Consider the following 279,315-nt stretch of genomic DNA (forward strand, 5'->3'; position numbering starts at 1 on the left):
CCTCTAGAAAGCAAATTCAAGTGTCCCCTCCCCCCTTCCCCAACTGGTTTGGGAGACATAAATCTCCTTCAAGAAAAGTGGAAAAAAAGTTTATTTAACAACCAAAGTATGGAAATGTGAAATTAATATTAAACAATCGAACCTCTAGTTGTTCTGAAAAGATGCAGATTCAGAGAGAGAGTCCTTGTTGTGGGGTGTAGTTCAGCTCACTCCGTCTCTTATCAGTCCCTCCGGTGCTGGAAAATGCTGCATCCCGGCCCTGGTGGGACATAGGTGTGAGCTCCTGATGTTTTTCTGGGTTTTCAGTCCAGAGGAGGGCTGACTGGTTCCAAGAAGAAAAAAAAGTCACAGTATGGGGAGCTTCTCTGCCTCAGCTAGCTAAAAAAACAACTAAACACAAAAGAGAGTTCTCTCCCTCTCCCTGTCCGTGCTGCAAAAAACATGCACCGAGAGAAAAGGAATTCCAGGGGAGTGAAAATGAAGCTTCTGCACACACAAATTGCATGCCACCCTTTCCCCCTCTCTTCACTCTCAGATCTAGTTTTAAAGGTGCAGAACTTATTTCTGGGCTAAACAGAACAGACAACTAGGGATACAAGCATCATAAAGTCACACATGGTCACCTGAGGCATGGAAAGATACGTGGGACTGGGCTGAAGGCATCTTCATTAACAATGAAGCCAACATTCTCCATCATAAAAGAGAAATAATACCATTCTGCTTGTGGAGTACCAAGGCTTTCAGCACACATCAGATATGGGTATATGTAAATTTGGAGAAGTTGCAGAAGGAGAGCTGGACTATTTATCTTAAGAAACACTAGTGGGTCATTAGTATTTGTGCATAAAGCTAAAAGAATGAAAAGACTAACAAGGCTGAGATTTTTAAAAGTCCATGACTACATGAGTCTCTCAAAGTTGCCATTTCTGGTGGAATTGTAGGGCACTAACACTAAGATTTGATTCTCCTTCAGCAGTACTACTGAAAATCTCTCCCATTATAGATTAGCAATGGGTAGTAAATACAATGGTGAAAGCTAGAGGCATGCATGGAGGACAAAAGCAGGTATTTAGAAAACTATGCATAAAAATAAAATATAGATTGGCTCACTAAATTGAAGCAAAGCTTCAGAAATTAAGGCTCTTGTAAAAATCTAAAGCACAGCCCCAACCACATATCAGTTTATCACAAGAGAGGTCTTGTTCAGCCTTTGATATCAAAGTAAATTCATTACTTCCATCAGGACCATAGCAAACCCTGAGGACTTGGTGACTATTTTTCAACTGAAATCATTACTTTTTAAAAGTGATCCATGTCCCATACTTGTGCATGACACATACAGAATCAGCAGAAGAACCTGTAAGAGACCAATGTTATTTGGGTTCTGGTATCTTGACTGATTTTCAGGTCAACTCTCCATGAGTGACTTCACCTCCTTCTTGATATTTGCTGTGCAGTTGGAACACAGGTTTCAGAAAGTTTTTGACTTTATTGTCTTGCTTTAATATATATCTCTAAAACTGACATTCAAACCAGCCCTGCCAAAACCAAATATTTTTCAACATACAGCTAAGAATAAATTTTATCTTTCCCAGGCCATTGAAGAAGAAACAATGAAAGTGACATTTTTCCTCTAGCAATCCTAATTAATTTATTACAATGACAATGCACATTTTTCTTTAATTAGAACATGCCATCTTTGTGCTGATGTATACTGTCCAATTCTTTCTTTTTGCAAATAAGAAGATGGATAAAGAATTAATCACGGCAACAAATTCTGAGAATAGTACTTTCAAAAGGATGAAGTGGTTACCTTGCAAACAGGAAAAGAAAGGTGGTGGTGGTGTGCAATACATTTTAAAAGCTTGACAGATAAGGGCAAAGTTGAGCAGCTTTAATTAAAATACTTTTTATTGATTTCCTTGTGGTAAGACAAGCAGTCTTGGGCTGGGCTCCACCTTACCTGACCTGCATTTTTTTCTAATGAGGTACTTACATATTAGAGTCCATGTTCTCACAATTACTTTCAAGTGAACTTGGAAGGAGGTGGAGAGTCCTATTGTCACTATACATACAGAATCTGGGGCACAGTATTCTTGCAAAAACAACATTCATTTTTTAAAAAGTTATTGTAACAAAATTTTACTATTATGGCCTACTTAACCAGCTGCAAGGGTAGTAGAGCACTGGAGAAGATTGGCATTGAAAAGGAATATAACAGGGAAAACATGTGATTTGATTTGGGGGCATTGTTTGTTTTCTTGTTTGCACTTTGCTATTATGGTACTCAGTTAATTTGCTCTAATCCACCGAATATGCAATCCTGGGGAAGGGAACCCTTTGAAGAACACATTTGGCATTCCTTTAGCTTCATCAAATGCTCTGGGGCAAATCTGCATGCTGGCAGATCTTCAGTGGACCTCAGCCAGTTTATATTCAGCTGACTATTTGACCCAGTTAAAAGTTTGATTAATACCATATTCAGTGTTCTTATCCCAATGCAAAGCACATTTGCACAGAACTATCACTTGTAGTAAAACAGTTATTCTGAGGAAAGAAAGGATGTGAGTGAATTAATTTTAAGAAGTCAGTAGGCACAATATCTTCCATTTACAAGTAAACAGCAAGACCAACTGCTACTTACAATAAAGAAGTATTTTGCAATAAAAATAATTGCCATAGACAACCCTGACCCAGTTCATACAAAAGGATTAATGCTGCTGTCCCCCACAACTGCATTCTACTCACCATTGTATCTTTTAATGGTAAATTTTTTTGTGACTCCTATAGATGCTGCACTTTATGACAGAGTTCTTTCCTTTGTTTAAAAGGGGATATTCAAGCATAAAACAAAAAAAAAATAAAAAATAAGGTATCACTTGTGCAATATTTTATAATATAAACCCACTTATTATCAAAGTATAATTTTGAATGACAACAATTGTCTTATTGTTTAGATCTTCTCTCACGCCTCAGTCATCTCTTTGGAAAAAAAAAAGCAAGGGTAAGATTTTAATGTCTTGTCTGTTGTCATCTCGCTGCCTTTTTATTGAAATTCCTTAGTTTCTGCTATATCCCTTTGAAAATGGAATGTCCAGTTCTGCATTTGGGACAGAATAGCCAACTCTCTAATTCCATAAGGGGCCTACAATTCCTTCATTGCACTACTTAGCAAACTGTCATTTCTATTGCTGTTGCACATTGCCCAGCCCCTTCCACCAACCCACCTGCAGTATGCCACAGCTGTGAGCAGCCAGACAACATTTACAGCTATCCAAAACTGGAGAGCTGACACCTTCCTCTGGAGGTTGTGAGAACGTCACTGAATTTGAAGTACCAGTGGACAAAATACTGTGGTTTAATGGCTATAACACCATTCTTCCATTAGGCACATATGAAAAGTAAATATGAAAATTTTCTGTGATTTTCTTTGCTGGTGGATTTTAGGTAATTTTACCAAATGAAGACTATTTACATAAGCCCTTAAAGCTTTCCAAAATTTTTTTACAAATAAAGTAATTAATTTTCATGTGACTTAGACTCCCAATATGTTTTCCTTCCCTTTTAAAATAAAGATTTTAATAAAATTATACTCACAAGTTGATCTCTCTTATAAGCTGAAATAAACAGCTTGTTTTGAGATTATTAAATTTTAAATTTTAGGCAGAATAGGAAGAAAATAATTCTATTTTACCTACAAGGACCAGTTCTCTCTTATAAGCTGAAATAAACAGCTTGTTTTGAGATTATTAAATTTTAAATTTTAGGCAGAATAGGAAGAAAATAATTCTATTTTACCTACAAGGACCAGTTCAGGCTGCTTGATGCAGCTTGTAATTCAACCTCAATGTTAAGTCTTCACAAAGAAATGCCCATATTTCTGGAAAAACAATTGTTTAATAACTTTGAAGACATATTTTTGGAAAACTTATTTCCTTAGCTCTCAGGAAAAACAGCTATTAAGTCTAACTCAATCCAAATAGTTTTCTTCATCTTCAAAATAAACTGTAAACATACACCTCCTAAAAAGTGGCACATCAGATAGACAGGGATTATAGAGATTATATACTAGAGATTCTTTATTTTATAGAGAAGCAAGCCACATAAAATAATTTGCTTAATACACCTGAGAGAAGAGTGAATCTCAGTAACAATGTTAGAAACCTTTTATATTGAAACTTTCATGCGAATTCAAATGAAAAATAGATCTGTTGCTGTAGCCTTTTCATTATTCATTAAGACCTGATCCATTGTTTCATGTAATGAGTGGAAATACTTCCACTACAGTTATAACTGGGAAGCAGATTGGGAAAGGCACCTGCACTCAATGGGAAAAGCTGCAGCAGTCCCAGGAGCAGCAGCTGTGCAGCCTGGTTGCCAAAGAAACATCCACTAATTTTACCACTACCAGGCAAGTTTACAGGGGTAGAAACAAGAGTGCTATTCAATTAAAAGTACTTCTGCAGACATAGCTAGATGAGAAGGGATAAAAATCTCTAAATTGGCAGTTTGCCAAATTACCTTTTTAATCCTAACAATTGTTCCTGTGTTTCCTCTGGAAGAAAAAGAAAGGCATTTAGAGGTGGGCCTATGTGAAATACAAAGACCTTTCATTTCACTATCTAGGGCAAACATTAGAATTGTGCATTGATCCTCAAAAGTATAAACATTAGCAAAGTTGTCCATTGGTAGGCAAATGTCCTTTCCTGGCCTGTAAGGCTGAACTGCAGGGGAAAAACTATTTCAAGCAAGAAGTTGCATCTATCATCAGCAGACTTGCACCAATCAGTAGAGCAGCTGCAGACCAGAGGACTACACTTACTGGGGTTTAAGCTCTACTGATCTCCATTCTAGAACAATTTCAAGTAAGCCAAAATTTCCTTGTAGGATCACCAGCTATAAGATCTCATCTAAACAAATGGATGATCATCTATGGCTCTATGTGGTTTTAAAAAAAAGTTTTCTTGGCATAAAAACTTCTAGTAATGTTGATCAGGCCTGTCCAGTTTTGAAAATTATTTATTAAACTATTTTAAAAGCTGTACAAAATACTATTCTAGCTCCTTGTAGCTAATGATGTCATGACTCAGCTTCTGTGCATGGCTGAATGAGCAACTATAGGAGAAAGTGATCTGACTTATGGAGCTTCCTGGCAGATGAGCAACTCACCAAGCAAACAACAGTAATTCTCCTCCAGCTGGGAGTCAATATAGTACAAAGAAAACAAACTTAAAATCCAGGAGAGGATTAGGAAAACATCTTCTAAAGACATTGCCATGGATTTAACAGAAAAGGAGAACAAGATGAGGCAGCCTTGAATGGATCTCTAAGGGGCCATTACAAAGATTAATAGATGCTGAGTTATTTTAACCTAAAACATGTGTATGGCAATGTAGATGTATAAAAATGAAGCCAGCTCATGAGGCACTGTTGGACAGCTATAACCAAGGGTAGTTTTTTGATGTGCTCAGTGCAGCTATATTTTCACTAAGCAGAGCTAATTCTGCCCTGGTGCAACTCCTCTAGTGCTGCTGTTTGGGTGAAGTGGAATAATGACTATACATCTAACACACACTGGTCTGCAGCACATGAGTACAGCCAAAATTAAAGACTTGCCTGTAACCAAGATATTTGATAGTTTTTTTCAGCGTTACTGATCATTCTGACTATCAAATCTGATTATTTTCTGGGCTTGAGCATAGACTTGCAGTGTCAGCACAAGCTCTCTCTGAAAAACTCAGTAAGAAATATTATGGAGTAGCAGCACCCTTTTTCTCCTTAATTTAACCACAGATTGTGCAGACATTTTCCATGAGAGATCCACAGAAATTGTAGGGATATAGCTCGGACTACAGTGCTCCACTACAGTTTTTTAGATGTGACAAAGCTGGAGAAGTTCCACTCATGCATCTGCATTTGCACCCAGGATCTGTCTTCACAGATGAGAGGAGTGAATGAACAGTAATTTCAATGTTGTGAGCTCACTGTTGAGAAAGCTCACTATTTCCCTATTTCTTTCAAGAAAAGCAACAAAAAAAAGAAGTTGGATTCTTCACAGAGCATTTCTCTACTTTCCACACGTTTGCTACAGGACACAGGTGAGGAAGAAAAATGTCTGTGCTAGCCTTGAGCAAGTTTTTATATTTGCAATTCCATACTTAATATAAAGCACCTCAAAATATTTGCAAAATCAAGTGACAATATTTACTCTGATCAATGTAGATGGCAAATTCTAGTAAGGAGAAATCCAACCTTAAAAGCCTTGGACTAAACATCAGCTTTTCAAGTTTCTCACAGGTTTATATAATTGTCATTTTTAGATACCATTGCTGTAAAGTCATTAGAAATAGTAACTGACAAAAGAAACAAGCCTTATGCAAGGATATTCAGACTTTCCAATTTCAAGTGTAAGAAGAGACAGTTCTTAATACTGAGAGTTCATAGACGTGGTTGTAAAGGCCTGCTTGTACAACTTGGGAACTGGTGTTGCAGTTTCTTCATTTCAGCATCAATGTACTAAGAAGATATGTATGAAGATTTCTATTCATAATCCAAATCAAATAATTTCCAATATTCTCATGGGAAAAAAAACCCCAAACAAACAAAAAACCAAACAAACAGAAGAAAAACCTTAAAACCACCCAAACCCACCAATCCAGAAGACCTACAAAAGAACCCTAACAAACTATGCCACAAAATCATTACCAGACAAAGCAAAAAACCTTGTCTAGGGAACACCTATTAGCAGCAGGTTTGAGTTGATTTCATCTAAGCCTTAGGACACTAGAACCACATCATTCTTTTTCAATGCCAACTACACATGAAATATGTAACTCCATAATTGGTTTCTGATTGCACAATAGAATACAAGCATTTTAGAATGACATTATGCACAAATTTTGCTAGAAATCCACTTACAATGTGTTATTTTTAGATAACTGTAAAATTCATTCAGAAATGTGCTATACTAATGTCTTAAAGGAAAGCAATGTCTGTGTCAGGGTGGAGGTTAGTGACACAGCAGATAAGGGTGATATGCTGTCTCACTCACAGTTCCTCATATTTCCCCCTGGAAACTTCTCATTTTAATGCTGAGCAGCAGGAAGGAGGTACAGTGAGCTCTCAGAGGGGCCATGGTGGGGATGTGGAGGTGCAGCTCCCAGGAGAGGGGCACCAGGAGGTCAGCATTCTCCCTGGTAGGTTTCTACACCTCATCCAGGTACTCTTGATTGCCCACATTCACCAAAATCACCCCTATTGTTTCCTGCATTTTAGACACAAAGTTCAGTTTAAACAGGACGGCCTCAACTTTAGCAGAAAACAAAGATGAACAACTTCCATTGCTCAAAAGAATCATCTCCCCCAAGGATATGATGGACACAATATGCCCCTTCTTTTCTCTGGAGCAAAAACTGTACATACCACTGTGCAATCGCTCTGTGTAATTTAAACAGCACTGAGGAAAGTTCAATATCAGAGATCTCGTCTTTAGAGGCTCCAGCAGGTCTCGGGCCCTGTACAAATGCGCCATCTCCTGGGCAGAAATTTTCAGCTAAAACACCGGAGGAATCTCGGCATTTTGGGGAACATTCCAACTATCACCGCCTAAAAAAAAGATATGAAAGGGTTGACAGTGCTGGGAGGTAACCAGCCTGACTCCACCATGGAGAATTTCTTCATGGCTGCTTAATTCCAAAGGCCTTTAAGCAAGAATCAGTGTCTTTAAAACTCCTAAGCACAATTCCAAGTATAGTAAATTAAATGGAAACAAAAAAAAAATTCAGGTGTTCATTTCCCTCCATTTCAGCACATACAAAAACATAATAGAGTGCATATATATGAGTATATAAACATATAATAAACTCATTCATGATAGCTTTGATTCTGGAAATCTTTGGTTAGTATTTTGATTGCATGAGGGAAATCTAATTCTGTATAAAATTTAGGCAAAATTACTTCCACTCTCCTCACAGACCTAATTAAATGCTGCCAAGACTTTTGCCCCATATTTAGAACTCACCATGTGAATCACTAAGAAACCAGTGGGAGGTAAGAGCACCCATTGTCTTTCCATTCTCCTGAACCACTTGGCCATTCCACATTTTACCCAGACTCTTTACAGAACAGACCAGCATCCAGCACTTAAATCTTAAATCCACATTCTGCTTGCTTTAAAACACACTACTTCTGAAACTCAGAGTTCCTGTGAGTTAGTATCATTTCTGCAAGAGCAGATATCCTTCTCAGATATTCCCCTTATGATAAATTCTAAGAAAAGGAAGAAGAAAGCAAAACTTCACAAACTGAGCTGGACTATCAGATACAGACGTGTTCTTCTTGTCTGTGAAAATACAGAACAAGTTAATCATGCTGTCTAAGATCTCTTCTTTACAAAAAAAGTTTTCTCTCTGCATCACATGTCCCTGAAAGAGTAGCCCCTCACTGTTCCCACCTTTTTTCTACCACCAAGCTGTCCAAGCTGGAATGAAAAATTCTCCGTTCCTCCTGGCAACTTACAGCTGTCACAGACCCACTGAAGTATTTAAGCTCACACCTTTGCTTAGGCCAATTTGACCCTGCAAGTAAGATGGAAGTGGGCTTTAGAGTTTTAAAACATGGAATCTTAGAACAGACTAGGCTAGAAGTCATCTGGCCCAACTTTTTCATGGGAAAGAGCCATGATGAGATTATCCAGAACCCTGTCCAATTCATCTTAAAACTGTCTACCATATCCCTGGGAAGGTAATTCTGGTTTACTCCCTTCTTAGATATGAATAAGAAAAAAAAATAGAAAAAAAATATTAGCCATGTGTCTATGCCAGCCTAGTGATGCCTAAAGCACAGGCATCTTATCCACTACCACAGCAATCCTACAGGCTCTAGCTGCAGGATCAGGGATCACATAATCCCACAAGCAATCTCCAGACACAAACAGAAACCATACAGTTTTGCGAACCACTTCTTAATTTTTCTGTTTTTCTAAACTGCATATCATTCAAAAGTAATCTTTTCCCCAGTTCACACAGCCTCCTGAGTGCCTTAACAAGCTAATGCAAGCTTCTTGTGACAGGGAGAAAAAAAAGCATTAAAACCATACATTAATTCCTTCATGTGCTCCTTTCCCTTTTTATGCAGGGGATTTGGATAAGTTAAGGAAACATTCATGTCTGACCATTGTGATGTCACTCCAGCAGTCACACTTGCACCACCCCAGGCTTCACCTACTGGGACCAAAGCCCCTTGGCAGCAGGTGGCTTCAGCAAGCCAAAAGGTGTCCCAGCTGTCTCCCTACACACACCTCTCTCACAGTCAGACAGGTTTCCAGGAGCACAGTCCCAGAAGTCTTGTTCCTTTAAGTCATTTAATCGTGGTGCAGCAGCACCACAACAGCTCAGGCTGATGGCTCTGGGGAGGGACCCCAAACAAAGGGACCTCTGGGCTTTTGTATCCCTGTGGTCTGTGGACTGTCCTTCACACACACTTCATGCCCCTTACATGTGCCTCTTGGCCACGATAGTTGGTCTGGAGTCTCCTTTTTGTTTATTTGGGTTTAGAGTCCCTTAGTGACTGCCAAAGACACCACACACCCCTCTCTGTCTGGTGCCTCAGGTCTGCATGCCCTTTGTTAGGTCAGGGACCATTCTCCACCCAGGGTACAACCCACAGCCTGCACTGCAGCTGCTCACTGAGCTGCCTGCACTGGGAGTATTCCTCAACTCTGCAGCTGCCACGTATTTTGTTTTACTCTCCTGTCTTCCTGGATAACCTTTGCCCACCAACAAGCACTGAAGTGCTTGTGAGGCAAGGTGATGCTCTGGGGACTGCTCCCCACTCAGCAGTTGCCCAGCATGCAGCATGCCTCACCATTTGGTCAAGTGTTTGCTTGATTCCTGCTGCTGAGGGACACTTGTCTGGCTCTCACTCACCTTTGGTGCCTGCCCTAGTCCTTGTGGGGTTCTTGCCTAAATGGCAAGCAGGACTGCTAGGATGCAAAAGCAAATGCAAACCTCCAGGGCCAGAGACAACAACCCCCAGCTGATCTCAGAAACACACATTGTCACACAGATCCCAGAGTGACTCAGATATTGTATTCATCCAAACTACCCAAAACTGCACTGCAAAAGACCACGTGGACAGCCCACAAATATATTTGCCTACAGTCAGACAAGAATGTCACATTGTGGTACATTATCAGAGCACATTTATCTATCTGGCATAATTAGTTCTCTTCATACTTCTAAATATGTTCCATGAGATGTGCATTTGCCACTGGCAATTCTTACTGACTGTAAAATTCAGATGATTCTTTCAATCATTTCTAATACAGATACAGAAACTAATTCAGCAAAGCAATTAAGTTTGCTTATCATCTATCATTCTCTCTCCATATTACAAAGCACTGAATCAGAAGCTTCACCAATCCATATATGTATTTTAACATGAAATTGGTGGTAGAATGGTTGCTATTTTAATTGAACAACCAGCTGCTGAAATCATGTACCTATGAACAATTTCACTGGTTTAATTTTTACCCACATAAGTGTATTTTCAGATTTCATTATGCTAACATTCAGAAAGCAATTGCATTTTTTTCAAAAATATTTTTCAAAAGCATTATTGTAATCTTTTCTAAAATCTCACAATAACTATTCCAAGATTTTTTCTGTTTTTAAACATTAAGCTACACAGCTATGACACATTTCATCATACTTATCCAGACTTTGATATAATCTCTTATCTTAATAAAGATCTCACTTTTCAGTGTCTATAACATTTAGATTTGGAAAGAATATGTATCAGCAGATATTGTTTTTCCTAAATAGTTTTTTGACATACACAATTTCATGTCGAGTCCAGCATTTATAAATTATTATCAAGACTCAGATACTGAGGCTTTTTACTGAAAGTTGGAAAACTATAACCTTTCCTTTGAACAAGAAACAAAAGTAAGCCACTAACTTGATTCCAGGTCTTGAAGACTTAAAAACCACAACCAACAAATGATGGCCAGCTCTTCAGAGAAGTCTGAGAGGCTCAGCAGCACTGATGGCTTTACTGTGAAGAAATTCAAGTTCTTAGTGGTGAAACAGCAGCTGTGTAACTTACCTGTGGCAAACAGGGCCCATTTGAACACTACACAGGTGGCAAAGTACTTTACTAGATAGACTGGATGTTTCTCTAGCACTCAGGAGGATAGGCATGGGGGGAAGGGTTGCGTCTTCTTTGTTGGTGAGTTAGGCTATGAAAAATATAACAACTTACTGGATAGGGAGCACAATAGCTGTTGTATGCAAACAACACTAACTCCTGAAGTACACTACAGCTCAGTAACCAGCTACATGCCATACCACAGGCTCATCAACAGGTGGAAGTGAAGTTCATCTTGGATCATTGCTTGTAGTGAAACTCAAATGAGAATTGAAAGATCTTTTATACTGTTCTAGTAACGTGAAGGAGGAAAGAGTCTTCACATCACGATGGGAAATTCTCTGAATGGGAAAATTTTACTTCAACAAAAATGTGTACAAAAGCAGACTGAGGTCATCAAACACTTCAACTCCTAGTCACAATTGTTATGAGGAACAATAAGACAATATTTAATCCTGCTAAGGTGAAATATGATCATCTTGCAGTTTCTTATTTGCCTATTTCATGCACATTTCATGAACAGACTGTCTCAGTTGGAAGGGACCCACACTGATCATTCAGTCCAACTGCCTGACCACTCCAGGGCTGACCAAAGGCTTAAGCACATTATCAAGGGCAGTGTCCAAATGACTCTTAAATGCTGAAAGGCAAGGCCAGGCATGACCAGCTCTCGAGGAGGACTGCTCCACAAGGTTTAGTCTTGGAGAAGAAATGTTTCCTTATGTCAAGTCCGAACCGTACTGACTGAGACAGCTTTCAGCCATTCCCAGTCTTGGCACTGTGTACCAGGGAGAAGAGATCAGCACCTGTGTCTCCACTGCCCCTCCTCAGGAAGCTACAGAGAGCAGTGTAGTCACCCCTGAGCTTCCTTCTCTCTGAACTGTATAAGCCCAGTGTCCTTAGCTGCTCCTCAGAGAATATACCTGCTAGCTTTGCTGCCCTCCTCAGATTAATTTAGAACCATCACATCCTCTTTACATGGTGGATCTCACATGATACCCAATTGTAAGGCTGTGCCAACAGTGAATACAGCAGGATAATTGTCACAGCTTTGGAGACAGGCACACGACTGAACACACCATGTTCATGTGACACAGCCCGGACTTATTGATGCACGTCCCCTTTTACAGGGGGTTCAAAATTCCCACACTTGAACACCTGACTGATCAAGGTCTCAACACCACCCAGCTCACTGGCCAATGATATGTCTGCATTCAGGACTGCATGGAATTGGCTGGGGTCCCTGCTTGGAACTCAAATCTAGCCTATCACTGTTTTACCCAGGGACTTGTTCACTTCTAATCTCTTACGAACCAGGCTGGGGCCGTTATGGCCCATTTTATCTGTGCAGCTTACAGACCAGCTGTAGCTGTCACAGATAGTCACCTCTTTGGACTGACTGTGTTTGATGCATGCCAGGACAGTTTGCCCTCTGGGCTGCCCATGCTCACACTGCTGCCTGATAATGAGCCTGCTGCTGATCAGCAATCCTAGCCTCCTTCCTGCAAGGCAGCTCCCTAGCTTCTCCTCACTCACAATTTGGACTTGTGTCAAGTGCTACTCCATCCTAGGTGCATTTGGAACTTCTTAAATTTATTCCCTTTAATCACTGTCCAATGCTCCAATCCCTCTGCAAGCCATCTTGTCCCTCGGGAGTGCCAACAGCACTTCCAAGTTTGGAATCATCAGCAAACTTGCTCATGGTGCATTCAACTCCTGCATCCAGATCACCAAGAAATATATTGAACAGAACTGGCCGTAGGATTGATCCCAGGGGAACACCACTGGTGACCAGTCACCAGCCAGATGTGTCCCTGTTCTCTGCAACCCTTGAGCTCTGCCCTTCAGCCAGATCTTCACCCAGCACACCATGAACCCACTCATCCCACAGCTGCACAACTTGTCCAAAGAACAGCCTTACCATGTGAAATACCTGAATGTTTATCTTTGCTTGTTCATGCAGCTATGCTTTACCTACTAACCTGTCTTTATCAACTCAACCCATGAGTTTTCCCACTCCCACTCTTCCAGATCTCTCACTGCAGGAGGGTGAGAGAGTGGCTGAGTGGGGTTGTCACTGCTTGCATTGCCAATGCCAGTCAGCAGGTCCAGGGTCAGCTGGGGGGGAACAACCTCCACTCAGACAAGCTCTGCCTTCTGCCTGTTGTGCTCTGGTGTCCATCACAAACAGGTACAAACCAAGAAGTAGAAAAACAGAGTAACAGCTCCCAGACAGCTGCTCAGGAAACCTCCATAGGGCTGTGCTATTGTCAGCTGCATCACTACAGCTTTGTGTCTACATCATTTCATCAGCTGGCAAGAGGTCAGATCAGGAGTAGACAAAAAGGAAAAAAACCCCCAGTATTTCTATTTAGTTTTTTTCACTGCACTTAGCCTTTTATTCTCAAAAAGTTCTCAGAAATGGCTGATTACATGAGAAGTTGAGCTGTAAGTTTTAAAAATAAGCATGTTTCTAACCCCGAAGAATTTCTGGAGGTCTAGCCCCCCAGGAACCCTCAAAACCACAAAGCAACCTTTGATTTCTAGAGTTTCTTTGCAATTTTTCATTTCTCAAGGTCAGCATTTTTTTGTCAACAGGAAAAGGATTTTACAGTTTCCTTAATGACCTCTTTTTGTCTAGATCTTCCACTTATCAATTTTTTCCTATATTACTGCCCTTATGCAAACCTAAATGTAAGGCAAATGAAAATCTGAATCACCTATACTTTAACTAGAGTAGAAATATATATTTTAAAAAGAAACCAAATTAAATTCCCATTTATTCCCCCTCTTCACAATATCCCACTTTTCAAAAACCCTAGATCTAGTTCTGCAGCCTCCTTTTTTTCCAAGGCTCAAGTTTATGTGTTTTTTTCATAGAATACCTTCCTCTCTAGGCATGTTACTCTTCCTTTCTCAGTACAGCCAAAAGAACCTTGTGGACAGTGGGCAAGATTCTTTTAAGAGCACAGAAGTTTAAGGACAAAATTGAAAAAAAAAAAAACCCAACAAAACAAAACAGGTCTGGAATGTCCCAAACAAACAAAATTAGAGATACAGACAGGTTCAGAGATACTAAGTCAACCTCAGCTACTGCAATTAAATATAGGAGGAATAGGTCAAAGTCATTATTTTTTTGACACACACCTCTACAACTTTACCCACATCAGAAATCACAATTCACAAATTTACCACAGTATTAATGTTCACAGGCATTTGCCAACAACCACTTGTCTAGTTTAAAGACAAAGACTTGAGACTGGATTTTTACATGCAAGCATCTACCATTTTATAAATTATTAATCACCCTCCCCTAAACAAAAATAAAAATAATCAAATCAGGTCTTGTGAGACATTTTAGTGATTACTTCTCTTTTACAGTGATTCTATGCTTTCAAACTCATGAGAGATTTAATCTTCCCAATATTTTCTAAAAATTTTATTGATTAGATATTAGCAACATCTTGCCTGAGTCTGAAAATAAATACACACTTAGATAGCCTTCCTGTGAACACAGTACTTTAAAAAGCCTTTGTGTGTTGTGGTTTGACATTGGCCCAACACCAAGCACCAACAAAAGCCACTTGCTCACCCTCCCCTGCCACAGCTGGGCAGAGGAGAGGAAAAAAAATTAATGAAGGCTTAATGAGTTAAGGACCAGGAGAAAACACTTCAAGGGCAAAACAGGCTCAACTTAAAGATGTAAAGTGAATTTATCACTAACCGAATCAGAAGAGGATAATGAGAAGTAAAATAAGCCCTTAAAAACACCTTTTCCCCCCAGCCCCTCCCTCCTTCCTACTGACAGTGCAGGAAGAAAGGCATGGAGGTTTTGATCAGGAGTCCTTCCCTGTGAGACTGGAGAGACAGTTTTCCATGAACTTCTCTGGTGTGGTTCCACTCTCATGAGCAGCAGTTCTCCCAATACTGTTGTGGCATAGGTCACTCTTCCAGGGGTGCAGTCCTCCAAGGACAGGCTGCTCCAGCCTGGAAGCAGGGACCCCTCTCTCCATCGGGTCTCCCACTGGATCACAGCCTCCTCCAGGCATCCACCTGCTCCAGTGTGGGCACCTCCCCATGGGCTGTGGGTGGATCTCTGCATCCCCCATGGATCCCATGGGCTGTGGGTGGATCTCTGCATCCCCCATGGATCCCCATGGGCTGTGGGTGGATCTCTGCATTCCCCGTGGATCCCATGGGCTGTGGGTGGATCTCTGCATCCCCCATGGATCCCCATGGGCTGTGGGTGGATCTCTGCATCCCCCATGGATCCCCATGGGCTGTGGGTGGATCTCTGCATCCCCCATGGATCCCATGGGCTGTGGGTGGATCTCTGCATCCCCCATGGATCCCATGGGCTGTGGATGGATCTCTGCATCCCCCATGGATCCCATGGGCTGTGGGTGGATCTCTGCATCCCCCATGGATCCCCATGGGCTGTGGGTGGATCTCTGCACCCCCATGGATCCCATGGGCTGTGGGTGGATCTCTGCATCCCCCATGGATCCCATGGGCTGCAGGGGCACAGCTGCTTCACCATGGTCTCACCACAGCCTGCAGAGGAATCTCAGCTCTGGCACCTGGAGCACCTCCTGCCCCTCCTTCTGCACTGACTTTGGTGTCTCCAGGTTGTTTCTCTCACACGTTCTCACCTCCTCCTCTTCTCCACGAAGCCTGAGAGATAGGCTGGAAATAAATCCCCACAGACTGATGTCTATAGAGGAGGTGTTTATTGCAGCACTGGACATGATGGGATATCTCTGCCTAACTCACCCACCTTTGTCAAGTGCTGTGGTGTATTTATAAAATAAGTATTGCTTAGTGTTACTGTGTCACTACAACATCAACATATACATGCCAGAACTAATTTACATAGCATGGTTGTAAATAGTTATTTTGCACTGTGTTTGCATCTCCCCATCTTGGGGCTCATCAGGGCTCTTTGATGAAAGCTTCCAAGGTCTTCTGAACTTTTCAACTTTGTCTTTGGAGCATGCACAGTTACAGTGTTCCTTGGTCTGTCTGGTCTTAACTGGCCTAAATTCTTTGTTTTGTGGCTAATTGGCTTTGCACTTGCCAATTTTTCATTAGCACTATACTTATCTATCTCTAAAGCTATCACCCCAGTGAGTTTTTTCTTCTTTTCTGTCTATTCAGCATTAACCATATACTAGCCATTACATTGTATGAAAAGTTATTTATATCAGGTTCTATAGGTATAAAAGTTATGATTGAGGTTATACAGATATAAAAAACTATGATTCAGGTTATATAGATATCAGGTTATAGAGATATATAAAAAGTCATTATTTAGGTTATATTGATATGAGATTATATTGGTATCTTATAACTCAAGCTATATAAGCACTTTGTAACTTTGATCTAAGTTATATAGGCATCATCTGGCTAGAAAGAACTGTGCCCCTACTTTTTTATTTTTCTTCCTAATTATGTTATCACGGAAGTGTTACCATCATCTCTCATTGGCCCAGCTTTGGCCAGCAGCATGTCCACCTTCAGAGCCACTATGGATTGGCTCTGCCAAACATGGTGGAAGCTTCCAGCAGCTTCCCACAGGAGCCTCTGTGCCCCCCCGACTGCTACCAAAAAACAGACCATGCAAAGCCAGTACATTTTCCTGTGTGACAGTGCACACAGGAAAATTTATTCTCAGACTGCATGTCACTCAATGAACTGGACTAAGGTTCAGGCATGAAAGTATTCCACACCTAACAAATCTATCAGAGGTAGGAGCAAGCAAAATTCTGAAAATATTCAACATGGTATTCTACCAAAATGAGGCACAGAAGTCGTAAGTTATAGTGAAAGGTGACTAAATATTACCACTGAAGAAACTCAAATCATGTTTATTCCATTTTTGCTGAGAAACAGGTATGACTGTAAGAAGTAATACAGAAAAAATATCAAATATGGATGTTCTACAATTGGTGTGAGATCGAATATGTATTTGTCAGAAACAATTCACATACAGGTTTCAGTGCATGTATGTATCATATACTGTAGTTATGCCACTACATGATCAATACCATCTTTAGGGATTTTCTTCCTAACTGCCTTGTAACAAAACATGTTAAGTCACATTTCCTCATAAAAATCCTTAACAGACTTCTAAGTGCTATTTCAAATACCTGGTACCTGGTACTTATTATGGAAAATTGTTTGAGTGCTCCAACAAGGAAAATTACTTCATCTAGCAGTTACTTTCAGGAGTTGTTGTCTTTTTGTCAGTTGGAGCAAAACATGCTTACACATGAGAATATGACTCCAAGTTGGCTGTAGAACTAAGTTATATTACCATGTGCTTCGGTAGGAGTTTCACATTAGCTTGCAAACAGAAGAGCAGTAAACATAAACAGGCAGGTCTCCTGGGCCAATTCCATCCCACATTTTGATTCCCCATCCATAAAAACATTTTAGCCAAGTTCCTTTTCCTGTATTGTCTTTCACACCTGCCATCTGCTTTACAAAGAAAGCACAACTTGCATATAATACAGGTGGCAACAGAAACAAATCCAAAAGTCAGATTTCATTAGACTGGATATGAATAGCTGTAGATATTTAAAACAAAATTTGACAGTATGCAACAGAAAATAAGTCATTGTTACATAAAAAGCTAGTTCTGCCTTTTTAAAAACTCTTCAAATAATTCTACCAAAGACATTATAAGATTTTTACAATTATGAAAATGTATTTTAGTAATTTTATAGACTTAGTTTTTTTAAAGGTCACGCAGAAATTTGAGGTGCATCCATTTGTAAACACTGCTTATCTTACTGTAAAGGCACCAATGGTTAGTTGCAACCCTTCCACAATGCACTGCCAAAATTGTGTTCCTAAAGAATAAATCTTCACAATGCAAAGCACCACCTGTTTGTGGGTCACAGAATCATAGATCATAGAACGGTTTTGAGTTGGAAAGGATCTTAAAGATCTTTACAAGGGCAGGAAGACCTTCCACTAGATCAGGCTGCTTAAAGCCAAATCCAACCTGGCCTTGAACACTTTCAGGGATGATGGGGCATCCACAGCTCCCCTGGACAACCTGTTCAAGTGCCTCACGACCCTTTGACTCAAAGAACTTCCTCTTGTAAACTTACCTTCTTTGTTTAAAACCATTACTCTGCTACCCATCATCCAATCACTACACTGCCTGATGAAGAGTCCCTCCTCATCTTTGCTTTAGGCCTTCTTTAAGTACTGGAAGGCTGTGGTCTCCCTGGAGCCTTCACTTTATTAGGCTAAACAATCCAAACTCACTCAGCCTGTCTTCATAGAGGAGGTGCTCCAGCCCTCTGACCATCTCCATGGAGACAGCATTGTTTCATTAAGAGGAAGTCATGGCTGGTGATGAAATGACTGGCTTTGCTCGAGGGAAACCAGCAGATACTGTCTTCCTGGACCTCAGTATGGCCTTTGACACTGTACTGGCTAACACCCTCATAGACAAGCTGTTGATGTAGCTAGACGGGCAGACAGTAAAATGGAATGAAAACTGTCTGCATAGCTGGGCACTGACAGTGCTGATGAGCAGTGCAAGGTCTAGTTGGAGGCCAGTAACTAGTAACTAGTGGTCTACCCCACACTGAGTCTGGCCCTTTATAACATGTTAATCATGACCTGGACGGATGATCAGGCAGAGTGTATACTCAGAGTTTGTCAATGACAAAACCTGAGGCTGTGGAAGCTGTGCAGCCTGGCAAAGGCTCAAGAGAGCTCATCAATGTGTGTAGATATAGGGAGGGTGCCAGGCTCTTTCCACTGGTGCCCCATAACAGGACTAGAGGTGATTTGCATAAACTGAAACTTGGCAGGTCACCTCTGAATATCAAAGAACACTGTGAGGGTGACTAAGAACTACCACCAATTGACCAGGGAGACTGTGGAGATTCTACCCCTGGTGAATTACAGCTGTTTGGACAAATGGCTCTTGATGTCCCTCTTAAAACAAGAGAGGTGGACTAGATGGTCTCCTTAGGCCCCTTCCACCCTCAACCACCCTGTGACTCTGCAAATAACGAAACATTAAAACTGGTCCAAACATTTGTACAGAGTGAGACACTGAATGACTTCAAAGGAAGGGAATAGTTCCAGTCTGATATCCCTTGTAATGACATATAATGCAAATCCCTCCTCAGTTTTTTCAGCAAGATCCTTTAATTCTCTAAAAAACTCCCCTTTGCCCTCTTGGTACTTTGCCAGATGTGCTAAGCCTCCAGCAAGCTTCCTGTTTCTGACTTTGGCTTTTAAAAAATTCTTCAGCTATTTGCCCTTTTCATTTCCTTTGTCCACATCGCCTGGACATAGTTTACACTACTGTAACCTTTATTCTAGGTATCACCAGCAGAAGCAGATGAGGGATTTACTCTGCCTGCTGGGCCAAGATTTTTGTTCCAAGAGTTTTCTAACACAAACATTTAAAAAATTACAAGGCAGCAGCTCCTGCCCCTTTTATGAAGAGTCTGGCTGTATATTTAAAGATCTCTCCAAAGAAATTACATAACTGACAAAAAACAGCCTTTCAAACACAAAAACACATTAAGGCCAAGAGCTGACTTGTTTAGTCTTGCCAAAAGAAGACTGAGGGACACAAGGGGGAGCAGATCTCCTGCTATAAATATCTCAAGGAGAGAACATTTATTCATACTAAGGGAACACTGGCAGAAGAACAACTGCATATAAACTAGTTGTGAATATATCTAGGGTGAATCCTGAAAGCAGATTTTCTTCCACTGGAGCAAAGAGACTCCAGAGCAGCCTTAAAATGCACCCCACAGCAGCACACATACACAATGGCATCCAGGTTTAAGGAAAAGAGTTTAACAGGAGAGACTGGACTCTTGACACAGAAGATCCATTTTACTATTGCATCCTTGTAATCTGCTCCACATTATAATTCGTTCTAATAAAAAAAACACTTTTAATGAATAACTGTCACTTTACAACCATGCATAAACCTCATAAGCATAAACCTCATAAGCCTGCTGTGATGAATGATAGTCAAGCCCACCGAATGAAAAATTCCTGCCAGTGTATGCCTCACAGAAAAGGCATAAGCATGACACAGCAGCGTTTATCAGGCTCAGAAATAATCCTAATAAAGCATGTATATAACTCAACCTTCACTGTGCGTCTGATGCACTGACTTTGTACCTGTTTCAGCCAGGGGTTAAATTTCTCACCCACCTCTGGAAGGTTTTCCAGTGTAAGCACTGTGGAGACACAGTTAAATGGTTACAACACCTCATAGGAAATCATATTCTTCCTTCTTACACTGAAATATGCAATGCAGGCAATAGATACTTTTATACCATTATAGCCACAAATTAACTAGGAAAATCATATGCTTTAACTGACTTGAACCACTAACACAGGCCCATGTGAAGTCCTTGAAAGAAACTTCAAACATTTCTTACAACTAAACCCCAGCACTCAAATTATTCTTAATTCATGAAGAAGGTTTTGTTATTACCTGATTTCAAATGCCAGAAGGTAACTTTCACTCAGAACAGACTGCTCTGTGACATCATGTGGTGAAATTTCACATTTGTAATTTTATTATAATCTGAAAGAGGCAGTATCTGAAGGGCAGAGAAAATGACTATACAAAGAATTTATAGAAAATTCATTTATATATTGAAGACCTTTAGATGCTTCTTTACAATTTCAAGAAAAAAGTGAAAATTTTCACTAGTAGAAAAAAACCAAGAAACATTAAATATTTAATGATATTGTTGGATACAGTGAAACTGTTTAATTAAAAATGTGGCTTTTAGCATTTTTGTAGTTTAACACTGTATGATTATAATAGTATTTTTACTAACCACATTAACAGGAGTCTGGCTAAATCTATGTGTCAATTTGCTGCCATTAGTTATGAAATTGCATATACACATCTACAAAAATCTTGAAAGAAAGTGCTATATAAAAATTAGTCTTGTATTTTTCATGAACATATAAGTTCCATGAATATTTTTCTACACAGACTACATAATAGTACATACTGAATTATCTTGCTTTGTGCATTTTTAATTCATTAAAAAGCAAATGCACATGCCAACATACCATCCAAAGGAATGCAAAATAGAAAAATCTCCCTTAGAAACAGGGTAACTTCTTTTTTCCCATTTAGTAAGTAGAGCTAAACTCCCAGAAAATACCACCAGGAGTATCAGCACACAATCCCTCATGCTTTTAAATTCAGCAGACCTTGAGAAAGTACAAGGAATAAAAAATAAGGTCCTGAATGGAAATGACAATACACGGGAAAAAAAAGACATTTTATTTTCAGCCCAAAGGCCAACACTTAGTGTCTAAGAAGACACACTAAAATTTATTATCTACAGAAGTGAAAAAATATAGTAAAAAAAAAAATCCTCCTCATTTCAATTCTTATAACGCATCAGATTAAAATCTAATTGAGACTTAAATCTGTTTGAGATGTCAGTTGAAGAAATTCTCTGAGCTCCAACAGGGTGATGAGATTAGGCAATTGGAATCTTTGTACATCAAAATAATCTTAAAAGAAAACTTGCTGTCACATTTTATAAAAGGAGCAAGATTCCTAAAAGTAAGAACTGCATTCTTTTTTTTTGGATGGTACATAAACACTGTTTAAATAGTATACCTCTGTGCCAAAAGAACAGAATTATATGTTACTAATCAGAGGAACTTGCCTTTGTTGCTTCAATGGTAGCTATTGAATTCCACACTTTGGCTTGCTTCACCCTTCTACAGATATCCAATGCCCACTTACTCCCAATAAACCACTTTCTGGTCCAAAGATATTAAACGTCAAATATTTCTTCTCTCTCTCCCTTCCTCACCACCTTCCTTTTAAAAAGCATAAAGTTATTTACACAAAATTGGTAGTTGCACAAATAATTTTGTACCTATGGTCACTGAATAAGGTTTAACATGGTCCTAATACTTCAGAAAATTACAAAACCCCCCCTATTTTATACTGGACAAATGTAGTTCAAATTGGTGGATAAAAGGACTAAAATCTACGAGTGGATAAAGTGGCTCATGTATCAACATGCAAAATACAGAATGTTATTTTATTCCACAGGTTATTAATATAATGTTGACAGCCACACATGAAAGAAATAGAAGCAATTAAATTTTTCAGCACTTGCCACACTAAAGTTCAATTATAACCATCAGTTCTCATACAGGGCTCTAGTATTTCTGGTTTTGAATGAATGGGAACTACACAGGAGATCTCAGTGACTTACTCTCCTTGTGCAGACTTCCACTGTAACCTACTGCATCAATTTTCTGTAAAGCAAAATAGCATTTTCTTACGCATTTCAAATATCAATTTGTAAAGAAAGATGAAGAGATGTGTACAAGTGTACATATGAATGTAGAAGTCATGACATAATTGCTCTCAAGAAATGAAGCAAAGTACCAAAATAAATTCCATTCTCTTTCAGATTCCCTAACTCAAGAAATAAAAAATCCAATTGAGTTCCTACAGATAAAAAGGTAAAAAAATCTTAAAAACTGCAGCAAAATAATGGGGTAAAATACTCCATAAATATAATTACATATTATGTAGGGGATTGAAACAGTGTTGCAGAGACAGAAAATGGGAATTGTCTTGTCACTGTAAGACAAAATACCAGCCTATTGTCTCTAGAATGGCACAGGCTACACACACATTTACTTACACAAGATAGTGCTGGAGTTCACTGGTCTACATTAAGAATTATGTCTGACATACCAAGATCTGAGATCCACTATAAATGATCTGCCACAGGTAAAAATGCATAAATTATACAATCTTCCTCTTTGCTTTTCCCTCATTTTATCCTGTACTTACTAAAATGCTTCATCTTCCCAGCCTGGTTTTCTGTATTAAAAAAATTACAAAACCCCCCCTAATTATAGCAGATTTTCACACTTTTTTTTTTATTCTGCCACTTCTGCTCCATTGAAAAATTTTCAAACTAAAATATCTCAGCCTTCTTAACACTAACTACAGCTACTCCATTCTCATCAGAAAACAACTTGCACAAACCTTCTCTTCACATACATCTTCCCTTTTCTCCATTCAGTTCCCATCACTGATCACAAAGACACAGGGAAGAGCAAATAGTTTTCCTCAGATGATCATTCTCCTAAAAGCATGTTTGCAAGGTCTGTAAGTACCATTGATGCAACCATGGCAAGTGCCTTTGTGGAGGTTTTACAAAACACTTCCTGAACATAAAAATAGCGTAATTTAGTAAGTATTTCTACTCCAATAAATTGCAAGAAACAGCATATGAAGATATATTAGAAACCCATCAGGAGAAAAGTTCTTCATTTATGCTTCATTCAGGTAAAGGCTACGTGGTTTTGGGTGGCCCCCAGCTTCTTTTGTTTTGTCCTCTGATATAAAAATGAAGAAATAATGCTTTGTGAGGCACCTTGAAACAAAAGCCTGAGCTCTCACAAACACAATACACAGATCACCCTTGGCTTTCCTTATTGGGAATGACAGTATTCAGACATTGTTGCTGAACAGCATTTCTCCTTCTCATAGTGATTTCCTTTGGTGAAGTCAGCGAAGAGCTCTGATTCAAGGATGGAAATGCATCAGATCTTCTTCTGGGATCCAATCATGACCTTTGATACAAAGTTCACAATGGCACTGGCAGGTTGTTCTGGATCATGCTCTGCAAAGAGGTGGCATACGTTGTCTGTGGCACTGCCTTGCTTCCTGGCAATGAACCCAAACACTCTGCAAGGGCAGCAATCACAGTATGTCAGAGAACTGACAGGCAGGCATTGCCTCACTTCATAAAACAGAAAAGATACTTCAGAAACCAAGCACACATAGCAGACTTCTCTCTTCTGATGGACAAGGCTCCACACGACTGTTAAACACAGCAGTCCAGATGGACCAGCCACTCAGAAGAGAACCAGGGAAGGAGGCTGTCCCCTTCCTTCTACTCTGTCCATACGGCATCCTGTACTGCTTGCTGTCAGGGACAGGCTGCTGACCCTAGAGATATATTTAATCTGATTCAGTACTGCTGTTCTCTTACCTAGTTTGGGGGGCAGGTGGTGTGGTGTATCAGGGATTGCCCAAAGAGAAGATTCTGAGGACCACACACCTTGATGGACAGAGTACTGGAAAAAGGATTTAAACCATCTATTTCTGTTCCTTTCCAGAAACAAGTGCTGAGCCTCTCCATTTAAGTTATTTATTTTGATTGAAGGGTGACAACAACGTTCGCCTTCAACAGAAGACACTTTGCAACCCACAAGTAATCATGTATTTATGCCACACATTAATACTACTAGGAGTGTTTTCATCTATGTACCAGGAGAGGGATTTTTTCTAAAGCTATCAGTCTAAGTGAGAAAAGCTTGTGTTAAGTCTTGCTGGGCAGGTGGAACACAAAACTGAGAGGCAAATATCTCTAATGTGTGAAACCACAGTAAAATCACAAACCTGCAATCTAAATAAACCACACTAGCTCTGGCTGGAGACTTCCCACCATCACCCATCACATAATTGCATTAGTGTAGATGAAGTAAGCAATGTCTAATTACAAAAGGCTAAGAGACTTTTACCTCTGAACAGCTGCCTTCCCTTCAGCATCTCAGACAAAAGTAATTTAGAACACCAAGAAACTGATCACTTTCATGATATTCTTAAAACATTCAGTTAAAAGAGACTCCACTTACTTTGCAGAAAGGCCATCTTTCATCCACCTTGTCCATTGAGAAAGCAGTAAAAAACACAGAATGGAGAAATAAAAATGAAATGTGTTAGTTTTGGCTTGTTTGTTGGGGTTTTTTGGTAGAACAATACAAATTATGTATTAAGAACTGCTTGTCATACTTACTTTCTATCCTGTGGATCCAAAGCACAGAAAAGAACAGTGTTGACTGAATAATGTCTCCGAAAAAAGAGTCTGGATAGGAAACAATAAAACAGATTTCAGAAACAGTAAAGATGCTTAGAATTCTAAACGATAAACCTGTCTGAAAAATAAATTATATTCAGTTTTAATTTAATACAGACAATATTTTTTGTTAGCTCTAAGTGACTTTGAAAGCCACCTGAACTGCACCAACTCAATAAACACATGTTTAAAACACCAACATCAAGTTTTTGAACTTAAGGAAAACTGATTCTCAAGCTAAGAGCTAGGAATATGAAATGTACTTTTTCTAAAAACTGGCCATTTAGATACTATTTTAGTGGGACAGATAACTCTGTGGAACTTGTGAATAATCTGATCATATTACATTTCAAAATATTCACACTCCTAGGCATTACAATTAAGGTAAAGGTTCTGTGATCTGCTACAAAAGATTGCAAACCCTACAGAATGAAGAAGTCTGGCACTTCTTTTTTTTTTAACCTGTAATGAATTGCTGCTGCCCTTCCATTGTTACTGTAATTTTTCTAATTGAAAGAGTTTGTGGCAGCCTAACTAGCACTTAGAACAAAGTAAATACAAATTAACTTTTTATCACAGTTTTTTTACAGGCTATCCAAAACTCTGTTTCAGATCCTGGAGATACATCATCTGCTTAAGTCATCTCTGTTCAGTGATACTGGCGAAGATATCATGAAGATAAATTATTTCAATGAATAGGTTCAGTATCAAATGCCAAGCCATTACTTTCCCTTTTTATGAGAAATAACAATAAAAAATATATCATATCAAAGTGACCTTCCAAAGGTAAAATACACCATGGGGAAATAAAGTCCACAGCCTAAAAAATATGTTTTCCTGTACTACAGCTATCCAGTCACCATCATACCTATAATCCTAGTATCCTGAGACAGAGATTGAAAAATGCAACTAGGAACGTTAAATCAACAGGCCAACACCTGACAGGACCAGAGCCAGATATTCTCTTCCCATCCTTCTTTTGCTTACTTTCTTTGATTATCTGTCAGTGTGATTCCCTGAGCAGACACCTTGAAATGGACAACAGTCGAGACAGGAGAAGGATCTTGCATCAGCGTCAGGCTCAAGGCTTTCTGTACTGCCTGGTAGCCTGTGAGGGACTCCATCTCCACTGAATTCAGGTACCAAACATTACAAGCTGTAATGAAAGAGGGGAAAGATCTTGAGAGGTCACAGGCCTTCTGCTCTTCCTTTAGTTTTAATACCTTTATATCAAAGACAATGACTGTATTTATCTATTAGCCACAGATATGCTGTAGAAATTTAAACAAATACAAGACAACATCAGAGAGTACACTTCTAGGTAGTACTGGAGCAAAGGCATTCCTGAAAGAATGGGGTATTTTGCTTTTAAGTTCAAATACATCAGTCAGTAAAAAAATAGACATTTGCAGCATACATTCACATGTTCTACAGTTTCAACTATTTAAACTGTATTTAAACTATATAACAAAGGAAACCATTCACTTGACTGGCAAGACAAGAATGTTTTCACACCAAGATGAACTGGGGGTTATTTCAAAGCTCACTTCTCATTAACTTCATAGTGCTCTGTATGTTTAATGATTTTAGGGAAAGTAAACCATTTTGTCACATTGATAAAAATTACTGATATATATTTTTAGGCCTTTTCTTTATTTCAGCATGCACTTACTTCTAAAAGTACTATTCCTCTTCTAGAGCACCTTCTGAAATATCTCTGTAAAATAGATGCTCACTGGTTTCTAAAGCTACCAAACAGTTTTTTTTTTTTACATGGTTTCATATCAAATCTGCAGTGAGCACTAGGAAACTATGTTTTAAAATTACGGAATTATACAGCAGTACTGTTCCACTGTGTAATACTACATAGTACACTGCCATCTGAATATGAACTACTATACAGAATGAATAGAATTATTCACATGCTTACTATGGGACTGTGGTATAAAGTCAAGTTTACAAACAAATTAAGAACAAGCAAGAATGATAATGCACATCCATAGCTTAACACTAGCAACAGGAGATTTTGTGTCTGGCAAAAACACTTGTGTAGGTATCCAGGACAAAATTTACAACTCTGTCAGTTGACACATACAAATTACCATGGTTACATTTAATTTATTCAGCAGTTTCATTTGCCTTGCCAACATTAATATGAAAGCAAAGATTAAATTAAATCTAACAGTTTCACCTTTTATTTAGCTATCCTGTAATCTGTTTTAAGATTTCTCCTATGAGTATCTACATAAAATTATAGAACTAGACACAGGCACTTTCAAAACAACTAAATAATCATACACTTAAAATATGCATAAGCCTAAGTTTGATGCCAGCATAATGATCAGCCCAATAACTTAAAGTTCTGGAGTCCATCAGTGAAAGAATGGATCCTGAAATTTCATGTATTTGATTTGCAAGTGTAGAATTTAAAAAATGTATTTGTGTATTGCTGAGAAAGTTTCAATAACTTTTGCTTGAATCAATTACAATTCGTGCACAGAGGGACTTAAGATGATGAGTACCAATCCAAAATTGTAATGAACATTCCAAAGAAGAAGCTCTCTTCTCCCCTCATTACTGTGTATGGTTGGTACAGATCTAAAGCTCTTCACTATCCTGTGGGTCTTTCCCCAGAATAGGAAGCTTCCTTTTTTCACAGCCACACACATCAGAGTCCCTTCCTCATCTGTGACACAGTGCATTGCTGTTAAAAGACTGTTTTCAGGTTTTGTTTCTAAATGATATTTCCATGCACTTTATCTAGATTGCCCCCAAAGTGATAGTTCAAACACCAGTTACCCAATACAGCAGATTCCTTTGCTTCTGCAGCACAGAAAATAATAAATAAAAACTTTTACCGAAGTGTTGCAAAGTAAAAACAGCTTAAAAAGAACAGGAAAGGTAATGAAAAACACTGAAAGATTTCTCATTTAAGATCATGCATGGTCTGACAAGGTATCAAGAACAGTAATCCTGGAGAAATCATACTCCAAACTAGAACAAAAGGAAGACCTTTTATTCAATTCAGCTGGCCTGCAATGTTGCTGCTCTTCTCTTTCACAGGAGACATTTTGGAGCACATCTGTGTCATCAGCAACAGCTTAACAATGCTGCTTCTAGACTGGGAATATCCTGTGTTCAGAATGCTTAGCTTCTTGTATCAGTGTAAAGAGAAATTAAGAACGGAAATTTATCTGGGCAGAAAATTTTGTTGCTGAGCAGGAAAATTAATAAAGCAATGTGTATTCTAGAGAAAAGCCTCTTATCTGTATGGTTTCTAGTCTTCAATTGTCAGTATCTGCTAAAAAAAGAATTTCTAGTCAGCTTCAGCACTTAGAACCTGGAAATGCTGATTAGGTTTTTCAAGTAGCTATTAAAAAAATCATTCTAGGAAAACACATCATGTTTTGCTTGTGGAGCGAGAGAAGTGTGGGTATAGAAGGGCAGGGGAGAAAGTGTGTCTGCTTTAAAGTTTCTTTGAAAGGACTCAATTTACACATTTTGAGTCTGCACTTCAGTGTTGAACTCCACAACTTGAATGCTTCTGTGACTGGAAAGGGACTCCTGATATATCAAGGCAAAAAAAACCTCTGAACACCTCTCATAGCGAATTTATCTATTTGGGTCCCAAATCCTTGTTTAGAAACAATAAAAACAACAAAACAGGTTAAAAACAAATGTACTAAGTATCCTAAATGATCCAGGATATGACAGCTCCCATAAAGACTTGTCTGACTACTGCCCCAGCTGAAAAAAGAATTATTTCTTTTTCCTTGAAAAGCATTGTCTCAGCAAGGAAAAACCAGTATTCCTTGAAAGACAATATATGCCCCCTTTTGATGGTTTTTCTAAGTAAAATACTACAAAAATTAATTCTCTGGGTTTTTTTCCCTGTTGGCCCAACAAACACAAGCAGTGAGCCAACACGTGCTTACTCACCACACAGCCTCACAAGTTTTGCCATTGCCTCAGCCATGCATGCCTGCTCAATTACAGTGAATTTTGAAGTGGTGCTTCAAATTTTCAAGTCAAAGCAGGTTGCTGCACAAGCAAGAAGCAATACTCTCTCCAGAGCTGGCCAGCTTGACAACTGCCCCTTCAGAAGTGCTCTAAAATGCATGAGGGCAATGAGCCAGTATTCTTAGAAACACATGCTTTGCCACAACACTCACTTGTGGATCCAGTGGTAGACTAACTCAAAAGATTGCAAATGTAGTGTATTTCTGTGATCTAATGGCACTAATTGGGTGGCTTCTGGGGAGAATGCATAGCAAACTGAAAACCACAGGAAGACAGGGGCAGGATCCCCTGGACACGCCCATTGTTCAGATGAATAACACAGCTGGTCACATTTCTGCTAAGGACAAGAAGATTATGCAGGAGTACTGAGAGCATTGTCCAGTGTGGTGAGTTAGGACACAACCACACTTTTCCAGACAAGCTGTTTAACTAGATCTCTGGATCAGGTGCACACTAACAAAGCAGAAAAACAGAGCACACACAGCTGTTGCAAAAACATCCCAGTTTGAGAGCCATACATATGGTAATAGTGCATAGCATCACATCATTTAGAGACACTCTGGTCATGGTCCTTCTGTCACATCTAATAAGCTTTCGGTAACACAACTCAACTTGCCAGAATGGGTGCTGCACTATGCACAAGAATCAATAAAAAGCATCCAGAGGAAAACACACATGACATTTCCTAATAGCATGCAGCACCAAGTGAAGCCAGAGAACTGTTCTTTAATCTTTTTTTTTCAGATTGATGCAACAGTAAGCATTTTGCAGTGGTATTGTTAACCGCAATGATGAGAATTTGACCCTAACCCAACACCTTCCTTAGCTGGCTTTTGTAGACCTCACACATAGCTCTTGAACCTCTGCAAACACACGTTGAAAATATCCTCTCAAAGTTTATCAGTCATGAAAGCAATGTCCTGCTTAAAAATTGCTGTGCTTGAAGTAACCTATGTATACCTCATATTCTCATGAGACACGACTGGAAACCAAACACAGGGTTATGCAATGTAGGAGCTGGCTGCAGAAAAGAGAAAAAACCTGGTACATATACTCACACTGCCCTTTACACTTCTACCCAGCACAATAAATTTATCTGCTACCTTTACACATCCTTTAATCCAGTCTAAGCTTCAGCTTCTCCCAGCCTGTAAGATACAAACTTTGGTAACAGTCAAATACAAGGATGAAAGTTCAACAGACCTGCACCCTGTTTGAGAAGCTCCGCAGCTGAGTTTGCAGCAGTTTGTGGAGAAGTTTCTGCTATCTCCTCCAAGGGATCTGTAAACAGAAAACACTGTCCACGTCATGTATGGACTTAAATCAACAAATCAAAGTCCACAGTCATGTATGACCTTAGCACTTGTAACTGTGACCTCATCTACTGGACAAGTCTTGGCCAGAAACATGAAACCACCTTTTATCTGCAATTACAATCACTTATGTAGGTTTTGTGCTGCATCAGGTTTTGTTGCCTTGAGCACTGCAAGTGGAATGCTTAACCTTTACTTCCTGACAATAAAAGACATAACACAAGCAAATGCTGGAGGGACTCATATATGACACATTAAGACAGTACTTTCAGCTATATTCCCTCATTACAGCCTGCAAATACCTTGAATAGTGTGATTTTAATGATCTCATTTGATTTCTATAATTTACACTAATGTATACAGAAAAGACTTTGTGTTGCCATGATGAAATCAATTAATTATATTTTGATTCAGAGGATGACAACACAACCTTCTTTTTAAGTTGAAAAAAACCCCATCTGAACCATTAAGACAGCAGTGGAATGTTTGCCTCCCAATTGACTGTTAAAAGTAGTAAGAAATCCGTCCACCAACATGTTATTTCAGGTATGTAAATGTTCACTTGCTGCACTTAGCACAAGGCATGCCACCTTTGAACATAAGCAACGGAGGAAGAGAGCCATAATAGTTTCTGACCCTATTCATATGGCTAGAGTTACAGTTATCCAAGCATTTTAAATACTCCAGGAACTGTATCCTGTCATTAATTACAGAAGATCATCTTAAAATCCATGATCAAATCAGATTAAAAAATAAATAAAAAATAAAATTTCACTGCGATATGTTTACTCAAGACAAGGCAAATGTTCCAGTCCTGCAACTCCAGAAGAACAGAGTAAGTTTTCCATCTTAGGTGAGGAGAATTAAGAGAACCATGGAACCTCCAAACTGTTTTGCCACATACATGCATGAGATCTCTTGTCACATCTCCCACAGCATACTTTTGTGCTAAAATGGTTTAATTGATGTATTCACATAAATCAAACGCTATTTTTGTACCTTAACATATGGTCTGTAACAAAAGTTTAAAGGGTTCAAAAGTCACAAACCACATTTAATATTTCAATAATGTGTCTGGGGTTAACTTCATGTGGGAGAATATCAGACAACTGAACTACTGGACAAGCATGAGCATTTTGTTTTTGTCTTAGAGTGGTTTATTAAATCACTATAAACAAAATTAGAATCGTAATGCCATGAAGCAACATAGGTTTTTTGATAATTTACTTGAATATTTGAACCTGTGCAAGTTGCTGCACTCTTCCTCTGCCAGTGTCACACTCAGGACACCATCTACTCTTTATCTACTTGTCCTTGTGTTGTCCAGACCTGAATGAGTGGTTAAACCTAACCATACACTGGCATAATGTCACGTCTAAGAAGTACATTTGTCTTCCCACATGATAAATTATGCATGGATTTCCATGATGAATATGTTTATGACTGGAATATCACAGTATCAGTATGCTCACAACCACACTTTGGATTAGAGTCATCACCAATACTAAAGACAACAACACAGCTTCCTCCTCGGTGCATTTTTGCTTAGATCTCAACTGGTGACACATTCACCTGCCTTCAGGCACTGACACCTTGAAGCAAAACTTGCTGGGAATATCTCTTCTGTACTTCAACAAACATACCTCTGTCTGGGATAAGGAGCTTGCAGGGCAATGCCAGTGGAGTGATGGAATGCTGATACACTAGAGCTGTCAAACTCCCTGTGGTCAGAAAAGTAACAAGACACACACAGTTAACTTCATAGACAACAAGAATTCATAAATTATGTTTGCTTTCAAGTATTTTATAAACTAAGGGCCCCCTCTGCTTCCCTTTAAAAATCTCTTGGGACCTAAGCCAAGATCTTCTTGAACTCATTAATCACAATCATGTTTCCTTTTCCCTGTTAAATACACTGCTTAGATCCTAACCTAAATGTCTGTGCTTCAAATGGAGAAACCAAAAAAATGACAAAATCAGTAACATATAGAAGTCAGTAAATTATTTCAATGCTCTTAACTTCTGCTACATTAATTGTAGTAAATTCTTACAAAGATGCTAAGAGCATAAGAGGTTGCTTGTGCTACATGATGAGGTAAAAAAAGGGCAAGTTCTACCTCTTAGCCACCTAGTCTTCGTCATCTAGTGTTGTGTCTACACACACCTCAATTTTGTACTTCTGAAAGTATAAAAGATAGTCCAGGTAAAACCTCTTCCATTCAATGTAGTGGGGATGTACGTAGTATTCTCTATTAAATCATTCTTCTTTTCTATTCAAAGTCACTCTTGCAATTTACTCTTGGCTTAACTGAAGTATTATCACTTAACTGAAGTTATCTTTGATATTAGCATGTGAGACTATAAAGAGTGAGAGGAAGGCATAGTATTCATCAATCTCTTTGTACAAAAAGCCATCCTTCAATCCCATTTACTAACAAGCAGCAAACATTATAACCATGTGCTGGAGAAAAACCCCAGTTCAACCAAAATGAGCCTCATTTTTACAGTCCTTCAAAAATTTCTTTGAAATGGAAAGATGACCCAATTCTACGAGGATCTTATCGAAATGCAAAGACTGATTGATGCTATTAGTCCTTCATATCTTACTCATAAACATGTGTAATAGTGCCTGTTCACCTACTTTGTGAAGCAGTTTTGAGGCTGTGTCCTGGGCTACAACGTGGGGCATAACCAAACAATGTATTCTACTCCCATCTACACAATTCTTGATCAAGTGTTAACCATGGTTGACTTTCAACAGCTGCCCAGTGTGCACCCAGCCCTTCATGCTGCAAGCTGGGTGTTAGATGAGGGAAAAGAGGCAAACCCTGCAAGGACACATTTCCTAGTCTTCCTAATTAACTCAGCCGTGGTAACTATACCCATCCTGAGGGGGTCATCTCTGCTCAGTGGCCACCATGGACTCAGTGGCCCTAGCAAGAATGGACTGCAGTGACTCAAGAGTACAACATCATTCCATTGTGAAACTCCCCACCCTGATGGAGGTACCACCTGAACCTGACTGTGTATCATCTGGGGTCTTGGGAACTTGGGGCACCACCACCATTGCTCAACAGACCCAGAGGAGGACCAGACCTTTCACAGGACCACCGCTTTCAGCAAGACTGCAATCATCACTTCAACAGGACTGCAACCACTGGTAATCAGACTGAGACCACCACCCCAACCAACAGAATATGAGGTTGTACTCTGTGAGTTTAAGTTGGTTTTTCTGTATCACTGCATTTACTGTAATAGTTTTTATTAAATTGTAACTCTGACCTGCTCTCAAGTTAATTGTGTGGGGTTCATCTCTCGCTGTGGTTTATTTTCAAGCCAGCACAGGCTGTACACATTGAAAGACAAGGAGTTTTCAAACTAAATGACTAGTAGGATTACATAGATGCCTAAACAGATATTTCAAGATTGAGGTAGGAATGGACCAAAAATTCTCATTTAAGGTAAGTCTCATGCCAAATACTGATAAACTTCAATCCACCTTTATTTAAATACGACTTTAATCTCACATCTGTTAATTTTATGGTAGATGACCCCTTTGACAGGTGTATTTGGTGTATGTGACAAGGCCTGTAACAGAGGGTGGGAAGGCTGCAGGATGACCTCTGGGTAGAGTTCAGGGGCTTTTCATGCCAAACACAGCCCAATCCAGCAAACCCACTACAGAGCGCCTATGGAAAAAAAGGCTGGTTGAAAGGGAATGCCATGGACGAGGAGGAAGAGGAGATACTCTGGGTATCCAAGCTGCCATTGCCCACCCTGTAGCCTCTGGAGAACCTCACATTGGAACACAGGGGACATGTTGCAGGTGGGACATTTTCTGTGGTCAATAGAGAGCACATGCTGAAACAGGTTTCTTTTCCACAGGATGGCAGCCTACGGGGAAAGCCCACATTCCAGGAAGGAAAAACTGGGAGAGGGATGAAGCAGCAGAGGAACTGTTCTGTAATGACCACATGCCCTCACACCCACTGCAGTGGGCATGCACAGTCTGGGAGGAAGCACTGAAATTGAGCTTGGAAAAGGGGAAATAAAAGTGTTACTTAACACTTGCCTTTGTTTCTCATGTTGAGGAAACTTCCCTGTCTGATTATCCAGGAGCCACTATGGCAGTCACTCTTGCACCACCTGAGCTGCCCCTTCACAGCTACAAACCTCACACTTGCAGTCAGATGTTTCCTCACAAGTTTAGCCCCAGATTTTCTTTAGCAGAGCTTCAGACTTCCAGATCCTTAAAACAATTTAATTTTGGTGCAACAACTTAATAACAAAATAACAGTTCAAAGTAGGTGCCTCCTGGGAGGAAAGTCTGGGGGGCAGGAAAATCTGGGAGTTGCCTGCTGCGTTGTCTCTTGACTGTCTTGTCACCTGGCTACACAGGTCTTTGGGTCCTTTGTTATGTAAAAGGTCAGCAGGTCATGGCCTCTTGCCTGCCCATACATTGGTCAACCTGCAGTTTGCACTTTCAGCTTGCAAACCCAGCTACATTCACTGAATATATCCCTCAATATCTGACTACCTGAATATTGATTTTAATTGGAGAAATATTAAAAATTACTTTCCCCAAGTTGAGTTTCTTTTGCCCTGGAACTGGTTAGCATCTCCCTGTTTTCATTTCAAGCCACAAGCTTTCCCATCCTATTTTCCCCTTCTACCCTAAATGAGTGGAAAGCAAATGAGTTAACAGCCAGGTAGGTCTTCAGCAGTTTGCCATTACAGGTATTGTACTTCCATCTATTACATCAGGTAGGCTAACACAGCATAATGTACTTTGTGAATATCTCACTCTGGTGTCATTTTCAGCCACCTTATATGCAGATAAATATAACACAGGACAAAAGGTCCTGAATCAATTAGGATTATTGGAGTGATTTAGCTCAGTTTTCTGCAGCAACACTGGTAGTGGTAGACAAGCTGGACTGTTTGAAGCTTGGTCATGTGCATCTGTGCTGGAGCACCCTGCACATCTGCTTATGGTAAATGTGTAAAGGGCTCCTGGAACCTTGGAATGGGTTCCTACAGAGGTCATCAGTACTCAAACAAAGCAGTCTCTCATTTGTATTCCATCCAAGTCAGCACTGGCAAATGCCAACTGTTTCCATTTTCTCTGTCCCCACTTGCACACTACTTACCAAAATATGGTTCATTTGGGCATCCTTTCAAGCGTACCCCCTTCTGAGTACATTCAATCAGAAAATGCCTCACAAGTTCATTTGACAAATCTCCAACTGCGTTGAAAAAGAAAACTCATGAAAAGAAGCAATTAACAGACAAGCCTCACAAACTAGATCTTTATGAAGCAGTTTTTCCACATTACCACCAAATGTTTTATATACAAAATGCAAAGAATACAATTAGACCAACTCTGCAAGCTACAAGATGTATTTAAAAGGCCCTTTTGCAAAAAAAACAAATAAGCAAACAGCTCACTTTAGACAGCCAGAGGAAATGGCTTTATATTCCTAAGTGACTGACATCCAAGTATACATTGGTGACCAAAAATGTCCAAATATGGTCCCAGCTACAGACAGGAACAGAATTTTGGAAAATGAACGGTTAGGAATTTTGAAGCACTTGCTCATTAAAAGAACTTGTATCCAAAGTGACAAGAACATAAAAGTATGAAAAAATATTCCAATTTCCAGTGACATTTTGTTCACGTAAATTCTCCAGATTAAAAGAGCAGATTTAGCTACACAAAGGTAATGATGGCAGTTCTCTCAGTGAATTTTTACATTTCCAAATGTCTTCAGTTTTATGATAAGTCTCTGCTCCTGAAAACAAACATTTACATGAACCACTAAGGTTTCACTAGATTTTAAGACAGTCTCAATCTCAGGAATCTAAGACAAACCAAAATTGTAGAGTTGGATGAAAAGAGGAGATTCAAAGTCCAAAAGACATGTAAAAGTTATGTTGAGATTTAGCATTCTCTTAAAGGTACACATATATATGCATACATATCATTAAGACAAATATTTCTTGAAAGATGGATTCACAGTATTTCATACCTGATTACAAAATTAATTCTTCTCCAAATAATTAAAAGGTTATTTCATATCAACAGGACAAAGCTATCAAACCATTCAAACCTTAACAAAAGAGCTACAAACACATGTGCTCCCTCTGACATATCAGGAAATACCTCAAGGGTTGACTTTCAGGCCAATACAGATGAACACATTAATATGGACAGCAGAAACTTCTACACAAGCAAATAATTGCATTGATCACTTTTTCAAACAGCTTACTGTTTGCTGTTATGCTCTCATCAAATTAAAAATAAATGACTACAAGGTACGTGGGAAATGGGAGCCTGGAACAAGAAACACTACAGGAAACTGAACCAATCTCTGCCTTCTGGGATTAAACAGTGGAAACCAAAAAAGTTAAGTATCATGAAGTGAGAAGTGGAAGAATGCTACAGTCTTACTACTATTAACACAAACTGTCTCTTAAAGACTGGCAGAGTTTGTGCTTTCATGTCTACCTGGATTTCACCAACGATTGTAAAAAAAAGACTACTAAAAACACCTAGAAAACACTTTCTATTTGTCTCCTAGTTGCTGCTATCACCACCCCAGTACACCTAGTTTGAGTTCATTAAGTTATTGGAGTGGTTTTGCCAATGCTTTTATTGGCAACAAAAAGGACTATGTGGCAAGTTGTTATTAAAAATTGTTTCAAGACAGATTCAAAGTGTTACTGTAATTGAGATGAACTGCAAATCTTGCCCCAGAGTAAGCAAATCCAAACCAACAGCCAAACAAAAAAACAAAACAGTCAAAACCATACTTCCATAAAAACAGCACTAAGAATAAAAATGTTTTCCTGTAATCTTAGTTTCTTGCCTCACCAGTCATTATGTACTAATGAAAATAATAACCTTTGTAAAAGAAAAACAGCAGCAATAAAAACCACTCCACCAACCATGCAGTAATACAAACGGAACCAAGAACACTACAGATATTGGCTGCTGAGTTTCCATATACCAATTAATGATTTCTGCATGTTCTTCTCATTTTATGTTTCACAATCATCAGGCACAAGTTATATATGGAGGCACTGGAGCTGACAGAGTAAGTATATAAATCACCACTTCTTTTAAACAATTATCCTTAGGAATCTCTTCAGATTCATATCTGAAATAGACCTGTCTCAAAATAAAATTTTGGGATCAAAAATATTCAGCCCTCTAGCCGAGTGAAAACTACATTGTAGCCTATGAATCAAATGCAGACTCCTGATTGCTAGGGAAGACCAATTGCTGAGAGGACACTGATTTTTTTATTAGATTGATGAGGTACAACAGATGCACAGCCACAACACAAGTCATGATGAAACCATATAGTACAACATGCAATCGTATCCAGTCTCATTTAGTAACACATCAAATGGAGCTGCAATTCAAATTGCACTTATTAGAAGAGGAGAAGATTCCAACAGATTGCTATGCACAAATAAGGACTACCTACTATGTAGAGCTTGTTTAATAGCATATAGAAGTACCTTTCTTCAACTGTAGCACAGAAGGAGGTGGTGTGGCAACTTTCATTGCTAGCCCATAGGCTCCCCGGAAAGAATGACTGTCTCGAACAATGAAAGACCCGGGTTCCTTTTCCTTGAGAACAGCAATGGCTGCAAAGGATTCCAGCAAAGAGAGAAAAAAGGAGTTTAAGAACAATGCACATGCTCAAAAAGTACATAAGTGTAAATGTAAAATGAATAGGACACCAGAGGAAGTAACATCTTTTTCTCTATCCTCACTGCTGCACAACAAAATACAAGCAAGCATATTTGGAGGACCTGAGTGGAAACACCTTGTCCAAATCTCACAGATACTTATTTTAAAAGAAGCCTGAAGAACAGAACCCTGATTTTTACTGATTTTGACACTGAGAAGAGTGCTCAGGTCCCACCAGAATTCCTGCAACCAGTGTAAGAGTAAGTCTACTTCTGTTTAGGTTTTGTCAATTTGTTAAAAGACTGCACAGCTCTCTGTAATTCCCACGCTGACTAGACAGCATTGCTTTGCACTTCCTATTCAGCCTCAACAGGCAGAACAGATTAATTTTCATCCACCATCAATTTTTTTGTCCTGCAAAGCCACCTTACTGCCTTAGGAGTTTTAAAGCAAATGAAGGAATGTAAGTGTACATTTTGCTCTTTCACTTTGAAATATTTTTCATCTGTATTTTGGGATCTCTTCTGAAAGTGCAATATGAAGTCCTCTCCAAGAGGAAACATTTGCAGGGAAATTGCTGCTGCTTTGCACAAGTCAGTTGCAGACTTTGAAATCTAGTAGCCCAAAATTTTAAATTTACTTTGAAAACAGAAAAAACATTAATCTAATGACTGATCTTAATAAAATATTTTTACTTTGCTTTTTTTCCTCCCCCATTAACTTTTTAGAAATATTTGTGTGTACACTTTACACTTTTTTCCTAGAATTTCCAACCATCACCACGCCTTCCGAGAAACCCTAGAAAAACCCCAGATTTGACACTGGACTCCTTAATTGACTGTTCACACAGAACATGGATATTATGCATATGGAGCACAAAGGCAGGTTCTGCAAGGTCTGTGTGATGTTTACAAAGAAAAGATTCTTTTCATGAAAAACAGGGGAAGCAAAAAAAACCATGAAGACATAATTTTCTTTTCTGTCAAAGTGAGTAAGGCAAATGTGTCTGCATTCTACTATCTGTCAGTTGGCAACGGAAAGAACCTTTTTCTCAACAGTATGTCTTGTTTTGAGAGGATAAGGATGAAGATGCAAACCCCTGCAATTAAGCAGTACATAACACTTCTAAATACAAAGGGATACAGTAATGATTTGTCAGAGGAGAAGTCTAGTAAACACAAGGAAAAAAGAATGAACTCTCCCCTTCTCAAAAGAAATTTTACTTCAAGGATAAAAAGAGGCATATTAAAAGGCTGGGAAGACTGTTGTTTTATTTGTTCAAGCAGTGAGGTTTAAAATTGCTTTATATCTACTCCCCTCTCTGGACAGACATCATGTCAGATATTTTTCTGCACATTTAAAGACTTAGCTCTCCTTATGGGTGGTGAGTAGGTAAGGCAAGGGGTCTAGAGTGAAAGGACCAGCAAGGTATAAACCAAAATGAATTTATGTTTTGTTTTCTATGATCTTAATTCCCCTGGCATCATATTTACCACTACACAAGAACATCCTCACCATCTGAGAACCCAATAACTAGACAGACAGCAATAGCTGAAGTTCAAATTTTTTTGTATGAACATCCTTCTCAATGCAGAATTAGTAATTTTTTCTTTTTGACAACCACATTTTAAAAAGCCGTTTAAAATCCTGCCTTATCTCATTAATCACAGTTCACTACAGCTGACTATTACAGTATAAACACAAACACAGTCAGACCAACTACATTTGGAAAGCACTGCCAGAGACGGAAATGTTACAGTTTCATGGCTGAAACACTGTTATAAAGGACATTTGCCCATCATGACAAAAGTGTGTAAGGGAGCTGCAGCAGCAAAGCCCACCCCACCCTGAATGGGCCTCCTGATGGAAACCCTGAACTGTGAGTTAAGCCACCTGCAAGAACTTGAGATAAAATAGAAGTGACACTGTTTTCCAATCATCTCAGATTTGAGAAAAAATGGATAAGGCTGGGGGAGAAGAATGCATTCATAGGAGGGCCAAGCTCAGCAGCTGTCCTGAAAATCAACCCCAGCTGGCTTCAGGGTGGAAGTCTGGCTTACCTGCAGCCAGGTTTGCACAGACTCCCCCCCAGCTAAGGGGGGAGGAGGAGAGTTTTGGGTATATGACATGACCTCTGGTCAGAGGCAGTGAATAACTCACCCTCCATTACACAAACTGGCTCAGCTGTAAAACCCCCATCCTGGGAAAGCCACATCCACAGGACACTCATGTGAGGGGCAGCTGAGCAAGTGTCATAATCCAAAAAGACCCCCAGATCAGTTCCCGGACTCATTCCTGACGCCTTGCACCAGACAGCACTACACATGATACAAAGCGACACAACGATTCAGTCTGGCAAGAGATAGTATCAAGCTTGTCCCACTTCAAGGGAAGTACCTGGGCATTCCCACCTGGCCCAACTTGTATTAATCCTGGGACCCACAGAGGGGTGGTATTTTTCTACATAATCTGTTCTGTCACTCTTCCTGTCCCCCGACAACCTCTTTTTCTATTTCTTTCTTTCTCTTTGTCTCATTTACTGTTAAATAAAATACACCAATTTTTTGGTATCAACATTTACTCTTGCTTGGTCTTAGTCTCATTTCACAGAATATTCAAACCCAAAGTTTCTATCCGCAATCCACAGAGAGCTCTTTGCTCCTCTATGATTAGTGATTGTAACAAGCAACCAGCAGACTTACACACATACTGTTGAAGGCACAATATTTAAGTTTACAAAATCATGGAAAAATGGCCTGGATTGGAATTCACCTTTAAGATCACCTACTTTCAATACTCCTGCCATGAACAGACAACTTTCATTAGGCCAGAGCCACATCCAACCTGGTCTTAAACATTTCCATGGTTGGAGGGCATCTTCAGCTTCTCTGGGCAGTCTGTTCCAGTGTCTCAATATCTTCACAGTAAAGAACTTTTTCTAATATTTAATCTAAACCTACTTTCAGTTTCAAACCATTTCACCTTGTCCTGTCACTATACGTTCTTCTAAAAAGCCCCTCTCCCATCTTTCTTGTAGGCACCCCTCAGGTACTGAAAGGCTGCAATTATGCCACTCCAAAGCTTTCCCTTCTCCAAACTGAACAGTCTCAATTCTCTCAGCCTTTCCTCATAGGAAAGGCGCTCCATCCCCCTGATCCACTTGGTGGCCCTCCTCTGTACTCGCTCCGACAGGTCTGTCCATGTCTTTCCTGTATGTCAGATGCAGTACTCCAGGTACTCAGAAGTATCCATTTCCACATAGGCAATAAAAGCTTTCTTCAGTTCACTGAATAATATATCTACATATAAAAGTACTGTATCTGTATCATACATCATAAAGATGTTGTTAAATGGTAGTGACCTTTAAGAAATAATGTATGTCACCTGACATTGAAATTCCTGCTACAAAACGACTGGGGGGTGAGGATGCTTTTGTGGTGACCTAGCTAATGAACTATTCTGAGATCATGTCAGAACAGCACACTTAAAAGGTTTCAGAGAGCAGATAACCATCTGGTATTGTTTCATGCATATCTGCCATTTGAAAACCTGAAGCTTCACAACAAACAGCATTTGCAGCAGCTACCACAGGTAGATCTATATTAATTCATAGTTATTTCAGTTACGCTAATAATTTGTTTGATTAACTGAGTATTTTTCAAGACTATTTGACTGCCCTCTGCACTCAAATTCAGCCTTTCAACAAAAGAAACTAAGAGGGGTTGTCTGTGGCCCTTCTACGTTTCATATTTCTTTTAGAGGTCAGGTATGAATCTAAAATCAAAACTTCACCAACTAGTTTTTTATGAATGGATAAATCAGAATATGGATCAACTGATATACCTTGTTCTCTTGAAATATCTGGCTTATACCAGAACTTGGATGTGTCCTGAACAAATTTTACGGTCACATGTTTATCAGCTGTGTTTTCTGTGAAATAAAATGGAAAAAAGTCAATAAATTTTTAAATACAAAAGTGTTTTTGCTTTTCTTTACAACTTTCAATCACCACAATTACTCAAAAAACTCATCATTAGGACAGTTTAGAGAAACTGAGCTGGTTTAGAACCAGCAAATATAAAAACATACACTAAGATTCTGAAAGCATGTTCGAAGTTTCATTTTGCAAAATCTATAAAATATTAAAAACTTTCAGTTATAAAGCTGAATTAAATACAAACTTCCCAACAGGGTCCAGCAAACACACATGTACATTTTTAACTTTTCTTGGCACACTCAAAAAGGTGCAGAGAGAAGCCAGCCCTTTTTAAAAGAAATTGGGACTCAACACTAATCCATTGTAGTCCGACAGCTGAAAAGGTAGGCTGTCCAATGGCTGACTTCTAGGAAGCACAGGAAGAAATCTGAAGCCTTGTTTTCTGAATAATGCAATGTTTTCTGAATAATGAACAATAAATGGCGAACTGGCACCATTTAGCGCAAACAATCAAGCCCTCTGTGCCATTTTCATTCCACTACTTTTTTTTCCCTCTCCATTTTTAAAACCCCCAAAGTTCTTTTTATTAACTCATATAAAATCTAATGTATTTTGCATTTCTCTGATACAGAACCTACCTGGCACTGGGGAAGGGCTTAACATTTTTGAGAAATCTGGGAGGACATTTGGGAAGGGAATGCTGATTGTGCTTCCACTGTGAGGGCTAGAGAAGCCACTTGAGGAAGGTGACACAGAGGCAAAGGAACGTTCTCCTTCAGAGGACCTCTTCTTCTCTGGAAGAGGCGGTTGAGCATGTAGGCTCCCTCCGTGGTAATGTGGAACTGCACTGTTCTGGCTGTTGTGTCCAGAGGCCACTGTAAGGAAGTTTTGTGTCAAAAAGTCATTGTCACCAGCACTTGCCACTGATGAGCTCAGGGTTTTAGATGGGCTAGCACTGGCTGTGCAAGTAGCTTGTGTCTCCTCTCGGGGGGAGCTACTGTCCCTGGTGCCCGTGCTGTAGCTCAGGTAGGCACGGCCACTGCTGCTGGTATCATGTTCTTGGTGTGGCTCTGCTGGTGAACTCTCCAGGTTGCTCATGGTGACAACTTGCAGTCCTGGAGTTTGGAAGTGAGACAGGAGAGAGACATCCTGCACAGCACTGGAAAATTCAGAGGGCACAAGGTAACCTCCTGGCTGCCTGGTGTTTCCCATTGAAAACTGGGTTGACAGGGAAGCTTTAGAGTTGCTTTCAAGCCAAGGACATTCTGCTGCAGAAGAGCTGTCAAAAAAAAAAAAAAAAGCCAAAAAATTGAACACAAAAATAAAACAAAAGCCTAAACATTCCCTTAAAATGCTACTGTACAACCCATACTTCAGTGATCACTGAAAGCAATGAAACATCACACCCAGGACAAAAATCTCAGGGTGCTCTTTGAAAACATGATGGACCAGATAATGCAGCTGGATCAAGGGATTCCAGCCTTACCCTGACCAGTAACTTCTTCACTGTAGGTCATTATGTTCTGCCTTATCTCCACCTAGCCACGTTGATGGGACAGTTTCTAAGTTTGCACTGTAAACTAGTCCATGAAATTAATGACAGCTAAAAATACTTTTCACTGTTTGCGTGGGTCAGTTTTAATATGAATCAGTTTAGTCAGGCTGTTTGCAGCATTGCTTCATAGAGTGGTCCTGATGAGCTAAAGTGCTACCTGAAAAATAGCAGTAGGAGGCAAAAATTTCTTATGCCAAAGCTGCATAGAGGTAGAGGTTTATGGAAGAAACCTCACACGGCCATACACATTCTTACACACAGAATGTCTTATGCTCACCAGAATAAAAATGAAAATAGATGGGCTGAGGAGGTGGTTATGCATCATCACACAATAAATCAGTAACTATGATAATGACAAGAACACAGTTCACAAGGAATAACTTGCAGACCAGGCCTATTTTAATACAATTTATATTTTAAAAAAAAGAAAGGAAGCAGGTCCAGTGGTTAATTTATTTGACAGTGGAAAATTTCTGATTTACAGAATTAAATATTTCAACATTCCATTTTTCTACTGGGTGGCAATTCTACCTGTTCAAGTAAAAAATAAAAAAAATGTCCTTCCAAACAAGAGAAACTAAGCTTCTGATGAAATCATCTGATAAAAGTTTAAGCTGTCTCCTTGCTTCTAAAAATGAAATGCCCTTAGGATGTAGCTGAAAAATATTACTAATATTACCAAATCCAGAGAGAACAAACTCATTGGGAAATGCAAATGGAAAAAGCTGATATAAGATATATATATCAAAAAAGAAAGGATTTCTAATTAAAAGGGAGCTGTGGAAATGAATACTGGTAGATTTAAACAGCTTAAATTAGAAAGGCCATTAAAGAAATGGAAGGTAAGAAAATTGCTGCAAGAAAAAAATCTCTAAAGCTGTAGCTATCTTCTAGGTGAGATAAAAAAATTAAGGAAAAATATTTAGAAAGAAGGGAACATTTTCTAGATAAAGTCTGAAGTAGGAATGTAAACTTGATAATGACTGAATTGCCTGATAAGCTCTAATACATATCCACTTGTAATTGTTACATTGCCTCCTCTGCAGTAAATACCAACATATTTTGCTCCGTCTTATGGTTCACATTCATAATCACAAAACCAATCAAAAAAAACTTTCTTTCACAGTCTCAGTGCTGACTGAAAATTAAACCGATTGGAAGATAAATAGGTAATAACATACTTGAAGTACATTCTGACACTTCAATCAGAAGTTCCCAAACACTTACTGTGAAAAAGGAGTCAAATAGCCAAAAATAAGAATAGGCTAATTAGCCAGAAAGGAATGTTTTTGCGGAGTGATAGAAAAGGTAACTTCTTCTGGTGTAATGTACCATCTTTTCTATTGAGTAAATATAGCACACAGCTAATGACTGATCCTGCATTGTTATGGTCTTCTGAACATTCTAACAGTAACTAGGGACTCCTCGCTTGTTTCCTGTTTCTTGCCATTTCTTAGCTTATGCTGTTAGCTCCTTTGGATAAGGACTACTTTATACCTTTATACTATTCACGTTATTGTCCAGAGCCTTACGTGTTTACCAAAATACGATTATAAATTAATAAAATTTCTAAGCCTGCTAAGTAGTTGAAAGGGAATCGGCTATACACTACCAAAGCAAATCTACTGACATTTTACTGACTAAAAACATGTCTGCAGTGAGAACAATGCTCCCTTTCTGTCATATACAGCTTATTCCAATGTGAAATTTCATGACACAGCTTTAAGTAAAACATCAGAGAAACCAGTTAAGCACACAGAAAAATACATATGAGCTTGTGTTAGCACAAATAACGTAACTGAGCTATAAAATTCTATTTATTTTCGTCTTCCCACTTATCTTCAATGCTAATTCTGTCCCTCACATAAAAGTAACAACCGTGTGTATACGTTAAAATCCAGCCGATGGATAACATCAACATTAAATGTCACAGCCCACCTCAAAGTTCCTGGAAAATCATCTGCAATGAAGATGCAAGCAGAACATTGGCTGGGAACTATCATTACGAGAACTAAACAAGAATGCAGGAAAATCTTTTCCTACCTTTCTGCCCCTGGGATAGGACTGCTACTTGCAACAGTACATGAAGATGCAAAACAGCGCTGAAAGGAGGGATCAGTCTGCATGTTGGTCCTCAGCAAAGGAGAGTTAGTGCCCACGGTGCTGTCAGACATCACCATAGAGAGGTTAATGGCTTCCGTGTAACTCTGAGATTCTGCAGCAGAGGAAACAAAGTAAAAGCAAATTTAAAAACAACATGCATTTTTTATGAACCTTGTACTGAAAAAAAGTGTTCTGTTTTTCCCTTAATAAGATTATAAGGAAGAGTTTATGTTTTAGCAGTAGATATTACTTCACAAAATTATGTTGATTGCTGAAAACATCCAGCAGGTCAAATAGCAGAGGGAATAGAGATTACAGAATTGCTACACTCAAACTGTTTGATCAGTTCTCCAGAATACATTCTCTAGCCCTAAAGATGAGAACAAACCATTTGTTCCAAGATGTTTTGCATTTCACAGTTCACGGTGTTAATCAGGTACACCTAGTCAAGTGCACCATTTGCACTTAAAATAACAGTAGAAAATTGGGTGTCCTGGTCCCATCCACAAGAGAGTCAATTTTTGCAGTATTCAGTAGGGGGCATGGAACTGGAGTTATTGTGTACTCCCTTATGACACTGCTTGGGGTGGGGGAAGGGAGTCTCTTCCAGGGAGAAAGGGTCCCTTCTGGTTCAGAAAGCATGGCAGAAGGAACAGTGAAGTGGTGGTGGTAGCAAGCTGGAGGGTCTCAGGATGGGGCCCACTTGCTGAACAGGGCAAGGGACCTGGTAGATAAGGACACAGATGACATAGAGGTACTCACAACCTTCTTCATATCAGTCTTTATCAGTAAGACAGACCTTTGGGAACCTCAAGCCCCTGAGACCACAGGAAAAATCTGGATCAAAATACACCCTCAGTGGAGGACTAAGCAAATGAGAATTAAAACAAACTAGACATACTTGAGTCCATTGGGGACTGAGAGGTTGAACATGTAAGAGCTCAGGGAGCTGGCTGATATCCTGCAAGACCACTCTCAATAATCTTTAAAAGATTTCAATGACTGGGAGAGATTCTTAAGAACAAGAAGGGAGCAAATATCACTCATTCCTCCAAGAAAGGTATGAAGGATGATCCAAGAAATTGCAGGCTTGGTTAACCTAACCTCAGTCTCTGGAAAGGTGATGGAACAACTAACCCTGGAAACCACTTCCAAACACATGGCAGAAAAAGGACTGAGTTGTCAGCATGAATTTACTGGGGAATCGTGGGAGACATTATCATGAATAAAGGGGGAATCATGAGTATCCACAGTGGTAAGTTTCTTCAGTAAATCAGCTAGCTTGGTGGCTACAGGAAGAGCAGTGGATGTTTCTTATCTTGACTTTAGCAAGGCTTTTATAGTGATCTTCCATAATATCCTCATAAACACACTGATGAAACAAGGGTTAGATAAGTGGAAGTGAAATCTAATAAAAACTGGCTGAGTGTCTGGGCCCAGAGGTGATCAGGTGCAGCAAGCCCACTAGAAGGTAAGTCATAGCATTATACCCCAGGGCTGACACTAGGACCAATAGCCTTCAACACCCTTCATCAACAATGCTGGTAACGGGATAAAGTTTCATCAGCAAGTTCTGCAGACAACAGAAAACTGTGAGGAGTCATTGACAAATCAGATAGTTGGGCTGCTATTTTTGAAGTGGGAGAAATGGGACAAAAGGAATCTTAAGTTCAACAAGCGGAAATACAAACAAAGACACCATCACTGGGACTGAAGCATCTTTTACAGGTGCAGGGGCTGTCTCCCAGACAGCTGAGACTATACAGGAGAAAAGAAAGCTCACTGTGTATATAGACCTGATGGGAAGGCATGAAGATGCCTTCTTCTCACAGGACAAGAAAAGGACACAACTAGGGTTGAAAGTTTAGCAGCACAGAGCAGCACATGGCTTACCTGTTGTGCTGGTTTTGGCCAGGGTAGAGTTAACTTTCTTCCCAGTGGCTGGTATGTGGCTGGGTTGGATTTGTGCTTAACACAGTAATGATAATGCAGAGATATTTTTGTTATTGCTGAGCAGGGCTTACACAGAGCCAAGGCCTTTTCTGCTTCTCTAATTGCCACACTGGCAAGGTAGTTGGAGATATATAGGAGGCTGGGAAGAGAGACAGCCAGGACAGGTGACTCCCAACTGACCAGAGGGATATTCCAGACCACGACATCATGGTCAGTATACAAAATGGAGAGAGGAAGGAGAGGACATTTGGAGTCATGGTGGTCTTCCTGGGGATGGCTGAACATCTGGCTGTCCACGTGAAGAAGTAAATTAATTTCTTGTTTTGTGTCACTTTTGTGGATGGGGCTCTTGCTTTCTCTTAAGCTGTCTTCATCTCAACTCATGAGTTTTCTATCCTTTACCCTTTTGATTCTCTCCCCAATCCTAGAAATAGAAGAGTGAGTGAGCAACTGCACTGTGTTTGGCTGCTGGCTGGGCCTAAACCATGAAACAAGTGCAGCTACAGCTTTCAGGCGTGACTTTGTCCCCACCACAGAGACAAGGAAGCAAAACATCTGTAACCTTTGCATTGAGATGAGGAATAATGTGGATGCTATTACTGCAGAGCTTTATACAGACCAAGATTCACCTCATTTTTTAGAGGCACACTTAAATAACCAGTTAAGCTCCAATGCAGACTACATTTAATTATTCTGTACTATTATTAAAAAGTCAACACCTATTCACATAGGTCCAGCCTCAGCCATGCTGTTTTCCATGACAGAAGACTATAATGCCCATGCACCTGAATAGCTTCATTCACCTGAACAGTCCTACTGACCTCAACACCGGCAGGACTATCTTTTCCATAAGGAAATCTTCCTAATGTAACAAGTCACTGAAAACAAGTCAATATTGGTTTGCCTTCAATTCATGTCAGAACTTGGTTCTGCTATTACTTGAATGAGAAGTGTGCAAGGTACTTAAAAGGTATGTCAGAGACCAGAAAATCTGCAAGTTAGTGCCCTTATTATAAACCACCTGAACTCATCACTTAGCACACATTGTACAGAGCAAACATTTAATTGTATGAGGGAAACAGAAAACTGCCTTTTAACAGAAACTGTCATTTAACTGCAGCATTACTTTATTCATAACAGCCATAGAAGTGAAGTTTAAGAAAATACTGCAGAAATGTTTAGTGTGGAAGAGCTACAGAAATGTGAATCTGTATTTGTCTACCAGATCAGCTACATTACAGTCATCTTCATACTGGTACAAACCGAGTCGGAAAAGCTGGCTGCACAAAACCACGTTGGTCAAATCAATGTATGTATGAGAACAACTAGAGCCTCCCCAGAAACACAACTGTGACAAATCTCCAGAGATCAGCATTTGATGAAGTATCTCAAATGCAACAGGCATCTCATGTCTGCACATGAACTTGCCCAGATACTTCCCAATTACACTGCAGGCTGAGACAATTCTCCTTCTGAATATGAGAGGTTAATGCATTCCCCATAGGAAAAGGAATTACAACCCTAAGCTTATCTCCACATACTTGTTTTCATGCCTCTGCGTCTATTCTCTTGACACCAGACAGGGGAGTTACTGGAATCCAGATACCAAGAATCTGGGGGCAAGGAATGGAGTGGCACTCCTTCTGAAATAGCTTAAAATCTCCCACTCTAGTATTATCTCAACTACGTGCATAAGAGTCAATCTAATGGATTTACACAGCAAATTCCACTCCTTCATCCACAGCACTTGCTTGAATAAAAGGACCATGGCTTGATTCCTCCCTGTTTCAGGCCTTGGGTTGCTGTTATTACTTTTAGAGCTCCATACACTGCAGGAGGGAAGAACCATTGTCATGCTCACAGATTCATTTCACACCCCATTTTCACATGTGTAAAATTCTAAACATAGAGTGAAAAGCCACTGGCAGCCAGGTATGTAAACTGCAGAAAAAAACACAAACTCGGTACAACTCTTCCCAGGGTAGAAACAAATATATCTTAATGGAACTTCCCATGAAAGTAGCCTTGTTTTTACTTCAATTAAAAACAAACCTGCTGGATATTTCAGCTATGTCCTCTCATTGTCTGATGCAGAGCCCACTCGTCAGCTGTTAACCCTTTATTTCACTGAAACAATAACTCTACAATTTCACTGCTTCTACAGAATTAAGTAGTCTGGAATATCTGACAGAAAGCAAAGCATCAGTGCTTCTTGGTTCAGGCCCCTACCATGCCATTTATAGCTGTGAAAACACTGAAAGTGTAAAAGTGCAGCTCCCTACTTAAGAACTGACATGACAATGTTTGTATTTTTGTTTGTCATGTTTGTATTTCTTCATGCATCCAGGTCAGACCTACATTTACTATCACTGACTTTAAAGGCAGGACCTTAGCAAGGAGCTGGACTCTTTGTACCATACGCTACTGAGCATATGAGAAATGGCATTAAGAAATAAAATGAATACTCATTGTGCCAACATGGAAGGCAGAAAAATATCCAGCTCATTCTTCCATGTGGCAGCAACAGGTAAAAGTTGCAGGCTTTTTTCAGCTGCAAGCAGAAACTGCTGGGTGTGCACCCAACACAGCCATATAAAGTAAGATCTTACAGATTAACCCGTATTTTAATCCACTAAATTTGTTGAAACAAAGAAGAAAAAGGAACCCACTCTCCACCCAAAAAACAACCCCAAACACACCACAAAAAGCAAAACAAAACAAAACACCAAAACAAACCTTGCATAAAAGAAAAAAATGCAGAGCAGCTTAACCCATACCATGGTCCAGATAAAAGATAGGTAACAACATTCCTTTTCTTTTCTTGCAGCAGCTGAAGGGCAAAATTACCTCAGGCCTTTAGAGACAATTGTCCAAAAATAGCAGGGAAGTAAAAGCAGCCATTTCACTACCATACCCTGTAATTTAGTAGGTTCTCATACATTTCAAACTTTGTAGTCCTTTTCATGAGAAGGTGAGAGTTCATGTGGACCGTATCAGCTTGAAAACTCAAGTGAACATCCTCAGTTACATCTTTTGGGGAAAGGGAGCTTTAAGTCAGTGTTCTGCTTCCAAAACACTGAGCTCACTACCTCACAACTATCTGAGGCTTGCATAAAAGCAATGGAATGACATTGAATGGACAGAGAAAATCATACTGCTCTGAAGTAAGCCAAAGTAATGGCCCACTTGAGGTAGCTAACAAACTAAAACTTTTCCAAGTTTATTTGAACAGTAAGATTCTTATGGGTTATCTACCTTCCCTTTCCCTCCCTTGCTTTTCCAAATACAATAGTGACAAAAACAGTAAGAGAGACCAAAAGTCTCTCTTGCTTTCAGTCAAAGTATCAACTTTACTGAAATTCTGACCTTTTAAACTTGTTACAATCTGCTTTCAATTTCACAAAAATAAGGTGAACCAAATTATTCTCTTATATGAAACCCCATCAACTTTGGTCACACTTCCTTTTCACGGGGAAAATTTTCACATGGCTATTCCATGCCAGGGAATGGAATAACTTTATTGTGTCTTTTGCACAGTACATGCATTCCTATTCAACATAAGTAGTTCCACATCTCATTTACAAGTACATGTCATGTACCAACACGGAGACACCTGTGGTTCCCACACGCCCCAAAAGCCCACCCAATAGCAAGCAGAGAAAATGTGACAGAATTTTTCATGTCTTGAAGGAAAAGACAAAATTACTGTTGCTCAGAGATTCTGCTAATGCCTGTTTTGAGTGCAACAACTCTCTTTTCAAGTAATCAGTCAGGCTGAACCTGGGGCAAGTCATTAAGACAGTGGCTCTAGCATCCAGGTATTAATCTCTCTGCACAAAAAAGGTCAGCTTCAGTTGCTTCATCTGAGAAGAATCTCAGTGGAATATGTATTACATGCTTGAATATTAGAGAAAATACAACAATGGAGTGGCTGACAACCTCGGAAATAAAACAGCACATCTGGAGAGGCAGTAAAGTATTTCTCAGAGACATTTATGTGGTGGAAGAAAAAACACATTCAACAGTTAGAATCCAAACTGCTTGTAATTAAATGTAATGTACACTACAGTATTGAAGGTTTTTAACTTCATGTAATTATATATTGTGTTCATTTAGAAAGCATTCACTGTGTTTTGGGAGCCTTTCAAACGTGTTTAAATTTTTTTAAAAATCATTCTTGTCTTATGCCCTAAAGAGAGCTGTAAATCATCCATGTAGCCCCTTGAGGAAATACCCTTGGCACAGCAGTTCTCAGGAAGCACCGGGTGAGGAAGGCTGGCACTACATCACCGTCAGGGGAGACTCTGGCCTGCCAGCAAGAAGCATGACAGAAGTGGGAGTGTATTGGTACATTCCTGTGTTCTGCAACTTGTAGCTCCCCATAACAGCCTGCCAGTAACAGCCAAATGCAGCCTCTGAAGCTATGCCAGGTGTCAGCTTATCTCCAGGCAACCACAGGCTGACACAATTAACTGCACTTACCCTCTGCCCCCTCTTCACATCGGTCAGAACCAAAAAGATGATTTATCAAACCACGCTTTACCCCACCCTAAAGCCCTAAAGCTTGTACAATGTGGCTTCTTTTCTGAAAAAACAGCTAGACTGTTTTACAGGTAACTTGGTATCATATGTTCATTCAAGTACCAAAATACAAATAACTCCTATTTGCTGAGCAGCATTAACAATGCAGCATCTTCAAAGCAGTAAAATCCTTACCATGACTTTCTGAAGGGCTTTCTTATACTAATTAATTTCATTTTATTCTCCCAAGTAGTTCCAGGGGAAAAAAAAAAAACTTCCCCAAGGACTAAAGCAATCAGTTGCACATGACTTCTCATGTATTTTAAAAGATCTTGCAGATGCTGTGCTACTGACTTCAAGTAAGCTTTGCTATCTTAGGAATGCAAATCAGCTGCAGGGGCATGTCCTCAAGACTTCCGGATCACATGTATCATAAAATGTGACATTTATTAAAACACTCTTTAGGAGAGAATCACTATCAGTACATAATACATAAACAAGAGACCCTTTATTCTGTCTCTAAGTACAGCAGGTCATGGAGTGGTGAAAAAAATCAATCCAATAAAACAATTAGAACACAATTATTATTATGTCCACACTAATTTTACACAGCAAATCAGTCAAATGGCTTTAGAGACAGGCAATTCCTTTCTTATCATGGTTTATCTCATAATGGAATTTCAGACATTCACATTGCTGAATATGACAATTTCCATCAAATTGTAACATTAAATTGCATATTTAAATAGTAATTAAATAGTAATAAATAGTTTCAGTAATAATAGTAATTAAATAGTTTTAGAGAAGAAAAAAGAACTTATGAAACATGCAAATGGTACCTTCCAGTGAACAGTAATACTTTTTTCAGGCAGAATGCACTGAAAGACCAAGCACCTTTAGAAGAAAAGAGTAAAATATGAGCTTTGTGCTCCAAAGTTCATTATCCATTAAAATTCCTTGAAATGTTGGAGATGCAAGTCTAAGACGTCTGTGCTGAATTGAAAAGTGCCACTCTGTCTACTGACAGGCACTCTGCAAAGCCAAAGGAAAGGAGGCAAAGGTGAAGGTGGAGGGGGCAAACTGAGCGAAAGAAGGGACACAGCCTGACTTTCTGACACTTCTGAGAAGCAAGCATGAAGACTCAGTGACATTTTCTATTTTGTGTTATGACCCTATATACTTTTCCTAAGGTGAAAGAGAGGGAAAGAAGGAGTTTAAATACCCCTTTTCCTGTCTCTGTTCCCTGCTGCCACAAGCAACCAGAGAGGTCCCAGTATGCAGCTTTTGATGTCTAAGACATATCTGCCACACAGAAGATATTGAAGGAATCAAACTGGTGTTTCGACCTTCTATCAAAACTCTCACTTTGGGCCTGTTCTTCTGCTGTGAGAACAATTCTGCCTAAACGTGACAATTTTCAACCTGTTCATTTTTCTAGTCACTTGCCCGCAACAACAACTGCAGCCTGAATAACAAAATTGAGGGCTGCCTTTTGATTTTCAAGCAGTATACTTAAACCATTTTATTTTAAAACCAGAAAAAAACTGACTTTTCAAAGGCTGCTTTTAATAACCTGGAATCACAACTGGTAAAAACAAACGCAGCTCAGCTTATCTTCAGCGTTGCTCAGTATCACAGAACACACGACTGAGAACAGTGAAGCTCTTGCATCTTTTTTCTTGGTTTGTCCCTCGAGAACTGTGATTCAGTAACTCTCCTTTTAGGGTTGCAGTCTTTACCCAAGCATGTGCTGCTAATGCCTGAATAGAAAAATTGTTCACACTAAGGCAATAGGAACCAGGCTCTTTATTCTGGAGCATCCTGTACACTGTACCATGTAATAGTTGGCTGCTCTAAGACTCTGTTATATTTTAATGGAAAATACAGATCTGAAGTAAGAAAGTGAGAGTGTTTTTTACATGTATTACACAAATACACTTTGTCTTGGATGCACGAATTAGACAAATTACCCTTCCAGTGCTAATGGCACAATGAAGTGTTTTTCTCATTAAGCAAGAAAGCAGAAAAACGATGCCATATTCCTCATTTAAGAAAGACTCGTGTTTACAAACTCTTACACCTTTCACGTTTTTGGAAAGAAACTCAGTGCTGCTATAACATTACTAAGAACTCCTAAGAGAAGGAAAAAGCCTCAGCCTGGACAAATTTTTTCTACGTAGACAGAAATTATGTATACTCCACGCAGCCCACATTTCTTCTACTTTGAGAAAGACCCACAAAAAACCACAAGGCTTCGTCGGCAGAAAAGCGACTGGACAAACTCTCGAGCCCTGCCTCACGCCCTCAACCATTCCCCGGAGACTGCAGGAAACTCTCACACTGACAAGAACTCCTTGTCCGCAACCCGCCTCCGTTTCTGCGTGACTCCCGGCGCTGTTCCATGCCTACAAAAGGCGCAGCTCTCCCTGCCGCTGGGTTTCCAGAGCGCCGGCAGCAGCAGCAGCAGCAGCAGCAGGCCGCGGGCTCGGAGCGGCTCCAGCCGTGCCCCGTCTGAGGCCGGCCCGCTCCAGGGAACCCCCGCTCCCTCCCCTCTCTGCCCGGGTCACGTCCCGCTGCCGCCGCACACGAGGCCGACCCACGAAACGAGTTTTCAGACTGAGGAAACAGGGAACGGGGCGCGGGGAGGCACAGAACCTACCTATGGAAGCCATCGCTGCTCTCCCACGGGGCTGTGCGAAACCGCCCTTCCCTCCTCCCTGCGGGCCGCATGCTGCCGGCGGCTCACCGAGCCCAGGCAGCCCCGCCACGCAGAGACTGGGGAAAAGCGATTCCCCGCATCCGCCAGCTCCCTCCGCTCCCCTCGCGGGTCGGAACTTCACCGCAAAGCGGGGTCCAGCGTCCGCGCCGAGAGAGGCACAGGCTCCCTTGTCTCAGCACAGCCACCCAGATGAAGAACAGCCGGAGTTCACTCCATCCAGGCAGAAAGTAATTCCCCGAGAGTTGTTAGGTTAGGCTTCCCGCTCGCTGCCCATTCAGTGTATGCCTGCTGTGCTGACTCCACCTCATTCGCGTTTCCCTTGTTCCCCCTTTCCCCGCCCGGCTCTCGCCGCCCCCCGCACGCAGCGCGGCGCTGCCCGGGGGCTGGGAGAGCGGAGAGGGTGGGTGGGATTGGGTGGAGCTGGGGAGTTTTTCAGAGTGTCGGGGGGCGGGTGGTGTTGTTCCCCCACCACTTCATTTGACCTCACTTGTTTCTTTCAGAGATACGCAAGGCACGGAATCCTTGTGCTTTTTGATGTTGATCAAAGCCTAGATACTCTATTGCACCAAACTGGCTCAACACTCTCGGATAAATTTAGCATCCAGAGCTCTGAATAAAGCTTTACTCGCTTCCCAAGATCACAAAACACGTGTAGCCTTACTGTGTTGCATTCAACATCCCCCTAGCATTGTTCTGAGCAGGTTTTATTTACAGGTCAGGAAGACGAGTGGAAACACTGCAGCTCCACAATGAGCAGCACATTTCCTTTCCAGATTGTTCAGTGCCTAGCATACTGTATTTTCTGAAAGGACGACTGCAGGAAATTACTAGATCTAGATAGAAACATATATAACCATTTAAAATTTCCCACAATGAATTATTCTATTGCTTTCAAATTTCTACTGGCACCATGTTTTGAATGCGTGTACTAAGCAGTTTTGATAATAATAAAATACACAAGCTGGCTTGCTTATGGAGATGAGTACTGGTAAACTAACATTGTGCTTTCTTCCACAGACCATAATGTAAATCAAACTATTCCTTTATAAGAATATTCATTCCTATCACTGTTTGCCTTCACAGCAGATGCTCCTATTAAACATGTTGCATAAAGACTGCACTCAGAAGAATCAAATAACCAAAGGTTAGTTATGATATACACCATATTATCAGGTAAAAAGAAGGGAAAATCCTTGCCACGGGGTCAAAAGAGGTTATTATGCAGCAGTTCAGAACTGACATCAGTTACTCTGAAAATTTTATTATACAACTACACTTTGTCTTGGATGCTTCCTGGCAGAGCCAGATGCAGTCAAACACAGTCTTCACACTCCTATAAACAACAATGATTAGAGAAAATTTCTCTCCATAGAAAGCATCCTTGTCTCTGCATAAAAAGCACTGTAATCACAGGACCTTCGGATATCTCATTTCTTTCCTGATCTTAAAATCTCAGAAGATTTGCTTGTTTGGCTATTAACACTTGCTGAATTAGAAGGAAACAAGAATAGTAACCTTTAACAAAGAAGGTAACAGTGGACTGAGATGACATATGAAGAAGGTTGGTTAAGTAAGAAACTTACTTTCCAAAGTATTGTAAGGATATACTATAAGAAGAAATCATGTAATTAAAAGTATTAATATACTTGGGTTTTGTCAGCATTTATCAAATTCACTCTTTCTTAAGATTTTTTTGCATAGATCCTTCTAACAGACTCAGTTATACTTGAGGGGCTGGCTACTCATCAAGAAAATCCCTGACATGGACAGCTAATAACAAACAAAAGGGCACATAACATAAATCACACCTTTTGCTTCTTTTTCTGTCACAAATTCAAAGTTTCAATCAGATGAGATTTTTTTCTCCACAAAAGAAAGAAGTCTGAGACTCTAAAGCCAGAAGACAGAAAGGGCAAGGCTGATTGTACACAAAATAAGAGTTAGGAAGGGAAGAAAAGGTAGTGTTGGATGTCTCAGGTGAGGAACTGATTGGATTTAGGTCAGCACAGTGTGTAAGATATTGACATCTCAAAAGGAGAAAGTCTGTCATTTGGCAAGAAGAATTGGTTTCATGGCTGTTCCAGGCACAGCACAGCAATCAGGATCAGGTTTTTCAATCTCTGCCCGGTGGTACCAGTGTACAGTTCTCCTAGATATAGTACATAAGATTCCTAGTTTGATCAGAACCATTACACTGCAAAATCTATCCAAAATAGATTAAAATGTAGGGCTTGAATTGTAACGTGGACCCTTCTCCAACCCCTGAAGCAGTGGCCATGCCATGTCCTTCATGCAAATTCAGCAAACTCCACAATTTGTGAAGGAATGTCACATATTTCCCTGCTATTCTGGCGATTGACAGAAATGTGGGAGTAAATGTCAAGTAGATTGCTCATTTCAGAATTTATCTACAAGGTGCCTGAATATAAATGACTTTGTGAAATAACATGCCAAACTCAGGCATAGAAAAACATAGATTAATTTGATTTTCTCCTCCTCTGCCAGAGGGAATAAACATGAAGAGAATTAACACAGGGGAGAACAGCATCTTGAAAAACAAAGAGCAGTATGACCTTTAGACTATAAACAATTAAGTGGAACTGAGTGTGTATTTCCTCTCTGCTCTCATTCAACACTGGAAGGTCTGTCATTCTGAAACTGTAGAATATCTTTAAATTGTAAATGCAGTAGACAGACCCTCCCAGACACTCAAATACAAGATCATTTTAAAACTGGAATTGTTTTGAAAAAGTGCGCACAGCCGTACTTCGACTTTTGGAGCTTTCTTCTTCAGCCTTCCCTCAAACTACGTGGATTACTCTGGCACATCACAGTCATGAAGTGCCAATATAGTAGTAGGCCTCACCCTGGAAAAGCTGAAAAAATTTCATAAAGTCATAGCAAGAGCAGTAGTTGTTCCATGTTGTTTTGTTAATTTAAACTTTTCCAGACAAACTGACTAGTGACATCTCAAGAATGTAAGCTATGCACATGCACTGCAAACAAGCAACCTCAGGTATGTGTAAAAACAAACACATCTGCCAGGCTGCCTGCTCATCCAATCCTGTATTTCTATTAAATTGTTTTTAAGTTTTTGTCAATGGCTTATTATTTGCATCTTCAAAAGTAGCAAATATTAGTGATGGATTTCTCAGTTTCAGATTATTTTGGTTTTTATATATGTATAAGATATTATTCATCTATATTTCAATGATTATATAAAAAGGTATTTCTCAAATGACTGAACTATTTCTCAAATGACTGAACTATGTGGGGAAATCCTTTATTTTTTCCCATGGAAAGGGAAGAAAAGAGAAACCAAACTCTCTAAACCCGAATGCTTTAAAAACTCACAAGTAATCACTTTTTCAGTGGTTCTTAGCAAGAAAAAAGAAAGGGGAAAAAACCAAAACCAAACCACCACCACCCACCAGTGTATTATCAGGGTGCATTTCAAATTTAACTGAAGAGGCACATATGCTTTGAGACCATGATCAAGTAACAACACTGAAGTATTGTATAAACACATTTTTACCATGTAATATTTGATTACATAAACAACTTTTTTTTTTTTTGGCATTTGGAACTTAAGAATTCTACAGCTTATTTTATTGTCTAAATTTTAGAATTTTTGAGCTGTCACAGTTACTACTGAACACAACAAGAAACTGTGTTCAGCACCCTTGAAAGTACCATCATCTTTTCAACTAATAAATGCATATTCCAAGTATAGTCAGTTATCTTGGATGGCAAGTATTTAAAAATAAAAACAAAACACACACACAAAAATAAATAAACACCAGATAATGCTACTGCTTTCTCTCAAGAGAAAATTCCTTTGGACTAGAGCTACAGGAAGGATGAAAACTGCAGGCCGCACAATTAAACTTTCAGATGTATCGGATCATGAATGAAACTGCAACAGGCAATAACATGTGTCTTATGCAAAACTTCAAGTTTTCTCTCAGTTACTAAATCCTTTTGAAATTAGGCAGTTGTTTCATTTTCAGTTCACACTGTATGAAAAGTTACTCAACACAGCAAGTAACAGACAGAATGGATTAAAGTGCGGTGCCCCAGTTCAGGGAAGCACTTACAGGGTGGGTGGGTTCTTGATGAAGAACCTATCAGCACTTGCTTCATTTAATGCTCCTAGTGAGGATCAAGGATCAGTCAGACTTGCTAACGTACCATTGATGAAATACATACAACATGGCAGAGACTTTATAAAGATGTGCCATGCTAGAAACCTTATTTCATATGAACTTCTGTAGGAAAACTCCTTTGATACAAGATCTGCCATTCCTTTAATGCAGCTCAACATTTAATTCAGGACAAAATGAGTAGATGAGAAAACAGAGAGCTTCTTTCTCTATTTAGGGTCTCTACCACTCGTATACTCATTTCCCTGTTAGAAAATTTAATTCACATTTGCTGTTTTAGGCAGAAGACTGCATGTAACTTTTCAGAAGTGTCTTAGTTCAAATGGATAATGCAGGCAGTGCCAAGGGACCTCTGAGAGGGCCATTTCTAGGGGAACAGTCTCAGTTCTCTGATTTACATATCTATCAGCACTTCGCCAAAAGGAATGAAAAGTCATCCATTAAAACAAACAAACAAACAAAAAAACCCAATGTAAATATTTGCACAGAAAATTAAACGCACAGTATAAAACAAAGTCTTTCCAAATCAGTATCTGATTCTTCCTCCACAGTGGCTTTAAAGAGTAGGATAAGGTTTAAGGCCCATTCTGATCTATGATCATAGTGTTTCTGTCCAGATGAAAATCCTGCTACAAAAGCAAGGGGGGTAGGAAGAAGAGACAGTGAATAGTTTCACAACATCTCTTCAATGTTTTTATTTTTCCTTCAAATTCTTCAGCATTATAGAGAAGCTGCGCATGGAATGATATACATGTGCACTACTAGACTATGCATTCTGCTAGCACAGTATTTTCCTTGACCATCTGTAGCATTTGAATTTTTCGCATGTTCAGTATGATGTTCATCATGTAGGTCACAGCAGACTGTGTCCCTTTGCAGAAGTTTAGCTCGGGGAGCTGTAACAACAATTCATCATGAAATGTATTTGTTTTGACATAAGCATCAGATTTGAAGAATTATTGAGTCTGTGATCAGATACAACACTGGCTACAAAACAGAATCTATTCATGTTCCAGAATATTTTGTCAACCTAGAGTATCCAAAACCAGTGAAAGAGAGAGCATATTTTAGAGACTTAGTTTTCTTATGAAAATCCAGTAACGAGAGTGACCTATTTTGTCAGCTTTAATGTATCAGCCAAAGAAAACACACATGTAAATTGTCCCACTGGTTTATCATCACATACTATCTGCCATGGACTTGGCATGCCCTAGCTTTTTATATTCAGCTATGCATAATTATATTCCTTTGTCCTCTGAATTAATGACATATTAGAAAGTTTACTGAGTGGCTAAAATATGTACAGGTTTTTTAAAGTTTTATGTAGAAACATGTAACATAGTTGTAAACAAAACCTGTCCATATCTAGCTAGCTAAATGGATTAAACTCTAAATAATTTCATCTCTAAAGCTTTGGGAAGTTAGGTAGTGTAGACTGGGAGAGTTCCTCCCATGAAAATCTTAGCCAAACTGAAAGGGAAAAAAAGCTCAACTGGCTGATTATCAAATAGCTCCACTGTAGACACTCATACTGTAAGGATTTTGGTTAATACCACTCAGTAAAGGCAGGCATAGACTACAAGTATTTTAATTTATTTTCCATTTCAATTTCATTCTACTGTTACAAGATATTTTCCACCATTCAGATTGATATAAACTAAATTAAATGGTTAAGCTTTTCAGCACATGAGATGGAATATTATTACTTTTGCTGTGAATTTGGACTACCAGAGTGAAATCACTGATAGTAAGTGTTGCTTATTTCTCCCCAGGCCAAATACAATATTTCCATGACTATATTTGAAAGATATGTTAAGAATAGTATTATAATTAGTGGCACAAATGAAAGGAGATTTGTGGCAATGAAGACTTGAAAACATATCGAGTCATCTCCAACCTTCTTGCAATAAAAACTTTGAATAAAGATTAATTTCACAAGTGGAATGTCTCAATGAAAGTAATCCAGAGATGCAAAAGTGTGATAGATCATAATACAACATATTGATTTCAGTGCTTACAACCACCAAGAAGTGGTCTCTGAACATTTATGATTTTGCTTTACAGCATTCCAAATGCTCTTTTTGGAAGATCATTCTCATTAAGTTCTTACTGGTGGAATCCCAACAGGAGATCCAAGTTGTTTTCTGCTTGTTCCTGAAGCCTATGGAGGCTTCTTATGCACTAGTAAATGGTGCATTTAATAATTAAGGAACATCTGGTGTTTAATTAATAAAAATACTGTGTAGATGAACACTGTATTCAGCCACGACATAAACATGTCAAGGGCAATTGTAGGACAATGGAAAACATAACAGAAATCTGGTGTATCTGCTTTGCATTAAATCATAAATTTCCTTTCTCTACTTTTATTTTTTTTACTTTTCATTGATAGTCTCAACAAACAAACAAATGAAAACCCACTGAAATAAACAAAACATCCAAAAAAACCTGGACACAAAAATTGCAATAGCAAAAATGAAAATGCACCTGTTTCCAGGAGGACAGAGCTTATGATAACCATCCACTTAAGCAGATGCACTGATGTTCAAAGTAAATGAATCCAGATGTCTGGAAAAGTTCTGAACCTATTACTTGCTTTAGACATGTATATCTTACATAAGCAGGTAAGAGGAGGAGAGAAAGATAGGTATAAATAAATATTATATGAAAGTTTTTCACATTGTGGAGAAAGATTTTGTCCATCATAAACAGGGAACTTTTTCCTTTCACAAACCAGTTTCATTTTTATTCCCAAACTGACCCTCAATTTAGGACCCTGACACTTTTTAAATTAAAAAATTAAGCAGTATGTATCATATTCCTAGCAACTCAGTGACTGGAAGAAATCACAATCCTGAAATAGCAGTATGAAACCACAACAGTATAAAATTCTAATCAGTAATACAATTATGCAATAATGAGTCTGTTAGGTTGTGGGTTTGCCTTCCAATATATTTATTAAACACTCATCACTCTGCTGCAGTGTAATAATTAGTCTGTGTTAGTCAATGAGGGGAATTTAGGGCTACAATGTCTCTGTCAGATAAAAACACAGCCTGTATGAGAAAAACATGTGGAAATATTCCAGTACGTGGTCTTAAAGAGTTTCACGATGGCATGAGGAGAAAATTTACCCTTTTAAAAATTTTTAGAATAGATGCAGCTCATACACAGCTTTGAGTATAGTACATAGGCTAAGATCCATGGAAGAGATGAAAAGGCAAGGCTTTACACATGGTTGAAGGCTCAGAGATTCCTTATACTGGCAGCAATGCTTTCATTCCATCATTTGCACTGCTTGAACTGCACAAGTCAAGTTAGGCCATTCAGAAAAGATGGAAATAAGTGACATAATGTCTTCTCTTTGTCACTACATTGATAAAGAATTATAGACAATCTTCCTTTGTTCCACAGATCCCTGCCTTCTGTTGTAAGACAGTGCCTGTTTGTGAATGCAGACCTTCTGCAAAGTTCTGTCTGCTTTGACCAGGACTGAAGAAGGGGCAGCTCTGATCCAGCCTCAGGGGTGGAGTGGCAGGGCAGCTAGCCAGCATTCAGTCCCCGGCAAAGAGCTTGCTATGCTTTTATTTGTTACTTCTATATACAAAGGGACTTGAATTAGCTGTCTGCTGTCTGAGACAAAAGAGCCTTTATAAGTTTCAAAATGGCCTACAAATAGTGCTTCAGTTCCTCCACTGATGTGTGGGACTCTCCCTCCCATGGAATATACATCAGCTATTGTGAAATTCCAGAGAGCTGTATCTGGGTCCTATCTGGAGCAGCCCTATTTTTTGAGGGGTATTTATAAAATTAGCCAATTTATAGGCCACTAGCCACTTAGGTTCATCTCAAGAAGCAAGGTGTCTTTCAAAGATAATTCAGAATTAACTCTGTGGGTGCTGTATTACTTATAAGCTATGTAAAGTGAAGAAAAGGGCCATGAAACATTAGCAGCAAGTGATCACTGGAGCAGCAGTGCTGACAAAAAATTGACTGCATGCATACAGACTGAGGGAGGTTAAATTTCCACCTGTTTGATAAAGAACAAGGCTCTGAAAATAAATCCTGCAGGCAGGACATCTCCAATTAATATACAGGGAGAATGAAGAGTTAGGGCATAGCTAATGTAAGGGAGACAGATACATAACACTACTAGACTGACTTTCCCCAGCAAAGTAGTTTTATCTGGAAAGAAAATCAGGATTTCTAGGGATAACAGAGCTCCATTCTGTAAGACTTTAATAAAGACAGTGTCCTTAGGCAAACAGGTTAAAAATCAGATGCATTCAAGATACTAAATACACCGTTCACAAGAATAACTTAAAGAGAGAATTTTATAATGTTTTATATGTAGGGACTGGATGTCATTGCAGTTCTTGACTATAACATACACAAAACTGTGTATCTTTTTCTTTTAAAATATGTATTTTGTACTTTTCTAAAAGCACAAGAGGATCCTTTGATATGGTAAGTGCTAATTACACTGAATATTATTCTCCACAAGGAAACAGGGAGGAAATAAAACAGTTAATACATCTAGATAATTAGTAACCAGGTTACAGCATCCTCACTGGAAATTTAAAAAGCAGCTACCCAACAAAGCTGAGATGCAGAAGAAAGTAATTTTGAACTCAAGGGTGATCTGAACTGAGACAAAAGTGGTAATACTTAATGGCAGAAATTAAGACTCCAGAGTCCACGATTCAAAAGGCCTCACACTGTTGGAAATTTCTGAAGAAGTCAGTATGTTTTCTGACTTTTACCAAAATAAAGACCATGTAAGCATTTAAAAGAAGAGCTAGGCTGCAGGGGAAAGTACTAAAAAGTGAGGCTGTTAAGAACTCCTGCAAAGTGCACGCTCTTAGAGCCACCTTTGTAGCATGTGCATTAAAGCAGTCTCAACCACAGGAACAGCTGCATCTGCTCCCTTCCAATTCTTGGCCTCTTCAACACACAAAACATAGCACTCTTGCTCTGGGCATGAATTAGGGGTTGGTAGCAGAAATAAGAAGCACTTCTTGCCAAAGAAATCAGAAGACACAGAAGCAAGTAGATATAGTAGATACTTACTGTAAATACAAGCAGTAACTAGAAAAATTTAAACCATTTAAAGTATGATTCTTACTTGCCTCTGGCAGTAGAAGTTTCTGTGCTCTGATGGGAAAGTCACTCAATTAACATTTCTGAGAAATGCCTGCAAACAGGTATCTTCAACTGCATGTTTTCTAGCTGACCCACCTCATACACTTTTAACCTCTAACTAACTAACAACTAACCTTTAATGTCAGAGTACATTATGTTTACAGCTAGAAACAAAGTTGCATGGAGATGAGAACTGAACCTGCAGCATTCAATATGCCTTGAGCTTCATTTTGAAACAGGCACTCAAAGGAAGAATTGTTTCTTTTTCTAATAATTAGAATAATTACTTTCAGTGTTCCATTAACTGAGTATCTAAAATCAGCATTTGAGAGATGACAGCATTTAGAATTAAACAGGAGAATCAAAATTGAGAAATACGTTGAAAGCCAAGTATTTCTCCAGGGCAAGTCTTAGCTCTTTCCAACATAAACAGAAACCATTTAACAACGAAGCGTTCAGTAGATCAACCTGTAATTGATCTGATGAAGTTGTCCCCAGGAGAATATCTGCCACTAATTACTTAGAAGTAGGGAGAACCATACAGAGATGCCTTGAACTGGGTAGAAGATTTTTCTATAGCTAAAGATAATTTTATTCTGTGCTGATGTTATTTGCTTTTGACAGCTATTAAGTGAGGCAAATTAAACATAAAGGAATTTTTTTTAAGTTAAAAATGTTAAAACTGTCCTCCCCGCTCCCAACTAACCATCAAAACCCATCCTCAAATTTATTGAAAAGTCTACTATCAAGATCCTCCTGGAGAAGACAGTCAATAGCATAAGCAGTAAAACTATATTAGTATACATGAATTTTCATTTCAACGTCATGTAATGCATAAAATCAATGCCTGTGATTTTTATTCAGGTTTTAAATACCTTAGCTGGCTTCCTGCTATGTACAGCACTTCCTGATGCAGTCCAGAAATAGTTTTTCTTTAAAATAATTTAATTCATAAATTTTCAAATAATTTTGCACAAAAATGTTGACAGGTAACAGCAGCTTAGGTGCTATTTTTAGTAGCAAAGAGTTAAGGCCTTGAAAATCATCCTTTATTATAAAAAATCATAGCTAGATCATATTAAATCTTTAAATATGGAATCATCTACTACCAACTACTTTCCCATGGTTGCACATTTACAAACTGTGTAATGACAGAAAAACTCTCCAGAGCATCCATTCCTCTGGTTAAGGATCTCCTTGACATGAGCATAGCTACTGTAAAGCTCTATTGTCATCTTCACTTGCCTGGAAAGATGGCAACATGGAGCAACATGGACATCACCCATCTTTCCTCAGATGGAGATAAAACCAGCTTAAAATCACAAAGAACTCAAGTCTCCTGATAGTAGTATTTTGACGTCATCACATATCAGCAGAAAGACTGAGGAACATTGAAACCATGTAAACAGATAAAGAGAACAAGAGCAGGATAGCCTTAAACACTGAACTGCATCGCTTCTTATTTCTGTGACACAGCTGCCTAATTGCTCCTACACTGAATTTTCACAATGAATGTGAACATGGGACTCCCTATTGGCAGTTAAAATCTGGAAGGCATTAATTATTTCTTGGATAATTCTTCATTACTCACTTGTTTTTGCTAAAATACATTTCTCTGACTTGCACATCTAAATTCACCATTTATATATCCTACTTATAAACCACTGTTGTGTTAGTTACCTTCATACACAGCTCATTTTCACATTATTTAGGAAAGAGGGGTACCTTACCAGAAGTGGTTCTGTACAACTCAGATGGGCTGCTGACCTTTTGGGTGGAGGGAATCTGCTGACGGCATAATGGAGATGTTGTCACTACAAGAGAGGGAAAAGGGCAGTTCCTCTTCAGTAACAGGTAAAGTGTCAACAGTGCTATTAAAATAAATAAATAGAGACAGACATTTTCTTACCATATGTCTTCTCTGGTGACAGGGGAAAAGCTGATGTGAACGTGACAGCTTCGTTTCCATTTTTTACTGTGGAGAAGATTCTCCCATCTATTTCATCTTGGTAATGTACAGCGGTCATCTAAGACACAAAAAAGCAAAATTACAGTGTGATAATTCTCACTTAACCCCATGACACAGTGGAGCATTTTTCATCAAATGACTGAAGATTTCTGTAATCAGATATAGTGTGATCTACTGTTCCAGCAGAGAGACCTTGGAACACTGAAAACATGCAAACACAGAACAGACAAGAGCATCCTTAAACACTGAATTGCACTTCTGAGGTAAATCCAATTATTTGTTCCTATTGCCATGATGCAACTGCCCAATTGCTTTGTATTAATTTTGGACACAAAACATAAGACTTCCTACTGGCTGCTCACTTCAGTATTTAGCAAAAAATTCTTGCTTGTTTACCTCCTTGGTTTTCCCTCCAGCAACTGGTGATCCTGGAATTACAGCCTGGTGAGTAGCAGGAGACTTCATCCATGCACACCTGTTATACGATGGCTCCCCAGGAACATCATTGTCATACTGCCCAACACTTAACTTCCTGAGCCTTTTCCCTGTTGCATCATCATCCTGCATACCTGTTGCTGAAAACAGGCAAGCTGATTAGGAAACTTTTTTTTTTTTTCAGTTGGAATGTTAAAACAAACTTCACCGTTGTGTCTGTAATGATTATAATCAAGAATGTTCAAACTGTTTTACAAAACCACATGGATGGGGAAAAGAAACCAGTTGTAGCTTCTTTGCTGACATGAGCTGGATAATATTCACAGTCCCCTTTGTTCTAGAGGAGTAAGTTTCTCCTGATGCTTATTTTTTAAGCGATCACCCCCAGTGCAATCAGAAGAGCAAGCCAGAAGGGGCCGCTATGGGCACTCCATTGAGAAGCCTCTCTTCCCATTTCTGACACACAGTGGCTCTTGGCAGAAAAACCACTGCTGCTGTCCAGGGCTGCCTTTCCCTCCTTCCCCCTTTTCCCTCCCAAAAGCATATTATATTTAGTTAAAACAGACCCTGGCCCTTGTAAACTCAGTTCACAGTACACATTTTGTGACACACATAGCAATGACTTACTCAAAAAAATTAGGTATTGGCTATGCACAGAAGCTGTAGCCCTTTTGAGGAACAGCACAGAAGAGTAGGTAAACCAGCAGAACAATCCAGGATATTCAAGGATATAAAGCAGTATTTGTTTCCAAAGACATTATTAAGAGCACGTCACTAGATGCAGAGCTATGATTAGCAGGATTTTATACATGGTCATCAACTCCCAACAGCAGGCACTTCCAGGTTACCCCTGCAACAATTGCTTTTTCTACCCTTAAGTCAACAATAAGGATCCATAGAACTTACTGAGTAGCCACAAAAACAACAACATGCTTAGCAACTTTACAAATACTCCTCTGAGAGCTTCAATGGTCTATATATATATATGCAAAAAGATCTTTGAGGATTAGCTATTTTTCTTAGAAGAGCTGAGTATTTCCACAAGAAGTTACTTTAATTGCTTGGTGTCATTTAAACCTTTAGAGTAATTTCCAACTGTAACTATGTGTTGTTGAAGCACATCTCTTGCACACCCTGATCATGGAACCATAACACTAGGAGTCCAAAGTGTGTCTTTCATCTAAACCAGCAGGAGGGCTGAATCAGCAACTTGTGTAGAGAAAAATGATAGCATACACCTTACACACACATCGATTTCCTGATCTGAAGTAGGTGATAGAAGCTAAGGTAAAATCTCACATGTGACATAAGAGTCTGTGTTACAGACATTTCACCGTGATTACACCATACAATTATAGAGCATCAATACACAAATGCAGTTCTGTATAGTGGAACAGTTTTTATTCAAGCTTGAAACAGAGACAGGGATTTTAGACTAAAATCTATGGTACTTAAGTGATTCTGCATTGACATATGTATGTATCAATCTGAGTACCTTGCAGACAAGTAGTGGCTTATCCTAAAAATATTAATAAATCTCTTTTTAAACTACAGAATTAGACACTTCCAAAAAATCCACCTCTGTTAGCATCAAAGCCAGTGTGACAATAATTCCTGTTGAAGCAAATAAATAAATAAATAAAACCACATTAGTAATTTTTGAAAATTCTACAAATTTCAGGGTCCAAATACAGCCAGTTATTGATTTCATCAAGTCAATATTTATAAACCTAGCATATTTTGAAAAAGGCAAAACTGAAATTATGTTTTTATGGTTGCTGCAATTTTGAAAACCCAAAAACTTCTTAAGCATCCATATTTTACTCTTTTTCCTTTGACTTGAATCTTTATGTATGGTCTCTCATTTATGGAAAGAGTATCTTCTGAAGACACTGGAAGCAAACCAGACTCAAGACTTTCAAAGCCAGAAAAGGACATGAAATCACAAGTATCTTCTAAACCTCCTATATGAGACTAAAAAGTCACAGTGAATTCTAATGAAATTGGAAATATTTAAGAATGTAGACTGAGTTCACACTATTCCAGCATTTACCAACTTTTTGCATTTGATTTCTTTTTTTATTTGTCATTTTTGTAAAGAAAAATGAGTGGGAATTATTGCAGAATCTCAGACCATCGGAGACCAGACACTCCCAGTCCCACCACTTCTCCACAGGAGGCAGTAGGAGCCAAGAACAGCACATGAGAGTTTCATTCCATCTGTAACCACGTTGTCCTGGTTTAGGGCAAATTTGGGAGGAAACTTCCAAAGGGGTCTCTCTAGAAAACAGCTTCAAGTATCCCCTCCTGCAACTGGTTTGGGAAAAGATTTCCTTGGAGAAAAGTGGAAAATACCTGTTTATTTAATGAGCAAAGTATTCACAAGCATAAAAAATGAATAATATTAAACAATAAACCCTCTTGCTGTTCTGAAGAGATGGCAAACGTCCCGGCCCCGGTGGGACACAGGTGTGAGCTCCTGGTGTTCTTCTGGGTTTTCAGTCAGAGCAGGGCTGATCAGTTCCAAGAAAAAGAAAAGCCATAGTCCAGGGAACTTCTCTGCTCAGCTAGCTACAAAAACTAACTAAAAGCAAAGGAGAGCTCTCTTGCACTGTCCATGCTGCAGACAGCACAGTCCATGAGAAGGAAAGCTGAAAACTCTTATCTTTATGGTTTTGAATGCAACCACCTCAGACAATCCACCACTTCTCCTTCTCGCCCCCTTCACTCTCAGATCTAGTTTTAAAGGTGCAAAACTTATTTCTGGGCTAAACAGACAAATGGGGATACAATTCAGCATCATAAAGTCACCCCAGGACATTAGGTATAGACAATTTATTTCAGAATATCTCTTAGTTAACATGGCCTTGTAGACTACTTTATGATCAAGAATATCTATCTTTTGGATGGGTGAAAACAGACCTTTAAAATTTAATGCAAGTTTTACTTGTCACTAATGAGAGGATTTCATCATCAATAATATTGATACACTCATGAAGCTTGTAATTTGTACAAAGTTAATGTAGTCCTCACAAAGCTACAAACAGGTCTGTCTGGGAAAATGGATATTTTCCTTAAATAGACTGAATGTTCTTTACATACCAAATTACCATCAGATGCTGGACAACAGAGGGGATAAGTTGAGCTGATATATTTCAGTAAAGCTTAAAGCAAATAAATCTAAGAGATTAAAATTAAGTGAAGAAGTGAGCAAAAAATTACTTCTACTTAGTTCATCAGTTTCAAGAATGTACTTTGAAGCTGCCTCATTTAATGTAAGAGATGTTTTTAGACTTACTAATTTAAAAAGAACATTTTACAGCATAATGTGTCAGCTGCCAAGACTTCCTAGAAGTCACAAAATTCATTTTTGCTCTTATAACTTAGTTTATTTTGGCAGAGCTTCATAAATATCCCAGGAGCATATATTTATTTCTTTGAAAGCATTTTGTATACTCTCTCTTCTCTCTTTTCCCATGTGAAAAGTAATTTTTCCCTATAAAAGTAATTTTGTTTTCCCCGATGAACAAATAATAACATTCCAACAGACTGGCATCAGAGCAACATCGGGCGCTTACCTCATCAGATGGTTATCACCATGCAAAAGCTACAGCTAACAGAAGCATGGCCAGTGGTTAAAGGTTAACCATTGTTTGGTTTCTTTAACTGCTTAGCTTTCCTCAACTACTATTGAGAGGTATTTATAATATTGGAAAGAAAACAACACTAAGCTTAAAATCTTGTCTCCAGTGGCTTGTCAGTAACAGTGCTGTATCTCATTTATTAGCGAATTATCCAACTGGTTGTAAACATGATTCCTTGTTATGGCAATGAAATATAAATGTCTGAACTTGTAAAACTGATTTTAACCATTTGAATTTCAATCATCAATACCTGGGCAACAGTTAAAATCATTTTCTCTAGATATAGCTTAATCAATGTTAACTACATTATTTCACAGGCAGCTTCTCACTTACCTAACTTCATTTATTGCCTAGCAGGATTTTTGGAATCTGCAATTCATTTCAATTCTAACCCTTTCTCAAGAGGAAACAGGTAATATCTATACACTCAAGAAAATCTGACAAACTTTCAGGTGGTTTAAGAAAATATATTGTTTGAAGAAACAAAAGAAAAAACTTACTAGAATGTATGCTTAATCAACCAATCAACACAACTTAACAAACTGTGCAGATAGACAAGCTGGAATTCATCGCTGTGTAAATACATGTTACACAGAGAGAGGAAAAGACAGAGTGTTTACACTCCAAGTGAGCTTCTTGCCACAGCTCCAAGTGGTGTGGAAAGCTAGCATGACATAAGAGACTCTATCAGTTCTACCCACAGAGCAATAAAATGCAGGACTCTATTGTCAAAGGAACGGTGAAAATTTCCACAAAACTTTTTTTCAGTGCCCCTTTCACAGACCTCAGCAGAAGTCATGAAGGCTGAAATAACACTGGGGAGAACTGTGTTAGCACTGCAGAAATTCCAGATGTCAATGCCTATACAGCAGTTTAAAAAGACCTATGAATTACTGTGAAACAAGGGGATTCAATCCAACATGAGGCTTAAGAATGCAGCAAGGAAAAAGAAAGTTAACATCCAAGAGAGGAGCCTTCAGGGACTATGCCACGTACTAAAAATATTACCAACAACACTATTCAAACCAAAAGTGATCTTCTTCTCTGCCACCATTTATCTTCTACAAAGTTTAAGATTTTTAAAGAAGGCTTATGATCAATGATCAAGCTTTCAAGTAAGCTTTATGCTTAAACCATAGAAAATCTTGTTTAAGAATTTAGAGTCATCTTTACAATCACTATTGCATACTGAAAGAAAAAGTATCTTCAAAGACAGCAAGATAAAATTTGAGATGAACATTGCTATGGTGGAAAAAGGATAATCAAATATATACCCAGTTGAAAAACAAAATCACAGAATATTCTGAGTTGAAAGAGACCCAGGAGGATCACTGAGCCCAAATCTTAAGTGAAGTATGAGAACTGAGCCCATGACCTCGGTGGATTTGTGATGCAAGTACTGATCAAGGATCTTGATATGCTCCAGCTTTCAGATTCCTAGATCTATAGGAACACTGTTTCAAAGATATCAGTTAGAACAAAAGCCAACAATAATGTGCATGTAATACATTCAATGCCTTAACCTTTCTAAAATGTAACACAGTGTGGCTGAAGTCAGAAAATCCCTTTATTCTTGAAAAGATAGCAAATAATTAGCAATGGTTAACAAAAACCCCCAATTTTTACCCCAATTTTTAACAGCTACTAGACTAGAAGTGTAAACTCTTTATAACCAATTAGTCCAACAAGCAAATGAAAAGGTCTAAACCATACCCCAAATTCAAGCAGACCATCAAGCACAGGACATAGCAGCTTTGCAGGTCTGTCACTTTAGTTTCATAGCCCATTTACATTATGCTAAGAATGGGGAGCAAGCCTGGTGCAAAATCCAAACTGGTATCTCCAAACCCTTAGAAAGTTCATAATAATGGAAAACTCAGGCCCACATGTTGAAAATTAAAAGACTGATAAAAATTTGTGGAGTAAGTACATGTCATAAATTAAAAATTATTGTGCTGCTAAATACAACTAAAATTCAATTTTCAACTGTACCTCAAAGAATATTTAATACAGTTTAAAAATTGAATCTAGTTCAGTTATAATTTAAAACTTCAATTTCTACCTTTAATTTACCTAAAAATTCAAATTTACTGTTAACCACTGTAAAATTAACTTCTGAGTCGGGCACCAAAATTTTCCTGTGCAATGGAAACTACAAGTTTTGTAGTGTATTGTACATACAAATAAGGCAGGTAAGAAGTTGGACAAGCTTTGTTTCACTCTCACGTCACAATTTATTTCACAGGGATTGTGTTTATCCACAGAATAACCGAATAAATGGGAACATCTGTAACAGTTCAGTGCTTTTAAAACATATTATTTAATAACGTATGCAAAAAGAATTTCTTCCTCTCTCCTTTGTCTGCAGAGATACTGTAGCATGATTTATGATACTGTATCTTGGGCCATCTCCAAAGGTTTATTTTTGACAGAGGAAAGATCTGTGAAGGCATTCCAGACACCTAATCAGATGCTAAGCCACCTTGCTTTTATTCATTTTGCATTATTTTTTTGAGAGAGGAAGGCTTTGTTTAATGTTCAATTCTGTGTTGAGCTGATAAACTCCAAGCAAAATATAAGGCTGCATGAATTGTTTATCTGTGTTATTCATACAGTAGGTAACCTAGGGAAGTTTTGAGATGGTAATTTCAAACACCTTAACTCATGCATGAAGAATTAGAATTACCTAAGAGCAACAATTTAATTTCAGCCTTATGGAAAATAAGTCCCTCTCTTCCTCATGCTGGCAAATTTAGATAGAAATGCATCTCTTGGTCTCAGTAATTGAAACAGGCTGTCCTAAATACTGAATGCATGTGTTTCTGTGTTCTGTCTTCACTGGATCACATAATTCCTCACCTGCATCTACTATTTTTCTAAAGATGCAAAATGTAACATTTTAACAGTGAAAATGTGAGGTACACAGATGAGACATGGGTGACAATGATGCTAGGTTATAAAATGGCTAAAAATCTTTCTGTTCTCTACATTTATTAACAGATTCTTGCTTTTACAGTTTTGTAGGTTGAAGCAAAACATTGATTTAGCTTTCTTTTTCTACTGAATAAGCATAAGCTTTTAAGATGTCTGATTTGAGAAAATAAGTCTTAGAAATATCTTTAGCAGTAGACTGAGGTCATGTGTTCTTAGGCATAAAAGAATGTAGAGAGAGTAAAGTAAAGGAGGAACGTAAGGCTGAAGAAAGGCTTACATATACATCAAAATTTCTTCATGCTACAAACTTCCTGTACTTTAAAATTAAGCACTACTCCAGCACTGTGTTATTGGTAAACAGCAGCTTCATTCATTACCAGAAACTCATCTCTGCATAATTCAGCTCACATAAAAGATAAAAATTTGAAAAATCATAATAAGCACTGCACTGATTCACTTCTGACAACACTGAAGATGAGAAGAGGTCATCAACCATTGTTCTGTATGGTTCATAAAGATATGTCCTAGCAAAAAGAAATCCAATGATCCAAAAATGCTAAGCACTTAACACAAGACATCATTTCAGACAGAACCCAGAACTCTGCTGCATGGGCAGTCAGTAGTTTGTGCCATTTAGACCTATGCTAAGGATACATGTGTATAAAAACATCTAGGAAGAAGCAGCAAAGAAGAGATGGTTGCCTATCTATCAATCAGTGCAGAATCATACGAGCAAACAGAAGCAAGAACGCACCATAATGTGTATCCCAGCTAACACACACACATACACATTTCATTCTTCTGCACATTCTTCCAGCTTTGCATGGCACTGGATACATGCACACACCTTTTAGGGCATGTATTTTCTGCACACTCATGCAAGAAACCAGATAATTCCACCATCTTCCTGTAATACAGCCCTCAAGAAGTTAGATGTACACACACCATGCATCACATTGATGCCATTCACCTCCAGCACTAGTCACTCAGGATGGAGAGATTCACACAGAATGTCTCATTCGTCCCATCAACTTCACTCACACCATTCAGTCCTGATCTGCCAACTCTCTTTATCACAGGCCAATTCATTCTATTGATGAAACAGGTCAAGAACTGTTTAAGTCACAGAGTATAGAGCTCCCCCCTAAAACCTGACTCTCTAAGATCAGCCATTGTGAGAAACTGTTGTTTTCCTTACCCATTATTAATGGCTACTCCTTCATCCCCATGGCAGCCAGCATTTCTTTGTGCTATCAACTACAGCTCCTGTGCTGCACTACTTTCAACAGATAATTAAGTGCCTTGGATGTTCCCCTGCTTATCCTAATTCTGTGAAATTCTGCAAGTTTACTCCAAGGTAAGACAAACCACATTCAACACATTCTAGAGTATGGCCACTCCTCCCAGCTTTATGCATCAGCAAATTTACTGAGGAGGCACTCTACCCCTTCATTCAAGCAATTAATAAGTTAAACAAGACTGGATTTAGACCCCTGAAATACAGGCATCTGTAGACTGTGCCACTGACCACAACCCTCTGCAATTTGACATGCAGCCAGTGATTCTGAACAGTGGTGTATATAGAAAAAAAAACATTCCAGTGTTCCTCATTCTTAACATTCATTCAGGTAAATTGCTTTTTCCACATGCTGGTTTGTGCACATCATGCATGAATAAATGTATGATTCTGTATATTTCAGTGGGGCAAGTCTAGATACGTAAATAAATACAGCACTTAGAAAATCAGTGTGTGCTGGTGACAATTATTTTTATAGATCTTTATTTACCTGATGTTAAAAATGGAAGTGAAATTATAGTGACTGCTACTTCCTTTGAGATGACCAGAATCTGTAAGAAAATTTCAAGTATCTCTTTCATATGTCAAGCTTCATTATATTCAAACACAGAACTTTAAAAGGTGGCTTATTCTAAACAGTTTCTTTATCACCTTCACTAGATTTGCTGTATATAAAGAGTTCTCTCCTGCTGGAAAAATCTCGATTTGTCCATCAGCTAATAATTTGGAAAGATTCAAGAGAATTACAAACTAATGCCACAAAATACATACTGTGTATTAAAAATAAGCAGTGAGGCATCTCACATTTATTAGTCATGGATTTTTGGGCTTCTTCAGTCCTCAGTTACCCTCCTAAACACAGAATAGATGATTTCACCTTCCCTACAAGAACCACCATCCTTGATCACACAGGCCTGCCATTAGCATGTCCTACTGGGCTCAAGCTGAAGCAACTCATTTGTGTCAAGTGAGACCATGGGCTTATCTTCTGTCATGTTGGCTAATACTCAGTCAAATCCTGGGGACACAAGCAAGGCTTTCATTGCACCATGACTGGAGAAAAGAAGTGGAGGAAGAGGAAGATGGAAGGGGAGAAAGGGAGACAAGGGCATATGTTTTACCAGTGAAATTAGACCACATAAAATTTTCAAACGTGACAGTAGGACAGGCGAGAGCTTATTTGTCACAAACTTTAGGTAGACCATTAATAATAGGTTTAGTGGACTTAGCCAGAGGCAGATTACTGATCCTTTGCAAAGCTGCTAGTTCTAGTAGCATTACTTAGGCAACATAGTCAGCAAGTGTTGAGTATTTAATTCCAGCTGTAACCATTTCAGAGTCAGAGATAACAAACAAGCACTGTGACTTGCACATTTTTAAACAGAAAACTTTCCAAAAGAGCATGTCTTAAAATACTTAACTGGTAAATATTACATTATTTTTGAAAACATTGTATAGAAATTTAATGCCAGCATCATTCCGCTATATTTGAAGATAAAGCTGTTGGAACTTTTTCTCCTAATTTAAATGGAAATAATGAATAACGTACACCCATAACGTAATTATGAAAAACTTACACCACCAATGCCTTCTAAAAATATCTCAATGTACAAATTCTAGCTTAAATTCACAGCATCAAAAAAATCCCAACAGATGATACATGACAGGTAAGAACTTGCTGAACAGTACTTTTTTCAAGCAAAAAGGCAAATACCTGCAAAACTCACTTATCTTACATCAATTTGATTCCTTATCTTGGATGATTATGTAAAAACGGCATCAGAAATAATCCCTTGATAATCATCCACCAAGTTTTAAGGAATGACCTGAGGGTCCTGCTGTACCATATAATGAACACACAGGTGCTAGAAAGAGCATTATTTTCAGAAAGTATTACAGCTTACCATGCCCGGAGGGATTCCTGTTTGTGACCTCTAATTTGTCATGGAAGCCAGAACTAGTGTTAAGCTCTTCCATGTGTGCATCAAGGCTGCTGAAGCCATTTACTTGATTTCTGTCACTGGTGAGAGTGTTAATGCGGGTTGGGATAGGTTCAAATGTAGGGTCTAACTCCAAGATCAGCCTGTTCAATTGTTCAATGGACTGATCAATATCCAAAGTTGGAGAAGCTGCTAAGTCCCCAGCATTTTGTCCTAGATCCAGGCCATTTGTGTTCCTCTGAGGCATTGGCCTTGACTTAAAACTGTCAGCACTTGCAAGTTCTTCAGCTTCTGCAGCACCCTGCATGCTTCCTAGCCCTCTCTGCACAGCATCTCTGCTGCTAGAGCCACGTGTTGGAGCATCTGGGATTTGGGACTGGCTCTGGACAGTGCCCAAATTCTCCACAGTGCTATGAATGCCAACTCTAATTTCATTCTCTGGGGTAAAACCATATTGGTGAGCAGTGACCATCTGCTGCTGGCGTACCCAGGTCTGAGTAGAGTAGCTACTTGGGCCATAGGCTTGTGGATGGGGTGAGACAGAAGGATTCTGTTGCAATTGTTCAGTTGACTTAGGCTCAGTGCTTCCAAATGATCTCTCATAGAATGAATCCACACCAATTCCCAGGTCTGCAGCAAAAGCATTGTGATGCTCTTCCCCAGCATTACTTCCAAAGCCATCTGAAAGAAGAGAGTTCTGACTGCTCTTGTGGCAACTGAAATTCCCTAGGTGGGTGGAGTGTTGCCCTTCTGAGGAAGACAAAGTCCCAATGCTATCCACACTGTGAAGGTCATGATTAGGCATTTCGTCATCCAGAATATCAGTCTCCCTGTCCTTCATTTTGGTGACTTCATTCAGGTGAACTTGAGCTGGCACTATGTGGTGAGTAGCACTATACTTGCTTTGAGCATCAGTCATATTCTTGGTGGTGCTGACAGACTCCTCTAGACCAAAGCCACTAAGCAGCTGGTCCAGTTCTGCCTTCTCTTGTGGGCTCAAACCCCGTTTACCTCCTGGGACAAGGTGTTCCTCAGTCTTGTCTGTTCTGATGGAAGCTGAGGAGTGTCCTGAATCACTACTGACAGACAGGGTATGATCACTGTGATCAGGACTGCCTGTAACATGAACACCCTGACCATCACCAGGGATGTTGCTGTCTGAAGAGCTCTTCTTTCTCACTTTTGCATACAGACTGCCATCAATGGGACCTTGGGTATGCAGCACTGTGGAGATAAAAGTAAAAAGGAAAGGGAGAGATAAGGACAAAGCATCAATAAGGGCTTTGACAAGTATTGTGCCACAAGTATTAACGCTAATGATATTGTTTCTGCAAAACTAAATCAACTCTATAACTAGGGCAAATACCAATGACATTATCCTCTTTAATTTTACAACACTTTTCTTGATGGAAATATGCCTTTTTTAGCTCAAGATCAAATAAAATCCTCTCTTTTTATGCCATTTTGAGTGCATTCTTACAGCTCCACAAACTGTTCAAACTAATTTAAAGAATCCCACTATTGCAGCACTAGAAATTTGAAAGGCAGCTACTATGCATTCCATTCAGAGCAAGAATATAAATATTATAGACTATTTTTACTTGATGGTCTGACTATACTAAAAAGAACCATTTCCTCCTTTTTTTGGGGGTGCAAGGAAACAACAAACTTTTAATCAGAGCTGCAGTCCTTGGAATATACATAAAGCCTCTTCACAAAAGAAGGCATAAGTAAATGTTAAGAGTATGACATTTCTACACATATGGAGAATCTGGTATGCATATCATGTTTTTGTTTCAAAAAAGGATGAATGAACTTAAGTGGAACCCTCCACGGAAGCAGCTATATTTGTCTTACTCTCATCTAACACATCACACTTCACACATCACACAGGTTAGACCAACATGAGGTCAAAGTATGGCTACTGAATTTGTGCAAATAAGCACAATTCTATTTCTCAGGAAAAGTTTTAGGAATAAATATGTCTAGTGTCTGTAAAAAGAAAGTAAAGTAAGTAGCACCACTTTCAAAGGACTTAATGTTCATTTACCAGAATATTTACATTAAGCAGATATTTCTGAAAAGCTTTTCCTACCCATAGTCTGAGAATGGTTTGAGATTAAGAAAATTAAACCATTACAATTTAGGAACAGGCAGACTTTTCTCAGAGGTAACCATCAGCTGTTGTAGTTCCAGAATCAACTAGACAATTTGCTCTTACAGATAGTTGCCTTTTTAGGAACCAAAAAATACCCCTCTGCATTTTAAATAGATAAGAAAGAATGAAACTCAGAGCTAAACAAAAACCCATCTGTTCCAGAGGAGTCTAGATATTCAAACTTGCAGCTTCTAATCATGAAAATAAGATGCCTATTACACATAACAAAATTAGATTCTAATTCTCATGGTTGAAGGAAAGCATTCTTAGATTATTTTAGAGTTTTTAATATTAACTATCATCACAGAACGGTTTGGGTTGCAAGGGACCTTAAACACCATCTAGTTCCAACCCCCTGCCATGGGCAGGGACACCTTTCACTAGCCCAGGCTGCTCAGAGCCCCATCCAAACAGTCCTTGAGCACTTCCAGGGATGAGGCATCCACAACTTTTCTGTGCTGCCTATTCCAGTGTCTCTCCACCCTCTATTTACTCTTTATATCTTATCTAAATCTCTCTTCTTACAGTTTAAAGCCCGTCCTGTCACTACATGATCTTGTAAATAATCTCTTCATCTTTCTTGTGGGCTCCCTTCAGGTACTGGAAGGCAGCAATTAAGTCACCCCTTTTTTCCTTTCCTATTTCCAGACTAAACAAACCCAATTTTTTCAGCCTTTCCTCATAGGAGATAAGGAAAGCCATCCATCCTTCCAACCAATTTGGTGGCCTCCCCTGGGTCTTGTTTCCTGTGCTGGGGACGCCATAGTTGCACTGCAGCACTGCAGGTGGGATCTTACCAGAGTGAAGGAGGAGAATCACCTCCCTCACGCTGCTGCCCACACTGCTTTTGATACAGACCAGGACAGATGTGGCTTTCTGGGCTGCAAGAGCATGTTGCTGGGTCGTGTCCAGCCTCTCAACAACCAACACCCCCAAGTCCTTCTCAGCAGGGCTGTTCTTGATCTGTTCATCACAGGTATTGGGGGATACCTCAACCCAGGTGCAGCACCTTGCACTTGGTCTTATTAAGCTATAAACTATATATATATATACACTATAAATATATACAACCATAATATATTAAAGCTTTATACATATATGGTTTGTTTGTTCACAAAATTAGGACAAATTAACCATTCAAATACTAAAAATTTACAAAATACAAGGGTTTGCAATTGTTCTTCTATTATATAACATATTTATTTCATATTCCACCTTTTTCTTAAATATATTTTCTTAAACAATTTTAAAATACCTCTGCACTAAGACTTTTGGACTTCACTTTACCCTGATCTTTATCCATACATTTCCCAAAAAAGGTGATAAGCAACTTAATTGTAAAAGCAAAGCTATGCATACAGGCAGGGAACAGTTTTGACAAAAAAAAAAAAAAAGAGAAAATATAACAGCAGTGCAAAATTTCATTATTTATACCTTGCTAAGCAATGGTACCGCAGAGGCCTTATAAATTCAGTATCTCATCTCCATGCACAACTCAATCCCTGCTACCATTTTTTTCTAAGGAAGCAACACTTCAAAATTCAGGAGTAATACAGTTGTCAAAAACCAGGATCACAACAGAGGTGACCTAAGTAATGCTGGAATTTAATTAATTAAACCAAAGGGCACCACTTTCTTTCAACTGGACCACTCTTCCCAGGGGCTGTTCCAACTCTCTGAACTGCCCAGGCTGAAGTCCAACAACATTCCCATGTTGAGTCTGAATTACACACACACACACACCTCAGTATCAGAGACTCTCTTGTAACTGAAAATCTCAGAGTAAAGGTTGTGTATTTTCACTTCTCTACCTGATACACAAAGAGCAATTTATTTAAAAATTAGAACCTGAAATACTAACACACCCAAATTTAGTGACATACTTCCAAGCCTGTGCTTTCCTGGCACTTCTCTCCTTGAAATCCAAATGCCCAAAGGCAGGCTTGTGAGTTAGAAACATTTCAGTCTCTAAGCATTTTGACTTGTCCCAACAGCTACCTGCTGTCCATTCATCACTTGGGAAAACATACATAAATGAAAGCAAACTAGGGAAACTCATACACCACAAATTCAGCAAGAGCTGATCTGATCCAGTCCACCTGAACAGAAAGAAGATGATTGCAAATACACAAACTTTTTCAAACAGTACCATTGTTCATGTTGCAGCAAGAAACATTACAGAAGATCTAGATTATCTTTTATCAACCTCATAAATAAATATTTTTACCTTTAGGCAAACCTGGACAAGTCCTGAGCTGCATTCTTTTGAAGTTAAATCCTTTTATGTGTGCTTGTCTTTTCCTTTCTCCCTCTCTAACAAAGACAGGTCTTCATTCCTTACAAACTCTTCCTGTGTAACTCATACAAAATCCATAGAGAAATACATGTGGTTTGTATTTCCAGCTCTTGAACCACAACAAAGCTACTTACCTCTTTACTAGGGATGACCAGGAATTTTCTGCAATAGTCAATCACTGGCTTATTTACATCAACTAAAATTCTCTAAGCAAATCTCCGCATATAGGAAAACTAAAGTTAGGCCAAATCCCTGAGCTTAAGAAGGCCAGAAACGTCTCTACTCCTGCACTTTGAGCTGCAGCGACTGTTTCTGCTCCTGGAGGTAAGCAGTCTTGCTAAAGAATCATGAGACTTGTATCAGCCAGAAAAAGCAAATGAAAATGTAAACACAAGGGAGGAGCTGGAGGAGGCAATCATGTTCAATGAAATCTGAACTACTGCAGCTAAGGAGGAATGGAAACCTGTTGGCTGAAAAGGTAACTCAGTCTAAAAGCTCTTTTCTTACAATGTTTCTTTTCACATCTGTTTCAATATCCAAACAAAGTGAGTGAATTTCAGTTTCTCGATCACTGACATCATTCTTCCCAAAATAAACAGCTGCTAGAAAAAGTTGTTCTGCTGCACTGACCAATCAGGCTGGACACTTGTACACATCTTCAAGAATTTGTGTATTACCAACATTCTCAGGCAGGAAAAGCCTTCTGGAAATCCTGTAGCAGTAATGCTTTTATCTAGCAGCTGCTGCTCTCAAGCTCCAGATCCCAGAAGGCTTTACCTTCTCTGTTTCTGGAATGAATCACCTCAAACTAGGGGAAGAGAAGCTGTTAGTTCCTCCTTTAGTAACAGCTGTATCTCACCACAGGGCAGCCCACAAACTTTTGCTCTAAACATTATTCCAAATATACATCACCACCAGACAGCTGTGCCCCTGGACAATGTTCATTTTCTATTTCTATTTCAATGCTGTCAGCACCTTAATGACTTTTCAGCTTAACAAAGGATAAAAGTGGTTCTTGTATCCCCAAAACACATCTACCTATTCATTGTTTATATAGGAGTTAAAAGTTAAGTTCAAACCTAATTCAGAAAGTACACACTTTTTGGTTCAAGTGTTGCAGTTCTTGCAAATCAGTAAATGGTTGCACAAGAAACAAGTCAAGACTCTGATAAAAAACACAAAGCACATAACACAGGCTATGCTAGCAGTATTTTTCCAGAAGCAGAGAACTGGCTCTCACTCTTGGGATGATGCAGAATTGCTGTTAAATTGGAAACATCCCACATTTTCCTCAAATTCATGAAAAGAAACAAAGTGTGTTAAAAATTCCTAATGCAAACTGATAAGTCTCCCTTAAGATGCTAAATTAGTTTTAATCTCACTTCATTTTGGTTCTCTGTGAGGAAAAAAGCCCAGCTGTTTTCCTTGCCTCAATTACAGGCCCACTTTGTTCCTTCATAAGCCTGAGCTGCATGTAGATGCCAGTGATTTTGGACCAACACTGAGCATGCTTGAATACAGGCTGAGGCTCAACGCTGACACCTGCACTTAGCTAGATTACCAGAAGAAACATAGATAACATAATAGCATCACTGCATACATTAACTTATCCTATGGATAAGTTTACCTGAAACAGATTCATTCAGACAGGTCACCATGCTGCTCAAATTTTATTGTTCTAAATATAGAACAATATGGTGCTCTTGGTGGTGCTCCATCACAAGAATGCTTTGGGATAACCACTGGTTAAACCTATCCATGGATGTGTTTAGAAAGATGTTCTCTGACCATATCACCCAATCATTTTTGCTTCCTCTGTTATCAGTACCAGGCTTCCTGGGATGCATCACCTTTTGCAGTACTAAGTACATCTGTCTATGTGCACATTCTCACTTGTGAGGTCAACTGGATTATTGGGTTCACCAGTCTGATCCTCTTCAGATACAAATTCAAATTTTGCAACCAAGGCTACAATATACACTCTTCAAAGTTTTTATGCTGACTGTTGTAAGTACAAACAATAGCTGGACTGGTGCAGAGTGGCAGAGAAGAGCCATGCAAACGAATCAATTACAATGAACTGATCAAGAATTTGGGGAAAAATATATGGACTGTGAATCCATGTCATCTTAGAACCTAGCATGGCCCAGCTGTGTTGCTTCCTACAATCTGGAGACCTAGAACTGCATTTACTGCAACTTCCAAACTGTGACATAAAAAGTAGGTCCTGATTTTGCAAACTGGTGCAAGGCTGTGAGGTCAATTTCTGGTTCATAGACATTAATCTGGCAATCCTTTAATATGTTTTTAAAGAGGTTTTAGAAAATTATTATTTGAGGGTAACATAATTTAACTAGAAAGGAAGGAGAAAGGTATGAAGTCATCTATCACTTTTTTCCTTAATCTGATCCAAGCAAACCTGATATTCATATATGCATTGCATTTTAAACAAAATTATTTCCAACACGAAAGAGCAGTACCTAAGCCGTCAGGAAACTGTGTTGTTTGCTAGGTTTCTTAAGTCCCTGAATACAACAGAAAAATAAAGGAGGCTGAAGAAAACAAGGCATGTTATCACAAAATGTGAACAAACAGGAAAACAACTGATGGGATTGTTGTCAGCAAAATGCTAACAAGCAGAACATACAGGATCACATGAGGTCCTTAAACCTTGAATCTTTTGAGAAGCAGAAAAGAGGACAACCAAGACCCCACAGAACCTTTATCTGTGCAAAGGTTAAGATTAATTTCCCAGTCAGAAGGATCACATTCGTACTTTAATGTTTTTACAAGTACTAGAGCAAGAAATATATACATATATATATATACATATATATATATATATATATATATGCCAGAGGCCGGCTGCTGTTCAGCCAGTATGGAACACAGGCAGGTCAGCCAGCACAGACTCATCCTTAGAATACTACTGTAATTTATCATCATCCCACTTTTGCCTACCTAGGATCAACAGAAAATAATACTTGATCCATGATCTAAAGTGCAAAGAATAGACTGATAAATTTACAACTGTCACCCAATATACAGAAGCTATTGATGCTACTTCAGGAAAATTTTCTCAGTTATTTTAAGAAAGACTTAATTTGAAGTACCTTGTGCTTGGATAATCAGCAAAAGAAAAACATAACATCACAGTAAGAAACACTGCCACAAGTACAAAACACTAAGTAAAGTTTAAGAGTATCTGAAAGCCACTAAATTATGTGAAACTATCTCCCTTTGTTCCCATCAAAAACAAAGCCCATCTTCCAGAACACTTCATTGTAAGTGCATACCCCAAATTTTGACATTCATACCTCATGATTATTCTTTCTAACAGCTGAAACAGCACATACACCATGAGTCCGTGGCATTTCTCTTACTATACTGCTAGGTTTTCAGCAAAAAATTAGTTATGGCCATCAAATATAAAGCAGCAGAAAAACACTGATGGCTCTTCATTGTTGCTGAAAACTGTACAGAAACACACAGAAAGGCTTAAAGTGGCTGTCTAAAGGGTCAACATAACAGATCTACTCCTTTTTTTAAATACTGAACATGTAGTTCCAAAGTATTGCCGTTTGTAATAAAATTGCTCCACCACTCTACGGCACAATAAATTGATCTTCAGGTGTTTCTAAACAAGTACACATATCAAAAAAGGAAGTTCAGGCACACATATGTTTAGCAGAGCTCTTTGATTTTCTAACTCACTAATTGAACTCAAAGGATTTTGCACTGGGACTCAAAAGACTTGCAATTTATTTTCAAGTAATAGATCAATAGTAGAAGCAATATGGAGTAACCTTTCATGATAATAATTCCAGTATTTCTTTCTTGTAAAAAAAACTTTGAAGATGGTCTACACACATTAAAAATAAACATATACTAACATAACAAATTATGTATATTTGGTGGAAAACTTTTACTGTACCTAAATGACTTAAGAACTGAAGTTCTTCATACAAAGAATATTTTATGTGTATTTACTGAAAGGAGTACAGGGAATATCCCGCCACAGAAAACTTTAGAAGTTCAGAAAGTTCCTTAAATGGCTAACAGTTTAGGCAACATTCTTCAAGGTTTAAATAAGTTAGAGAAAAACAGTATCTAGCTCATATTGCTTGAGAGAGAGCTCACTGCAATGGGCCATTTCAGAAACTGTACAGATCCTTCTATCTGGGACTCCAAGAACAGAGAAAACATAAACAATAAAAATAGCTGTAGTAATGCAACTTTTACTTTCACAATTGGAAAGAGTGTGTCCACTGTAAGAAAGAGGACTGGGTTCTGACAAAAAAACTTCTCTCTGCTTACTGAAAGTTGCCTCCACCTATTCAGTCTGGAAGGAGTTTGAACTAGTGCTCTTCTTCAGCATTTGGATTCTGCCCATGTTTGAATGCAGAATCTAGAGTAGATATGATAAGTATGTAGGCGGACCTGCAGTCTACCCCATCTCTCACTTTCCTCTTACTGCTTAGCAGTCTGATCCAAAGCTTTTTGGTGTCCAGGAAAATCTTTGCAAAGAATTTAAGCCTTAAGCAAAAGGAATCACAGGTAAATATTTAACTCTTAACAAGTGAAACTGCCAGAACAGGGATAGAGGTGCCCAGGACAGCTTTCTGGGATCAATACATGGATGACAAATTGTACTATCTCTTGCAAAGCTTCCCTTACCACTAAAAAACAAGCAAAGCACTAGAGCAGGCTGTTAATGTTATTTGTACAACTAAAATTCTTCCTTCACTTAAAAAAATATAATCTCCTGATTTGGAAGAATTTTTTCAACCACAATTTACTATCAGAAATGCCTGTGGTCTATAGTGCTAAAAAACACTTAAGAGAGTATTAAGCTTCAGTCTGTACCCACAATTGAATATAACAGGCACCTCTTCAAAATTCAGACATTAAAATCTAAAGCTGTGGGACTCAGGAGGGCTAGTCTTTTATTATGCTCTTTTCCAAAGTTAAACCCACCAGCACATATATGAGGTGGTTCTTCACGTACTAACATCATGTTGGAAACACATGCAAGGAAATAAAAAACCTCTCTACATATCACTATTTGCAGAAGATGCTTCCTGCAGAAAGCTTTCCAGGAAAAGTCCTCAGTTCTTCAGTAAGTATTCAATGGCAGAAACTTAACACATAAACACATAATTAACCAGTGTCCCAGACACTGAAAAAATTGACAGTTACAGGATAGTCCAAATAAATCCCAGCATGATAAATTTGCTGAAAGAGCCTTCCTTCAAAAACCAGCACTTGTCATAGAACCAAGCCTTCCTGACCAAAGCACCCTCATAACAAAAAAACATATTTTGAACAAGCTGTAACCAGAAACTCATAAGGCCTTTATAATCAACAGAACATGCTTGCCAAAGGGCAGAAAAGTGTGAATATCACAAAATCATTATCTTATAAAAGACATGTTGCAGTGGCCAGCTGAAACCACCAAGTAGGACCAGGAGAGTCACTGGAAAGAAGGAAAGGTATGTGACATTAAAAGACCAGCGAAAGGGCAGAAATTACCCCCAACAGAACAATATGATTGCTTCAGGATTCACCAGAGAAAGGATTACTATTGCTTCATGGTGGCCTAAAAAACCTGTCTCTTGTTCTGTAGTCTTCCCAGAGATTTGTCATTTGGCAATCATAATGAATTTGGTATCTTAGCTCAAGTTCATTCATGCACATGCAATGATTCTATGACCTCTTACATCATATGCAAACAGCATCATGACTGATAATGTCCTCTATTCATATTTCCTTTGTTTACTAGAGTAAACACTCACATATGGATGATGCATAATGTACATAGCTCAGTGCATGCACGCTTTGGTGCAGACACAGAGTGGGCATTTAATTGCTTCTCCTTCTAGTCTTAGGAAAGAACCAAATCCCAATTTATACTAAGGCATTTTGGATTTTTTTTTTCCTTACACTTTTAATCTCTGATGCTGCCATGCTAATTTTACTCTCGAGCAAGCATGGTGTTAAAATATATACAGTACCTACAGCATCAAGAAAGTTATTTTTCCTTTTCTAATGAAGCTAAACAGGTGAGATGCCCTATTGCCTTCAAAAGAAGGAGGAAGAGTTGTTCAGGAAGCAGGTGCAGGGAAGGAAAACACCTGTGGCAGAGGCTTGCCTCTGATGCCTTTTTCGAGCTTACCTAGAAACAGAGGCCATACAAAGTTCAAAGAATAAAACCAGATACATTTAATGAAGGGCCTTCAGGTACCTTAAGGGCAGACAAAGCTTCCCCAAGGGGCTACACCCAAAATGGTCGACAGTCACAAGTTTTTCAGACAGATATAAGTTTGTTCTACTACATATCAGGGCTTAATCCGCTAATTATAGCTTCAGGTAATGAAGTCATATCCCCCTAGTTTGCTCCACCCCCAATTCACTTTTCTTTATATTTTTCAGGGCCTGAGGCTGTAGGGTGTCCTTGAGTTTCAGGCCTAGAAGAATTGTTTTGTCTGACCAAAAATGCACAGACAGTAGCTAATACTTAATGTAGAATTTAGAGTTATGTACTTATGCAGTACAGGTTTTGAAAAATATACAGGCCAAAATCTTAAGGCATCACCTCTTGCAACTTTTTGTTCAACCTGGTCCACTAAACAGGTCGTAAAATTGGGTGAGCAGGCTACTCCTGTCATATTTGTACATGGAAAGAGATATTGATTTGGATATTAGTGTTTAGATTAACAACATTGACAACCATAGATTGTAGCTGACATGACTAAGAAATGCACACATACTAAAAGATAAATACAAACCTGCTGAAAAAATCATATAAGGTAGGCAAAGATAGACTTGGTTGAAAAAGCAGTGTTACATGGCCCCTAAGTTAATACTAGTCACAGTCATGTGTGTTACTGCCCTCCTAGTTTTTTACTGAATCTACAGTACTGAAGAGAGAGGTTTTTACACAGCCTTACTAAAGCAGAACTGTAGAGAATATTTAAATGTCACATAAACTACATTAACATCTATTAAATCACTCAAATTTCACGCTATGGTCTTGGGGTATAGAAATGTAATGAAAGCTTTTTACAAAGGGCTAATGAATAAATCCCTGGGATAACAACACTGCCTATTACCGAGAAAGGACGGAAATAAATTGGAGGACATTAATATGCATTTTTTTCTTTTGAAAGCAAAAAATTGACTCTACAGTAGCTTGGAAGTATTTGACAAGTGCAACCTGTGCTTCAGATAAATCTGTGCACTGTTAAAAACATTGATATCAAGGAGTGTGAAGGCAAGTGTTCCCAGAAATGGAAGGACAGTTAGTGACAAGGAGGAGGGTTAACTAATTTAAATTATATCTGTTAAAGAAAAGATCATACAAAACTTCAAGAAACAGAAGAATGAAGTTTTCCCAGAGAAAAATCAATTAAAAGCAGACATCCCACAATGTTTCAGATACTGTTTCAAGCTGGCAGCATTTTATAGTGTAAATTTGTCTATCTTCTATAGGCTTCTCTATTTTTACTGTCAAATAGAGAAGAATTGTTAGAGGATACCTTTTTAACCCTACCTTCTGTCAAATTTCTCTTTGTCTCAAAGAATACTGCACCCAACTGGTGACTAAAAACCGAAATTAACATTTATTCAGCAGGAATTTGTTCTTCAGCTTCACTCACCAGAAATGGCATCAAAGCTGCCGTTTCCTTTGGTAGTCATCTGCATTCCTGTTAAGGTACCAAAACTAAGCAGTTTTGCCTCAACTTTTGGGTTTTGCAATATTGAAGGGGCCCTCTGGGCAAAACAAGTGTTTAACAACATAAGAGGGCACGTCCCTACTGAATAGCTATTTACTTTGGGTTGAAGAGGAGAAAAAAACCTCAGTAAAAGTCAAACAACCCATCTCATCACATGACACGGGTGCATACCAGAATGTTGGTTATTTATTGCCTCCATGGAAACATTTATTGCATACATGGAGACACTTCTCAGATACTTTCCTTTATAAGAAGAAAAAAAGCAGGAGCAGAACAGTTTATAAATATTTGGGAGATTTTGATTGATTATTGTTGATTACAATTACAAAGGTCTAGAAAATTTGGAAAACAACACTCTTGAGATATAGGAATTTGGATTCGCTCAGCCTTACCCTGTTTGGATTTAAAAAACCATTTTTTTTGCCAAAGCTGTTTCTGTTCTAATTCCTGAGCAAGTAAAGGTACTTTGCTAAGAAACAAACAGCAAGGCTTGGTTGCAAAAGAAACTTAAGTATCAGCTTTGCAAAGACTAAATCCAAGTCCTTCATTCATCATTTTAAGCAATTCTAACATGCACATGTGCTTCTTTTTCCACAGATTGTAGAGCTGGAAGACAAAAGAGTGCAAAGGCATTTGGCAATTGTTAAAATAAGTGAAATGTCCTAAAATGGAACATTGAAAAAGAAACATGTGCATTTCTGGTGCCAATCCACTGAATTCAAATCATTGAAGTCAAACCAAAACAAATACTATTTTGGCCAACAATGAACTTTAAGTTTACCAATCTTATTTATTAAAAAATAAAATTAAATTAAAATCCTGTATCTCAAGCAACTGAATGTTGCACACACAAATGGCATAATAATATAATAATAATTTTGGTGTGCTATCAGGATACTTAGAATGGATGTGAGATAAAGTAGTCAGACAGTGCAATAGGAAGAGTAGCAGTTATCCATTCTTCCAGTAATTCACTTTTCTATTAAAATTAGTTTATGTTCTTTAGCAGTATATATTAGTATCTTTTTATTTTAATATCTTTTAAAAATTGGATTTAATTTTCAGAGCACTTCAGAGCCCAGGCTTTTACCAGGTTCCACTGGCAGGTTTCACATAAACTGATGGTTCCTATTTAAAAAAGACTTGCATTTTCAACAGGAGGGAAATGTTTAAGAACAGTATCTCTTATGCACTATACCAAGTAATAACCCTGGAAATTATCACTGTGAACTAAAAATAAACTCCTCAACAAAAGACAAGTCAAACCTTTACCATCTACCTCAATCTCCGTGGTTTGGGGTAGGAGAAGCTGTTTTCAATACTATTTGTCATTTCATATTAGAGAGAGATTTTGGAAAATACTACACATGTGGCTACAGGTATCTTGCTATTTTACAGCAAATGAACAATGTTTTGTAAAGCCATACACATTTATTGCATGGTAAGTGATACTTTAAAGAAAATAAATGAATCCTCAGAAAGATCAAAAGTAATCCCTGCTCCTTTCTATCACAAAAGTCATTCCTGACTTCAAAACCACAGGAAAAGCAATGGCAACTATGTCAGACTTCTACATGGCAGCAGAAAGATCCGATTCTTTTGGTTCCAAATATTACACTTAATTGCATACTTTTAAATCAGTGTAGCATTAGTTTCTGTGCTAATATACTGCTTGTACTGCTCAGGGAGGAGCCAGTCTGATATAAATTGAAAATTACAAACTTAATATAATTTTTCATCTATTATACAGGACCACTTCCCAAGGGATGTGAAAAGAAACAGTATTTATAAGAAGAAATGCAAATAACTTATCACTTTCCAACTGTCAAAATTCCTTAAGAATACTAAGAATGAAGGAAAAAGAGCTAAATTCAGATCGCAAACTGTCCATGGCCTGGCTATATTCAACACCTACGCACACAGCCTTATTAATAAAAGGTTCAAGATCATTTAAAAGGCAATTGCTTATGTCTATAATACTGTAGGTATGCCAGTAAATTAAGAGCCTTTGGGTATATTTTTCTTTTATCATGTCTTCCCATCTTTTGTTCTTTTGGTAATAAAGCTAAATAGTTGTACCCTTTCAAAAGAGATACTACTCTCTTACACACTTCTAATTTCTATTTTAACACAGCACTTGGAAATACACATTTCACACATATATACCTACCAAACAACTTGTGTTCACAAGGCTCTTCCTGACCACCTTGGTAAGGAATTTCATAGGACTATATTTCTTGAAATTAAGAAAAAAGGTGTAATGTAAGACCCATCTGTCACACTAACATCTCATACTACTCCTACTGAAATTCCTATAGGGAAACAGGTACAAGTAAAACCATGAAGACCAGCTCCTACACAAGGCTAGGGGGTTTACCTTAATGTAAAGTAGAACTGAAAAAGACACTCTGTATGAGACCTCCCTGCACCTTAAACATACCACCACGGTTATGCACTTTCAAATCTACCATGTATTGCACTTTAATATTTTCTGAAGTACAGAAAAGATTCTCTCTCAGACTTCAGGATTAGAGCTAAAGGCCTGCTATTCTAAGGCTTTTGACTTTGAGCACATTCTGGATGTGAAATCAGCATCTCCTCATAGTGGTCTCTCCCCTGTAATGAAAACTAGGATGCAATACATATTTTTAATGCACAAGCATGATACTAAACATCTGCATAAACCACAAAGCAAAGCTTGTCCTGGTGTTTACAAATCTTACACAGAAGATAACCTAACTGCATTATATTTACCTTATGCAGCAGACAAGTTCAAACTTGTGTTAAGTAAAGACCCATCCTTAAGAGAAAAAAATACAGCTGTCGCCCGTGTGTGTGCTTCTCATGATCTTTCACCCAGCCTATGCAGAGACATTGCTCTGCCTGCAAGTCCCTTATTGAATATCATAAGGTAACAGCCTGTCTCATAAATATTTACTTGAGAAAAGAATAACCAGATACATCTTTTCTTATGGTGCATTTTCTAGCTTAAACTCAAGTGGGTTTTTTTGCAGATGTACAATGAAATTCTCAATATCTATGCTATCACATCATATTTCTGTTCTATTTCAGGTAATTTAAAAAGTACCCTGTACACAAATTAGATTTAAAATCTAATAAACAGCACATATGACTTCTGAGCAGCAGGCAAACAAGCTAGTTGTACCTGTAAATGGTCTTTGACCAACTCTTATCAAAGACAAGACCAGCATACAGTTCTGTATCTTCCAACAGAGTGCTGCCTGCATGCTTATCTCTGCTTTCAACTTCTTGTACTTTTGCAGTTACCTACAATGACGATGGGAAGGTCAAATCTATCTACCCAATCAATCCCAGCAACTAAAAAATATTTGACATCAATGCATTGCTTGTTGAGGGCTAGGTATATGCAGAGGAAGGGGAAAAGAATGGCAGGGGGAGGAAGGGAAGAAATCATAAATTTTATGGAAACATCATGGGTAGGAATTGACGGCACCTCTAGTCAAGATTCAGTCTCTCTGACATTACTCCTAAAATACACTGCACAGTCTCATCCAACTCTGACGACTCCCTATGGAGTGGTCTACCTGCTGCATGCAATGACTGCTCTCTCTCTACCCAGTTTTCTGCAGATTGGAGTCTGCTGTACATTAGGAAATATTCTTATTACAGGAGTGAGGCAGTGGAAAAAGGTCACGCTCCCAGTATGATGACCTCACTGATGTGGTCATTAGATGGTCAGTGCTAAACCCAGATTATAAAAATCAATTGAAACTGAACCTAGAGAGCAGCTAAGTAAGTATCCTAGCTTCATGTGTCTCTCATTTGATAACAGACGAGTTGTAAAAACAAGAACTTTGGCATATATTCAATACCTTATTTCATGTTTTTACTTGCAACAAGTCAGGCTTGCATGTGCACTGAGGTATGCAGGCACAGGTGTAATATTCTGAGTCCTTACATGAAAACTACATCCATGAAAAGCACAGCATTCACTCAATCTAAACATCAGGAGAGCATTCACACTGGAGTCAGAATCTGAATGCAGCTACTGTAGGTTTTTATCTTTCGTACACACCATCTGATTACAGAAAAAAATCTAAAAAACCTGAATAAAGGTATATTTATGAAGGAAGATATGAAAATAGGTACATTCTTTACTATTTGTTTATTAAAAGCCTAGTGCACAATCTGAAATACTCCAGATAACATAGTAACTAAAAACTACAAATTCACCATTTAATTTTGTTGCTCTTAAAACTCTATATTCAAAGTCCAATTAGAAACTTTTGAACGAAGAAAAAAAGTCTCTAGGCAAATTTACAAGTAATAAAGCAACTTGTATCAATCAGTTGTGTCTCAATTCATTCTGTGTATTGACAGAGAATTCACTTAAATACTACAGTTTTCTTTCCTAAATTGGAGCCATTAATGCTAAATAAGGAAGGGTAGACAGCTACTTCACACATCAGTAAAGTGGTATTAGCTTCAAGCAAATGAGGTCTCCTTTCTTCTTTCAAACACTCTGGAACAGCTGCAAAAGGTTTTACCCTGGTCTAATGTGACAAAATTACTCACCTTCCCCATCGGGGCTCATATTTTCATAGGAGTCCCAGCGTATTAGTGGGTCTGATGTATTGTAATCAACTATTACTCCGTGATCATTCAGAAGGTGTTCACATCCTAAAATGAAACACGTGGTTGAGACCAAAAATTATCAGTCACATATGTAATTATATACACACACAGATGTATGTATGTAGCCTTCTGACAGACTTTTGCTCCCTGAATGGCAACACCCTATTCTTAAATGTCAGAAGCAGCAAGAGGAGAAGAAAGGTTAAATAAAACAGTTTAAAAATAACAAAAAAAAAAGTTTAATTTATCATTCAGAGAATTTTATCTTGAATTTTTTGATTATGATGTAGGCTGATAACTTGGATAAGTCCCTAAACACAACTAACACAGATGATTGGCCCAGTCCTGGAGTGTCAGACATGATAAAAAGCTTTTGAGAATGAAACCATGAATATCTATAAGGAGATGGTTCTAAATGAATTATAAAATTAGACTTTGTTACAGATTTTATTCTGATTCATATAGGTTATCATTCTGACACCAGAGCAATTTATCACTAAGGATGAACAGGGAGAGCTGAAAACTGTGACTTCATGTCCCTTCCAGTTCCCCCAAGGTGGCAGCTCTGCAGAATCTGAGACTAGACAGCTGGCTTTCAATGTGTTTTGCTGCATTTAAGTATGCTCTGGACTTTTCAGCAGTAACACATTTTTGTACCCTTAACAAGGCATTAAATAACATTCAGGTTTTAAAGTTCAAGTTTTAATGTTCAGGTTTTATCACTGGATACAGTGAGGAATTTAGGCATAGTCCAGTGATACAAAAGCAAAGTACAGGCATCAAGAATTCATGACCTTGAACTTGGCTTTGATACTGATACAAATCAAAAAGACTGTCTTTTCTCCTCTGTCTAGATAAGGGAACAAAGAAATCCTCAGTTATCAAACCTTTGGCTATGTCTGCAAAGCAAGTCCTACTGTAAATTTTTCTAAAGCCACAGTATTACGCACATACTGTGACTTTCAAAACAAAAATAGTTACAATTAGGACAAGATGCTATGGTCCTATACCTTTATGTGCAGCCTGGAAAAAGCCATCTGTAGAGTGTTTCTGTGATGACATTTGTCACAAGGCAAATTTATAAACTTTATTATTAAATATTCAGGGGTCTTATATTCTTGGCAACTGCATTCTTTCTTAAAAATATCACAGTCAGTTATGTTCCAGAATACTGTGTCTAGCTACAAGCTACAGAATTATATTAATAAAGCAAACTCAGAGAAGCATGATGGGAGTGGTCAGGACTGAAAGATTTTCCCTGTAAGGAAAGGCTGAGGGGTCAGGGCTTCTTCAGTCTGGACATGAGATGGTCTTGACATGGAGCTGACAGAAGCCTCCTGAAGGCTGTAGAGGAGACAGCCATGTTGGAGTAAGGCAGAAGGAAAAGAAACAGGCAAAATTCAGAGTCAACATAAGGAAAAAATAATTCCACTATGAGGACAGTCAGACATTTAAATAGCCCAACCACTGAGGCTGTGATGTTTCTGTCCTTGAAGTTTTTCATTATTTGACTGGACAAAGCTCTAGGCAAACCAGTCCAATCTCACAAATGAGCCTGGTTTCAGCAAGAGGATGGACTAGAGATACCCTGCAGTTATTCTACAATTCTATACTATTTTCAGATGCAGAAAACTCATTTTGCAGAAACTGTACATAAGTATTTCAAGATGTCACTGAAAACCAGGAAATAAACTCTCAAACCAATTCATAGGTTAGAAAGCAAACATTACTAGCAGTGCTGGCAGCATGGGGATTTCTCCTCAAAGCATGTACCCCTAGTAACCCAACAGACCAGGTTATATTCCTGAAACAAATACATACTCATCGCATTTCCTGAATACATGCATATATGCTAATTATTTCTGTGGACTTGTCTGGATATGGTTCTAGATTTTCAGATTAACTGTGACAGCTACAGCTGCTCTGTAGCTGCACAGATAATTTGGAATAACAGACACCGACTGGACCAGCCCAGCCCATTCCATAACAGAAATAAACAACACCCCAGGTGTGAATGTGATTGGCTGAATTCAAGCTCAAATACGGGACCACAGCCAATCCCGTTGAACAACGAATGCACCCGTACCATTGGCCAGTGAGCTGGGCGGAGTTAAGACCCTTAACCAATCGTTTGTCAGCGTGGGGAATTCAAAGCCCTGTAAAAGGGAGCGCATCAATAAACCTCGGCTGGTGCTGCATGAACTTGGGGTGTCATTGTCACATTCCTGTCTCCAACATCTGCAACAATTAATCTTTTCTTTTTGAGAGTATTTCAAACATGTGGTGATATAATGTACTTCTCTTATCATTCTTTGTTCTAATAGACGATCCTTATTCTCAAAACCAAGATCTCTACTAGGACATATTAACCACCAATATAAGTAAATAAAGAAGTATTAGATGGCACAAGACTTGTTAGTCACAGATGTATAGAGAATTAAAAATTTCATATTTTTTACAAGAGAAGTGGAATAAGGAAGGAATAAAATTATTTTTTAAAAAAATGTATATTTCAATATGATTTATTTTCAAATTGAGCATATTTTTTTGTTCTCTATGCTCACCTTGAATTTTCTCTGGAGTTTCTGAAAACACTAATTCCACCTTGCTGTAATCAGGGAAACGGTCATCTGAGAACAAAGGACAGGATTTCAGCAAGATGTTTGCCAGGAGAGCAGTTTCACAGCACTCAGAAATCAGAATTCTCTATAGCTATCTATAAATGCACTCTCATCACTCTTCCCTTCCCACTTGCAACTTAGTGATCTGCTTCTAAAAGCCACATTCTTTGTGTCACACACTCTTCAGAAAAGACCACATAAATGCCAGCTGGAGTTTTGCTTGCTTTCTAGAACAGTCAAAAGCAGACGAGATGTAAAGTTCCTAACCCACTCTCTAGACAGTAGACAGACATGCCTTATAAAGAAAACACACCCAAGAAAATTAAAATTGTTCCCCTTATTGGCTAAACCACAATACTTGACCACAGAACTTTTAGTAGCCTTATGTTGTATGTTGCAGGAAAATATGCTTGATTTTAGTTTGCTGAGGATGTTCCAATCCTGCATATAAACACAATAAAACTGACAATAAGATTTGGAAAATATGAGGACTAGTCTGTCTGAAAAATCTGTGTCCATTCTTTGATATTCTGAAGCATATTAAATGACTCAAGATTATTTCACAAACACATTGTCAGACTTTATGACTGTTTTCACTAGCCAGAAAAGGGGACAATTTAGCTCATCTTATTTTCTTCAATGGTGACTAAGAAAGTCACCATTTAAATGAATGTCAGTTGTCTTTATAAATGTGAGAGAAGGTGATAAGGACTATGTAAGAGTATCTGAATTACTCTGACAAGTTAACTTGCTTGAAGAGCTTTTCCTGTCATTAGGGTTTTACTGGTGTTATACACTACAATTTATCTAACTCAAAGCAATATCCCCTTCCCCAAAAATAAAGGGGGGGGAAAAAAAGAATCCTTTTTTTGAAAACACATGCTGAAGAAGATCATCACATGCACATGCCTGCACACCCGCACACATACACATCCAACCAACCACAGAAGACAAGTACCTTTGTTGGCATTATCCAAATCTTCTTTGCCAAACACCAAGCTATACCCTTGAATAGCTCCAGTGTGAAACTGAAGGCGAAAAATCACATCACGAGTAGCTGACCTGTATTTTTTGTGATAACACTTCATCTAGAAAGACAGAGCAACACTTGATGTCAGAAAGTATTTTCTTACAATACCAAACAAATGTCTGTGTATATTAGTTGCTAACTAAAGTAGGCACAACACAATTTCTTGTAGACATTTCTGATGTTGAAACAAGCAGGATATGCATTATTAAATGCTTTAAAATTACACAGGCCCAAGGCAGGATACTTCTAGATATGTAAAAAACAATAATCACTATTTTCATCATTATCATTCACCTGTCAGTAGGTTATGAGGCAGAATTACAATATCTGGCAGTACAATATTGAAATGCTGACCGGTATACAGACTTCTTCCCTACCAAATTAATGTATTTCAGCACATCCATTTCAAAATATGAGCAAGCCTGCAAGCTGATTGTATCTATTTTAGGACTTGTAAAAAACCTGCTCTAGTGATAATAGGATCTTATTTGAAGTTATTACAGGGAGTTGAGAGTTGTTTTGACACGTTGGCTAGAACAGAGAACTCTACAAAACTATGAAAAGTCTAGTATGAATTTCAGTAGCTAAAAGTGAATACAATACCTATTCTCTAATACCAGCTTCCCTTGGTCTAAATCTATGGATATTTTACCTACTAATTCTCTAAGAGTCTACTGTAATACAAAGGCACTCGGCATTCTTATAGGTATATGTAAAAAATTCAGCAACCTTAGTCACAGGACTGAAAATTTTGTTATACTGTACTGATTATATCAGGATTTTATGAAAAAGCAGATATTACTGAAATGCATTAAAAAGAAAACAAATATCACTTTTATTAAAGCCAGAATAAGAAAAGCATCCTAGATAGAAAATGCCAAACAATTGAAGAGCATAGAGTTATTCTAATGAAATAATGCAAGAAAGATGTAGGAGCTAAGGAGGGATAGTTCCAAAAGTTGGAGTTAATAACTCATAGTTATGAAATTCTTCTCACTACAGAATCTGAAAACTCTAACGTAAGATGTTACTACCTAGCCTTCATTATAGTAACTCCATGATATCCTGAATTCCAGAAGTTAACCAGCACTGACTATATACCTGGCACACAGGACAGCTTCCAAAATATTTCAGCCCATACACCAGAAATGTTTTCTTTTCAAGTATTCTGTACGTATCACATATTCCTAGCCCATTATAAGGGCTGGGAGATTCTCTATGCATGTAATCTCTGTTTTATCTGAAAGTGAGGAGGTTGTTTGTTTGTTTGTTTGTTTGAAGAGAATCCCCTACAGTATATTGGCCAGATAAAATAGTACTTGCTTCTTTGTTTAGACAGTGCTTTACATGCACAAAAAGGAACATTTTATACACACCTCTGTCTATTAAAGGGATCTACTTCCTTTTAGTCCAACTAAAAGGAACAACTACCAGCAAGTTTGCTCAGAAGTAAAAAATGGACAGAAACAGAATTAAGAGAGCTCTGATAAGACATATTAGAACTAACCTGCTCCAAAATGTAGAATTGGCACAAAAGCAACTGTGATAATTCCATTTAATTGCATTTATGAGCAAAAATACTTGAAAAGAGCTTATTTAAATTTATATACATCCATCCACAATTTAAGTTTTGACTTTGCATATTTGTTGGATTTACTCAAAATGTATTATCTTTTACATAATCTCATTAATAAAAATGCTTAATGAGAGAAGGAGTTCCTCCTTCTTTGTACTTTGTAATTCAAAGTACCAGTCTCGGATTTAACCTAGATTAATTTAAAATTAAATAATTAAAAAATTTAATTATAATTTTAGCTCTAAATAACTTACCTACAGAGAACTGTAATTTTTAATGAAAAATCTGCCTTCTCTTACAATCAGCAATATTTTATCTCTATATCCATAGACTGACAATATCTTTTAGTACTCAGTATGCATAATAAGCTTTCAATGAAGTCTAGACATAAATTTGAATTCTGACTCCACTACCTTTCGTTGTTATAATCAAGAATTTATGCAAGCCACTGTAATGTGCTGGAAAATTCCTATATGCCTTTGTAGATGTCAGTGCAGCTTTTCAACAGCTGCATCTGATCTGTATCTCCACATGCTATTCACATGCTGTTAACAAATTCCCTAAAGCTAAGGCAAGAAAGGATATTTTATTTACCTTTTAAAAACAAACAAACATGCATTTCAAGTAGTTAAACTTTTGGAATTGGAGATGAAGCATCTTACAGATCATTATTTGTGTCTCATACCACTAAAGGTTTTGCTTAAACATAATAAAAAAATATTCAGAACTGAAGTCTTTGTTTAGGAAATACTGAAATGCTGAAAAAGACACTGGTTTGTTCAGAATTATCTCAAATAACAGCATGAGATTAAGAAAGATTATCTCTTTTAAAATAATGCATTACTGAAAAGCTACATGCTCTTTTTTCATTCTAAAATCTCATTTGAGACATACTGAGTTTATCTCAGACCAAGTTCTGTTGTGATCTATTCCATTTCCTTAGGTACCAACAGTCCTTCAAAAAGTAACAAAATGTTCTTAATTTGAAACTGTCTCAAACTTTCAGAGTATGCCAATTTATAATAGTGTATTCAAAAACTTTCTCCATTTTTCTGTAAAAGAACAAAAGAACAATATGAATAGGGAGGGAAGATAAAACAATCTGATACCAAGGACACTGCTGTGGTTTAGGAATGGTATTCCTCAATTCAATGCTCCCACTGAAACACATCAAACCACTCACCACTCGACCACACCCTCTCCCCTTCTCCCCAGGCACAAAAGGTGAAGATCAGGGACTGAGATAAAAATAATTTACTGAAAGCAGCAGTGAAATAAGACAATGAACAGTAACAGCAACAATACTAAGAACAGAGCGTACAAGAAAAAACCAACAAAAAATGAATGAGGCACATACAATTGCTCACACCTCCCCCTCATAAAATCCTCAAAACTGCCCAACTGCTCCTCCCACCACGCAATCTGAACCAGAAGGAAGCCCTTCTCCATCCCCCAAAAATGAAACAAGGTGGTATAGAATAACCGCTGTGTCCTAGCCCCTCCTGGCTACTGCAAAAATTAAACCTGTCCTGGTCAGGACCAGGACATTATCCACCCCTTATTCTATGCCATCTATTCATGCCCAAATCCCACACCTTCCAACTATACACATTTATATATATATATATATATATATATACACACACATATATACACACACACACAAGCACAGGTATCATTTCCATAGCTACTGGCCCAATCCCTCCAAGATGTTTGCTGAGTTCATTCAGTCCAATACTGTGAGTTCCATCGGTCCTAGGTGTCTTTTAGGGCAGAAGGGCTGCTGTGCACTGGGGTGGTTGCAAGCTGCACCAGGAGCTCATGACTGGTATATCTGGAGCAGTTCCATCCTCACTCTTCATGGCAGTTATTACATACAGTGGCAATGTCATTCAGCAACCAACATTATACAATTGATTATTACTGACTGTCCTCACCCAAAAATCAAATCCCCTTGAGGTACACATCGTGCTTTCCTGTCCCTCTGCATTACATACCAAGTGCACACTGGTCCTTGAGCAAAAAGAATCCCATGGATGGGATTTGCTTGAAACAGAACTAATTCAAACTGTCTTCACTAACATATTCCTCATGTGCCATAAGATCTTTACTCCCTTCTGCAGTATGTGGAAGTTTGGATTGGGCAGAGCCAGCTCAATTGGTGGAGTTCTAGTGTTAACTACCCAGTGGTGTTCACTACATCCAATGTTTGAAGATCCCACCATCCATTGTTTTCAAAATGGTTTTTAACAGTCCATGGTAACGTCCAGTTTTCCCAGAGGCTGGTGCATGATAAAGAGTCTGATACACCCACTCCATACTGTGCTGTCTGGCCCAGGTGTCCACGAGGCCATTTTTTAAATGAATCCCATTGTCCAATTCAATTCTTTCTGGGGCATCATGTCTCCACAGGACTTGCTTTTCAAAGCCCAAGATGAAGCTCCTGGCAGTGGTGTGAGGCACAGGGTACATCTCCAGCCATCCAGTGGTTGCTTCCACCACTGTAAGAAGATAGCACTTGCCTTGGTGGGTTTGCCTGAATATAATGCAATCAATCTGCCAGACCTTCCCATATTTATATTTTGACCGTTGTCCCCCATACCACAGAGGCTTTACCCACTTGTCCTGCTTGATTGCAGCACATTTCACAGTTATGGATAATCTAAGAGATAGAGCCCTATGGTTAAATCCACCCCTCGATCATAAGCCCATCTGTATGTTGCCTTTCTTCCCTCATAACTTGAGGTGTCATGGGCCCACCAAGTCAAAAAACCCTTATGTTGCCAGTCCAGGTTCACCTGAGACACTTTAATCTTGGCAGTTGATCCACCTGTTATTGCAACATTCTCCAGTAGCCTGACTCTTCGGTATGCGCACATCTACATGAGGCACTTTTGCAGCCAACTTCTGTATCCAGGTAAAAATGTCTTGCCACAATTCAACAGCCCGGATAGGTTTACCTCTGTGCTACCAATTAATCTTTTTCCACTGGTACAGACACCCCCACAGTGCACTTGCCACCATCCATGAGTGAGTGTGCAGGTAGAGTGCTGGCCATTTCTCTCATTCAGTGATACCTAAAGCCAAATGGATGCCTTTCAGCTCTGTGACCTGACTTGATCCACCTTGTCCCAACTTGTCACATAGGACTCAATACAGCAGCTTCCTGTTTTCAATGTATACCTACAATACGACAGGAACTTCAGGTGAAGACAGTATATTGCTTTCCATTTTCTGGTGCTGATTATATAGTGAAGCCTTCTCAGCACGTCACCTTCTCCTCCTGCTTCTCTGATGTTAGTACAGAATTTTTGCCTTCAGTCCAGTTTGTGTTGACTTCTAAGATCCCTGGGCAACTGGGGCTTCCTATTCAAGCTCACTGTGTGATCAGCATGACTCACTCCATGAAGTGTCAGTGACACGTATGAAACATCCTTTGAACATCCAACCCAGAATTGGCAGTTGAGCTGCCAGGAGGAGCTGTGCTTTGGTGTCAATCACTTCTGACGCAGCTCAAACCCCTTCATAAGCCGCCAGGATCTCTTTTTCAGAAGGAGTGTAGCAGATCTTAGATCCCCGAGTCCGGAACCCCAGGGCTTATCCTCAGATGAGTACCTGGGTACCTTTTGCCAGACACTCCAGGAAGGACCATTCTCTTCACCTGCAGTACAGAGCACACTTTTCACATCTTATCCTGTCCTGACTGGCCCAAATGCTACTGTATGAGCAGTCTTTTGTTTGATTGGTTCAAAAGCTTATTGTTGATCAGGACTACACCTGAAGTCATTCTTCTTCCAGGTCTCTTGGTAGAGAGGCCTTACAATCTAACTGAAATCTGAAAAATACATCCTATGAAAAACCTAGGAAAGCCTGTGTTTCCTTCTTGCTGGTTAGCAGGGATATAGCTGCTTTTTTTTTATCACATCCACTGGAATCTGAAAACACTCATCTTGACATTTTACTCCTAAAATCTGAATTTTTTGGGCAGGTCCCTTGACCTTACTCTGCTCTACGGCACAACCGGCCTTCAAGAGGACCTGGATTATCTTCTTGCCTTTCTCAAAAACATCCTCTGCTGTGTAACCCCAGAGAATGCTGTCATGGTGTTGCAAGTATTCTGGAGCATTGCCCTTTTCCAGTTCAGTCTGGATCAGTACAGGGCAAATAGTGGGGCTGTGTTTCCAGTCTCGAAGCAGTCCATTCCAGTCGTAGTGGACACTCCTCCAGGTAAATCAAACTGTCAACCTGCACTCTTCTGCTAAAGGAATCGAGAAAAATGCATTAGCAATGTGAAAAGTGACACCAGTTTGCTGCTTTGGACTCCAGTCCATAGTGAAGCTCCAGCATGTCCAGCACAGCAGCACTAGAGGTGGTGTGACTTTGTTTAGGCCACCATAGTCCAATGTCAGTTTCCAATCTCCAATGGATTTATCACTGGCCATACAGGACTATTAAAGGGTGAGTGAATCTTGCTGAGCACTCTCTGGCTTTTCAGTAGATGAACCATTTCACACATAGGGATCATGGTGTCCTGGTTTGTTGCAGTGCTGTCAACAGTACATTATTGTGGTAGCGATTGATATCTGTTGTTTCTCAACCCTCATCAGTCCCACAGCAGAAGGGTCCTTTGAGAGACCAGACAAGGTGTTAAGCTGTCCAGTTTCCTCTGTCTCCACAGCAGCTATCCCAAAAGCCCAAAGATGCCCTTTTGGCTCCTGGAAATACCCTCTCCTGAGGTAATCTATCCCAAGGATGCATGGGGTCTTTGGACCAGTCCCAGCTGGGTGTTTTTGCCATTCATTCCCAGTCAGGCTCACTACAGCTTCCAGTACAGTCAGCTGTCACCCCAGAAATAGCAAAAGATTACAACCCTACATCTCAATGTCATCAGGGCATTGTGGACTGGTGTCAACTAAAACCTTACACTCACATGGGTCTGATGTGCCAGGATGTGATGGGATCCACACAGTCCAATAAATCAGACTGTCCCTTTCTTCCACCTGGCTGAAGGTAGGGCCCCTCCTGGTAACAGTACTTGTTGCTCATTTCTTGTTAGTATGGAGGCCCCTTCAAGAACATTGAAGAAACATCAGTCCTCCTATTCTGTCTGAGGACTTACTCACTGGAAACTGGAGCAGGATTTATCCTTTAAGAATTTCCTGCACTAGTTGTGCTTCCCCTGAACTCACACACCAGTGCTGCTAGGACACCTCCATATATCCTCTCCATAGTTATGCAGGTAAAACCACACGTTACTTTGTGGTGTCTACCCTCTCTCTTGAGCAGAACAACACTTTTTGCTAATAGCAGAGACTGGTCTGTACTGGCAGGGCATGGGACACTTCTTAAAACTGCTGGTAGTCCTCTTTAAATTGCAGGAGGTCCTGGGACAGTCTTTCCACAGACAAGGTGCAGGTCCATAGGATAGCCAGAGTTTGGTAACCAAATTATCCACTCTTTGTTCACCTTCTTTCCATGACATCACTGTCAATGAGTTCGTAAACAGCGATGGTGCACTTCCTAGGAACTTCCACCACATGTGGTGTTTGTGTACACTGGACTTTATTTGGATTTATAGGGAATTGCTCATTACTTGAAGCCTTATAAAATACATCCAGCACAGCTAATTCTCTCAAGTCCTGGATACCTTTCTCCATGGTGTTCCACTTGTCTCAGTGCACTAACAGATCACCCTTGTTAGGATGCAAGACACTCCTTATACTTGACAGGAGTCACTCCAGAGGCTGAGAAACTGTCCTCTTCCCAATCCCTATGTACACATTCCAGAACAGGGATCCCAATTGCTTGGCTTTATTACCATCTGGTTTCATATGGTGGGCCACAATATCCCAGCATCGGACCAGCCACATACCAGCTACCCAGCTGGTGGCTGAAACCTTTATCCATATCTCATAGCTCACCTAGGGACAGGGAACAGGTGATTATCTCTGGCCCTGCTTCTTCCTCTTGTGGAGTGCCCTACTGCCTCTTCATTCCTCATTATGCCAACTAATTCAGTCTTGGATTTCTCCTTCTGTACAGGGGCAACTGCTACCAGCACATGATGTCCCCCTGGTCCAGCTGCCGTCTGAGTGGCCACAGTGCCTGCTGACTGCTTTCCACCCTTCCCCCTGAGGGTGCTGTCTGGTAATGTCCAATAAATAGGAGCCAGAGCCCAGCACATTACAAAACAGAGTCTTGTAGTTGTTCAAGGGTGAACTTACAAGCCACTGGAGCAGAACAGTCCTTCAGAAGCTGGCCCATTTTCTTCTACCTTCCACACCACTCATGACAAACCACCCTGGGGGCAGATCTCTGAAAGACCCTCCTAAAAATCTCCTGTAACTGTAAACATGATGTGGACCAGACTGAGGAAAGCTGGCAGACCTAGCACAAGAACATGCTTTCCTAAATATCCAAGGGGAATTCAAAATTCTCAAAAACTGTTGTAACAGGTCTGAAAGAGAAAAAGGAAGTGAAAAGCTGGGGAAAATCATTCTCTCTTGTTTCCCACACAAACTGGGTATGATTAGTAATGGACTCCCAAAGGTAGTACTGGAGAGTTAAGGGCAGGAGAGCAGCACTCAATACACATCCCAAATGAGCCTCATTGTCCTTGAGCTGGTATCACAGAGTACATCAATAAAACAATCCTGATCCCTCTCCCTGATCTGAAAAACATCATGACAGTTAGGTACCACACCACATGGACAAATCAAACAACATTGTCACCAGTGGCTCTGGACCTAATGCCTTCATGAAATTTGTTTCAAACACACTCTGGGCAGACCTGTTGCTATCCTAACTCTTCATGCCTCACATTGAGTGCCAAAGAAGACTACTGTGGTACAGGAATAGTGTTCTCCAATTTGTTATTCCCACTGAAACACTCCAAACCACACACACTGCTCAATCACTACCTTTCCCCCTCTCCCCTGCAGCAGGTTGGAGAGGAGAACTGGACACACAAACAGTAACAGCAACAATAAAAGTGACAGAAGGTACAAGTAAACAAAACCCAGGCAATTCACACATGACTGCTCACAGACCTCTCCCCTTCCTCCTCCTCCCTACCTCCCAGAAACCCCAGCAATATCCAAGCACTCCCTCCAACATGCTACCTGACAAGGAAGGAAGCCCTTCTCCAGTCCCTGAAAAATGACATGAGGTGGTACAAAACAACCTTTGGGTCCAAACCGTGCCCCATCTGGCTGCTGCAAAATTTAACTCTATGCCAGCCAGACCTCAGACATTATCTATCCCTTATTTGATATCACACTTTTTTGAGTGCCAGAAAACTTAAGAATTACTTAGGTATTTTCTTTACAGCAGGTAGTTTTACAGTTGCACACACTGCCTACCAAATTATAGGGCAAGATATTTTAATGCAAATTACAAATACTCCCCACAGTAATCTTTATAAAGAAAAGAACAATACAGACTTTATTGGATTTGGTGATGCTATGAGAATGATCAGAGTAATTGTTTTGAAATCAATTTTCTCCTAAGAACCTTTTTGTTTGAGTTTTACAAGAGTTTTTATTCCCATGAAAGCCAAAGATGGTGACTAAAGTCAGAGACTGTAAACTAAATATCATGTCAATAGATTTTCATTCCATACAATTAACTCACCATAATATCTCCCTTCAAAAGCTGGGCAGGGTCTATAGCAATGCAGATTCGACTTTGATTTTCTGACCCTATGCTACTTGACAGGAGAAAAAAGAATACATGGTTTAAATACACAAAAACACAAACAAGAAACCCACAAACAAACTACAAAAGGCCATGTAATTCTGCCATAATGAAAACTAAAACCTAAATTCAAACATAATGGAAAATGCTTACAACTTACTATATTCCAGATGTATAAACTGGTTGCATAGCCTGGTATAACTTCAAAAACGGCCGACAAGCTGAAAAGAAGACAACAAAAAAGGGTGTTTTGTAATATTCAGATACAGGAAAACAATTACAACTAGGAAGCTTCATGCATATCCAGAATGAGCAAAACAGCACACAAGTGGCAATGCTGGACCATCAAAATACCCTTCAAAGCCTAATTGGCTAAAAGGTATTTTATTGTATTGTATTGCACTGCAGACTAGTTCAGATTTCAATAGGGAGGGACTTTAAAGGATTCTAGTAAGGAAGGAAAAAATGTTCTGCAAGAAAACAAAATTATTAAAGGAAGAATGATAATGGCTAAAAGAAAACAAACACCCAACACAAAAATAAAATAATTTTCAAAATAAACGAATTATTTGATCTTCAGTTTTGTTTCAAAATTAATGAGGCCCTTGAATTTCAAACTAGAACAAACAATACCCTAACTTTACTAAAGCAGTTATTTTAGAAAAAATCAGACTAAACAACGACAATATAATCATTGCAGATCCATGCTTATTATATTACAAAGGACCAGTGCTATTTAACTTTCAGATAATAAAAATGCAGCAACACAAAACTGTTACGTAATCATAAATCATTAAGACCTCCAAGTTCATAAAGTCCAACCATATAACTTGGATTCTTTTACTGTGCTCTAGCACATCATCTCATTTTAATTTTAAAGCCACTTAGGATAGAAGCCACGTTAGTAGCACTGGTGAGGCCACACCTCAACTACTGTGTTCAGTTCTGGGCCACTCACTTCAAGAAAGACACTGAAGTGCAGCAGTGTGCCCAGAAAACGTCAAGGGAGCTGGTGAAGAGCCTCCACACATGTCCTATGAGGAGAGGCTGAAGGAGCTGGTTGTTTAACCTGGAGAAAAGGAGTCTCAGGGAGACCTTATCACTCCCTACAAGTACCTGAAAGGAGGTTGCAGCAAGGTGGGAGTCAGCCTCTTCTGCTGGGCAATGATACAATAAGAGAACATAGCCTCCCTCAAGCTGCACAGAGAAGGTTTCTTTTGGACAGCAGGAAGAATTTTTTCACTGAAAGGGTTGCTAAACTTTGGAATGGAATGCCCAAGGAGGTGGTAGATTCACCATCCCTGTAGGTGTTCAAGAAATGACTGGACATGGCACTTAGTGCCACGATCTAGTTGATAAAGTGATGATGGGTCAAAGGTTGGACTCAATGAACTTGGTCGTTTTCCAAACTGAATGATTATGTGTAATTATATAAGTACACCCTATCCAGACAGCTTTTCCACACAAAATACAATCTCAAATCAGAAAACAGATTATATTTATAATCATTTCCCAAAACAAAGAGGAAATGACTGTAAAACCTGACAAGGTTCTCAGATCCTTCGCAGTATCAGGGAGCACGACTGTTCAGAGATAGGCAGACATGAATAGCATCAACTATTCATCTAATAAAGAACAAGATATTGATTTCACCTGCTCCAATTTTTTCTCTTAGAATGCTTCTCTTCTGGTTACTTTATTGGGAATATTTGGATGGATATCAAGAAGATATTAATTCTATTTTGACATTCATGCAGGCTTTCTAGAAAGTTCCAAAATGAAACAAGACTTTGATCCTACACCTGAATAGGAAAAATTAGGTAATTTACCTCCCCCAGCATCTAAGTTTGGGATGCCATGAAGGATAACATAGTGCAGGAAAAGAGGGGTTGCATTCATTTTCACAGATCCAGATAGAAGGCCACTTAAGAACTGCACATATCTGAAAACAAAAAGTTTATCTGAATTATATAAAACCACTACTATCAGGGAAATACATTATTTACACAATGGTATTTCCAGATTATGGGTAATAAATAGCACTGTGACAATGTACACAACTTCAAAACAATAATCTTCACAAAACAGCATGAAAAGACACTTAAATTTACCACTGTATTAAATCCATGGCTGTTACATTGTTATTGTTGATATCTTTATTTTAGTCATTAACACTATTACTCTAAGTAAGAAACTAAGTAGAAGAGACAGTAAAGTCAATTGATTTGGTATACAGTCCTAGTTACAACCGTAGTCTTAAATGTCTTTCACAGCAGCAGGATATAGGTCCCATCCAATTTACAGCAAGGTTATCTTCATTAAAACAAGAGCAAGTGCCCTTGTCAGGAATCTTATCATTATGGGCAATGCAGTCAAATAATAACTTCATAATGAGAAGCGATCTCATTCAGCACAAACAAGAGGAAAACTACCCCAGCAATGTGAAAATTATTCTATTTCTGTGACTTAATAAGTGGTTTGGTCACAAGCTCATGAGCAAATACATGCAAGTAAACATTACTGCAGGGTCTTTAATTTTTCCACTGGCTTTGAGTCCCTTTTTCTTCCATGCCTATTAGAAGACCTTCATTCTTCCATGCCTATGAGAAGACCTTCATTTAACTTTATTCCCAGCAAAGTATAGAGGAAAATCACCTCTTTTTCACCTTTATGCAAAGATCTCATTAAGTCAGCTCCTGGTAACATCACAACTAAGGATATCCTGCCAAGTAACAACAGCTTTACTACTCCAGAATGAGGGTTGTGATTTAAAAAAGGTTTCGTTTTACAGAGAGGTTGCAAAGCTCAGCTTATTTTAAATGTTAAGAAAAGGCAACAATTTTTTTGTTTTCTCCTTCAATCTGAAAAGATTTGGCACATCAAAAGCATAAATTTTACAAATTGATAAAAAAATGTGTTAAAATGTTTTGTCAGCGACCTCTCATGACTTTAATAAATTAGTTTATTAATATCAGTGTGAACATTTTCTTTCTACCAGCTTTAATTATTACAAAAATTTGACAGAATTTTTGAAAACCTTTTTCAAAGCAGTGCACTTAAGGGACCTACAGACAGTTACATTATTTTTGAGAAGAGTGTTCAAAGATTTATCCTGAAGGTTTATAAAACTTTTTTTTATTCATACGGAAGGTCTCTATCTGCATTAATCACTCAGACAAATCTTCAACTGCTTACCTGAGAATGGATTCAAATTAGATCTGTTGATCTGGTGTAGATCATTGTTACAGTATCCAACTAGCAGTAGGGAAAAGCTAAGTGACTTAATGGCCACTATTTACTTTTATCTGGACAAGATTTAGTGGAGAAAAGGTTTCAAAATGTGAAAAATAGATGTATTTTCATATTTTACAATTTTGAGACCACTTAAATTACACCCATTAATATATCAACTGGGTTTTAACAAGGACATCACTAATTAATTACCCAGAAATGGTTTCAGAGAAAAAGCATATTAATAGGCCACTGACAGATCAGAATGGGAACAAAGGAGTATAAAATTATTCACAAATATTAAGAGAATTGGTTTTCCTTTCACTGCAATAAAATTAGTGGCCACTGCTAGGCTAGGCAAAGGTAGGAGAGGTGAGATTCAGGAGAACAGTTCTGACAAACAGTTTGGAAAACCACTTTTGTTCTCATGAGAAATAACATTCCGAAGTATGTGTATGTCTGGAAGATGGTAAGAGCAGCACAAGTTCAGTACTGGTGAGCAAAGATGTTAACTCCATCAGTCAGGAAGCAAACTGAGTATCTCTGAGGTCCTCTCCACGCAGTTAACCCCAGAAGAACTAAGCAAGTGTCCTTGAAAGGAGTGTAAAAAAGACAGATGCAACCATTTATGCCTATTTGATATCTAGCTTTAGGGCTTACATACAGTTCACTTAAGTTAGTAGCTACTGAACCTTCCTGTCAACATGGTTGAAAAACTGCCCTGATGCACAATTCACAGGCTGTTTTGGGGGTTCCTGGCTCTCACAGAAAAATGCCTGCTTCCTAGGGCTTCTGGATGGGAAGACTAATATATCTCTTCCTTTTTGCTGCTATGGTTCACACTTCTGTGTCTGGTAGGCAGCATTCTCAAATCCTTATTATTGAAATGCAATACACACACATGCAAGCATAAAACTGAAACAAAAAAAGGCTAGTTAACTTCTACTTATGAAAGTTTATTTCAAGTCTAAGAGAATGTTGTGTTACTATTTTTGAAGTTAAAAGGAGCTGTGCATGTCAACTATTGGGTTAAAAAAGTAACTGGTAAGTTTTTATTTAGAGATTAACAGAACGAAACACCTTACACTAGTTGCTACAACTGAGTTTTCTGTTTGAATTACTGGTAAACTCTTATATTTTAAACAATTTCTAAACAACCTACTGCATTCACATGGATTAAGACAAAAAAAATAAACAATAATTACCAAATTAAACCCAGATGATATTTTATATTTCTAAAAGAGATTCATCTATATCACAATTACTTGTCGTATGGATATCAGTCTCTTTTGGCACTGAATCCTTCATCAAAACAAGGTACTGAGTGAACCCCGAAACTATTCCCTTTCCAAAGTGTTTATTACTTTGAATCCTAACTCAACCTTTGTCACACAGGCAGACTGAAAACCTAACTCATCTAGATAAACATAATGAATATTGCATGCTTTGACAAACACTTACTAGCATGGGCATGGGGCAAGTGCATAATCTGCAGATCCTCTAAACAAGTAGTAAAAACATCTTGATTGCACACTAATCAGCATACTTTCCATTCTCATTATGTCACAGAAAAATGAGTTTATTGTTATCCTGGAACAATCAAGATTGTGATACCTCTTTGCTAACAAACAGTGCAGTAAGAACCCATTTAGACAACACATTGGTACAAAAGTCTTGTCTGTCTTGGACCACATGCAGGAACTGAAGGAGAGATCTTATTAATCAAGGAATATTAATATAAAATAAAGTGCTGAGAATTCAGGAAGCACTAGAGGATCTTCTGGAAATAGTCTTCACATGGCTGGGGAGGGAGTAAGGGATGGGAGCATAAGATAATGATGACATTTCCTACTGATATAAATTAGAAACAAATTGAATACCTTCTTTGGGACGGCTGCATTAAAGCTGAAACTTTATCATCAAAGAATTTCTTCATAGCAAATCTGTCTAGAGCCTGATCAGCACTGTCAAGAAAGAGACACACGTTATTCTGCTTCAATGTTATCTTGAAAATACAACAGGTTACTGTTAAAAATATGCAAAACTATTTGGAAGAAAAAAAGGAGGGAAGTAAAGAAAAAATAAAAAAAGAAGCCCCTAACTAGCAACTCCAGTAATTCGGAGATTGTGGACAATGATGTTTATTCCACTGGCACCTTTTCATTCAACATCTTAAGATAGTTTCCTTCCTGAGCAAAGCACCTACTTCCTTATTCAATTAACTGAAGTGCATGAATACATTGAAATCACAATGCAAAAAAACTTTGGCAAAACCAAACAGTACAGGCTCCCAAAGGAGGATACTCGCCATAACTTCTTGAATGTTGAGCCACTGGGGAGCTCTCTCTATAAAATACAAATTTATTTTCTTTTTCAGAAAGAACTGGAGTACCAGAACAGTAGTTCATTTAAGCAGGCAATAATTCATTCAGCCTTTGTTTCCTGGACCCTGAACCATCAAGGAAGAGACTGTCTTTGAAAAACAACTATTTTACATCAGACAACCACAAACTCTTCAAACACACAATCAAGGAGCAATGTATTCAAAAAAACCAAAAACATTCTCCTCTATTCTCTATCCAGAATGGCTTTTATGTGGGTCTTTTTTGGGTGAAGAAGGCAAGAGACTACAGAAGAAAAAAAAAAGTGCCAAAAATCAGTAAGAATGCTGTTAATCACATATGCCAAGTAACATGCTACGGTGATTCTTTTATATCTATTCCAGATAAAAACAATGTCTCGTAACAGATGTATTTTACAGTTTTAATTTACATCAGAACATAAAAAAATCTGGACGTTCCAAAATATAAAAACAGACCAGAATCTCAATTTTTAAATTCCACAACTAGTTCAACCTAAATAAGTTCAGAGGAAAAAAAATTGTGCAAAGTACATATATGCATATAAGGATAAAAATGAAATTTATGCCCTCTCAAAAATTAATCAGAAGATACCAATTGTCTTGACAGGGTGCTAGATCAGGCTATAAAGTCAAGTCTTTTCTTCACGGGTGTTAAAAATTACATAGTGTGTACTTCAAATATTTTTGACCCAAAACCTCTTTCTCACCCAATCCATGATATATCTTCATAAATCTTCACCCACACTGCCATCCAGAATTTAGGCAGCCCATTCCTAATTGGCCTAAAACTGCTAGCATTTTGCTTGTTAAAATGGAGTTTACCAACAATTGCAAAGAGCTGTTTGACTTCATTAAATTTGATGACACATAATTCCTTCTTAATGAGAAAATTTGATATTACAACATGTAAGCAAAGGGAGGTGGCATCAATAAGGATTTTTCATAGAATCATAGAATGGTTTATCTTGGAAACAACCTTAAAGATCATCTTGTTCCAAGTCTCCTGCCATGGGCAGGACACCTGTCACCAGACCAGGTTACTCAAGGACTCATCCACCTTGGCCTTGAGCACTTCCAGAAATGCAGCATCCACAGCTTCTCTTGGCAACCTGTTCCAGTGTCTCACCACTCTAACAGTAAAGAATTTATCCTTTATATTTAATATCTAATCTAAATCTACCCTCCTTCAGTCTATAGCCATTACCCCCTCGTCCAATCACTGCCTTACTTACTCCACCTATCTTGTAGGGCTCCTTTAGGTACTGGAGGACCACCAGAAGGTCTCCTTGGAGCCTACTCTTCTTTCAGACTGAGCAACCCCAACCCTCATCCTTAGCCTGTCTTTACAGCAGAGCTGCTAAGCCTAAATTCACAGGATTTCACTAAGCCTAGAGTTTTTTGGTGTGTTGCCATGGTTCAGGAATGGAATTCCCAAATTTAGTGCTCTTACTAATGCTCTTCAAACACACTGCTGCTTGCGCTCTCCCTCCTCTCCCCTTCCCCTGCAGTGGGATGGAGAGGAGAATTAGAGGCACAAAAGCAAAGATCACAGATTTTGATCTTTGAATGAGAAAAATTTATTGGACACAGGATTGAGATAAGAAAATGAACAGTGACAACAATACTAATGACAGAGGGTAGAAGAAAGGAAACAGTATTATTGCTCACTGTGGAAACCCCCAACAATAGACAATGCTGGATGGCTCTCTCTGCCACACTTTCTCAACCAGAAGGGACCCCTTCTCCCTTGAAGGATCTCCTTCCCCCTACCCCAGCAACTGGCCATATTCCCTCAAGCATGCTGAAAAAATTAACCCTGTCCTGGCCACAACCAGGACACCTATGCATGCTGACAATTCACAACTTCCTGTAGTGTGAACATCTTCAAGGTCTTATAAGTATCATTTCAGACACAGCAGATGGCACTCTTAATAGCTGCACCTGCAGTAATTTCTGCTTCTGCAAGGCTGCTGTGTACCAATTTCAAGAGTCTTGATAATGCTAAGCATATAGCTGGGAAACCCCCAAGCTCATCCTTACGCAGAAAAATTAAGTTTTGGATAGCACTGCCAGATATCCAGAAAGTTAAAGAGGGCTTCCAAGCTCACTCCTCTCCTGCAGCTTCACTGGAGGAATTCTGAATTTGTCTTGGATAAAAGGTGATACCTTTCATTGCTGGGCTTAACAAAACAACACCTGAATGTGACTGCAATGGTGTTATTAAAATTATTTATAGCAAAGTACCACCTTTAAGGACGACATAATACTGAAATTACACCACAACAACTGTACTACCCTCACTTGACAGTTTTTATCATTCACAATACTTCTCAACAAAACATGAAATTAGGGAAATCACTGAAGCAAGTGATGTTTTACTACACCTATTGGTGTACACAATGCACTTAGTTTCTTGGCCCATAATTACTTATAAATTTGGTTTACCCCAATGAACACAGATTATTTATAGGATTCTAGTTTGACTGACATCCATGAGTAATTTGCCATCAACCTCTAGTGATTCAAGACTACATCAAATACAGTAGTGGATCAAATCTATTACTGACAGGCTGGTGTGAATTCAGGACCAAATCTGATTTAACCATTTACAGTGTATTCTTATTTTATGACATTTATGTATGTATATGAATAAAAATCCCCAAGGGAAAACAATGTTAGTAGAAACCCTACAAAAATCTCCAAAATGCATTTCATTCTTTTTGAGACCATTTGTCAAATTGTATCTTTTTTGATATAAACTGTCAATTGTCATTTCATAATTTGAGCACTCTGAAAGAAACAATTAAAACCAAGTAATCAGACACCTACTGTTCAAACTGACTGCAAAATAAAGTCTAGATTACTTCTTACACTTCATTCTGCACTTTGATCAATGTCTAGGAATTCCCTGTTCAAACACTGTTTCCACATTCTAATAACAGTTTTGCTTAAGTACTTAAGGAATAATTTCTCACCAATTGGATGTGGCAAATAGATAGGTTTTAATAGAATAAAGATAATATCATTACATAAAAATGGCATATTCTATCATTCATCTAAAAACATCCTTTAGAAAAGTTTTCTGCAAACCAATAAAATCTCAGTTTCAAAGGGACCTTAGGCTGTCACCTAATCCAGTCTCCTGCTGGAAGAAGGATGATAAGAAAACTCATGAAAGCACACTGTTAAGAAAGATGTGCTACAAAATTCTTTGAGAAGAAAACCTGACAAACTATAAGCTGACACACAGTAATAACCTAAAAGGCATTTTTCCCAATGTTTATTGTAAAAAAAACTCACAACATGCATTATTCACACTTACCTTGCAGAAACATTGGTAAAGTGCATATACGATGATATGACTACACCTATCCTTCCTTTTCCTCCCTGTATTAGGAAAAAGGGAATGGTAACTTATATTATGTATTACATTACTGAGCATTATTTTATTTAAGACCCATACTAAATACAATTTGAAGGCAAGAGATTCAGAGTCCTTTTGCTCATGCACCCTGTGGTGATGGAAAGGTGGAAATAATGGGCAGCAGCTTATCTGCCGATGCAAGCTGGCTGACAAATGCCATAAAGAAAAAACACTAAGAAGGATTTCTATGTGAATGCCTGTCAAATCTTACCAATTAAGAGGAATTAACTGGGAAAAAAGAAAAAAAATTGTTCAAACTACTCTAATTTTGTATTATTTTTTCCAGAGATTGTTCACAACAAGTCTAGACAATATTGCAATTCCCAGGATGAAATGCTATAAAACACCTATTTTAGAAAGAACAGGCCTTTCTGGCAGGTTTTCACATTTTTATCTCCCCAACACCTGAGATTAATAGTAACTGATATTCTATGGACCATTTTTTAAATGTATTTTTAAATAATTTACATGACAAATGCAAATTTGTCAAATTTATGCTTGTTAAAACTTTAACTAGCAATTATCAACAAGTAATTCTCACAGATTTCAAAATAATATCAGCCTCTCAGCTGATAGGCTGTATCTATCTGTGGCTGAGAACCTGTATTAGGCATTAATCAAGAATATGCATTATCAATTTGTATATGATTGCATACCTAGAAATACTTTGTTCCCTTTTCTTTTGTCCCATGTATGGGCCATTCTCATAGCTGCATTACTGCAACTAGTAAGATTTCAAGTGTTTCACAGAATAATGACACTCTGCCTGGAAGAAATTTGGGACTGGAGACCATATAACCTGACTTGAAGAGAAGTTTCCATCCCATTACCACCATAATTTAGTTTAGAGTAACATCTGCCAGTGATACAGAGATAGGTTTGCCTCAAGTGTCACGAGCACAGCTACCAACCCAGCTCTGAATTAATTTTATCCAAATTTAACTAAGGTTTTTCTTTATTTCTGTTTATTGTGAGCAAGCAGGAGGAAGCAACACAGTGGACTGGTGGCCTTGCTCTAAGGCAACGCAATGATGCTGTCAATTAAAACCTTTCAAAAATATCCAGAAGGCCCTTAATGACTTCATTTCCTACAACCATACAAAATCTACAGAAATGATCTGTGATACAGTGCCCATCCTTATCCAGCAACAAAATTCATGAGTGCCACAGAACATGGAGAGTTTTCCATCAAGCTGGAAAAACCTCAAGCTTCTAAACACGTTTACAAGAGTAACAGTGACCTTTGATGAAGTAACATTGGTTTATACTGTATCTGAAACAAAAGCTAGGACTTTAGTCATAAAAAAGAAATCTTTAACAAGCATGAAAGGTCAAAGGATTTAAGCTTACTTATATCAACAGAACATCTGGCACACTGCTGCCAACATTGAAAACAGATCTAACTTTTTATTTTTTAAAATGAGAAGAGTAAAGGACAAGGTTTCTGAAAACAAACTCGTCCACTGCACTTACTCTGCAATGGATCACCACCACGTGTTGAGGATCATTGTCCAGCCAGGACTCCATAGCCTTGCAGATGGTGCACACCTTATCAAGAAGTGGAGCATGGAGATCAGGCCACCCCACATCCATAATCTGCAATTAAACAAGTAACATTTACAAGAGACACCTTGATCCTAGTATCACATACTAAAATCTGGATTCAAATAATTGCCATGGTTGAAAGTCTCCACAGCTTTTCCTATCTCAGATAGTCATGCAATTCAATTGTCATGATGCTTATAGGTCTCCTAAGTGGAAGAGGGAATTTGTTGTTTTTTAAGATACTAGGACTTTTATAAAAACAAACAAAAAACTTCCTCCTCCTCATCCCATCCCAAACTGACCAACCACTTAAAAGTGGCAACATTTCTGAAGGTCTTGATTTCTTAAAAGATTTTTCAGTTAGAAGTTCTGGTATTTTAAAACAGTAAATACAATCATAATAAGAACAAAGAATGTGTTTTTTTTTATGGCTTTCATTTTATTTTCAATTTATTTTCTTCACGTACAGTATGGTTACAGGATGTCAAAATTTTGTTCAGATTTCCTATTCACTACATAATAGTTTACTAAGCCTATTTTCATTATATGCATATTTACTTACAAAACATATGCAATACATACATATTATGCATTCAACATATGCCTAAAAAACCCATCCTTCATGATCAATAAAGCATGCAAAAAGTTAAAATTAAGACAGGTTTTAGTACTATCCTCAGGTGGCTTATCTCTGTAAATCTACTGCTGTAAATACACGTGTTACTCTGTCTGGCCCTATAACAGATGCTGAAGGGTATCTGTACACCATTTCTTACAACAAATGAACACAGTAATTGGTGTGAAGGAACAAGAGTCAGATATCAATCATTCTGACATTCCTTATGTCTCCATTGTCCAGAAAAGTAACTACTCAAAAGGAAATTCCTTATTTGAATCAAGTTCACTAGCTTCAGCTGGCTGTACATTACAGTATATAAGCCCAGTATCCTGTCACTGCACAAAAAAAAAGTATACTTGAAGTAAAATTTGTATCACCCAACAGAAGTTTTTCAGAAGTCACAAGAGGCTTCTGGTCCTGTGTGTAAAGTCTAAGAAAACAACAGGAATAGCTATGTAAAACACAGATCTAACAGACACAAAACAGAACTTGAGAAAAAAATAAAAAGGGATGCATGTGGGGTTTTTTTAGTATCTTCTAAAACTTCTTCTCTTATTCTGTATATCAACACTTTCATAGCTTCAGGCTTATCAGGCCATTTAAGTTGTATTTAACACTAGAAAGCTATGTTATAGAAGACAGTTGATACCTTTGGGTTAAGCTTGGCAAGGTCATACCTCTTTTCAGAGAGGTTTAATACCTGTTCAGAAAGAAAGAAAAAAAGCATTAACCATCAAGACTCTATAATTTATATACTAAATAGATGTATTTGAAACATAAATAGATGTATTTGAAACATAAAAATTACAAGAAACTACAATGATATGGATTCACGTTTGCCCACTGTTCTACTAAGCTAAATTAATATTTGACATCAGGTAGCACTAGTAAATGTATTTTAGGTATTCAGTTATTTTACAACAAAAATAAAGCTAAACTTAATTGCTCATTTTGAAAAAGGACAACTAAAATTCTACTACATCTTATTTATTTTGCATGGCTTTGAGTCAGAGGTAGACTGAGAGACCTGGCTACCATGCAATATAATGCAGAGCATAAGAATTAACAATGAGAAGTCTGGGAGGGTGGTACAGTGTTAAATATTTGAATTTGCGTGCCCGACAAGGAAGTATTGGTTTGTCAAAATTTGGCAGGGAAGATGACACATACCTATTTAACTATAGCTTAGCCTGAGAGATCTTCCAACTCCTCTGTTAACCCACTAAATAGCAAGTTACTCTTCACTTAGGGCTTAATAAGGAATAAATGAAGAGATGGACTGCAAAATGAACCAAAGAAAGCTGTGTATACAAGAGTAATTGACTTTTTAATTAGAAAGTGCCTTAAATGAGTATCAATCAGTAACAAAAAGCTGAAATATCATTACTCAAGAACTGAAACAATGCTAATAAGGCAGATTTCTCTTTCACTTTGTGGCTATTTTACATCTTGAGTTAGGTATAGAAGGCATAATAATTGAAAAAGTCTCATTAATTATACTGAGAGAATGGAATAAACAAGTCATAACCATGAGAAAGAGTAAACATGAGGCAAGTCCATTATACAGGTTTTTACTACCCAAGGACAATTTAAGAACCCTTTTCTAAAGTATAACACTCTTCTAAAATATTACCCTTTCATGTTAACCAGCACTCTCACCAGCTGTCTTAAGAAAAGAAGCCAAAAACTGAACAGGTTAAAGCAACTACATCACTGTACTTATCCTTCCTGAAATACCAATAGTAAAACTGGAATCAAATTAACACTGTATTCTATAATGACACTATGTTTTTGTAATTTCTATTAGCTGTCATAATTGGAAAACAAATTAACAGAGACAGCTGCAAATTAACAAATTAAGACAGAGGTGATACAGATCTCAGTACAGAATTCTTAAAATGAGTGCTAAAGTGTTAATTACCTAAAATTTTCCACAGGAAAAGAAGGCTTGTTTGACAAAAACTTTTTTATTCATATTTCTTACTGTATTTATATTTAAGGAAAATTAAAAATTCCTGTGTGTTGGGATACAGTCCTGTTCATGATGGGTATTTGTCAGTGCTGGGTCAGACACCAAACTCAAAGATGCTGTTGTATCCAAACCTCTGTCAAGCTACAGTGATCACACTGACATACTCCAGGAATCTCAACAGCACAGAACAGCAACCAGAAGATACAGGAACCAACATTTTGCATACAACAAAGCAAGATATCACAGAAGTCATTGAAGAGAAGTGTATGGTATAAATAGATGCCACTGTGTGTCATTCTTGGCTTGGCATTCTTGGTAGAGTTAATTTTCTTCACAGTAGCTTATATGGGGCTGTGTTTTGCATTTGTGTTGAAAATGGTGTTGATAAAACAGGGATGTTTTCACTATTATTGACCAATACTTACACAGTGTCAAGACATTTTCTTTTTCAAGAATTTTCTTTTTTTCTTTTCAAGAGCCATCATACTACCCCAGCAGGCTGGAATGTACCAGAAACTGGGGAAGGATATGGCCAAGACTGATGACCCCAAGAGACCAAAGGGATTTTCTATACCATATAACATGCTCAGCATATAAGCCTAAGGAAGGAGGAAGTGGTAACAATCAGAGTGGTGGTGTTTGTCTTCCCAAGTCATCATTCTGCATTATGAAGCCTGGCTGTCCTGAGGATGATTGAGCATCTGCCTGCCCGCACAAAACAATTAATAACTCTTTGCTTTGCTTGTGTGTAAAGCTTTTGCTTAATCTATTAAATTCTTACTCTCTCACTTTTACTCTTCCAATTCCCTCCCCGTTCCACTGGTGAGGAAGCAAGTAAACAGCTGTGTGGGGCCAAGTTACTGGTTGGCATTAAACCAAGACAATGGAAGATTAACTGCATCCTTTTTGGTCCATTTTTTGCATATCCTAGGCCTACTTATATTTTGGTACAAGAAAGAGGAGCATTAACCTCAGTGTCTAATTTTCATCTGTTGAAAAACTCATGTTTCTTCTGGGAGCCAAAGCCTACAGGGAATATGTTTTTTTTAGGATGTCAAATCAGAGAAAAATTTACTGTAAGCTATCTTTATTTATTTTTTTTTCATACTCTTCATAACAGACTCAAACAGGAAACAATGTGCTGCCTCCTTTCACTGTAGTGAAAGGAAAAGGATTAGATAAAAAATGACAAATTCGGATTTGTATATGTTCTGTTAGCTGAGACCCTGATCCAATACAAGAGTAGAGTTGTTCTCATCAACTTCAGCAGGACTGCTGAATTGCATACCATCTTGAGGAGATTTTGGTTGTTTTTTTTCCTTGCTGATATCCATGTGCCTTTTGAGAGACATGAACATCTCTTCAACATCTTGAAGAGATATTCAAAACATGAGAAACAAAAGGTAGTTTAAAAACAAGCTCAGGTTATCTTGCAAATTTGCAGAAACACATTTGGAGTAGATGGCATCAAGCTTTCTTTTTATCAAGACAGCTGATTTCTAAAGTACCCACTAGAAAATAAATTGATAAATAGAACAAAACTAAACAAAAAGTTTTTAAAAATATCAACTTTGCAAAAGAAACTGACTACAATCCCTCTCAGAGACAAACACTACAATCCTTTTCAGACACTAAACCAGACTTACCATATATCAGATTTTTGTAATACAAACAAGTATTAAAAGAGATTTAATTGAGAGACTACAAACTTACACTGTTATTGCATAGAAATGGCCAGAGAACAAGTGAATTTGAACCTGTAAAGTTTTACACACATGTCACCTTAAAGTATTAATATTGTGTGCCCCATGAGCTACCAGTGCCTGATGGAAGGAATGCCAAGGGCACCAAGGCAGCATGCTGAGGACATCAGATCACATTACAAGTTCAATATGGTTCATAATGCACCTATGACATCTCAGTTTGTGAGATAATGTGTTTAAATTATTAGTGGAATCTCTCCAGTAACTAATTTCTACTGTAAATAAAGTTCATGTTCCTGAAGTCATGGATTTAATTCTAACAGCTTACACACACTACCTAAAAAGACAGCACAAGAAAAAAAGTAAATAAAATATTGGCCTTATTTTAAATTCACCTTCATAGAACAAGATGAGACAATATATGCCAGGGAACTAGCCAGAAAACAGTACCAGAGATTAACAGCTTGTTGTCAACATTTAAAAATAAAAATAAATCTGCATACGGAGCTCACTACACATTTTATTGATTTCCTATAGAAAACTAAACAGCATGAAAAACGCACCTAAAACAAGTTAATGAGAAAGAGCTGGACAGAACACATCAACAGCAACCCTACTTTTACATGTTGCCTTCACAAGTGAAGACATGACAGTGAGAGACTACCAGACACCCACCCAAGAACCCAGATGTAGCTCACTGCTACAGAAGAACAACTCCACACTGCAGGATGTGTATCTTTTAAGAGCATGCTTTGTACAATGAAAATTGCCAGTGCAATTATTCTCCAGCATTTGACTATGTGTCATCACCACGGAGACTGCACTGCCCCAGCAAAAGAAAAAGTGTTTTCAATATCTGGCAGCTTAAAACACTACTGAAAATCTTGCACTTGCTTACGAGGCTGTTAAGATGGACCAAAGAGTGACTTTTAGTTTATAATGGTTTATGTGGACATGAAGCAGTCTTCCTGCAGGACAAAATAAGATGTGTCACAAATGGCTGATCTTACACTTACCAAGTAATTATCACCATGTTTGGATTTGAGCATTCGCGTTACTTCTTGTAGATTGTGGAGGTAAGTTTCCTCAGAACAGCCAGCAGGGAAGGATACAGCAATAATCCGTTCTGTGATGTAAGTGAGGTCAAGCTCATAGCCTTCCTCCATAATGTGATCAAAGTCTGCACTTCTGGGAAGAAAAAGATGTGGCAGTTTAGAGCAATGCAGCCAAGAAGAAACATGGCATATTAATGACAAGAAATTGCAACTTAGACTCCTACAGCCAAGCATCACATGTCTCCAATAATTTCATTACAATTACAACTCATTAAATGCCTACAGAGTTCAAAGTATTCAGTTCAGAACACAAATGGAGTTCTTCACCAGAATTCTTCACATCAAAACAGCGGTGAAAAAAAAACGCTTCAACCAATAATGTGGAAAGGCAGCAAAATGAATACAAGCAATTTGACAAATACTAGCACAACAAATTTGTGAGTCAAACAGAAATGTATAGGTACTTCTGTCTGTACACATCTCTCTGTAGCATTCTGCAAATGCTTTACAAATTGGAACCTTGACCAGCGATCTGTAAAACACTGCAGATCTTGAAGCAGGCTCTGAGTAAAACTGAAATGAATCTAAAACCAGTCCCCAAAGTACAACAAACATTAATGTAACTCAGTCAATTTAACTAGTTAGTCTACAAATACTTCTCTTTCTTTTCCAGGTGATGGGCACAATTTTGTCATTCTTAATAAAACATCAGAAGATCAGCTCAGTAAATATGCCTAGCTGTTTTTCTCATAAAGGCATTGCCTAGCAGGTCATATCTTGCAGGAGACTGAACTCACTGAAATCACAACCACAAAGAGCAAAGCCTAAACCCATAGCCGCACAATGTAACATACGTGTGACACTGCTAGATAAAGTATGAAATAAATACTTACCGTGATACTTTGTCACAACTGAAAGAGGAGTTCTTCAAAGCACCGGTGGAATTCTGGAACAAAGCAGAGAAATCAATCCAGAACCTTACTTGATGTCACTGATGTCAATGTTTCTACCTTTTTTCCTCATTCATGAGTTGAAAGATTATAACAAGAAGATATATTGCCCTATGATTTGAATGCAAATAATGTAGTTATACACAGGTTTTGTATAACTTTCCACCTCCTCTTCCAACTCACTACTGCCAGAAAAGTCTTTTGCAACATTTTTAATGCTCTTCTTGGTAACTGCATTAAGATTAGAGAAAACATACTGGGCTTTGAGAACATGTAACTTGAATTTTTGTATAAACCTGCAAAAGTAAGTTCCTCTCCACTGATCTTCTTTGAAATATATACTTCTGTATCAGACTCCTGAAAATTCACTCCTGAGAATGAGTTGTAGCTGATTTTTGTAGTTCCATTTGTTCAGTAATGGTAACTATGAATGAAAAAGTGAAAAACATTCTCCCTCATGAACCATAATAATAGAATTTGTCTCACCTAATTGTGGCTACCTCAGATTTAAGCTCCAGTGTGATTACCACACAAGTTCTGTATGTAACAGAGAGAAAGAGATATCCAGAGGGATATCCCACCAGGACAGGTTTAAAAAGAAAAAAACCCTAAAAAAGACAGCTATTACCATACAACATTAAATTAAAATAAACAATATTATTCAATTTACATTTAGCTGTGTCTGTATTTTTTAGCTTGTGTATACCTTATTTTATTTTTAATTCATACTTTTTTTTTTTTTTTAATTTAGCACTTAGATACGCATGTGCTTTCAGACAGAAAATCAGAAGCTCAATTTAGTATCATTCATCAGTAAATTAATAAGGGATTGATTTTTTTTTCCCTGTCCTGAATTCATACTTAATATACAGACACATGCACATAAAAGCTTGTTTATTAAGGGTTAGAGCTGGTAAACTAATAAACCATGTCTATTTTGGCTACACACAAGTATTCCGAAACCAAATAAACTGGGTTTGAATGGAAGATGTCTTAGAACTTTCCATAAAATGATGCTGTGTATCAAAATCTGGGAACAGCTAGGACATATACAAGCATGAAAGTTGCACATTTTCTTTCAAAATTCCTGAAAGTGAACTGTTCTGGCAAATTTTAAAGCACAACTGATAGTATAAGGTGCACTGTTGGGAATGATGAAATAGGAAAACCTTATAAATATGAGTGCTTAGCAAAAGATTTTGAAACCATAAGCAAAATAAAAATGATAGCAGTTTTCGACTGTGGGGCTGAGAACAACAATGTAAATGTTTGAGGCCTCCTTCCTTTGTTTAGGTAATGCCAATTGCCACAAATAACAAAGAAGCAAGCAGACACTCTCTTCCAAGTATGGCAGGAAAGGTTTAAAGATAAGGTTTAGAGATAAGAAAGCAATAAAACACGGCAATATAGCAATTCCTATAGGTTGCATGCAAATATTAGGAAATTTGTAGTAGATTGGTTAGTGGAAATTAGAATATTCAACACAGAAGAAGACTTGCGGTATTGTAAATGGGAAAATCACTCCCTTATTATTCTCTCTCTCTCTCTCTCATACCTCTCTCTCTGTCCTGCTCGGAGTTGTGGCTGGCAGCTCTTAGCAGCACCCTGTATACCCACACCCTTACAATAAACTGCAGACTTCAAGACCAAAATATAGAGAGCTCCTGAGTTTGTCCTGATGACCATCCCCACCAACAATAACGCCCACAGTGCACCTCACATAAGTGTTTGGTCCCAGTTTCACTAGTTTCTGTCTTTACTCAGACAACAGAGGTGGAAACTTCATGGTATTTTCAGCCTCTTTTTACCCAATCCCTTCTTAGAATTTTAAAGGCTTTAAATAATACACCATGGGTGCCAAAACAAGTAAATAACTATAACTGAAATTCAAGGCATAGCTTTTGGTGAATTTTGGTTTGGTTTTGTAAGTGGAAAGCAACTAGAAGCAGGACTCTCTACACTTCTTTGGTTTCTGTTGGTCATAGATGTATCCATTGCTCAAGAAACACTTCTGCCACTTACTAAAAAATTGGTAACTAAACTGCCATGTATGCTGAATAATCACACACCTAAAACACCTTACTCTGGTAAGAAAGTTAGTGATAAAATCACTCTCTATTTCACACTGTTGTGCCATATAAACTAGCAGAAATCCTAGTAGCATGCAGTGTATAAGCATATGAACAATAATATAATGCACACCACTAGCAAAAAAAAAAATAATAAAATAAAATAAAATAAAATAAAATAAAAATTATTAAGATATATATTTACTGTATGCATGCTGTGTCACCAAACCATCAGAATACAAGTTTCCTCAAATAGGATTCAGCAGCACAGGGCAGACCATCCTTGAAGGCAAATCATCTCCATGAAGTGAAGTGAAAATAAACAAACACTGTTTGTTTTCTGCTTGCTACACCCTGGAGAATAATGGCAAAAAATCTGACTAACCTTCCAAGACAGCAAATGCTATCCAGCATATCCCAGAACAGACAATTACACAGAAAATCTCAAAAAACTAGGTATGGTTTTTATTTCCTGACAACTAGCAGCAGTAGAGGAGATGCAGGGCAATAAAAAACAGTGGTTCTATATGCGGTGTTTAAACCACATTAAAAAAAATGGCTAAAAATTTAGAGTTTTAACTGCAACAGATTCAGTGAAACTAGTGGTTGATGTGTTGTGAATAGGACAGATCACCCTGAGATTATTCTTCTGTTAACTTCTCCCCATGATTCTTGTTCCCCTGCTTCCCTGGGACTGCCTGGAAATGCTATCATAACCAGTATACCTGACAGTATAACCAGTCATATAAGGGACAGTTTTCAAAAAAGTAAACACCTTCTATTCATATATTTATTCAGTTTTAAATAATTTTTCTATTCCAAACAATACCACATAGAAGTTATCTCTATGTAAGCAAGCGCAAGGAAGCCTTTGGACAAATTTATCAGCAGTTGTATGAAAGTCACCAAGTATAGGCAATAGCTTCTCAAAAAACAACCATTTTCTCTCCAGTCACAGGTTTGTATTAATAAGCAAATTCATTGCATCCAAGGCACTGTGTTATTGCCCTTTTCCAGTAAAAACTGAATCCATACAACCCTCTTCTTTGAAACACTGTATTGCTTCTTCTTATCCCCACTGACTCCTGTGCCTAGTACTGGGCTTATCACAGAGCTTGATATGCCAATTTTCTCAAAAATTAAGTCCTCAGACAAAACCATCTGTATTGGTTTTGCACAGCCTGGCTTTTGGTAGCAGGGAGGCCACAAAGATAGCTCCTGTGGGAAGCTGTTGGAAAAACCACATGTTTTGCTCTTAGCCAGAGAAGAGGAGGAGGTGAGAACATGCGAAGGAAACAAGATGGAGACACCAAGGTCAGTGCAGAAGGAGAGGCAGGAGGTGCTCCAGGTGCCAGAGCTGAGATTCCTCTGCAGGCTGTGGTGAGACCATGGTGAAGCAGCTGTGCCCCTGCAGCCCATGGGATCCATGGGGGATGCAGAGATCCACCCACAGCCCATGGGATCCATGGGGGATGCAGAGATCCACCCACAGCCCATGGGATCCACAGGGAATGCAGAGATCCACTCACAGCCCATGGGATCCATGTGGGATGCAGAGATCCACTCACAGCCCATGGGATCCATGGGGGATGCAGAGATCCACCCACAGCCCATGGGATCCACGGGGAATGCAGAGATCCACCCACAGCCCATGGGATCCATGGGGGATGCAGAGATCCACCCACAGCCCATGGGGATCCATGGGGGATGCAGAGATCCACCCACAGCCCATGGGATCCACGGGGAATGCAGAGATCCACCCACAGCCCATGGGATCCATGTGGGATGCAGAGATCCACCCACAGCCCATGGAAGAGGTGCCCACACTGGAGCAGGTGGATGCCTGGAGGAGGCTGTGATCCAGTGGGAGACCCGATGGAGAGAGGGGTCCCTGCTTCCAGGCTGGAGCAGCCTGCACTTGGAGGACTGCACCCCTGGAAGAGTGACCCACACTGCAGCAGTTTTGGGAGGACTGTCTGCCTGTGGGGGGAGTTCACGCTGCACCAGGTGTGGTTTGGCTGCTGCTCGTGAGAGTGGACCCACACCAGAATAGTTCATGGAGAACTGTCTCCCGTGGGAGGGACCCCCCCAGTCTCACAGGGGAAGGACTGCTCTCCCAGAGCAGCGGCAATAAATCTCGGTTATGAACTGACCAAAATCCCTATGCCCTGTCTCCCTGCACTGTCAGTGGGAAGGAGGTAGGGCCTGGTGGGAAATGGTGTTTTAAGGGTTTATTTTTATTTCTCATTATTCTCCTCTGATTCTGTTAGTACTTTGCAACCTAAAGTTGAGTCTGTTTAGTCACTTTCCAACCTTAAGCAGAGCCTGTTTTGCCCTTGAAGTGTTTTCTCCCAGTTCTTATCTCAACTCATGAAGCCTTCACTAACTCTTTTTTCCCTCTCCTTCTGCCCAGCTGTGGCAGGGGAGGGTGAGCAAGTGACTCTTGTGGGTGCCTGGTATTGGGCCAGTGTCAAACCATGACACCATTCCAGAATCCCCTCCTGCCGAGGCATGATATAGAACCTAAGAAACAGTTCCATATTTGATTCTGAATAATTTTCACCAGGTCACATAAGTTTCCCAGTATAGCCTGCTGCCAATGCAATTGTAGAAATTTAGCCAAGCAGTCCAAGTACACTAAAGCACAGATTGAATAAAACAGACTTTTGAGATCAGCCCTGTTTATTCACCTTCTTCTTACACCAAAAAGGGTGAATTTCTTCAGACCTGGCTTGCCTCAAATAGCAAGCTTGTGCTTGTCCCACACAGCAAACAGCATCTCATACCTTTATAATCTTACTTCGAGCCGCTTCACGGCTTCAGAGCAAAAACATGACAAAGGTCATATACAGGCCACCTCACACCATGTGGCACAGAGATGGCATTGAGACAGAAGGAATAAAAAATAAACTTTCTGCTAAATCCGTATCCCCTCTCTTATGATGAAAGGCTGTATCTCAAAGAAATTGAGAAAATCAAGTAAAAAAATAATGCCTGCAAAAAAAAAGTATCTGTAAAAAAAGTCATTATCTCACCTAGATGATCCTTCTCAACTTTTCCAATAACAGAATAAGGAAACTTGGGTTACAGCCAGTAGGTTTACATAGCTCACTAGGCTTACATACTTCATAGACTGAAGTCCTCTGTAGCAGAGCTTCAGACACCAGAAAGATTATGGAAAGGACAAAGAATGGAGTTCAGTTTTGCCCCATACAAATCATTTGCATTTTTGCATTACATTGTGTTATTATACAGCTCTGGAAAAGTAAATAAAAAACTTAATGTTCTGGAACTACTAGTTTCCAATACCAAAGCAAAACCAGACATGTGGGCCACACATGGGCTTAGAAGTACTATGTGGTATTATGACCTGCCCCTTTTGAGACTAGAATAAAAGACAGGCTAAGGAAGCCAAATGAAAAATCAAGCAGCTGCCTTTCCTAAGACCCTGTTGCTGGCACTGAACTATAATACAGTTGTATTAGTAGAATGAAAAAGTATCTGCTTAAAAGTTATCTCAGCAGAATATAAGAAAACCTGGTTTCAGGACTGGGGTTTTTCTCAACAGCTGAGTCAGCAGTACATCAACCATATATATCTTCCTTTGAAGAACTGCACTACTGAAAACTCAGACCAACAAGATCTGACATGCATTCACGTAGCTCATCTGTTTCTCTCCTGGGCTTCTTCCTGAATGAAAGCACTAACAGGCATAAGGATCAATGAGTAGAAACTACAACTATCTGACACATAAATCAATGACAAATATGTGACTTAAAGGTGTCAGGACATTTTGAAAGAATGACATGTATCTTCTTCAGATATAAGTATTTTATTTGTGCCTATCTTTAATGTTGCTATAAGTAACAGAGAATTTGATTAATCTACATAAAATTACATGGGTTTTAAACTGATTTTAATCATCTTATGAAACATTTTTTCCGTGTGATTGCTCACCATTCGAACAGCATAAATAAAAATACAAATAGAGTGACTCATCAACAGGATGCCTGAATGCATTTGAAGCAGATCTGTGATGTATTTTTATTCCTCAAGCCATGGACAGGAATCAGAAGAAATTATCCAGCCTATTCCAAGGCACAGTATAGCAGTTATATACACTCCAGCATACTGCAGAAAAAGATGGGGCAATGAACTACACTGATCACTGGACATAACAATTCCTACTGACAGAGTGAAACATGTTTGGATGTTTTGTCTGAGAACCCGAATTTGCATAATCTTTTGGCCTCTAGGTTTAGAATGATTCCAAGTGCAAAAAATATTCATGCTTTGTAAATAAAAATGTCCCTATGCTACTGTGTATCAATTCCTGCATTAAATATTAATTAAAAATATTGTTTTAGTTGACTCTACAGAAGATATTTATTTGTACTTCAAGCACTTATTTGTTTGAGAGCAAATTTAGTTTTGCTTTGTATACTGCAGTCCATAAAAATCCTGATCTGTTCCCCTGTGTAACAGCAGGACTCCAGACAGATGTGACCCTTGCAAGCAGCAGTGTCCGCAGAACTGATAAATCCCAGCTTGCTTTCTCTCTGACTCTTAGATGCTGGCAAAGCTGCTCCCATGATTTTTTCCTACAACAGTTCAGCCAAAACTGCCAGGCTCCCCAAATAAATTCACTATAGGGCTTTGTAATCCACCTCAGTGTTAACACGTTTGTTGGGCCCTTGGATATAGATCTGCAAGGGCAAGAAGGAACTAACCAGGGCAGAAAGATTATCTTCCAACTTACTTAGATTCAAGAAAACAGCCTTGCTCATGGCCTGAAAGCTCCTTGTACAGTTGGGCTATCTATTCATCATTTGGTCTCTTTTCATAACAGAGTAGGCGCATAACACATTTCTGCTACCAAGGACTCTTTAGAAAAAAATACTGAATGCACGTAAAGTCATTATTCATGTGAGAATGAGGTATAATTGTGTCTTACTTAGCGTAAAATTTCACAGGTATATATGCTCACATTTAGAAAACTGGATTTCTGATGCCTTAGTTCTACAATATCTCAAGACTAGGGGGTCACACAAAGCCTTGTGAGGTTAGCACCTAGCCCTAATCAGAACTATTGTCTTTTGCACACCTGTCTGGGTGAATCAGACTTGTGTCAACACTCAAATGACTGTGTTCCGCTACAAATCTATGGGGAAAACTAATATACCCATAGGTAAGTATTACTACTTTAATTATTTGAAAAGGAGCTTGTCTCAACTGACTAAAACAGTGTATGTGCTCCAGCTCCAGCTGTAGCATAGTTTCATTATCATGCTAGAGCTTTGAAACACCTCCTGAATGAGTACTGTTGACAGGCAATGTAATTAAACACAACAGATACAACAGAGTGTAAATGTTTTTGCATTAATTCACACCCACCACATTGTAGGGCTCTGTAGAAGTACGGTGTGGCATGACCAAGTAGCACCAGACACTAAGTTTTTGTATGTCATGTGCTCTGTTTCCTCTAAAGAGATAGTCACATGCAGAGTAGAAAGCAAAAAAAAAAGTGGTGGCAGAAGGAAAGCCTTCAGAGTGGATCTCCTGAGTTTCTCTCAGACCTAGTCAGGATGCAAGCGATCAAAACTGAAGTAAAGCTTTCACCACAAACTTAGTGCACCTGTTAACTAACAGAAGACTATGTGCATACAATTCTTGAATAGAAAGTGACAGAATCATTTCTGCTAACCTTTAGAGAAACACAAGTTCAATTTAGTTGTTTTAAATACACTAATATTAGGAATAAAATAACATTCCATGAGGAAGCCCTTTAAACATAAAAAAACACACTTCTGATTTCCCAAGTAAGAATGTGCTATCCATATCTCAAAGCTACCCTGAACACTAGAATAAAGCTAACAAAATATTGAATTCTAGGTAGTGCTACAACCAAGTCACAACTGTCTTGGCTGATGTTCACACAGCTTTCCTATAAAGCAGGAAGGGCTGATACTAGAAATATTCCATCAGACACATTGCCAGGAAAAAGCAAGAGAGCTTTTCTTTCCTGGACCAGATGCCATGAAATAATATAAAAAGGAGAGAGAGAAAGGAGAAGAAATCCCAGAGACAAAAAATGGTTAAAGCAGTTTCTTCCAATTTAATTAATTTAAAAAAAAGGAGAACAAGCATGGCATAAATTTAGGAAGAAAACAGAAAGACAAGGAATGCACCTCCCATTAGCACCACATAGACAGGATGTGTGCTGCAGTCACAGAAGACTTGCAAAAGTCTCATCCAAGCCTCGTCTCAGGGCTGCATCCAGCTCCATTGGAAACAGCATTTTATGAATTGCCCAACCTTGTAGCTTTACCCCTCCTTTCTTTTCCAAATATGAGTCTGTGTTTCAGATTAGACCTTTCTTCTGCGCGTCAATCCATGTCAACCTTTGCTCCTGGAATATACTGGTCCATTCAAAGTAACTACTGACAATTTCAGGAAGCTCTCTAATGGTCAAATAATAATCAATGCAAAATGCAATAAGACAAAAGACACAGCTGAAAAAACATTGCTTGCTATTAAAGCTGCTTTCAAAATGGCTGTGCATGAAGTATTACATGTACAAGCCAAGAAACATATGATCTTGGCTTGTGTAACAACCAGTTGAAACAGGAAACTCTCTGAAGTATTCAGATGTAATACAAAGATGCTAAAAACTTTCAACTAGCAACTAGATAAGAGGATGATCTCATTATTTTGCTTCACATTTGTTTCACTATAAGCAGCTGTCAAAACAAATTATTGACATGCAAATAACTAAGAAGTTTGCTCTTTTCTAATTTTTTAATTTTAGTCAGTTTGTCTAGTTAAGGACAAGAACAGTGAACTGAAAGGAGAAACAATCATGTCATTAGACATTTTAGCTGGTCTGTATATCAAATATATTCTAGCAATTAGAAATAATTCTAATTTTATTGAAAGAGAGTAGATAATAGAATAGATCTAATACAGAGATACCCTTGGTCGTAGAAAAGCATTTATTGTCAGGCAAAGGAAATGAAGCATACTGCTAATACAAACATAACCTCTTTGAACATCTCCTGTCTAAATAGGTAGTCAAGGATCAGAACTCCTCACACCATGCACAGAGTGGCACCAGCAGAAACCTGCAGCACTGAACCATGGAGAGCATCACAAAATAAATACCATGCACACGGACTAACACTGTGAAACAGATGCTCATTTATTGCAATAGAGAGCTGGTCTAAAACTGAACAATAAATCTGTGAAGACCAGGTGAATCTTGCAAGTCCTTTCTTCTGTCCCTTTTTAAAGTTTAGTCTCATTTTCACAATAGCAAATCAAACATCTGCATCACAGTTGCCTACTACCAAATAGTTAGCTATAGGCATCTCCCATGATTTATTTAGAAATCTAAAAGATTTGACATCTCTGTTAACTCCAAAAACTTTAAAAAGTTTGCTTTTTTGTCTTATTTATTTTACAGAAATTGTGCTAAAAGCATACTTATAAGTGCTGTGAATATTAAAATGGGCTGTACTTCCTATTTGCAGAAATTTCTACATCAATTAGACAACTGGGTTCTACTGCACTTCAATAAATGTCATTAATACTACTTTTATGAGGAGTACTACAGCCATAGTAATAAAGGGTTGGGAAGGGCACCTAATCTGTTCTTTAAATAACATGGAACAAAAATAAATATATTAAACAGCAACTGGAACAAATATAAGATAAAATATCAATTTCAGATTGAACACAATATAAGAATTAATATTATCCTTGCTGAAAAAAAATCTCCTGACTTTCTGAATGCCTCTGAATACAATTCAGCCTATGAAAATATAATATTTCCCTTTATTACTCCCCTGCTTGATTTAAAAACAAGTAATGCAGAGTTCATTTCATTGTTTCTAAAAAAACTCAGTGGAAAAAAACACTAATGGTCCTAATCAGAAGCAAATTTCACACAATACAGAAACGAAAGTACACACTTTGAAAATGGCTAGCAATGAATGCTTTATGAAGATGTGACACAAAAAAGCAGCCACAAGCAGGAAAATGAATCAGGCCAAGTAAAAGAAAAAAGAATAAAACAAATTACTTACACTTCTGGTTACATGATTTTTAACCACCTCAGAGTTATTAGCCTGCAAAAGGAGAGAAGTTAACACAAATTACTTTAACTCTTCAGATAGTTTAAGTACGTTCTATGAAATCCCCTCCTAATGGCATATACATACACAGACATGCATAAAAATAATTCAGAAGTACATATTCACTCTACAGTATTAACAAGCTACCTTTCAAACAGATATGGAAAATTAATTATTTTTGCATAATTGTCCTGCATATTCAGGTCTGTGACAGAACTCAGCTACTGAGTGTTTATTCCAAGGTACAATATCCATGGAGATGTACATTGCTAACCACTGACTTCCTTCTGCATTTTTACCCAATCTCTAATTTTATGCGTTTTCATAAAAACAGACACTTGACTGGACATTAATGAAGTGAACTGCTGAGAATTTTCTGTAAGTACTGTACAAAAAATATCTTCTCAAGGCTTTAAAACATGCTAAGTTTAGTTAACTAAGTTTAGCCAAGTTAGTGTATCAATGGAGGTTTAAAACAAACCTTTTAAAAGGAAAGAGCCAATCCATTCCTACAAAAAAATCTAATATCAGCAGTGATATAACTAAAAATTGGCCTCTAAATCCCGCTGTGGGAAAGATATTTTGAACTAGAAAGGCAGTTTCATAACTGTCAACTTTTTTGGTCACTAAAGTACAGACACACTCTAGTTACACATCTCAACTGGAAAGAGCTATAGGTTTTCAGAGTATAAACTGCAACACCTTCAAAACCTTGCTTAGTTAAATGAACCATATAATTTACCAGGGCATACATCCTATATCAACCACAATGCTTACAATGTGAGATTGGCTCACAGTTAATCCCTGAGAATAGGCTTTGAGTTTGTTCGATTTTTTTTTTTTTTTTACTTAAAAGCTTGACTAACCTTGTCAGCTATCAAAACTCCAGTATTGAAAGTACAAAGCTGTCAATCAGAAGAACTAACATACCAGTGCTATTAATCCATGAACCCTATTGTTCGAAACTTCAAGGTTCTTCGCAGCAGATTAAAGGTGATTTATATGGCAGACAACTGTACAACTATAACTTTGATTACTATTATTTCAGTCTGAGCACATCCACTGCTACTTAGCAAAAATACACAGACCCAAACAGAAAAAGGCAAAACACACAAAATACAGTTTTTGGATTCACTTGGAAATCTCCGTCCAAAGACTTCATGAGGTGCACAAGCAGAGCACTTGAGAAAACACACTGCCCACTTTGGCCCTTCACCAGAAAGTTCAAACATAAGCTGAACACAGCATCCACCCTTCCCCAACAACTAAATGGTTAATTTGTGTAATTGAATATAGAGACATAAATGAGGCTTACACCTAATGTGTGCTAGTCTAAAGGTGTTTTGTCCATGTATTTCTCAGTTTGGCATTGGATTAGTGTAGTCTGCAAGTTTTCTAGGATAGCTATAAGGTGAATATGGAATAAGAAGCAAGAAGCTCCTCTTCCTTTTTTAATGTTTTGAATTTGCTGTCAATTTGTCAAGCTGCTACTGAAATGCCTCATATTCTCTCACTCTGCTAGAAGAAATAGCTCTCTCCACTTTAGTACTAGAGAGGAAATACACAGCGCTAAAAGCACAGGGCCTGACATATCTATCTCAGCTTGCAGGATCAAACTGTTTCCTTTCACTTATGACTTAAGGAGAAGACTGCTAAAATGAGTTGTGCTCAAAGAACCATCTCAGGTAAACAGATGAATTTGTATACACACAGAATGTCTGTATGTATGAATGTAATAAGGGATTGAACTCAAGTCTTCATATGCTCCCTCCACAGCTTTAAAATGGTTGCCCCAAACCAAATACTGCTATTCCTGCTGCCTGTACATCAGCTCTATAACTACAATTACGAACAAACTCCTTCACTGGCTAACTACTGTGGTACACTTGTTTGAGATGTGGACAATCCAGCTTCCAGTCTCTGACTGGACACATATGACGAGGGGCTTTGAAAGTATATTATAACATCCAAGCTAAAAATCTTAACCAAGACTATCAGCCCAACTGAGATTGAAGACTTAAACTTCAAATTCCTAAACTTTTAGTGAAAGCTTGACATTTATTTTGGAATTTCAAAGTTGTTTACAACACTGGCATGGAGTGACTAATCACTCTAAAGGATAGCTGAGCCAATTATAAATCTTTCTGGTTTTAAGTAAAAGAAAAAAAAAAAAAAACACTTAAAAATATAAAAATTTAAAAAAGGAAGAGATCACACAAATCTATGGGGCATCCAAAAAAAAAAAAAAAAAAAAAAAAAAAAAAAAAAAAAAAACAAAAAAAAAAAAACACTAAGAAAAATCCCCAAAAAACAGAACAGCCAAACTGATTTTACAATCTCTGTAACAAAACTGTGAAAGTCCTCCCTTCCCTCTTTCCCTACTTATCTCATGGCTGCTGTTTCCAGTTTCTGAGTTCTCTTTCATTTGGAAGGCATACTATAGGCAGAAGATCTGATATCTCACATGGAAAACATCACCAAATATTAAAATACTTCACCACATCATTTTTGGGGAGGTTTTTTCTAATACTATGTGTAAACTGAGGTTTCCATGGGGAAACTGTGATGCATATTAAGAGAATTATTTTCCAGACGTAAAACTAGAAATCAGAGACAACTGGAGATTTGATGCCTATCACATTTTATTATCCTCAAGTGCAGTCATTATACTCTGACTTAATGTAAGATATTTAACACATGATAACAGAATACTCAGTATATTATGGCCAACATACAAAACATATGTGTATGCTTATGACCTTACTGACATCATGGAAATATACTGGGACAACTCCTATGACTGGAGTTTTGGAATGGGAGGGCACAGGCTCTTTAGGAAGGACAAGCAGGGATGAGAAGGAGGTGGTGAATGAGCTCACTGTGAATGGGCATGTAGCTCTGCCTCGTGATGGATGAGGAGCTGAATGGAAGTTTACAGGTCAGGATGAAAGGGAAGGAGGGCAGGAACAGATGATGTTATAGTGCAGGCCTGCTACAAGCTACTTGACCAGGAAGGTCAAGCTGATGAGGCCTTCTGCAGTAAAACAGAATGGCCTCAAGGGTCACAAGCCCTGGTCCTCATGAGGGACTTCAAACAACCCAGTATCTGTTGGAAGGATGACACAGCAGGACACAGGCAGTGCAGCAGGCTCATGGAACACACTGATTCTTTCCTTCTCCAAGTGACAGAGGAGCCAACAAGGAGAAGTGCTATGCTGGATCTTGTTCTCACCAACAGGAAGGGGGTGGTGGAGAACATGAAGCTCAAGGGAAACCTGGGCTGCAGTGACTACAAAGCAGTGAAGTTCTAGATCCTTGGCTAGTGAGGAGCATGCACATCAAGCTCATTACCAAGGAATTCAGGAGAGCAGATCCTCTTCAGGGATCTCCTGGGTAGGATGCCGTGGGCTTAAAGCCCTGGAGGGAAAAAGGGCTCAAGAAAGCTGGATGAAATTCAAGGATCGTCTCCTCCACCTAGCAAGAGGAAATTGGGCATAAATTCCAAGAGGCCTGCATGGATGAACAAGTTGCTCCTGGACAAATTCAAACACAAAAAGGTACCCTCTAAAAGGTGGAGACAGAGAGCCTAAGAAGAACAGAAAAATTGTCTGAGCAGCCAGGAAACTGACACAATTAAATCTGGCTAGGAGCATCAAGGGTAACAAAAAAGTTTCCATAGGTACCTTGGTGATGAAAGAAAGACTAGGGGAAAATGTGGGTTTTCTCAGGAATGGTATGGGAGACCAGGTTACCCAGGACATGGAAAAGGCTCAGGTACTCAATGAAAGTAAAGCAGGGATTGAAAGAAGAACTGTCTGCTGCAGGAGACCACAAGTTCCACGGTCATTTAAGAAGCCTGACGGAGCACAGGTCTATGGGACATGACAAGATACATCCATGAGTTCTGAGGGAACTGGCTAAGGAAGTGGCTAAGTTACTACTGATCACATTGGAGAAATAATAGCATTCCATTACAGAACTGGCAGATGAAGGAACAGTGACTGGCATCATCTACCTGGTCCTGTGCATTGCATTTGACATTGTCCCACACAAAACCCTTGTCTTTAAATTGGAGAGCCATGGATTTCACAGATGAACCACTTGGTGGATGAAGAATTGGCTGGACAGTCACACTGTTGCAGTCAATAGCTTAATGTGCAAGTGGAGACCAATGGCACTCCTTAGGTGGCTGTTGGAACTGGTACTGGAACATCTTTGTCAGTGACATGGAGAGTGGGATCAAATGCACCCTCAAAAAGTTTGTCAACACCAAGCTGTGTGGTGTGATGGGCATGCTGGAGGGAAAGGATGCCATGCACAGGGACCTAGACAGGCTTGAGAGATGGGCCTGTGTGAACTTCATGAAGTTCAACATGGTCAAATCCAAAGTCCTGTGCCTGGGTTGGGATAAACCCAAGCACAAATATTCTCTGGGCCAAGAGCAGACCAAAGGCAACCCTCGGAAGAAGGACTTGGGGGTGATGGTGAACAAGAAGCTTGACATGCCTCAACAACATGTGCTTCCAGTTGAGAAAGCCAAATGTATCCTGGCCTACATCAAAAGCAGCATGGCCAGCAGGAGAAGGCAGATTGCTCTTCTGAGAACCCACCTGGAGTGCTGCATCCAGCTCTGGGGCCTCAAAACAAGAAAGATGTGGACCCACTGGAGCGGGATCCAGAGGAGGGCTATGAAGATGATCACCTCTCCTATGGAAACAGGGTGAGAGAGATGGGGCTGTTCAGCCTGCAGAAGAAAAGACTCCAGAGAGACCTTAAAGCAGCCTTCCAGTACCTAAAGGGGGCCTACAAGGAGACTGGAGAGGGTCTTCTAGCAAGTGTATGCAGTGGTAGGACATGAGGGAATGGCTTTAACTGAAGGAGAGTAGTTTCAGATCAGACATTAGGAAGAAATTCTTTACTGTGAGGGTAGTGAGAAAGATGGAAGATGCTGCCCAGACACATTGTGGATATTCCATCCCTGGAAGAGTTCAATGCCAGGCTGGATGAGGCTCTGAGCAATCTGGTCCAGTGCAAGGTGTCCATGGCCATGGCAGGCGAACTGAAACTAGACAATCTTTTAAGGTCCCTTCCAACCAAACCATTGTGTGATTCTATGGTTCTACTTCTGTATCTCACCAAATACAGCATTTCAATATCAAACAACACATCCTTCTTGTCACCTCCCAATAAAGACATTTCAAAGAAAATCAAATTGACATGGTTATAAATAAAAATCACTTTTCCATAGAACAAGCTTAAATCATTCCAAAACAAATTATTCCACCTCTCTCTCCTACCATTATTTAATAAAATCATCACAGATTTCTGACAATGACTCCCTAAAAACAGACTCTCTGAAGGAAAAATCAAGTCATTATAGCAAAAGATAAAATGACACCGTTTATAGTTTCTTCACCTTTGTTAACTTTGTTTTGCTCATCAGTAGCTATCTCGCCCTGAATGCTTCCCATTTGGATTGCACTTTCAAGACATCCAAAACCCAACTAATTCCCCCTTTCCACCCTCTAAATCTACCAGGTGGTGTTGTGACATTTCTTCAAGAAACAGCCCTGAGGTTTGACTCCAGCATTTAATGACATTAAATGAGAATCAAAAGCAAGTCCACACGTAACACTTCTGCCACAACATTTTACTTATGAGCAAGTACTAAACTTTTGCATGAGTGTGAAAAACCTAAATTAAACAAACCAAGTATGATTTCTGACACGACAGAGAACTAAAATTGAATGGGATGCCAGAGACTGAAGTTCCATTAAGCAATAAACAAACAGAATCCACCATCATATAGCAGTCAGACCAAAGACCAGAATTTTACCTAAAGTATCACACTTGCTTCACAGTTCTATCTAAAGAGAAAGGTCCACATAGATACATGATTCACTGTGCTTATTACAATGAATTCTGACTACAGGAAAAACTGATTTTTAAATTAACACTAAAAGATTTGTTTTTTCCTCTTGAAAGACAAGTAGCAGTCCTCGAAAACATTGTAATAACCAATGCCACAGCCATTAATTGTTTCAATATTTGGCTAGCATTCAATTATAGTGATGGCATTACTGCTGTCCTATCCTTTTACAAATTCCTGTGTTGAGAAAACATTTTCAAAGATTAACCAGAGGCATTTTTCACAAGGGACATAAGATCTGTCACTCTCAGGTAAGCTATGAAAGAACAAAAAATTATGCAGATAAGCAGAAAAAATACACCCTGTAGTGAGTATTTCCATTTTTCAGTCTGAGCTGTCAAGCAGAACCTATGCAAGCCCATTTGCTTTTTAGTGAAGTCAAACACATGAGAAAAGTTTCTATGCCATCTTAAAAACTATCAATACTGAGGAATCTGAAACATGGATAATTATGCTTTAGGAAAAGAAAGCTGGGAAGGCAGAAAGAAGCATGCTATACCTTGGAAGAACATTATACTTCTGGATTTATTTGCTACAGTAATTAGTGTCACACTTCTGAAAAGCAGATGCTTCTGCCTTGCAAAAGTACTGTATTCAGTAGAATGGTTTGAAGTCAATTCTGAGAAAATAAGCAGGCAAACTTGGCTCTGGAAACCACCAAACCTTTCCCTCTTCTGATCCCCTGTTTCTGCAGATTGTTCAAAGAAAGCCTGCTTTTCATTTAATTTTGGATGAATGCCTGGAACTGAACATACCGTATTATAACAAAACTTCATATTCAAATTCCTATTAAATCTTGGAATTCTCTAATATTCCTAGAAACAACGTGAGCTCTCCCTCCAAGCAAATGCAATGACTAGCTTTTGAATTTAGTGTGCTCAATTCAGGATCACTGTATTTCATTAATTTAAGGGATTGGGGTAGCCAATCATGCAGTTTTATTCTCTGTGCCCTCTTATGACTAAGTTAGAGACATTTATGAACAAGGCACTGACTGCACTTAAAACAGCATTTTGGAACCTCAACTCTGCATGTCTCTGGGGTCCATGGCTTTACTCTGGTAAGCACTTGAAATCTAAAACTAAAAAACAAACCCCATAGAAATGCATTACAAAGAGGCCCACACAAGCTCCCTTCCGGAGAACAGAAATCAAAAAAAAGTTTGAAACATAACCATGTCAAGTATTTCAAATCAGGCATCAGCTCACAGGTTTTGTCAAGAAAGTGTCTCATCAGTCTGTTCTTCTGCACATCTACAACTAACAAACAAAGAAATTAATAAAAGTAGGTTTTTTTAAGAAGCTGAAAGAAAAAAAAAAAAGAAAAAAACAGAAAAGAAGAGAAAAGCACAGATCAAAATTTAATAAAGCAAAAGTGAATAGCAAGACAGAGAGCTTTAAAAAAGTTTCAAAAAGTTTCAAGGCACCTTTGCTTCTCTGTGAGTTCAGGAAAGCTGTATAAACCAGAAATGAAGAAACATCCCTCCATAAACGTTTTTCCAAAGGCCACAGTTTTCTTACAGACATGAGCACTATGGTTCTGGATGGTGACAGAGCAGGAACTGAACAGGCAAATACAAATCTCCACTGGACATTCCCACCCTTTGCAAACAAACCAGAGAACAGAACAAGGCTGTTGCATTTCCCTTCCCATGATGTGCAAGCACATGCAAGACAGGCCTGCAGCACTCCCCTAAGAACTGCTCTGGTGACAGTCTTGAAAGAAGCCAGGAAGGTCCACAGTAACAGGAAAATCTGGTAGATTTAGCATGTCCTTCACCTTCACTAAATCATGCCTGCTATGTGCATATAATGCTTGCTTTGCATGCATCTAACAGGTCCTGTGAGCTAAATTTTGAATATAGCATATAGGGAAAAAAAAGAAGTTTCCCTAAATAACAGAGCTGGGCACGTTCCTAGTTTTTCATAAGCTTTCCATGGTATTTCTTGAAAGAAGAAAGACAGGAAATCATGAGAACTAATTAGCCATTAGTCACAGACACTTATTACAAACCAAACCCACTTAATAAATTTTTCACAAAAGCTTTACTGATTTAAGCCAGAAACCAAATTCAGAGCTGGCAGAGCAAAATCATTGTATATATCAGTTTCTAGCTCAGTTTAGTTACTGTCATCATATTCCACTGTGTTTGGAGGTCATGCCTGACTAACTCAATTTAACACATTGTATCTTCTAGTAATGAGACCCCACTTAAAATGAAATTGGAGAATGCCATCCTTCATCTACATGCACAGACCTTGCCAATACCACAATTATTCAACTTCCCATTTCTCAAAAAATCTCTTGCATGTCCACATTGAAAACAGATGGACTGTGTTCCATGGGAACAGCAAATTGTCTCACATTGTTTTTCTCAAAATATGTGTTTAAAAATGAATGCAGAAGGGATAAAAATTCATTTTTTCATATTCATTGATCTTTCTCATACAAAGCTCCTGGAGAAGATTACATTCAACAGCATGAAAAAAAGGAAAGAGAGGATGTTTTTGCAACAGGGGACAAGCATTCTTTCAAATACTGTTAAGAATAATGAATTTTCTTAAAGTTTCCTGTTTTCTTCCTCACTTTACCCATACAGAGCTGGAAGTTTGGTTTTACTTTTATATATCAATATATTTTCAGTTCTTAGTTTTTAATTTTTTTGAGAAAATATTATCACTAGGTTGAATGTATGTACATGTATATATAAACTACCATGAATTTCAAGTAAAAAATTAAGACAATTAAAATGAGGCCTTTGTGACTTCACACTCACTTCTTCAGCTATTTTTTCAAGGTATACTTCTGCTCCTTTTAAAAAACCAAATGAAAAACACATAACATCCCAAAATAATCAAAACAAACCAATCTCTATTTCTCCCACAATTACTTTTATTCTCTTCTCCTATTTTGAAACAGTACAGATCACAATCTGACTCACTGTTCAAAACAAGGTTTCAGTTTGTTAGGGAGGGCCTGAATGTTCAAGTCTTTGATTTTCCTCTCTACAGGCAGAAAAGAGGCTTGAATAATTAAGGAGAAGGGGGGGGGAAATCAGAAACATTGACATCCTTCCCCAGTTTCTATCGAAATGACCCAACTTCCACCCAAGACTTAGCAAAACAGCGAAACAAACCTCAGCTTGAAGTAAAATGGTAAAATATACATTACAGGTCAGTGTCCATTTGATCTGTCTGCATTATAACAGCTAGTTATAAAAAGTGATATTTAAATGGCAGACTAGAGGTATGCAGAATTCTATGGTAAACATTAAAAAAAAAAAAAATAAGAAAGAAAAGGGGGGGTGGAAAGTCTATTAAGGTTAAATCAGAAATTCCTGTGCTGAAGATCACTATTTAAACGTGTCTTAAAACTGACAAATCATGCAGTCATAAGGACCATTCATCAATGAAGTGATTTTAAGATAAGAATTAATGAACATAAGAGGTTTGGGCCTTCACACAACATTTCATGACTGCAAGAAATTTGGCAGCATAGGTGATACTACTTTGAGGAATTAAGATTTAGTTTGTTTCATTCTTTTCAAAGATACACTATGATGAAGGATAAAAAAGAAATTCAGTGAAGAAGACTAGCTTATTGCCCTTTTGAAGCATGTTAAAACTCTCCCAGACTATTTACTGGAATCTAAAAATTATCTCTAAAATAATATCCTTCTGTTGGCTTTCCTCTAAATTTTTATCTTTTTAATGTAATAGATTAAACAAAAAGTATTCAGAGCTTTACAGTTAGGACTTAAACATTTTCTTATTTTGACAGCACTAGAGAAAAAGACTTAATTTGTCAGCATTTTTTAAAATTAAAAACATCAATTTAAGAAATACTATCAACTGAGTAACTAACAGTCTTTCAAAATAAGATCCAATAATTGCAGTAAAGGCCATTTAAGCATCTTTTATTTTTATCTAATTTAGAAGTACTACATAAGGTCACTCAGCTCTCAGGTGAAAACAAACACAGTGACCCCATGCCACTCTGCTACTTCCCCCACCCTCTCTTTTTTTTTTAAGTTTTTGGGTTAAGCTATAAATCTCAGCAATGAAAGATCATTTCCACAAATAGTCCATTGTCTCTTCATGAAACAAAATTAAGTTGCAACAGAATAAGTCATCTTTGCTGAACATTTGAGTTGAATTAACGGAGCTGGACTAACATCATCCCCTTTTCTGAGGAATGTGCATGACAACATAAAATAAGTAGTGTTAGAACACAGGAACTGCTTTATATTTTAGCACCTGAAATTCCAAACAGCTGCACTGAGTTGATATATGAAGCTCCTGACGTCATTACAAAGCTTCAAGACACGTGGCTCATGAGAAATGGCAAGGGCCCCTTTGGTAACAGTCAAAAGAAAATACTCAATAAAACACACATTTTGAAGAAAACAAACATCTGTGAATTTCATCAGGCTTCAATAATCTTCCAAGAAATATGTCACGGCGAGTTTAACTACAAATCTTGCTATAAGCCAGTTTAAGGAGCGCAATAAAGACAACCTTTACATTGACTAAATAGACTCTGATTCAAAGAAAGCAGATGTATTGTTTATTCATGTGAAAACTAAAAGGTTGGAATTCCTGGCCTGGAATGAAGGGGGATAAATCCATGGTTCAGCAGCAAATTATGATGCCACAAAGTTTTGTTTCATTTGAATAGATGTTGCCCTCCCTATTACCTAAACCTCTCAACTACTCATTCTTGATCTTGTCAAAACTTTACACTCAAAACAGCTGTAAAAGAAACTGCTACAGCTAACATCATCACAGATATTCCTCCTTCAGAACAACAGAACTCTTCACTAAACAGATAACATTTACTTGTGCTGAACAAAGACTCCTATTATAAAAATGTCACCACAATTCACACCAAAAGCAAACCACACTATTCAATCTCACTCACAGCAATAAAACATATTGTATACTGTGTAGTGAAAATATTTCACCTACAGATATCCCTGCAATAAATTTAAATAGAATTCCACTCCTTCTGCTCCAACTGGTAAATGTTTTATTTGGTGACTGAATATATCTCTGTATACATTCCTGCCAGTAAACTAAAACAGGTTAGGCCGCTTTTGCCATCTACACTCTCTACCTGCCAGCAGGTCACAGAGTCAGTAAGGACTACATTATCAGCATGTGCACATAAACATCCCACAGGCTGCTATATGTTTAAATTCTTTTCTGAACCACAATAACCAGTTTTCCATTTCAGAATCAATACTTGAGTTGTATGCACAACACAAATGAAAGCAACTGCAGTTGCCAGCATGCACCTAACATTGTGAGCTGCAAACAAGAATTTATTTTCTATTTATAATTTTAGGAGTACTGTTACACAAGATCCTCAGACTCTGACATGGGTTAATTCATAAAATTACTGGGTCAAATCTAGGAGACATCTCCCATGAGTTGATACTCACATTCATCATAAGACCAGAAATTACTGATTTAGGTTTCCAGGCTTTGCTTTACACAATAATAATTCTAAAGCACCTTTTGACCTGTGTGGTTCATGATAGGTAAATACCATTACCTCTATTTTTCCAGCATGGAAATCAAGACACAAAAATGTACAAAGTGACTTGGCCAATTGACACACCAGTGCAGAAGTGAGACGTGGGATTCCTAATTGCCAGTGGTTGTACCACTCACCTACAATACACAGAGTTCTTGGCTGACACTTGTGCATCTGCTGTTGGCTGCTTAGTCCTAGTATGACACTAACAGCTGCCAGTGCTGGTTCAATAAGTAACTGTTACAATCCATCTTCCGGGCATCACTATATTACCCTTGGAGCTAAAACAACCAAATACAGTCATGCAAGCCAGAAAAGGCTTAAGGTTTTCCTATCCTGACCAAGTATGGGTTCCACTACCAACAAAAAGTAACAGGTCCCAAACAAATCTCAGACTATTTGTACTTCCAAAGTGACATGAGACATCAGTATGTTGAAACAAATAATTGCTGAGGGTTTTTTTTATTTAAAACACACAAATAAAAGCATAAAACATGTGGATTCCTGCATGAGACAGGACACAGTAACAAGCTTCAGGAATAGATCCTTGATTTGCCAACTCTTCAGCAAGGAAAGGTGATAGCACAGTACTGAAATAATAAAAGGTTATAGGATACTACAAGAATAACAATAAACCTATAACCTAATAAAATCTAATGGATATCAGTAGTGCCAAAAGTACTTACCAGCTCATAGCTGCTTGGAAGAAAGCAGGGTGTCACCACCTGGAATAAAAAAATGATGATAAAATAAGGAAAAAGAGGTACTGCCTTTGGAGATGCTCCAGCTGCATTGTTTGAGCTCCATCTAGTCAATCAAAGAGGCACCAACCAGATCAGGTGCAGACCTGAGCATCCACAGCTGCTCTCAGCTGTACTATCTACCTTCAGCTCCTAAAAAGTTAGCACTAACTCAGTGCCCTGCTCACATCACTGAAACAGGCTGAAGAGAAATCCCTTCCCTCATGTCACATACGCAAAAAACATGAAGGGTTTTCTCCCTTCCTCTATCCTTTATAGCATTCTTTAATCATCACCTCAGTTTTAGTTAATGAGTAAGTATTCTGCTTTTCAAGAAATCTAGAACTTCAGTAATTCCCAACACCTTAGCCTTGTTCTGGAACTGATTTTGGTCATGGGTTTAGCAGAGCAAGCAGAACAGATATTCTATGGACTCGCATATCTTCAGAGATTTGTCTCCAAATTAAAAACACTTCCTATGAAGAACATAGTCTGTGTACATCACACACAAAAAAAAAAAAAAAAAAAAAAAAAAAAAAAAAAAAAAAAAAAAAAGCCCCCAAACCACCTTATTTTGATATTCAGAAACCAAAACACAAAACAAAAAGTTAGGAAAAGCATGACTTGGATTACGTGATGATCTAGGGAAAACCAAGTGTTGGATTATTTCTACAATCTCATATAGCAGGCACCCTCAAATCTCACACAGTCAAAAGACTGTAGGTTCATCCATTTACACCCCTCAGCTGAGCTTCAGCAGTAGTCACCATGCCAGCTCACTTTAACAAGTACCTTGAGGTTAACTCCAGTGAAAACTGTTTCATTTAACACCTTCGCCTTCAAAATTACGGCTCTCTGCAACATATTTGCCTCTCAGCCAGCAGAGTGGAGCCAGAAACTCTGCAGCAGCACCTGGACAGCAAGGGCGGAGTTTTCTTTTGGAACAGCTACTGAGTCCTAGGATGACTCAATTCATGGTACAGAGAGTGGGTTACTGAGCAGAGGGGGCCTCGTGCCTCATGTAACTTGTAATCCTTAGAATAATAAAAAGAATATGCAACCCATGCAACAGAGCAAGCTGCAAGAACAAAAAGAAACGTCAATTCTGTACACAGCACAGGCAAAGAGTCAGAGGGGCTACTACCCGACTACACAAGGACAACCCACTCCAGCTTAAATACTCAGGAACTAGCACGGAAGAGACAGCATTTGCCTCCGTAAGTGGATATGAAAAAGATCTATCTCCAATTCTCAATGCTTCTTAAATCATAAATTACTTATAAAAATAAGGGTGGAAAAAAAAGTAGAACATTGTTTCTTCAACTTCCAGCTCACTCATGATCTCTTGACTACCCCCAAAGAAAACAGGACTGACTGAAATCTTGCAGTTTGTCTGCTCTCCCCTCTCAGTGGGCTTGCAAGTTCAAGGTTTTAATATGCTGCATCTCTGTGGCTCATTTTGTGATTGCTACTCATGATTCACTGCTCTATCCAACCAAACACCCATACTTCCATACATGGAAGATGTTAACTAAGCTGTCAGAATAGCATGGCTTTTGCTGGAAAGCAAGGACATCATCTGCCTTGGCGACCTCTTGCCAGACATAGCATGTAAAACTTCATATGCCATCTCAAATCACAACCACCAACTCTCCTCTCTAGACAAAGTGACAAACCACCAAGCAGAGCAGTGCCCAGCTGAAAGAATCAAAGCCACATGCACTCTCACCACCACCACAAGCAGCAAACACCTGCATCTAGGGAAGAAAGACTCCTCAGCTGTCCCAACCATATGATTACCTCTTACTTATAAACTGGTTTTGCAAGTGCTCTCATTAGCAACACCTAAGGTTTAAGTAGATAACCATGAAATTTCAATTACTTTCCTCTCACTGCATATATTAGGAAGAAAGAATTAATGGAAACACCAAAGGAGTTGGCAGGCTGGGTAGCAGTGCAGGGGAAGAGATGAACTAACATTACATGCTCATGTAATTAATAATTGCAATCACTGTGGAATAAAATTGTCATCACTGACATACATAATCTCCATTCTTTCCCTTCATTCCACTGATCTAAACCCTTGAGAAATCAAGTGTATCTTTACCCCTTTGGCTAACTAAAACACAGTTCTGCTGTAATCTGCTTTCCAATTACAGCTGACTCACTGCCTAAGAAAAATCCCCTTTTTTTTCAGATACAAGAACACTGGGGACATCCGGAGGACAAACTTCGGAAAAAAACTGCAGATCTCTGCAGATTTATGGCATCTTATTCAGGCAACTCCAGACTGTGACAGGATGAGAGCTAACACTAAAAATAACACTTGATTTTTTTCTTCCCTGAGCTCTTCTATACCCGAAACATTTATATATAGCAAACTGACTTTACTAAAAAATTTCATTTTCTTCTGGTTCTATGTCTTCTGCACTTCCTTTTTACAGAAATCAAGACCTATGTCAAAGACTTTGACATTCTGCTGTTGATTTTGAGCTACAAAACTCAATGAACCAATGCACTGACTTTTTTTCTTCTAACTCCATACACACAAATATCACATTTCTTCTCAAATGAAGCAAAATAGTCTTGCTGTACCCCAGCTTCAGTTCTCATGAGCAGCTGAAGCAAATTCTTCCACTGTTAATCCAAACACAGGCTAAAAGCAAAAGAGTTTTTTAATCTGTTGACAGATAACAGAGAGTATTATTACATCCAAATAATCTAGGTTGAGAATATATGAGTACCTCCAATTCTTTTTCCTAGTTTTCAAAGGTTTGGGATATGCTAAAAATAAGCTTTAGAGAAAAAGTATAGAGCTTAAAAGCAAAACAGCAAGACTTAAATCCAGTGACAATGCAGAGATAGAAAACCAAGTATAAAGGTCTCAGTCATTGGTTTAAAAAGTTACACACTGTGTACCAACTGTAAAAAACAATAAACTTTAGAAAGAGTTTTCTGGTCCACCTACTGAAGCTACAGCTAATCTTAAAGACACCTACAATAACCTGTTTTGTCAGCTTTCAATAGTTTCTTTTTTCTTGTAAGAAATGTTCTGAATATGCATTAATGTAATATTTCATAGCTCCACACCAAGGTGGATTTAGCTTCTGTACTTCTGTACATTCACATATTAACAAGCAATATCAGAATGCAAGAATGCCTACTTTCAGAAATAGTTACCTCTTTGGTACCCAGCACACAGATGTAGAGGTACATTGTTAGTCTATTCACAAATAAGCAAGCAACTATTTCAAAGACAAATTACCTGTTCTAGCGTACACAGTTAATACGAAAACATTTTCCTGGTGTGGTATTTCCTGCATTGAGCCTTAGTTTGAAAAAGTCCCATATTGATGGAAAAAAGATTAAAAATAATTTTTTTATGAAGAATTCTGATCCCAATGAATCTGTGGGTAATTTTTCTTCATATGACTGCAACATCAGTCACATCAGTTAATAAGTAACTGACTAACATGAGATAAATGTTAAGTCAAACAAACAAAAAAAAAAGTCAACAAAAGGCAGGATATCTGGCACTAGGGAAATAAAATCTGTCCCTGCTTGCTCTTAGCAGCAACACAATAATGCCCCCCAACACACAACAGTTCATTGGCTGGGATAACCAGTAGTTATATTTCAGTTTGGTTTCTTTTTTTTTCCACTTCAACATGCATATTTCATTTTCAGCTTCCTTCTTTTTTATTCTCTTTTTGCAAGAAATATGTGATTTTTCAGGGGAAAAACCATCTTCAAAGAATGAGCTAGTTATTACTAAGGGTGCATTTCAAAGTCCAAATCTCAAACACTTTTATATTGCTTTTGCAAAAGCAATTTAACCACATAACTATAATGAATCACTTTCTTTCAAGATACAGTTTTATCGAGTAAGAAATTCTGGAATGCTTGCCACAGGTTATCTGTAACACAAAGTATGTGCAAGGGGAAGAATCTTCACCTATAAAATAACCTACTAAAAAACCTGTTCACTCCAGTTCATTACTTATAAAATTGAAGAGAAAGGTAAAAAGACCAGCAAAATGAAGTCACTGAGATCCTGCAAATAGTGTGAAGTTATAGTCATGTTAGGAGATTTTCAGAATTACATAGATGACTGTCAGAAATGTATATGGGAAGATCATGGGCACATCTAATATGATTTTTTTTTTTACTTTTTTTTTTTTTTAACAAAAACATACACATCTATTCATTCTAATCTACACCTTTGGAGTAGGTAAAAAAAAAATATTTTTCTGCCTAGTTTTCTTCTTCTGGTATCCTGTTAGTTATCACTCCCCTTTTCCAACCTACCCTCCAAAAGACTCATGACAAATGCTGACTTTCTTCCATGCTGTCGTCTTTCATTTTGCAATGTCACAGTCCAGACCTACATCATGAAAGTTCTTCAATTTTCTGAAGAATACATACAAGGCAAAGACACTTGGTACACAGGTTATTTGGGGAAAAGATTTTTAAAAATCCTCTAAGGAAACAGAAGGTACTTCAAAGCAAAAATTGCTGAGTTTCCCCTGATGACCGTAAACTAGTAAATAAAGTCTCTTCCTTCTTCAAATTAAGGGATTTGTTCCAAATTTTTCCAAATTAGTCCAAAGGAAAAGAAAGTCAGATATTGGGTGTTGCTAATAGGGGTTAAACCAGACAGCAGGAACCAAGATCTTAAAAACTAGATTTTACCGGACTTTGCACTAGCCCTCTGCACTGTGTTTTAATTTGCCAACCTGAACTGTAAATGCTAGCTAGGGCCCCTCCTGATTCAATCTGTGTTACAGATGAACGACCTTTATAAAGTAGGTTGAAATTATTTGACACAAGTAAGTGCAAAAATATAGTATATTTGCTCAATATGTCTCATTTTACTGCTTCTTCAGATTAAAAAAAAACAACAAATCAACCTAATCTTGACAATTGTACATATCTGTTTGAGACTTAACATCTGCTTTCTTTGTATCCGATCTACATCTCCAAGCTTTTACGAGGCACAGATAACTCAGGGAACTGTGCCACCCTTCAAGGATTCCATGTGTATGTATCTTGGTACAATCTCCAAGAGAAAACTTTCTTCATTTGCAACGCCAAACAAAACTTGCAACATTACCAGATGGGGAGGAGGGCCAGGAAGTAGAGGGGTCCTTTGTTCTGCCAACATTTTCCTCTCCCAAAGGAACAAACTAGCAGCATGGATTGCATTTTCGTGAATGGAAACAAACTGTGTACCAGACTGCCTGTATCTCAGAATTCTGGATCTATAACTTAAGTATCAGTCTGTTTCTTAGGGTTTCAATTTGCTTCCAACATCTGAGTAATAGTGATAAGAGCTAACAGGCATTATGGCTCCTACGGTCATAAATAGCACTTCAGTCAACAATATCAGGAGTTTTAGGGTGAGGAGACAAGAGTTTTGTCACAACAAACTGCAGACATCGCAGATTTCACTGCATCCAGTGTACGTCTAAGACCTGGGACAGATCTATACCATCAAATAAAAGGATGACATAAGATGAAAGTAATATTTAAACAACAAGGATAGGTTGAAATGGGGGAGAGGTGGGTTTTGGGGGGTTTTTTTAAATACATATTATGGGGAAGAAAGGAATGTGGTAGAGCACCAGAAGGCAGCAATGTCATTCTTTTCTACTAAACATCACTGAAAGATACGAAGGCAGAAGACACATATCAAACTTGTTGGTAAAAAAGCAAAAAGAAAAAATTAGTTTGGGGGTCATATTTCCCTACAGTTGAAAACCATCCATCTACAGGATGACTCTTTGCATCTCCCTAAGGTAAATTTAATGCTTAAATGTATTAAAGCATAAGAAGGAAAAATAGCTCTTTACATCAGGCAATACTAAGATGCATACAGCAATTTAGCACAGGCCTGATTTCAATCTATGACAGAAGGTCTGCAAGAATCATGTCAAAGAGGCAGTGACCTCTCCAGCAGGAAGTTTATAGAAAACATTTGCAAACACCTCTGGAATATGATGCTTAGCAAACCACAGGAAGCTATTAGCCCAAAGAGTTGTGAACCAAGCGGGACCCTTCCACTTTTCCACAAAAAGTGGGAAAATGCCATGTTGTAAAGACACAGTCCCCTCTGTGAGGCCCCAGTTTGCCCATTCTTGAGGTTGAGAGCATTTTATTGCAGGTTTGTGAGGTTATACTTCTGGTACTTTAAGGCATTAACTTCATTGAGTTATTTTTTTCAATGAGCAAGTAGCTAATAATTGCTATAAAGCTGTTTATTGCAAAGGCACTTTAGTCTTAAAAACAAAGTTAGAGACATTAAAGTTGACGTTAAGTTTTAGCATGGAGTTTTAAATCGTAGTAAAAGCTGCTCTTGTCAAGGCCTCAGGAAGCTGATGCTGCTGTGGCAGCTTTTTTCTTGGGTGTTGATGATAGTGGTAAGAGATCAAAGTACAGCAATAGCAAAAAGTAATGACAAAAAGTACTAGCTCTCCCCAACACATGCTCTTATATAAAATTTTCTTAACAAGCTAAAACACAAACTCAAACCACTACTCCTTAACTTATTAGAATTCTAGTTTCTTAACACACTAGGTTACATATAAACTAACCATACAGTTTATCTTGTCCTATCTGAAAAATGTAAGCAATATTCTAGAGCCTCCACTAAAAACACTAGTGTGTTTTACAACCTTCACTAAAACTCACACTTCTACTTTAGCATCTGAACCTTTTCCTTACTAAAAGCAGTAGAACTCATACTAAAACTTATTCACTGACTCATTATCCTAAAACTTAAAACTTACATCTCTACGGTATGTGTAAATAGCTTAGTATGCGTCAATCCATCCAAAGGCCTTAATTCAATCCCTGCACTCTGATTTCTCCCTAAAGAATTCACAAGGACCCCCAACTCACTGACTCCAATAGAGGTTACATGGAAACATCTTAATTTTATGGCATTATTTCTGAATTTCATATATCCCACTTTAATGGCTCTGAAGTAATTTTTAAAAACTTCCCTCCTCTCAAAACACATTAGAATGAAGTCTTAAATATTTACATTCCAAATATATCTTCAGTTTTCCAGCTATTCAGAAAAGAGATATTGCAATAAAATAGTACAGACTGACATTTAAATACATATTTTATCATCAAAACTAGCCCTCCCAGACTAAGACTGAATTTGCTTTATTATGCTTTAACTGTAGGAAGTATTTTAAATGCTTTCTTCAGCTACACAGAACAAGACAAGGGAAGCAGTCTTTTAGAAATAATTACTAGTAAAGTACTATTAAATGCTGTATTGTACACAGAAGTAGAAAAAGCAAATTCTAACATTAGACACGAGCTTGCTGATAAAAAAACCAGTCAAAACTGCTGGGATAAAGCTCAATGTTCATAATGGATAATACTGTCATTCTGTTTCCACTAAATTGTGATTACTCGTGATGTCTGTCATTCAGTTTTCAATCTTTTATCAAGCCAGTAAGACAACTTTTTGTTTCTCTCAGGGAATTTTCTCCCACGTGTTGCCTAAGAGATGGTAACTACAACACTTAAGAGACAAAAGACGTGGATGGGAGGAGGAGGAAGGGTGCAGTTTGTTACCTTCTTTTAACTGGGCAGCTACCGGGCAGCTTTCTCTTGGGAAGTGCAGAGATACTAGAGACTCTGGCTGGTGGGTGAGAGGCTGGGCTTGGCCCTGACTCGCTCTCTTGCTCTTGGGATCAGAGGGGAGCAGGTCATGGTCTTGGTGCCAGCCTGCTGCTGCTGTGCTGTTTGGTTGTCTTGTCTTTTATACACACACACACACATACACACACACACACATATATATATATATATATATATATATATATATATATATATATATATATATATATATATATATATTCTAGTAAGGAACTGCTATTTTTTTTCCCTTATCTTTTGCCTGAAAACCCCATAATTTCAAAGTTATAATGATTTGGAGGGTAGGGGGTCATATTTTCCATTCCAAGGGAGGTTACCTCATTCTTTGGCAGGCACCCGTCTTTCAAACCAAGACTGAGTAATCTGTGATCTGAATTTGCCAGGAAAAGAGAGAACACTGTAGTCAGTTCTCTGTGATAAATCATGTTTCTGCAGTCTGGGAGGTTGGGAGTAGTGAGGAATCTAGTCAAAACCTCAAACTGTAGTCATTTTGACAGTAGTCTTTTATGTTCCCTCAGCTGTCCTACACAAGAAAACACCTAGAAATGATAAAAGTATAAATGAATGTTGAAGGTTAGGATTTTTCCTGGTTTTTTTCTTTCTCTCAGGGAATTTTCTCCCATGGTATTTAAGAGACAAAAGATGTGGATGGGAGGAGAAGGAGAGGAAAGGGTGCAGTTTGCTGGTGTCTCTTAACTGGGCAGCACTCTCTTAGGAAGTGCAGAGATACCAGGAGATTTTGGCTAGGGGATGAGGGGCTGGGCTTGGCCCTGGCTCACCCTCTTGCTCTCGTGATCAGAGGGGAGCAAGTCGTGCTCTTGGTGCCAGGCTGCTGCTGCAGGGAGAATTCGCTGCCACTGTGGAGTTCAGTCCTGCACAGCTTTTCCTTACTGTGGTGAGCCTCTGCTCCTAACAGTGGTCATGGAACTGGGACCTTTCCAACAGCCAATCTCACTGGAAAGGACCCTCACCATCTGCTCCATCTGCTCCGGTGCTGCAGGGAAAAACCCGGGACCCTGACCCTCGCGTCCCTCTGGAGGGAGCATCTTCTGGGTGCTTGTGGGTGCCCAGACACCACTGCCCAGCCCCCTGTTTTCTGACACTGCTTAGGGCTTTTATGGTTTTTGCTACACTTTGACACCCTGTGTCTGCCAGGATACCCTGCAGCTCCTGCTTGCTTTGGAATTTTTGCAACACTTTGTTTTCCACCCTGGGTGTGCCTGCCTCTGCTGTACCAATGCTCCTACTACAGCCCATGTCACCATGCAAAGGGGCACCGGCACCAGCTGCCCTCCATGAGTTTGTACAGGAAAACCCATTCCATCCTGAGAGGAATGTCGGATTTGTCTTTACAAAGGAGCTGTGGACCTGATGGTAGATAAGGTTAGCACCGAGAGATAAAAGAAACAATGGGATGGATTCCACTGATTGATGAATGGAAAAAGATATTTGCCTTTACAAGCAAACTGTAGGTTCGCTGATAAATGAAACTGGATATTGGAAGATGAAAGAAGCAATTGGGAAAAACTGTGAATTCTGTAAGAATTAAAAATTAAAAGGGAGGGTTATACATTAGAGGGGAATTTCAGGTATTAGGTGTTGTGGGAAGTCTGTGCCTCTCAAGTACCTCAGCCAATGGGGAAAGAGAGAGGGAAATGCAGCCAGGAAAATAGGATAAAAAAGGAGGCTGAATCTTCCAAAAATTCAAGAGATCCCAGGGGAATGCTCCATGGCCTCCCCCTTTATTGGAATAAAGCAAAAGGGACTCCTCTGTCTCCTTTTTGGACATAAACCTCTGGTGTTAGTGGATTAATCTTCCTGACAATCCCTTCCCCCGGCTGTGCCGCCATTGCCGTGTGGAGAGAGGGGCTGGGCCCGCCCACAGCGCCCCCTGCAGGCGCGGGGGAATCATCGCACCCGCCCTGCCCGGCCGGGAGCCACCAGCGCCCCTGGCGGCTGTGACCGGAACTGCACCAGAGGGGAAAGGGCCCCACAGCCCAGAGAAGGCTGGCACTGCACCTGGGGGTTCTGTTTGTTGTGCTGCCCTTGCTGTTGTTTGCCTTGTTATACATACTAGCAAAGAATTGTTATTCCTTCTCCCATATCTTTGCATAATAATTTGGAGGGGAGAAGGTCACACTTTCCATCCCAAGGGAGGTTCCCACCTTCTTTGGCAGACACCTATCCTTTAAACCAGGGCAATGTGCCAGCTGGATTTTGTGGGAATACAACTAGAGAGAAGGACTGCGAGCACTGCTCAGCTTGTCACAACCGACATGGATGTGTTAGCCATAGTAGGCCGCAAGCCTTGGCAAGAGTAAGCAGGATTTTGAAGAAGGAAAATAAGAGATAAGAAGGTGCTTGGTACGGAGTGTTTAACCTGCAGTTTTTATGGGGATTTTTGTAATAGATACTTAGTACCTGGTTAGCTTAAACGAGGCACAGATTGAGCAATGTTATTTAGTTATATAACTTAGTAATGCTAATGTGATTGGTGCGCTATTTTTAGTAACAGGTAAAAAAGTACATAAACTTTGCTTTGTGGATCAATAAACGGCTTCATGGCATATCGTGAAGAACCCGTCTCTTCTTTACCACCGCCATTAAATGGTGCCCCGTGTGAGGACTGCAACTGACCTGACAATGGAGTCCCTGTAGGACGCGACTCCACTCGGAAGAGGAGAAGGGAGGATCTGCTCGGGAGAAGCGGGAGACACTGGCCAGCGACAAGCCTTCGACCCCTCTGCAGTGAGGTGAGACATAGGGGCTCATTCCCTTGAATTCTAATTTGCTACGGGGAAATATGGGACAGGCAATGTCCAGAGAGGAAAGAGACATTTTTGAACTTAAGCAAAAGCTGTTAAAACAGCACGGCAAAACTTTGCCTTCAAATCACTTAAAAATCTTGCTGAAATGGACATCATTTAATCTGCCGGGGGTCTCCCAGACCACAATCTTTACAACAGACTTGTGGGACGAAGTGGGAGTGAAACTTTGGAATGCTGTAACTAAGGGAGACAAAGCGGCTGCGAATATGATTCCCTCTTGGAGGGTTGTTTTTGAGACTTTAAAAGCCCAGGAAAAATTACAAGCAAAAGATAAGGGGGATGCCCCCTGCCCCCCCAGCAGAGAAGCTCTTCGCAATCTGCAGAGACAGGGGAGAATACTTCATCTCTCTCTGTGCAACCCACGGCCCCCCCTCTCGCTAACCCCCCTCCACCAAAAATAACGGTGAGAGGCTCCTCGAAATCCACAGGGGTTTTCACTGCTGGCTACTATCCAGAAAACAGCAAAGAAGAAGGAGAGCAGGATCCCTTTGATCCTGGGGTTGTTAATCCTGATGACGAACCAAATTTATTTCCTCCTGACCCTCATGACAACTGGGTCCGTTTAAAGCAATAAGCATTAATGGAGGGAGATCTGGACATTGCTGAAAATACTGTCACTCGAATCATTTATTCGGGAGCTCAAAGACGAACAGCCCAATGGGAGCCGCTCTCTTTCCAAGCAATTAAGGAGCTCCGACGGGCAATTACGGACCATGGCATTCGCTCTCCGTTCTTTACAACCATTCTGGAGTTAGTGTTTGCTGCCCACACAATGACCCCGCATGATTTAAGAATGCTTGCTCGGTTACTGCTAACACCTGCTCAACTCGCTTTGTGGGAAAAAGAATGGGAAAGAGGTGTGCAAAATTTGATGGATGCTTACGTGGGTCATGCTAATGCGGCTCTGGCAAGCCTCACAATTAGACAACTCATGGGGGCAGGACCACATACAGATCCTGCTGCCCAAGCCCAAGACTGCCCAAGAGAAGCCTTAGATGGAATCCAGGAGGCAGCTCGGCAGGCATTTCTTAAGGTCCCTGACACTCGAAAACCACAGAAAGCTTTTACATCCATCACTCAGGAGGCACAAGAGCCGTATATGCATTTTGTGGACCGCCTTACGCAAGCACTCGAACACCAAATTGATAACTCAGAGGCTCATGAAATTTTACTTTTAAAACTTGCTGTTGAAAATGCTAATGCAGACTGCAAAAAACTCCTTAAATCTTTGCCAAATCAAAACCCAACTTTAACAGAAATGATTGAAGCATGCAATCGTATTGGGACTTTAGAACATCAGTATGAAACTATGGCCAAAGCTCTTGCTGCCATAAAGAGTCCCTCTGAGTCTGCAGAAGTTTGTTATGGGTGTGGCAAACCTGGACACTTTAAAAAAGACTGCCCTGCTCTGAAAGGAAACAAGTCAAAAGCACCTACTTTGCGTCCACGATGCAAAGAGGGATGGCACTTTGCTAACAAATGTCATTCTAAGTATGATTCCGAAGGTCGCCTGATCCAGGGAAACCAGTTCCAGAGCGCAGGATTGCGGCGCCGGACTACGACACAAATGCTCCGGTCGCCACTGCAGATGCCATCGCAAGTGCCACCACCGCAGGTGTCCTACGCCACGTCTCCTCAAGTTCTCACCCAGCAATGGACTTGGCAACCTCAGTCACAGTAACGTTACTTGACTCTTCTATTCATTTACTCCCTACAGGAATCTTCGGATCACCGGGACCACGAAAAGGCGCTTTGCTAATAGGGAAATCCTCAAATAACCTTGTAGGACCCTTTGTCCTTCCTGCAGTAATAGACTCTGACTTTATTGGGGAAATAAAAATCATAGCATGGACACCCCTTCCCCCCTGTACTATCCCTGAAGGAACCCGCAATACACAGTTAATTCCTTTCCCACAAGAATCAGTGTCTCTTACAGGGGAACAACAAGAGGGGGTGGGAGAATTTGATTCTACAAAAACCCCACAAATATTATGGGTACAGACAACTTCTGATAAGCGTCCCACTTGCAAATGCACCCTGTCCCTTCCGGAATAAAAAATAACACTCACTAGTATCATAGATACCGGGGCTGATGTGACTGTCATTTCTCAAGATAAATGGCCTTCTGACTGGGCCCTCACTGAGGTACCCCAAGCTCTCACTGGAATTGGGGGGAGCAGTCAAAGCTATCAAAGCCAAAATCTCATTCAAATCAAAGCCAAAATCTCATTCAAATCACGGGACCAGAGGGCCTCATAGCATCTGTTAAGCCTTTTGTTTTGTCTGTACCTATGGTGTTATGGGGACAAGGTATACTTTCCCAATGGGGTTTCAAAATTCAGTCAGATTTTTAGTGGGGGCCATTGAGGTGCGCAACACCCTAAAACTAACCTGGAAAACCACAACACCTGTCTGGGAAGATCAATGGTCCCTGCTACTAGTTAAATTGCGCACACTCACTGATCTTGTCCAAGAACAACTTCAAAAGGGTCACACAGTCCCCTCCACCAGTCCCTGGAATTCTCCAGTGTTTGTAATTAAAAAACAATCCAGCAAGTGGCGTTTGCTCCAAGACCTCCGCAAAATTAATTCTGCAATGGAGGACATGGGGGCTTTATAGCCTGGCCTCCCATCTCCTACCATGATCCCTCGAGATTGGCATTTAACAGGAATTGATTTTAAAAACTGCTTTTTTGACATTCCTTTGCATCCTGATGATGCTTCTAAATTTGCTTTTTCTGTACCTAGTACTAACATGCAAGCTCGCTTGCAGCGATACCACTGGGTTGTGCTTCCGCAAGGAATGAAAAACAGTCCCACTATTTGTCAGTGGTTTGTTGCATAGGTCCTCAGTCCCATTTGTCAAAAAATACCTGCTGCTTTGCTGTATCATTATATGGATGGCATTCTAATTGCAGCAGAACATCAGGAGGTAATGGAGGAAACCTTAGCCCTTGTCATTGTTGCTGTAATTCAGGCGGGGACTCAGTCTTGCCTCAGAAAAAATACAACTACCTCCTTTGAAATGCCTCGGTTGGCCCATTAGGACCAGTTTATTTCCCCTCAGCCTTTGCAAATTCACACAAACATTCAAACACTGCATGATGCTCAAAAACTTTTAGGGACAATTAACTGGGTTCATTCCTTGTTAGGAATTTCAAATGCAGACATAAGCCCCTTGTTTAATCTGTTAAAAAGATATTCCAATCTCCTGTCCCCTCTTCAGCTTACACCATATTCTTGCCAAGCACTGCAAAAGGTAGCTGATGCTATATCAAACAGGCAAGCTGCCCGATGGGCCCCTGAGCTACTTTTCTCTCTAATTATCCTAAATCCAGCTAAGCAACCTCATGCTTTGATTTTTCAATGGGATCCTAAAGCGCCAGACCCATTGTTGATCACTGAGTGGATTTTTCTGTCACACCAAATGTCTAAAACTATTAGTACTCAACCCGAAATGAAGGCATTGCTTATTATCAAAGCTCGCAACAGGCTCACCACACTTGCAGGTGTGGATTTTAGTTTAATCTGTTTACCTGTTACTACTGTTTATTTGCAGTAGCTACTGCAACAGTCTGATGTGTTTCAAATGGCTCTTGCTAATTTTTCCGGACACTTTCTTCACATCCTCTGAAGCACAAGCTCATGGCAACAAGCTTTAATCTTCTACTGCAGCCCAAAAAGAGCGAAGTCCCGTTGCAAGCCTTAACTGTTTTCACAGATGGGTCGGGCCGCACCCACAAATCAGTGTTACTTTGGTGGGATGAAGATCTCAGCTGATGGAATTCAGATGTAAATACTGTTTCAGGTTCTCCCCAGATCGCTGAATTAGCAGCTGTGGTGTGGGCCTTTCAACGATTTGCTACTCCTTTTAACTTGGTGACTGACTCTGCTTATGTCACAGGAATCGTGGAGCAAGCTGAAGCTGCAGTACTCAAGGAAGTACCAAATGCAGAATTGTTTCAATGGTTACAACAGCTTGTTTTTCTTTTAGATACCAGACAGCACCCCTATTTTGTAATGCATGTTCGTTCTCATACTACGTTACCTGCTTTTATAACAGACGGGAATCATCAAGCAGATTTGCTTACTTTACCAGTTCAAACAACTCAGCCTGTGTTACCAGACCGCTTTGCTCAACCAAAACTCAGTCATTCATTTTTTCACCAAAATGCTGCTGCACTTGCACTCACTTTTGGCTTGACCACTCGCCAAGTCTCCAGTATTGTGACTGTGTGCCCAGATTGTCAAAGACACTCCTTTCCTTCTCTTGCAGGAGGTGTTAACCCTAGAGGCCTTCAAAGCCTTCAAATCTGGCAAACAGATGTTACCCATTTTCCTGAATTTGGCCAACTTAAATATATTCACTCCTCCACAGATACGTTTCCAGGTGCCTTGTTTGCATCTTGTCATACTGGAGAAACTGCAAAGGATGTATGTTGTCACTTTGCGAGTGCTTCTGCGGTCTTGGGGATTCCCTCTGAAATTAAAACTGGTAACAGTCCTGCATACATCTCTCAGAGAGTTGCAGGTTTTCTTGCTCTCTGGGGAGTGTCACACAAAACAGGGATTCCTCATTCCCCCACAGGCCAAGCTATCACCGAAAGAGCACATGCTTCACTTAAGTGTCTTTTGTTACAACAGAAAGGGGGAATGGGGAATGCCACCCCAGCTGAAAGGTTGCAGAAGGCATTGTACGTTTTTAACTTTATAAATTGTTCCCTGATGGACCCTAACCCTCTGATTGTTAGGCATTTTGGTAATAATCCTCAGTTAGAGGTCAAACAGAAAGCCCCAGTCCTTATTAAGGATCCAGAAACAGGTAAGATCATGGGACCCTACCCCCTTGTCACCTGGGGAAAAGGGTATGCTTGTGTCTCCACAGAGAACAGCCCAAGGTGGATCCTGGCCAAGAGCGTGAGACCATTCCAAGAATCCTTGGAACCTCCTCAAAAAGAGCACTGCTGTAGCCCTGGCATCTCACCGGAGATCCCAACCCAGCCATCCTCGGCTCCAGTCCCAGATCCCGCCGGACATTCGTCTCGACCAGCTTCTCGTTAATACGAGAGGACTCATTGACTTTGTACCGCTCTGAATTCCATGGTCGTCTGACCTCGGACACAGTAGAAGACATCCGTGAATGGCAACTGGGACAATTGAAGCAGTAACTTGGACTTGAATGTAACCCTATACCTTGTTTTAGTTGCAAGGAACATTGGCATCAAGTGTGGGCTTTGTGCCAGTGTCAGAAGTGTCAGAAAAGGTGGTATTGTGTTGCAAGCCGCTGCCATCACCATTGTCCAACGTGTGATCCTTTACGATACTCTTTTGATAATTGTGCTATTTTGAAATTTGTGTGTGGACATAACCATGGCTGGCTTCCACATCAGTATTTCTGGGAGCCGTATCCGACTCCTCAGGCTAGTCCTTATACTAGGACTCGGCCTTCACGAAGGGCAAGTAGCAAAACTGCCATCATTGTCCCTTCCAGAACGTAATGTTTGGCTTGTGCTTGCTGATGCTTTAAATGAATCTACGCTCTGCCTATTCGTTTAAGGCATCAGCAAGCCTAAGCCATTCTATGACTTCTCCAGGTAATCCTTTTCAAACTTCCCTGATAGCTGTGCCTTTAGAAAAAACTGAATGGGATGCTTTGTATAATATGACTATGCATAAGAATTGTGATGCTCCAGGCCCAATGGAACCCATATGGTGGTGTGAGGACAAATACCGTAAGAGAAAAGGTGAACCAGCGGGATGGTATATGGTAAGCAAAAGTTATTTAGGAGTAAACAAAATTGGAGACTTTTATCCTATACCCCTACAGCCCCAAGAAGTAGACATTTTTGGATCTATGCAATCTTTTGCATGTTTCTTTTTAAATTTTCCTGGTAAGCGTTCTGCCCAACAAGGATTTGGCCTTGATGTCACAGGTACAGGAATGCTTCTACCTGGTGTAATCACATTTTACCCCAGCATGTTCTACCTGGAAATGCTGTGCTTGGATTAATCAATAACATCTTTTTAATATGTGGAAATGGAGCCTGGAAAGGAATAACAGGGAAGGCTATAGGAGGGCCTTGTACATTTGGCTGATTAACCATGTTTCACACTTTACATCATAATCTAACAGCCCTGAACAACTTAGTGCGAGCAAAGCGCAGCACCCACACCTATAGCCCAGATTGTGATGACAGCGTGGAAGCTTGGAATCTTGGAGCTCGAATTTTTGCCTCAATTATCCCATCTATTGGAACAGCACATGCTTTAAAAACTTTAAATAATCTTGGCTGCTGGCTTGCAAAACAAACTAATGCTAGTAGCTCTGCTTTAACAGGCTTACCAACAGACAGATAGTGTAAGGCATGCTACACTACAGAATAGAGCTGCAATTGATTTTTTACTTTTAGTGCATGGGCATGGCTATGAAGATTTTGAAGGTATGTGCTGCATGAATCTTTCTGACAACTCTCAATCCATTCATGCAAACATACAGGCCCTCCAAGACAGTGTTAGCAAACTAAGAGTCATGGATGATAAGGACTGGCTTGGAAACATACTCTGAGGATGGGGACTTACTGGCTGGCTTAAGCATTTAGTTAAAACTGGATTTTATGTATTAGCTATGCTTTTGCCTTTAATAATATGTTTGCTGTATCTTGCAATGTGTTCAGAAGTTAATTGACAAGTCAACAAAATTATTGGTGAAAGGGGGAGATGTGGGAATACAACTAAAGAAAAGGACTGCAAGCACTGCTCAGCTTGTCACAACCGACATGGATGTGTTAGCCATAGTAGGCCACAAGCCTTGGCAAGAGTAAGCAGGATTTTGAAGAAGGAATGTAAGAGATAAGAAGGTGCTTGGTACGGAGTGCTTAACCTGCAGTTTTTATGGGGATTTTCATAATAGATACTTAGTACCTGGTTAGATTGAGGCATAGATTGAGCAATGATATTTAGCTATATAACTTAGTAACGCTAATATGATTGGTGCACTATTTTTAGTAATAGGTAAAAAAGTATATAAACTTTGCTTTGTGGATCAATAAACGGCTTCATGGCATATCATGAAGAACCCGTCTCTTCTTTACCACCACCGTTAGGATCTTACACAACATAACCAACTATCTGAATGGGTGCAAAAGTCATGAGCCTTAGGGAGCAATCAGAAAAAAGAAAAAAAAAAAAATACATTTAAGCTATGTGCTGACCTCTCAGAAAATGAGAAAATAACCCTCTTGTAAGAAATAATTGATTATTGAATTTGGTCTTCTTTTCATATTTTTTTTTAATATTCTATAACAAATGCTAGTAATTTCATCTCAGTTATTCAAAAATCAGAAAACATGCCAGTCCGTATCTTGATGTTAGGCTATTATATACTTTTGGCACTCCATACTGTTCTTTTCAACAGTCAACACCAAAATGGTTGAGAGATGAAATAACAGTTTCCTATTCTAAACATAAGGCATGCATATAAAATTATTCATCTCCAAAACAAGTTTAAAGAATTACAAGAGTCTACAGAATAATTTAAATGTCATAATTTCTGGAAACTCTAGTTATATGAAACACTTACCCAAGTAAATCTGCAAACTACCAATGTTATTAAAAAACCAGATTCTTATACAACAGGTAGAATTCCATACTGCAAGTACTATTTTGAGAACCAAAGCTACTGTGCAAAGAGGCATCAATTACATCATCTAGTCTAAGAAAAAGTACATCTTTTTACTGAATTGTTTTGCTTCTACCAATAAACCACCATTACAATAATATTATTACTAATCATTATTGAATGTATATAGGTGATTAAACCATTTAAGAGGTAATACCTTACTTAAAAAATTAATTACCACTGTGTATTTTATCATCTTATTTCATTTAAAAACCCAGAATTCTGCATTTACCCAGCATACCATACAACACAGTGATTTCCAAATGTACATGTACCATTTTTACTCAAAATGGGAGATGCTCAGCCAACTGACACTTGTATTTACTAGAATTTCCCAAGATGTCCTGAAAAAAATCTCAAAGTCCTTCACAGAGCAAAGATTCTTCTCTTGAATTTAATCATACACCTTGGATGCACTGAACAAAACAAATGCTTGCAAACATCAAGGTAACAACACAGATACTAGGTCTAGATCTTTGGTCTCCAGAAGAGACTGTCTTAATAGATCACAAGTGCAAATCAAAAGTTTAAGTTAACCGAAGGGAATATCACCCCAAGAAAGCGTTTCTGGCAAAATAAAGTCCTCCAAGACTGCTAGATTTAGACTGAATCTGTAAGTGTCTCTGATCTACACAAATCTAGCAATGGGGAAAGTAAGTCACATGAGACCATGGAATTACTAATCTCACCTTGCGTGAAAGGAACTTGAAGATTTTCATAAGTAACAAAAATCTGGTAATGAAACTGAATTGGGGGAATCTACAGTAATCAATGAAAATCATAATATGCTTATACTTCTTACAATCAAACGCCAAAAGTCTGCCTTTAAATCTCTGTTGCTGTACAAATTTTATCTATTTTTAAATTTATTTATATATTTTATACCTATATTTGTATAGGTGTGTGCATACACATGCATGGGGGCTGATATACATGTGTCAGAGATTGAAATATTATAGTTTTTGACTTAAACAGTTTCATGAAAGACTTCTATAACTTTACTGCAAAAGCTGCACAGAATACCACCACACCCTGAATAAGCCTTCTGAGTGAGGCCCTGGACAGTTTGCTGATAAAGGTTAGATCAAACTCAGGAACTGGGGACATTGACAAAGCACAAGCTTAGCACCTTCAGGGAGGAGACCACAGCCCCAGGGCTATCAGCTGCCACAGACCCTCTAACCAAAGGGTGGGGGGAAAGCAACTTTGGGTTCCTGTTGGAAAGGCCTCTGGTGAGAGGCAGTGACTGCCCATACTCCAATGTGCAGCCCAGCCCAGCTATGGGGCCCTTCTCCCAGGGAAAGCTGCATCCACAGCAGAGGGGGTGTCATGGCCCACCAAAAGCCCCCTCGAAAGGGTCCCCAGACCCTGCACCAGAGTACTGCAGTATGATGCAACAGACCCTAGAGTTGCAAGGGACAGTGTCAAACAGGGCCCCTGCAAGGGAGACACATGGACATTCCCACCTGGCCCAAAGCCTATATTAATCCACGGAATTCTATACTCTTCACTGCTACTCTGTGCAGTGTGGTGTGGGACTCTCACCACCAAGAAGACCAGATGGAAGGGAGCAATGAGACATCAGTGGGATCCTCAGATGGGTGGTGTGCTTCCACCTAGTCACTGTCACTCTCTCCCCCTATCCCCCCCACACACTTCTTTTTCTATCTCTTTCTTTTTTCTCTTTCTTTCTCTCTGCCTCTTCTACTATTAAATAAAATACAACAATTTTTTGGCACCAACATCTAACCTTGTTTGGTTTTAATCCCGTTTTTCAATATATTTTGAACCTTCTTAACTTTTTTCCAGTTTATACACAGGGACTTAGTGTTCTTTGCCTTTCTGGGTTTAAACCGGATCATGTATACCTGATTCACTCAGATACATTTTTTTCTTTTCTGGCAGAACTGTGTGATTTGTATTTCACCCACTTAACTTGATATTTCCAACTTAAAACATCTCCTCCTGTGGGAAGAATGAGAAACTCAACTACTGGTGCAAATGTTTAATGATATTGGGGTTTTTTTTCTTATTTATGGCAAGAACAATACCCCAGCTAGGCATCTTATTATCTTATTCTTAATTAGTTCATACAAATTTTGTTCTCTCAACTTTGAATACATGTAGATCAACAGCAAGAAGGGAGGCCAAAAAAATACGCTTACCTTTTCTTCACACTTCCTGTGGCAGGCATACTTGCAAACTAAAACAAAAAAAAAACAACAAAATACATGACTAAAAGAGTAGGTGGATTGTCCCCTCCTTTTCTTCAGATCAGCTTTCTCTAAGACATCTAGCCAAACTCAAGTCTGTATCTAATAAAAGTATTTACATACTTCTAAACAAAACTAAACTGAAAGAAAAGTTTTAGTTTTCACCCATTCCTGAAAGATTTGTTAATTACAGCATTGTTATCAGATTTGTGCATTCTATCATCTCATGATACCACGGTACTGGGGCTGAATATCTTGACACTTACCTTTAAGCTTCATATATATATATATATATATATATAAATATATAAATATATAAATATATATAATATTATAATATAATATATAATATATTTATAATATATTTATATATTTATATATATAATATATAAATATATTATATATATATAAATATATAAATATATATTTTTATATATATATATATAAATAGTGTTACTATTTAAATAGCACAGATAGGAAATCAAATTGTTCTCAGTGTAACCTCTGAATCTTAGTCATATCAGCAGCCCCAGAGACCTAAGAACAGCAGGTTGATTTTAAACATAAAGGCTAACTAGTACTGGCCAAACTGCAATTTCTGATTATGAACTTCAGGTGATACAGTGTTGCAAACATTACTTTCAAGAGGTAAGCACTTGATTTCTTTTTAATTCTTTCTTCCTAAGACCAGGAAAGGATGAATTGTACCAGCAATTTTAGATTCAGGAAAGAGCATTTAACTTAAAAAGCAGCCAGATGAACAGCGATGTAACAATATAAAAAAATCAAAACACAATGGCTATAATCTGACACAAGCTGGTTTTTCTTTGATTTTCCATATACACTTCCTCCTTTACTCTGAAATTTCCTTTTATTCCATGCAGTGTCTATCCTTTGGGTTACCATGAGCTAACCTGTATTTTAAATTCAGGAAAAATTTACTTATTCAATCTCCAAGATCTGCAGAGCTGCAGAATACAATAGAGGTTTAACTGGAAGATTAACTGGGGTGTAACCTCAGACACTGAAGTTGAAAGCCGTGGCTGTTTCTTGGTGCTTCTACAGCAGCCTGACCCAACAGGAAAGATACGACTACCAAGGTGTGAGGTCAGCAAATTCTCATTTCAGATTCAAGTGCAACAACTGCTGAATGAAAAGCCCTCATGCTCCAGTCACTGCTCAGGGGAAAGAAAAGTAAGGCTTACTGGCACATCTTCTGTTCTATCTTGTACATGCTGTGTTCACTTATTTTCCTCACATGTAAGTTAGGAGTAAATTCTTTGTTCATAGTACTCCTCAGGATCAAGTTTCTTTATTCCCAAAATTTATTAATGTTCACACAAATACACTATTAGCATTGATAATGACCTATGCCACTTAAAAACTCTATCAGCCTTAAAGCAAATGGAAAACTGCTCTTAACCCATGAGGAAAAACTTAATTTTCTTGCACAACAGCATAAGGGATAAATGGCTAAATTCATTAAGTGATTTCACATACCAAAACTTTCTGTTTAGAAGAATCCATACTTTACATCAGTATGATTAATTTTGCAAAAAGTTAACAAACACTTGCTCTAAAAATACACATACTATGTGTTTATTCTATAAGCTAATTTGAGATTTCTTCCAAAAACAAAGATAACCACAAAAAAAAGTAAAGAATAAAATGGCAAATCTGTCAGAAAGCCCTGGTATTACAGACAAGGTCTCATCTACTTTATAGCTGCTTAAAGCTAGATTTGTGTGAGGCAAGATGAACTACAAAATAGATTTCATTCCATGAAATTTGCTACTGGTTCATGTAAAACCAAATCACAAATATCATCAAAACACAAGACTCTATTAAAAACGTTGATAACTGTAAATGCAAGCATTCATTTTTTTATTATTATTTTAAAGTTTCCATGTACAAGAAAATGTGTTTTCTGCACATACATAACACAACAGTTCTTACAGTTTTTTCTGGAAACTAATCACTCAAGTCAGATGTGAACTTAACCTAGATAGCAACTTCAAGACTGAGTCTTTCAGGAGCATCTCATTCAAATTCATAAACAACACAGAAATACAGCACAGAAACTCCATACATAATTAAAGTGAGGACACGTCACAAAACTATATTGCTATATTTATGAGATTCACAGGAAACAAAGATTAAAGCCTCCAGAGGTAATTAGTTAAATACAGCCAGGCAAAGCTCTCTGCCTGAAATAAACTGTGTATTTTTTCAGGTGTTTAGATTTATAATGTTCTGAGCATATAGATCTGATTCACAAAGACTGCTTCACTCCTCAGCATCCAGAAATATTCTAATCATATCTAAATCCAGTACTTGCATGGATAAGACTGAATTATTTCCTTCTCTTCTTCACTAGCCAGTAAAGCTGATTATGATAGCAAAGATGAATAGAAATAAGCTCTCCAAAATGAGATCACTGACTGTGCAGATGCTGGGAGCAAACAAAGCATTCTTTCGTGCTCAGATGCAGAAAGAAGGTTCTCCATCTTCCCTCTCAGGAGAACTTCAAACTGCTCACTGAATGGCTTGCTCCTAAAAGGCACATCAGCTACATCCCAACAACAGAAATGGATTCCCAGGCATAACTGATCTGAACTCTAATTCCCATTTCTTGAGGTCTGAATTTCACTAGTTTCTCCCCAGAACAACAAAACTTAAATGAGCCCATTTTAACGGACTATTCTTTGCATTTACCAGATACTCAAGTTCAAAACATACTATGTAATTTACATATGTCCTACTGAGGTACAGCAAGCATCACAAGTTTTTTTTGCTGTTTGTATTTTTAGGAATATAAGGTTCTATACACGTGTATGCATACAGGTATATATACATATATGCATATATATATATATATATATATATATAGATATATACAGGTATGCAAACAAATATATAAACACATATGTACACATATGCCAAGAAGCACAGAAGTCTTTTTCAAAGTAAACGTGCAATCAGTGGCTAAAACCAACCTTAAAACAAATAAATAAACAAACAAAAACAACAACAACAAAAAAGCCTGCCACCAAAACAAAACACAGACACACACAGGGGGATGGGGAGGGCAGGGTAGGAGAAATAGCAGCAGCATTTGAAAGAGACGAAGATATTAAGAAAGCTCTATGAATTGGCTGTAAGGAAGCATATAGGCACATCAAGAAAGAGTGTATGGAGTAAGGCCATGCTGCAGCCATCAAGTTTCTGAACACAGACAGGTACTGGAGAGAAGCATCACTGCCTTTCCAGGTACACTCTTTCACAATGCAATTCATATGAGTTTCTCCATTACAGCTGCCAGCATCATGAACAGCGAGAGATCCCTCCCTTCACCAACACCCGCAAATTAAACATTGACCCATAGAGAAAAAATTTATTTGCTTGATATTTCATTATTTAGAATTCACTGTGCCACAGCTATGAGGAATTCTAAATACAATTAATTCTGCTACCTTAAAGAACTGTGTTGTCTTGATGACTGCATCCCTTCAGACCAAGACTGGTTTTAGCTAAGCCTAGAAATTTACTTTCAAAGGTCAAAAGAGAAGTACTATACTATAACTGTGCAACTCATGTCTTTTCAGTGCAACAAACATGCAATACAAAATCCTACGAATAACTGAACAACAACGTGCTGATAGTATGCTAAGGAAAATACATGCAACTTACATTTAAAAGATCTCAACAAGCCGCTTATATTGTATGCTGGCATTCTTCAGTCAAAGCTTACAAGTGAAATGGCACTCAGCTCTTCACAGGACTACAGCCTAACTGTATTCCAATTTCAAAATGTGCCCGAAACAGTCCAGAGGACTTAATGTCACACTCCGCAAGGCTACTTCAGTTCTTCGGCAAAACAGCTGAATGTCTGCATCCCACACACAAGCTCTCATCAAATACCAGACTTTCCAAATTTATGTTCAAGGATTCTGGCATCAGCTCTAAGAATAACTGTCCCAAGCTGGCTAGTAGTAATATGGAGACCAAGCCATATTTAGTCAATTTACTGTACTTCAAAACAGTTCCTAAACAATAGGGAGAAAAAGGGAGTAAGGGTAAGACATTCCTTTGTATCAAAATGAAGATGTGTTAACTCCTGCAAGTTACCAATACTGCTGCCAGAGTAAAGAGAGAAGGATAAGCATAGTGAATGATATTTTTTAGACATAAGCTCCAAAGGTTTTGTAAAATGAAAGCTCTGCTTCTTATATTCTTTTGTGTAAGAAGCTCCCTGAAAACCAGCAGCTATGTATTTACAAAGTAAGAAACTACTGCTGTAAACTAACCACAAAATGATTAATGGTTTACCAGGACAAAGAGCTTAACCTTTTCTCTGTCTGGTAAGGGCGTTGCACTTTGACACATTTCAGCATTTAATGGACATATGTTATGGCAATATGTTTGATACATTCCACCACACTGCACACGTAGTGAATATGGCTGGTTTACAAAGACAACCTTGCACTTAACTACAGCTTTCATCAAGTGATTGTCTGTGATAGATTTTTTGTGTGTTTGTTTTTAAACAACACTGTGCATGGCAAGGGTAGAAAGAAGATAATTCAGGAATACTCTTGGGGTAGAAACTTGCATATAAATAGAGAATCAATGAGATGTAATACAGGCTAATGCCTTTCTAATCCCTAAGAAAAATTACTTGTTCCAAAAACATACACTGCACAAGCCTGGATATTTTTAACTTCCTGGTGACAAAATAAACTGGGATACCAAATCACAGGCTTAGATATTCAAAAGATGTTTTCTTTCCCTCAGCATCTCCAACTTAGCAAAACATATGCTATTAAATATGCTATAACAGACATATACTATTAAAGATACGTTTTGACAGTAGTACAAAAGTCCTTGAAAATTCAGAACAGAATGTAATCTAAACCACGCATATAAAAAGATTTGTGTAATCAAGACTCAACATTTATAGTTCCAAATTCCAGACCTCTCTCTTAATACCAGGAAAGATGGGTGTCAGAGGGTAACAAAAGTGGTAGAGCCCAGCTATTTTAGTATCTATGCTAGTGATACTGCTACTGACCAACAGCTCACATCTGCAGGAAACGTCCTGCTCAAAATATCAGACCTATCATCGGCTCTGAAGAAAATATGTTTTCTTTTTGTTAAAATATCTTGATTTGGTTTCTGAAAATGTAAATTACGGCCACCACAACAGGATCTCCTTGGGGCAGAGGAGGAGAGGAGGCTATCCATAACCAAAATCTCCCAATGGCTACCAGCTACAGTAAACCAGTCTGGTCGAAACAGCTTTGTGGATGATATGTTGCTACAAGTGCAGTTTGCTGGCTATTTTTATTTCAACAAGTGTCTAATAATGTTGTGATCAGATTATTAAAAAAAACACACCATCACACTTTTCTGCTGACCTGCTCCTGCCAACTTTGCAACAATTCATCTCCAGAAAAAAGTCAAAAAGAAAGCAGTATGAAAATCACACACAGAAATTTACTGCAGTATTAAAAATAAGTTAGTATGCAATTTCATGTGAGGCAGTTTTGTACATTTCTGCCCTCACCCCACTTTGTGTAGGGGATGGGAGAAGTATAGCCTAGCTGGAAATATTAGTCCTTAGATGCAAAAACTTTGATTTTTAAGAAGTTACCAAAGTCATGCCAAAGATGTCACAAGCCTAACAGTAAGCCACATTACAGCAACAACATCTGCTGGTGCATTTCCTGTGCTTGAAATACTATCCTTGATTTTCTTTTGTTCTTTTTCTCATAGTCAGCCAACCATTGTCTCCTCATCTGAATACTGCTCCCACTACTTCATGACAGTGACGTTGCTTTTGAAGATGAAGGCTAACAGAGTTATGGAAAATTTGTTGGGGGGAGGCTATACAGTGTTGTGAATGAGTCTTCCTACTGATTAAATATTCCACTTGCTGTTGCCAACAACAGCAGTGGAAAATCTTTATTAAGAGAAAAAAATTTTGGCACTACAGCTGCAATAGAATGCCCTTTCTTCTCCTTTACTCCCACCTTCTTCCCGTCTTGCAGAAAAATCTTGACCACAAAAGGTTTACAAAGGCAGAACACTAGCAACAATGAAAATGTTTCCACATTTTTAAAAATACTCATACTGTAAATTTCTCCCAGCTTTTTAAGCTGCACTTGCCAGTCAATTAGGAAATTGTTAAACCTTACTCCAGTTCAGAAACAAAGGATATTCTTAGACCTCCTCCTTCCCGTTAAAAAGAAAAACCCCATGTTGCAACATTTCATCTACAAAAACATTTCAACCAGACTGTGGTTTACTGTAGACAGCAACCCACATGAATCCGAAAAAATGGCTGGACTGTCTCCAGGTTTTTCTTCTATCTTCAGCTGCAGACAGCACAAGATCTCAAGAGCTTGCATGTCTGTGATGGGTCCTTGCTCTTAGCATAATTTATGCCATATATGAAAATAAAGAAAAATAAGAAAAAATCAGCTTAAAATGGGTGATCTCCAAAATAAGTAAGAAGGTAGATGTTGTTAGATTATGCGGGTAAAACCTTACAGGCCTGGAAGTTCTGATTCACAGTTGTTCTTAAGCTCCTACAAAAAATATAAGTGACAAAGACCATCATCAGATGAGATCATAACATACAGTTGCAGCTTTTTAGAAATCTTAAGAGCACTAAGGTTAAAAGTAAGGTTTAAGTGTTAATTTTAAAATCAATTAAATAATCACAAATCAAATTTTGGTGTGATTAAGTTAGTGCTTCTGAGGTGAACAAATAGGGAACTCTAGTTCTACAGACAACTTTCTGAAACATCTGTACCAGCTGTAAACATTAAACATTCCACAGAGGTCTCTGCCTTGCGTATTTTTTATTTTTAAGTTAATAGGAACTTACCTTAGAGATTTCTGCCAAAATTCCTCCCCTCTCCCCAAGTTCTCACTGAGGTAACAATATGCCATCAAAAGATGTCAATTTTACTGTCTCTCTCAGCTCTAGAGTGGGTGAGTTCAGCCAGAATGCTTATGTACCAGTTGTGTAATGCCTCCTGATTACAGCAGCTTCTTTTGTGTCTCTATATGCTCCAGTAAGTCTTTAATCATCCTTCCCTTTCAGGCCTTTGCTGATGTTATGCACAATAACTTCCATGATGCACATAGTTTCCATGTCTCATTAGCTAAGCTCTGCACTGAAATATTAATGCATATCTTGTAGAGTTGTGTTAGAGTATGTTTTACTGACCCAGTGGAACTTGCTATTTACTGTGTACACCTTTTGTCTAGAGAAGAGGGGCTGACAATCCCAAGCTTGCAATGCCACAGATGGGCTGGAGTCCAGATTTCTTTTTTCACTCTTCTCCTTCCAGGACAGTACACTCTGTGTCACTCATATCCAGGTCAACATCCACCCATTTCTGAGGGGTCACTAAAAAGACTTCTCTGCTTCAATTAGCACAGTCTCACTTGGACATCCTCACAAACAAGACTGACAGTCAAATGAAATCTTTCAGCAAGAGCCTGGGTCCCTACCTAACTCAGCCTTGCTTGGGAAATTTATGATCCCTCTTCCTTAGAGTTCACCAAAGCTATAAATTATTGATCTGCTCTAGAGACAACAACAGACCATACAATTTGGTCCTATAACCTGCATATCCTGCTTTAAATTTGGAGGCAATGAGCAGTTAATTACTAAGGAAAATACTATGATTTTCTGGTTTGTTTTCTGATGTTTCTTGGTGAGTCTAAACCACACATACAAGAGATTGAAAGCCATCTTAAAACAGTCGCACAGAAGACAATATGATTTGCTGGATCAGTCTTCAAGAAAACATGTAAATGTGCAAACACCACACAGAATAAACAGTGATATGATAAAAATCCCCCCTAATTTGATGACAATCTTTTCATTTTCTCAAAGATTTCCCATGTTATCACATCGACATGAGTAGATGGGTATGCCTGTTGCCTTAATTAATGATCTTATGGTTCATCAACTGATACCCATTGCCATAATTAACTAGAAGATGGTTTAGTCATGTTGAACTTACAGTATATACATATATACACAAAAATATTAGATAAATAGATGGATAGATAGATCTCATAATACACCCATGTAAGCACCTTACAGAACCTTATTTAACAAGGATCACTCCATGAAATGAGGCTGACACTAACACTCCTACTCCACTACACTCTTTGCCATTTAGAGACAACTGTAATGCCACTAGCCCAAGGAGGATAGAAATTCTAGCTTTCTAGTCTGGCAATTCAAAAATTCAAATTCTATTTCAAGCTTTTTAGTTTGTCTGCCAGGACTGTAACAAGACACATGCTTTGCACATTATGAAGATGCTCGTAAGATACTACTGTTCTTAGCATTTACTGAAAATCAGAGTATATAAAATCACCTGCAATATAATAATATAAAATTATATACACATATTTTTACACACACAGTATGACCAAACAATCTGTCATGTCCATATGAGTGTTAATATAAAAATGTATTTTGACTTGCCATAACCAATGAATATTATTAAATACAGAGGGATTTTTCAATTGAGTAACTCCCAACTAACCCTAAAGTGTGATTTTAAGTGGATCACTAGCCAACCACAGGCATAGTCACAAACAAGCAGATGAATTTCATAGGAAAATATCAAACCTCTTAAAGAAGCTCCAATTGTCTTCTAATTTTGATCTACGGTTTGTAAACATGTGAAAAGCTCGATGAAAGACAGATAACTGCAGTTTTATTAGAACAGTTTCTATCAATAACTTGCTCAATGAAACAGTCCAGGACTTATTTACTGTAAGCCAACTAACAATTGAATGAAACTTGTGTTAAAACAATTTGTAATTTATATTTACATATGTATACTATCTTACAAATAAGACAAGAAGATTAATTGCATTCTTTATTACACACCACTTGCACCATGGTAAGCATTTCTCTCATCACAATAGGTAATAGCACATGCCAATATAATTTGGCAGCTCTGGCTAACATTTATACAGCTTAAAGTAAGAAAGTGTCAAAGAAAGAAAGCAAAACTCAAATGGAGTCAAAGCATCAAGGAAAAAAGTCTTCAGAAAAAGTAAAGAACAAAAACAGAGCAACTAAAATTCTACAAGAACTCCTAATTGGATCACTTCAACATACATATTTCAAAAATCAACACATTCATAGCTACATTAGATTTTCTTTAAAAAAAGATACTCCATTCATTCAAACAACCATTAATTGCTTTAAGTTCAAAAATTAGTGCTAGCCTCACTAGCAGCTAAACCTAAACTAGGTAACTTAATAGTCAACTGGAGATGAGGGGAGTTTCATAAAAAGACATCTGCATAGTGCTTCAACTTTTCACACATATTTCACTCATCACACGAACATTCTGAGAGCTGTGAAATTATACTTTCTTATTTAAAATTACTCAACTCTCCTAAATCAGGTCTCCAGTTTTTTTAATTGCCAGGAAGTCTAGAGATTCAGAGCTCTCTGTTCTACATTAAAAATTATTTAATCACAACACAATAAAAATAAATAACAATTTTTAAAAGAAAAGAAAAATAAAAGAAAATTTTCACATCTATTTTATACATAAAAAATAAAAATAATAAAATAGAAATTCACATGTAAACACAGAAATTATATCCTTATGACAGCTTGTTTACAAATAATGTAAAATACTGAACATTCAACATTTAGGGTAAATATCTTTTAAAAAAATCAAAAGGCTTCTTTAAGTCTAGTGGCCTCTTGCTAACCATGTAAATGCACAAGATTATCATGTATTATTTGCTTAGCCGTGAATTAAATTATGCTGTACTTCAGGGAAAATCAAACCAGAGCATTCAAGTTTGAGGTAGTGCTGAAGAGACATGGGGAGTTGAGCAGTCCTCAGCTTACTGCAAGATATGCATGTATTGTCAACAAATCAATCAACAGGTGTTCATCCTTACTTCATAATGAGAATCTGTATCAAAGACAAACATGCCTACCATGCAGAAAAACAGCCAGGAGCCTCCCCTTCCAATTCTATCTTTCTTTTTTGCCACTGCTTTTGTGGAAAAGCTGTAACTGAGTATGCTTTACTGGGATGGAATGAAGTATGAAAGGATAAAGGGACACCATTCAAGGGTACCTTTCATGCAAACATTCAGTGTTCACAGTAAGTTTTTATGCACCACATTTGCAAGACAGTGCTAAAAAACACACCCCCAAAATGACTAACATATACTACTAAAAACCTACACAACACCCACTCACAGCTTTTTTTCTTTTTTCTTACAAGTAGATGATTCATTGCTACAAAAGAGCAACTAATATATACTGACCAATCTGGAGGTTTCCCCTTACCTCATTCAACTTATATATAACTTTAACTGGTAAGATATAATCTGAAAGGAACCTCCAGTCTGTACAAAGGGCTGTCATTTTTTAAGAAGAAACTGTTAAAAGGGAAGATTTTCTCACTAATAGACAAACTATTCCTTAACTGTAAGTTTTTCTTCTTTCTCCCCTCCCTGCAATGCGACTTGCAACTTCAGGGAGAATTTACCAGGGGCAGCACAGTAGCTGCAGGATTGGGCTCTGAAACAGCTAGTTTATTTTCCTTCATAGTAATAAGAGTTTCAGAGCACTAGGATATTTTAAGTACCTGGAGTGCCAGCAAGGAAAGAGACAACTTTCAGTTCTTGCTTTTCCAAAATGATGCTTTATGAAGCCCATAGTGTAATTTAAAATACAAATTATTAAATTGAAACTACTTGGAATCATTTCTTCATTGTCTAACTTCTGTTTGCTCCCATCCCACAGGTAGATATAACAACCATCAAATAAAATGTAACAGCAGCAAAGAAGAATGGTGCATCTGCCTCGTGCTCACATCAAAAAAGAGGCTAGGAAATAAAGTCAAGGGGGTCCTTCTGAAAACTGCACCCAGAAACCTAAAGGATATTAACCCAAACTGACTTAGATACAGATACAGACGTATCATAGACATGAATGTATTTGAATGGGGAGTGTGTTGGAGGGAAGTGGCATTTAAAAGACACATAGATGTGGCCCCCTAGGACATGATTTAGTGTTATACTGGGAAGTGATGGGCTAGCACTTGGACACAATGATGTCAGAGGTCTCTAGCAGCCTAAATAATTCTATGAATCAAAGTTCTGGTTCTCTCCTGTTACAGTACTTTTTACAGTGAAGTTGATCAAGAGGGTCTTTAGGCAGTTCCTCCACTAAACAGTCTTCCTTCCAAAAAATTTCTGCTAAATTAAAAACAACTAAATCTTAAGAATTTTGGAACCAATCTCCAGAAGAACAGACAGAATTTTTTTTTTTTTTTTTTAAGAAATGCACTCATAATTACCACTCCTATAGTCCTGAATATATAGCTGTTAACCTGCAGTCTGCACCATAACTCAAAAAATGGCCACATTCCTTCCATATCCTCTCACACTTCCCTCTCAAACCCTCAGAAGGATCCTAAGGTGTCTGAAGAATATAGAGAGGGGGAGATGGGAGAAGGAGATCCAACTAGAACCTGAAGATGGTGCAAACACCTCTAAGTCAAAAAAGCAACTGCTTTTTAGATGGACAGTAACATTCTCATTCTGGGAAGTAAACCATGCATATAACAAGTAAAGAAACTGTTTGATTAACATAGAATAACAGGAGTCAAACATTAACCAGGCAGAACCAGGGGATCAAATGCCCTATCCCTGGACAACTTGCAGAAAAGATCTATTAAGCTTTACCAATATTTAATTTGATTGCAAGTATTCAATGGAGAAAAGGATGTGCAATTCTACACAGCAAGACAAAATAGTGAGGCAAAACAGCAGTAAGGTGCAGGCAGGAATGTCACAGGCAGAAAGTCTCTAGTCTGTGTTATCCAGGAGTTCTTTAATTCTTTCTGTGAGTGATCAGACTGAAGGACTAAGGATTAGACAGAGCATAATGCAAATGGAAAAATTAAAGTAAACAGACAGCTACTCTTGTGATTTTTTTTTTTAATGCAAATTAACATAGATAAATCCTTCATGCCTCAGGGAGCAAGGGTCACACACTTCCTGATTTGAATTCCAGAGCCATGTGTCATCCACTGTGTACACATCACTCATATGCCCCTCACAGATCCTCTGCAGGCACTGCCTTATTCTGTCTGAATAGCAGAGTAGTAAAAGCACATGATTATACAAGTCCAATTACCTACTAGAGCACCAGATTCCCTGATAGAACCACAGAACATTACTGTACGAAGGAAGGAAATAAACCAAAGGTAACTTAGTCCACGGGCAATTACCAGACACATGTATTTCTAGAAACTTTAACATTAATATTAAACTAATTTTTTTAACAAAGCAAGAAAGCAAACACCGTATCATGTATTACTCACCTCTGCAGGAAATTCCTTGGCTATCAATTACTTGTTTGCAAATTCCACAGATACAGGATTTCTTAAAAGACTTATTTTTGAAGGTGTGAGACCTTGAAGCTGTTTCTTGAGGCTGAAAGCAAGGAGAATAACATCAGACTTTCGCTCAGCTTTTAAGTCACAATTTTAAGGGAAATATAAATAATTTTAAAATAAAAATAACAGTGGTGTTATATATAGTAGTGTATATACATAAAATAATTTAACAGTACACTTTTGTACATAGTACAATTTAACAATCATGCTATATTTAGCAGTATAATAGTAACATGAGAGTGCTCTCGCTCACTCTCTCATCCTCACTCTTGTTCTATAACCCAAGCTTTCCACTCTCAAGTATGGGAGACAACAGAAGGTGAGGAACCTCTTCCATATCAGGACATGGCCACTGCAATTAATTTTCATCATAATTTCACAATTCACTCTATAACTTCTCTTTTAAGAGGAAATACAGAATAATATCTATGATATCTATGATCCAACAGTCTTCTGACCTAAGGTATTATCTACATAAAAACTAGCATTGGTTCAGTATAAACTGGTTAAAAATATCCAAAGTAGTGTCCTATCACAGTTGTCAATTTAACTAAAGCTAACTTAAAAATCCCTTTGGTTCTTTTCTGCATAAGAAACATACACTAATTTAAAGTAGCATTATTTCCACAGTATTGAAATATATTGAAATAAAATGCAATTATAGAATTTCTAACTGGAGACAGAATTCTAAAAGTCAGTACCATATTTGCAATGGGTATTTTACGGTTTCTATAACTTAGGAAGCATTTAGGTAGAAAAATAGAGAAGGCTACCAAAAGTCTTTGACAGCCATTATCTTTTCTAGAAGGTGCAGAACAACACCCACATTCATTGACAGACTTTTGGGAAATATCAGTTACCTATTTAGAAATAAAAATACATTTCACCAGACCATGGAAACCTCCAAACGCTCTTCACATTTCTCCATTTTCATTTCACATTTGCACCTTACTGTCCTTAAAATACTGAAATACTGCAAACAAGCCTGCATTCAACACTAACACCTGTGCTGAGCTTTGGCAGCACCAGCAGTGTCTAGAAGCAGAAAGCTGTCCCATGGCTGAATCACTGCATCGCCAGACTTCCACCCACGTCAGTTGAGAAAGTTCCCCAGCATGGTGCAATGCATAAGGTAACATGGTAATGAGAAATCACAAGATTTCTTTGTGACTTTAAGCAACTCAACATGGCTCTAGGCAAAACGTTTACTGACTCCAAAAATAACTACAACACAACTAGATGAGAGGTACAATAGCAGTCAAAAATGGCACTTTTCATATACAGCCTCCACATGGGCCTACCCAAAACTCCACAGAAGTCCCAAGGCACACAGATTGCAACAACTGACCACAAGAACTGAGCAGTCTGGGGGCTCATAGGTTATCTCCACTGGGGGTTCATGGTCAGCTTGAACTCCAGAATAGCTTCAGGAATGGGAGCTGAGATTCCTCTGAAGTCCATGGAAAAGACCCATGCTGGAACAGGTGGATGCCTGAGAGGAGGCTGTGAACCTGTGGGAGGCCCTTGCTGGAACAGGCTCCTGGCAGGGACCTGCAGACCCATGCAGAGGAGGGAGCAGGTTTCCTAGTAAGACTTGTGACTCCCTGGAGGACCCACACTGGAGCAGGCTGTTCTCAAAGGACCCATGGAAGAGTGATCCACATTGCAGCAGTTTATGGAGAACTGTAGCCTGGTGGATGGATTCACATTGGAGGAGTTTGTGGAGCACTGTCTTTTCTATGGAAGGGACCTCATGCTGGTAGCAGGGGAAAGACTCTTCTCCCTGAGCAGCAGCAGAAACAACTCGTCATTCATTGATGTTAATCCCCATTCCCTATCTCCCTGCATCCCTGGCAGGGAGGAGGTAGAGCTGGGAAAAGTGTAGGGGTGGGGAAAGGTATTTTTAAGGTCTAACTTAATTTTTCATTATCTTGCTCTCATTTTGTTAACAATAAATTCAATTAGTATCTCTAATTCAAGCCTAGTTTGCCCATGATGGCATTTGGTGAGTCATCTCACTCTGTCCTTATTATCTCAATTATGAGCCCTGTCCAGTTGAAGAGAAAAGTGATGGAGAAACTTTGGTGGGTGCCTGTCATCCAGTCAGGCTCAACACACTTTTGGTGCCAAAACCCAGGATGGGGTCTGCTATGGTTTAAGTCCAGATGGAAATTAAGTACCACACAGCTGCTCAATCAGCTACCCTCTTTCTTCCACCTCAAATGGAATGGGAAGAAAAACTGACGTGAAACTTGTATGTTGAAATAAGAACAATTTATTAATAAAATTTATTAATAATTATATTATAATTATTATTGCATTTTACACTGGTAAATAATAACGATTATAAAAAGGAAACAATAAGTGATGCACAATTGATCCCTACTCGCTCACTGATACCAGAGCCCCTTTCCTGAATGCAGATCAGCCACCTTCTCAGTAATGCATCCCAGTTTATATACATAGGGCATGGTATTTTATGGTGTGGATATCGCTTTGGTCAGTTCAGGTCGCCTGTTCCAGCTACACTCTCTCCCAGATTGTTTTGCTCAACCCCTCACCAGTAGAGCATGAGACAAGGGGGAGAAAAAAGTCCTTGACTTAGTATAAATACAACTTGGCAAAACACAAAACAGTAGTGTGTTATCAACACATTTCATACCAAACCCAAAACACAGCACAGTAACAGCTACTGAGAAGAAATTAACTCTACCCTAGCTAAAACCAGGGTAATTAGACACTTTGATCACTTCTTGTAGAAATCAAAGGCACAAATTCCCCTATATGACATTTGAAGCATGTTACTTCAGGTTAAATTGGAAGATGTTGTCAGAAGCATGATTCATATCAAAAATAAACAATAAAGAAACAGAACAACTGAACTCCAGAATTTCATAGGAACACAGCTGATGGCAAACAGATCCAAGTTATTAGTTTTGGAAAATCTCATTATTATTTTTTTTTGCCTTTGAAACTATAGGAGGTGCTTTCAAGGAGACAGGGGTCTAGGAGGAAGAAAAAGTGTCACTACATGCAGGTAACTTCTCTAACCCAGCACAAGGAGGTTCTGTGCCACACTGAGTTTGAGCATTGTTCCCAAAGAGCTGGGAGTTCCTCATTTCCACAGCCTTTTTTATATATATTTAAAAAAAAAAAAATAAATAAAAGCACAATCTCGCAATCTTCACTGGTTGCTGCAATTTCTCTTTGTAAACTTATAAAAGAAAAAAACCCACAATTCTCATTTTAAATTTATCCTCTCTTCTTCCCTGCAGACTTCTACTCTTGGAATATGTTTGTGACTATCTCTGAAAATGAGTTGAGCAGAGCTTGCACTTTAGAAGAAATTAATGGATAAACTCCACTGTAAAATTATTCTGTAGCTAGGTCTGCTTCTCCTTATCTCCTACCTACCTAACACTTCTTTGTAAACCTTGGCACCTGCACTATAACAAAGAAAGACAATTGTCCTAACTCACAGTTTACATACTGGAGTTTAGTGTAAGTAGGTCTTGACATGAGTTTATCAACTAGTCAGTCTGTCCATTTAATTTATAACATAAACACCAAAAGCAATTTTTCTCTGTGGCATTTAGGAGATATTCTGCATTGCAGTCTTGACATCTGCATTTAAAAATGTGCATGTTTTGTTCCCTGTTGTTTATTTTAGGTACATTCCATTATGGGCTCTCCAAGCAATTCAGTTAAACAGTTCATTTAGGAAGTTCTGTACTCACAACTTATAGTCTCCTTACACAAAAACTCAGCATCATCTACTGTGAAATCTACAAAAGCCTAGATAAAGGTTTCTTTGTTGTCACCTGGTATAGCTTTAGTGGAGAACAACAAAGAAAGAACACAAAGAAAGGAAAAAGAAAGAAAAACATATAAAAAGAAGGGGGGGAAGCACAGAGGGAAAGCAAAGCAAATACACCAGACAGCAAGCAATGCTATTTTCATGAGGCTCAAGACTGGAATCTAAAGTTCATATAATTGTTAGGAGCAAAACCTGGAAGAGAACAGTGCAGAACCACAGGCTCCACACTCAAGTTTTGCCCAAAGAAAAGGATGTAATTACATGTGGTCTCAATTGATAGCATTATGAAAATTACTCTGGAAATATTTTGCCATGCTGTGCTCTCTGTGGCAAAATCTAATGAAATCTAATGAAATCTGTGGCAGAAATCTAATGAAGCTGCAACTCTGTCCCAGACTTACATCAATGTAACTCTGCAGACTGTGTAAAAACTTACAGATGCATCCTCAGTTATGATGAATTTCAAATACTACTCGTGGCAGAGCATTTTCATTATGTAGCTACAGGCCAAACATCATCAGATGCAAAATTCACAGCAATTCTGTCAAAGGCAGTTTACATAAAAAACTCTCCAGATTGAAATTAAGCCAATACAGATTAAAACAGTCAAGATTCACAACTTTCTTTTTGGCAATACCAATACAGCAATTCCTTTTTGACAGAGACTTAGCACTGGTTCATTACACCTATGGAATAGGTATTCCTGATATTATTCCCAAATAGCATAACATAACAGTTAATGTTGCAATGAATAGCAGACCTAAACAACATTAGCTTATTTCCACTTCACATTTCCAACATCTGAACTGCAATTGTGATAACAGTTCATTCTTTAAAGTGGTAGTCAGAGGGTTTAGATCTTTTATTAAATAATCAAGTAATATCTTAAAATTAAACCCTTTCAAATAATCTTCAAGAAATCTATATAACTATATTCACACATATACATGCTCCATTAGAAACAAACAAAAAAAAAGGCACTTAGCTGAACAGAATTGGTTCCCTACAAAGTGATCCAAGCAGTGACCAAGTTATATTTATGAGAAAATACAAATCTCAACAAAAATTATTAGACTTTTGAAATTAAATAATTTATTTCAGGTGTTACTCTGTGTTGATGAAGAAGCCAAAACCTCCAATTATCTCTTCACCTCCAAAATTTTTGTAAAAATCCATGTCATATTCCAGCTAAAAGAAAATTATAAACATACATACAAAGCCCTATTAACTTTCCCTATGGCACTCTATTCCTGCTGAATTTTACATGGCCTCTTAGCATAACAGCAGAATCATATAAAGTACAACTATGTTTTGTTTGCTTCCAACCTGTGGTCATACAAACTGCTTTTCTTTATTCTCTAACTTACCAACCTATACTGCAATTTCCTAGGACTCTCCTTGTGCACTTTTCTTCTACTCTCCAAGGCAGCTTTAAATCCACAACTATTATTTTAAATACATGAAGAGAGGGGCCAGCAATGTATTAGAAGAATAGGTATTTCACCACCTTTTATAGGCTAAAAGGCCCATTCCCACTTCTAAAAAGGAAACCTCTGCAAAACTAAGCTATATAAATAAATCACATGACTAACAAAAAAAAAAGCACACCAAACAGAGGAATGCCACCTCTCAGCCCTTTCTGTTAATAGTTACTGCTCATAGTTACTTCTGTTATTTCTCCACTTCCTCTCTTCCCTGTTACTTGAAGTGCATGACAGAAGTCACATGATTTCTGCCCAGTTACTTAGAGATCCCAGGGAAAAACCAAAGAATAAAACCCCTTCAGGTTACCCACACTTTCCCATAACTAGCACTCCTCAAGCAAATACCGATGAGATAGAGCTGCCCAGAATACAACAGCTGGCATTATACTGATGAAACAAAATAGTTTTGAGTTTCTCTACTCTCCATGCAGTAAAAGAACATGTTTTAACTTTCCTCCTTCTGAGCCAGTACTCCACATTTGCTGCAGGTTTCATTCCCAGAAAAATATTTAAGAATGCCTGCTATACATACAGACCAAGCAATACATTATCTACCTCTCCTCCAAACCTGGTTTTTAAAACAGGGCTGACCACAGCTTCATGGTGACTACAAAAGGTGATTATGTCAAAAGTCTCACACAAGGATATTATGAATATACAATGAAGAACTTCCCAGAAATAGCAAAGAGCATGGCATATAAGATTCTCTGCAGCTTTCATATATAAGAATCTCTTAGAAAATATATTATTGCTTCAAAAGTAGCACTCTTTTAGCTGAATGACATTAACTAAACCTATCACGCACATTTAAGTACATCCACAAGTACCATCAGTGAATATACAAATATTGCAGAACCTCTGCTACATGACAAGAATATGGGATAGTGGCAAAAGAATAAGAACACCAAAGTATTTTTACACTGGCTGAAATAAGGCATTTCTGGCTGTTTCATTCACAAAGATTATTTCTACAGTGACAGCCATAACATATATATATATATGTTCATGTATATATATGTATGTATATATATATATCTATATGTATGTATAAAAAAATTTTTACATGTATATCCTAAAATGTACACAAATAGTTAGTTATACTACTAACAGTATTACCAAGTAACTTCAGAGGAATTTCAAAGACAATGGAGTATTTGTTATAGACAGCCCATTTCCTCCTCATTCATTCAAGGCACTTCACAGAAAGATAAACAAGTAGACCAAGCTGGAGAAGAGAATTGTGACTTAGGATCATACAACCTGAATCAGCAATATTCTCCAAGTGGAGTCTGCTCCTGACTTGTGATTCAAGGGACAGCACATGGAGAAGTCTCTGAGGAAAAAAATGTCTCTCCAAACCAGTGGAGTAAATTTCTTGTCTCAAAAAAAAAAAAAAAAAAAAAAAAAAAAAAAAAAAAAAAAAAAAAAAAATCGTAATTTGGTAGTACAAAACTGTCTTACTGCACAAGCATAAGGGGCCAAAAAAGTAACATAAAATGATAGAAAGTAGTTTTTTCACAGCTTGATGAAAACATTTGGTACAATTTTAAGCAGCAGAGGCTTTTGTAGTTTCTCAGACCAAAGAAATTCAGGTCTTCATTATTTTAATGAGAAATTCTACTCAGGTACCAGGGTTTCAAACCTATATACTTTTCAAAGAAACAAACAAACAAACAAAAGAAGCCCCTGAAAAGCAAGCTTCTGTTCAAATGACATTATAAGCCATACAGATTTAAAGAAAACGGTCAAAAGTGAAAAACACCAACTTTTCATTCAATGTTTATTCAGTGTATCAACAGCCAACTGTAAAAAACATGGCTTGAAACATAAGCTTTGCTTTACTGGGTTAGCACAACTCCACCTCCTTCACACAAGTACTTCACTGTTGTTTCAGAGAGACACTATTAAAGCAGAGCAAGCCAGCCCCATCCCTTCAGTGTCCCACTCCCTCCATACTCCTGCATGTACATGCATGCTAGAAGGTCCACCACAAACCCATCCTCCCCGTTTGTGTAAATGGACCCATTTCCCACTAGTCCTGTCAAACTCTTGCTTTGGACATGCTGGTACTGTCTGCCCCATAATACTCTGCAGCAGAATGCTCCAAAAAGTCATACTCTCTTCTGTTTCAAGTATCTTTATTTGTTCATTTTAAACTCCCACCACGTCTGACACTTACTAGTTTCTGCATTGTGGGGCTGTATAACTAGCTCTGTATGTTAACCTACCCAACATCTTTATGCTTTTGAAAAACCAAAGTGAAGAGTCCCCATCTTTCCAGTCCCTTCCCAAAAAGCAACTGTTCCACCCCCCTAACCATTTCCATCAACCTACCCCATGCTTTTATCCAGGCTGGGATATGATACATGCTTCAAAGTTCCAAGTTAACAACCCAAAAGGACAGACTTGCTGCACAGTGCTCATACAGCCTAGTACACTAGATCTAGATTTCCAGACATAGCTGCTTCTGATTCCTGCTGCCAGAAAAAAAAACAAAAAGATCTGAAAAACTGAAAAGAAAATAGTATTGGCCCACACACACAAAGCTTTTCACATTAGCTCTGTCACTTACAGCTCTGAACTAACGAGTTAAAAGCCAGACAGACAAAAGGCAGCACAAGATGCAACAGAAAGGCAGCAGAACAAACCTAGTTTCTGCATGTCCAGAGCCTCAGCCACACTACCAAGTGACCTGTCCAGAGAGAGCCATGACTGAACATACCAGCAACTTCACTGCTCCCTAATAAGAGAGAAGATCTATGTCTCATGTGCTGTTCTTTCACACACATTTATCCTTTGTAGACAGTTCACCTCAGAGGACGTTCTTCATCTAAACCATCTAGGTCCTTCATCAATTGCAGGTGCTCTTCTCAAAGTTTTAAATTCTTGAGACAAAGCACTACTAGCTTGCTTTTAAAAAATTATTTCTACAAGATGCAAAGGCAATATAAGAGAATAAAGTGTTTGAAAAAGACTGGTAATTTAATAAATTTATTTTCCCTTTCTAAACTTTGAGTTGACCACCTCCAACTTTAAACAACAAATAGAAACTTCATCATGTTTGCTATTTTCCAAAAAGTTCTTCCCCTTATGATCTGGCAGAGATTTCAGCCCAGAAAATAACAGGTGCACATCTGCATAGAGGTGGGTAACACGGGCTGAAGAAAAACAGCACCCAGGGTTATCTGAATGTCCATTAGTAGTCCAGCATTCCTTCCAGCAGAATGGAGGCAGAGCGACACATCGCCTGCTGGAGAGACACAACCTTCTTGCCTTTCTCCAGACAAATCCTCACTGCTCTCTTTTATCCTAATATCCCCAGGAATTAGTCACCTCTACAGAGCAGTGGTTCACTCCCTCTCCTCCGAACAGGAACACACAGGAGAGCCTGAGGTTCACTCCTCGCACATAAAATAGCAGCAGATCTGACATCATTTCATCACTTCTTTGCATTTCTGTTTCAACACCTCCATTTCTCCACTGCTCAAGCATCTGTATAAGTGGAATAGCAATTAGGAGACTGATGGACAGTCCATTAAGACAATCATTACACCAGACACTGAAAAATTTGTCCAATTTATCCTCATCTCATTGGCAAAACAACACTCTGTTCTGTAAGGGAAAGCACCACAGAAAAGAAATGTCTGAAAGCAGAAAAGGACTTTCCTTTGCTTTTCATGAAAGTTCAGTGTTTCTCAATGGCTATTTTTCTTCTTTGTTAAATGAACTGACCTTGTCTTCTGAGACTACAACACTGCTTTTATTACATAATGACTGGAACTCCCACATAGTCAGAGCTAGACAGCTAAAGACTAGAATTCATGTATTTAAATAGCAGCGGGGAAAAGGCTATATCTGAAAATACCTGGTTTATTCTGTTCACAGAAAAAAAAAAAAAAAAAAAAAAAGAAGAGCATAAGAAAAGTTAAAATTCAGATACATCAGGCATCTACCCTCAAAATGCTGCCAGCTAAAGATTTTTTTAAATTATACATAGACTCTCCAATCAAATATTTTCCCACTGCAGATGAATTGTTGCAGGTATACAAGCACACTGAGTTCACATGTATGTTTCCTCTATCTTGATAGTCCCAAATGAGCCTGTTTCCAGAAGCAACAAAGGACTGCAGCAAAGTGCAACCTAACTCTCCTGTGACATAATGCAGATACAAGACCAAATACCAAAGAGTTACCAAGAGATCTCTCACAGCAATTTCTGATGTGATAAGAACCAGATATTAAAAACAAACAAAACAATTATTTAAAAATCACCAAAAAAAAACAAATCTTCCAAGGAAACAATTAGGAATAATCCAACAAAGAACAACCAGGAAATTTACCAAATTCTGCAAGAAAGGAGAGAAGCAAAATAAGAGGTCAGGCCTGCACTAGAAAAAGGACAGACAGAAGCAGCTATGTCTCAGAACACTGGCCAGAAAAAAAAACAGTTGAGAGGAATGAAGATGTATGTCACTAAATCAGTCACTAAGAAGTAGAAGAAATATTACTGACACTAATTTTTACCCATTTCATTTAGGCTGACAGCTTGAGTTTTCTCTCCTACCCTGACAATCCTGCTTGAGGCAAGTGTGCAACACTAATACAGTTTCAATTTAGCACTTCAAGCACGTAATGTGTGCAGCACAGAAGTGATATCTTTCAGATACGTCTTTTCTACCCACAATCTTCCAGAAAAAAAAAATCAGCATCCAGAAGTACACAGAGGTAAGGAAGCTGACAGTTGCACACTGCATATATATGTGCATTCAGCAGCTGCTGTGTTAAGAAAGCATAAACACTGAAAGTGCATTTATCAGGGAGGTCATCAGTCAGGTTATTACATCTTCAAAAGCAGAAGGTAATGAGCTTTTCAAGTCTGCAAGGTCTCATTAAAGGCATTCAGCACGATGAAGAAATGACAATCTCAGTTCAGTTTCCTCCTCTCCCCACATATATCCTTATTTACCTACTTTATTTTAACCCAGGCTATCAGCATGGCTCATAGGAGCTACTGACAAAGACAGTACTAAGGACTGCATGAAGTCTACCTGGCTGCTATACTTTGAAAAGCTGAAGTTACACTAAGCAAGGAGCAGAGTGCAGACCAGCATCTGTGACTAAAACATCTTCACTCAACACCTGTGCTCTCCACACCAAAGCAGGTACTTCAGAAGTAATGGTATTCCAAATGCTTCTGTTTCAGTGTGCAAACAGCTCTAGTTAAACAAGCCATCCCATACAGATTACCATCTGCAGTAATGATAGTAAACTCATATTGAAAACAACACTCTGCGTATATGCCTGGAATTATGTCCTTATCTATTTCCTCTTTTTGTAAATTTATCTTACTTAATGTAGTTAAGACTGTTCCAAACAGTAATCTAAACAAACATATTTTATATAACAACTTAAAATAGAAACGGCTTTTGCATTTCATTAAACCCAAGGACTCAAAATTTTTAGCCTACAAAATTTTGTACTAAGTAATTTAGGAAGCAGGAGAGAACCTCATGTGGAAAATTAAAATCTCCATTGTGCACTTTTGGGTAAGGCTTAATTTCTTTTATAACATCTAGTTTCATTTTTCTTGCTCTTTTACTGAAGCCTTAATTTTTTGTCATCAAGTTATAATCAACCATTTTCAGGAAATAGAATCTAACTAATATTACAAAAAATTGTATAGGATAAGTGTCACCCCAAAAATCAGAAATGTTTACTCAATAATTCTGCTCTGGGATGCAAATTCACTATTTTCATTGGAGAGTAGACAACCTGTAGTTAGTCATTTATTTTGCATTTATCCTGGTGTTCCCTTTGAAAACACAAGCTGATAAAAAACACTCTATTTGCAACTGTAGGTTTTGCATACCTTCTATTTTTTTAATTTTTTTTTGATATTATAAGATTGGTGGTACCACTGAACACAAGTGTTTCATGTCAAAGCAGGATACTGGATCAAAGCCTTGATCATATTCCCTTATTGCTACTAACCACACAGATGATATGCAGAACCCACACTCACCACCTAAATAAATCAGAGGAAACTGAGATAGTGCAGGTACTAGGCAGGCTTGTATCTTTACTGAAGAATACAAATGACGCACAAAAAAACCCCTAACAAACCAACAACAAGCACTAGTGTCAAAACTCCCTGGTTCAAACTATAATTATATTATGACAATATTTTCATGCTGCACAACTATTTTTAAAAATGCTAAGGAGGAATCAACATTTACCTGATGGTAATAAACACATTGCTCACTGTGACAAACAGCAAAAGGAGGCTCCTCTTCCAATCCTCACACTGCTTCCAGCTCTAACCATCCTTTACACTCTGGTAACTGAATCAGAACTATGGAAACTAGGCTGTTCAGGCTTTGGCAGACATACTGAGTACAGGATGCACTCATACTCTGCCATACAGAAAGGGAAAGCTCTTGCCATGTCAGCTTCAACCTTTAACTCTATTCCAGAGAGCAAATGTAAGCAAATTTAGCAGCAAAGCATACCATATTATGGTAAAAGAAAGAATCAATAGCAAGCTAATAATAATATATTAATAATACTTACTATACAATAATAATAATTATAATTATATATTAATAATTATACCTACTTCTGCTGAACCTCAGTTTTTCATACATAGAAGAATTTTAATTAAGTTAACCTTAATCCCACCTTATTAATAATCATTTTCACAGTCACTTCAGTCACAGGCTGGAGATCGGATCGCCCTTGCCCGCCTGTCCAAATGGTCTCCACCTCTTCAGTTAGCTATTCCCATTCAAATGTTTACCTCTAATAAGAGTACAAGATAGCCACCTTGACAAATTCATAAATTCAGGTCACTGACTAGTGCAGGCTGCAACCAACTGGGACCACTCTGTGTTCTCATCCAGCCAGGAAAAGATTTGTTGGTACTGGCCTGAGGCTTGGAACTTTAATTCCTGTCCTCTGCCGTATGAATGAACCAGAATAATGTAAAATGGCCTAAGTACAAGGATCACATTCAGCTACAAGACCTAAAGCTCTTGTGGAAATAAAAATCAAACACAACAGACATTTATGGAGTTATTATACAGTGCCTGCTCTGTAGCTGATTAACTTGGACACTCACCCAAGGACAAATAGTTAAACTATTACATCAAGAAAAACAATTACATAAAAAGCTACTGTTGCTTAACTCAACTGATCTGCTCTTTCCTTTCAGCTCAAAAAAACCATGCACTTTAAATTTCTAAATGGTTATCCTTGTTATTTCTCTGGCACTAAAATCAGGATCTCTTATCACAGTAAGAAAAACTCACCAAAACACATGCTTAACTTGATTTTCGTTATCCTTTTCAAAGGCCCAAAAAATACACTTTAAACACCAACTTCTTCTTTCTACCAACCACCAAGCTCTACAAACCCTTACTCATCAAATACTCCCCAGTCTCATCAGTATGACTTCATCAGGGATCTTCGGTTTCAATTTACATCTATAGCACCAAGGGTACTTTCATACTGACACACTGGAAGAGTGCTCTGCTTTTTTACTCTTTTCTCAGGAAACAAATTTCCTTTAAAGCCATAATTTCTACTTTATCATAGGTTAGATTTCTTTTCTTGCACTTTCAGAGAATTTCATTCATTATCAGAGCAGTTACTACTTCTTCTGCCCCACAAGGGGAAAAAAAAAAAAAAAAACACAGAATGCACTTCTAGAATAGATTCTTCAAATAATTTTCTAAATCACAACAATTTACAAAAGCCATTATACGCTTGCCAAAATCTGAAATTTCATGGAAATTTGTAACAAAAAAAAGTGAGACCACAGAATGCTCATTTAAAAAGCTTACTTTTAACAACCAATTATTCCAGTAACATTTTCATTATTACGGAGCATATCATGTAGTGTATCAATATTGCTGTTGAAACCAACTAAAACTTCTGAAGCACCTTTATTGCCTGGAGATGTTTGTTTGCAGGTCTGTTGACAAGGCAGGTCTGGAGGCTGGTATTTTTATAAATGTTGTGAAGGGAAAGCACAAATATTGTTTTGTCACAACCTAAGGTGTGTCTGCGGTCATCTATTAATGAAAAGAGGTAATCTCTCAAAAAAAAGCTAGCAAGTCTCAGTCCAGCCAAAAGTGTTAGCAGGTCTTCATCACTCAACAGATTTCACCCCAAAAGCCAGATGGTTAGAGGTTTTACTCTTTCAAAATATTTTTATCTGGCAAAGTAAACTTCTCAGCAAGCAGCAAGCCTTTTGACAAAACCAAGCAACTAAGAGCAAGCAGTGATTCTGCAGTACTGGGAAAACATCACTTGCAAGTGTACAGTCAGCTCAAGATTTGTATGTTGACCTTTTAGAATTATGTGACTTTCTTCATATAATGCAGTTTTGGGCAGGAAATTTTGTAAAATTTTTCAACTGTCACTGTACATCAACATAGGCCCTGTCCTATGCTTTCCTTTAGAGCAAAAGTAGAATTTCCAAACAAGAACTCACTTTTATACAAACACATATAAACATACAGAGCAAACTAGAGTCAGAATATACTGTTTCTCCCAAGCAAGAGTGTACATAAGAGAAAGGGGAAAAGAGAGAACTGCCTCTCCATAATGTTCTTTCAGCAACGATTTATAATGCCTTAATGTTGCCAAACAAACCTGATACTAACAGCCAAAGAGAACCTAGTGACTATATGCTTGTTTTGTTTGTTAATTTTCACTACACACAAGATTGTAAGGCAGTAAAACTTTTTATAAGTGCAACCCTCAGCAGTAGAGAAACCACGAGGAATGCACAGATGTGATTACCTTCTTCCAAGTTAAAAGCATTACTTCAGAAACATCAGCATATAAAATATGTTGAATCCCTGATGAATGAACATACCTCAGTTTGCCCACAAGCCAGTTCTCCAGATGAACTGTTGTGAGTCTGTTTTAAATAAAGGGTTGCTTTAATTAGTGAAATATTACTAACTGACAGGGCAAATTCCAAAAATACCTCACTAGAATTAGAAACCTTTTTCCTGTCACTATAACAATTTTTAAATAGCACTTAACCCTACACAGCCACATAGCTCTAAGTATATCCATTTCTCCTCTGTAAATCAAAAAAGCAGTTAAGCAAGGAAAAAAAAAATTTTACCAAAGTAACTGAAAAAGCTTTCCAATATTATTACCGGAGATAAAGGTAATATTTCATTTCAGACCTGCATCAGATCCCACTACGTCTGAATTTTTTTACAGGGAGCAGAAGGAAGGATGGAAGAACAAGGGGAAACCCATAAAGGAAAGCAAAATGCCAGACAGCTGTTCAAACCAGTTTTCAGTTCAGCTTAAGTTCAATTCACAGCCTGTTATTAAACTGACTGCAACTGTCACCTTCCCTCACCTGCAATTAATTGTCCACCTTTTTGCTTTTACCACCTTGAACAACATAATACACCACAGTTCACCATGTGCACCTGAGACTCCAACCTGTCCCCACAATGTCCTCCATACAGTCACAAGCATACTGTTTACACATGATAGCAAGCTGAACTCTGGAAATCAAAATTCACTGAAGAAAGAACAGGTAGTAAGACATCAATACCAGTGCACATATTTTTAAACAAGGAAATACCATTTTGAAAGCAAATAAAGAATGAAGTATTTTTCTTAGAACAAGTGATAAAATTCTTTAAAGTTAAGCCAAACCAAATTCTGCAATTTAGTAACTTGAACTATTGTATTCTATTCACTCAACCATGACAAAATAATCTTTTCCATGTAAAACATGCACATAACTCCTGTACCACAACATATAGATGCCCTTTTTGCTCTTACTGCTTGCAGGTGCTGCGAGTACAGACAGATGTCTTCAGACTAAATGACACATCTTGTCCTAGTAACACTTTACAGAAAATTTATTATCTTTCTATTAGTCTGACTCTGGAAGGATGGTTGGGTTTAACTGACTCTCTGTGACAGGATGTGCTTTGTGAAAAGGAGAGAACCTCTTACAGACTTCTTGGCTTATGTGAAGTACCCTCCAAACACCAGGCTGCCTGAACTGATATTAAGATTTCATTTGTGTAACTCAGTGCTCCAATGAGCTCAGTCTCGGGAAAGCAAGGCAATTTCAGTGAAAATTCCTAGCAGAATCAGATGACCTGGAATTTAGACTTAAAGTTGTCCAACTCATGCCATCATTTCCAAGCATTCAAGCCAGCAAAAGCTTGTATAGAATAATCTGCACAATGCTTATTTGCATCATGACCTATGCTAGGACTTCCTCTTCACCACTGACTGACCCATCTAAATCTAGAAGCAAATACTTCCACAGAGACAGCAACAAACAATTATCCTCCAACGTCTCTCAAAGGTCCTCATTAATAAGTGCCAATATCTAACACAGTCCTAAAAAAAAAAAAAAACCAAACTAAAAAACAACCAACCAAAAAAACCAAACCATTTTTACAGGTATTGTACAGTTCATTTTCTTTGACTCACTCAACTTGCTTTAGTCATCAGCTTCTTTTCTTAGAGACATTTGTTAAGAAAGCAATTCAATCACTAAAAACCACTTACTGCTCCTGAAAAATGGTAGCAGAATTACCAATTCTGTTAATTTTCTTTTTAACACTACTATACCACCCAAGATCCCTAAAACAAAAACCAAAAAAAAACAAAACAAAACAAAACAAACGAAACCACCCCACGCTTTATTCAGTTCACTCAAATTTAACCTCAAATACACAATCCCCTGTTAGCAGAGGCCCAGCTACCAGCAGCTGACAGTCACTGTGAGTTCAGGAGATTTCAACTGCCCCTAGTTCCTTTTAAAAAAACTGTTGTGAGGTGGGTGAGAATAGTGTTTAATATTCTTTCCTTAGGACCCCAATGCACCTAGAATGAGCCACAAACTACAAAAGCATCAAGGTAAATCAAATCTGGACAGATTACACTTATTCATCCTAGAACACAATCATTGTCAAACACATTTCTGAACAAAATTATGTGAGATCTTAAAATTATCAAAGAGTGATCCCAATCCAAAGCAAACTCCTAACATCTTTAGATGTAGAAGCAACACCAGGGGAAATTCCACTAAAAAAGGAACTATAAGCTTATGCCAGGATCCTGACTTATGTGCTGCTAGTTTCTCTATCTTACTAAGAAATAAATACTCTCAGAGAGACTAAAAGTACCCAATGGCACATGCACACATACAAAACTTTTCAGAATGCCTTCCGGGGTGGGGAAGAGGTAGGGGATTAAATCACTCTGTAACCTGACCAGTGCTATTTTACCTGCAGGATAAGCACCCAAGTAGAATTCTGAAAAAATACAATGCAAAGAAAATTATCATTCTTTTGGAAAATCTTGACTTAAAAGAGAAACTTGAGAGGAGACAGGGCAAAACAAGTTAAACAGAGAACAAGCTTAACAGTCTTTAAGATGTTTGGTTGGGAAGCAGAGCATAAAATTTGCTATCACCAGCCCCTTGTCTATTTTCAGGTTATGTAAATGTGTATGATCCCTTCTACCCACATTTAAGAGGTCTGAAGCTGAAATAAACAAGAAAAACACGTTCATGAGAATGAATTATTGTGGATTGTCAATAAATAAAATTTTCCTAAACTTATTAAAGTTTCTACACAGTAACCAAGTACTACAAACAGCCACAACATTATATACTGAGACAAAGAGGAGGCTTGGAGTGCTACTAAACAATTTTACTTCCCTCATCCTGCAGAATACACGATGTTGTTCTGGATAATTAGTGTCAATTTCTTCAAGAGTTGTAGCTTAGTTGTTGTGCAGCCCTGCTTCCCATCCACATTCTTCTCGCATTCCCTCTATCTAGTCTGGAGCTCCCTGTCAGCAGACAGAGAAATGTCTTCCTGCAGGCAAGAATGAACAATCCCTCCCCAATTACAGAGTCATGTGTGGGCTATAAGCATTTTTCCAAACATAAAAGGAAGGCGAGAATTTGCTATCCCTATATTAGCAAGCTAAAACAAGCCAACCTCCAGATGGAAAGGATCAAAGCATCCAAGTCACCTCAAAATTAATCCCCTTCAGGAATGTTCACTACCTCCAATCCACACATATATATCCCTCCAGTCCCTCCTAGAGCAAAAAGTCAAAATCTTTGAAATTAGAATGATTACCCAGAATACTGTCGTGGTTTGACACTGGCCAAATGCCAGGCACCTATGAAAGCTGCTGGCTCACCCTCCCCCTGCTACAGATGGGCAGAGGAGAGAAAAAAAATAACAAAGGATTCATGAGCCGAGATAAGGACCAGGAAAAGACACTCCACGGGCAAAACAGGCTCAACTTAGAGGTACAAAGTAGATTTATTACTAACAAAATCAGAGGAGGATAATGAAAAGTAAAATGAGCCCTTATAAACACTTTTTTTTCCCCCTCAATGCTTCCCTCCTTCCCACTGATAGCACATGGAGACAGGGGGTAGGGATTTTGGTCAGCTTATCACACGAGATTTTCTTCCACTGCTCAGGGAGAGTTCTTCCCCTGTGAGACCATGGGGCCTCTTCCCACAGGAGACAGTTCTCCGTGAACTTCTCCAGCATGGCTCCACTTTCAGAGGCAGCAGTCCTCCCAAAACCACTGCAAAGTCAGTTCCTCCCACAGGCAGACAGTCCTCCCAAAACTGCTGCAGTGTGGGTCACTCTTCCATGGGGTGCAGTCCTCCAAGTGCAGGCTGCTCCAGCCTGGAAGCAGGGACCCCTCTCTCCATCGGGTCTCCCACTGGATCACAGCCTCCTCCAGGCATCCACCTGCTCCAGTGTGGGCACCTCTTCCATGGGCTGTGGGTGGATCTCTGCATCCCCCATGGATCCCATGGGCTGTGGGTGGATCTCTGCATCCCCCCTGGATCCCGTGGGCTGTGGGTGGATCTCTGCATCCCCCATGGATCCCCATGGGCTGTGGGTGGATCTCTGCATCCCCCATGGATCCCCATGGGCTGTGGGTGGATCTCTGCATCCCCCATGGATCCCATGGGCTGTGGGTGGATCTCTGCATCCCCCATGGATCCCCATGGGCTGTGGGTGGATCTCTGCATCCCCCATGGATCCCCATGGCTGTGAGTGGATCTCTGCATCCCCCATGGATCCCCATGGGCTGTGGGTGGATCTCTGCATCCCCCCCTGGATCCCATGGGCTGCAGGGGCACAGCTGCTTCACCATGGTCTCACCACAGCCTGCAGAGGAATCTCAGCTCTGGCACCTGGAGCACCTCCTGCCCCTCCTTCTCCACTTGGTGTCTCCAGGTTGTTTCCCTCACATATTCTCACCTCCTGGGATAGAAAACCACTGGTGCCCCCACTTTGTTTTGATTTCTTTTTAAATATGAGAGGCATCACCATCATCTCTAACTGGCCCAGCTTTGGCCAGCAGCATGTCCATCTTCAGAGTCACCAATGGCTGCTTCCAGCAGCTTCTCACAAAAGCCACCTCTGTGACCCGCCCCACTACCAAAAGCCAGGCCAATGCACAACCAACACAACTTTACTCACATTTAAGTCCAGCTCAGCCTAAAGACGTTTTCTGCATTAAGCAGAATAACTTTCCACAAAATGCCATACCTGCAGGGGGGAAGTCTCACTTAAAAGCACACAGATAAAGGCACTAACCAGGACAATTCAGTCTTCATATGAAGTATTAATTCATTGAATTAGGGGCTGCCTTCTTCACAAATGAGCACATTAGAAAATAATTCTCAAATATTTTTCTGATTATTTATCAGTTCCTTCTAGCAACATATAATCCTGCAACACGTGATCACTGACCATTTTAAATCTATTGTCTTAATCTAGACCAGAATCAAAGTTTCAGTCCTGGATTTCTGCAGAAGTAGTGTTCTGTACTTGCACATTCCAAACATCACAGCTGAACACAGCCACTCTTTCCCAATTAGAACCAAATCCTCTTTCCTGGTAAGTGGTATACCATCCCCTGCAGGCCATAATGAAAGCTGGAGTGCCTCATTAACTAGACTCCAGCTTTCAGGAAAGGTCAGTTTGTTGACACACTTTATGACCCTAACATACAAAGAGAACAGCTATTCTCTTTTCAGGGCAGAATGAACATCTGCATTTCAAAATAAAATAGAGTAACAGTATGTATACACACAGGGAACAGTCAAAGTGTTTCAATGACATAGAATTAAAAAGTTAAAACTGCAATTCTTTAAAATTTGTTTTCTTCAAAATTCCTTTGCACAGCAGAAAGATCAGGTATTAAACAAAACAGTACCCCCAGCAAAAGTTAAAGATTTTGACATGCTACTTTTGCACTTCCTGGGGAATGGAGTTTTAACTGGCTTCTGGCATAACTCCTCTAGAGGTTCATTTCCTAGATGGAACTATAAATCCCATGATGCACTTTATCAATGTTAACAATAAAGCTATTGTGCTTCAGCAAAGCTACTCCTTGGAGAAACGTCCAGTGCTTACCAAAGCTGGGATGGGGGGAGGGGGGAGAAAATATCACAAATTAAGCACATTCCAGAAAGCAGCACAGAAGTAAAAGCAAGTATTAGACTCAAAATGCAGGATTTTTAAGCTGCAAAAGGCAAGAACTCTGTGGAAGAATATTAAAGTGTCAAGCCAGAGCTAAACCTGTTTCCTCCTCTGCCCCATCATTAAGTGTCTTGAAACACATACAAAATTTAATACAGACAGACAAATATTAACATAAGATTCAAGCTTACACATTTAAATATACTTTTGGAAGGCAGGCCAGCAAAGGAGCAGCAAGGCAGCAGCAAAGTATTTTACATAACCATAGTATATAGGACAGAAAAAAATTAGACAAGTAAAAGAATATTAGCATCCATAAAATACTGCAGAACACAAAAAGATCTCAAAATAACACACAACAGCTGGAATCAACTACAGCAAGGCCACTGCTGAATACCTGCTGAAAGGGAACACCTGCAAGGTTACAAAAAGCACAAAACATGCAGCTCCTTTGAAAACAACTACAGAATTGTCAGTCATTTCTTCACACAGTCATGAAGAAAGTATGTAAGACTTGCCCCTATTTATGTGTTATATTTTACTTATGGATTGAAGATGCACACTTCTAAAGTGTGCACATTGCTGATATTTAAGAGTTTTTATTTCAACAAACCATACTTAAAAAGCAAGAGCAGCTATAATAGAATAGCAGGGTTTTTTAGCTGCTTATAACAGTACAGATCAAAAAAATCTAATATTGGGGCTACACCAGACAAAACAGAGAGAAATTTTAGGAAACGGTCTAATAACAATCTCAGTGGTACAACTGAAATCTACTAATCTAAACATTTACTACTTAAAATCTAGTCTACTGCTAAAAAAACCCTACATTTTCCCCCAGAGTATGATGTTAAACATCCTACCCTACTGAATTTACCACTGGAAATACCAAGTTTCCCAGAACCCACAGTAATAGCTTGTACTTGACTGTTCATCTTCCAAATTCAATCCATCTCAACTGAAAATAAAAATAGTCCAAGAAACTGAGTGTGGCTGATAACTGCAAGAATAATTGAATGACTGCAAAAAAAGATAGCATGCCCCAGGAATGACTTATTCCTAACTTAGTGAAATACTTTGTGTTCTTAAAGCAAGTGTTTTCAGAGGTTTCTCTAGCACTGATTGAATTGTTTACATACTAAAACAAATAGCAATTATTTAAACCATAAACCTAGGTTCTCATTTCTTGACCACTACAATTGTCTATGTGTTTATTAGCTATAATCAGGTAACAACTCATTCAAAGCCAGAGGGAAGTTTGTTACCAAAATTCAGGCAGCTAAAGTTTCTTCATGTACATATAATAAATTTTAAAATGGCAAAATTACCCATAACCCGGCAGAAGTACAATATCAACTATTTGCTAAAAATTACATTTCAACTGCAAACACTACAGAAAAGTTCAGATCCACCCGGTAAGCAAAACCTAGCACATATTCTCAGAAAGTCAGATGTTCCCAGAAGTACACAATACTCACAAAAATATTCCTTATAGCTACTGTTTCCAGGACACTGACTGTTAGAAAAGTATCCTGTAACAAATCACTATCACCCATTCATCAAAAGCTTGCATTCACAAAAGCTGTATTTCCATGGCTAACTCATTTACAATTAGGGGAAAAGTCCCACCAGGCTGTGGAACACAGATCATATCTCCCTCTTCTCTAGCTTCATGAGAGGCAGAAAACAAGGATGCTCATGATGTGGTACAGAACCTAACATTGCTAAAGCCAGGCCTTACAAATCATCCAGCTCTGGAAGAAACCTCTAATGGAGTAATCCACCAGATTGTGGTTGGTATAAAACAGCCAGGAATGCCTGACCTGAGGACATCTCAATCTCTCCTACTATAGCAACTGCACTTCATACTAAAGCACTGAAACAAGAAGGGAATAATCTGCATGTACAGCATACAAAGAGGCAAGACTGGAAGACCTGTAAGCCAATATACTGTCCTCTGATGTGGAAGGCTCACCTTCAAGCTCCTTCTCTACCTTTTCTTCCAGATTGCAGATGAGCACCCCAAACACAGAGCTGTGGCATCTATCTTGGCTCTCTGAATAGTGGATTATTTACCACAATGGTCTAGTCTCAGATTCCAGCACCAGTTTTACTCCCCTTCTTGACAGTGGGTTGCCCTCAATTCCCCCTAAATGCCGCTAAACTACCAACTCCTTCTAACAGCAGCAAGCTATCTCTGCTAACCACTACAAACACAAACACAGCCACAGCCTTCAAACAGGAAAAACCTTGAGAGGATTGAGCTACGAACACTACTGCTGCCAGAGGACTGGAGAAGGAGGATACAGCCACTTCTGCAAGGACAAGAAGCAACAGCAGCACCCTGACACTGAGCAGCAGCAGGAAAGGAGGTGCAGAATGCAGAACACAGCTTTCTGGACCCTCCTCATCCCTTCTAGAGAACAGGTGGGAAGCCAGATGGAAGTGGCCTCTGGGTCACTTTCAACTGCAGCAACTTGCTGAATCACTAAAACAAGAGATATAGAAACCTCAGTACACAGAAAGACGCCCAAAATGCAGTAGCTGAGATGAATCAGGACTATTAGGACACAAAAATGTCTTATTTCGGTAACCAAGAAGCTTTGCAAAAACCTGAAGTTTCTGTCTACCAAAAGATAAAAGGTGCAACATGCTTTATATGACACAAAGAAATGTTAGTAGAGAAAACATTTCAGCAGAGACCCTGGTATTCAACAAGGCAGTATTACACAAATATAAATATCCCTCATCAAATTACACACTAGTGATTTCTTTTTATCTTATCTCCTCAAAAGAATTTTAGTAGTATTAGCTGCAGAAAAAAAACAAGTACAGAAAGACCTAGGGAAGAAGGAAGGCCACTCACTTTATTTCTAAACTAAAAAGAAAGCTATAAATGCAGTTCTTCTATTGATCAATGATAATAATATGCTTACAAAGCACAGAGTCTGAGAAGTGGTATGCAAAGTACACAAGGTAATATGGTACACAGAAAATTTTATATATGGTCTAATGTATATTCTTCCCTGTATGAAAAGAGCTCAAACTCACACCACAGGATTCCAGTTTCCCCCACTAAAATTATCTCCTTCAAAGAAAACCATAATACAACATTTAAATTGAAAATAAAATATCTGTCTACAATCATCTTTTCACTCTGTCTGGAAGCATATAGTTTTGACTAAATGGGGAGGAAAAATATGGCCTCTACTTTGCTTTTTTAGTTAAGGCTTAAAAGATATCAAATTTTTGGTTTTTTTCAGAAAATAAATGCAAGACAGAAAGTTAAATTTAAAATGCTAAGCTCTAGAGGTTTCTCCCCAACATATAAAACCTAATAGACTGTTCTCCAAACACCACCATTCTTTTTCCTTTTTTCTTTCCCAAATCACAAATAAATACATTCCTAAATGGATTCACATTCTCCTTCTGCCATCCCCAAAGCTAAGAGAGTGTCTGTGCAGGTCATGGAACTACAAAGACATCATCTTCCCCTCCTCTGTCTCTGAGACTGCCTGATTTCCTCAGATCCTTTTCAGTGGATGCACACTGAAAGCAGGCTGCATCAACACATCTGTCCATTACATTGCTGCATCAATCTGCCACCTTATGCCTCAAGCAATTCATTATCTCAATTCTGTTATCACACAGGTCTGTACCTGCAGGGTAATTAGACAGTAGCATGGTGGGGTAGGCAAGATGAGAGAGGGAGTAGTGAGCAAAAGAAAAAACAAAGGTGGACACCTAATCCCTGTGAGGCAAGTCAATGTAAATTTCCTATCAATGGCAGATCACTCCAACAAACCCTGCAGACTACGAAAATTCTGGCTTTATGTATAAGCACAGAAAAGCTATACTCTTTTCTAGAAATTAACAAGTCCTGAGTATGCAAATATATTCTTAAGCTGTGAAAAAAACAGCAACTTTAAAAGCACAGTTACATTGTGAAATACATCAATACAGAAGACTACCAAATCAAGTGGGATAAAAGGATGAGGGGGCACTTAGATGCATTAGGTGTATTACCACTATCTCTGCAGACTCCTTCACACTACCATAAAGATAAGAAAACCTCAGACTCCCATTTATCAGAAACAGCAGCCTCCTCTACCCCTAGGTGTAAAATATCATACTGCAGGCTGTTTTTCTGAAACTCAGTTTTTATTCATCATCAAATGGCAGGCTACACTTTGTGGACATTGGCCTACCAGAACCTTTAATAGCTTTGACATTTCCCAGATGCTTGCTTTCCCTACCCCTCATTAAAATAATTTGCTGCCAAACACCTGCAAATACTTACACAGGAATCCTTGTTACAGGCCTGCTGTGTAAGAAATAACTAACCAGGAACCAAATTTAACTTTCAGAGAGGCTATCCAGTCACCTGGTTTGCTTTTCACCTTGCACCCACGAAGGTACTAAGACCAGGGGAAAAAATAGAACAAAAAATCCAAAATCCAGCCCAAACTAAAAAAAAAAAAAAAAAAAAAAAAAAAAAAAAAAAAACCCACACAGAATCACTCCTTGTCTCCCACCTCTCCTACCACACCTCTTCCTTCACAGCTGGAAAGTCTCCATCAAGAGCTATTTTCCAAGAGACTCTTCAGCAATAGCTCAGGTGTGTAGGTGATACATAGACTCTCATTATGACATGGTAATTTCTGGCTGCTTTCAGTCCTATATTTGAGCTCTCTGCATGGAGGCACAGGAACTAAGGTTAACTTGACCTGCAAAGGTTCTTTTCTAAGGTTCACTTCCTTGTTGCTGGTCAGGTTTAGCCTATGGATCCACACTAGTACTAAAAATGTCAAACACTTCCAGATGGTAAACAACAAGAATTGCTCTACAGCACCATTTCACTAAAACAATACGTTCTCACCCTTAAATCAAAAACATGAGTACCTTACTTAACATATAATTGTGATCTTCATAATTTTGCTCAATACCAGATGCCAATGCCAGTGCCAGAATCAGGACACAAATAGAACCATTAAATTTTTAAGTTGCACTGAAAGGGCAAAATTCTGGCAAATAAATAAAACTGTAAATTTCTGACAAGTTTTGGGAAGCTGATGCATATGGCACATTCACTGCTGATTACTACATGAGAAATTGTATATTCTCAGTAGGCACTCAGTAACAATCTGAAGATACTTCCAAAATGCAAATGAGTTAACAATCCTGTTCTTCAACTGGCAGCAAGAAAAACACCACTAGAAATTCTCACCAGGAATAAAACTAAACTGCAAGCCCTAAAATTCAATGCTAACAAATTATTAAGTTCCTATAGTATTTTTTACTGATTTCTAAAATAATTTCCTTACATTAATTTTCCTTCATTATACCTGTTATGCAATTCCAGAACTGCTCTATTTTAGTTACCATCTCTCTTTTTGTTAAAGAATGTATTTAGGAGAGACACAGGTAATTATACTAACGTGGTTTTACCCAAATAAGTGCCACTCATCTCTCAAAAATACTAACTCGTTCTCTGTCATTATGGTCACTTCCAAAGAAGGAAAGTCAGACAGAAAAGATTAAGACACTCCTCATCATCTTTTTCTAATGCAAAAGAAAAAGTTGTATTTTTCCAATATTCTGTATGATTATTTCTCTATCTCAGTGGTATCTTCTGATCTGCTAGCCATAGAGCTTAGAGTCAAAGAGGCAGATAAGCCTGAGGAATGGGCTCACAGCCTGCAAGCAGCCCAGAGAGAGAAAGAAAAAGATCCCTGTTGTGGGTTCTGTGTTCCAGATATAAGTATTTTCTGAATGACCAGAAAACGAGACCAGGCCAAAGAAGGTAATGCCAATGGTGATGATATCCCAAAACATCACAGCTGCTTTAGTAAAATGAAGTGTGACCTGCAGAAAGGTACTTTGGATTAAATCAGAGATTGCAAGGAACACCAATTAAACTACTTGTGGCCACTGCCTTATCTAAATAATCATTCCCTGGGGCACATACACAATCTAAGCTGAAATAAAATGTTTTAACTTAACTCATAGAAAACTCTTGGCTATGCAGCACTGATTCAGGAACACGTGTACTTCCCAAAAACTACATGACTAATTAAACCTTCCAATAAGCATTAGCTATTAGAAGTAATCGATTTAGTTACACAAGAAAAAAAAAAAAAAAAAAAAAAAAAAAGACCAAAAAAGACAATTCTGGCTATGTAGGATGAAAAACCCACACTTTGAACACCTCAAAGGTTCTCTTTCACAGCTTCAACCTCATCAAAAATCTCATTAGTTTAAGCAAAAGTCCTGCTTAGCCTAGACTAACTGTAGCAGCTTCTTTTAAAAATTAGCCAGCTTAAGACATCTGTAATCAGTCGAAGTTGAGCAGCACACAGAAATTTCCTATCAAACATCACATAAAATAGTCACAAAGCCCCAGTAGCTCTCGCTACTGTTTCATTTCATACCTAGTAGAAAGTAAATACTGCAATTACAAATGTAATGACTATCACCAGGCACTTCTCAGCATTAAGAAAAAAGAAAAAAAGAAAAAAGAAACCCCACAATGTTAAACATAAAAGCAGCATTCCAAAATAAAAATTCAAGTTACAGAAAATACTGTAGTTCTCACCTAATTCTAGGCTTGGAAATGCAACTCTTGGTTAAGGTGCAACTCCTTAACATTCAGGAGACCACCCGACTTGGAGGACCACAGCTGTGGAGCCTGAGCTACTGGCCAGCACCAATGCCAAAAGCTGTTTAAGACCTGGACGTTTGTCAGAAGACATACAAAAATCCTGAATCTCAATTCTCAGGAAGGATAATTTACCTAAAAAAGGCACCAGAGAGCTTCAAGCGGATGAAACTTTTAGCCAGTGATGGCAAGACACCGCCCACAGTTCAGAAAAGCTGGGCATGGGGAGAGATCTGGGTGGGTACCAAAGACAACACCATTTATCACACACACCAACAGATGCGCTGCAGTGGTCCAGGGCAGCGCCAGCAAGGGCTGCCTGTGGACGGCGACCCCAGGAGCAAAGCGGGAGGGAAGGGGGGCTCCCCGCTGGCGGACGCACCTCAGCGCCAGACCGGCGTCCCCCTGCCTGACAAACCCACAGGTTGCAGTAACTTTCTAAGAGAGAAGCGAGTGCCTGGTCACTAAGCTGCCGGCACGGAGCGAGCCGGGAGCGCTTCCCGCCCCGCGGCCGGCACGGCCTCAGCCCGGCGCCATCCCGCCCTCCCTGCGGCGCCGCTCCGCCACCTCCCCTGCCGCTCACACCGACTCGCCAGCGCTGTCCCGGTGCACGGGCTAACAATCCCACGGGACTGCCCGGCCCCACCACCGGGAGCTGCTCCCTTCCCGCCCCAACACGCTCCGGCAGCGGCCACCGTGGGGGCATCTCCTCAATCCCCGCCGAAGGGCCTCCCTGCCTTCCACTCCCCTCTCTTCTCCTCTGCTGCCGGATCGCCTCCCGCTCCGCTAGGAACAAAGCCCCGCGCCGCCCGGCCGCCTTCTCCCTCCCGCGGATCACGACGGCCCGCAAAGTTTACCTCGTTTATCCCGGAGCGGGAGCGGGGATCCCCCTCCCCCAGCGCCGCGCACACTTGTTTGTATCTCCTGCGCTCCCTGCGCCGCGAGCAGCCTCCGGCGCTCGATAAGGCTGAGGAGGAGGAGTTGGGGAAGAGGCGCGTGGCGCTGCTCCCGGCTGGGGCGGGGGTGCGGGGCAGCCCAGCCGGGCCCGGCCTGGCCTCGCCGCCCCTCACCCTGAGGCGGCGACAGCGGCCCCCTGCTCGGAGCTGCTACCTGGCGCCATGTCCCCGCGGCAGCCCGCCCGCCTCGCTCGGGAGCTGCCCTGCTGGGGAAGGGATGGGGGATCTCCCGGCCGGGAGAGCGCCGCCGGCCCTGGAGCCCTGCGTGGCTGGGCTTTCCTCGGAGCCCTGCTTGGCTGGGCTTTCCTCCCTCTGCCCCGGCGGCTTGGAGCTTAAGTGCGCGGCTCGGAGTCGCAGCTCCTGAAACGAGCGGATTTAGCTCTCTGTGGGACGGCTTGGCGTGGCTGCCGGCAGAGGAGTGAGGCTAACACCCACGGGCAAAGCGGCCGCAGTAAGGAGGCCAAAATCAACTCCGTGCCCAGAGCTCTGCACCTGTTGAGTTTCTCAGCACGGCACCAGAGACGCGAAGATGACGCCTAAGGCTGTAGATTCCCTGTGTGCATATGTTATTGCAAGTAGGGTTCTTTACGGCGCTGATATTTATGCTGTTTACACAACTCTCCCTTGAAGCAGCTCAAGAAAGGGCAGCTCCACACCTGGAGCTCTTGCAGGACACTCACACGGCACTGCTCTCTGTACCTGCTGCTTCACGGCTGCTGCCACTTACATAAGCAGTAACTTCCGTGACATAACACAGCCAAAGAGCAGGGCAGGGAGGACACACAAGTACTCCTGTCCTTTTGCTCCATGTTTCAGAAAGCAGAGGTTTTACCCTAGATGCAAAAGAAAAAAAAAAAAAAGAGAGTTCATGTCATCCATCTGGTGTAAAATTTCTACCCTAAAGGTACCCTGAAATTTAGCTTAAACAGGTAATTCAGCTTGAGGCCATTCCTTACATATATATATATATGTAATTAATCAAATATAAACTGAAGCAAACAGGATTGAGTTTCCTAACACACACCACGCTATCAGATGGTAACTGAGGCCCCTCTTGAGGTGAATGCATATTACTAGTGACAAAGGAAAGGATTTGAACATTCTTCTTTCGCCTAGGACCTCACCTAGACAGTGTCCTTACTGATGTGACCTCGCTGTAGCTTGTTCCAGAAACAAGCTCATAGAAGTGATAAGCAATAATAAACACCCTACTTTATTACTCTTAGAGGCTGGATTTACAGCCAGTCTATTCTAGCACTAGGCACTTCCCCTGGCTGATATAGGCAATACAGTGGCTAATATTTGCAATTCCATTGCAGTGAGGACAAAGGACCACCAAGAAACAGAGATTTCTAGAGATCCCAGAGATGGGTTTCAAAGTTCAAAGCTAAGTCTGTTTTTTGCAAAGTTTCATATTATGGGAATAGGCAGACAAAGTGCCTGCAACACCAACAAAACAAAAGCAGAATTACAATTGCCTTCTAGCTTTCAAGCAAAAGTTCCAAAACTTAACCTCCAAGGAAAGAAGGCAGAAATTATCATATTTTTTAAAATTTAAACTATCATGATTTAGTGCTCTGACACATGGTTTTGAGATGCTTGCACTTAGGCAATACTTCACATATATGCAGATACCAGCTTATAGATGCACATACGTTATGTATGACACTTGTTAAAGGAAAAAAGTGATTTTTCATGACATCTGCAATGTGAAGGCTCAGTGCCAGGAAGTTCAGTGTGTAGGGTTAATATCACAGTGTTAGCCCAGCATAAATGTTCTTTACATTTTATAGTATGTTTATGGTAAATAATATCTTCTTATATGTTTACAACTGTAATTATCACCTCTATTTTGTGAATTCCTCCCTTCATCACTTTTTCATAGGAAAGGAGAAGGATAGGAAAGTGGAAAATCTGTGTCTGTGTTTTTGAAGTTTCAGAGTTTTTGCACCTGCATAGAGATGTTGCAACTGACCATATTAAATACTCATCTCAGGTACAAACTTGCTTAGTCAAGGAATCTGCTGTGTGCTATGTTAACCTGGCATCTAAATAGTCTTGTCTTCTACTTCAACAATATCACAAACACTTTTAAATATTCCAAAGAATGGAATAAGACTAGTTATGTTAGTGACTTATACCTTTTACACTTTGGGTTACCCCTTGCTTTATTCTTACTGGTTTCTACAGAAGCAACCAAATTTAAGTAATGTATCAGGTGAACAAATAAAGTTTTTATATCGGAAGGAAGAGGGATTGCTCGGTCAGTTATCACTGTGTTGAAACCAACCATCTATTCTTACAGCAACCAAGAACTTGGAGAGCAAGTTACACAGAAATCAGGGCATATGAAAATGGTTTCAGTCCTATTGCTATTTTCCTTAAATAACACAAACACAAACCAGAACAGTAGTCTTTCATGTGCATAAAGTACATACAGTGATGACATATGCTATGTTTATAACCACTCATAAGGCATATGTATATATAGAGATCACATTTGCATCAGGAGTACCTGATAGATACCCTCAAGTTTCCCTTGAGCAAATCTCCAAATATTCAGTACACTCTTTCAAACTAGGTTATTTAATATAAATTTGTAATCTGACTTCAGTGCTAGAGATCACAAAAAAAGTAAAGTAGCTTCAAATGTAACATAAATAGTAGCATAAGAATTTACAGTGTTTCATAAATGTCTCTCCAGCAGCTCTGTATTCTGGCATGAACAACCACCACATTTTTATTTGCAACAAGAAAAAGACAGTGTTCTCGGGAAACTGGTTTTATAGTTTCTTTTCGTTTTCAGCAAAATGAATCCTTATAGCTGCAGTGCTGTACAAGTAATAATCATCTCATTCATGTACTGTTGACAGAACTGGTGATCTGTAAGGTTCCTTCCAACCCACACCATTCTATGATTTATGAATTGCCCCTGCATATGTCAGCTTTGGGCACTAAGTCACCATCTCATAAATTTTCAAGCTACCACACCAACGGACCATATTTCAACCCATGTTCTATGTTCTAGGAATCTATTTTCCATCACTGACTTTCTGGTACAGATGATAGATGGTATCTGTGGTAGTTTAATGTTAAATTTGCTGATTTATCAAACACACCCGTGATTATGTTATAAGTGCAGCAATGAAACATCAATCTGCATTAGCCTTCTGAAATATTCAGTTGATACAAAATCATAAGAAAAATACAAAAACTCCAAACTGTGAATAACTTCAATCCATACCTACTGAAGGCATGAGCTGCAGAAAAATCATATCCATTATCTGATTCTCATTGATACTCTGATTATTTAATAAAAAAATGGACAAGAACAAGAATCTTGCACAGTATTTACAACATTTTCTCCCTGTACTGATTTATCATGTTCCTAATAAATATTTACATTTTTGCAAGTTATCAGCTTGCAAGGCAAGCCCGTGTAAGTGCATGTCTGCATCACCCACTACAAGATAGTACAGGCATGCTGAAAATAATTGTAAAAAACAGGACTATGCAGTTTTAAGATTGGCTCATTTATATACAATTAGGATACAATGAGCACTATATGGGTATTCATAATGCCTTGTGATATAACAAAAAATGCCTGGTACTTTACATATTACAGTATTGCTATTCTCCATTTTCTTAGAACTGCTCTTCTCTATTTTTTTCCCTTGCATTAAGAAGCATTAAGAAGAAACTAGTGAAAAACACTGCAATTGGCAAGTTTAAAAGTAAAATTGTGAAGGCTTCAGAAAAGCATCTAATATATTGTATAATTGATGCTTTGTTTAGCATATACTAGCACAACTGTAATCCAGAAAAAAACACCAACTCCAGAAGTGCTTTCAAGGCAAGTCTTGTGGTACTGAGTGAGGGAATTCATGTGTTATTTGATACAGAGAAAACCAGTAGGAAAGGGAACTAAATAAAAAGTAAAACAGTTGCCCCTTTTTACTCTTCACAAAACTCAGATCAGTTCTCTCATAGGACTCAAACAGAAGTTCCACACACAGGGATCAATTGCACAGTTCTTCAGCTTCTGCAATGGGAGGCAACAGAATCAAATGCTATGTATCATATACTTAGTGTAATATGAATGGGTATTTAGTGCAGAACATACAAAAGTTTCTGTAATTGACTACACAAATTTTGAAAAAATAAAAATAAAAATAACCTAGAGCACGATGTTGCAACATGCCTCCTCAAATTTCAGTGCGTTGCTCCATGTATTCTAAGTATTGGTGACTGCTGGGGTTTTTGTTGGCACAGGAGCTTCAAAATAATATATTTCTCTTCTTCCACCTCCCTTTTTCATACAGTAAAACAGGGCCCAACTCAGAAAAATCTCTAGAGATAACAGCTCTGAGACAGAATCTTCTGTACATGTTGAGTGTCTGTGAATAACATTAGTATGTGTGTACACTAGTTATTAGTGAAGATGGGAGGATTTCCTTAAACTGAAGAGAAAGCAAGCTTTCTTCAAGCCTGTGCAGAGCATCCTACCTCCTGCTTATGGTCCAGTAGTATCAGCTCCCAATTATCAGTAAAGTCATACATAATACTCATAAATTAGTATGTCCATTTAAAACCTTCATGGACTGCAAGTTAGCCACCACTGTTTTCTAGAATATGAAGTCAGAGAACTCAGGTTCCAGCCATTAATTTGAAATTAAGATGCTTTAGATAAGGGTAGATAGAGCCACACTCTTTAAATACCTGATGTAGTTTAGGAATGGTACTCCCCAATTTAGTATTCCCACCAAAACCCAGGCACCTCTCTGCTCGCTCCCCCTCCCACTCCCCCTCTCCATCTGGCAGCTGGAGAGAATTGGAGGCAGAAAAAATAAATGTCAAATAAGAACAATTTACTGGAAACAGCAATGAAATAAGAAAACCAACAGTAACAATCCAGTATACAAAATAGAGAGTGATTCAGAGAATTCCTTCCCCCATCCTAGGCAATGACATGAGGTGGTATTGAATAACCTCGTGGTCGTAGCCATGCCCCCTCCTGCCTACTGGAAAAATTAGCCTTGTTCTAGCTGGAGCCAGGATAATACTATAAACAGGAAATTTATTTAACCAAATACAATAATAATTATCCCTTCTTAAGCATAATATGCTATGTCTCTGTAACATGTAAAACCAATGGCTGTAGCCCAAGGAGCATAAGTTTTTGTCCAGTGACTCAACTCCTGGCTGCTTTTTACAACCCTACATACCATCTCCAGTTTAAGGAAGATCCCTAAACTTTTATTATAATATCAGCTGTACAAAAATGGCTCATCTATGATTCACATAAATCATAGGTCTGGTAGTTGCTCTTCTCAGGGAATGTGATATCTTCTTTTTAATTCATAATGATATGATTCAAAGAATAGACCCCCAATAATAGAATCTAACCTGCAAATGTATATTATGAAAGAGGGATGCAACAAGACAAAATTTTCTATAAAACACCTTCCTGTGAGTTGAGGCATGTCTGCCTCCAGGCTCTAGGTACCCAATGCTATTTCAAACTCCTGTGTCCTTTCCTCTCCACTTCAATTTATAAATCAAAAATAGTATTTTTCTCCCCAGTTTGAATCATATGGGGAAAGAAGAAGACACAAATTTTGAGTTTGGTGAGCTTATGCTCTCCAATAACATCAGAAGAGTTGCAATAACATAACTGTAGCTACATGAATTAGGAAAATGCATTCAATTAGCTATACTAAAATAGAACAGCAGAACAACATTGCTCTGAGTGAACACATGACACAAATCAGCCTGTTGGATTTTCCCAGAGCTTACATTCAACTCTGCAAGGCAAATCAAAACTGTAACTGTTCAATGAGGAGGAAAACTTGTAGCATAGTGACAATTAAAAGGCACATGGGAATTGCACTACCTATTTGTTCAATAGCAAACCTCAGCATAGTATCCAGTCAAGAAAAATATAGGATAAAACACAGTGAAAGTCTTCACTGAAATCTGTTATAAGGATGGAGAATGTTTTAATAATTTCACTGCATCTTTGATGCTCAAATTGTTTCATGGTTCTCACTGAGACAATAAAAAACCCCAAAAACCTTCTTACAATTTGTCATTTCCCACAGAAGTTTCTGAAAAGTTGCTTTCTGCCTACCTGTTAGATTAGGGCAGTCTTACACAAGTAGGGATAGTGATAAGTTATTTATGACAAGTGGCAGGAGCTGTTTCCAGGTTCACTCAGTCACCAGTGAAAGCCTTTAACTTCTTGAGCAGAGGCTAGAGACCACTAATTGGTGCTGTCCCACACTTCTGGCCCTCTTATGCTTCCTACCACAGACTTACTTTGCACTGTTCTACAGGATGTCTTTTGCCACTACAGCCATCTCACCTGTTCAAACAATATGAACCACACACAGAGAATTACCCTTCTGCTGGGAGGCCTCCATCTCCACTGAGGCTTTGTCAGCAGTGCTCCATCAGTTTAGAAAAAGGTATTTTCCCTAAAAGGACTCCTAGTTGACATGGCTGTGCCAGTCCAACTTTACAACTTTAAAATGTAGAGCAAGACAAAATCCTGAGATGAGCTCCCCTTTATCCACTGTAATCTTCTTTTTAATTCCCTTTCTTTGCAATCTGTCTTGTCAGCCTGGAGAGTTCACATTTTCAGTTCTTTATCCTGAACCAGGAACTTTTCTCATAATGAAGAAAGCTTGGATTAATGTATTATTTACTTATCTTCAGAACATTATAAATACACCAAATTATTGCAAGAATCAAGATAAAATGAACAGTACAGGCAGAAGAAGATGTTGCCTAGAACTACAGAAACTTGCTATGGCAAGACTTATTTACTTATTTACCTATGTCACCAGAACAGCTGATAAATATCAAATTTATAGACTGACAGATCTTCCTGATCATACATTATTCCAAAAGTAGCACCTCTGAAATGAACTAGGTACAGTGCTTTTCTCTCTTTAGTATGGAGAACAGAACTAAACATAAAATAAGGGATGTTATCCTTCACTCAAATTTCTTTCACAATAAGGGAATTTCTCTTTCAAGCTTGATCAAGTTTATAGTTGTTTTGGATCATTCCTATGCCTACTCCAGTATAGACAAATGTACAGTGGTAACCTAACCACAACTCAGATTTTTGTCACTGCTTTTTCCTTTATTTTCCAATATTTACTGGGAAAAAATGCAGTAAATGGAGGAGAGGGTCTAGAAAAAGAAACTTATTAGACTGCTAAGGTGCTATTTTAAACAGCCCCCATAAAAAAAGGTACAACAAAATCTCAAACAACTCTAAATACACTGAAGGTTGTATCTTGAGATCACAGTGCTGTTCACATAATCACAGAACAGTCTGATTTGGGAGAGACCTTCAAGGATCATCAATCTCTTAAATGACTAGTGCATATAGAGATTGAACCTGCAACTTTGGTGTTGTTAGCACCATGCTCTAACCAATGCCATATTTAGAGCTTCACAGAACATCTGAAGGCAAGTTATCAGGCCACCTTAGTTTAAGACAATTATATAGAGCGGACACGCCAAAATGAAATACCTCCCCTTAGTTTTAACCACTCCCCTTTCACCAAAAAGGAGACATTAATGAAAGAAGATATAAATGAAAAAATTACAGTTTACTAGAAAACAAACAACAGCAGCAAGACACAAAAAGTGATGAAACCCTTGGACTCTCCAGGAACAAGGAAAACAAGATGCCAGGTATCTTGGTTTAATACAATTTAATGGAGGCACTCTAACATGAGTTATCTCTCCTTAGTTTTAACCAATCTCTTGCCACCCATAAGGAGAAATTAATACGAGTAGATGCAAGTGAAAAAAATAAGTTTACTAACAAGCAAAACAGAAACAGGCAAAAAAATGACTGAAAATAATCATTAGGTACAAAATTGCTAAATCTGCCCAACTTCCCTGGGAACAGAGAAACTTAAAATGCCAGTGACACCTCCCACCAAGAGACTGTGGCTCAAAAGACAATGAAGAAAATAGCAGCAGCCCTCCCACCCTAACCCTTATCTCTCCAACAGTGGAAATTCCATCAACAAAGGCAGCTGGCACACTCCAGCAGCTGGTGCTCAGTCAAGGGCTGGAACACATGAAGAGACTTTGCCATCCTCTTGGCAGGCAGGAGACAGCAAAGCCAGGCAAGACCAGCTGGGCTGGAGCAACTCTCCCTTCTTGCTGGGCACTGCTTGTGGGCTGGGGGCTGCACAGAGTGGGGCTGCTCCACTTCTCTTGACACAATGTCCTGGAATTCATCTTGAGGCAGTCCAAGATGCAAGAGAGGAACAAAAGTGGAGTGGGGGGGGGAGGAAACAAAGCAGAGCCTCTGCCTTGAGCAAAGAGCACAAGGCAAAAGAGGGTCTCCTTGGGTGACTCTGACTTTATAAAGGAATCCCAACAATCCCCCAGACCCAGCACCCTGTCTTAAAAAGAGATAGTAATTATTTTGGGCACAGATAGATATGGAATACAATAACATTTTGGGATGCCCAGGACAGAGGGATGCCCCTCCTCCCCAGATGGTGACCACTGTAATATGCCACATGGACCAGAAGACAAGGACAATACGGGTGGAAAAACCCTCCCCCAAGATGATGGCCACCATTAACAGACTGGATGGACCAGAAGGCAAAGACAAGATGGCAAAGAATCCCCCTTGGCTCAAGCTTCCCCCTGGAACAAAAAACAGAAAGCAGTTCTGGTGGCAGATGGGGCATTGCCTGGGGGACTCCAGCCCCAGGATGTGAGCTCCCCTGCTTCCTTCTAATGACCGTGGTGGTGTGAGGTCAGTGCAGCTTCTCGCTGCCTCCTCCTGCCTCCTGCTGCACTCATCCAGTGTCAGTGCTGCTGTGACAGGTCCCTGTCCCAAAGGGGAGGAGGGGGGAGAAGAAAGCAGACCCCTGGAACGCTGAGGAATGGTGGCCCCAGCTCCCACCAGTACCATCTTGGTATGGCAGCTGCAGAAAGGTCCTCACTCTGAAACAGTTTTGGTTTGTAAGATCCAGCTTCTCAGGTTTCTAATCAGGGTCCTGCCCAAAGCAACTTCCGTGGGAGCCCAGAGAGTGACAAGAGAGTTCTCTGCATGCCTGTTGTTTATCTTTTAAAGGGACCCCAGACCCCTCCTTTTTTGTGAACCAGGGTAAAACACACAAGTTCCATTTCCCAGGTTTTCGACTCTTAGTGACAGTAACACAAACAGTGCAGATGGATGTAGAGGAAATACAGAATATAGCACACATTTTTTGGGTCACCTAGGATACTCCCATAATGCGTTCTAGAAGTAAGTTACAAGATGAGCAGCAAACACGTCTTCAAGATACATTAGTTAGCACCCAACAGACATCAAGAGGACTCTTCTTTCACATTCAGCTAGCTTATCTGAGTGAGTGTAACTAAGAAAACATAATTCCTTGGCTCATCAACAGAGAGCCTCTTTCTACTGGCTCAGCAACAGGGCAACTGTTGACCTTTAGCAATTTATTTGCATTTCTGCCTGGGGATAATTGTGGGTATGTATTTATATACACACGTAGGCACACATTTACAATCCTTGTATCAGTTAACCAAATTACACAAAAAATATTCCCCAAAGGATATAAGATAAAAACAGATAATTTATTGTTATGAAATGTTGCCTCAGAAACCTTAAGCATGTGCATCATGCAACCTTAACTCTTGTGCCCTAAGGAATTCTTCTAACTACTGCTCTGTAGTTTATAAGTATAGGAGTGGAGGGGGATCTCATGTCTGACATTTAGTAATGATAGATCTGAAACTAAACCCAGGTAAAGAAAGAGAATGCCTTTGTTTGAAGGAATGGTACTTTCTTCTCCTCAGTTTGGATCCCAGGGCCAAGTTTAATCAGCAGTGCAAGTACAAGTGCCCTACTGCTATTCTACCCATGTACTTCCAACAGCTGAGATCTCTGAATAGAGACTCAGCCATTTTAACTTGATCTGTCTGTTTTGAAGAAATAGATGAAATGCCAAACCTTATAAATAACCTGCATTTCAGTTTGAGTTTTTAATAATCACTCAAACCAGACATGTGTTCAGCAAGACCTGTGTTCAGGTCACTGCTTATTTTGTATAGATGAGATAACAGCACTTGCTTACAGCAAAGCCCTAGCTGCATTAGAAGGGGTGAGTGGTTATGTGTATGTAACAGTTTATCACAATACCACTGACCTTAGGTGTAATTATATCCATGTATTTATTCTTACATCCAATGCATCTTGCTATTTTGGGTAAATTATGACTGAAAGTGATATGCAATGAATCTGTACAAGCCTTTACAATTATATATAACAATTTTTCCTAGCATATTAACTCATGTCCAGGTCTTCTAAGTCCTGTCTTGTCAGCCACTGCCTTCTCCTTACTGAGAGTACTCTACATATTAATTTTACCTTTAAAATACTTCCCAAAATTTTGAATATAGGAATTTTTGTTCCCTGTTCAGAACTACCTTGACAGAGAAATCAGGGAATCATGTAAATAGCTACTTTGGAACAACTGAGACATCGATCAAGTTTAAAGAGTGCTGGGCTTTGAAATTAAGGTTTACTCATTAACAACTCCTTCATTTCTAGTGGAATTTTGTCCTTTCTACCATGAATACTATTGGGATTAATATTGGTTCTTACATCTTCTGTGTTAACTATTTTCCTTTACTTTATAACACCATTGTATTTTCTTCAGCTTTGATCACCACATCTGTAGCTGCTATTAAAGTTTATGTATAAAGTGCCTGTTTTGCTCTATATTTGCTAGTGTCCACCTTTTTGTCAATTGGGAATGTGCTCATTCTGTAATTTAATACAGCTACTACTACTACTACTACTACTACTACTAACTAATAATAATAATAATAATAATAATAATAATAATAATAATACAGCGAATCCCATCCTTAATGGGATCCACTCTGAGCTTTTTCTTGATCTGCAAGGTCTGTAGCACTCAGAAATGGGGTGCCTTTCTGCCACCAGAGTATTTGCACATGAACTCTAGGTACCATATAAAGCACAATTACATTCATTTCTGCCAATTTTCTGTCCTCTTACTTAGCTCAAGCCATTCTATTTCCATATAAATGCCTGTACCTGAACAATCATTTTAAATCAGCCTCCTTTGCTAAGTTTGTAATTTTCTACTCTTTGTTCCATATTTAGAACTATCTCCAGATTATCAGCTTTCATATTTAATTCAATTAAGTTATTTAAATTCCTATTAAATGTCAATTATTTGATTTTAGCAGTAAGGCTAACTCTTATTTAGTTGAGGGTGGGGAGATTTTTGATAGATAAACAATACCTTACAAAAACTTTTTGCCCATGTTAGGAGGAAAGAATCTAGCAGAAGTAACTAACTGACAGACTCTCTAGACTAACTAGAACACTAATTCCAGAAATTAGAATGAGGAATTAGAACGCTAGCATCTTTCTTCAATGTAAGTTTTTACAGTGGTTTAAATAATTTGCACACATTTTGATGACATCTTGGACATGAAGTGTTTATGCCACCTCTCTTTGGACTTCAGCTTTCACAATGCTGTAGGCAGAGAGCTGTAACACTGACATGAGGATGTGGGAATCCCACAGATAATTTGCACCTTCTTTTGCTGCTCCATAGGCACAAGAATATCAAATGCACGGGACTTATGCACAGTAAGACACACCACCACATCTTAAACCATCCCCTTCCATTCAACTCATTCTACAGCCTCACATACACAATGCTTCCTCTCATTTCAGTCACCAGGGAAAGACACACTCAAGATAAGTTCCAAGCACTGTTTTATACAACAAAATCACTGCCAAGAAGAGAAGACTAACAGGAAAGAAAATAATTTAAAATTAAACAGAAAAATAAAATATTGATCACTTTTCTAATTCTCTCTCAATAAGAAAATTCAGAATTATAAATACCAAAATAAAGAAAGGAGTACCAACTAGCAATAGAAGAAACCCCAAACTCCATAATTACAACATGGATTTAGCCACTGACATCTGGAGCACTCTGTGAGTCTGATGATTGCATGGGAAACCATTGGCAATTGTCAGTGTCTGTAATATGAAGCACACAATCAACAGCATGTTGTGTCAAAGTATTCATTTTCTGGGTACAGTGGAAATGCAGGTAATTATGGCTGACACTTGAAAAAACAATGTGTTTAGTGTGTGGCTCAGGGGGCAGCATCTCTGGCTCTTCCCTTCTATTAAGGCTGTTCAGATGTTTGATCAAATCATCCTAACTTCTGAGGTTATACTAACCATTACAAGAGGAGTTTTCAGCTCCTGTGTGAAGCTCACCAGTCAATAGCTTTCTTTTCCCCTAGGGATAGATGGCTCAAATTGCACCTGCCTCAAAGGTGATTCCTTTACTGCCTCTAAGAATCAGCTAGAGCAGCTAAAATCAAAATTAAGTTACTTAAAATTTTACAGTGAGGTAAAAGATTGCAGTAGCAATGTTGTCTTTATCTGAATATTCTTTATAAAAAATATTTAACAGTAGTAAATGTTTAATGATCATGAAAGAGGATGTGTGCTGCTTTTGGCTGGGTAGAGTTAACTCTCTTCACAGTGGCTGATATGGGGCTATTCTGTAGATTTGTTCTGAACACAGAGATGATAATAGAGTTGTTTTTGTTGTTGCTGAGCAGTGCTTATGCAAAGCCAAGGCCTTTTCTGCTTTTTGTTCTGCCACACTGGCAAGGAAGTTTTGGGTAGCTGGGAGGATACACAGCCAGGATGGGTGACCCAAACTGACCAAAGGGATATTCCAGGCCAAATGACATCATGCTCAGTATATAAAGTGGGGGGAAGAAGGAGAAGACATTTAGGGTGATGGTGTTTGTCTTCCCAAGTAACTGTGGGGGTCTGGTTTTCTGGGGATGGCTGAACACCTGCCTGCCCATGGGAAGCAGTGAGTTAATTCCTTGTTTTGCTTTGCTTGTGTGCACAGCTTTTGCTTTCCCTATTAAACTTTATCTCAAGCCATGAGTTTTCTGGCTTTTACCTTTCCAACTCTCTCCCCAGTCCAGCTGGTGAGGGAGTGAGCAAGTGGCTGCATGGTGCTTGGCTGAGGTTAAACCATGAAAATGTGTTGAATTTATATTTACTCCCCTTAAAAAGTACCTCTCAGTGGCATCAGAACTGCCTGAGGTTTTTAAACATAGCTATTACAGAGCCACCTCATGCAAATTTGCTAGATTTTTCTGACTCAGCTCTGGCTAGAGCTGTTCATGTATCCCCGGAAGCCTTTCAGTAATAGAAATACAGTAATCACTATAAAACACATTCTTGTTTAATTCTTGACAAGTTGAAAATTCACATCTAGGTGTAGTGAGAGGCAGCAGATCTAACCAGGAATTAAGCTCTGATGGCCTTGCACAGTGCATTTGTCTCTGTTACTTTTATTTTTAGCTTGGTTTAATAACTATTACTTGTGAGTACAAAAATCACCTTGCTTTTAGATCTGTATCTCAATAATTTTTTCTAGTACTTTTCAAACTCAGCAACTTCAGTCCTGGATAGTTCATTCAGATTTCCTGAAAACAGGAGGTAGCCAAAGGATGCAAACTATGCTGATGCTCCTGAGAGGGACCGATCCAATTTTTATTTATGCCTCACCATATGTTTTACATGAGTTGAAGGATTCCTGTAAGGGCTGTACACCTGCTGGCAGCCCTTTCCCAGGGGAGACTTCTCCTGGCAGCCAATTGGGAGAGAAGTTTCCACAATGGGGCTGCAAACGATCTGTTGGAGTCAGTGAGTCAGGGCTCTCTCTGAAGAATTCAGAGAGAAATCAAAGTGCAGGGACTGAATTAAAGCCTTTACACATAAAGTAGATGTTTAAGTAGAAGTAAGTTAGTAAGTTTTAGGGTGAGCTCTAATGCTTTTAGTAAGTAAAAGGTCTAGATTCCACAGCAGCAGGGCAAGTTCTAGTGAAGGTTGAGAAACATACTGTTGTTTTCAGAAGAGGCTCCAGGATCGTGGTTGTAGGCAGGACATAGACATAACAGAGCTATAGTAAGACTATTGCTTACATTTTTCAGATAGAACAAATTAGGTCTCATGTGTAGTTGTATACGTAACCTGGCATGCTAAGCAACTAGAATTCTAATAGGTTAAGGAGTGCTGGTCTGAGCTTGTGTCTTAGCTTGTTGGAAAAATCCTATATAAGAGTATGTATTGAGGAGAGCTGGTGCTTGTAGCCATTCTGGCTTTCAGCCATCTGCTCTTTGCCAGGCTTTTGCTTTGCTACTGCTTTTCTGCCTGCCTTTTCAGACTGATGTGCTTTGTAATAAATAACCTTTTTAACTATTAGCTGTTTTGCTTCTTTAAGATAACCCAACGAAGTAGGAGCCTAAGAGCTCCAGAGTTGGTGCCCAAGAGTACCGGAGGTCAAGAACCTCACAGCGACCCCCCACTGGCCAGTGGGGCAGATGCTTGAATGCCCAGGAAAAAGCGCCTGGGGAAAAATGCCTGGGAAAAAAACGCCTGGGAATTCGGGCTGTGGGAGGAACCTTAGAACATACAAGCAGTTAACTGCGGCACAACCGTGGGCCATTTTCTTTGGGTTTTCTTGGAGGGATCAGGGGCTCGCTCGGAGATTCAGCTTGGCCCTCCTCCCCTCTGGCCTTTTCCTCCCTGTGGTCCTGCTTCCCTGTCCCTACCTGTCCTGCTGTTTCGCCGCTTCCCGACGCAGCTCAACGCCGCGCCCGCCGGCCGCTCCCGGAGCTGCATCCCCGGTGCTGCATCCCCGCCCGCACTCAGCCCCAGCCCCAGCCCCAGCCCCAGCCCCAGCCCCAGCCCCAGCCCCTGCCGTGCTTCCAGCGCTGTCCCCAGCCCCAGCCCATCGTATCCAGCCCCTGCCGTGTTCCCAGCGCTGTCCCCAGCCCCAGCCCATCGTATCCAGCCCCCGCCGCCCCTGCCCGCCCTGGGCATCCCCACAGCCCCAGAGCTGCTCGGGCTCACCGCGGCCGAGCTGACGCCGACAGAGCAGCGCACGGGGTTCTTCCGTAACGCTGTTCCTTCTGTTTCTCTCTCTTGTCTCTCTTTTTCCCCTCTCTGAGCTCTTTTCTATCCCCCTTCGGTAAGAACACTTACCCTTCTTTAGCAATAAACAGTTCTCAGATATAATTTTGTTGCATTTGCTCTTCATTTTAGCACTAGAAATCTATCAAAAAGAATCCTCCCGACTCTCCCTTTTACAGCGGGAGGGGACACCTCCATCAGTACAATCCTGAGAGCACATCCTTGTACATCCCGTCCACTCAAAAGACTGACCTCAAGACACTAAATCTCAGGAAAACAGATCTAGTAACTTTGCTATTTATCCTTGTTTTGCCTGTTAACCTTGTTCTTCTCTTTCCTCCTTTCCCAAACCGAAGGGCATTCACTTAATTGACTCTCCCCAGTCCAAACCACAGCAAAGAAACACAAGCTTCAGCATCTGGAGTACAAGAGAACAGTAACATTTGCCACAGCTGAATTGAACCTTAGCTTTGTCCTTAGACAATAAGAGGGATATCAACCAAACTGTTCTTCCTTTCACAAACCTTCCATATATTTGGCCTGTGCCTTCTGCTTTCCTCTTGTCAGCTGCTCTGTAATCACTCCATTCCTGATGAACACGGGTTCATTCTTCCTCACTACCTCTCCCTCTGGAGGCATGATGGTAAACTGGGTGAAAACCTGAGACAGTATCTTTAAGACAGCTGAAGTCCTCTAAGTGAATCCTGCATTGGTGAAAGTTTTCCCATTCTGTTTTTCTTCATATTCTAAGCAGAAGTTACCATTAAGCAACAGCTTCTGAAGGAAATCTTCACAGCCTGTGTTTGTGTGTTGTGTTGACCAAGGGCAGCATCAAATTACAAACACTCTTGAGGAAAATAAGAAGCTTTTCTGTCTCTCATTCATTTCATTTAGACAAGATTCTTTCCTTCAGTGATGAACGTGCAACCTCTAATGTTTTGCTGCTTCTTTTCTAGGGGAGTCAAGAACCAGTCAAACTCACAGGCAGATACAAAATGTAGGGATGTGCCAAAACCAGCAGATGGAGACTAATTTGTTTAGGTCTAAGCAATGGCCATGGTAGCCCAAGGAGAGGGATTAGAAGGAGCTCTGGGAATATTCACAGTGTGCAGCTCTTCAGACTGCAGAGTCGAAGTTTGGAAATGTCACACTATATATAACAAGGTCAGGTTGTCAGATGACACAATTTATTTTACTGAGGTAGCTTGCTTGCAAGTTAAAAATTAGTAGGAATAGCAATCTGGAAAGAGTAGCAAAGCAGGCATGTGATGCTGAATAGCTCTGTGCTTGCAATCCATTCAGTCACCTCCTCTGACTTCTAGCTGTGCTGTTTTAAATGGCTCCAAGCTTGAAAAAAGTTAGTCAGACTCTTTTGAGTGTTGCATTTAATCCAGGGAGATGTCTCTCTCTGGTGCTTTTAATACATGTAAAAAAAAGAGAACAAAAGCAAGTGCAATAATTATCACAAAAATTTCTGTTTCTGTAAACATTGATGAAATTTTTTTCAGGTTGTGGTTTGATAGATTCCAGACTTTCTCTTTTCAGAATTTCTGTTCACAAGAAAAATCTTCAAGTTAAATAGTTATTTACTTTTCAGGTTACAAATTTTTTTAGGCTAACTACAGGTTACAAAAAAGCTATTTGTAGGCCTAAGAAAAAATATTTGCATCTGTTCTTGGTGGTGAGTTTGGTTTGGTTTTGCTTTCCTTTGGGTTCTTTGCATGGGAGTCCTTACTATTGCCTTTTCCTGACTTATATAAGTATTATCTTATATAAAGTGGTTGTAGGATTGTGTTATGGTTTTATTCTTCTATATTGGTTACAATAAATAAAATAATACACAGTCACCCTTGAAAAACAAGTTAAAGAGGAGTGTAAAAGTATACACAGGGAAACAAGGGGCATTGATAGTAAATTGATGAGAGTGAAAAGGATGGAATAATAGTGAAAGATGATTAAGTCACAAACTGTTCATGGGTAACTGCTATGAAACCTTGTAAACATGTACATGCTGAAATACAATTAAAATGAGAGGTTACTTTAGTAGTCCTAAAATAAGGAGGAGATAGTTTTTTGATGTTTAAAAAAAGTAAAAATTTCAAGCTTCTTCCTGAAATTTTAAATTATTTCCCAGAAATGTGGCCCTGCCTTGAGGGTGCCAATGGAGCAGGAGGATTGCAGTGTCCTTCCACGGTGGCAAGAGCCCATGGAAGCCAGGGATGACCCCTCTGCTGAGTTTCTTCTCTGCAGATGACCATGTGCTCTCTTTTTAATGTGCATGTTAGACAGAGTTGCTAATAATTAATAACTAATTAGAAGGATATATTAATATTTTATATAATTAAATATAATGAAATTATTAAGAAGTACTATAAATTTTTATTCCCTTCAGGATTAGGTCAGTGCATCAGCACCTGGCAGATGTTCATACAAAATCTGATGCCGTTCTGGGCAACAGAAAACTCTGCCACAGCTTCAGTCAGCATGAGGGTGCTGGCTGTGCAAACAGGACACACATAACAAGGAGTGCTGGAGCATGCTGCATCAGTGTGCAGAGGAATGGTTACACAAAGCTTCAGTTTGGAGGATCAAGCACGAATTCACACATTTCACTTTTTACAGACTTCATAATAAAAATCGCTAAGCACAGGTGTGCAGTCATGCAGAAAACATAGGAAAGGCTTTTGGCTGTCTGTGTCAGGAAGAACTGTGCTAATTTGATTTGCATATTCCAGTCTTCAGAGATGTAGGGAGGAAGATGAAATATTTAATCCCAAGGCCATCTATTTCGGATAGTAGTTCTTCTTTCCAATGTAAAACTTTGCTTGCCTACTTAATCTGTTCATTTTCCATGGAAATATTCTATACACTTCTTTTCTGTGTGTTTTAATCTTTCACATATGCAAGATAACTACATTGCTGTTTTTGCCTTTGCTCAGCTGAGGCAAACATTACTTTTTATTTGCAAGTAAGAAGGTACTCAGCTGAACCTAAATCCAATGAAGTCCTAAGTGCCCAGGACTATTTGCAACATTTTAGCAAAATTATTTATACTCGTTTTCTAGTGGGTCCCTACTCAACACTTTTTCAGGGAAGCAAAAGGAAAAGTTCATAACACTTCACTGTGAAAGAGGACTGAGAAGCACCCTGCCCTTACGGACATTTAAACATGGAAAAAGCATGTGAATGTGAAATTTAAATTCTTAATTAATTTAACTTCTTAATTTCTCCCCTCAAAAACAATTTACTGTGTTTATTTCCCCCAAGTGTTCAGGATTGACACAACTGAGTTCACAGTGATACTTCTCCCTTCTCAATTGGAAGACAAGCCCATAGCTTTCAAAGCTGCTAGATGAGAAATCAGGAGACAAAGAAACATATTTAGATCCTTTAATTCATATTGAATAAGGGTAAATCAGGTTTGTGTTCTCAGTTATGGGAAGTGAAATTTTAAGAGATCATAATTACAAGTGTGAAGACTGGAACACCTTTTTAACAGAATTAAGTTTTTTATATAGTCACAGGGTTTTTTTTCCTCCATTCTAAGGTGCTGTGCTCAGACATCTTTCCTATACTTATATCTATACCCTCATAATTTGGCAAGATCTCTAAAGTGGTAATAGAGTTTATTCTTCAGTGATATACAAAGCAAAACACAGAGCACTGTTATAGTCTTTACACATGAGTGAATAAAAATAAGTATGTGCCAGACTAAATTATGTTGACATACAGTTTTCTTCCCCACCAAGTAAGATTGCTGACCTACAGTTCCATCCTGATCCTATAAGAATACCAAGTTATTTCTAAGAAAGCCACATCTTTTACTCTTTAAAAACAAACAAACAAACAAACAAACAAACAAACAAACCAAAAAAAAAAAAAAAAAAAAAAAAAAAACAGCTCTAATACACTAAGTAGAAATAATTTTGCCAAATCTGAGCCAGCTAAAAGCTGGTCTTCCAAATTTAAATTGTCTGAGCTTCCTCTGTAGTCAGCAAACAGTAGTAGCCAATTATAAAATGGGTTGAATACATTATCTTCTGGAATACTTAAGCAGAAAGCCTAGATGCATAACTCCTGGATAAACATCAGTTTAAGCCAATACATGCATATTACAGAAATTTATACAGCTTATGGTAAATTTGCTTTTCTTGGGTTTTCATCTTTTGCTCAATCTCCCTGTCTCTTCCTCACCCCATCTTTAATTTCCTCAGCTATTTTTGTTTCACTTCTCTGACACTTTCCTTGCAGCTCTTGCCTTCATACCCAAATTTTGGTCCTTCCTGTTCAAGATCTCCTTTGCTCTCTGCCCTCCTCTTTGAATCTCCATATAAAAACTTGCCTTCTACTTCTGAGTCCCCACTATTCTACCCTCTCTCTTCATTACTCTCTCTCAGTCACTGAAGGGTTAAAGTCAAGAGAGTAACCACGAACAAGTTTTGTTACACACAAGGGTAGGAAGAAAACAGAGAGAACAATAATATCTGCTACAGATCAGTTTCTCCTTCTGTTAAGGTATAGAAAGAGAATTGGGACTGACCCTGCTTGCACAGCTACCAATCAGTAATTTAATCAGTAAAATATTTTCCCTGACAAATGAGATGGTTCTTAACCAAATCTAAAAAAGTTATAATTTTAAAAGGTATGTGACTTTGGATGTGTTAAGCTTGTTCTCTAGTGCCTGATGACAAAAAAACATCACTAAACATAAAACATCTGCTTCTCTGGCATCTTTAGATATATAAAACTTGTTTATATAAATTTAACATGGTTGGGTGGACCAGCAACCAAAATTGTGCCTTTCAGGAGGACACCAGATTACACCAGATCTGCTTGCAGGCTCTTCAGGAAGTCAGAAATAAAATACCCTCCCTGTAGTAAATCACAGAGTACAGTTACAACAACTGAAAAGGAAGGAAATTATTTAAATGATTTTTCACAAGAAAATTCAAGTCTGCTGGAACAGGGTGTAATTTTAAAGAAAGAAAAAGTTATAACAAAAATTAGTTAGACACATAACAATTTATTTATTCCTCCTGGATTATAAATCTGTTTTTTAAACCTATATTGTGGATTTTGTTCTCCTTCCCTCTCTTAATACAGGAATAGGTAACCTTTTCATAAATTATCCCAGTTTCAGTGAAACTTTTCTCATTATTCCAAAATCAGTTTCACAGGGATATCTTTTAACTTCCCATAGCAATTCATTTGTCCATCACAACTGGATATGGATTGTTTTGGACTCATTTGTCCATAACAATGATATGTGCTTTGCAAGGGGCAGGAGAAAGGCTGAGCTGTAGGAAAAATGCACCAATGGAAGTAGTTCTCCTTTGTTCTTCACTGACCAGACTGCCATGGCCATGTATTGGAGGTAATTAAAACTCCAGAAGAGTTTTTATTTGTTTGTGTGGTTATTTCCCTTCATCTACCATTTCTATAGGGTTTGGTTAGAGCAGATTTCATCCCCCAAATGCTGGGAAAACAGTACAGTCTTCAGTGGCCCTATATAACCATAACTCTGCTGTTCTCTTTTCTTCTTTTGTTACTTTGTCTTAATTATGATGTCTTAATCATGAGCTGAAATGTTGGAAAATATATTCTTCTTAGGATTTACTTGCTTTCATCTGCTTGTAAGGAGCAGGTTTTTCTCAGAATTAATTTGCTGTTTTCACCTGATGCTTTCTAGTACCAGGTGCTTCTAGATGGAATTGACTTTTAACCCACCAACTCACTGCTACATCTGTCTGGAATCTAAGGGAGAAATGGGAGCAAATACATTAAAAATATAATTTCTGCATCATGTAGTAAGAGACCCAGCATATATAAAATGTCCCAGATGCAAGTATGCATGGCAAATCCAAGCAGCTCCATGTGGCCATATGTGGCTGTGGGGCTTTGGCCCTAGTGCTGGACCCATGCTGGTCAAAATTGCTGGCTGCTGCAAATACCACACCCCTCTGGTTTCACCAGGAAAACACAGCTTTCTCAAACCACATCCCCTTCACAGCAGTGGGAAACTTTCACTACCAACAATGCATGTTGCAAATAGATTCCACAACTCTTGAGAGATATCCAGAGCAGTAAGAGTGGTAACAATCCAAAGGGAGAGGACAAATTACAGGGGGCTCTTTCCCAATGAGAGGTCTGGGATAAATGTTATGGGTCTAGCAACCCAAGCAGAAATGTGTAGCTCTGGGAGGGATTTCCTGGCCTTGATCTTTGCACTTGTCCTCTAGCTGGTTTTGGCAGAGGCTAAATTTTTTTTTTTATTGTCATCTCCTTGAAAATTATTTTTGTACACCTATCCTTTCAGATGTTTACAACACTAGGAGAATGTATGCAATATGCATTGAGGCAGGAAAAGTCAGAGGAGAAAAGCCAGTGTTTCTTTGCTGACATTGATTATTCAATTCCCAAAGACTGTGTTTCAAGAATATACAATAAATACAATAAACACTAAACTGCTGGACCAAATTTTGTCTTCAGCCTGCCTGAAAGCAAGGCAGGATGCTACCTTTTGCAGTTTTTGCAACTGAACAACACCCTATAATCTTGAAAGCCTGAACTCTGCTCCTCATGTTGTTTGCACAGAATGAAAATATGTCCTTGTGAACTTACTTTTGGGTGCACTCTGCCAATTTCATTTACAACCTATGATTTCTGCTATGTCCTGAGAGCTGCATGTATCTGACACTGTAATCATCAGTTCTTTCCTCCCCTTGCACATTATTCTGGTGTCTCAGATATCATCCATTTGGCTCAGAAGAGGCCTCTCTCTCTGCAGCATTTTCTGGTTTTCCCACACTCTGCATGGTATTCAACCATGAGAACTAGGTTCACATAAACTGTATTCCACAGTTCATGGTGCTGTGTCCCAGTTCAATATTTATATGTGTGATTAAAATGAAAAACAAAACAAGTTATAATCCCATATGTTGTTCAGTGCCTTCTCCTAAAGTAATTTTTTTCTCTTGCATAGGTCTCTGTGTGACATCTTTCCAGATAAAAAGAGGTCAGTCAATGAGAGTCAGAATAGTGTGTCTCAGAATATATTCCAGCAGCCCATGAGATGGTATTATAATAAATACCTGGAGGTGCTTTTCTAGTCACTGTAATATCATAGCCAGGAAGCAGCTACACTGGGTACAATTTTTTTCTCTCAATACTCCCAATCTCTGAATGCCTTTGAGGAGTGTACAGCCAAAGGAGAAAGCTCTCTCTTAGGCAAAAAAGTCCTGTACAAATTTCTTACCCATGTAAGCAAAAACTGTACCCCAGAGTCATTCCAATAATGACATGGACAGTACCAATCTATTTGATCTAGCCACTGCTAAGAATGGATACTGCAAAAACTGTGAAGGAAGCACTCAGTGAGTCCAGCCCTCTTCAGCTGTTTTTTAGCAAGACTTTTTGGGAACACACATGTTGATATCCTAGCTCCTTAAGCTATATACCTGAAGTTAGAAGATTATTTGAAAAGTTTCTCCTAAAGAGTAGGCTGTAAGCCAGGCAATATGGACAGAAGAAGTGGTAACTGTTGTGGCAAATAGCATTTTAATCTGCAGATCACACACATAGATAAAGTTTTTCTGGTTGGACCAGAAGAGGGATAGATGGATTTCAAAATTATTGCTACTATCAAACATAGCAGCAAGAACACTTATCATGTAAAATATACTTAGGTTTCTAAACCATTATGTCTTCAACACTGAAACACAGAGAAAGAGTCAGAGTGGCATTTTCCTGTAGGTTCATTTGAGAATGAGAAAGTCCAACATCCTGATGCTGGATGTTGATGCTGAGGTTTTTGATTTGTAAGTCTGACATTCTGGTGTATAGATATTATACACCATGCTATTTGGAATATACTTTACATAACAAAAAGCTAAGCTAAAACTAGGTCACGTAGGGAAACATAGGAGCTCAGTGTAAAGATCTTCCTTCAGCACTGAGTGATACATCCCTTTTTTGTTACTATCAAAAATTACAATCACTACTGCTGCATTAGTCAGTCAATCTCTGCCTTTTTTCATGCAAAGAACTGAGAAAGCACAAAAAAGGACCACAACAAGGAGTCACAAAATCAGATTCCTGTAAAGAGTCTATTATTCTTTAATTGTCCTTTTCTGAAGGCTGTAAACATTTCTGCAGCTTGTACACTCTATTAGCTCAATATATAGTCTGCAAGAAAGAGCATCCATGAAAAATTACCTTTCACAGAGCAGACAAAAGTAATGTGGGGGGTAAAAATGCAGATATTTTTTAAAGTATTAGAATTATTTATATATTGAAATTTTTTTGCATATTGATTTTTTATGTTTTCTTTTTACAATGTAGCTTACATCAAATTATCCCACTTCAAATAAGAAAACAGTATTGACCTTCAAATAAGAATCACAGAATCACAGAATTAATAGGAAAAGACCTTTAGGATGATCTAGTCCAACCTGTGACCTGACACCTCCTTATCAACTAAACCATGGCACCAAGTGCACCTCCAGTCTTTTTTTGAACACATCCAGGGATGGTGACTCCACCACCTTTCTGGGCAGACAATTCCATTGCCCCATCACTCTTTCAGTGAACAATTTTTTTCTAACATCTACCTTAAACTTTCCTTGGTGCAGCTTAAGGCTGTCCTCTCGCTCTGTCAGTGGTTGCCTGAGAGAAGAGACCAACCCCCACCTGACCACAATCACCTTTCAGGCAGCTGTAGAGAATGATAAGGTCACCCCTGAGTCTCCTTTTCTCCAGGCTGAACAACCCCATCTCCCTCAGTCATTCCTCACAGGATTTGTGATCCAGACCCTTCACCAGCCTTGTTGCCTCCTCTGGATGTCCTCAAGAGTCTCAACATCCTTCCTAAACTGAGGGGAGAGAACTGGACACAGCACTCAGCGTGTGGCCTCACCAGTGCTGAGTGCAGGGGAAGAATGACCTCCCTGCTCCTGCTGGCCACACTATTCCTGACCCAGGCCAGGGGCCATTGGCCTTCTTGGCCACCAGGGCTCTCTGCTGGCTCATGTCCAGTCAGTTACTGACCAGCACCCCTCAGGTCCCTTCTGCCTGGGCACTGTCCAGCCACTCTGTCCCCAGCCTGGAACATTGCAGGGGGTTACTGGGGCCAAAGTGCAAGACTCAGCACTTGGGCTTGTTAAACTTCATGTTATTGGACTTGGCCCATCCATCCACCCTGTCCGGGTCCCTTTGCAGAGTCTTCCTCCAACAGATCAACACAGCTTGGTCTCATCTGCAAATTTACTGATTGTGAACTCAATCCCTTCATCCAGATCATCAATAAAGATATTAAACAGGACTGGCCCCAGCACAGACCCCTGGAGACACCAGTGGTGACTGGCCATTGACTGGATGCAGCACTGTTCACCACCACTCTGGGCCAGCCATCCAGCCAGCTCTTAACCCAGCACAGAGTGCTCCTGTCCAAGCCATGGGCTGCAGCTTTTAGTATTAGTATTTGGATCAACTGAAATTTAACTGTAAATTCCTTTGCATTACAGAATCCAACTATTCCCTCAGCTAAAAAAGCAAAATAAGGGGTGGAATGGGGTGAGAAACCACCATGCACTATAATTTCTACATTTTACTTTATATACCAGGGACAGTCAGGGGAAAATGATCGACAGTTCAATGCTTGCAAGGCTGTTTTTAAAATCTGCAAGTACTTTCAGAAGAATGCTTTCAATGCAGTGTGATTTTCACAGAGTTTAAAGGCACAATTATGAAGGTAATTAGGAATGTAGGTCTTCCAAGTGGCACCAGTAATATTTTTCAGCTTTCCATTTTTAGGATTTCTTGGCAAGGTTTCCTCTCTATTCCTGGGTCCCAATTTTTATATAATGGCCCAAACTGCCACCAGGATTGTAGAGGAGGAATGCCTTGTGGCAATTTTTTTTTTTCTGACTTACAGGAAGAGATATGATTTCTCACACCATTAGCCAAAAATGTAGGTTCAGAGAATTTTCAAGAATCCATCAGCCAGTGGTCCATTCATCTGTGTCAAATCCCTGTGAACTAATGCATATTCAAGTGTGTATCCCAGCTTCATACCACAAACTCCCTAGTGAAATCTTTCTTCTCAGTAAGCATAGACTGAAAATGCACATTTCATATTTGTCCTGTCAGTGTTTGACAGGTGTAATCCAGGTTTCAGTTTGCAGTCAGATCTGAGACACAAAAGTATTGAAGACAATAATTCAATTAATTAGATGTTCAGCTTTAAAAAACTATGGTGCAAATGATCAAAACATAGGATAGGACTAAAACACAACTGGAGTGTTAACAAGGATTCCTGCTATTTGTTTACTCTGTGCTTTTAATTTTTGCAACAAACTGTAATACATAAAATTCTACAGGATATAGAAGCAACACAGGATATGGATATTTATAAGAAAACCATTAAATTCACAGTATGGATAACAGCTACCATTTTCAAGTGCACAAATCTGTAGCAAGGTTCATCATTCTCATCCTTTTTTTTCTCATTCTCACTATGTTTCAGCAAAAAGTTAAGATTTAAATTTTAAATCTTGTAAGAAAAAGCATTGCAGCTGGAATTAGAAAGACTTTAAAACAATTTAAACTGAAAGTTCTCTGATGAGTGTCACACAATTAATTTTGCCATCTAATGCCCTCCAACATTGCTGAAACCTGTCCAGGTTTGCTAACTATTTTGAATAATATTCCAATATTGTAAGAGTGACAACTTCAATATGGTTGCAGAACCCAAGAGGCAGCAAGCACAAGTCAGAGCTGCCACACTTATACAAAAGCCTCTGCCTTTCAAGATGGGGACCATGCACAGTGAAACCAAGCACTTGGTTCTGTCAGTTAGTTCTATGTTTTAATGAATATTTAGCATCAACGTCCTTTCACGATGGATTGCAAGGGAGCAGTAACACAAGTAAGGCAAAAATTCTTCAGCTTTCAGTGTTCTTCCATTTCTCTTTTTATGGATGTTCAGAGCATTCATGGATCCCAGCTGATGCATTAAAACCATGCTCCTTTTTCTTCAGGGAAAACAGTAAAGTGTCATGATTTGGTGACACAGAGGTTATTCCATCACTGTTGGAGGGTTCTGTTCAGTTCTCTCACATCTGAAGTCTTGTTAGATATGTAAATGCATTCCTAAATAGGAATTCTTTGCAATTGAGGGCTGAGGAAAGAAAAGCCATCCCCATACTGGTCTAACATGATTCCACAGTGAGGAACACTACAACTTTTGCCTTCAGATCACTGGCTTTAAAATATCATAACCTAGGAACCCTAAAGTCCTGCAAGGTTTGTTCAGTTTGAGCCAACACAGTCTCTTCTTTTCCCAGATGGGGAGATACACTTCATGTAACTAAAGCTATCCAAAGTCATTGGGAAATAAGTTAGGACAGACTCAATGAAAAATTACAGGTCAAATGTCACATAAGCAGTTAACAGAATATACATTTTTGTGTCAAAGTAACTGCAAACCTCAGCTTCCTTCTGCATAAGAAAGCTACAACCAGGAAACCTCAGGGCTACAAATTATCCACCAAACTTCCCTCTGCATGACTTCAGTGCCCCTCAAGTTAGTACTGCTGGTGTCATGGCACTGACAGAGCTGAGTGAAGCAGTATACTCTAAATCATTTTTGCATTAATATAGTTCTTCTTACAGTGCCCATCAAAAACACTCGTGCACAAAGTAGCACTTTCCACTGCTCAAGCACAAAGGCAAGAAAAAGCTGCTTCAAATACCTTAAAGACAGGATAAAAATACACCCCTTTGTTTAACTGCCCACCAAAATTACATCTGTGTGAAACACCTGCCAAAATCCCCAGGCTGAACTCACCTTCTGTATGATCTTTTCATCTCACACATGTGTACTGGCACACACCCCCACCATATCTAAGTTCTGGTGCCACTGTGTTTATGCTTAAATTGCTGCCCTTGGACCACTGCATTAAGATCACAACATGATCAGCATCGTTGCAATGCCATACTGAATATGTGCATGCACTGAAAACCCATGAACTGATACTGCAATAAATCTACAAAGAACCTTCTTAAGTTTTATGGGGAGCCTTTAAGGATAAAAACTCAAATGGTTTTAATTTTCCTCTAAGTGATAGCCACAGTTAATAGCAGATTTGGCAGGGAGCAGGCATTACATGCCCGTTGGGCTTATACAGACATGAAAAAGTTTATGTTTGACATTTGCTTTTAAAACATATTGAAAATCTTTTGCTCTTTCCAGACCAAAACTTGCATTAATTTCTGAGAGCCTATTACTTAAAAAAAAAAAAAAAAAAAAAAAAAAAAGTATTCTTTGGCTCTGATTGCTTGGATAGCTGACAAAAAAAAAGCATTAGGAGGAGACTCTTCATTGAGAGTTGAGAGAACTGAGAGCAACAGAAACAAGATGCTGAACAGTATATTCTCTTTGTCCCCCTTTCAATTGTTTTTTATAAATAAGTGGCTTATGACATCAAGCTCTCATTCATCACTGGCAGCTTTTCATTAACAGAAAGGAAACAATATGTCATATTTCCACATATTGCCATGGTTCACTCCACTTGTTTTGTCCCTGAATGTCGCATACAACTACCTGCTTGGTACCCTGGTGGAACAGTCAAACCACAATGACAAATATTGGTAACAGTGGAGATCCATAAGCAGCAGTCCATTTTCCATCAGTTGTGTTCCACATTCCTGCCAGACATGGAATAGAGGGTTAATGCCTCCACAGTGCTGGACACATTTGAGGTAGGTTAGAGCTGAGAAGGTTTGTAAATTACAATCTTCTCAAGGGCAGAACATATCAAAGAGCCAAAACTCTCTCAAAACTAGATGTGAGAACTGGAATTATCACTTTAAAACCTTGCTATTAGTTGTCCCATAGTCAGTCATGATCAGCCTTCATCCCAAAGTCCATAGAGGAACCAAAAAGATGCATCTTGCTCTATATGTGACAACTCCTGAAAACGTCACTGACCTCAGTGCGAAAGGCAGCATATCTAACAGCATAATTGAACTCTTAAACATCATGGCCTGTCCCAGCGTGACTTTATGATGCTTGTATCCCCAGTTTTCTGTTCTGTTTATGCTGGATATGAAGTTCTGCACCTCTAAGACTGGTTCTGAGAGCCAAGGGGGGTAGAAGAAGCGCACAGTTTGTTTTGAGATACTGCACTCGCTGCCCCACTTTCCGTCTCCCGGACTGTGCTGTCTGCAGCACGGATAGTGGGAAAGAGCTCTCCCTTGCTTTTAGTTAGTTTTTGTAGCTAACTGAGCAGTGAAGTTCTCTGGACTGTGGCTTTTCTTTTTCTTGGAACTGATCAGCCCTGCTCTGACTGAAAACCCAGAAAAGCACCAGGAGCTCACACCTGTGTCCCACTGGGGCCGGGATGCGGCATTTTCCAGCAGGAGGGACTGATAGAGACTGAGTGAGCCGAGCTGCACCCACGACAAGGACTTTCTGAGTTTGTCATCTCTTTAGAACAGCAAGAGGGTTTATTGTTTGATATTATTCAGGTTTCTTATGCTTGTGAATACTTTGCTCATTAAATGAACAATTTTTCCCACTTTTCTCCAAGGAAAACTTTTCCCAAACCAGTTGGGGGAGGAGATGCTTGAATTTGCTTTCCAGAGGGACCCCTTTGGAAGTTTCCTTCCCCTTTGGAAGTTGCCCTAAACCAGGACATGACCTAAGGAAAGGAGCAGCTCTGTGGCATGCCCTATGTTCACCATCATCAAGATTTAATGCTTAATGCTGCATTGTTTAAAATTCATACACTGCCAGTTTAACCATGTGTTAAAATGCATTCTGGGGTTCCCAAGTAACTTGAGATATGAATAACAGCCAGTGAGAATACATTCATACCTTCACTCTCACGTATAGATGAAGTGCTACATTTTGTGAAAATATATGCATTAATTCTTCTTAAAGCATGCTTGCTACTGAAATTGCTTATATTCATACACAGGCAGTAAAGCTACAATTAAGATTACTATTATAACCTCAGTGCCCAAGAAGTCACAGAGAAATCCTAGCTTTGGTGACTTTGAAAGGAATAAGTACCTTTCTTAAAATCCACAGGATTGAAAAGTGGTTTAGAAAACAGAAAATTATCTCAAGATCAATTTTATATAAACACCTCTCCTTATATTGCCAGTTGGCTGAAGGTGGAATCCAGAAAAGTGGTGTCAAATAAGTGTTAACCCTTCCTCAGAAAGGGGACCAGCTGCATGAGGGTCAATGGGTAAATCTGCAAACCAAGAACAGCAGCATGACGAATACATGGATTAACAGCAGCATTCTCAGGGAGCAAGTCATGCTCAAAGCTGATCATCACGCAGAGTTTGGCAATGAACTCGGCTTTCAGAGGCCAGTTCAGACATACCAGACAACCACGTCCTCATCATCATGATTTAAGGTGATCATCCTTGTCATAGCAAACTCCTGAGGTCTGAAGGAGTCCTTGCAAGAAAATGTACTTGTTGGCCAAGAATAAGTAGAAATCTCAAAGGCTTTGAGATAAACTCCACTTTACCCTCTCACCATAGCAATTTCTTTGCTTAGTTTTATATATATGCTAGGAAATGAAACTGCCTATTCACTTCAATTAGCTACATTTAATTAGCTCTGGCATTATCCAATTTTTTCTCCTTGGATTTTAAACAGCTGTGATAAACCATAGTGGCAGTTAACTCTCTAAAACATTTCACATTTACATTATTTGGGATAACTGAAGAAAGGAAATCCACAAGGAGCAGACATTTTGCTTTAATTGCAAAGAACTCTTAATAAAAAATAATTTTCTAAAAGCCAGGAATCCTTTAGTGCAGAAAGCAGTACTGACTGATAGTTAAAGCACAGATAAAGTGAATTCATAAGGTTTGTTACAGGCAGCATTAGCAAAATCATGTGATCTATGTACACACATTGGGGGAAAAAGAAGAGCAGCAGACAAGAAAGCTGGTTTTGTGAGCCTTTCTGAGAGGGCACAACAAAGCAAAAGGAAATATCAAATAGGTATTTCTTTGGAGGAAGAGAGATAATAAGTGTTGTTATGTTTGAGTAGAAAGGAGAAATTTATCATGACCAGCATCATAGATATTTCAGTAGGGGATTAAACACTCCTAAATTTAATTCATCCTAAGTTATCTTTAAAAATAATTTTCAGTTTCTAGAGATGTCAAAATCACATGAGCCTGTGTTTTATTGTATAGCAACAGGCTTAAGAAATTGTTTAATGTTCAAATGTTTTATTCAATTAAGAACCCAGCACTGCTGGATCTAAGTAAACATCCAATCATGGCAGGTTCATTATTACTTTTTACACAAGTAGAGCTTAGTAAAGGAAGAAGGGAAATGCTATGAACATTTTATTTTTTAAAGAAAGAAGCCAGGACTACTCATGCACCAGTGTTGCTCATTTAGCAGGTACTCTCTCTGTATTTGAAGGGTCAAGGAATTAGCATCAACCTTAAGATCAGGAAGAAGGACCAGCTAAAATAAAGGAGAAATTGGAAAAGGCCTCTCATCCCTCATATCACAGAACCTCACATGTTTTTAATAACAATTTTGATAATTTATTCATTGGTTTAGATGATTAAACACTGTGTATGAGTGATCTATCTCATTCTGAGTCGTTGATTCAAAGAAACAAGTTTAAAAAATGGTGGGGTGCCCAAAACAAATCTCCTTGCTTTTAAGCAGACAGATTTGAAGCAGATTGTACATACTTATATTCTTGGATTCAACACATTCATTTCTCCCTCACTGTTTTCCAAGATTTTTATTCTATCAGTTTTCTGGATAACCAAAGAACATCAAAGATTCAGGAAACACCCTGAATTTTATTTAGACTTAAAAAAAAAAAAAAAAAAAAAAAAAAAAAAGAACCAACAATGAATCACTTCTTAGAATAATATAATTTATTGTGCAGAAGTAAAGTCTGTGGAAAGAAAAGATTCAGGAATGACAGAGCAACAGCAATGCTCAAAGTAAACCACAAACTCTAAAACAAAAAATATTGTTTTCTATTGTAGGCTTCATAGGAAAGTTGTTCATCTTACCAAATGTTTCTTGTGAGCAGTAACCCAGCCATTTGGGGAACTTTCTTTTTCTTGTTTGTGCTAGTTTGAAAACAAACCAGTGGGAGATCCCAAGTCAGAAATACAATTTAATAGGAAAATTAAAATAAATACAATAATACAGAAACACTGACAGAGTGACAATACAACCCTGTTGGTCAGAGTGTTGATAGCAGTCCAATTAAATGGTGGCTGCATTCCTGTTGGAGTGACAGGTGTGGTTCTCTTGAAGCAGAGATGCTGTAAAAGGGTTTGATCTGCCTCTGAAGGTCCAGTGGTGATTATGGAGCTCTTGTCCTCTGGGAATTCAGTGGATAAAGCAGCTTGTGGTGTCTCAAACGTCAGATTATATCTAGGTAGGAATGCTTGGCTCCTCCCCCTGGGTGGAGCATCTCACAATGCCATGATGCAATTTCATCACTTGTGCAGTGAGACTTGATGACCCATTAATAGAAGATACTCCCCTGGAGGAAAGATGGGTTGTGGAAAAGATAAAGAACACTGGCCCTTCCTCCCCTCCTCCAGTTTTAACAACTGTCCCATTAACAGAGGATATCCTCCCCAGAGTTATGAGGAATGGGGCATGGAAGAGATAAAGAACAATGGCCCACCTGGTTCCAACAGATGGTGATAGAATACATACTTGTGATTACATCTTACATTGTAACCTCAGACACTACTGTTCACTTAATATTCTACTGGAAAGAAAGTGTTTTAAATCCTTCTTCACTTACCAGTTCCTCTAAGATTTTTTTTTTCCAAGTTTTGAGGCTGCATTTATTTTCCTAAAATAAAATGTTGCCCTCTTGCTGAAAACCTCTATAAAAGTGGATTATAATGACTGAAAACTATCCAGCCTATTGTCCACAGGACATATTGTAGCTGTCAGACAGAAGGCAGGATACTGAAGATATATGGAATTCTTTCAAGTAACAACCATCACGTGTTTCATTGTAGTTCACCCATCTGAGACCACCTGGAAACTCAACAGAAAGCAGCTAAAATTGCTTGAGGTTTTAAAAAGCTTTTTCCCCTCCTTGGTCATTAAAAAGATGATAGACAACTTGCATTTAAGGCACCAGGCATTGTGCTGAGGACCTGGAAAAGAACTCCAGTTACATACTGCTTTGTAATCTGTTTTAGCTCAACTTCCATTTTCCCCAACATTGTCGTGTACTCAATAACATTAGCAACAGGGACACCATTACATGAATTAACCTGCCTTGTTAAATAATAATAATGGAGAGGGAACAAGTCTAAGACATTTCCTGTCCACATAAAATAATAAAACTTATGCCACTTTCCTCCAGAATGTATTCATTAGATGAAGGAACACATTTAATAACAAAATGGTGATTGGCCCACAGGATCCATCAACATCCTGAACAGTATATGACTAATAATGACCCCACTGCTCAGTCTTCTACAGGTGTTACTTTGGCCTGCAATCTGCAAAGAGGAGTTAGCACCAGCAAAAAAAAAAAAACATTATTGTGGATTCTTGCTGTTTTATTCTGAATTTTCTATTGCAAAACACCGTACCATGAAGTGATGCTAAAGACTTGTGGACCTGTGAACATTTTTAGCCAAAGCAGCTATTTGCTTGTTTTTCAATCCATAAACCCTCTATTTTTTTTTTCCTGGAAGAACTACTTTTCTTCCTATTCTTTCTATATGTACAAATTGGTTATCCATACCAGAAGTCAGAATATACCCACAGGGAGATGATGGACTGTGTGATATGGGTGACTGTGCTCTGATGCACAGTATCCACATTTGCACATTTTCTTACAGTCAGAGATACTCAGTTCCAATAAAGAAGCCTACTGTGCAAGGGAAAACACTAGAGATACATTTGGATTCTCCTTTTCCCTTGCTTTGCACAAGTGATAACTCATTACTTTAAAAATAATGTGCTTCAGTGGAAAAGCATAACAATAAGTATCAGAAAACATAAGGTCTTTTATATATTTGCTAAGCAACTTTAATAAAGTTACTTCATTTGCTTTCCTTTGCACTTCAGTTTTCACTCTGTTTTTTTGCTGATGTAAGACATCAGGACTGATGCACCATTTTCTTCTTTCTGCATTACAAAACACAGGTGTTTATTATCATAAAATGTTACGAGCTGTAAAAACACCATCTTGAACTGAAATTATCAGAAATTATATGTGAACAATTTCCTGTCTTCCACAGTGAACTTCCAAGGGGTAAAAAAATAAAAAATCAAAAACATCACAAAAATTGCTCCTTGAGAAAGTCTTATCTCACAAAAGGTTGTTCAGGGAGTTTGACCTCCCTTACAATATTACACCCAAAGAAATTACAATTTATAGAAAAGGCTAAAAAGTAAAGATTAAGACAATGAGTGTTCAGGTAACATTGGGATATGCTCAGGAAGAATTACCAACAGAAACTGAGCCAGGCCTGGTCCTTGCATTCAATCCTGACTCCATTTCAGACTGAAAAGGGAATTCAACAGTCGGTGTCACTGCAGCCTTTCACAGAAATCTGATTAAACACCAAAGGATGAGGCCTAACAAAATATCATAGCTGCAAACCTCTGGCATTCTGGCAAATTTAAGTTAATTCCATTGATTCCAATAGAAAAATACTTGTCTAATGTAATCATACTGGAAAAATCTACCACTCTCCTTGAAAACATAAACCAAAACAATCTCCTAAGTCTTTTGAACACTTTCTTAGAGTCAAAATCATGGTATTTCCCCTTCAAATATATGTTAAGACCTTTTGGCATATTCTGAGGACAAATGTCTAAAGTTACAAATATTTCAAACACCAAGTGTTAGAAATTCAAAGGCCTATTGTATAATCATTTATCTTCCTGCTGAAAAAGAAAGATCAAGAGGAATTTAGAAAGCTAGTTTTTAAGTTATTGCTTGTTGCCTCCTTCTTTATGTTCCAGAGGTAAAATAAAGCCATTGATATTAATACATCCTGCCCTCATGTTTTCTATTCTATAATAGCAGCTTAAATTGGAGTCTATGCCAGCTTTTTAGACTGTTCCACCATTTGAACTCATTTTATAATTAATATTTTAAGAATTACTAGCTCTGCTTTCCCTATCACTTGTGCTAATTTAAAACTGATGAAATGCAATTGGTTCTTTCAAAGAAGAAACTCTTGATTTATAATAAAATGTAATAAGAGAAGAATGCAGACCATCCATTTCATGTAAACTTTGTATGAGAGTGGTGAAGTTCAGCTTAACCCCAGCTAGCCTCTGCTACATCCCTGCAGACCAGTGGTAAGGAAACCACGAGATTTTTTTATCTTCTTGTTTGATGTTGCTTCAGCCTGTGCTTTTAAATTTCATATAAAAAGGACTTATTCTCCTGGACTTGTAATTCAGTTTGTTCTCTTGCAACTAGGTTCACTTGACCCTTCAGAATATCATAAAAAAGGAAAGGAAGAATCAAGAACAAACATGAAAGCACAATCTAGCTTAAAAGTAGTAACATTATTACCTGGATCTGAGTACAAAGTACAGTGGGGCAAAAATGGTGAATAAGTACTGCAGCATTGTGACATGATTACCCATCCCTAAATTCTAGTAATGTAAGTGCTGGCATGAAGAAGAGAACAAGATCTTTGCTCCCAAAGTCACATAGAGAGGTGCCTTCTCTCAATGTCTTTCAAGATCATCCAACAAAATTGGGGCCCTGGCGCTGCACATGACTAAGAGTAGTCTTCCCTCTACTTTAATTAAGATTCTAAAATCAGACTCATAGTGCTGGAACTAAGACTTACTCGAAAGCAAATGTTTAACAATCCCTGTGATTGTAGCCTTGAGAGGCTACCTAGAGCAGAGGCTAGACAGTGTTAAAGGAATAAAGTAGGTATTTATTAAAAGGATACCCCTTGGGCAGTCCAAGAACCCAGCCATGCCTCCAACCAAGATGTACAGTGGGTCCTGAGTTTTCACACCTTTTGGTCCATTTACATATTGGGGTTAATTGTCCAATTACAGCTTCAGGTTATGAAATCCCATCCTCACAGATTGCTCTCCTCAACTTGCTGTTGTTTAAAGCTTTTAGGTCTGAACCTGCAAGGGTGTCCCTGGTCCTCAGGATTGTTTTGTCTAACTAAAATGTGGAGAGCTTGCTGACACTTTCCATGAAGTTCAGAGTTATATACTAATGCAGTACAGAATCTGGAAAATATGAAAGCTAGAACTTAAAGCATCACCTGAAAAAAAGTTTGCTGCATTAATTTTTCTTTCAAATGTAGCATTATAATTTTCAGATTTAATATTGTTCCTAAGGTCACAGGCTGATGCTTATCAAGAGATCACTGGAGATCATTGCATATGCTTTCAAATGGAATCACACTCGTTCTTCCAATTCTGAGAGATGACAAAAACTCAGCCCTTTAAAGGACTCACTTGTCTATTGTGAGCAGCCTCAGAAGAAAGCAACTCTGGCAGAAATACATACACTCAGCAATTTCCTCGGCAATTTTTTATAATAAAATGGCTATTTGAAACTACTTTGTTGAAATGTTAGACACAAGAGTGATGGAGATATTTTCACAGATAGAGTGCACACATGAGATGTTCACAGGAAGCTTGAAACCAGTAAAGATTGTTTAATACCTGTGTGGTATGTTGTCCATGAATTTCTGGGAAGCTATCCCTAAAACAGTACAATAGAAATGGGGTGTTTTCAGAAAGAATTTGAAATTAAAGAAGTTGCTTCCTTGAGTATGCAAAAGGAAAGACTGCTAAGCTGAAAGCAAGTCAGCAAGAACATTTAAACATGTGTTTAAAATTAAGTCTGTTGTTGAATCAAGCTTTCAGAAGTAACCCAGAAGGAGGTGCATGAAACTTCAAAGGTCCAGAACTCTGCTTAGCAAACCAAAACCAGAGATGATTGAATGAGCCTCTGGAATGAGTTGAATGGTGTGAGACTTTCAGCTAATGCTCTACAGATTTCTTGTAAATTCCTGTTTGCAGTTGTGCCCTGAATCTGCTGTTTTGTCAGTTTCTCTGGTTTTGTCCATTGTCATAGAATCAAAGGGAGCCCATCGCTCAAAAACGGAATTATTTAATGTTGATCAGACTTTCATACCCATTAAAAGCCAGTATGCTTACTTCAGGACTGCCAACCCATTCTCATTTTTGTGCAACAAAAAAGAGACAAAGCCCCCCCAAAAGAGCTTTAGATTCATACTAAAAGGCAAAGAGGAACATTTCCCAGACTAGGCAGGCGAGCACAGCTGCGGTCAGTGCCTAGGAAAAGCAGCACGCTGCTGTCCCAGCCCCGCGGGCTCAGCGACAGCCGCGAACCTCCGCGTACGCCGAGCGGGCTCTGGGCTCCGCCAGGCTCCAACTGGGCGCCGGGAAGAGCCAGCAGGGCTTTAGCAGGCTCGGCAACCCCTCGCCTCGGCTCTCCTCTCGGCCGCGGAGACGGGAGCGCTGCCGCAAGGGAGCCGCGCCGCCCCGGGCGGAGGGAGCGCAGCCCGCAGGGAATGCCGCCGCCCCGGCGCTGCCAGCCCGCTCCGCGCCCGCCTACCTGGATCGCGGTCACGGCTCTTCCCTCCGGGGGATGCGGCTTCCTCCCGCGGCTCGCCAGGCTCGCCCGGCCGCCCATGGGGCGCTCCCGGCCGCTGCCCGCCTCCAGCGCGGCCCCGCGCCCCGGTCCCGTCCGCTCCTCACCCGCTACGGGCGAGCCATGAGCCCTGCCCGGCTGCTGCGGGCTCCCCCGGCCCTTCTGGGCTGCCCCGGCCGCCACCGGCTCCGCCGCTCTGCGAGCCCCTTCCCTCTTCGCTTCGCCTTTTGTTACCGGGCTCTAGAGCTGACCACAACGTGCCCCCTCCGTGGCCAGCACGGCAAATCAGAGCGCCGCTGCGGAAAGCTCTGTCTCCAGCTGGACAAATTTAGCCTTCCCTACGCTGGTGGGAGGGTTTTTGGATCACTGAGTGGTATGGATTCAATAACAACGAAGCTAGTAACTTGCAAAACAGTCTGCTTCGGAGGGTGTGCTGCTTTTGTGCAGAAGAAAAGCAAACTTCCCAGCAGTCTGCCGCTAAAGTAAGCTGATAGTACCCCAGTAACTTGAGACTGAAAACCGGGTAAAGTTGACACCAAGAATGACTTTGAAAACAGTTTCAGAAGGGGAGAACCTACAGGAATTTCCTGCTTCTTTGTGTAAGCTGCCTGCCTGTGTACATTAATTATTTCAATTTAGTTTTTAAGGGACTTCTTTTCCCTCCCTGTGAAAGGATGCAGACTGCTCAGAGGCAGAAAGGATAACTATGTGATGATGAACACACGGCACTGTAAGATTAGAGACAGAGACTATGTTTCTTTCTTTGCCAAAAAGTGTTTGCTGCCCTGTGCAATGTAAGTTAGCAGATATGTGCTATAATGTTACATGCTTTAATTCTTACATCTCCAGCTTTAGGAAAGGCACAACAGCTTTACCCACACTGCTGAGAATCTGTAATTCCCACCAGAATCTAAGGCCATAACTCTGGTTAACTCTTGCTACTATAATTAAGGGGTTGTGGGCAAAACCTTTCAGCTGTCTTCTCTTTGGGTTACCGAGTTTCCTCCAGTGCAACAAAGGAAGAGTTATAAACCAGTGCTTCCCTGCCTCTGATGCCTCCTGAGAAGTTCAAGACACATTTATTTGCCTGTCATGCTGTAAAATATGCCTGAACAGCAGGGAGTTCATCACCTATTTCCAAACATTTGAATTTAAGTGTTCAAGCAGAGGCATTTTAAAATAGGTTTACAGGAACTGGATCAACCAGTTTTGTTTTTTTCTCAAGTAATACAAAAAATGAGAAATAATTTCTAAACATTTGTGTCAAGATAGCATTTGGCTTGCTGTGATTTAGGTAAAAAAAATGTCTTTTTTTACAGAAAAAATAATTAAGGAATGGGGTTTAACACTACCGTTTTTATTTGTACCATTTGAGTGTCCTAACTGAGCTGGCTGCCATTATGCCAGGCACTCAACTTCAAGAGACTGAAGATATTTTTTTTCATAAAATGAGTTGATCATGTGCATGAAGTAGTTCAGGCATACAACTATATAAGTAGCGTACAAGGGGTCATTTCTGGACTACCAATTTAATTTCACTGCATAAATCTTGCTGTGCTTTTCCCCCTGCTCTCCATTGTCTGAACTCTGTGTTCAAAGAGTCTGAATGCATAAGTGAGCTATTTCTGTAGGGCAAGAAATAGATTAAGGGATAAAGGGTCCTTGCACAGGAAAAGCTAGTGTTAGGTAGCTTGGAGCTCTGATATTGTCACACAAGGTTTTCCTTAAGAAATTACAAATTATGACTAATGAACTGTATTTGAAATATCCCAAACTGACTGGAGTTATGATATGTGTGAGAAATTACACCCACTCCTCAGCAATAAAGGACAAAAGGGGACAAAATCAGTAAAGCAAAAGTAACAGCACTGGCTGCATAGCCAGAGGTACCCCAGCTCACTACAACATCCCATCTTATATACCCTTTCTATTGCAGTGGTCAAATACATGCTCATCAATGATTATACATTTTTAAAGATTTCTTCAAACTAGTTTACATATTCCAGGAGCCTTTTAGCATGGCCCCTCCTCTAATCCACCTTTTAAGAGCATGTGCAGTAATCTTGGTTGTGATTTTGAGGGTCATGTGTCACCCCCCCCACAACAGCCCCTGTTCTGTGGTTTCAGCAGGTGACATTTGTTGACAGTCAAAGTGTCAGGAGCAGGGGTCCTCATCACACCCATTCCCCAAATGTTGTCTGACCACGCAGACAGTTTAGTTATTTCAGTTATTGCAAGTTAACCACAAGCACTCTAAATCAACATCAGCCACTTCAAAAATGTGTCTGAGTTATTTTAATTATTGCCAGTTAGCTACAAAAATAAAAGCATTAGTTATTATTTCACAACTGTAGCTACTTCTGGAAACATTAACATTATGCAGAGCATCCACTTCAATATTTGTGAAAGCCAAAACTGTAATATATGTTTATCACAATATGTCACTATGTATATGAAGGTAACTTTTATGAGCTAGTCAGAAGCAATATTGCCAACTAACGCTGCACTGACTCATCCACTTTAAGGGAAGTTCATCTGGTCCTTGTTGGCTGATGCACAATAAAAGGCAGGAGGAAGGAAGAACTTAAGTCAGTATTGTTACTTTGCCATTATAGGGTGGTTATTGACTTGTTTGAAATATCTGAAATTAAATAATACAAATGTGGAAATGTCAACACCTTCTGAAAGACTTTTTACAATCCAACCTTAATGGGTTGACCATTTCCATTGCTTCAGTGCTTTGACTCTGCTTTTAATTACTGTCATCTTCTAAATATGATTTGGTATATATGAAAGAGTTTGCAGAGCTTAACTAAACAGACGATGTTTTATATGGCTCTGCTGCTTGTACTGGTATTTTAAAAATAAACAAGCAGTATTTGTTTTCTCAAAATCAAAGCAGAATCAAGAATTAAAAGGGGACAGAGGGTCATACTACTGGTAAATAACTAAGGTTAGAGCTTTCTTTTTTGTGTTACCCCTTTGTGTATCAGTTCTTCAAATGCAGATGGGCAGCTTGTCAGCTATGCAAGACTATCTACTTTGTTCATAATTAGACTGGAATTTTATCTGTGAGTTCCAGAAGGTGGAGATCCCATCCTTGACAAATCAAACGTTCTCAGCTTCCATTAATTGCTAATTCAGGGAGCTCATTACAACAAACTTGATCTAGAGCAGTAGTTGAAATGAAAAGAGCATATTTTTTAAGAAAGTGTTTTTATTTATAGGAGGGACAGACAAGCATTGTTCCATCATTATTTAAGTAAGCAGGAATGGAAGAGTTTACTTAAATATTCAGTTCCTCCTCCTTTGTTAACATTTGGTAAATATGGGTCTTAGCTTGTCATAAGCAAAACCAGAGGGAGGTTGGGAGGGCCAAGAAGTACAGGGAATGAAGTAAAAAAAAAAATGCATAGATGTGTAATGATTTTGAAAGGAAGGAGAGACTTGCCTTTACAAACAAATAGTGGATCTGCTGGTAAATAAAGGTAGACACTTGGAGGTAAAAGAAACAATGAGAAGAATTCCACTGATTGATAAATGTAATGAGAGATATTTTTCTTTACAAACAAATGGCTGATAAATAAAACTGAATACTGAGAGATGAAAATGATGCCTGAAAGATAGGCTGGAAATAAATCCCCACAGACTGATGTCTATAGAGCAGGTATTTGTTTATTGCAGCGCTGGTGTTGAGAGGGATATCTCTGCCTAACTCACCCACCTTTGTCAAGTGCTGTGGTGTATTTATCTACTATACTGTGTCACTACAACATCATCATATGTGCACTGGAACCAATTTACATAATATGATCTCATGTAAATAGTTATTTTGCACTGTGCTTGCATCTCCCCATCTTGGGGCTCATCAGGGCTCTTTGATGAAAGCTTCCAAGGTCTTCTGAACTTTTCAACTTTGTCTTTGGAGCATGCACAGTTACAGTGCTCCTTGGTCTGTCTGGTCTTAACTGGCCTAAATTCTTTGTTTTGTGGCTAATTGGCTTTGCACTTGCCAATTTTTCATTAGCACTATACTTATCTATCTCTAAAGCTATCACCCCAGTGAGTTTTTTCTTCTTTATTTTGTCTATTCAGCATTAAGCTATTAGTTAACCATATACTAGCCATTATATTGTATGAAAAGTTATATATATCAGATTCTATAGGTATAAAAAGCTATGATTCAAGTTGTATAGGTGTCAGGTTATATAAATATATAAAAAGTCATGATTTAGGTTATATTGATATCAGGTTATATAGCTATATCAGGTTATATTTGTTACAGCTAATGAGGTGGTTGGCTCTCACAATTAAGGGAAAAATATTATGATTAATAATATTATATTAATATTAAGAAAAGTTTTATTGATGTTATGGTGATTTGCTGTTTAGACATCCCCTTCTCCCCTTGGTGTGGTTGGCACCAGACAGCCTTGGTTGTGAAAGACTTGTGGAGGGAGACCATGCACACGTGCATGCCTCTTGCATGGGAATGCAACTGCCCCTTCCAGTTGGGAATGGGGAAAGCTGTCTGCTGGGGAGGGGTGGCATGACAACACCTCACCTCCAAACAAGTTACAAGAAAGTCTCCACCAATGGATGGTGAAGAAGAATTGATGGACAGACTCTGGGGGGAGCAGGGCTGGCTGATACAACACCAGGGATATAAAAGGCACAGCCATTTTTTGGATGAGCATGTGGCAGGCAGTCATATGCTCCCAGTGTCATGCCTTTTTCCTTGTTCAGTCCTTTGCTGTGTTTATTAAGGTTTAATAAACCTTTGAAAATTATAAAGTGAGTGGTCCTTTCTCACAAATTGATATCTTATAACTCAAGCTAAATGAGCACGTTGTAACTTTGACCTAAGTTATATAGGCACCAAATGAAACATGGGAAGACACAAGGAAAAGACAAAGGGGTGGGAGGGTTTATGCATTAGAAAGAGGTCTTAGGTGTTTCAGGGATTCTGTAACTCTCAAGCACCTCAGCCAATGAGGAAAGAGAGAGGGACATGCGGCCAGGAAAATAGGATAAAAAGGAGGCTGCATCCTCCAAAAATTTGAGAGGCCCCTGGGGAAATGCTCCATAGCCTGTCCCTTTATTCGAATAAAGGAACCCTGTGACCCGATCTCCCACACTGACAGTCTTGTCCCTGCCTACAGGTATTGCAAAATTCAATCTGAAACAGTTTCTGATTTAAACACAGCTTGTCAAGTTGCTACTGCTGCAAGTGAAGAAACTCATGGAAACAACCACCTCTGGAGGCCAAGGAAAAACAAAAAAAAAAACAAAAACAAACAAACAAACAAACAAAAAAAAAAAACTAAAAAAAAAAAATCAAAGCAGAGCCTCTGCCTTGTGCAAAAGCCACCACTCAAAAAAGATCTGGGCAGCTCTGAGTTTTTCAAGGGATGCTGGCAGTCCACTGGCTCTTGCAGTTCTGTTTCCAGGCATGGTGCTGGGTTTTAAAGAGACCATTTAAAGTAGCAATTTGGGGCACAGATATATGTGGAATACAGTAACATTTTGGGTTACCCAGAACATGACCACAAGCACAGGCAGAGGGGTATTAGCATCAAGTCTGCCATTAGCTTTCCAGGAGATGTACCAGTGTGAAGTCATTATTGAAATTATAGCCAGTTATTTAGTGGGAGAGAAATTAGTCAGGCTAGAAGGACATTTTCCTTGTTTTTACATTATTTTTACTGAGTGGAAGAAAAATTATTTTGTTTTTGCGATGGTGCATCTGTATTTGAAGATCTGAAGAGAAAGATCACAGATGTTATTTGACATTCTTTCAAAGTTCCAGGAATTTTTAGCATTGTTGCAGAGGGAAGAGGACCAGCCTCTACATTTTGCACATGTTGTCCAGGTTCTATTTGTTAACCTTCTGTTCTTCAAATACTTAAATACTTAGCTTGGCTCTCTTTAAAAGTTTTGGTTTTCCAGTATATGACTGCCAAAGGCTCTCATTAGCCTTAGCAGTGTATGTTAACAGGCTATTTTTTATTATTCAGATTGTCTGGACATAACAAAAATTATGTTTTTAGTAGAAAAAGAACAGTTCTACTCAGACTGACAAAATTATGTCTTAAATGAGGTAGATCAATCTACACTAGTGTTCTGGTTTTGTCTGGGATAGAGTTGGTTTTCTTCTTAGTAGCTGTTACAGTTCTGTATTTTGAATTCAGTGTGAGAATAGTGTTGATGGCTCACTGCTGTTTTTGTTGTTGCTCAGTAGTGCTTACCCTGAGCCAAGGACTTCTCAGTCTCATACTCTGTCAGTGACCTGGTGCACAAGTACTTGTGAGGTAGCACAGCTGTGACAGCTCACCCAGAATGGCCAGAGGGATATCCCAGACCATAGAATGCCATGCTCAGTGTATAAACTGGGAGGAGTTGGCCAGTATGGGCTGAGTGCTGCTTGGGAACTGACTGGGCATCAGGCAACAGGTGGTGAGCAATAGTATGGTTCATCACTTGGGATAGGTTTTGGTTATAGTTTTATTAATCTCTTATTGTTATCTCCCTTTTCATTACAATTAATACTACTACCAGTAGTGGTACATTTTACTTTACTATAATCATTAAATTCTTCTTGACTCAAAACACAAGTCCTACCTTTTTTTTGATTTTCATCCCCCATCCTTCTGGGGCAGGGAGGAGAGAATTGTTGACCAGCTGCATGATACTCAGTTGCTGGTTGAGTGTCTTGGGGTGATTTATGACGATAGCCTATTCCATGATCCTCTGCTTTATGCCCCAAAATGGTTGCTGTCTCTTTAAGGGGTGACCAGGGAAGGGGGTCTCTGGGCTCTTTTTTGGGTTTTCTCAAAGCCTCACTCCCCAGGCATCCAGGTGCCATAGGGTCTGCTTTTGCTTGGTTTTTGTCAGACCAGGCAAATTTTTTTTCCCTTCCCTGGCCTTGGAGAAGCTGCAGGAGCAATCCTTCAGCAACCTTTTGAGGTGAACTGGAGAGTTTGTTAGTTCAAGACCAGAGAAATGTGGGCTGCAGCAGAGGGGTCACTTAGGATCAGCAGGCGAGGGGCCACTGTTTCAGTCCCAAACCTCACAAAGCTGAGCCAGGGAGAGACAGCACACCAAGAGGCTCCAGCCCAGCTTCTTCATCTGCTGTGGAGAGGAGGTCAATGCCAGAGAGTCACCAGATTTTCATCTGTTGCCCAAATGCTTCATGAAACTCCTGTTTGGTTTGGTTTTTTTTCTCCCTTAAAGAGACCCAAACACCATCTTGTACTGCGTGTCATGAGCTGGTATTTTCCCAAGCATTTTGGGGTTTTGTTCTGGTGTGTGTGTGGGTAAAGGTCTGGCAGTTTAACACCTAGGATTTATTTACCTTTTTTTCCCTTGTCTTGTGGGCATTAATGTTGGGGTTTGTTTCCCTTCATTTTAATCCATTAGTACTCATTTCCTATTGGTTGAAAGGGATTTTTGGAACCCTTTTAGAGGAGATGACTCATTCCAGAGTGTCTTCTAAATTTGTCCCTAAACTGAGACACTGGAATTAAATCATGAAAGCCAGTTTTGAACAGAGGTCAGTGTTTAGTGAGAGTAATAATACATTGCATTTTATGCTTAATGCTTTAAATGGCACAATTTAAGAGCCAAGCAAAACCAAGAAGGAATGTGCTCTTCTATAACAATTCACATTTTTCAGTCTGCACAAACAGTGCTGCTTTTGGTTAGGAGTTTAGCAGTAACATCCAGTTCCAAAAACCAAAGAAACTAAAGTACTCTCTTTCAGGGGAAATGAAATAGTACCTCAGCTGTGGAGTGCATTATGTAGACTCTAACACTGGTGTGATGCACTGATGTCACTCACAAGCTCTGAGTCTGATACCTATGCAACAGCAGCACTCCTGTTAATGACTTCTACAAAACATTTTATTTCTGAGAAGGAATATGAGCATGCAGAGTTGAGGGGAAAATAGGTGTATCAGGTTTAGTATTTCCAGATTGGATTCCAGACTCAGTATAATAAATACTAACATCACAGAATGACAGAGTGATTGAGATTGAAAGGAACCTCTGGAGGCCAGCTGGTCCAAACTCTTTCATCAAGCAGGACTGTCTAGCACCAATTGCTCAGGATCACATCTAGAAAATGGTGCAGGGCTTTAAACTTCTCTTTTCTGAACTTCCCAAGGTTTCTGTCTGCCCATGTCTCCAAGCTTGTGCTGGATGATAGCACACCCATCCGGCCCAATAGCCATCCCTCCCAGCTTTGTGTCCTCAGTAAAATCACTCTGCCCCATCATGAAGATCAAAATCAAAGAAGTTAAACAGGATTCAATCTGGTATTGACTCTTGGTATTTACACTGCTATTTTCCAGCCTCCAATTAGACTTTGTAGTGTTCATCACCACTCTCAGGGCCTGGCCATTCAGCCAGTTTTCAATCCACCTCCCTGTTCAGCCCCTAAAGCACCTGTTTGAGGGTCTCTGAGGCTGTTACAGGAGACAGTGTCAGAGATCTTACTGAGGCCTGGCAGACAGTAGCTACTGCTCTCCTCTCATTTACCAGGCACATCAGTTCATTGTAGAATGTTATTGGGTTGGGGACTTCCCTGTGGTGAAACACACTCACTACTGCTGAGGAGTTTCTTGTCCTTCATGTGCCTTGAAATGGTTGCCAGGATGAAAATGTTTTCCAGTATCACTTTCATAGGGATCAAAGTGAGGCTAACTGGCCTGTAGCTCCCTGGGTCCTCCTTCTCACCTGTCTTGGAGATAGGTATGATATTTTCTGTCTTCAGTCTTTGGGCACTTCTCCCAGATTCTGTAATCAAGCAAAAAAAATTGAGAGTACCTTGCAATGGTGTCTTCCAGCTACGTTAACAGTTGAGGGTGTTTTCCCTCAGGGCTCATGTATTTATCTCAATAAAAGTTACTATACATTACACTAATTTTGTGTGGTACCAGTAACACTTTATACCTACAGCAGTAAAGAGTTCTGAAATGGTGGAGCTGATACCCTGGCTAACTTAATCAGTTAATCCAGATTGGAATACAGCATAAGTATGAGCAAGGTGAAATAAAATAAGCCTGAACCTTCATATGGATGAAGTATATTTGTGCTATTTTTGGCTGAGGTAGAGATAATGTGTTCATAGTAGCTAGTATGGGAGGATGTTTTAGATCTGTGCTGAAAGCAGGGTTCATAATATAAAGATTTTTTTGTCATTACTGAGCAATGCTTGCACATCCTCAAGGCTTTTTCTGCCTCAGCAGTGAGTGGGCAGGGAAAGCACCAGAAGCTGGGAGAGGCCACATCTGAGATAGCTGACCACAACTGACCAAAGGGATACTTAATGCCATATGATGTCATTCTCAGCACAAAAAGTTGGTGGAAGAAGAAGAAAGGGGGAATTGGGTATGATGGTGTTTATCTTCCTAAGTAACCATAAGGTGTGATGGAGCCCAGCTGTCCTGGAGATGGCTGAACATCTGCCTGTCTGTGTGTAGCAGCAAATAAATTCCTTGTTTTGCTTTGTTTGTGCACTTGGCTTTTGCTTTCCCTGTTAAACTGTCTTTATTTTAATCCACACCCATGAGTTTTCTCACTTTTACTCTTCTGATTCTCTCCCCCATTGCACTTGTGAGGGAGTTTGCAAATGGCTGTGTGCTGCTTAGTTAAAGGCTGGGGCTAAACCACAACGTTAAAGCCAGAAATGGAAAGTTTCCTAAGAAAAACATGCCCTTTACACTGTCAAAACTCCTCTAATTTCTCTCTTCCTCTAATAAGTATCATTATTATTGAGATATTGAGACATTGCATATTGCAGCTGGTCTAAAAGCTGCAGCTGGATACTCCACCAGCCTGGAAGTAGGCAGGTCCCTGAGTGACAATTGGATGGACTTGAACAAATGCACAGGATCCCAGCCAATCCTTTGAACCCAAAGTGCAGATGTATCACTGGCTAAGGAAATGAGTGACTTAAAACTGTAACCAATCACATGTGTATGCCTGGGAAATCCAATCCCTCTATTTAAGGAAAATGCAGGACAATGAAGAGAGCTTTTGGCATATGGATCACAGAGAGTCGTGTCATCTGTCTCCGACCCAGCCCCAGTCAATGTCGTAAGATACTTCTAAATAGTGTTCTGAACTTTGTTTGAGAAAACCTTTGTGAACATAATTCTCACCAAGAACTAAGAACTGAATCTCCATAACCCACCTATCCAAAATGTGTGACTACCCTGGCTCACAATCTGAGACCAGCATATGAAAATAAACTAATTCATGTTGATTGTTTTGGAGAAAGAACTGAACAAACTTCATGTATCAAAAACTGAACAAAGTTCACATATCAAAAATTCCACTCTGGCCATTCTCTTATCTCTGTCCACTACCTCTGTTAACCTCTCCTTCTGATACCCTCACAATAAAGCCTAACCAAAATAATTTCCCCTCAAAGATGCCAATGATAAAAGGCTTCAGAAAAGATGTCATTTAGCTCTGCTATTCAGCTGCAGGAACACCCAATTTCCTGCTCTGCCATCCAATTATGGGGAAAACATTGCTCTTTTACCCCAAGCCAAAAATGTGGGAGGTCGAGAAAGGACAGACAGATGTGGCAGACTTAAGGGCTTCTCTATGTCTGGGAAGCCTAATGAAAAGATGTGTTTTATAATCCTAGTACATGTGCCTGAAAAGATTAGAGAGAAAAGGGGGTTAGGCTAAACCATTGAAATTGCTCCCATGTAGCTATGTCCTTAACTCTCCCACCAAAATTAAACTTCATCCTGAGAGTAAATAAGCTAAGTGTATCATCTTTTGTCAAAAGCCACTATCGTAGAAAGAGAAAGGCAAACCTCTGCATAAATGCAGTCCTAAATGAGAATTGTTCAGGTTTTGTGTTTGTTCTTAAATCAGCTTAGCTACTGATGAAAAATGGGAACATGTCCTTCAAACTCATTTTGTTACAGTGATGAAGACGCTAGCCAAAACTCTGGTGCCACCTTGTAAAGAAAACGAAGTTAAAAAATCCCCAGGCATACTACATAACTGAGCTGGATTTCCAAACACACAGCCATATAACAGGCCTGCAAAATTCCTGCCTGAAATTAATGCCTGTGAAATTCCACTTGGTTTGGAATGCTCTCTGGGGCCAATTTAATATTTTCCAGGCCCATCCCCCTCCCATCTCTGCTTGCTAAAAAATAGCAGTGAAATACCAGGAAATGGTCCTCAGCTGCAGTAATGTTTTCATTTGTCCACTGTCTGGGCTTTTGAACTGTTCCACTCTATCCCAGCCTTCTGATGCTTTGGTCATTCCAGGAGCAGGCAGGTGGCTTGAGCTTGACCTCTGCCAGACTTTGGTTGCTCACAACCAAACTTGTGCCTTCAGTAAAAAATCAGAACAACAACACATGCAAAGAGTAGTTTGCAGAACTGAGGATAGTTTTTACAAGGTGCTTCCTCCAAGTATCCAATAGATTTTCCCCTTGGAAGACTGTCTCTCTGTCTCTGCACTGTTTAACATATTATAAAAACCACCCTTTCTTCTAAGCCTGTAATAAATAATAATAAAAAAAAAAAAAAAAAAAAAAAAAAAAAAAAAAAAAAAAAAAAAACACTTTCCAAAGATATTTGCTTACTTATACCAAATGAAAATTAAAATCTGTTTTCATATATTAATGCTGTAATTTTTAAAGAAAAAATATTTGGTCCTACTCAGCACTGTTTTATGGTCTCCCACAGGTTGTTGAACAGTTGATAAGGCAGAAAGAGTTAATCAGTACCGGTAATTGCATCTTGCATAATGAACATAAATGCATAAGAAGAGGATAGATAGAAAAGGGAGATTTGAAAGTAAAACAAAAGTAGTTTTTGGAGTTTCAATGCAATTTGGGGTCTGCAGTATATTAACTACACTGTAGGCCTCAAACTGCAAATGCTTGCACATGAACATAATGCTCCTCTTGGAAGCAGGTTCTGGTGTGAGCCATCTGGTAATTTAATTTGTGTGTGTATTCGTGTGTCTTTTGCAAAGCTGACAGGGGGCTCCTTGATGTGAGCAGTAGAAAAGTGCCAAAAAAAAGAGGGCTGTGTAGGCTGCAACCTTAGCCTTTGAAAGTCACTAATTCAGCTACTCCAAAACATAGCAAGTGTTCCTCTGTGATACTCTTCTTTGCCACCAGTCCCTTCTCCAGAGTGACAAAATCATTCATTATAGAGAAGTTAAATTTTAGGCAAAATAATTAAGGTTTTGAAAGACTTAAAATTTCATTTTCCCCAGCTGATCTGAGAATTATAGATTAATTTTGTTGAATGCCACTGCAATCTGAGAATAAATAGTTAGTTGCAAGTGTTCATAAAATTCCTTAAAGCATCTAGTTTTAGTCTGGCAAGCTTCACATTAGGGAATTGCATCCTGCATCCTTTGTTACCCCAAAAGCCCACTGAAATTTTCTTGCAATGTTGAATGTCCAGATTCTCAAAATGTTTAGGTAACTGAGAGTGCCGAACACTGAGCAACATATGGAAGTGAGTTTGTGTTCAGTTGTCATCAAAGATAGATTGGGGTCAACCCCCCAAGATATATGTCCATTTCAATGTTTAGTACTGATAATGTCTTTTCCTGCATGTTTGCATTTAAATAAAGTAAAAAGAATTAAAGAAGGTAATAAAGCCTCTGCAGAAAATATCCTTGGTGCATCTCTTCTCAAAGTATCTTCTGGAAATGTCTTTGGCAAATTGTATAACAGCAACAGTAAACAAAAAGATTAATTGTGAAAGATTTTTAAAAAGTCTTTGAGTATTCTATTTTCAAGAGTTGACCAATTAAGTTTTATTAGTAGCCATAAGTAGGCACTTGAAAATTGCACTACTAAGAAAGGCCTGACCTTCTGGAAATTTGACTACTTGTTAAGATATCTAGTTTTAATTATGCCAAATTTTGGATTGAACCTATATAATCTCATTTCCTTATTGGTAAACTGGCATAACACATTATCTTTCACACAGTATATGCAGATAAGTTGAGTTAATCAGTGTTTCTGCAACCCTTTGAAAATTCCAAATGAAAAAGTCTGCAAAACTAAGAATTAATTATTCTTGCAAATCAATTAAGATGCATGCTTTTGGATCTGAAAGGCATTTTTATATTTCTGTGGCTCAAGTGAGGTGAAGGGAAGTGGAGAGAGGTTCAAAGGGTTTATTTCTTTTGATAGTTTTGTATTCCTTAGGACCTCAGTCCTACCATTAATGTGTGTAAACATTAGTGTATATACTTATGAACTAAGTAACTTCTGTGAACACATCAAACAGAGGAGGATGCTAGCTAGCATTCTGTTCAGCAGTGTAAAGAGGATTCTAGCTTGCATGGCTCACACCTTAGGAGGCTGAAAAACACTTCTGCTATTTTCTATGTCTGCAGTTTCCATTTGGCTGGGGAGGGAACATTCATTTTTAAGCACACACACAGCTGACAACAAAGAGGGATAATGCATTTTGCATATCCTTTGTGCATGACAACAAGGATTACATGGGTTTAAACAGTGGCAGTGTAATTGATGTCAGTTATTAGGAAAAGCTTTCTGCTGATGAAGATACCCTAGACTGGACTAGACTGGCAAGCAAAGGGAGGCTGGAGTCTACTGAGAGTCTTTAGAAGCACATCATATCAACATCTGCCAGAATCCAGGCATGGGTATTTCTGCTTGGAGACAGATGTTGACCTACAGAGAGGAGCTTAGTCTTAATCACATTATTTTATACTGTAGGTTACACAAAATTTTCCTTCAGGGAGTACTAGAAAAATGGGATATATATATATATTACCCCCACTAAATTGTTCTTGTTTTTTAAGGAGAACATGATCCAGTTCTCCTACTTTGCATCTGGACATAAAAAGACAATTTTGTTCTCCATAAAATGTAAGCTTGAGACGTCATTAGATTGTGAACCTCTCCCAAGTCATCATAAGACAGGCTGGGCATCATTCATTATGTAGAGATTGTTTGTGGTGTAGTTTGACTGAGCATTCCACTTAACCCAAACTATTCAACCAAAAAGCAGAAGGTGAATGTCCTGTAGACAAAACGTACACATGCTTCTATTAGAGTATGTGAATCTGAATTTAATCCACTGGAAAACTAATATATCACCAGTGATTTTTTTGATCTCAATACCTGTCTCACAATCTGCTCAGAATAACCTTTAGCATTCAATGCATTCCTTTCTCTTGGTGGCTTTAGAATCAGAAAAAAGAGTTTTGACTCATAGATAAAGTAGAATTGAAGAATACTTTGGGCATTTTGAGCAACTAAGTAAAGAATGATACAGCACCTTGGGGTAGGAGAGGCAACCAGGAAGAAAATAACTCAAAAGAAGAGAAAATTTCTTGCATGATCTTCTCTTTCCTTCCTATCCATTTTGTTCTTTGACATATGTTGTGCATGTGCTGAAGAAGCAAGGAGGAGACATCTGATTACCTGTGAAAAGCCACCACCTTATCTGTACAATAATGGCCTCTTGGAGGCCATACTATAGAAATTTTGGCTGTTGTCTGTACTGTAATGCATAATAATAAGTTCTCTCCTGCTGTGTCTTCAGCTGAGGATAAATTAGTTGTAGTGCAAAAGATAGAAAGCAGACGGGAGAGGTTTAAAGAACCTACCTGCCACTTGAGATACACCTATATAAGATGTGAGACCTTCTGGTTTATAAAAAAAAACATGTTACCAGGCCTTCTGTTGGAATGCAGTTCCCAGGAGGTCAAGGAGAGATCTTGTTTTTTAGATGCATGTACATATGGGATCTATGGCAATACCACCATCAACAAAATTTACTCACAGGCATTTTGTTCTTCACAGAGAACTAAGATGCATGGCAATGTGCTCAAGACCTCACACATGCAGTACCACCAGAGATTTCCATTCCTGCCTCCAGAATCAGAATGAACAATAACAAGTTATAAAGAGTCCATGTGGTAAAACATTGCAATTAAATCAGAAAGGAAAAATAGATGAAATTATAATAATTCACAAGAGAATGATGCACTTTTGCAGGAAGCCAGATAAAAGAACCAGAATTTTGTTGGATTCATCAGGCAAAACTAAAGCTTTGCCTTTTTAGAACACAGAAGCGCAGATATCCCAAATGCTTAAATCTTAATCATATAAAGTTCTAATTATAAATGACATACTGGTGTTTACCTGTATAAATGCTCTCTAATATCACATCTTAAAGAAAGCAAGTAAAGAATATGTTCTGTAATGGAAACAATGTGTGTAAGAGCAGTGGTCATTAAACTATTTGAAAATTCATTGCTGATTTTCAAACAACTTGTACAAAGGGAGTTAAGACCAGGACAGGCCTTGTGCTTATAAGCAGCTGTTCTTAATTGTGAAGAAACTGTAAAGACTTTTTAATGTTCTAAGCAAATTAGGAAGTAGTGAAGGTTTAAGTATTCAGAGCAATGTCTGTTCTTCCTTTTCTCCTCACATTTGAACATTATTTTTTCTAAGTGAAACCACCAACCTTTCCTGTCCTAAGTGGAAAATTCCATAACATTCTCTGTCAGTGGGAGCAAGATCACTAAGCTGTGCCACATTTCCACTTGAATGTTAGACTTGGTGAACATCCTTCTGGACATCCTCTGCAGTCCAGGCTGGGATTGGGTGTGGAGGTTAGAGGAAAATAGGAAAGGGGGATGAAGATGCATTTCTACTATGTTACTGTAGAGAAGTTAAAGGTGGAAAAATACAGCATCCCTTGGCTTCAAAGGAAATCAAGAGACTATGGCCATAGGAAATGGATGAAAGGCTTTCTTCTTCTGTATAAGGAGAAAAGAACTAATGCTCCCACGAATTTGGCACAGCAAACAAAACCCTGCCATGCTGGGAAAACATACCTCTGTGCATCTGGAAGCTTTTTTGGGATACCTTTTTTTTTCAGTTTAGGGGGTTGGGGCAGAGGGGTAAAGAGATTTTAATTGAATTCTCTTTAATGAGAAAACTACAAGGCATACACATCTGGTCTCAGCCCATTGATCCAGCCTGTGCCTCAAACAGATTAACATTCCCATCCTACTAGGTACCATCTGAAAATTAACTGATGGTGCACTTGGTCCCCTCCTCCAGACCACTGATAAAGATATTGAAACAAAAAATTTTTAAATCCAACAGCAAAACAGCTGTTGGAGGAACATTCCTAATAACAATTTTGAGTCAAAATTTGGACTATATCAGGAATTTATTTGCCATTTGTCACTGTTCTGGCTAACTAAGATACAACTCACTGTCAATATTAAACACCTGTGACTGACCATCAGCTGAATGTAACTCCATTCCCTACCACTCTTCAGGCCCAGCCATTCATCCAGGTTTTACTCAGCAAAATCACTTCTAAAATTAGACTTTTTTGTTACCTTCATTACTTCTATGAATCAACCAGTTTCTTGTTTCCTGTAAATGCTTCAAGGTTTTAATATTTATTAAATAATATATGCCAGATTAATGATTTACCATTGGCAGAAAAGTGCACCTATATGTGAGCTTTTAGCCCTCTAGACAGTGAGACAGGTTTAAGTGTTTGCTTGCTTTTTCATCAATGACAAATGCTTTGTGAAGTCTGTTATGGCAGCTCAGCCAAGCAGCAGTGCTTTGGTTCAACCTTCACATGTATGTCTGCCTTATGTAAATGTATATAAGGCCATATGAGCTTGACCTGGAGAGTGAAGGCTGCCAGAAAATGCATCTTAGAGTTTCTTAAGGAAAGAAGTTTGCTCCTAAAATATTCAAAATGGTCTCCCGGCCTGGGAGATAGACAAGTAATAAAACAGCTGGAAGTTCCAGTTTATTTTCACTCATGGCTAATGTAACAGGGCAAGTGCTTTTACTAGATGAAACAGATCAGTCAAGATAGGTTTTTAACAGGAAATATAAACAAATACTTATAAAAGTAGGGTGTATATAAGAATTCTGTCAGGCAGCTGTAAAGATCCCTGAAAACCAGAACAAAATACATCTGTACTGAAGTCTCCAATCAGCTACTTATTCTGTGAAGGTGTGATGTGGGCTATTCTTTTCCTACCTGAAGAAAGGAAATTATAAGGGATACATCCATGTGCTCATTTTCTAATTAAATGTCTGCACTTCTGTTTTGGGGTGTGTGTGTATGTATATGTTACCTGCACTAGACATCTGAGCTTATGCAGATTAATTGTTTCCCCAGAAGTTGTCATCATCCCATACTAACATTATCCTGAGGTCTCACTGTAGAGCTGGGCTGTAGCCTTATTTTCCGTGTGTCATTTTCACACAAGATGGACAGTTCCTGCATTTTACAGTACACTATTTTTTGTGGTGCCTTCTAATATTCTGAGTTACTTTAAAAATGCATCTGTTTAACTGCAGTACCAAATTAAAAATTAATTTAAAGTATTTTTTATATTTGTGTGTGCACAAAAATTTAGAATCCAATGTTTATGGAAAATTACTGTAACTTCCTTATCTATAAATAAATAGCATTGCACAGTGGTCTTTCACTTGAACCTCAAGTGTTTTAAAGATCTAAAGAAAAGGGAAGAGATACTTTTACAAATTTGTTCAATTTGTGTATTTGCATTGAGGTCTTTGGGTATAATACTGATTCTGAGCATCTGTATAGCTAATTATTTCCACTAGTTTAGTACATTCTGCATTGCTGTTGATGGCAGTACAACCTCACCCTTACATTCTTATGTTCAATATTCTGAATATTTATGTTGATTTGTTCATTTGCTGAATTTATCTAATTAGTTGCTAATTATAGGCTTTTGATAAAGACTGTCTCCTTATATGACTGAAGGCCTGTACATCAAGCTATATCTTTTCAATTTGGATTTCTGTTTAGAATTATTTGGCTCCTTTTACATAAACAAATGAGCAAATACTTAAAAAAAGGCTAAAAGTTACAGCTGAAAGTCATTCACTTGTCTACAGAAATAAGTACTTTCAGGGAGGATTGTGTAAGCCCCACATAATCTGAATCTACTTTATAAACCAAACTAAAATTTTTAAAGTTCTGAATTCTACACTAAATTGCAATCTGACATTTAATATGAAGCCATAAATAGCTAATGTCAGGACTTGATGGGTTTTTCCAATCCTTTTGTCTTTAAAGAAGACTAAGACCACCCATCCAGACAGCAATTAAGCACTTGAAAGAATAGTTGCAGTTTCTTTAGTACAAATAAATAGGAAGAACATTAAAACTAATTCAGAAAAGGACGATTAAATGACTAAAACGAGGCCTAAGCTTCTAGACAATAAAACTGAAAGGGCTTAGGGCCAGAAGCCTTATAAAAAAATGGGTCATAAAACCACCACTGACTGCACTAAAAACAGGATCATGTTTCCAGTCTTGCACAATTTAATTACTTTTAGTAATGCCAGTAATGAAACAAAAATCTGATCAGAGCTCCTCATTTCCTTCTTGTATGTTAATTAGAAACTACATCCATTTTCAGCTACATATTTCATGGTATTTACCTTATTTTAATTGTTCTTGCACTGTAAACTAGGCAGTTTTTTTGAAACCTGTAGTATAAATCTCATAGAGGTTAGTATTTAGCCAACCAAGGAGTCAGATGAATCTAAACTTCTGCATCCTGCTTCCTATGTTTTCCTAAAAATGGCCTACAGAAAATAGGGTAAATCCAGGAATGGTGCTGTCTGTCTCACACTGGAAGAAAACATGCTTCAGCAGTCATGTATCCTTGCCTGCCTTGAGTGTTTTCAGAATCATCTCATCCACAGCTGGGAAACTAGAGCTGAGGAGAGCTGTATTACAAATGCTGTCCTACAAGAGGTGTGATGCAAGCAGAATTTTTTTAACTTATTCAAAGCACAGGGCTGATTTTAAAAGCCCACCCCCACACCTAGGTGTTATAAATTCCTCTGACAGTCCTCAGTATCCTGGCATATTAAGAACATGTTTTATATAGAGCAGGAATACAAGCAAGAGAGAAGGTTCGAAATTTTCTACTATATTATTTCCTGATAGAAAATTGTATTTCAGCTTTGCTAATTTTATCCAGTGCTATGGAGCTTGGAATAAACTATTTTAGGTCTAGAGCGATTTGGTATAAAATGAAATATTTCTGCTTAGCAATTGTTTGGTTTTATACTGTATCAATGTTAAACTGTGTTACTTCACGGTGATGCATTGGCACACAGAATTGTGCTTCAGCTGGCCACTGAATAATGATGGCCAGTGAAAATCTCCTACGTGCTGCAAGAAAGAATTCAGCTGTAGGTTCATTCCCATCCAGGCAGTCTTGCTGGTTGGATTTTTCTAAAGCTGAAAGTCACATCTAACTTGTCAGTCTTGTCCAAAATTCTGCACTGATGATTTTGTGTTTGGAAATGCATACTACAAAGACAGATGAAAAGTCAAAGTCACAAGGATATGTTATTTCTTTAAACTAGTAAACTATTTTTTTTCCCTACATTTTTCTAGTTGATGGTGTGGCAACACTAATAAACTTCTCACAATAGAAACGTATACTCAAACTTCTATACTTTGATCTATTTTTCATTAACAATAGTTTCAAGACATTTTTTTCACAAGTGTTTAGTTCTGTTCTACCTCTGATACTGATGAAGTCGATTGGAGTTATTACTCCTGATTTCCCCAAAAGCAGAGTTATGCCAACAATCAGTGCATTTGACCACTCATCTGTTACAAAAAAAAAAACTGACTTTAAGATTCAGCCTTTAAAGATTAGAAAGAGTTGAAAACATTGAATAATATAAGTGGGCCAGTTTGCTTCAAGTATAGAAAGAGCTGAAAACACTGAATTATATAAATGGGCCAGTTTGCTTCAAGCATTTAATCTGGTTTAATTTTCTTCTTGCTAAAGCCAGTCTTTTCTCTTTCCAAGTTACTGCTCAGAAGAAAAATTAGTCCAGTCAGACAAAAATCCCCTTACAGTTAACTGAACTATGGTCAGCCACAACAGGAGAACAAGGGGTGTAACAGCTGGGACTTCATAAACTTCTCAAAATTTGGTTGAGACAGTGACCTTCTGTGTTAAGACACATTGTAACATAACATGTAGCATCTTGCCAAACCAGCAAGAAACTTTTCCAGCACTTTTCAGCAGTCCCATGAAGCAGTATAACTTTTATCTGACTTAAATACTCCCCTAGTCTCAAAAGTATCTCTTTTGAATATCACTACTGCACCTTTCACTTTCCACTTTTCAGACAGAGAAGATGGAGCATGATTCACAGCAAAAGAATGGAACCATCTGTGAATGAAAGTAAAGAAGCTGTTCAGAATAATCCTCTCAGCACCATAAGTGCTTCTTTTTTCTATGTCCTAAGCCAGTTTACTTTGCATTTCATAAATATATAGGCAGAGCAATCAAGAAAGTGGGAGAAATTTAAACACCAAAGGCAAGACAGTAAAGCAGAAGTAGTGCTACAGTCTTTAAAGAGTATTTTAAAGGGTATTTTAGCCATTCAGCAGACCTAGGATACAAGACTAGACATCTAGCTAGACATCTAGGGAAAGCCTTTGGTGTGCTATATAGATGCACAGATTTCAGAAAACTGGCTTTGAACCAAATTACCAAATTACAATCTTTTTACAAAGGTTTCTCAGCTTGCTCCCATCATTGAGCAACTGATTCTCACTATTTGATGGGTCATTCAATAAAATTGTAATTACAATGTGTAACAGTTATTTCAGGCTATGAGATGCCATTTGTTACTAGACATCAATGATAAATATTCATTTGGAGAGAACCTTGTATGTCATGTCTTTACTAGAATTCATGTCTGTCCACTTAGAATGAAATGGACTGGGACAATAAATCTTTTGACCAGTGTTACAGCTTGTTGTGCCTACAGGGGAAGAGTGCCAATATGGGTGTAGTCAAAGTATATATTCTACACCCATTTACATTATTACATATCCCATTACATATGTCATGTATATGAACTGCTAATGGTGAGTCGTTTGCCACAGCTGCCCAGTGCACACCCCACCCCTCAGGTGGGCTAGGTGTTAAATGAGATAAGGAAAAAGAGGCAACCCTAGCTGGCTTTTTTTTTTTTTTTTTTTAGAGGCAACCCAAGTTTCTTTTTCTTCCCACCAATGCACCAGTCCTGATAACTCCCTCCAGGGAAGCAGAAGCACAGTGACACCCATCCTGAGGGGTTCATCTCTTCTAATAGGCCACGATGAACTGAATAGGCACCAGCAGGATAGGTCGCTGCACCAACCATCAAGGACCCCAAAATATCCTATGACTCATAGGACTACATCATCCCATTGTGAAACTCCCTGCCCTGCAGGAGGTACTGAACATTCCTGCCTGGGCACTTTGGGGCTTGGGAATGAGCACCACCACTGGACATCTGGAGGAGGACCAGACCTTCCACAGGACCACCACTTTCAACAAGACTGCACTCATTACTTCAACAGCACTCCAACCACCACTTAGTCAGACTATGACCACAACCCTGACAAGCAGTCAGGCTGTGCTCTGTGGTTTCAAGCCAATATCTCTGTATCATTACATTTATTGTAATTTTTCTATTAAATAGTAATGCCAATTTGAAATCTCTTGCAAGGTATTTGTGTGGGGTTAATTTTTCCTGCAGGTTTGCTTCCAAAGCTGCACCAAGCTGTTTATAAATTCCACAGGAGTCAGTCAGACCTGGAGACTAAAGAGATGGCTGAATGTTCAGCAGAACAACCTAAGATATCAAAGAGTTAGGTTCAGATCCATCTCTTCACCTTCTCCGTGTATGTTATGACTAAGAAGGACAAGCAACTTGCCCTTAAAAAATGTTTCATAAAGCTGAACAAGGCACAGTGTCTCATTCTATACTGTATGCAGTTTAGAGTATCATTAAATAAGGCAGATCTCCTCTGGAGTGTTGCTGCCTTGTGTACACTTGTTAAAAGGTGTCATGCTATTGTACCACTTGCACATTAGAACAAATTAGTATTTCCCAGGGCTTTCAAAGCTGCGAAAATTCCTCTCTATTTGAGTTCAAATATTACTTATGCGTAAGGAAAGTTATTACTATTATTCAGTTGTTCTAAAAAAGGATAGATAACATTCCTTTAAGCTGAAGCTTTGTAACAGAAAAATTAAAAGAGCTGTTTAAACCACTGAAATCCTTATTTCAGTGATTTTAAGTGAAATTTTACCTTTTTACCAACTTTTCTTTGGGCTTACAGGATGTCTTTTTTTGGAGGCGTTACTTGGGGGTTTTTGTTCTTCAAATAAGCTCCCCACTACTGATTTATATGGATCCAACTCACCCAAATCTTTTAAAGGAGTTTTAATTTCCTCCAGACACTGACATAATTTTGTCATGCAATTTAAATTAGGAAATAATTTACTTTTTTCAGTGGCTTTTCTCCAGAAATCTCTGATCTGGTGCCTAACCATAGAGTCATAGAACATAGAACAAGGGACCTTAAAGACCATCCAGTTCCAACCCCCATCTGCAAGTGCTCTTTTTAAGAACTACTGTGCTCATTAAAACAAGTTTTGAAAAGAGCTCAAATCTCAGTTGCACAGTCCTTTTAAAAATTGGGCCTCTACTTGACTTCAACAGAGCCAGGATTGTACTCCTGGTAAACAGTAATACAACATCTGATGGTATCTAATGCCAAATTTTCCATTAATTATAAATGCCTTTCTGTTTATTCCTCTGTCACTGAGAGGTCTATTGGGCCTGTTCACTGGGCAAATTATGATCATATTGGCTTGATTGTGTTATATGCTGTATAAAGGAGACATAGCAGAATTAGCAAAAAATTACAGTGTTTTCAACATTCAGAAGGAAAGGAACCTTCTCAAAAGGTGATGTGTCAGATGTGAGGGGGGAGAAGGAGGTAGATTTAAGTGGAAAAAATTAACAGTTTACTAACCAGCCAGACAGCAACAGGCTAAAAATAACTGTAAATAATCACTAGAAAATCACCCTGTGAACGAAGAGAAACAAAATGGTGAAGCATCCCCGAGGTGACAGCCACCACAGCTAATCAAATGGCTTGAAAGATAAAGGGAAAATGACAATAATTCCCCCCTACCTGACACCAAGAGTGTGGTCTCCAGAGGTAACTGCGCTGCCTGGCATATATAATTTCTCATACTAGATGTATTTTCATCAGTACATAACTCTGAAGAAGCTTACACGTGCTTATTCTATTGTTTGAGATCCTACCACAAGTTTCAGAACATGCTGCAGCCTGGTGATTTAACTGATGCTTACACAGAAAGCCAGACTTAATCCCAGGACATTGCTTAGACAGCATCACCTCAAAAACTTCACAGTAAGCTTCTTCATGTGTAGAGTTTTTGGCTTTGTGGATTTGCCTTTCATAGGAAATAAGGTTTATTTTATTATAAAATTAAATAGATCAATAGTATACTGCTAAATAATTAATCCAAAGTAGTTCTCAGATGGCCCAGATTTACTGAGCAATGAGTGTTGTAAATATTGACAGCAGTATCTCAGTGCACAACATAACCTAGATTTTCAGATCCTTTGGGGAAATCCAGTGTGCCACCATTTCCAGAGAAATCAGTGCAAGAGTTTTTGCATCTGGCCAACCACACACAGTGAAGGAATTTACATAGAAATATTGTTTAGCACTATGCTTTAAATGTTAACTGATCTCAGTAAATAACAGGATCCTCTTAAGATAATTACAGGGCTAAACCTCATATGTTCTCCTCAGGATACCTTCTTTTTGACTTAGTTTTCCTCAAATCTTGACGTTTTATACTATTAGTTATTAGCTTTGTCAAATAACAAATTATCAGTGGCATCTCACTTGATTTAAAAAAAAAAAGAAAGAAAGAAAAGTAAAAGCACTTTTGCTAATGTCAATCATTTGTTGTTAAAAAACCTAACCATTTGGCAAAGAAGTTTTGCTCTTCCCATTTACCTGTGACCATCCTCCTCTGTGGGTCTGATATTGGTAGTAGCTTACAGTGTCTCTCTGAAAAGACAGACAGCATCTTCACAACAAGAGAAATTTCATCTCTATCTGCTCAATTAATCCCTCACAACGCAATGAATCATCTCTTAGAGCAGACTAGACTAAGCAGAAATAACATGTATAACTTAGCAAGGCTCATCTACATACATCAGTTGTGCATAAATCCAACTCTCACATGCTTCTGACCCCAAAGATTCTATAGTTGAGTACAAGAAGAAAAAAATTTTGAAAAGACAAAAATTAAGTTTCTCAAAGTAATAAATTTTATTTATTTGGATTAAACTTTCTGAAAGAGCACTGTGGAGATATTTGGCAGTAAAAACCACAGACCTCTGCCAAATACGTGAAGCGTGACTGAAAAGTAAAAGCCTACAGAAAGCAATAGAAATCAAAATATGAAGGAAACTACAGAGAAAAGATTAGGGCTCAAGAAGAAATCTAATGGGGAAAAAAGTGGGTTTGTTAGATGAATATTACATTTGTACCATTTTGACAACACCACTTTGTAGAAAGAATATGGTATTTAACCACATCAGAAACAAGAAAGGATATAATGGTAACATACAATAGAGAAATAGGTCAATTGTGGACAAGCAAGAACTGAGCAAAAACCTAATTCTGGGATACACAGAAATGACTGTGCTCTCCCTGGGTCCTTTGTGAGCAGTGTCATACCATCCGACATTGGCAAGAGCTTTTACTAAGCAGCTTGGCAGTCTTGGCAGCACCACAATTAACACTTTGCCGTCTCTCTGAAAGTACCACATTTTTTTACATATTGGGTAGTGTTGCAGGTTAGGATTTTCACTTTTTTTTCCCTTTCTTTCAGGGAATTTTCTCCCATTTGTTGCCCAAGAGATGGCAACAAGGATACTTAAGACTGACAAAAGAAGTGGCCAAGATGGAGGGAAGGACTGCAGCTAGCTGCAGCCTCTTAGCTGGGGGATTTTTCTCTTGGGTAATGCAGATATACAACAAGATTTTGGCTGTGGATCAGGGGCTGGGCTCAGCTGTGCCCTGTCTCTCCTTCTCAGGACATTAGCTGAGATGAGCTGATGCTGCTGCTGCAAGAATTTGCTGCCACTGTGGAGTTCTGTCCTGTTTCTCCATACAGTGGGTGAGCCTTTGCTCATAACAGCAGCCATGGAACTGGAACCTTTCCAACACCTGATCTCACTGGGAATGACCCTCACCATCTGCTCAGTGCCACAGGGGAAAACCTGGGACCTTGACCCCCTCCAGCCTCTGGAGGCAACATTTCCTGGGTGCTTATGGGAGCACAGACACCACTGCCCAGCCCTGCTCTTTGCTGCCACTGCTTTGGGCTATTTGCTACCAGGACTCCCCGCCCCACTTCACTTGGGCTTAGTGCTACACTTCAATTCACCATCCCCAGCAGTCTGCTTGCCTGTGCCTTTCCAGCCTGTTGCTCCAGGGCTCCTGATACAGTCCATGTCACTATCCAGAGGGGCACCAGGACCAGCTGCCCCCCATGGGTTTGTAAAGGAATCCCCTTTCCATCCCTTCCCCCGGCTGTGCCGCCATTGCCGTGTGGAGAGAGGGGCTGGGCCCGCCCACAGCGCCCCCTGCAGGCGCGGGGGAATCATCGCACCCGCCCTGCCCGGCCGGGAGCCACCAGCGCCCCTGGCGGCTGTGACCGGAACTGCACCAGAGGGGAAAGCGCTGCAGGAGCAGGGAGAGGCTGCTCATTGGGTTTTGGTTTCTTGTTTGCTGTTGTTACCGTTGTTGTTGTTTGTTTGCCTTGTTATACATATATACACTAGTAAAGAACTTAAAAGTCCCTTAATTTCAAAGTTATAGTAATGTGGATGAAAAAGGGTCATATTTTCCATTCCAAGGGAGGTTCTTGCCTCCCTTGGCAGACAGCTGACTGTCAAACCAAGTCAGATAGTCAAATTGTGTTAATTATGCCTTGTTTGTACAGGAGCAGTGAATAGTTCTTTTGTGATAGTAGCAGAAGCTACTAATAAGATGGTCACATTTCAGGTGTTATAGGAAAGATAAATTAATTTTTCTTGGATGGAAAATGTTTTAGTATCTATATTGTCTTGAACTTGATATTATTGAGCAAACAGGATCTTGGAAAAAACAGGGCAATTACTGTACAGAAGCTTCCTCTTGACTCCAAGTATCAGGCTCATAGGAAAAGTTTTTAAGACCCTATGATGTGATGCAAAAGACTGCCCTGGCTGTCCTTCTGCTGTCAGATTGTGATTCCATGCATTAGTTTCCTTTTCTTCTGAGGAAGAAGTAAAGCATTTTGCCACTTAATCATGACAAAATATGTCAGTGCATCATTTAGAGAAAGACACTGAAGCAGCTAATTATGATGGAGATTATCCTGTTCTTTGAAATAAAAAGAAAGTAACTAAGAAGTGACAAAATTAATCAAACATGCTGAACTTGGAAAGGGCAAGAATGAACAGTAAAATTCAGGTCCCTTAGCAAGAGTAAGATACAAAGAGTAAGATTTCCTCTCCAAAGTGAAATAGGAATTAAATCCTAATGCACTAGAGGAAGAAGAAAACATTTTTAAAAATATGTTTTCTAAGCTGAATAAGTTGAAAGTAATTTTTGGGTTTTGGTATAACAGGAGGAGACTGGGCACATGCTACTTCTGGTTCCATCTTTCCAAATATAGCTATTTATGTGCACATGGGCACTGGATGGGGAAGCCATCACTGGTACCGTAAATGAAAAGTGCAAATCTAAAGCCAACCTGATGTCTCATTTACCTTCCAGAATTCTGGAAATACTTGAATCACTGACTAGCTAAACTAATAAAAATGGTCAAAGTTAATTAATCCATTTATCACCATTTGTTTGTCATTCTGCAATGGTTGTTTAAACATGACCTTTTCTTTTATAATTTTTTTTTCATTTTAGTTTGCAGACCTTTGACTGCTTTCTGAATATTCATTTTTTAGTCAATTTTATATCTCTTTATATCAAAACATGGAGACAAATTATACATACTGTCACGGCTAGTGAGCTTTGCTTCTAGCAGTATTCTGCCTTTCTTTCATTACCTGTTTTAAAGCTGTGTTATTTTGTCTATTTTTTCTTGTTATTGAACAGCTACAAGGTCTCTAATAAGGCTTGAAACAACAGAATTTAAAAGTATTGACCTACATATGTACCACCATTCTAAATGCAGGGAAAGCTATGTCTTCCTTTAGAAGAAACCTGAGTCTTCTTTTGTGTAGTCATGAAAGACCCCTGGAAGACTTTGTAAAGAACCTGTTTCAGGAGGTAGTTTAATCGTGGAAAGAAAATGGAGAAAGCTGAGACCCCTGAGGCTATAAGATGTATGTCTTCTTTTTCCTGAGGTCATGTACAGTTCAGGACAAGGCAGTTCTTACATTGAAAGGGACTTGTAAAGATCCTTAAGACAATTGATTCTGTGCTTGTTTTATGAAAAGCTATTTAAACTGAGACGTCATTGATTTTCACTGAATTGTCTCAGCACTGTTCTGCATCTGATTTGCACAATCCCTTAAGATTTTCAAACATGCTAATAAAGGGATATCTAAAAAACCCCCCACAAATTATATTCCTGATTATCTGGAGCTGTGATGAACCAGCTAAGAAAATAAAGCAAGCAGATATTTCCATTTTCTTACAAATATGCATATGAAATACCTCATCTTGGCTGATATGCCAAGGCAAAAGCAGTTTTTCCATGGAAGGTAGCAGATGTACAAGCATGTGTGCAGATGTATAGGGAAGAGGCAGGGAAGATGGGTGTCCTGCTTCAAAAGAGCTGAGAGGGATGAGCTTGTATTAAAAGACTTTATTAAAAATATAACTCTGGAAAAGGAAATAGAAAATAAATGCTAACGCACTTGAGGAAGGAGAAAAACATTTTAAAAATCTGTTTTCTAAACTGAATAAGTTGAATGTAATTCTTGGTTTGTGGTATGACATATTAGAAGCATGTTTCTACCAGACCAAACATATCCTTTCAGAGTGTCAAGATGTCTTGTACAATTCTGTAGCATTATCCCAGTATTTGCAGTGTTTATAACAAATCTATATGCATATATGCCTTCCTCATATAATCAAATGTTTAAAAGGGTCTCAAGTTCATGAGTGCAGGCCTCAAAGGCTTTAAAGAAGATGCTTGATTACTGCAAAATCACTTACTTATTACAATACTTCATGCTGCCATTTCTCTTCTGGTTGTGATTTGTTGCCTTTTTTTCTTGCACAGAGTGGTTTACTTTTTGTTGGGCTTTTTTTTACTTCTGCCTGTCTTACTTATCACCATAAAATGAGACCCATGAGAAGCATTTAAATAGCTTTGCAGTGCCTCATGGCTGGCTGAGAAACACTTCCAGAACCCCAGGCTTCCTGAAATGTAATTCTTTCCAGGTTGCATAACTGCTTTCTTTAAGCTTAATATAAAAGCCCTGAAAAGGAGGCTGTTGAGCACAAGTTTTCTCTTACCTCCTTTCAGAGTGTTGTACATAGTGACTGCAGGAGGATTTTTTTACTACATAAGCATTCAATTTAACCTTTTTTTTTATTTCTTTAATGTGATAATAGCCTGTAAAAACGTCTAACTAACAAATTATGAGTATCAGAGAAGTGATGTGTCACACTGCACAGCTTGGGATGGGGGAAGGAGGGGGCTTATTAGTAGTAATTGCAGCCAGAGAGACTTCTATGGCAATATTTCCATCTAGAGGTATCCAATTAGAGACTAACCTGACTAAAGAATAACAAGTCCTTCTCACTTTTCCTCCAGTATCCATGGTCCACATAATATTCACAATATTTTCCTGAACTTGATTCCTAGGCAAGGAAAATCAGATCAGTACTACTTAACTTAATAAGAGTATTTAATAATACTCTTACACTGGAACAGGTGGAGAAAAAAACAACCACTTGCTCTTTTAATCCATTTTCCTTTTACAATGTTAGCATTTTTTGCATACTCATCCATGTATCTTTATCATTATCCATCATTAGCTGCCCTCCCAGGAATCCAGAGAGGATATTCATTCTTCAATTACCTACTGTTCAGGAAACAGGACCTGCTTGGCCTGGATTCCTGTGCAGCTTTCTGTAGCTGTGTGACTTTTCTTTGCTAGACTGAAAAGTGAAGAATGAATCAGTCTACATAGAATATAATAGAATATAATAGAACAGAAAATAGAAAAGTTGCATGGATCTACAATGACAATCAAGTCCAACTGCCTGACCACTTCAGGACTGACCTAAGGTTAAAGGACATTTTTAAGAGCATTGTCCAAAGACATGATAGGCATGGGGTATTGCCTGCCTCTCCAGGAAGCCTGTTCCAATACTCATTGTATTTTTGCTGCCATCTGCTTTCAATCCTGAATGAACTTTGGAATTTCACATGTACAAAACATGAACATGCAGTACATCTAATCTAGTAGATGAAACATCCCTTGTCATACATACGTAACAGCTATTCCTAACTGCTTTTTATATTGATACATAACTTATTTTTCTCCTATTGTAACTTGAAAAGCAGTAGCAAATTTCAATTTATTCTACCTTAAAAGTAAGATAAATTCAAAAAGCAAATCCCATTTTTTAAATGATTTTGATTTGAGAAAGCCCTCTTCAATAGCCACAGAAAGAAGTTTGTAGCAATAGTTCTTAGAATAATCTTTGCATACTTATATTAAATAATAGGCAAACATATCTGGCAGTAAATAAATTTTAGGCAACAACGTATCACATGTTACTGGGCTGCATCCAGATGTAATGTTTGGAAGGGACTTCAGAAAGCTCACAGATTTTTATTGAAATTGAGTTAAAATCCTGTTAGGTTCCAGTGAAAGGTAACTGTAGATTTTTTTTTTCAGTTCTACCTTGCAAGAGATAGGATGGGCCTGGGATCCAGTCCTTGCTTTTTATATATTGCAGATCTTTATGCTAATAAAGAACTGGTTAAGACTAAATTGCAAGTTTTCCCCTTGTACCTGTGTTCTAAAACCAGTAGACTCCTTCAGGAAGCTGTTAATAGTGCTCTTTGGATGATGAAGGACTTCTGTAAGAGGGATTGTGTAGTTAGAGCCTGCAGAATCCCCTTCTCTTCAAGAGCACCAAGTGAGAGATAGATGGTAAAATCATCTAACCATAGAAGGATGCAGTCTGAAAACTAGTTTCAGCTAGTTTTGATCCCTTGAAGCTAACGCTAATGTGTGTGTACCAGGAAGGAGGACAATTTATTAAACACACATTTAGTCAGTATTTATTTTTGTGGAACTTGACAGCTTGTCATACAGTACAATCTCAAATATGTTTAGTGTTCTCAGGTTTATTTATCCTCATGTACTATGCAGGAGATCTTTATGTTTTACCACTTTGCAAAACTTCTGTTACTTGGTGTTACTTCAAAGTGGGGAGGTATCTTGATGGAATGTGCAGGATCAGTGCATCTAGTCAGTAATACTGTGTTGTCAGTCTAAACTTTGGAACAAAATCAGAACCTTAATTAAAAGAGTATAAAACATGTTATGAATTAGAATGGGATACAAAAATTCAGGTTTATTCCTGAGCATCCCAAACAAAGCTTGTTATGTAACACTTGCTAATATTTACAACCTGCAACCAGAATCCAGCAGCAGCTTTGCAAAAGCAGAGAAGAGGACTGGTGTGAGTTTCTGCTGATATATATGATCTGAATCTCCTTGGAGGTCATTGCTAGTGTACTTATCTCTGCTTCCTTACTTCCACAAGGTAAAACAAAAGAGATGATTAAAACAAAGGTTTTTTCCTACTTACCTAGCAAGGGAAGCAGTCGCCTATGTGGAAGAGAAAAAAATAGCCTGCAGCAACATTTTACCTGCTTGAAATTGCCATTTGCTGCTGGTTCAGAAAATGCTACCTTGGGGGGAGCAGCTAGTTATGGAGCTGCATCTCTTGAGATATCCTGAGATATGTCCCCATGGGAGTCTGATGATCAACTGGAGAGGCAGTGAGGGAGATAGATGTGGAAGTTGAACCCCTTGATTATTAAGAAGTCAAAAGCATATTGACAGGCTTAATTAATTTGCAGTCAGACTTGGAATCACAAGACAAATCACAAGCTGGAACAGAAACACAGAAACCAGTCAAAACAGAAAGGGCATAGTGCACAGGTTTTTTTACCTAATTTTTCTGTGCAAGTTTGAGTGTCTAGCAACCTCTTAAAGTTGAGATAGGCTTAGAATCAAACACATTCCAAAACAAAATCTTGTCAGACTCAGTGGTTTCTGTTGGGCAAACAAAGTTAAGACCTTGGAGTGTCGTTAGCTCCACCTTTTGGACAAAATATCTCTATATGTAAAAATATCTCAAAATACCTCAAAATGTAGAATCAGTCAATGAAGATATTTATTAGTATTATTAGTGTACTAATAATTAGTGTATCAATTGCTAATATTAAGACAAAAAATTAGCACATCCAGATAATAGAGGTATAGTTGCATACACCATAACCAAATCCAGAGCAGTTGAAACTAACATAGAAGTGGCTGGTATGTTTTCCTGCCTCTCCTGGAAAGGCAAAAGTTTTTATTAGATCTTTTCTATCAAAGTATTATGATTGGCTTTGTGCCATGGATTGTTAGGATATTATCATGAAGGTATGAATAGGCATAGCTATGCTGCTATTGTGTGATTTTATGATAAAGTCTATGCAGGCTTTTTGTAGTGAAATACATTATGTGATTTAAGATGGTTTTGGTACTGGATTGAATATTTCTGATGCCCTTTTTGCCATTGCTTGTTAAAAGTACCAAGATAAAAAAGAAAATTCTAATTAAAAACGTACAGTAATTAATACTCTAGTTCTGTAGTTTAACATTAATCACAGGTCTACAGAAAAGTAGACCTTATTTTAAATTCTTTCCCATGCCTACCTCCTCTGAAGGCAAGAAGCCCAACACCAATTGGTTTAGCATGATGTGTGTAGAGGCTTGCCCTCCCTGCTGCACTCCTGGATGCCATGTTACCAGGCTGTGGCACAAGCACAGCATGAATTCAGTTGCTGCTGTGCTCCAAGATAGCACTGCAGCTGTGGGCAAGACATGTCTTCATCCAAACCCTCTTTGCTTCCCTGTGCATCATCCATTAGCCCAGGCTGTCAATCAGTAGAATCCCCTGCACATTGCTACTACTGGAGGAGGAAGCTATGGCTTTCTGCTCAGCATCTCAGCTGATATCACATACCTATGACAGAATACCACCCCTTTGGTCAGCCAATTTATTAAATAAAAAGAAAACAAATACACAAATAAACCTGCATTAGCTGGAACAGCTGAAATAGCAAATCTTTACAGGTAGGGTCTTGGTGACTAACTAGGGCTCTCGCTCTAAAAGTTTTGCCAGTAATTTTTGCAAAAAGTAACTGAGACTTTGCTATTGGATGCAATATCTTTTGCTGACACAGTTAGATCTGGAAGATGTTCTTTGTTCATTTATCTAGGCTTTTGATGAACTACCTTGTTTCTTTCTATGGGGTTTTAATTCTAAAACATAATGAAAATTTAAAGACATCACTCCCAAGGACTCTAGGCTTATGTCCACATAAGGAATTTGGATGCCATTATATCATTTCATTACTTCCATACTTATGTCTATTTTGCTTTACAGGTAACCAGTGGATTTCCATTCAACCATAGAATCAAAATGTCTACTATCACAACAACCAGGAATGATGTATTACAAATGACCCAAGACAGTTGTTCACTTTGAGGATTTTTTTGATGCTATAGAGATCTACTGAGCAGAAGACCAGCTCCCATGCCTTTGCCATCACTATGTGCTGGAAGGAGAGCAACCCTGATTAAGATACTTTGAAGCAAGGCCCCACAGACATCACTGCGCAGTCCCATGGATCTCAAACAGGAACATACTGCCCCTGGACACAAAGGAGCAGAATATCAAATGCTTAAACATTTCAATTTGCCCTAGGTGTTTTCTGCCAGGACCTCTGGTTTTTGGGGAGCACAGGAAAGGTAGGAAGAAGAAAATAGAAGGAGCAAGTGTATTAACTCCATCCCTTCAACACAAAACCACCAGACACTGTTACTTTGATACTGGAAAAAAGTGTTGCCAGACATCTTCTGGAAGCCAACAGTCCCAAGAACAAAGCCAAGACATTTAAGGCTGGCAAACTCACAATAAGGCAATAGGTATATTTGTAAAAACAACCTGTTAAGTAAGATTGTGTCTAGCTGGTCAGTGCACTGGAATATGACAGGGATTTGAAGCATCCCGTTTCAGATTCCTCTGATGAGTGAACAGAAAAAATTACTGTTCTATGGAATGCAACTGTAGATGAATTGCAGGGAACTTCAGAGGAGAGAAGCATTGGCTGGCTATGAAATAAAGAGTATCTTTTGATGAGCTTCAAGTTTCTGGAAAGGCTGCCTGCAGAGGTTCTCACTAGGGGTGAGGAGATGGTCTCAATTGTTTTTGGGCCCCTTCCCATACATCTCTTCCTGGCCTAAAAAAAAGGTAGCTGCTAAAAATATATAGGTGCCATTTAAATAGATACAGAAGGCTTTTTGTAGACTGAAAATATCCTTATTATGTCCCATAATTTATACAAATTATCTCTGTTAATCTGTTATGTAACTTGCTGGTTACACACAAACACACACACACACACACACAAATATATATATGTGTAAAATAAGATATTATAATGATACTACTTTATCAATAATCATTATAGTAAGGAATAATTGTATTTAAACTATTGCATTTCAGCCAGGAAAGCCATGAACTTTGCATTAGTTTTTTCACTGAAAATATTATGGAATTAAAGTGAGGAGTTCTATGCAACCATCCATTGTGGGTCAGCATAAAAATGGTAAGATAAATCTATGAAAAATAATAATGTAAAAATATTACTGTAATCCAGATTTTTTTTTAAACACAGGAAATATATTTTAACACTGTATTTGAGTAACAATAAAAATAATTTGCTGCAAAAATATTCTATTTGTTGCATTCCTTAAGGAATATACTCAAAGATTTTTCTGTATATGAGAGGAGTTGTACTTGTCCTCACTGGCAGTGGTGAAATGGGCCTGGGTTGGCTTGGCTGAGATCTAGCATGAGGAGTACCCCAGCACTGTCTCAGAGAATTCGTTTGTCAATGAGACATTATCTTTCATGAATTCATATTTTTTCTCCTTATAAAGAAGAAAAAAGGAGAGGAAACAAGAGAATCACTACAAGAGTTCATCAACCTGCATGAGCTATGCTCCCGTTAGAGGAAGACTATAATGTAAAGGTACCTTTTTTGTTCTGTCTTTGCAGAGTGACAGTTTTCTACAAACCTGCTGTTTTATAGCTGATTCAGTTCTACTACACAGCCCTAACATTACTTTATTATATTGCTAATAGATTCTTGTAAGAGGAAATCCCCAATTTAGAATCCTGTATTCTTTTGCTCTGAGACTACATGTGAAGGCAGAACTTTCAAACCAAGCAGGAAGATTAGAATACTGACATGAATTAAAAACACATGCATCAGGAAATGCATAGCTGAAATTAACTAAGTTTTCCTCCTTTTCCACTCCCTCCTTCTCTTATCTTGGTTCCTGTGAACACAACCCAATCTTTGAAATACCAATTGCATTTCCCCAACATCATGCTTCACACAGAGGCAGTACTTATTTCCATGTTCATGAGATATCCATGGAAAAGAGCCAAAAAAGGAGCATTTCCTATCATGTCTGGAGGACATCTCCTATGCAGCATGTCGTAAAGGGAATATGACTTGGGGATAGCTTCACATCTGCTTTAGATACTTGACTCCCCAGCCAGCCTGCTGCAGACACCTTTTCTATTGACTGCTGCTTTCTAACCTTTGTTCTGCTTCCCTGCTTCTCTCCTAGCCCCATAACTTGTCTATCAGATCACAGGTCTCTTCCCATAGCCACATAAATGTCCAAAACTATCCCTATGGGCAAATCAGGCAGGAGCCGAATAATAAGAGATTGTATCTTTTATTGTGAAAACAGACTCTTCTGTTCACACACAAATTAGAAAGTAAAGACATTTTTAAAGGCAGGGTTGTGTCTGTGGGAAGATATGAGAGGATGAAGACAGACATGTTGTCACATAATATCATTAGTTTCCAACCTGTTTCAAGAGTTGTTTAAAAAATTCAGCGTTGTGAGACAAAGTGCAGAAGTACAGAGAGACATGCTGTGCTGGGCATGGAAACTGAATATCTATAAGCATTGCACACACCAGGAGCAAGCACAGTAATGGCAATAAGTTAGTGTTAATTCAAAGGTAGAAACCCCATTTTGATGGGTTCACACTACCATATATAAAAACTCCCCAGCTGCAAATTTTGTAATGCAGGCCAGGCTTGGGGATGGTGGGAGGAATACCACACAGAAAAGAATGACAAATTTCATTACCAGGTAATCTCAATATATAGCTTCAAAACCTGCCTTTTGCTTCAGTCCCCATGATGGAGAAGCAAAGGTCATTTTGACATGGGTCAAAAGAAAGTGTTACATGAAATACAATGCAGTGTGCAGAGGGCATAACAGACATTTCTGCTTTAAATTACTGTGACAGTATGACCTGAAAGTAATCAAACAACCTGAGAAACCAAAGAAAATTGTGGGGAGAAAATGGTAGAAGAAAGCAGAAAATTATTCACCTTTAAAAATAAATACAAATATCAGGTATGACTCTAAAAATGGGCTATTTGAAAAATAGCCAGAGTGACAAAGATGTATCTATGGAACACTACTACCAACACTCTTTTGCTCAAAAGTAAAAGCAACTTGGCTCTAAAATTTATATTCACACACCATTTACCATAACACACTATAATATTGTGTGATATGTCCTCCAGTACATAGGCTGTGGGGCAGAGTTCTACTCAGTTAAACCTTCATGCCATTTCTGATTTTTGGAATAAGAAACACCATTCAAACTGATTTTGTCAATATGATTCTTGGGGTTTCTGCCAGAGAGCTCCTCTGTTTAAGGTTCTGTATAAATACATTATAGCAGGTCCACACTGCTTCTCAGAGGAGTAATGATTACAGTTCTGCCCTACTATTTCTATCTTCCCTTGCCCTGATGATGTAGACTATGTTTCCAAAAAAAAATCTTATGCAAAATAAAATATGTTATTTCAAGTGTCCAGCCATGTTGAAAAAATTATTTTATGCCGTCAGCTGTGAAATACACACATACCTGATTTCAAGCTTGCAAGACTTATTGATACATTATGCATCTTCCAAGCCTATAGTTCATACTAATGGCTAGCTATTTATACATTTAGGGGAGGACAAAAACAAGACGAAAAAGTACTAAATATTCTTTAAAGAGAATAGGTAAAAAGGTGTTCCAGTAGAAAAATTATTGCTATTGAAAGTGTTATAATTCAGACTGGTTTGCATCTCAAAATAAGATGCAGATTGTTGTAAGTAATTTTTGTTATTTTTTTGAGCAGGTTGATTTATTTAAGGAGAAAAAACATTTTTCATTAAGAGAAAAATAGAGTATCTGATGTAGCTAAGTCATTAAAAGGCTGGTTTTATTCCTGCGTGCTTAGGGTTAGATTCAGTACAGAGTCCTGACATGCAAACTAATATTTACCAAATAGTGAAATGTCATCTTTACTACATTTTGTAAATAACTCTTACAGGAGGTCATTCATAGAAAATATATTCTCAGATGTGTCATTAGCTGGAAGGAAATTGCAGTGTCTATACATGTATTTTAAAGGGTCCAAGTCCCCACCTCAACTCTTACATCATTTTCACAATAGAAAAATAGTTTGACATTTCAATACCCACTTCATTGTATTTGCACTAGTTTTATTTTAATGATAATAACAGCTGGTAAAATATGTAGC

General features: G+C 38.8%; 1 protein-coding gene across 5 annotated transcripts; it reads right to left on the reverse strand.

The window, feature by feature from the left end:
• Positions 1–20,700: 20,700 nt before the first annotated feature.
• On the reverse strand, positions 20,701–205,838 carry TNS3 (tensin 3). Of its 5 annotated transcripts, none has more exons than XM_056486183.1 (32): positions 205,635–205,838; positions 178,216–178,327; positions 165,764–165,801; positions 145,362–145,400; positions 133,161–133,202; positions 122,951–123,003; positions 122,019–122,190; positions 117,977–118,027; positions 116,637–116,759; positions 115,062–115,126; positions 111,258–111,341; positions 107,976–108,088; positions 106,307–106,367; positions 106,084–106,159; positions 96,804–96,933; positions 95,789–95,854; positions 93,165–93,269; positions 76,382–77,641; positions 66,564–66,742; positions 66,108–66,225; positions 65,929–66,012; positions 45,641–45,812; positions 42,681–43,321; positions 41,949–42,035; positions 37,931–38,059; positions 35,554–35,649; positions 32,047–32,124; positions 30,294–30,371; positions 26,058–26,226; positions 25,011–25,079; positions 24,850–24,876; positions 20,701–23,896 (listed from the first exon to the last, which is right to left on the reverse strand). In XM_056486183.1, exons 7-32 carry the CDS (start codon positions 122,166–122,168, stop codon positions 23,752–23,754), a joined length of 4,356 nt encoding a protein of 1,451 aa, XP_056342158.1. In that variant the 5' UTR covers positions 122,169–122,190; positions 122,951–123,003; positions 133,161–133,202; positions 145,362–145,400; positions 165,764–165,801; positions 178,216–178,327; positions 205,635–205,838; the 3' UTR covers positions 20,701–23,751. The 5 variants fall into 5 exon arrangements, with proteins under 5 accessions (XP_056342158.1, XP_056342157.1, XP_056342155.1 ...); XM_056486182.1 differs by having other exon boundaries at positions 106,084–106,156; positions 205,635–205,727; XM_056486180.1 differs by lacking the exon at positions 205,635–205,838 and adding an exon at positions 192,473–192,518.
• Positions 205,839–279,315: the final 73,477 nt, after the last annotated feature.

Source organism: Oenanthe melanoleuca, chromosome 2 (assembly GCF_029582105.1).
Source record: "Oenanthe melanoleuca isolate GR-GAL-2019-014 chromosome 2, OMel1.0, whole genome shotgun sequence".
Classification (NCBI taxonomy): domain Eukaryota; kingdom Metazoa; phylum Chordata; class Aves; order Passeriformes; family Muscicapidae; genus Oenanthe; species Oenanthe melanoleuca.

Excerpts from the sequence above, each read along its gene's own strand:
- TNS3 (XM_056486183.1), bottom strand. The coding sequence starts at position 122,168 with ATGGAGGAAGGCTATGAGCTTGACCTCACTTACATCACAGAACGGATT. Across the intron at positions 30,372-32,046 it reads GCTCCTTATCCCAGACAGAG|ATCCCTTGGAGGAGATAGCA; the intron begins GTATGTTTGTTG and ends TTCTGTTTACAG. Across the intron at positions 24,877-25,010 it reads TTGGATCCACAGGATAGAAA|GTGGATGAAAGATGGCCTTT; the intron begins GTAAGTATGACA and ends TCAATGGACAAG.